Raw genomic sequence first — 288,358 nt, 5'->3', positions numbered from 1 at the left:
GATCCGAGCGCAATATTTTGCCACGAAATTCCGAGCGCTCGCCGTTGCCAGGGCGCGCGCAACTTCCGCCGCCTCGTTCGTCCGTTTCCTATTTACTTTTACAATAGCTGGCAGGCGAGCGAGTGTTTTATCGCGACAAGTATCCGTCGTGCACGACATTCCGATCGATCGATACCATATCGAACGAAAATTCTTCTGAATAATTCACCGTTCGTATCAGGCTTGCGCGCCAGCTGCCCCGACTCTCTAACGGCGAATTGTTTCTCGTAAATGCACGAATGGAGCCAGTGGCTGGATTGCCAAACACGAATATAAAGCGGAAACGAAGGAGGGAGGAAGAAAGAGATAGAAATCGCGCGGGGTGAAAGAAAAAGGAGCGCCGAGATTCCTCGCTACCTGTGATTTATTTTCCACCTAGACTGTACTTTCCCTCGTCCTCCAGCCCGCACTTTGGCACTATGGTGCACGAGGTAATGAAGTGGCAACACGGCGTTTCCAGGGGTCGAGAACGGGGGTGAGATTGATACCTCCAGTCACGTCGGTCGGTGAGGAGGTGAGGTGTCGAGAAACCGGATCGACGACGCAGGGGTGCAAAGTAGAAGGAGGAGACTGTTGGCAGGAAGAGGTAGAGTCAGAGGCAAGAGACGAGAAGAAAGAGAGAGAGAGAGAGAGAGAGAGGAAGAGACGTGAGAAGGAGGGTTGAAGGAGGTATGCGAGCAGGGTGGGGCCAGAGGTGATTCGCAAGAAAGGCTCGAGGGTGGCTTTGCTCTCGTCGAGGGTTGGAAACGTTTCGCTCGGTTAGATACGCCGTATCTCACCGCGCCTGGTGGCTGCCATGACTTCCGCGCACTAATTAAAGAAATTAGGAAGGGAGAGATAAATTTTTGTGTGCCAACCCCTGCCCTCCTGGACCGAACGTCCCGCTCCGGAGACACCGCGGAAAGAGAGACGGCTCTTCTTTATTGCCGTTAACCTAATTGAAACGAGTGGCGCCGCGAGAAAGGGAGTCGAATCGGATGAAGATCCAATCGCGCCGGGAATGTACGAAGAGATCCGCTCTCGTGTTTTTATCCGTTTTATCTTTACGCTTCTTCCTCTCCTTATTCCCCTTTCTTTCTCGCTTTTTTCGTCATCGTTTTTTCCCCTCTGTCTTCTTTTTTCTTTCTTTATTTTCTTGCCCTTTTGATCCTCTTCGTTTCGATAACGATCCCAGCTCCGATCTCCAATTATGACGAACGGCGGCTCGTCGAGGGTATAATTAATCATAATGAACCGGCTTTCGTGCTAATTGCCCCGTGTTATCTACTTGGAGAGCGTCAAAAGAGCGTAAAGAAACGATAAAGAACGACGAGTTGAATCATCAGCCCGTATCACGAGAGATCGGTAACTTAGGTTCATGTTTTGTTTCGAACGCTTTAGCGCGAGAACACCCTGTCTAGCCGGACTGTACGGAGGATCCACGCAGATTTCGGATACCTAATTAGTTTATCTGGGAATAATCTTGTACAGTTAACGCGGCGCCAACGCAGACGGAGAGAGACGTAGAGAAGGCAGAGTAGCAAGCGAGAGCAACCCTCGTCTAACTAAATTCTAATTAAGCGACCCTCCTGGAGAAACTGCTCGCCCTCCTCTTGTACACGCCTTTGCTTACGTGTTATGTCTGCGAAGTATATCCGCTATCTACAGTCTGCGATGTAATCCATGCGCCGGTATAAACTGAATAACAGATGAAGGAACTTGTACCTAATCGTTAGGAGGAAAAGTTTCTCAATTATAGGAACCGGCGAGATTTATTCTACCGCCATCCTTCTGAAATATGTATGACGAGAAGGCAACTATTAACGTTTGACGATCTCTTTCAGAACTTCTTTTGAGAACATCTTTTTCAGAACGCTTGCAAGCCTTCGGGCGATATTACGATCGATGTTATTTTTCAATGAATCTTTCCAATACGTTGTTCTACTTTTTCATTGAATTTCGCGTTGTTATTCTTCAAACAATTTCATCCAAAAGAAGCCAAAAGTATTTTCAAAACGTTACAATTTAATATATTTTTTGCTCGAGCAACTGGAGCAGCGTAAATGCTTTAAAGCCATCCTTTGAACCAAGCTCTTTTCCATAGACGAAAGAAATAATAAAGATCGTAATTCTATCGTCTTTTACGTTTTCCGTAGCCGCGAAAAAACTCCTTGTCACCGAAGCGAAGCGAAGAGAATTTCACAAATCTCGTCGATTCAACGAAAAATGAAAAAAGAAAGGCCTATACTAACGACGAACCATGGTGGAAAGAGTATTCTAGAAACAATTAAAGAATCATTCCCACAGGCAAGACGTATTTTTCCGCGACGAGGCCGTTGTTCGTGGTTCCCTCCTTTTTTTATTAATATTTCAAGCATCGCCGACGTCGCTGAGCCGCATTTAGGCGGGAGTGCTCGAACTTGACGAGTTCGAAGCTTGAAAACTTGTGGAGGGTTGGGAGTTGAGGGCGGAAGCGCGGACGCGAGGGGGGCACCACGGCCGCAAATGAATTTTTTCCGAGCAAACGAATCCTCGAGTGCACTCGACGCGGCTGCCTACACATAATGCCAAGCACCCTTCCGTTCTGAAGAGGATGTTAAAGGACTCTAGAACGTGACAATGGCAGCCGCGGTGATTCGCAGTAGCGGCAATCATTGCTTCCTAACGTGTATCGCATCGAGTGGCTGCGATCCGCTCGAAACCGTATCGGTTCCACATTTTTCCCTTTCTTTTTCCTTTCATTTTTGCTCGGCTATTTTTTCGTTGCGTGAAACGTGATTATTATTTCGTAATGTAACAAAGGTGTCTGATTTTTTGAGATTTTCAGTTTTACGGTGAAGACATTCGGAACTTATGTTTTCTTCTTAATTTCGAATCTTTTTGAATTCAATTTGTCGAGACGATTCTCCTCAAAATTCATAGATATATTTCATTTTGCAGACATCATGACGAATGCTACGGATGTTACAGATTCAATAAAGGATTTTCATTACTTTATTTATTATTGATAATCTACAATAGTTAGTGGATGATGCTTCTTTCATTTCTTACATTCTTTTTACAAATAATATATACTACCGTACGTAATTAATCAAACATCATTAAAAGTAAACGAATATTGTTTGAATAATTCCGATTTCAGACGCGTACAATTTCTAATCAATAATATAATGGGTGAAAAATGTGTGCATTGTTCCAATAATGAATCGTATGTACTGTATTAGCAATAGCAAGGAATTCGTACTTAGCTTTAATAATATAAGTGAAATAAAGACTTGAATTATTGAGGTTGACTAATAGAGGAACGGGTGGATGAATTTGTAATAGAAAAATATATTGAAATAAGTATAGGTATAAGTACAGGTATAGTGTATGCTGATCCAGATCCTCAATCTTACAGTGTTACAATACAATAGGAAAAAGTTAACCTTGGTGTGTAGCCGTAGCTGAAGGCTATAGGAAACAGCAATAGAAATCTATTTATAGCTCTTTTGTTTCTAAACCTTGTAATCCAAAACATAATTCATATTCGAGGGCACAATAATATTGACCTCTCCTTATTTTAAATCTTTTTCACTAAATTCTATTTTCTTCGTAACAGCCGTCTCCAGGTCACGAATGTACAAAAGAAAAGGTGTAGAGTTTTTCTTGAAGTAATTACTTCAACGTGAATAATTGCGAGCAATATCGTGTGTTTATTGAGACATTTATCTCTCGCTAACAGAATATTTACATGTTGCTTCTATACAAATATTACAATAGCATTATAGCACAGATTTATTCTTCAAACACGCTACAGCTTGATGTGAAACTTAACTCCAACCCCAAATTTTTCAACATTAACAATCGGCATAAAACTTGTTCTGTGACGTTTCAATTTCAACCATATTTCGTGTTATTTGTCGTGCAATTTTAATCGACACCTGATTCAATGTAACGAACCAGTAAGACGCGAGAAAATGCACCGTGGAAATTTCTCGTAGAAATCGCGGCACGCTATTTGGCAACGTATTTGAGAAGGAAAATTAAAAACAAACAACGCAGGCACGGCTGTGTGTACTTGCACATCAATTTCGAGCTGATTCGGCCGCGCGCTGCGCAATAACTCTCTGGGTAGATACAAATTGCTATCGAACGCGTATCAGTTCGCCGCCCTCGATCATTTGACTAACAATAAACCATCAGGCACGAAGTGTCCGCGATATTTGATCCTTTTCTCGCGGGCCGAATGCAACCAACGCGAAATAAATAACAGCTGTTTTGTTGGCCGCTCACTGCAATATTCCGATCTTATCGCTTATCAAATTATCGAATTTAAACGAAAATATTAAAACAAAAAAAAAAAAAAAAGAACGAAAAATAAAACGGAACGATGTTTGGCGAAAAAACATGATCTCGTGATTTTCCACATTGATTGGACTTTATCAGTATTTAATTTTATACGCGTAACGTATACGTTAAATGTAAAAGAAATTCTTCAAATTATGATTCGCTGATGTGTAATCAGCTGCGCTTCGTTATTGCGCGGATATTGCCTCGACTTTGTTATTTCTTATCTTTTCCTTCGATATATTTACGAACGAGTAACTGTGTTTGGAAGTGCTTTCCTCTTTAACTACTTTATACGTGTATTATGATAATAATAATAATAATATTATTATTATCTCAAATACCGCATGTGCTAAACGTTAAAAATCCGCTTTGTACCTACAATGTCCATAAAGCCCATTTCCAACCTTTGCTATCGCGCACAAATCAATTATCCAAAGTATGTACTTCTACCACAATATCGTTATCCACTCACATCATCATTAACATCCCCAAATTACAATCGAAGGGCTTAATGGGACAGTAATATTTTTCCAAAAACCAAAAGCATAACTACATAGAACAATAGATAGAATCGATATTCGAACAATCACAAGTATGTCATCGATATCAACATTTTATTTTAGCCGGCCATATTCTCAATATAAAAATTGACTCACTTGTAGCGCTTTTCCTCTAAATCTTTCTATATTATTCGACAGTAATACTCTCGCCGTATATCAACCTATATACATAACCTACATCGCAGTTCTATGAGCTTCATCCTTCTCTCGCTCAAAAGGCTGTAGAACGTCGACGAATCGGAAGTGCGCGAGAGTTATCGCGTCTTCGGCGGTCCCAGGATATCCACAGATTCCAGGGATTCTGGCGCGCGCAACGCGTGCCGCGTAGCGAAGCGATTTTCGCATATTACCCGTCGCTTGGAATCCATCGAGTTTCGACGAACCGCAAAAATCCCGGACCCCCCAAGTCGAATCTAACCCCGGTAAATCCATCCTGTGCTCGGATTCCCAACATCGTTCGCCTGTACACGATACTCTGACGCAACCCAGAAACCTGGCGAACGACAAAAACGATCGTTCGATTTCATCGAGTGTTGCAAACGTAAAAAGATCGCTTTCGATAAAGCCTGGAAACTTCCGGACCTCCCTTGGGATCGATTTCACGGCGAGTCTCTCGAATCTTTGCCTCGAATCGTCGCCTTTCATCCTCTATACAGGGCATTAAAAAAAAAAAAAAAAAAAAAACAAGACGAACGATAAAATAACGAGAATGTCGAGATTTATTTTTCAAAATGTGAACAATTTAGTTTTAGAATTAAAAGATACATTGGTAAAGACACATTGGTAAATCGAATTCGAGAATCACCTGAATCTTTGTTTCACTCGCATAATTCGCGTTTCTCGTTCTGAAGCGAACGAATGAAATTAAATGAAGATCATAGAGAACGTAATAATTAATTTTACGATTCAAACGTTCCATTATCAGTTCCATATTACGGTAACCAAAAACCGTTGTGTATTATGAAACATTTCAAAAATATTGATTATTATAACGTATTAATATAAATGATTTTTTAAGAAATTGAAATATTGAGAAATATACGTAACGCGCGTGATATTCCAAGATATAAAATATATCCAAAACAGAGTATCGAGTATAACATTTAAACTGTACAAAAATGTCTCTGTGTATATAGGTTTCGTCTCTCTAGTTACATTCATAAAAATTATATTAAGACGACAACTCCATGACAGAACGATAAGATAACTACGTACAATAAAACGCAACGATAAACATCCACTTTCCCTTTAACACCCTGTGTCTCTCTCCATTCTCTGTGTCTACTGATCTTCTCTTTGTTTGCGCTAGGTTACACCACGGTTTCAAAGTTCACTGAATTTCACGGCGAATTGAAATATTCATATACGGCGGCGGAAGCTCGCGAACCACCATCGCGTCAAAGATTCGAAGGGCACACCACGTGCCACCCTCTAATATGGTCGACCACGCGCAGACACGTGTGCGCAACACGGATAAAGACATGCATATGCAGCCTCTCGATATACACATATACTCGGCTATACGTCGGCTGGATTTGCATGTTATTTCGAAATCCGGAAATACGGGACACGGCAGCGATTTCCATGGGTCCCGTGTGGCCCTCACGAGGACTCACAGCTTGCGCGGATGCCGAACCCGCAGGATTCCCTGCCTCGGGAGACTGTTAACAAGAACGGGACCGAATGTGGAGATACCGAGCTTTTGGGCGCTTCGAGAAATTGAGGTCTTTGCGAGATGCTTGGAAGGCGTTGGATGACGTCGTAAATAATTCGACGGTTACTTAACGCTTTATTAGCGAAAGTCGCGTATGCCTGGAATATATTATGCAACGAGCTTTGTGCAATTGATATGGCAGTTTGTACACGTATTAGCGAGGTTATAACGTCGTTTTCTTCGATCAGTTAGTGTTTGGAAAATATCTTACGCGGTGTTAATAGGTTTATTTTTAGAAAGTAAATAGAGTTTGTTGGAAGTTAGACATTCGAATACGTAATTTCCGTCCGCCTCTTATTTTCTTCAGTTTAATTTGTTCCTTGATATGCGGTTGATGTAACGATAAGAAGATTAGCACGATGAAGCAACAAATAATTAACCTTGTATATTCTTCTACTAGGAATAACTATAAATTCAGCCATAAGATCTTTTTATTTGAAGATTAACGTTTCATCGATTCCATGGTTATTAGCGTCAAAGGCATTCAAAGACTTCGCATTGTCTTCAAGATTGTCTTCGTAGCGTATCAAATTGACATAAAGGACGGTTGAAGGTAAAACGTGAACAGAGTATTCTTTCATTATGTAATACTTATGTGAATACTTAACTGAATTATGTAATACTCTGGATATGTGACCAATACACCCAATTTCTTATAACGATAACTCCTAATTCTAGAGGTTTCCAAAATATCATTATCTGTATCGTACTCTAACGTTTCCCTTTAAATCAATTTAATATATTATCAAAGAGTTGACGAGATTTGAAATGAACTGTTCGAGCCGAGACAGATTGCAGGTAGGACATTGCGCAACCGAGGTCATGCGAATAACGAGCCTTATGATCAAACGATCGGATAAGGGGCGAGCGAGAATTCAAGGCGGGCGTTTTAATCATCGATGTAAACGATGTAACGCCTGCGAATTACACGTTTCGCTTGGCCGACCAGGGAAACGCGTTTCGCGCTCGAAATTGCGGACACGCTAGTACGAAAATGAATTCACCCGCGTTACGTAACGATCAACGATGGAGAATACCTTGTACTTTCACGCGCGCGCTTGTCATTATCGTTCCCGCAAATATTAACCTCTTTACTCTCTTCCCCCCATTCTCTCTCACTCTCTCTCTCTCTCTCTCTCTCTCTCTCTCTCTCTCTCTCTCTCTCTCTCTCTCTCTCTCTCTCTCTCTCCCTCTCACGTACATACACGCGCACGCTCGCTCATTTACTGCTTCTTTCTTCTACCGACTCGATAACGTTTACCAAACGTATTATGGTCTTAAGTAGCGAGATTAGAGGCGAATGCTCAGTGACTCTCATTGGAAAAAGCGTCGTAAAAAAAAAGAACGAAATAAAGAAAGAAATAACAGGAAAGATCGCGTCAGTTTACGACCTGGCTACACGGAATTTCGCCTGTCGCGATTCTAATAAACAGACTTGATTGCGTGTTGCTGCCATATAGGGTGTAGCGATCGAAATCGCAACGATAGCGAATAAGGTGATTTTTTATGAAAAAATAAATTGGACATTTGCCAAGATTATTTTACACGGCCCTTCGTTTTGGAAAACGGGTTTGGCAAATTGATTCGATGATTTATAGAATTCACGCATATTTGACTATCAACCAAGTTTCGAGGTGTTCTTATTCGATTTACGATTTGCAAACATCCACGGTATTAATGGCGAGGTTTACACAGTGGATGTTAAAACGCTTTATTCGTTGACTCTACTACGACTGGTTGAATGCGCAGTCAGTGAGAATGTTAATCTTGGTGAGCGCAAAATTTTGATATTCGAAAAATTGCAATCTCTCTAGTTCAGTTCTATAAATAGGAAACGAAAAGTCTTTGTGTAACTAAAACGCATAAAGGTAACAACAGTAACTACAACTATTATCATTTTCATAAACTTCAGTAAAAGTAAAAGTAGTTTTATTCAAAATTACTTTATAATTTACGTAATTTGTATTTGCAATGAAACTGTACAAGAGATATAAATAAGATAGTCGAAACAAACGATTAGAAGATAAAAAGAAAACCATGATACACACAGAACCGAAGTGTAAACGAGAAGGTATACGCTTTAATACTAAGCTTAAATATCTTAAACATTTACGATTAAATAATAATACACACGAACGATAATACAAATAACTACGAATGCGACCAATTTTTGTAACAATATTCTCAATCAACTGCATGTAATTATCCCCTCCAAAATCCTATATTTACAACTAACTAAACTTCTTTCCCTCTTTTCCCCGTACCTTTCCCCCGTGGAAAATAATCCATGAAAATGTCCACAGCGGACAATTTCACTACACTCACGCTAATTTAAACGCCGCGACAAGGTGTTCTCTGTGTAGCGTGTATGTAGAACGCAAAACCACCGTCCTTTCTTTGGTTATAACTTAGAACGCAAAGCGTGCGCGTTCCGGTAGATTTGAATTAATGCGCGCGGCGAACGCGAGGCTCGCTAGCCGTGATACGGCGATGAAAAGATTTTCCGTGACCCGTAATGCATTGGCCGCAAACACGGACCAAGACCATAACGGTACAGCGATAATGAGTCATTAATGTGCGAGATACTTGCACGCAGCCGGAGGGAGCTCCGTCCCGTGGAACGCAAGCGCGCGGATTGATTATCTCGCGCTGTTACAGTCACCTGCAGGCGTACACCATGTTTATAACTGCTACGTGACTGGCATACGTGTAAGCATTACGCCAACGGTAATTAGGGACGGCGGAGTGAAGAATTATCCGAGGCAAATATTTATGTCGTCAGCGAAATTCACGGGATCGCGTTTCTTCGACTATCGAGACCCGTGATTCGTTCGCTAGATAGCGAAGAGCCAAAGAGGAAATAAGCGTTTGCGTTGAGCATCGTGCTTACGGTGGAACTTTTTATAAATGCTTATCGCGGTTTATACAAGTATTTGAACAATTTACTATAGAGAGCTTTCGTGTAGGTATTATGTGTGTTGCATATAAGATATTTCTAAATTTCATCGGTAGTGTAACTATCACGACTATTGGCTTAATATATTGGCAAACGTGAAATCTAAGAATGTAGTATACATAGAAGTTACGAGATGTTTATTATTAAATATTATTAAATTATTAAATAGCCGTCTTAAATATAAATGTGAGAAACAGTCGCACTGAATATTTAGAGTTATTAATATAATCGATGATCGACTGTTTATATATATTTTTGTCGTCTCTGCACTGAATATCTTGTAACTGCTGTATACGTTTTTAAACTAGTTCCAAAATTTACCAATATACTCATGATAACCAGACATCGTTACAGTGGTAATGAAATTTCAAAATGCTTCTCACAACGCACGTATAATATATCGATGAAAAAATGTTTACAACTGTACAAATACTTTCGTGATCCACTGCATGCCAACACAATGCGGAGGTAAGAACTTGAGAAACTTGTGTTTGAGTTGTGTCACTTCTGAAATACACGTGCGATATCTAGACGTATGCGACTGACGCTTCTTATAGGAAATCCCATCTTTACACATCCGCGGTGGATGGTGCAAACGCGATTTTCATTTGCTCGTGCGGCGATAACGAGGCAACGTGTCGCATAAATTTCAGAGGCTTACCTCGCAACACGCTCGTTTTCGTTTTTCCCGTCCGTACACGTTGCACACATGCCCCCTTCTTTTTGACGTATTTTATCGACCGTGAACAGACTTCTCGCCGGTAGATCGGAGCTGGTAAACGAATGCAGGGAACGATGCCAGGTACCGAGGTAAAGAGGCTCGAAGTGGTTTTTGTTCGATCACGGGATCGTTAGTCCCGACGCGAGAAAACGCGCGTTAGTTTCTGAATTGTTAGGCAAAATGGAAATATCTGCAGAATGAGCTTACCGATTGCACGCTGCGTGTTGTTACGTGTGTGTAATTGCGAGTTTCTGGGATAGCCGCGTAGGTGGACATGCGAAGAGACTGTGGAAACATAAAGCCAAAGAGGTATAAAACATGTATGGTCGTTGAGTATGTTCGAGTGCGAGAGAAATGAGGAGGTATTTAAGTGATCAACAAGATTACACGTGGTTGAAACTGAATTACAGCATGTTGCGATATGTATCGTGTGAAATGTTGTAAAGTAAGAATTTTTAACTTGTATGATCTTAAGGAATATGTAAATAGTAAAGAAGTTTGTTCTTGCTATGGTCATTTGTTATAGTCTTTTATTGCAATGAGTATGTTGGAAGGAAGAAAGAAGATGCCAAACACCAATTATGTAACTGTAATAGTAAAGAGTGGCTCTGTATTAAAAACAAACTTCCTTTTTTTTTTTATATATGCATTCTTCAAGTTCATAAATATATGTTGAAATATATCAACGATATAATCTCATTCGGAATTCTTTCGACATCAAATTATACAGAAAAATAGAATTTTTCCAACAAATAAATTTATTTAACTTTCAAACGATATTTTATATTGTACGGCTATATAACTTTAGAATCCTTGAATTAATTCTCAGAGCTACTAAATTTCTACATCAACTCGGTGTGTAACATCCAATTAAAACCATGAAATATTCAGTTCCTCTATTAACAATACCTACTCGAACCATTAAAAATATAATTCCAAGCATCTCCCCGCAACATCAAACTGTCGATCAAAACCAAAATTACTGCATATTTAATTCCTTATTTATTCGGCTGAACCATAAATATTTAGCAATTCGGCACGTTTTCATTACGTTGAATTCGTTTCTCCTAAATAGAATATCGATTGTTTTTCATACGTTAAAGCGTTCTTAACAACGAAAAGCATTTCCATTAATGGAAGTGGATGCCGTTCAAGAAGCGAATCGCGCTCGGTCGGGCGAGTAGACAGGCGCGAACTCGCGCCACAATTTCCAACGGCGCGAGATTACAAAGCGGCCACGTCCGTGACGAGCGAAATTAAAATTTGAATTCCTGAGCCGGCGGGAGGCGGCGGACGGTTTAACGCGAGAACGCGTCGACGACCACGTTTCCGGTATGGTGCAGCGTGCTTCCTCTCAGCGAGACGCCGCATTGCCCGCGCGATTTTAATTAACCAAATTCTCCACCGCGTTTTTGTTCGCGTCGTAGTAACTCCGACTGCAGGCAATAAACATATAAAAGTCGGCTAACATCGCGACAAGCAGCTCGACAGTGCGCGTCGTCTCGATTTTATGCGCATGCAAACCGTAATTCGCGCGGACTGACCTAACCGCACGGTGGTTACCGCGCGAAATTTAAAAATACAATGTATTTCTACCGATATGATTCGTATATTTTTTTGGAATAAAATTATGAAAAAAAGCTTGTAGGATAATATTTTTGTTTAATTATGTATTTACATTTTGCAACGTAGTTTCTAATTACACAGCTTTTTATTCGTAGAATTTCGTGTACGCGCAGTTTGTTTGGTTTGCTCGTAGACACTATTATGGAGGTAAGTATATAGATAATAAAATTGGTCCTAGAAAAGCTATTTCATGTAAAATAGGAAATGCGTAATGTGAATAACTTGTATGTACTTTGCAACTCCTAGATAAAACTGTGTACAATAAACATTAAACGTCTACAATTTAGTTACATTATGTCCTGTTTAGAGGAGAAGTTTTCATAGGAATACCTTATATGTATTTACAATTATATGCCAATGTGCTAATTTCTTCATATAGATCTATACTCTATATTACCCAAGCGAGGAAAACTAGGAAATAACATTTCTTATCAGAAGTTGCATACATTATTTTATAGATACGATATAAACGAATTTAAAATGCTACCTTGCTTAACAAAAAGACTTATCTAAAAGCTGGCATTCTATATACAAATTAACCGCAAAAGTAGAACACGTTTGTCTTTGTTAGCGAAGAAATGGTCCGGAATGCAGTCCAATCGCATTGCGGAAGTTTCACCGTTCCATTCGAATCACCGTATTAAACATCGGCAAAAACATTATCTGGCTGCATTGCGAGGTTCTTCCTATTACGAGTCCTTCAGCTAAGATAACCGGTCTTTTTATCAATTCGCAAGGAAAGAAATCGTAACGACGAATAAGAGGCTAGCGGCGAGAACTAAATTAAGATCCCTTGGATTCGACGAATCGAGGTTTACAATCTCGAGTACGTGGTTAAAGAATTTTTTATAGGTATACAGGCTCGTTACAAGCGCGCTGGTAATTCGACGACTGAACCGTCTCGGCGCAACAAACTTAAACTGCGTCTAATAGAGAGCCGCCATTACGAACGAATTGCGAGTCCGTCGTTACGGTTAAGAGTGCAAGAGAGCAGTTTCGGTGGCCGAGGGGCGATAATTCGCAAATAGCCCGGTCACAATGAAACGTGCTCGTCCATCCATGAACCAAACCACTCGTACGCCACTCTAGAATCGAGTACGATCAATTCGAAGACGAGCTCGAGCGTTTCGACCGGTGACCCGAACCGATCGTGCGCAACATTTTCTCCGACGTATGTTTTGTAAGTCGTTCAAATCGTTGTCTTACTATCCTTCTTATTATAGGAAGTTGTTCGGGTAAAGGTATGTAATTATTTACATCTGCAATGCTTCGATAAACGAAGAATACCGTTTCTCGTTCTTGATCGAGGAAATATCGTCAGATAAATACACCTAATTTACTTTTGTAGGGACGAAATTCATTATGCGTTTGTAATCGTATATTAAAATAGAACTTGGTTTATAGTCGACTCTAATTTCGTTCTAGTTTCAATAAACGAAAAGGTTGCCGATGTTTCAAGAAAAACTTCGATGTAAACGTCAAACCATACGTATTAACAATACTACAATTTGAGACTCTTTAACGATAAAAGAACACGTTGGATCAAAAATAATTCAAAGGATATATCAGAGTGAAGCCTATCTTAAATAAAGTCGCATTTGCCAAACAACTTCGTACCTCGAACGTAACCCGGTACATAATACATACAAGCGAAGGGAATAAATTCCTTTTCTACACCACGAATTTCCCAGCCATGAAAAGCAATTAACATACCAAAGAATCAGACACCATTAACGAACCTCGGCTAACCGATTAAAACGATCCGTTACTCGAACTCTTATTGTGGGATCGACCGGTATAGAGCCAGAGCCTCGAAACGGCATGAAAACTGCGCTCCACTAGGCAAACAACTTCTCCGCGAGACGCCGATTCCTCGAACTTTCTATGTTCAGTTTGCCGCTCGAAAATAATTACCGGGCAATTACGTTCATGGCTCGCGCCGGTCTGTTCACAACCGGCCCCTTCTGGTTGACCTTTGTTGCGCGCATTAAATGGCAACTACTCGCCGGGATGACATACAGGATCGTTCAGAATAAAGACACCTGCCCTCGATCCCGTTTAGAACGCGACAAGGGCCTGGCATAAAAGCATGGGGAACTCGTATATACACGACGTCATTGTAATGGGGCGCGTAACCGTGCACACAAGCCTCGAGGAGGCAGGAATTATTTTCACAAGTTCCGGGCAGAGCTCTTTGTGGGCCCCTCAGCGCGCTCACCCGGGCAGGTGCTCGATCGGTCGTGGATGAATTCTCTTTACGGCCTGCCAACCTTCCATTACAGAAAAACGTCTCCATTCAAGAGGCACGTTTAATCCAGACGCCGGTTTTTATCGCGGCTGGAAGCGGCGGATCATTTGTTTTTGCGCGGCCCACTCGCTCGTCGACGACGCGCACGTTCCTCTTGCTCTCTCCCCTGCTGCGTGTTCCGCGTGTACCACGTGTGGCCACGCAGCCAAAGTCGGGCGTGTGCACACGTGATCTGGAAAAGGCTGTTTATGGAAAATATGTCAAACAGACGATAAATAACTCTTTCCATTTTCTTCCAGTTTTTTGTAGGCAATCCATTAGTTGCGGGGAATTCGAAGGTCTGATGGACGAAACCAGAGGCGAAGTCAAATATCTCGCAGGAATTATAACGATTCTGGCTATAGTTTGTCGGATAAATTAACAAATCCTCCCTTGCACGGTAATTTACTAGCTCATAATGTTTGTAAATTGACAAGTTACAAGTTGCAGATTGTAAGCTTCTTTACAGCTTTATACTTTTCTGTCAAGTAGGGTACTTTTAAATTAGCTTGGAAATTTTCGTTTATTTTAATACCAAGCTTCTTACTATTGTACAAAGCTGTGTATTGTTATTGGTAACTCGTAACACCTACAATTCCATTAGTAATATTTGTTTAGTCGGGCAAGAGATTCTAAAATAAAGATCGGTCACTCCATTTGGACTCGAAACGTGATTACGCTTCTTTGATCGACTCTCGAAGAAAAAAAGATCTATACGACTTAATCTTTCACCTGGAATTACGAACGTACGATGACTTTCGACCCGTCTCTAAGCGAACAGAGAACTGCATTTGGAAGTGAAAGAGGTCGACACGATCGGCGAGATCCGTTAATCGGAGCGATTAAACCACATTAGACGAGAGAAACACACATAACTCGTGTCTATTAAACATTTTTACCTCGCCTAGTCGAGCGAAATCGTTCGTTCCGCTCGGTCGATACAACGGCCCATTAACATTCCCCGCTAATGGCATAGCCAGTGCGAGGCCGGCGATAATAAAATTATCTTAATCTCCGAAGTTCTCGGCAGCTACCAGTATTTCTGTGAAACGATCTCCGTGAAAACGGAGTCCCGCCGCATTTGCCGTCCATTACGCCGCTAATTTGTTTCGTTTAGGAAACTGATCTTCCAGTAATTCCCAGTCCCTCGCTGTTTCGTAATTGTGAAACTGATATACAGCAGTTTGCTGAAAAGCGGACCGATTTGCATACGCGCGTATATGCCGTGTGTGCGTGTACCTGCATGCTCGTGTTGCATGAATTGGAGCGTAACCTTGTTTAGCGCGTTTCACGACGGCTGGGTCAATGGTGACCAAAGATGTTTATCGGATAAACGATTTTCATTGCGCTCACGAGGGTGTTCTTTGGTTTAATCCTGTCGCGAAACAGAGATAATGGTAAGAAATAAGGAAAGCGCGTGAAATTTGGTGTAATTTTAGTCTTTTTTTAATAAACTATTCTGTCCTGCAAATTAGAATGTGCTATCTAACATTTTCCCGTTTTTAAAAATACGCTACAATATTTGAAGTCTTTCGATTTTTTATTTTTTATACAAAGTTATATTATACGGACTATTATGAAATAATAACAGAATATTTTTAATTGAGCGGAGGAAAACTTGCAGGAGATGGAGCATGAAATTCTACCATTTTGATTCTAGAAGTAATTGAAATTCAATAATGCGTAGAAATACATAGTATTTATAGAGAAATGAATAAAACCATAATTTCAAAAACATTTTTACGATATTTCTTCTTGAAATTTTCATGAAATTGATACGGAAACTGAAACATACGGTGAAAGCGAAGAGCGCTATGTATTTTAAACGTATGTTAAAAAAATTGTTTTTAGAAGCGCGGTATGTTTTAGCACAAACACACGTAATGAACTGAACAAACAAAGCACGAACAGTTTTTTTATTTTTGTGTTCACAAGAACACGCATCCTGGAAACGGGAAGTGTTTTCAAGTGTTCACACTTTCGTATACCAGGAATAGGCGACCTGTCAGACCCGTATCGTTTACACATAAACTCCACTTCACAGAGTGAAACCATGGCAGGGATCTAAACATTCCGAGATTTAAACACCTACACCACCCACGCGACAAGCGTGTGTAACCGACAACAAATGTTTCGAATTATCTCGTAACGTATCTTCCCCACCATCGCACACAGAAAAAAAAAACGATATCCCACGGATTTCGTAGAAAGAGAACAACCTTAAAGCTTTCCCTATCTCATATATTCCGCAGTTTTTAATAACCAGAAAATCAAACAAGAATCTGTTAACACTCCGTCGAATGGAAAGGCAGAAGAAAAAAAGGAGAAAGATAAAATAGAGGAAAATAAACTGAAACTCCAATTACTCCATCAACGCGAGAAGATTAAGCGTTACCGATCCATCAGCGAGCTGGTACGTCGTGTAACTTCAAGCCCCGTTTTCTTCCCCTATTTTCGACTATCCAGGATTTCGCAGCAGCCGAGCACACCGCGATACGCTTATAAAGCATATTCGGAGCGACGCGGGGCGCGCGCGCGGGCTCGAGCTTAATACAAATCTAACCGAGCGTAGCGTCGGCTGAGCCAACATAATCAAACTTCTTAGGTTGGCAACTGTCGCGATTTATCTTCTTTTCCAGCAGTTCCTCTCTGCTCTTGGCTCTCCAGTTTCCGCCGTGTTTCCCCTCCCCATCGTCATCCCTGTTCCATCGTCTCGCGCTCCGTTGATCCAACTCTCTCTCTCTCTCTCTCTCTCTCTCTCTCTCTCTCTCTCTCTCACTCTCCCGCTTCCCTTATTCACCGGGAATAAAAAACAGCGGCTAAGCAGAACGGTGCCCGAGGTGGAACGGTCGGATAATAAATCGCTCGACGATGTGGAGGCAGGCGATGCCGACAGATGGAGGGGGCGGAAGAGAGATAGGTAGAAAACAGAAGAAAAGAACGTTAAAGCGTGACAAAGAGAAAGGACCTGGCTAGTCTGGGGCGAGGTTGAAAAAGAGAAGAAGGGAAAACGATAAAGGGAGAGAGATAAAGAAAGGAGAACGTACCTATGTATACGGGTGCCACCGAGGGAAGCAGACAGTGAAAAAAGGATGCCCGAGCAAGGTGAAAGAGAACAGTCGGTCGAGGAGCAACAAAGAGCAGCGACACAGGAGTAAGTCAGAACGGGAAAAAAGGATGGAAAAAAGGAAGAAAAATCATGCACGAGAGAAGGTAGGATGGAGTGCAGGGGAAAAAAAAGATGTAAGGTCCGAAGTACCTGTATCCTGTTTGTTACAAGACTCCCAGAGGCACGAAGCGAAGGGGACTCCCCTGGCGAAGGAAAGAGCAACGGAGGTAGGTTTAGGCAGCTTTCACACTAAAGCCCGAATTTACGACAAAGGAGGCCCATTAACCCCGTGGCATCTCGCCTCGAAATTGACTTTGCTCCCTACCTGAGGTCCGCGACGACGCGTGTTCCCATCCCCTCCGCCGGAGAGAGATAAACGTACGTACGATGGAAAAGGATGAGAGACAACGGCGAAGACGGGACTAGGAGGGTGAGGGAAGAAAAGGGTCCCGGAGAGTCGCCGACAAGCACGATGTAGCGTAAAACGAGACGATTAGCGACGTCCAACGAAAGCGACTGGAATCTTCGATTTCGAAAAAGAGAAGAAAAGGGACGTTGGACGCGTGTGCAAAACGCGTGCAACCGCGCGCTTCTTCTTCGAACGTGTCAACCTATCGTCGCGTAATTTATTCGCGGGAGAGGTTTATCGTGACCGTGGCCGAACAAGCCGCGCATAATACGTATCTCGATCTTTGGTGTACATATCGAGGCGAGGTGTATTACTACGCGCCGATCTTTGGTGTACATATTGTGGCCAGGTGTATTACTACGCGCACGCGTGGGCTACACGCAGCGATGTACGACGAACGAGGAGTGTTTCTAATTGCCCCCGTGCGGCTGCTCGCCAGGACATAGGTATAGAGTCGTTCCGATTACACTAACAGCTCTTTAACCCACGACGGGCTCCAACCGTCGTACAAATTCTGTACTCGTCGGCTTATCGTATTTCAATATTGGCGTTTCTATATTATCGTGGTTATCTGGCGAACGCGCGTCTACGAGTCACGCCGCGCGTAAATACACGGCTCGATAAACGGATCGACACGCTTGCCGCGCCACTATCTGTTCGCGCTGTCCTTACTGCTCCTTACACATGCAGATATGGTGCGCGACCGCTCGTTCGGAAACGCGAAAAAGGAACCGGGGAGCCGGTCGTTCGGTGCATTCCCTTTCGCCAATCGCATGAAATCCCGCGCCCCAAGGAACGTCTTCTATCTGTGCGACGGTACACGATGTGTACCGACGATAAACGCGACATCAGGATAACAAAACGAATTCGACGATCGACTGGCGAGCGAGGAGATAGCCGGGGATCTCGTGCACCGGAAATGGCGGACGACTTCAGATCACCCTGCCGTGATGAAGACGACTGAAACTCGCACCTCGCGACACGAGTTCCCATTTTTCTCCCTTTCTACTTTTTGTTTCTTTATGCTCGACATGGTTTTTCTTGCTTCGGATGAGTTTTCTGTGTGTACTTTTTTTGCAGTTATTAAGATATGTTGTTAAGATTACACTGATGATATCTAATTATGCGATGCTGCTATTCTACCAGTTGTTTAATTTGTGAATCGCATGCCTCGTTAGTCGGAAACTTCTTTTATACTCTAGATGAAAGATCGATACGAACGAATTAGTTGCATCTAAAACTCTCAAATCTGTACCTGACAATGTTTTCTCAATAAATATCTAATTTATTAACAATAACGGGACACTGATGTAATAAATAAGTAACACTGGTGATTGCCAGTATAGCGAGATAATTTGTCTTTGCTTGTCGATAAATTAACGATCAAGCGAGAAAATTCAGTATCTGGTACTTCGATCCTTAAAATGAAATCCATTTAACGTTGACTACTTGTAACAATCATTATGAAAAAGAACACACGAATGTTCCATGATTTCATACCTTTTTGCAACTCTTTTATACATATAATGGCGGTTGCCCAATACACGTATAACGAATAGAAACAGCTTTATCACGTTCGTTTCGATGCATAAAATTAAAGTTCATGCAGCATCGATTTCTCCACATAATATAAAAGATCTATATCGTTTGGTTCATGGACGTACGAATCAGAAGCAGGGTTAACGAGTTATTCTTGTTTTTACATTTCTGCCAGGATATCTTAAGATATTACATTTTTATTCGCTGACCGCATGAAAAAAGAACGGTGCTCGAAATTTGTTCTGCCGTCGAGCCAGAGCGGGAAAGCAACAGTCTTAATTTAGGTGGTTTAAGTAAATTGGCGGATCCCGATATTGCGCTACGCCTCCGAGGGAAATGTCAATTATCGTCCAATTGAAAACGAACGAAACACGATATCGTGCTATTGCCATTTTCCCCGAGCCCTATACTTTCCCGGATAAATTACGAGGTTTTGGCCAGATTGGCCTTGCGGTTGGATTTCATCGTGAAATAAAAAGGGTCGCCCAGATCGTTTCTACGTGATTCCCTCCTCCATGCGGCCCCAACCCCTTTCCTTCCCTCTAGTGGTGCACTCTGTATTTTCCTTTATTCGTTTCGTCGGAGGTTTCGTCGCGTCGATGTATCGATTCGTGTTTTCAAGCGAGTCAGCCATTCTGCGGGGACACGCGAACGCATTATTTTCAATCTTTTCCCTACTTCTTTCTCGTATTAATCATCGCCCGTTCGATTTCTACGGACGCCAGGCAAATCGATGTCTTCCTCTCCCGGTGAACAAAATTGAAGGTAGAAAGGAGAGCGAATAGTTGATAAAAACGAGGAGTAAGAGGAGACGTCGAGACCGATGAAAAGAAAGGGAACAGTGTGTGTCTGATTTTTCCGCAAGAATACCAAGTCAGCCAACAGAGGCATCGCAGATAAAAAAGTCCCGACAAGAGCGTACATTGAAAACGGGCGCGCACCACGGCCCTTGAAATTGGCGATTTATATGATTCGCGAGAAAAACAAAGGAGGCACTTTTTCGCGATACGAACAGAGGCTGGCCGGAATGGGAAGAGGGACAGGCAGCTATTCCGGAGCTATAATCGGAACGAACCAGTGGGATTACGGATAAAAGACGCCACTGTCAGCAATAAAGAAGCAGCTGTATAATCCCGTGCGGACCGAAGGTATAATGTACTTACAATTAGGTATCCCGTCCCGTTATATTTGTTCGGAGTCTCTTCATCGCCCCGCCACGACCCATCCTCCCCGTCGCTGAACAAATTTCTTTTCCCCTTCTTTCTGGCCAGGGCTCGCCCAGCACTGTATATATCCCTCCGCCTTTTATGCCTTTTATGCCTTAATCAGCAGCGGAGCCGGGGTTGAAGGGTCCTCCCCGACGCAATGGCCTGCCCACGAGGAACTTCCATCGTTCCCTTATATACATACGACAAAGGAAGAGGACGCGAGCGGAAAGTAGAAGAGAGTCAGAAAAGAAGGAGTCTCGAAGGAAGAAGAGCATTGGCGGTGGAACTCTCTTCTCGGGTAAAGATAGGGGAAGGGTATCGTCGGTAAGAACTTTCTTGCCTCTCGTTAGGAAGCATCCACTGACAGTGGAGACGGCCTAGGAGATGGCGGAAAGACGAGCACCATGAACGAAAAAAGACAGCCAGATAGAGAAGAGAGGGAGAAAAAATTCCTCGTCCTCTTCTTCTTCTTCTTTGCCACTCTTCCTGGCTCTCACCGCCGGTGCAGAGAGAGTCTACGTGGCAAGGGGGTTCGAATGAGGCGCGTCTGGGAAATCTGTTATTTTCTTCCCTCTTTACCACCGCCAACCCCTCTGACTCTCCAAACACGCTGCTTCTCTTCCATCTATATGAGGGTGCCATCCCGAGCCACAGGGGGTGAACGAACGAGGGGCGAAAGCCCTTTCGATTTAGGAACTCATTGAGAAGTCTGCCGCTGCTGCTGCTGCCGCTGTTGCCACCCCGAAACGTCAACGTAACTTCCCCTCTGCGCCCCACGTTTCCCATTTAACCGGCTTGTTCCGCGCGTCCTTTTATAAGCGCTCATAGGCACTCCTGTTCTCTCCCTCTCCCTCTGTCTCTCTCTTTTTCTCTCTTCTGTCCCCGACACCGTTTTCCTTCTCTGGTAATAACGACGATCACGAGGACTTCGCGCTGACGCATTGGTCCACCGGCGGACGCCACCGGTTTAAACCGTTTTTTGACGCTTCGTTAACGCGATTCCGTCGGGGAAAAGGCGCACCGACCGGAAGCAACATCATTCAATGTGACGACTTCGTTCACCCCAGTATCAGGATGGACAAACGTTCGAATAAGTGGGGGCGATCGATGACAGCATGACTAAAAACCATGCTCGTCCGATCAGGCGCTTGTTGCACGTGCAGCCGCCCAATTGAAACGTGATGTGTACGGGCTAAAGTGGAAATCGTGGCGCGCGGGATTCGATGCAGGAAATGCATTATTAAACGTGATTTATACCGGAGAAGTATCTGTATTATCTTTGAGAAATTTGGATAATTTAGTCGAAAACAGTGATCACGGTTGTTTAGTCGTAATTATCGATACTATACATCATTCGCAATGCATACTTATCACTTGCGAATCTTTCATCATAAATAACGATCAAATAATCTTCTCCGCATTCGTGCGACACTAACAGGATTCACAAAACGTCAGACATCCCGAAACAAGACCTGCACGATTCTACAGACATTTTTCCACGCCATACGGTAGGAACGATTATAAAACAATCATACGATCAAGTAAAAGAAGAAAATGCCGGTTAATCGAAATTTTTTGAAGATCCTGTACTTTCCATCAAGTACGACTGTTCCCGACGCCTGTTGACAGGGCCGCGGCAGAAAAGCAATTGGTCGACCGATCTATTTAACATCGTGGCCAATTATCCTTCCAGCCAAGCGGATCAGGTCGATCTCTCGAGATCGCTGTGTAAATACGATGCCGAACGAGGCCGCATAAAAAGCGGACCACGAGCGATGCGCATCTGGCCCCTACGATATACCAACACATCAGCATCGCCTCTATCTGAAAGGATGGATTACGATCGCGTGATTGCTGGTGCGCCGAGTGGCGCCCATATAATTACCCCCTTTTCTATGCTCCATCGGGCTGGCCCCTGGTACCCAATGCCAGGCCCTATTCAGCCAGGGTGTTCCAATAAAGAAAACAATGGGGGCTTTCCTTGTGGGACACGGGCAGGGAGAGGGATCGGTTCATATTCTTCTCGGTGCCGATTCACCGTGTCTACAATGCGCTCACCGCAGGTCACGCTCCGTTCGGTTCCTCTCTACTCTCTGTGCACGCTCGACGGCATAATAAATCATTTCGCGGAACCGCTCAACCGGAAACGAATTTTGTACGCTCCGTTCGTGCCTGTCATCGACGGCAACGATCGCTGGAGACGTCGATCGTCGATGACCACGTTCGATCGCGTGACTCGCGCCGTGGTTAAAATCAAATTTAGCCAAAGTCCCGACGATTTACGCAATTTGTAAATATATAAATTTGCGAAGAGATCGAACGACTTTTTTTCTGATGGACCGATCTGTTTGTACCAGTATTGTAAATTGTACTAATGTTGAGACTTTTAATTTGAATATTTCAAGATTTCCGTAAGTTATTCGTCTAAATTTATTATAAAAGTGAAACATTATTTGAGTCGTGAAGAACTCGGATCGACTAACTATATGAATTGAAAAGCAAGAAAAAGTTATGACGTCGTAAATATTATCTTCTACGTTTACTTTAGCATGTGCTACTGTTTGTACCATCTTCATGCGATCAATAAACTTATGTAAGTAAGACATTTGTTTTTCGAGAATTGGACATTAATCGTGTACTTATGTAATGAAGTCGAGTGGTTGACAGAAAAAAAGAGTCGATCAGTTTGGCTTTTAAATTATCATTTTTAAATGTAGATTCAAGATTGCAAATTAACGTATGTCATGTATGTAGTTGGTAATTAAAATAGTTTACGCAATTTGATATCTTATCACTCAGAAATTACTCATAAAAAACTGAAATGTCATAATTTAATTTCCTACAAATGGCAGCTAAAGCGTCAGCAGTAACATATTTTTTATTGTTTTGCAAAAAATAACTTATGCCAAGAGTTGCTATTCGAAATAGTCTTTTATAAACACGTACTCGTATATTAATGTGTATGTATTTCTCGACATTCCTTCATTTTCGGATGACTGTGTAAAATTTAATTTTTAAAACTGATTCGTACCAAATGTTGACTTAGGACCGACTGAGTGTTTAAGGAGCAATTAACGCCGAACGATACTTTGTTCGACGATTAGTAAAATACTACAATATTCGATTCGAGTGCATTATCACGACGTCAATATCTATTGGAAAGTTAATAATAATCGTGATTCCAAGATCGGTAGTCGAACGACGTCTGAAATGCAGGTATCTCATAATACAATGCTAATTACGAAATATGGGTCCCTGTATACTGAAACGTTTATGCAATCTGCAAGTTTACTTCGCGCGGGAAAACAGTCGCGTTACGTGACCAAGGAGGTTAGGTTATTCTCAAAACTTTTAACGAATCAGTGATATTCGCTTATATTGACAAGAAAAATAAATATCCGTAGAAAAATTGTCGTTTCAAACGATTATTTTAAATAAATATCATGAAATTTGTATTTTTCTTGTTGAAATACCGCAGTACTATGAAGAAAAATGTGTTCTTTGAAGTTTTATAAAATGTATAAACAGACTCAACAATCGATCTTTGATCATCAAAAACATTTATATCCCTTTCGATACAAAAACGAGTATCGCATACTCCATGTTCTATCGAATATTATTTATGCTGTAACCAAATGACATACCTTCATTACGTAAAGAAAAGCATCTCGGAACTTCTTAGAAAATCCTGCCAAAATCAGCCAGTATCCGTTTAACGGTATCGAACAACAATAGCAAGTAACCGAAGAACTCGGAAACCGTATTCTCGACAACACGAGTAGTTGAGAGAATTTCGTGATTCTTTCATCGAGTACCGATGGAACTTTCCGGAAAGATCGAGTTTCCGCAGCGACCTCCTTAGTGGCACGAGCGGGTTGGTAGCGCATACACGAACTCTCAGATGCGTCGTCGTCGAATTCGGTCAGGAAATGCCGGGCGAACTTGGACGATTTCGCGGAGTCGACGAGACCGTGTGTGGATTACGTGACGCCTTCAGAATGAAAATCTCGCCCAGTTCTCTCTCGGTTCCCCATCGGGTTCGAGTTCAGTAGACTCGTTTCAAAATATAGGACGAACTCTATACGCGACATCGGAACTAGCGGCGTCGCTCGTAGCGCCCTCATGCTCGAGATGCTGGCTCGCAGCTGACGCGTTCGAAAAGCTGAGATATTCGAAAGTCATTTACCCCTTTGTCGCGGCAACTTTCCTCCCGATAAATCTTCCTCGCGAAGAAGAAGAGGGTACGAAAGTTTACTTGTATGTATGTGCATGTGTGTGTGTGTATGTATGTGTATGTAAGCATGAAGTGTTTGACTGCATGTGTGAATTCACGCGTACGTGGCCAACCGAGCGAAGAAGGATCTCGCGAAGCATCTTTTATCCAGCGTGGAAAAGATATGGTGAGTAAGAAGGGGGAATAAAATATTCGAGACGAAGCCATGGCAGTCAAAAGTAGCAAGGAGAAGCTAAACCGAAGGACCCCTCGTGACGAAAGCGGGGCGCGTTCGATCGTAAAAACTCCTCGACGACACTTTGATTTCCCTTTTGTCGTGTCCGCGCCGTTGGAGGCCTTTGGAAAGGTTTTAGAGGCCGCGGTTCTATCCACTGAAAGGCAATTGCCTATTGGATAGCGTACTGCGACGCAGTCAAAGGCGGCCAGATGAATTTTTGACGGGAAAATAGTGGATACGAATTCACGGAGTCGACGTATACACAGAGGGGGTCGGGTACGGAACACGACGCTTTCTAATAATACGCGCGCCCCCGTGTCTCGCTTCGACGTGTGCCGCGCACCAAGACACCGGGAAAAGAGGAAAAAAAACGGAATACCCTTGTCGTCGAGGGAGAAAAAAGAAGAAAGTGGTGGAGGTAGAATCGTGTGGGCAAATATGTTCTATACTCTATACTTTATACCGTGGTAGATACACACATGCATATATATACGTATATATACATCCGACATACGTATTTACCTTGACGCAAGACGTCTGGCAGTGAAGAAAACGAGAACAAGGGTCGCCTTTAATGACCGATGCCGATCGATGGTTTAGTTTTACAAATATAACGCGGTTTCGTTATGAGTAGGGATAGATTGAACAGACGACGGTGGCGGTGGCGGTGGCGGCGTCGTCGTCCATGGTAAAACCGACCAAGCGATTAAAACAGCGATGGATACCGGCGGTCCGAGAGCGTCCCGAGGGTTAATTAAAACCTCTCTAATTATTTATAAACAGTCATTTCTTTTTCCCGCGCGATAATAAACGTGTAATGCTCACAGCGACACTGGATTGGTCGACTGGCAGGGACACTTGCCCGTGATTGGTTGAGCCACCGACAGCCGTTCGAGTCCGCGCGGACTCGATAGCTCCGTTTTCGTCGCACTCATCGCGCCGAATGGTCCTTGACTCCCTCTCCGTGTCATTCCTTTATACCGTCCTTCTCGCTCACGCTGATTCTCGCGTTCTCTCGCTTGCTCGTTCGCGCGTCGCCACTCTCGACGGGTTTCTCTCTCGGTCGCACTCAGGAGCTCGGTCTACCAGCGCGTAATCTGTAAATCCTCGACCGTGGAGAGAACGTAGAAGTCCGGTAAGTTGCTCGAACGGAATCCTCGTCCTCTTACTTCTCCCCTTCCCCTCCCGCTGAGTTCCTCCTTCTACGGGCTCTTCAGTTCTCCTCATACCCTTCGTGCTTATCCTTCGTCTCCATCGTCGCTCCCCTCTTCATCTTTCGTGTCTCTTTCCGTCACTCTCCATTTTGTCTTCTCTTACCATCTCCTTTTCCCCAAGTTGCTCTCCTATATACGCGTATCTCTCTATCCGTGCTCTCTCGGCGCACTCGTTCCGTCTCCTTCGTTTTTCCTTGCCCAGGTTCTCTACCACTGGTTTCCATTCCAAGTCGGTGCCCACTCGAAGAAGGAAGCGAGGGGATTTCTTTCAGCGCCGATAAAAGCCTCGCCTCGCTGCCCAATATTGATTCGCGCTCTAATCTGCGGAGAGATCCTTCGCCATCCCCTCCATCCGTTTCTCTCACGCCCTCTTACTCTTTCGCCCGTTCTTCCTCTCTTTTACTCTCCTTACACGCCGCTACTACCACCCTTCACGTCGTTCCTTTTGCCCACCTCAGCCGCCGACGTCTCTTACGACGTCGACAAAATAAACCGCCGATACCCCCGTGGTATAAGTAATAACTCCGGTCAAAGCAAAGGGAAGACGATATCGGGAAGACGGCATCTGGCAAAAGGACGTGTGCAAAGCCACTTCCGGAGAAATACAACGCCGTAATTCCGCGCTTATGGATACAGCTCGATAGCGGCCGAAGCGCCATCCAATATAAACGACGAATCCGCCGATTACCCGGTCGGTATTTCAATTAGTGAACCGTCGCGTCACCCTTGTATTTTGTTCGAACGACCAACCAACGTCTTTTAACCGTAAATTAAGAAGGAAAAGGAAAAAAAGAGGTACGCTGTCGCGTATGATAGAAACGAATTCTTCTTTCGACGTGAATACCATTCTGACTGTTTATCTGGGTTTTTCTGCCGATGATGCTCGCTGGCCGTATTTCTTTCTGTAGTTATTTTTTCTTTTCGTACTACTGTACACAAGACCGCGTGTCATTTCAGCGCGACTCGAATAACTTCCTTTGAAGCGCTGGCATCAACGAAAAGTAACTGACGCTGGGGAAGCGGACTAATGTTTATATTATCGTAACTCGTTCCATTGCTCGATGTTTATCGAAACCACGCTACTTTTCTGGCCCCGTAAAGGTTACACTCCGAAGCGATTCCGCGCGTTTTCCACTGGACTTAGCACAATGCTGCGCAAACAGGCGCTCGCGCCTGCTTTTAGAGCCCAGCGGTCGCGATACAGAGAAAGCGGCAACCGAGCGAGCCAACGAAACAAATTGCGCGGTCCGATTGAATAATCCACGAGGATCGTGTTCTTCTGTGGCAGGTTAGTTCTTCGTAACTCAGCCGGTAATACAAGTTTAAGGAAACGCCTCGGCCAGGACTTCTCAAAGAAGTCTGCGGAAAGCGCAAAGGAGAAATTGGATGGCGTTGGATGAAAATAGTAGGAAGGAAGGAAGGAAGGAAGGAAGGAAGGAAGGAAGGAAGGAAGGAAGGAAGGAAGGAAAGAAAGAAAGAACGAGGAGAAAATGGAAAAGGATCGTGCTCACGAGCAATGAAAAATAATGGGGCGGCACCACCCCCGTCGTTTCCTCTTATACTTCATGAAGTAGAAAAAGGAGAAGCTCGCGCTGCCGCCCTTTAATCTTCGCTTTAAGCCACCAACCGTTTCGCGAGTTTAGCGCGAAATGAAAAATTCATTTCCATCCAGGCGACACGACTTTCTCCCGCTCGTCTCTCTTTCTCTTTCTTTTTCTCCTCGCCCTCTTTCGCTTACTGTTCAGCATTCCACCGTTTTTCCGACCGTTTCTTAACGTCCCGCCGCCCGTGGAATTCATTACGAGAATGTCTGCACGCCGCACATCCGATTACAGAAATGACGCATGCAAGAGAATGCTCTTGTAACAAGGTTTATAGAGGAACGCGGCGGACGAGCGGTTTGTCTTTATCAGGCCTCCGGGTATCTTAATCGATCCTACCGTAATCTGTTATGGCGAATCGTCCTATTTTTTTATGTCAATTCCATTCGACGCATGTGGATAGTGTTATTACGCTCGTTAGATTAGAGGGATCTCGCTCGTAGGAGTCAGTCGTGGGAGAATTCACGTTTACTCAGTTTGATTCGACCGAGGATTAAATGGAGTGAAAATTAACCGAAACTAATGGAACTGGATTTAAATGTTTTCTTACCAAAGAACTATATGTATATCGTTTCGGTATCTTTGCAATGGAAATTTAGATTGAGTATATATATAAAAATTAGAAATAGTAACGGGCAAATGTTGGTTGCTTGTGTTTACATTACTGCAGCAACAAAAAATGTGCTAAAATAATAATACGAAGCACAAACAGGAAGCGTAACTAAACGAAACGTATAATATATTGGTATGTATTTCGGATTTCGGTTCATGTTTTCCAGATATGTATTTGTAAATATCCATTTTTCTCCAACAAGACCTTATTTGCCAAAATATCATTAGTATTTGAACATCTGAAATTTGAACTATTTTTGAACCACTTCGATATATTTCACGATATATGCATGATACCAAGTCATCGCTTAAATTGTTACAAAATCAACAATTCTTAACTGGAACTGAAAACAAACACGATGAGTAACACGCCGCGTCGTCGATTAGCATAACTCCAGAAAAAAGCACATTCATCCCACAAAACGATTAGAAGAAAAAATCACAAATGCATAACAACGCCGATCTTTCCTTTTTACCCGTCGCTTTATTCCTCCACAAAAAGGCTGAAGAACGGAGAACGAAACGGAACAAACACCGGTTGATTGCATCGTTTTTCCACGATCCGGGACAGCTTTCAAGACGCTCGTTCCGGCACGGGGCGTTAATTCGTATCTCGTTCCGCATCTTTCCGCGCGGACACGCGGTGTTTACGCGTGCGGGCGCGCGAGACCTATTAATTTCGCATCTTGTCTTTTTTCCCCAGGCTGTGACTTTTCCGCTCGAGTTTGCCGTAGCCGTAAGTGGCCGTATTAATTATTTCCTCGTTCCTGCCCCCGTGATCCGCTCTCATCATGCTCTCATATTCATCCCCTATCAGCGGGTTCGCGTCACCCTCCGGCGATTACAGCGTTGCCTTCGTGCTGCAATTTATCAGGTGGTGCTGGATTACTATATTTTCCTGCGCGATGAGTGCCACCGCGCCGTATCCTGGCGCAACTCTCGCTGCACACATTGCGATTTGCATGCGAACTGGCGCCGTTATGCGCCAGATAACGAGCTTGCTGCAGTGAGCTGCGAGCATACGCAAGCATTAATACTCGGCCGCGATACCGTGCGTGTAAACCGATTCGTGTCGACTTTTGCACGGAGAGGAAAGTTTAACACGTAGGTGGTCTCGTCTGTGTACACAAACACTATACGCGTACTCTCTCTTTCTCTCTCTCTCTCTCTCTCTTCGTCGCGTTCTACCTTCTTGGACTTTACCCTTCTTCGTTACGCGTTACGTTCTCTAGTGGTTGGCTTGATCTCTTGCGTGCACGTTTATGGCACGTCGGTGTAACATCGTTAAATCGATCGAACCGTCCACTCTTATCGCTCGATCTCGTTAATAACCTTCTTTCTCTTCCCTTAATTACCGCCGCGGCACGAGAAAGGAGTAACGCGAGCGCACGCGAGCGAAAACGAACCATGGAATCTCAGCCGGCCCGTGCTCCAACGCGTTTCTCACGATCATGGCGAATCAGACCGGACTAGATTGTCCGATCGATGCTACTGACGATTATCGGCAAACTTTCGATCGTATCGTTCCGACTCGATTCATCGATAATGCGGCCCAAAGAAAAGAGATAAGAGAGAGGACCGGTGAAATCAGACGTAATGAGCTTTCAACATCGCGGTTATGCCTCTTCCCACAGTTACGTACGAAGCGTGTGTATTGTGTTTCTGAATTGATGTTCTGTTCTCGACTCATTGATGGATAGACTGTGTTTCAAGATATATTGTATTTCCAAATGAAACGTTCTTTTATCAGATCCCACATGTTATCTAATTTTTGTAGTCGTGTGAAACTTACATACTACTAAATGATACGAAATTTACTATATCTACGTAGACGTAATTAATCAATAAGTGCTGTAATAAATACGATGGAGAGCAAATACTTTTTGTAGCTGCTGCAAGGTTAACCAGTTTTAACATTTCGTAGAATTTGCTATAAAAAATTTAATAGAAAATGAACGCTTTAATTTTTAGTAAGAACAACGATCGAATAAAATCGATAAAAAATACCGATAAGTTTGGCTTAAAATATCTCGTACATAAGACACGTGTAACAAGGCACCTAAAATTTCATCTTTATCGGCGACCCTTACCACCGAACAAGAATGTACGATCAGATTGTTGGATCATGTTCTACGATCTCGATGTTCTTTTCGATGTGTTGTTACTATCTTGCGGTTTGTTCAGATGAGACGTAGGGTCTTTTATTTGTTTTGTTCGCGGACGTACGGTTTCGGGACTCTCTGGGATACGATATCCCGTATATTCAGCTCTTTCTTTGTTCCTTTGGATGCCTGCGATCTTGCAGTTGCTATTTCTTTTATAGGTGCTACGCTTCATGGTTATGTTGCGCTTTTAGATTTCTTTGAATTTTTATGTCCTTATAGTATGCTATTTAGAAAATCAGGTTTCGGATCGACGATCTTCAAACATCGTTTATGTATCGCATTTTATTGCAGAGAACTCTACAAAAAAAGCCATACTGTAAACGTATTCAAACATTCCACGAGTCATAGTACGTATTTGCACTAAAGATTAATCACAATTATCTGGCGACAGTTCTACTTATACTACAGTCCCAAATATGACTCATTAGGCAAATAGATCTGCTTTTATTTCGTATCGAACCTGGTTTAATAAATTCTTCCGTACAACGAGATTTCCTCTAACGTTCGTATATCTATTCATTCTATCGCTTACATTAGTCTTTCAATTCAACTTATCAAGAGCGTTCTCGTTATCAGGAAGCCAGCTCGAGTGGAAAAACGAACAGCTCGAGTACGACAAGCCAGCGAGTGCTAATGAAAGAAGCATAATACGCGTGCGAATATTCGTGCTGGTTTGGCTGGGAATCCGAGAGGCTCGATGGAAAAGAAGGATGGTGGCCGATGTTCGCGCTGATTGATGAACTCCAAACAAATAGGACGAAACGTTATGCAGAACGTAGTCCGTGTACATCGTAGATCGTTATCGATTACGAAAGATTAATAGCTCGACGAAGTGTTGCACGGGTTTTAACGAGTTCCTGATAAAAAGTTGGCAGGCCGGTCTAGCGGCTTCTGATTCCATGGCACGAAATCGATCGATCCCCAACGAAAATCTCCCTCTGTGCCTCGTGTGCGGTTAATATAAGAAACTCTAACGAGCGTGTAAGAAACGTGAAATAATTAGTACCGGTTTCAACCGAACCTCCCTTCCTTTTCCACTCTGTCGGTCAATTTCTTCCTTTCCGTTTCTCTCTCTCTCTCTCTCCCTCCCTCGCGCTCTCATATAGACCTCTCATCTTCCGTTCTTACTCGTGTTGCCTTATGCAGATGCGAACGGAACGTATTAACGTCAGGTACGTACAAACTTGCCCTCGCCATCGGTACCGTCGCACGTGCATATGGCTTTAATGGATGTACTACATAACCGCAGAAGCGGGGGTATCGATGCCTCGCGTGGTAACTACGTCGCTCTTCCTCTTCCACTGTCCTGCTCCCTTCGTTCTATCCTCGTCTAGTCTTGTAATCTCTGAACGATTCTCGAACACATGGAATAGATACATTATGCAAAGTAATTTTTTTGTCATCCTAGCGTGGGATGTTGCTAAATCACGTCTAAAAGCGAAATCTCTCGCCAACGGTTGAAATTCATCGATACGATAAACCGTAATTATAACGCTCCCTTTAACAGACGATTACATCGTTATTACAATGAAGCGGACAAGCATCGGCCGGCTACCGGCGCCGAGTGATTTCAACCTCCGCCTGTTACGGATAGCCTTGTGGAAGGATAATTACCGATGAAATAAACTAGGTGTAATTCGAGTGATTCTGGTTTAAGTAGCAGGCCCGTGAGCTGGAAAATAGATCGCTCTGGGCGTGGGCTAAGCTCACCCCCCGATCTGCTCGTAATCGATGCACGAATAATTGGAAAACGAGAGGGAGTCCTTATCGGCCGGGCTTGAGAAATTAGATTCGCTTCTCGGAAGGACTAGCAGCGTTTTCTTCTGCGTTTATAAGCGGTCATGTTAATGATAGTATGGGATTATATTGATTAAGGAAATTGTATTGTAATTCGGGATATAGTTCGTTCATGGCGATCGATCGAGCTTGTAGTACAACCTATTTAACCACTAACCGTCTATGCTGTTGTGTTTCGATGCCGGCGTTTCGAGTTGAAAATATCGCTGTAGCGTTTAACCCGAAGATCTTTCGAACCATCCAAGGTCCTAGCTATTACTAAGAAATGTCGTTTTGTTCCATTTTTCCTTTTTCTTTTTTCATACAATATAACCTTTCTGGCAATTCCTGAAATAGGATTGTAAAGAAATCAAAAGATACGAAGCCAAGAGTCCGCACAAATCGTTAGGCTTTATGTATTTAGGAAAACTAGTTGATGCGTGTAGTACGTTTTGAAGGTTCTCCTAGTTTACGATACAATACAGAAAAGGACTTAATTTATGATACTCTCGAGTGTCTTCGCTTTCCCTTCCTAAGACCCAATGTGACAAAAACCAGGCGACCATCCGAGACCTTGGAAACTTTGTACTTTCTTTCATATTCTTTAAAAAGAAATTGCAAATTTTAATATATGGACAATACACATATGAATTTGTTTGAACAAATAGTAAATAATTACATAGCAGTAAAATTAACGTTAGTAAACCATGTTAACGACAACTAACTAAATAACAACAGCAACTTAGTAACGGCTAAGGCTAAACAATCGCAAACAACCTCAATTACTCATTGCACAGAAAAAAGTTTTTTTCTTTCTTTTATTTATTTATTTACATTTTACAATTTGCCCAGTAGGACATTTGGTAAAATATTATAGCTTAGTGGTATAGTAATATAGCATGTGGATGGCTACCCCCAGTGGGATACCATCTTCGAATTTGATTGATTTATTTCTTTAGTGTGGCGAGTGTTTGTTTGTTAGATTATGTCCTTTGTGAGATCTGTTGGGTACAATCACTCATTGCACAGAAAAAAGTAAAACTCTAGTTTGGAACCTCACTATCGAACGTTGGCTTTATCTTTCGCTAATTTCTCAATTTAATTAATTTGCATCATCAAAAGTCCAATTGTTCAAAGGCAAATTTGCCCATCTCAAGATTTCAAAATTATTATTTTTCTTTCTTTATTATTTAATTTGTACTTTACAATTTGTCCAGCTGGACATTTGGTAAATTTTTCTAACTTAATTGCTAAATAACACGTGGATGGCTACCCTCAGCGGGATACCATCTTCAATTTTTTTTTTTTTAATATTTATTAAAATTACAATCAATTCTCGCGTTGAGCATTTTCAGTAGTTTTCCTGGCGTGGCGCAGTAACATGGCTAATTATTTATAATAAGTTATTATTTCTTATAGATAAGTATAATTTGTACGTAAGTATTATAAATAAGTGTTGTTTTACGAACTTCACTGAACACTAGACACACGTCTGCACGCTTCGGCACTCAACAGCGAACCCCATCTTCGATTGAGATTTCAAAATGAATTTCAAAACGCAATATCCCTAACGTCAATGGCTCTGTTATTTCTCAATTTATAGAATGGATCAATGGCTTCTGAAGAGTTTACATACTTATATACGGACACCTAAGAACCAGCAATTTCGATTCTTACATCACAAAGACCTCCGCACGAGAAAGGATCTGGTTGTTGATAAAATATATACGCGCTCACTATTTGTTCGGTGCCGTGATCGGTCGCAGTTGTACGCATCGAAGGAACGTTTGGAGAATCCAGTGATTCGCTCTGGAAACTCGAGAAGAGTCCGTTATCCTCTTGGCTCATTGTCGAGTTTAACCCTGCTCTTTCTTCCAGCTCAACCTGAAAACAGCCTCTAAACTCTAAACACGGGGGCGTGTGTACGATCTGGCATCGAATTTCGATTCTGTTGGTCGATTGCGTATACGCTCGAGCACTCGAACTCGGTGGTTCGAGTTTCTCGAGGACCTCTCGTTATTTACTGTCATCCGATTCGGCTACTCCCTGGAACCGTTCTCGAGCAGCAAGGGCGATCGTTCGAACACGTCGGACGAAAGAAGGAAGCAAAGAAGAGAAAAATAGGGACGTCCCGTGGAAAACTCGAAAAGCTCCTTGACCAGGCTACCCGTCGATGGAAAATTAAATCAGACCCGGCTGGACAAAGAGACTCGAACTTGCGGAGATCGTGGAACAAACCGAATGCACATAGGCACTTACATTCCCTTATGCTTGGCTCGTAAGCTTATCTCGTGTGCAGATTTTCGTTTTCACTGTTTCAATACAGTTACACAATATTAAAGATACAGATATACAATTGTCATAACTTTCTCTGTACTGAATCCAAAATTCCCAATAACGAATCAATTTCTTTTTGGAGTGAAGCTAAACAAGATGATTTATATTAAATTGGACAATTTCCATGGCACTCGAATTATTCGATTCGAAAAGTGATTGAATTTTTTAAATATACACGGTTTATGACTCAAGCTTTGCAAATAACATCGTGGCGTTAATTTATAGCTTTTACGAGAGAGAAATCATCTGGTTTGCTATTTCGCCCGGAAACAACGCTCTAAACATCTCCATATCCCACCGCAGCACAGCGAAGAACCCTCCTAAAAAGATATACATGGATGTAAAATCGTTTCCGCTTGAATAACATCGCAGAAGGAAGGAAAGTGCGGGAAGCTTGGTAGTCCGTGTTCTCTTAGGATTCAATCGGCGTGCACGTCGAACGAAATAATCATATCCCGGTTAGATTTCAATGCGCTTATCCCTCCTTCGTCCTCTCGTTCCGCTGTTCTACCGTTCGGCCAGCAAAAGGAGCACCTCTTATCCCTGTCACCGCGAGAGGCAGAGAGGCATTACTCGCGTAATAGCGATCTGAAAAGCGAGTACACTCGTTGCCGGTTTACCAGGTTTCCTAACAGTAATTTATCGGCTCCCATAGCGGCGCGTGATGTACGAGCAGGACCACTCTTTCCTTCCTCGGCCAGATCGAAGATAAACGGCGTATTGTCTCGGTGCACGGCGGACTAGGAGAATCGCTGGCCACGTTGCTGCTCGTTGAAGGAGGCGAACGATCGTTCTTGCGGGCGCACCCTGTATGCAGATATCGAAGGTAGGTGTGTTGAGGCCATTATGCCCGCTCGAAAGACTTCTACCTCGCCAGTGTATGCGTGTACCGTGTGTATGCCTATATGCCATTCCGCACACAATCTACTCGGCTCCGTTATTATTCTACCGTCGCGGCCACCGCCATTTACCACGGAAGACAAAGATGGCGCGTGAGGTCTTCGTCATCTGTAAGAAAGAAAAAAAAACGACGAAAAGAGGGACGACAGGGTGGCCATAGGGGGTTGCCATTGTCGCGAGGAGAACGGAAATTTTACGATCGTTATCGGATCCTGCCGTGCTCGAAACTTTCGAAACTGAGTAGTCACCGTTTCGTCGTGCTCGATAAAGCGTTAAGTAGTTAGCGTCGTACCGTAGCTGGTGAGCAAGCGAGAAGCAGCTGGCCATCGTTCTACCGATACGTTCTATCTATTCCGGTGACGACAAGTCGAAGTAACTAGCAGCGTTTTTATAACGCGCTTATCTCTTCGCGGACTCTGACACGCGTACTCCTTTACCTTTGCACTGGTATCGTTTTGTCATGGTATATTTCCGTCGTTAATTCCTCCATTTCTTTGCAGTTTCTTCGCTTCGTTCGGTGCATACATATTGTTGAACGTTAACCTTCCAGACTTGACACCGATAGACGGTACCGGCTCATCAATTTTCTGCACTCGTAAATTTGCTTTCATATCTGCGCGCTATATACGAGGATGTAAATTTTCGAATGTTATGTATAGAATGGTAGTCATCGAGCGCGTTCTCCTTGGGCACAAATTTATTACAAATGGAAAGAGATTACTATTGTTTACGTTATTGTTAGGTATCTTTTAGATAAGTAATTTGGACGTACGTACTAACTGATATCTAACTGATGGACGTTAAGGTTAATCGCGTGTTTGTGAAATGAGTTCATATAACATGGGAATATTTATTCGCAGGTATGTTAATTCTGTTTTTTAATTGGATTAGAAAAAAAATGAAACAGGTATTTGGTATTCGGAGGTTAAGAGGTTAAAGGATTGACAGTTTAACGAAAGAGCACGTCAATTGGCATTTTACATGAAATAATCATATTACGATACATAAACACGGGATACAAATATTTCGAATAACAAGCCCTTTAATATATCCTTAAATATTCATGTCAGTATCTTGATTAATTTAAAAGATACAATTTCAACGAAATCATTGTTTACGATAAAAGCGCTCTATCGATAAAGTATCAATCGCTTGGAGCGAAGCAATTATTATTTACATAACAAATTACCTATGATTATTCTATGTTTAGTTACCTACTCCATGATATGTAATAATTATCTATAATAATTTAAAATTGTAGAAGAAAATTATTCAAATATTCATACGATAAGATTAAACGCCGATTACTTATCAACAAAGTTGAAACGTATGTACTTTGATCGGTAATAATTGCATGTTTACTTCTTTGAAAAACTATTTCAATGCATATTCATATTTTCGTTTTGCGACGTATAGCTGTCGATAATAAGTTGCACGACTGTTTTTCACACGATTTATGCACCTCACGCGATCTTTCCTCGTTTCAGCGTAATTTTCCGCTAGGCTATCTCGAGCCGACTCTGATCGTCATTACTCCGAAATTTATCACGCAGCACGGCGTAAACAGGTTCGAAAGCGGGATCAATCGTGAGAATAGGAGAATCCAACCACCCTCGTCGGCAACGAACGAGGGGACGACGGATATTCTCTCCGGGATCGCGTAAATCCGATTACGTGGAAAGCAGCAGCCGCGTTATAAATTCCCGATGAAAGTCGACTTTAGGGAAAATACCGACCCTTTCCATCCTGTGTTATCCCGCTCTCTCGTTGGAAGATCGACGGAAGAATCGCCACCGTTACCACCGCCGCCATTGGCCAGCCGCGCCACCGTAGAATTTATTTATTTGCTTAACGCGCCTTTTATGAACCGGTAGCGGCTGGTGCGGCCGTCCTTCCTGTTCGTTTGACCGGCCTGTGAATGAAAAACGAGATGAACGGGGGAAATGAAAAGAGGGAAAAGCACACGTGCGTATGTACGTGTGTACGTGTGTGTGAGAGAGTGAAGGTGCGAAGAGGGTGGAAAAAGAGATGGCGATCGTATTCGTGCAGAGGGATCTGTTACGACGAAAGGAGAGAGACAGAGAGAAAGGAAATGAGTAAAAAGGTAAGGTCGAACAATAAGAGGAAGAACGAGGGGGCTCGAGAGAAAAAGGACGATAAATTAGTGGGCTTACACGCTCGGCAGCTTCCATTAGGCTAACGTAGCGAAGTATTATTAAGTCACCGGCCGTCTTCGATAGTTACGAACGACCTCCTGCGCTCGTGGATAATAATAACACTGTCGATCCGAAGCTGCGACGCACACCGGGATAATAATAACACAATAGACCGTACGATGGGAAACCGAGGAAAAAAGCAGGGAGAATAGGCCCACGGGGATGATAGCCGTGACAAGTCGGGGGAAGGAACAAAGTCGGGACTCTACCGAGCTTGTTTGCCAATTAAACGTCACGACACAGAGGCCATTGAAAAATCGGACAAGACAGGGGACTTTGGTCTTGGGGATATCCTTGCCGCGTTAACGGAACTGCGATTTGTTCTCGCGTTTCTAATTATTTTTACTTTCTTACTGTTGATGGTATTCATCGATACGCGTTGGTACGTTGCGCGTATACAACGGCTGATCAAATTATTACGATCACTTTGAAATTATCATTTGAAATTTTAATAATAGTGGAAATACTCAAAATGAAACGTAACAAAAGATATTGTTATGTTTTTAGTATCCTATAAGGATTTCAAAATTCTGGACGAGATTGTTTGCAATTGTAAAGCAGAATTTGTAATTCTCTTATGTGATCATAATGATTTGATTATTTTTTCTGTATGTATTCTATACTGAGTGGAATTTTATAATATTTGACACCCTCGAGGATATCCCGTTTCTTTTACAAAGAAAAAATATTAATCTTAATATTTTCTTTTATTATTATTTAATTTATACTTTACAATTTGTCCAGCTGGACATTTGGTAAATTTTTCTAACCTAATTGCTAAATAACATGTGGATGGCTACCCCAGCGGGATACCATCATTAATCGTAATATGCAAATAAATTTCTATTGCGCTGATAAAATCAAATAACTTCGGCAGATTCTCGATTATAAAATGTTAATGCACGCAATATCGCATCTGTATAATATTCGCGAAGTTATACACCAAACCATTACTATTTTTGGCGTTTATTTGTAATTGTACATGAAGAGGAAAGCGAAATGATATTGTTTCCACTTGGTAAAAATTGATAATTCAAAGTCGATTTCTCTCCAAACGCACGTTTCGAACGACATAAAACACCATGCGGTCGATCTTAAAATACTGCGACATTGTTCTCGCCACTTTCACCATGATGAATGTCATCCTGACCACCCTGTTAGTGCCAGCGTGAGGTCGGCTCTTAATAGAGCCAATAAACAAAACTGTTCTCCGACTCTCCAGCCCACCGCTTGTCACTACACACTGCTACACACATATACGACACGAATCTTCAATTCTGAAAGTCATGACTAACCCATTACAAAATGTTTCTTTCAACGTCTATGCAGAATACATCAACGCAAATCCACGAAAACGTTTCACGCAGCAGCCATTCTTTCTTCCTTTCTTTTCACGAGTTCCACCGCAATTGCTATTACAATCTTACGAGTGTTAATTACCACACTCATTCGCTTGCCGCGAAACGAATTTCCTTCAGACTTCGGTGTGGATGGCCAAGAAATCTCCAGTGGTTTTCCTCACTCATTCTCGTTAAGTACTCGTTTCACTATCGTTAAACTATGACTCCAGCGGACTTTGTCACGTAGGAATTTCCCGTGTGTGTCAGCGTCAGAATTTTATCGAGTAGTATGAGCCTTTTGCTTTATACGACTGAAGTATTCGCATGACATAATGGGTCATATCGATGATCCTGTGAATAAAATAACGAAATCAGTTGCTTCTTAATATCGAAAGAGAATCAGTCATCAAACGATTAATAAATAAATGTACGCAGAATATCGGATCGTAAAAAGATTACTAAATTCCCCAATAAATAAAATCGATAATTGAAAATAAATTCAATAAAATTCAAAGCTAATACAAAATATTATCGTATCAAACTGAACGAAATCTATAAAGCTTCATTAATTTCATTTCGATATAAAAACAAAATTTGATAAATATCGATACTTCGCTATAGGTCAAATCGAATGTACAAAATAAACTTGATAAAATTTCAGATTTTGTAGTGGCAGCGTAACTGTCTCCAAATATCATAATTCTGGCGAGTGCTGTCGCAACGCGAAAGACTTCTAATGACGACAAGGGACAATAGCACTCGGCGGGTCAATTTTCGCCGCAAGCTCGCGAGTCATCCGGCGTACCTCATCGTGTAATTCAGTCCACACCGGTGTAACGTACGGGAAATGTCCGCGGGACAAAATCCACTCGCCTGCACCGTCTCTAAATTCAAAAGGAACGCGAAGCGTGGTATTCTTCTCACGATTCGAGGGATCTAACGGGGACACGATTTGTATGGCGAGTAACGTAACTCGTGGAACTTATTACGCGCGCGCCTAATGATACGCTGGATACCAAAGAGTATTGTCGGGGACGGCGAGCTGTCCGCCGTGTGTAATTGGCCAGAAATGCTTTCCATGGTATTCAAATAGTCGTAAATGGATACGTAGCTCGAGAGATTAACGAATATATTATGCTCGCGAGGAAATCGTCGAGTCGAACAATTTCCTTTGGAAAACTTGACTGGAGCCGTGGCTGGTAATTCTCGTCGATTACGATTCGGCCCGGAGGTAACCGGAGGCAAATTATTACGCGTCGCCGAAATTAACTCAAAGCATTGACAACGTATGCACGTTGGGAACGCAGGGTGGCACGTATTAACATAATACACGCGCGACAGTTCTATGGCGCGCTGTGCAAACGCCGACAGAGCTCAGTGTTTTTTGTATTTCTGTGTAATGGGTCGATCGGTTGAACGTAAAAACTGAAAATTAAAAAAATAGAAAGAAAGAACCCGACGTGATATTCCATCGTTAATTTCTCCTCTCTTTTTCCTCACAGTTTTTTCTTTTTTTTTTTTTTATTTATTCCCAATACGGCTTTCAACACGGGTATCGTCGCTTCTCCCGTGATCGACGTCGCGGTTCGCGACCGCGTTGCTCGCATGCAAAAACCATCGGTGCCTAGTCCGCTACGAACTTTTAATTATGCATGCATGCGCGTCTGCGCGCAACCATGCGTTATAATACGGAATCGCGAGCGGGACGAGAACGAGAGGGTCTTTGTGCAACAGAGATGGCATAATTTAACGAGAAACCGGCCGATCGATAAACGATCGTCGGGGCACGATGTGTCTGCATGCTTCGAGATTTTCGTGTCGTAATACGAACATGCCGGCCCTGTACACGGTTAGTACAACGAGCCACGGCCTGCTGCAAATGAGTAATTATTCGGCACGCACGCTCGATCGCGTTAATCGCGCTGCTCCGCTTACCGCCCGCGGCTCGTGGCTCATGGCTTATAATCTTTCGCGCTCTCACGTTATATCTACGCGCGGCCGGTACCCTGCCTCGCTGATCATTCGCCAAGTATCTATCACGGTGGCACGATAGAGGCGGAACGGATCGAAGGAAAAGCGGATTACGATCTCTCGCGATGAAGTCTGCCTCGTTTACCGAGATACTCTAATCCGCGAGATACGTCGAAGCCGGCAAGCCAGCTGGAACAAATCGGCTTCGCGGTATTCAGATACGCGCAATAATGATGCACAACGTGCAATAGCTGTGAACCGCGTTCGTAAAATCAATCGATGGTTCGGCCAACGATCGTAACGCTGTTGGCCGAGATGTCTCATGTATATCATAGGCGATATAACGCGGTAGTCGCGTTAGCTAAGTGTTGTGGTTTAAGAATCGAACGACAACACTTGTTGGGATTTGAAAGGAAACGCGAATTTAAGGAGATTCTTTGAATGTTTAGAATCTCAGGTTCAATCGTATTTTAAGGATTTGCTTTTGAAATTAGAGATAGGTAGCTGACTGAAGCAGCGTTCAGCTGAGGCTTGGCGTTTGTTCTATTTCTCAAGTCCATAATTTTATTAACGAAACTAAAAGAACAGGGTCGATCGTATCGCCTATTCCTACATCGTAAACACGAACCTAACCCCTGGTTTAGAATTCATCTACGATGTACGACAAGAAATCTAGATGAACTCACCGATTTCACACGTGTACTTGAGTTCAGCATAAGGGAATCAAGGAGACTCACAAAAACACGCAACCGAACCGCTGCGAATCGCAACATGGTTGCCTACCAAGTCGCTGAAGGTAGAGATAATAGCGAAGCGTGGTTCCGAGGGTCGGGCTATTAAGACAGTCATAAAACAATCGGGAACTACGAGGGTTGAAATGTAACAGCTATCTAACACCAACGAGGATCCTCCGCGTTTCTGAGATTTTACACGCCGCTCATTCACTTTAATGCACTCGGTCCTTATAAAGCGAAAGGCGCGTAGGCGGCAAGACGAAGACAAACGAACTACCACACGAGGGGAAGAGGATATCGCCTATCACGGGGATGCGCGTTGCGGCGGCGTAGAAACGAGCAAAGCGACAAGAGCATTTACGTCTGTACGCGCAATTGCACGAGGTGCAACACGTGGCGATGTAGAGAGAGAGAGAGAAGGACAGAGAGAGCGAAAGAGAGAGAGAGAGAGACGGAAAAAGAAAGAGAAAGTAAGCAAGAACAGGTCCATGTGTGTACGAAGAGCGGCATGGTCGTGGCCGTGTCGCGGGTACAGCGACTGCGTCTAATTAGCCGGTCGGCCGCGCGCGGAATTGAATTTCAATCGTCGTAATTCGCTGATTCGCCTCGTGCGTGCCGATCCGGCGAGGCAACGAGCGAGCGTACGAGCGCGTAGCAAAAGGGTTGGCCGGTACGATCCCTGGATCGAGACTATCGACGAGCAACAAGACCAGATAGGGAAGAGAAGGGAAAAGATATCCGTTGCATGGTGGAAGGAACGCGAGAACCAGTCGCGCGGCTGCCTGTGACGACGAAGAAGAAGCGATTCTCTTTGGCCGGCCTTTTACGGTCCTCGGGCATGGATCGTTACAGTCGCAATTGCGCTGCGGGGCCTGTTGCGCGATGCAGCGCGCTCGTAATCGCGAGCCCCGGCTAATTAAACGTCGACGAGCGATCGTTAACGATACGCCGCGCCTCGTCGTAAAAGATCGTGGAATCTCAAAGCGTGTCACGGCTGTTACGCTCGCGAGATCGATCGATCGAAACAGCCTTCGGGACGAAGAGAGGCGGCGTGCCGAGCGTTGTACGAACACTCGTGTGTGTATCGTGTATGTATGTACATAGGTACGATGGTTCCACGTACACGCGTGCACGCACGCACGTGCTATAAAGCGTTTGACGACGCGTCGACGTTGATTCGATACCCGCTGAAATATGACGGTTGTCGGCGTTTTCGTTTTTACAGGCGGCCGATCTCTCGCGCTCTCGTCGACGATACGCGTCCATCGCTCTGGTAATCGAGCCGCTTGTAAAAAGATCGACTGCTATCTCGATTAAATTCTTCGTCCCCCGTGGCTGCGTCAGGCGTTCAACGCCAGGTTGTTTAGGCTCGTTGCGAACAGGGGCGCGGGATGAACCCGAGACTCAAGACACGTGTAAGTTTTAGAAGGTTGCGTTATGCACTTTGTTCGATGTTCACTCGTCTTGGAAGCACGGTTGAAGGTTATCCGCACACAGCGAGCAATACGTCGAACATTTTTTACAAAGATTCAAGATATAAATATGATTACCAAAAATTGCGATTTTATTCGATTTCCCGACTAAACGTGTGTCTTTCCCCAAAGAAACTCCACGATTTTTCTTCTATTAATAACTTTTATAATTTTTTTAAACGATCTTAAACGATTGCAGAATCATTAATTCCTTGATGTCGGCACTCGTAACTCGTAATAAAGCGACTCGTGCCCATTTGAAATTGAAGTACCGAAATAATTTAGATATGATTTTAATTATCCTACTAAGCTCGCAATTAGCGGTCCTTTTATTCCCCGTAAAAATTCCATTCTACGATATTGCAATTCTCCGGTGTTAAGAGTCTAATAATCGCCCACCAACTGCCTAAACCAAAGGCCAGGTACCTGCTCTAAATCGTCATGATCTCTGAACGAATCCATGGACCAATCAAGCGTTCGACCATATAATTGCAGAAACTTTTGTACACTTGGTAAGCCCGATTTATGAATAACGTTCGTGTTTCGCTCTATTTATGAAAGCGTCAAGGGAATTCATTGAAAATCCCGTGTGTCAAAATTAGCAACTCGATGGTAGAGAACGGTTATTGGGATTAGTTCACGATTAACAGACGAACGTATCCTTATTAACTGAAATTACACTCCTAATTACGCGAATATAGAAGGAGGAGCTGGGGCCAAAGCGAGAAATAGCCTCGATCTAATATTAAAGTAACCTTACGACATCATTGGTCCGCTTAACGAACACCGTTCCGAATATCTCGACGCTACCGCTTGTGCAGCTTTGAGCACCGATTTCGCGATAAGCGTTATTGATTTTACTGCGATCCTCGTTTTCGCTGGCAAATATCGTAAACCTGAGGTATACACGGTATCTAATTTATCGAACGAAAAGAAACCGATGAAAAGAGGAAATAAAATAGAAAAGATAAAAAATGCGCGAGATAAAATGTAACGAGTCTACGCAGGTTAGAATTATTCGTGTGCAGTTCCCCCTAAACTGCTCGTAGACTGTTTACGAACAGAAGTTAACAGCTCGCATGCAAGAATCTTTGCTACAAGCAAGCGTTTCGCGAGGGACATCTTGAAAGCGGATATTTGTCAAAACAACATTATCTACGTCAAAATATGTATCCGTTATAATCATCATCTGACAAATTTTCGACCTATTTGTCAGAAAATATATCCACTGTAATTTGTAATCGTAACTTAAACCACTTAATGCATTGCCTCCTGAGAGAATACATAGTGTTTACTATTCCCTGACAAATTCACTACTCGCCAAGGTATACATCTACATAGTTCGCGAACAGCAGAACGATCCCCGTACATTACACAATTAGCTGACTTCACAGCGATTAAAATAACCAGTACCTAACCAAAGTCCCGTTATGCATAAATCTGGCTGGTGTCTCGCCCACAATCCGCATTATTACCCCTGGCATCGTTACATCCAGCCAATACCGTTTCGCACTCTTCCTTATCTCCTCATCGGTCTTTTTGTAGGTCATCTTTGTTCCGAGGCTACACGTTGACGAAGATAATCATGCGTTTCTCCCTTTCTCGCTGAACGTACGTACGTATACATATGCGTATACACGTGAGAAAGGGGAAGGGTACGAAGAGAACCCCTTGGAACAAAGATCGGGAACCTAATCTGGGCAACAGGAGCGGCAAAGGCAGCAGCGGGAACAGCAACAGCGTTAGGGGTGGTTTCACCGAGATGGGTCCGTAGATGGATTTATTTAAGGGCGTGTATTCAGCAGGAGATACAATGGCGAAACGACATCGGGGCGAAGGCGGGCGAGAGGAGAGTCGTTGAGCATCAGGGTCGTTCCCGTACCGGGAGGTTTATAGCTGACATCTGCGGCCAGTTTTGACCCCCTGGCGTGACGAAACAGCGAATACCAGATAGGACCAGGGCCAAGCAGCAAGGGTGGTTTAAGGACGCTAACTGGCCGAAGGGTGAGACTCGCCGTTTTCTCTATGTTGCTGTTGCTGCTTCTGACTGCTGTGTCAGACCGCGCGGACACAGAAGTGAAGAGTATATAGGAGGGGTACTAGTAGTGGAGTTGGCTACGCGGTAAATCGACCGTTAAAAATCTTCCATGGCCCCCGAGTGTAATTCTGTTAGCCGTTTCCTCACGCTAACCGTGACGACCATGACGAAATTCCCTTCGTTGCCGAGGCCGTGCCTCTTCGCACACAAAGTCGGCACCCGTGATCGTCGTTGTGATCGTTGTCCTCGCCGTAAGTTGTACGTAGTCTCGTAGCCCGTGACGTCGGTTTCCCTTTTTCCTCGAGTGCGCGCTTATAAACGCCATGACCTGCCCATTCGTTTTCCCGGCCGAGCACCTTGACTTCCGTTCGACGTGTGAAAACAGTGTTTTCCGCAAGGGGAGCAGCTCGGAAAGGAATTTTCCGGACACGCCCGTGGATTTTACGCTCGTCGCGGATCGCACCATTTTTCTTTTTCTATTTCTTTTATCCTTCTTCTTCTTATTCTTCTTCTTCTAGTTCTTTCCTCCTTTGGTCGTGCCTATACATATTATTACAAAGGAATCGTACTTGCTAGCATAGACAGAAATTAGTTTTAAAATGTGTTCTCTCTTTCTCGTTTTTTCTGCGCTCTTCTCTCTCAAGAACGAGACACGGCGAAACCGTAAAATTACAAAGGCGATACACCGCGAATCGTAACGGAGGCTTTTATTTCGTGTGTACCTTTCCGCGACGGTGGATAATAACGAGTAATAAGCTAAGTGAGCCGTGCAAAATTTTCGCTGCCATTCCCGCTGGAATAATGAACCCCTACCCCACGTGTCGTTCTTAATAACACCACGTCTTACTCCGCCATTTATACCGTAATTTCTCTTTCTCCGTATTGTTAGAACTGAAATTGCGGCGTAATTTCTCTCCCCCTCCGCACACCCACTCTTCCTTCGTCCACATGCCCGTACCTCCTCTCACGAATATTTCCCTTTTTCTTTCTTCTTTTTTCCCTCTTTCGTTCCTTCTTCTCGCTTTTTGTTTTCCGCTCTTTTTGTTAATCTACAATGGCGAACAAGGATACACTTTATTTCCCCGACAAAAGGTTTCAATTAAGGAACTCTGTCCCGGTCCCGAGTTGAAAAATACCTAGCCGCTATGTTAAGCCCGTGTAACTTTACAAATGTGCATTATACGGCACTCGGCGAGCGCAACTCGGCGAGCGCAACTCGGCGAGCACAACTTGGCGAACGCACTGTTGCACACCGAGAACACTATATTCGAGCACGCGTTACACGCCGTGACTACACGTGTATCACGTCCCGTGCGGCGCGGATATGGGCCAATGGCGTGGAGTGCAGGGGTGACGGTTATTTGATTACCGTATCCGTGACAATAACTCTTCGACGCGGCAAAATGCAACATAGAGAAACGACCACGACCACGACCACGACGACCACGGTGACGATGAAGACTGGTCTCGAAATCGTTGGGTAGAAAGCTTTTTTTAAACGTGTCACGTAAGGATTTATTTGCCAACCAAAGCGAATGACGAAAAGACAAATAAGATACACTCTACGCTTGGAATAAAAGTCGCCCTGGGTTATGAACAAAAGCTGCTGGATACGTGCGAGATACGCGAGAAAGAAGTTCACGGTGGCGAAAGATAAAACGTCGCGCTTTCCAACCTTACGATCGTAGCCTCACGTGAGAGAAAAAAAAAGAGGAAAAGGAGAAAAAAGAAAGGAAGAGGAGAAGAGTGTACGAGCAAAAGTGTACACACGCAGACGGAACGACGGTAGTGATTTAATGACGAAGTTATTGGCAATACCAAATACGGTGTTTTGCCGGCAGAAACCGGATCGTTATATCAAATAAAAGCGAGTTTTGCGATAATTAACGAAATTGAAATTGCCAGGGACATTCCCACGCCAGTGCATGTCGGTTCGAAGGCCACGGACCGGGTCTGTAAAGCGGGTAATGCTTTGGATCAGGCTCATTAATTAATCCTCCTTCGTGGAAAAAAGAAGAAATCGACCGACGACCACTGGCTGAGCTTCTCGGTCAGAGAAGGGAAGCACGAAAAGAATAGGGGAGAATAGGGGGAAGAAGCAAGACTCTGGCACACACAAGGGTCTTTCTCGGGTTACCTGGCTGGGGCCGGATCCATAAATACACTTCGCCGTGTTAATTCCGTGTGCCGAGCAAGGGGCCGAGCCACTACCGGTATTAACGAAGTCCACGACGCGCGGTTACACCATGGTCGGTCTTGGTGGGGATAATTTCGAGCCAACCCATCCCAAGTCGGGAGCAATTTGTCTCCGGGCGTTGGATAAAACGTCGACGGCGGTGTGTTATTTGTAATTTGGATAACGGTACGCCGCTGCCAGAACCGCGGAAGACATTTGTCAGCCGTGAGTGTGCCTGCTAGATTCGTTTCGTGGTAAAGCCGCAACGCGATATTTTGCCAAAAGACCATCGAGCATCGTCCTTTATCAGCCTCCTCCTATTCGTTCGTTCTTTTCCTCTCCCTTTTTTTCAGCTCTTTTCCCCCTCTTCCCTTTTTTCTACTTTCTATCTTTTGTTCGTACACGGTTTTTCGAGCTACCTGCTACGGACGTTTCGCCGCCACGCACCAGCCGTTCCCATATTTTTAATTTCGCCCGTGATCTTTTTAAATGCACTCGCTAATTGTATCGGACGTGGTTTAGCAAAATTAACACGGCGCTGCTCGCAATTACGAGGTAATCGGCCGTTTCCGATTTTTTTTGCGTTTTCCTTCCTTCTGGTCAAATATTGGTCCATTGTTACTTCCCCTGAACGATCGATGGTTTAAAAGGGGAGACTCTTCGTGGTTCGGTTGAACGTTCGATCTATAGTTATTATAGATCGACTTGGACAACGCGTGGGAGAGAATGAAGGAACTGTTCGAAGAATGTGGATTTTTTGTTATAAAGATTGTACACCGGAGTGCGTTGCATTATGTTACTCGGTCGATAACATCGATTTCGCTCGTTGATTTCCATTTACACGAACCGACAGGCCCGTGTACACACACGCGAAGAGAAATAAAATGAAAAGTGTGTAGGGCCGGATGCTCTCGATCCTTCAATTTCTCCCGTAATTAATAAATGTGATTAATATTTTTGTCTCGTCGGTCAGCCGATTGATCGATGCTTGCCCAATATACAAATTGCACGTTATTAGCGGTCATTCGACGTTCAATTATTTCGGAGATCCGTTTGAAACGGTGCCTCTTTCAAATATATTTAATGGCAAGCCCGCAGCGCTCGATCATCCTCACAAATCCTCTTCAACTTGGCGAGACGTACGTACTCTCATTCAAGCAGAAGTCAAGCTCTTAGATCTTTCCCTCTCTCGTTGCGGCGGATGAAGTGGACGTTGGTCCAGAGAAGAGGCGGTTGCCCAATGCACTCAGCCAATTATAATTAATTAAACCAGCTCCTCGACGTTTTCCCCGGCGATTTTCCTAGCAGGAAATTCTCGCGTACCGCTTGAGATAGAAGTACCGACCAAAGTAATATTTACATTGTGGCGAATGACTTCTTTCATGTGGGCCACGATCTTCGTTGTTATAGATCGCGATACAGACACGTAAGAATAAGCACACCTGTTTCCTATCTGTACACAAATTACCACGTCCATTAGACAGTGCAGTTTCACGGATATATCGTCAGTGAAGTCTTTCGACATAACAGCAGAAATTATTGCTATAAACGCATCTATGTTAGATGAAAAAATAACAAACATCTCTTTCTTAACTTTGACGTAATAAATAGAATTTTCATGAAATTATCGGATCAAAGAAATAAACTGGCTTCTTTGGAGTTGGCAATAGAGCTTGGTAGCATCGTGGAAGAGGCAGTATTCTTGGTGCGGTTGGCGAGGTCGCCGTGGGTTGAGAGCACCGGCGTGGTTAGCCGCGACGACCGCAGCGACTGGTTCTGCCGCCTGCCGGCGTCTCCCTCACCCTCGCATTTCGCCGCGTATGCTCGTCTCATTCCCTCTAGTTGGCTTCGTCTCTCTCGTTTCTTCACCCTTTCTCCCTCGATCTCTCCTCTTTACTCTCCGTAGCGTAGCTGAGCGCGTCCATGGTCGTTCGGTGAGCACCGAGCCGCACCGAGGACACGTATCCACCGAGCGAACACGGGCGAACACGCAAACCGGCTGCGGCAGGCGGCAGGCAAGGCGGCTCCGCATAAACCGCAGCCGACCAAGCGCGACCGACAGCTTCGCCAACACTCCACGGCACTGCCTTATATTCCTTCTTCGCCCCGTGGAACAAGATAAAGAGCGACCGAACCAGACGGGAAGCGAGTTAGAACGGGACGGAAGAAGGAAGGAAAACGGTAAAACGAGTGTAGCCGAAGCATGGGGAGGGGTTCAGCGTTTCTGTGCATCGCACAAAAAGTTCATAGCTGGCGATAAACAGAACTACCATCGTATCGTCACTAGCACGGCACGTCACGTATTTATTTCATTAGGAGGGTCCTGCACCACCGCCTCCGTTGTGTGCGAAGCAAAAGGAGATGGAGTAATAGAAGAGAGAGCGAGAAAGGTAGAGAGGGGAGAAATTGTGCGGAGTGCTATTCTGTACATATGTATGTATATATCCCATCCCGCGTTCCGCGAAGCATGACAATGGGGTTTTCTAATCCTCCTTTGGATTAAGGGTCGAAAGCAGGGCTCGGTGCACGGTGGCGGCAGGGCGAGAGAGCTCCAGGTAATGGGATCGACGTTTCGTTATGTTACTTTTCCATTCTCATCCTCGGCCTCTATCCTCGACATCCCTCCTTCTTGGCTGCCCCACACAACCACGACTGCGCCAGCCTTTGGTGTCTCGGTTCGTAGGATCCATCCCACAGAGCCCTCCTCCTTCCTACCCGCTCCGTGTTTTTCCTCATGTAGCCCCCTATTTTTCATGTTTCGCTGCGGCTTCGCGTAGCACCTTCATTCCGTATAGGAACATCCGTGGGGCTCGAACAACAATCCGCGCGGATCCGACGTACGAGCGTCAACTCAAAAAGTTTCGTTCTCATTGGCCGAGGTCGCGCTTTCATTCGACTCTTTGCGGCTGTCGGATGACACAGTGGGGCTGGATGGCTGGCGATTGGCGAAGTCACGTTTAGAAGCATTCTGGTTGGTCGAGGCGGCACAGACAGTCCGCGCGGAGCAGTTCCTTTACGAAGCGAGCGGACGATAGCGGCAATCAAGTAGGAAACTGCTTGGGACTGTGTGCTGCGCGATATTCACATAGGGGCACCCCCTTGCCACACGCATAGGATCGTACTCGCTACACACGGATACTCGAACACAATCGCGTTGGATGCGCGTATATATATTCCATCCATAGCTCGCGATCTCGCTCTTACCCTGACTCTCTCTTTCCCTCTTTCTACGTTACTCTCACTTTATAGAGGAACGTTGTAGGGGTTGGGAAAACGGGTGGAGGCGCCATATTTGTGGTGGTGTGGGAAGTGAGGGAAATCACGAGTGGTGAGAGAGGCAGCCAGTCGGCGGCCAGTTGAGAGAGCATAGGAAAGGAGAGAAGGGCGGGAGAGAGAGAGAGAGAGAGAGTGAGAGAGAGAGAGGGAGGGAGAGAGAGAGAGAGAGGTTTTATGCGGACATCCGTGTCAGCCCGGTGACGGCCATTTTGCGAAAAACTTTCGATTTGTTTGCACACGCTGAGTGAACCGAGAGAAGCAACTAATACCTACGCGTATGCATGGCACGCCGTGTTCCGCGCCCTGTCCTCTCGTTTATTCGACCGTATCTGCGGGACCGAAAACTTTCGAGGCTTCCAGTCTTCGTGCTTCAACTTGCAAAAATCGCCGGACCTGTACACCAACGGAATACACGATTCGCGTATACGATATCGCCCACGGGCTAACGATGTATCTTTCTCAATTGTATCTGTTAAAGCGAAGCACCGGTCGGCAAAGATAATGGAGCAACAGCAGCAACAGCAGCAAGCAGTACATATATACGAAAAAAGCATTCTGAGAACCGTGCGTTCCCTTAGTCATTGCATCGCGTTTCGCGAGATTGATACTCTGAATTGTCTAGATTCCAAAGGTAGCTGAATGGTGTAGTCGACAAATATTATTTGCACACACTCGTTAACCGCAGTATCAGCGATAATAGCATCGAAGGAATGGAAAAAAACGAATGTAATCAACGTTGATAAATGAGCACCGTTGAATCATCTTTCACTAATACAGAAATGGTAGACGTTGGTATAAAATTTCACAACGTCGACATAATGTGAAAAAAATGCTGTCATTAAAATAATTCATAGACAGCAAGGGCGAAAGAGAACGAGAGAACAAAGAGGTAGGAAAAGAGAGGAGAGATGAAGAGGGACAGAGCAAACATATCACGTTGATCATGTACATAATAGAATCGATGTATGTATATTGTTCGATTGCGCCATGCTTAACGCGAATATAACCGTTCATTTGAAACCCGATTAATTACGGTCAACTAAAACGGCCCTAAAGCTATGGCTGGGTCACTCATCGCGTCAACAGCGCGCCAAAATCACGATAGACATATCCTCGTGCCTCGCCGTTGGTCGATAAAACAGATTAAGTATACGACAGAAACGACAGGTGCTATGAAATAGAGAGTGCCAGAAAGCAAAAAGCAAGAAAGAGCGAGAAATGAGAGTGGGAAAGAGCGAAAGAGAGAGTGAGAGAGAGAGAGAGAGAGAGAAAGAGAGAGTGAGAGAGAGAGAGAGGAGGACGTACCGATGTTTTAACGAGCCGTGATTTTCGTGCTCGCCTTTTCGAGACCCTTACGTAACGCGACTTAATTGTGAAGGAGCTATCGCGCCGGTTAATACGAGCGTCGAGAACGAGGAGAGACATTCGAGGGGGTGCTTGGCGGGTTTAACTGTGGAGTAACGGCCTATCAGAGTGGGGGAAGGGAAAGATTGCTTTGGAGGGGATACCATCCCCACCACTTGCTCGTCCATCAGTCGCTCCGAGGCCGTTGTACAGAGAGGTTTGTTCTTGTTGTCCGTCTGTGCGTTTAACATTTCGTGTTTCGCTTTCACGTTGCGTCCGCCGGTTTCGTCCGATTGGTGCGCTTCCCGGCTTTTTAATTCCCACACGCGCTGTTGTATCGGTACCAGAGGAGTTCTCTTGCGTAGTAACGGAATAGACGTGTGCGTGCTAGTGTTAGTAAACTTAACCTCAAAGTCTGGCGGCGGGCCACTGTTTCAGTCGTAAACAAGCAAAGTGTAGTGTCTCTGTGTGATGGTGTTCCAATATTGAGGAAGTGAAGCCGTGAATACCAGAGGAGGGAGAAGCAGTTTTCCTTCTTTCGTTTAATCCGAAAGAAAAGGAAGCTTTATTCGGCGTATTCTTATCGCGGTTCTCGCCCTGTTTTACCGACCGGATAAAGGGCACGCCACGCTCTCCGTGCCCAACGGGATTCTTCGTGGCGTCGGCGTCACGTTTAACCTCGATGAACGTAGAAGGCGGGTCGAAATAAGTGGTGACAGTAGAGTAGGTGTCGTTCGGAAAGGTGAAGTTACATGTTATCGATGAGAATGCGGTAGTTGCGGATGGCAAACACACCGATGGATCATCTTTGTGCATCCGAGGCGGGGACCTTCTTGATCGAATCGCGTCGACAGAACCGCGGACAGAGCCGTGACAAAGTTCGCTCGTTCTCGTAGCCCACGCGGGCGATTTGAATCGAAGTGTTTTTGTTTATCGTTGTTGTTGTTATTTATTGTCGTTAATGTGTTGCGTGACATGAAGCATACCGCATACGTGTTTTAAAAACACATATAAAGGTGTTTGTATTTTGTACTAATTTGGAACCATAGAAAAAACATGTATCCCAGTGCTGGAATCAACGCTGCTGCTGTGGCTGCCGCCGCTGCTGCTAGGCATCCGGTGAGTAAACCAATTTTTTCATCGATTTTACGTGCTTCATTTTCTTATGTTTATTTAACTATGTACATCCCTGAAATAATTTGTATGCACATATTTCCATCGCCTTTTGTTACCGTTTTACACGACAAACAAAATTCTGTTAACGGAACAACGGATTAAACTATTATAGTTTATTTTCTTATGTACCAAAATTCAGAGAAACCTTTCGAAGACTTAATTCTCGTCGCGTTACGCCTTTGTTACGCAGTTTAAACGATTTGTACCTCGTAAGGGGAACCCGCGCACAGCTTAGCCACTTGGTTCGAGTTTCACGTGTACTGTGCTGCGCGTACTGCGCGCGATTCTGATCACGTTCAGTGGCGTAGAAACCAGTGTAACGCCTTTCGACAATCGGTCGTCGATCGGATTACGAATTCTCTCGCGTTGAAATTTTTGCGAACGCATGCCAGCCGATTATGGAACGGGATCGCGGTCGTTGTTACACTCGTGTACTAGGGAGCGGCGTGGTCACGTCAAAACATTCTCTCGATCGAAATAGAAACGGCGGCTGATCCGCGTTGGTCGAACACGCGATAATAATACCGATCCGTGCGCGGTTTCTTCGCGCGTCTCAGTTCGTTGCCACTGATACGGTCACGTGCGTCGCGGTGCACACATTTATCATGGTTCGCGCGTACGTTACCCATATAGGTTATGTACGTGTCGGATACACGTGCCTTTGGGGAGTGTATATACTGTATCGCGCGCGTACATACGTGTAACTCTGCCTCCTCGTTTCGAGATTTCGAGATATCGGACCGCGGCGAGAGCGTGTTTGCGCGCGCGGCCAGAAATCCCGTCACGATTTCGATGTTAGCCGTGAACCGTGTAAAAGCCATTTCGTCTCGCCGCATCGCGTCGCAAGGGGGGAGAGCCTATTGATCCGTGAATCGGAGATCCATGAATCAGTTATGCGAAACTCCTTTTTCTTCGCGTGTCCCCTCTCTATGGATTTCGTGTTCGGCTTATAATAGCTGCCACGATTAAACCGTCTCGGTCGTAGTACATAACCATAACGATGTACAAGATCGGACGAGATTGTGCTCGCGTATGTACGTATAGACCGTGGAAGCATAGTTTCACGGCAAGTTTAGTCGGTGAAATTCTTGCCGGTCGATGAACAGGATATTATAAACGGTCGGGGAATGAAAAACGGAATAGCGTGACTTTATGTAAGCGCGTTGAATGTACCGGCGTGTGATATGTTTATTGCATTTATTCCAGCGCGACGATAGAAGCGCGGAAATGTCGTTGTATGCGATTAAACGTGCGACCGTGCGCATTAACGCTAGTGGACGCAATATTTTCACGTTTAGGGTGACGCGGGAACGTAACATTGTACGTTTGCCAGGAAAAAATTACATCATTCACCGTTGCCATTATATTTGCCCCGGTACCGATAATCATAATAATTAGAGGCGAAAGCAAAAAAATCAGCCATTACTTTGTATTATAACGGTGTGTTGTCGGATGGAAAGGGACCCCTCGGATAGAATAATGAAAGCTTCATCTGGCCCATCCCTAATAACAGGCGTTACACCGGATGCGGCCCGGCGATATTGTAGCACGTGGTGAGCAGCGGGGGGGGGGGGCGAGAAACGCGTCGAATAGAGAAGGACGGAGAATGAAACGGGAACGAACAAAGAAAAAAAGAAGACCGGAGGGAGGAAAAAAACAGTACTGGCAAAAGAGTCGAGGCTGTCCCTCGAAAGGCGGTGACAATGTTGTGGAAAAAAGGTGGCTCTGTGTCGAGTGCCCTGAAGAAGCGAAGAGGGACACACGTTGGCGAGGAATAAGGATGAAAGATATAGTTGCTTTGCTTTTTTACGTACGGGATAAGGGGTAGGCGTACGTCGGTGACGAAATAGTAGTGCATACACGGTATTAGACGAACATAACCTTCTGTAAACCGTGATATGCACTCGCGACGGGCCCTGATTCGGTAAATATTGATGCGTTTAATCGGCCCGTTTGCCTCGACGCTTGTGTAAACGCGGTTCGGTGCGCGTATAGATGAAAACACTTTTGTAAACTCGATGAAATCGAATATATGATACGTCTATCTATTTTTTTTTTTTTTCATTTCTTTTATTATTTGTTTTGATTTTGTGTCTCGTTTTTTCGCTGTCTATGATATAACATCGATCTAATAAAATACGTGCAAACAATGCGATCTAATTTCACGGACCAAACAAAGACATTTGACTTGGTAAATGGCAGGGGAGGGGAACGTTTTGTAAGCAGCGTGGAACGATAATCGGGGCGATTTTAAGCTTCGAAGCCGTTCGACGCCACGCTGCACATGGTAATGCGTTGTTGGAGGCACGCCGTGCCGGGACATGCGAGCCGAGGCGAATCGAGTTGCGCTGTCGGCACGGAAATATGGAATCACAGTGATATCTTGAGCGTCACGTCGTCCATTATGCTGATGCGCCCGGTAAATTTCACGCATTATACTCCCATTATATGTTTCCTGACCGAGTGGAATCGCGATCTCGTGCTCCCGTTCGCGGTAATTACACGCTGCTGCTTCTTGTTCACCGGTGGGGAAAGAGAGGAATAGCAGGGGAGGAAGCGATTGTTTTAATTTCTGCCTCGTTCCATCGCTGCCGCGTTATTGCTTTACGTTCATATCTCCTTTCACCGTGTATTTGTTTATTTCCTCTTTTTTTCTTCTCGTTTTACTTCATCAGTCATTTTTCACGCATACACACAGAGTGGTTCGATCCTATCGTTGACTCGATATACCTCTGTGCGTTTGCTCGTTGATACAATTACCCACGTTGAACGAACGCGACGACCGGAAAAAATCGTTTCGCGCGACCTACTGTATCGACGAAAGAGCAGCGTGTCTGACTGGGTTCGATGGAGTATAGCCAAATTGTATTCTCCTATAACGTTTATTCGGCACCTGGGGCGCGTATTTCTTTCCCCTCCGGCTCTCGCCTATGTGACGCGACATATTGTCTGTTCCATTACTCTCTGAACTGGCGCCCCGAGATTCACTTACGCTGCCCGCTCTCGTGTTATTCTACACGAGACCGCGCTAGTACGACCGTAAAAATCTTGTCGATAAAAAGGGAACGTTGTATCGGGCAGAGGGGAGAGCGTATCGAAGTGCAGTAAAACAAAGGGTGAAAAAAGAAAAGAAGAAGGGAAGAGGAAGAAGTGGAAGAAGAATAACGCAGACGGCTCGTTTCCGATAAGAACTTTCAGAGAACGTAAAAAGACGATTCTTCCTCGATACGGGAATCGTACTGTTAAGGTTCATGGAACGGATACCGATAAAACGATTTGATTTGCTCGTGCACGCTCGCCTAGTTTTCTCTTCAATAAGGCTGAGATAATTAAATGGACGAACGCCCTTTATCGCCGGCTTCCCGTTTATAATTGCTATTTGTAAGAGTTTTTAATGGGTCTCTCGATAGTCGACCGTACCCGGGGGCAGAGGGAATACAGAGATCTGAACTCTGGCTGAAGTAGCTTATTACGTTAAATGGTTTTCTTTCCGATATCGGAGGCGAATTAATCAGCGAAGATAGCCGTGGATCTTCTCTCGTTCTTCTTTTTATATCTTTACTTCCTCACTTCCGAAAAAAAATGGTAGATCGGACGAGACAGTTTAGCTTAGCTTGGTTGCAGGTGCTTGGCGGGGGGGGGGGGGGAGGCGTATAATCCGAGGGTAGCCGAGCGAAAGAGACGAACAACTGCAACTGGGAAAGCATCCCTCGTCTCTGCCGAAATAATCCCCCTGACTGGCGCAACAATGGCCAGAAACGAACCCCCGAGCGTGAAGCGTAATACCCGAGTCCTCAGGGTGCCGTAAATTGGTCCACTGGGAGTGCAAAGGAGAAGAGAAGAGCTGTGTGGAGTGCTTTACCTATGGACCCTCGTGGTTACTTTGCCACCCCTCCAGTTCCGTCTTCTGTTTCAACAAGGAACATCCTACTCGAGAAATCCCACAGCAAAAGCTCGTTTCTTCTTTATTGCTTTACAATCGCTTTCGTGCGCTCGTCCGTCTCACAACCATTCGAATCCTCCGCTCACATCGATGTTTTATAATTTACGAACTCATGAAAAATGTCTTATAAATTGCGAAGGTAACGAGGGATAGAAATTTCTTGCCGTCGTTCGATAGTTTGCGAAACATGCGATGAAAATCTTCAACCGAATCGAATCGATGATAACAACGTACCGTGAAGAGTATACACTTCCGGCTTTGCTGGCAGACCGAAGTGCTCGCGATTTCAAAATGCTCATACCGTTGCGGGCAGATGGAAATATATAAACGTCCGCCGTATCTCGTGGTCAATAAATATTGCCCATCGAGTAAATTTGTTTGCATTATGACAGTAGTGATGGCTTACACGCACGAGAAGGGTTGGATCTTTTCTTTCGCGTTTCGGCGAGACATTCGTGCCCCGTCTGTTTGTCTTCCGGCAACGCTTTTCAGGCAATTATTTATCTTTCGGCCGTGCCCTCTATAGATAGCCCTGGTGAACTGGTAAAGCTGGGGGTTCGTTCTATCCTCGTCGAGCTTTCTCAGACACTGCCCGTTTCAACCGAGCTACAAGGGTTCCTCGAGTGTTCGGAACATAATCCATTGTGCCGGAGCGATTGTGTTTACGTCTGCATGCGTTTTCAAGTGGAATGGAACTCCGCTTCCACCAGGACCCCCCTTCTCTGTTCGGTGCTCGTTTAAATAACTCTCGAATTGCCTCCACCATCTTTCACTTCTCCTTTTAACTCCTTCGAAAGGAGAGTTCTACCGTTTCGTACGTGGTCCGGGCAATCTCGTGCCAGTATATATTCCTCGATCGTTTCCTCACCGCTTAATCTTCCGTCTCTGAAGCTGAATCGCTTCTAGTATTAACCTCGCGATGAAGTGGCTGGCAAAGTGGCGATTCCTTTCAAATAGCACAGTTCGAACACTCGTTAAGCAAGCGTTTCGATCGAGACTACGAATTTCTCCATCGTTCCTCCGGTAATGGCTAACGATTCCTCGAATCGTGTTTACACCCATCAACGCTTTATCATCGTTGCACGCAACGTCTTTTCACCTCAGCCTTAATTATTCATAACATCTATGGCTGCGATAATCGGTCTTGTGATAGATTACACGTACAATTAACCGGATTCGCGTCACTAATAACTTCTTCCCTCGTGGTTGGCAAAAAAGAACGTTGAGAGCGATGGGAACATGTCCGGAAGGAGGGGAACATCGCGCATTCGATACGGAGGACCGCTCGCGATTTTCACGGCTCGTTAGTCACGGCTTTATAAATCGAACTATCCTCGAGGAAAAAAGGGAAAAAACGTGCACATACTTGCCTACGCTCGAATGTATGCGTGCACCTATATCCAAAGACTCACGTATATATCACTGACGAAGGCCGCGTGTATATGTGTATTTCGAGAATGTGCGAGTGCATAAGTATTTCGTGCACGTTCGCCACGAATAATGCGTGCAGGCACTTGGCAAGGAGCGACGGATACCGTGGCGCAGCTATACACATGCGCATGAATATACATATAGTCACCACGCGAACGTTCACGTGTGTACACGTTCTGCATGTATACAGCGCGATAAATACGCCTAACCGCTTTGTAAACCTCGCTGGAAGGTGGATAGGGGGAAAAAGAAAGTCCGAGGAAGCCTCTTCAAGTCCCCTCGGACTTGCTCGTACAGGAGAATGGCACTAATTGGCATTAGGCTTGGCAGTTTGTCGTGTTCCCCCTTCTTTGAGCCTGCGTACGCTGCTCCCTGGCTCTGCTACATCACGCTGCCGCACACCGGAGCGTTTCGCGTTTCCATGACTCCTCTTCCGTGACTGCAGACATTTCTCTCCTCGCCTCTACACCCCTCTCCCCCCCGCACCTTTCTGCCCCGTGTAAAATTGCTCGCGGGCCTCTCTTTCTCTCTCCGCAAGTCCATACAATCGGCTATATAGTATTACTTATCGCTGCTGGCGGCACGCACAGATCTGTAATATCGATCGCATATCCACGATCGCGCGCCGCTCTCCCGTACACTTTTTCGTCCTTTAATCCTGGCGCTTTGGGACTCTGTAATTTCTCACCGCGGGGGGTTATTATCCTGCACCGGCATCGATGCCACGAAAAATGCCACGGCCTTCGTGGACGATTCGGGAACGTGGTTCTAAAGGAGTACGAATAGGTGATTGGCTTTGGTGACTCATTCACCAGGCTCGATTGTAGGCTTTACTTTTTCTGTAGTATTTATTGGACTGCAAGATCAGACAGGAAATTGGTCAAATTAAATAGAGGTATAAGTGATCGTATTGCGATATTTGTTGAATTCTATGCTTCACGGGCAAATATATTGTTTACATTCCATAGGGAAAATTGATCGTGCAGGTGTTTTCAGGTTTTGAAAAATAGTCAAATATTGATATTGATCTGTATTATATTATACAACTGTTTGTTACACCAGATATCTCCAATATTTTTAATAAAATTGTATATTTGAACGAGAAAGATTCCAGGTTGAAATTCTTATGGTTTTATTTAGATATTCCGATTTTTATATTCCTGATATTTTCATCTATTTTGATAGGTAATATATCTGAAATAAATGGATGAGAATGTAAAATGTTATACAACTATTGGCAAATTCATTAGAGGAACTAAATGGAATTTTTCTGATTAATAATCACGAGGATTTTAAAATCACTATTATGGTTTCATGACACGCCTCAGACCGAATTCAAAGTGCTGAATAATACAAGTTTAAAGCGAACCATTTATGAGATACTGCTACTCCGAACAATGGCGATAAATTTACTACTTTTTTTTAGTACAGAATGGTGATTTTGACTTCTATCACACGACATATTAGATTTGCCAGTCGTTATTCGAAACGGAAGCAGTGGTTAATTTATCGATAACGTTTTGCAATTCTTCTTAAAGATTTGAAAACAGATTGATCATTTTAGGAATTATCGATATCGTGAATGCAATTTTTATTGATCGAAAAGATTCAGCTGTACTTAGGTTGTGTATTTCTTCTGATTGATCGAGTGGACATTTTCTCGAGATAAATTTTGCAATATTAAATTATTCAAGTATCTTTCACGTTTTATCCATCCGTGTATTTGTATCTTATGAATATTACTTTATTCACATTTTTATCGCTGTACTACTATGTTTCATTATCCCAAGATTAGCGTGGCATTAGGTCAGTCTATTTATAGCTATTATACTCGTAGTTTTCGAGTCACAGAAACTTTTTAATTAATCGTAATATTTTCTCTAATTGCCCGAAATTGCACTCATAACGCATTAAAGTATACTTAAAAAAAGAAGGATCTTATTTCGACACCAATTGTGTACTCTAAAATTAACCTCCTCTCTCTAAACCATTCAACATACTCTAAACTAATATTTCTAAACTAATATGGCCAACTCTATCCATAGACTAAACTCGTAACATAGAAGCAAAGAGAAAACAGCTTGTGCTGGTAGTTAAAATGTGGCACTGACAGGATTTTGCCCATAACACCTATAACTCTCTACAAGTGAAAATCTTTTTATGGTCGATGATTCTGCGAAGAATCTAAAACGAAATACTCTAGGGATTTTCTTCCTTGCACCGCGTTTCAAGACCACGAATAGCGTCCAGCCACGAAAACTGTCTGAACGTTTTTCTAGCGATATCCTCGAACGACACTCTCGTGAATTTTCAACCACTGCTCGTTCACTTATATACATACATAGGGTGATCTGGAAAAAAGAGCGGAGCAATTTAGATGTATACGGTGCCTGAAGTGAAAATGTTGAATTAGCATAGAAATTAAAAAATTAACTTTGAAAGAGATAAAGTAAAGTAAAATAGCATAGGTATTTATTTAAAGCTTCTTTCATAACTCTATAAAATTGTTTTACGTCTTTATGTTTAAATTCATTTTTCATTGCGAATTCGATTTTCATTATTTAAAAATGCTATACGTATGCTGGCAAATAATTTTCATAGACAAATAATTGTCTGTCTCTAAAACTCTACGTATGTGTTTGACTTAAATTATTACGAAATATTTCCCATAATTTTCTGATCTTTTAGTACGTGTTCTACATAAAAGCGGTACCGTATACATAACCTAGCTGAGACAATCGTGTCAACTCAAAGCAACGTCGAACGCAGTAAAAGTAAAACTCATTTGTAAAAATGATTTGGGATATTTTGATTAATTAATTTTTAATCTCTCGTTGACGCGGCTATAATTCTTTCTCTCGATTTTACAATTAATGTGTACCTCAAAATTACTCGAGCCATTCTTTCTGAATCACCGTGTATATACGCGTCTACACAGGGATATTCTTTCCGAATACGTCTATCCGGTCGGCGGCACACTGGTTTTCCGCAAACCCACCACGCTATGCAAATATTTGTCGGACGTTCGTCGGGCCTGGTGCACGCTCCTTCTCCATCTCCTTCTGTTCCCGGTCGACGTTCACTCTGACGTATCTCTTAGGCCACGTCGTCATGGATACCGTCTACAGACGGCCGTGGAACGAAGGAAAAGAGAAACGTCCAAATATTTGCGTTCGACTAGCGCATACGGATACTAATCAGTTTCTTTTAGGCGCAGGACAGTGACACTGGCTGGCCTGAAACTCGCTGGACAACATTCGTATTTTTGTTCTGTTACTTCTGTTACGAGTCTATCCAGATATGCACACGAACGAGATCATAAAAACAATCCTATAGGTATTCTCGTGGCTGAGTGTAGCTCGTATATAGCTTGCAATGTAGCTGGATGTTTTTGTGGTTTTTGGGAATGTTTTCTTTGCGGATACCTTATTGACGTTGAATCATGTTACGAACAATTTTTTTCGGTAACTACATTCTCATGATTCTCATTATAACGCTATAACGCTGCTTGATAAGATTTATTATGTATTTTTATCGTTGGTACATTTGTACATTTATCGTTTATTTGATCAATAATTCATTAAGGTGCAATTGGCACAGCAATTAAAGTGCAGGGTTAGAAATGTCTTTGTCGTGCTTGACCGAGATCTCGAGTCCTTATCCCCTTGAATCTCTGCCAGTTTGCTTGTTCTGGCGCCCCCTTATAAGTAAAATAAATATTGTATATCGAGAATTTCCCACAGCGGGAGGAGTCACCTGAAAGAAATATAACGCCTTTTAACTTCAAGGAGTCTGCTTATGTAAGTTGTAATGTTCGCCGCTAAACGATACCGGATTAAATTTTCGAAACAGTCGTTATTTCAAGGCAATGGAACAAATAGTCTAACAGCTATTTTACGATCTCTTGAGTGTTGGTTTCACCGGCAATGTCAAAAGGAACAAAGTATATATAAAAAGAGGTCGCGACCAAACGACGCCAGTTCCATTGTCTTCGACCAATCATCTTACCATTTGTGATTGTAGAAAATTGACGAGGAAAACTCGAGCTGGAAAAACTCGCAGTTTGTCACGAATAGAAAAACATATGGTAATTCATGGAAATGTGTATTTGAATACTTGTAAACATCTTTTCTGAATATATTATACGCGTTATAGAAGGGGTAATGTATGATGTACAAGATAATAAGACTACCATGTTCATATCGGAAAAGTTTGAAACAAATACGAATATTTATATACGGAAATTACACGATGTTTGAGCTTCTCTTCGTTTCTCATTTACATCTAAATTTCATTGTACGAGTACACAATTAAGATTCGGTTCTCAAGAAACTGATATCTTGCTTCCATAAGTTCTGAAGTAAATTTATAAAACAGGGTTCGTAATATTATTACTTTTCTGCATTTTTCAATTTATCAAGTGAATATTAATAAACCTTGGAATATTTAGTGGCACTTCCCGTTAGTATTAATTATACGTTTAAGACAACCATTCACGTTGCTTATTAATATTTTAGTAAACACACATTATAGTAAGTATCTGGTAACTTCTATATACATCTTCAGATTGGTACTCTCCACTATTTAGCAATCAATTAAATTATAACTGTCCGGTGAGTAGCGAACCTTGGATCATATTAATGCACAAAGTGGAAGGTTGATTAAAGAATTCTAGTATGATTGCGATTTGGTTAAATTTTTATCTAAAATTAGTATGATGGTAATTTTGAAATCTTAGTATGGTCGTGATTTGTAAGTCTCTTATTTTCGAAGCGCTTGGTGTTTATATCCTAGGGGTAATTACTGAAAATTCTCAATGCGAGAATTGATTGTAAATTTTAATAAATAAAAAGAACATGTCCTAGGGGTCAGTCTAGGGAGTGTGTTTTCGGCAACGTTTTTTTGTGAGGTGGGAATGTGTGTGTCTGTCCAATCGTGTTTTTTTTTTATTTTTTTTATTTCAAATTTCACATTCACAATTTGTCCGATTTGGACATTTGGTAGAATTGTTTGGCTGTTTGATTATCATGTGGGTACCATCGGGGTACCATCTTCGTGTTCATTAGGTTATATCCTTTATGAGATCTGTTGGGTGTTTCCTCTTTAGTCTTCTTTCTATGATTGATGTGTTGATCGTTTCCGCTGCCAGCCGGTTCGAGTGCGTTGCTATTCTTTCTCTGTACCTTTTTGCACATCTGCTAATTCCTCCTTGACCGTTGGTATTCCCAGGTCTTTCCGAATGTCATCGTTTCTAACGTACCATGGGACGTTTACTATTGTTCTAAGAATTTTAACTTGCATTGTCTCCATTTTGCTTATATGGCTCATTGCTGCTGTCCCCCATAGCGGTATTCCGTATGCCCAGATTGGTTTTATGATCGTTTTGTATATTTTTAATTTATTTTCTATACTTAGTTTGGATTTTCGGCTTGTTAGCCAGTACATTTGTCTCCTTGCTATCTGTATTTGTCTATTATTGTTTTAGTATGCTGTTTCCATGTGAATCGTGTATCTAAGTGGAGTCCTAGGTATTTGACATGCCTTGTTTGTATTATGTGTGTGCCGTTTAGTATAATGCTTGGTAGTTTCTGTCTTCTCAGTGTGAATGTAATATGGTTGCATTTATCGGGATTTGCTTTAATTTGTTTAACTTGAAGCCATTTTTCTATTTTTGTGATATGTTCTTGTAGTAATGTGACTGCTGTTACAGGGTTAGTGTGCCTGACTAGTACCACTGTGTCGTCCGTGAATGTCAGTATTTTGCTATTGATAGTTGTTGGTATGTTAGCCGTGTATAGTGTGTACAGTATTGGTTCTAAGACGCTTCCTTGCGGAACCCCTGCCTTGATGTCTTTGACTTCGGAGTATGCGTCCTTGATTTTTATTACGAAGGTTTTGCTGCTTAAGTAGGATTTTATTAATTGGTATGTTTGCTCCTGGAATTGTTTCCTGATTGTTTGTAGTAGGTTTGCCTGGTTTATTTTGTCCAATACTTTCTCTATGTCCATAAAGGGCCGTACAGTATTGTTTGTTTTCTAGTGCTAGTATTATTTCATTGACTAGCCTGTGCATTTGCTTTATAGTGGAGTGTTTGTTTCTGAATCCGAATTGGTGTTCCGGTATTAATGAAATCTTAGTATGGTTGTGATTTGTAAGTCTCTTATTCTCGAAGCGCTTGGTGTTTATATCCTAGGGGTCAGTCTAGAGAGTGTGTCTTCGTCAACGTTTTTTGTGAGTTGGGAATGTGTGTGTCTGTCCAATCGTGTGACCATCGAAATGTCGTGCGCGTCTTGCAAGTTGTGCATGAGCTTAACGTCTCATTAGTCACATCGTCCTGCGGTCTATTGCCGAGTTTTTTCTTGCTGTCGAAGTTTATGAAACGTTGTTTGCTATCAAGTGGATCCATCCAGCGCTTAAAATGGTAATTAAGTTGTAGACGTGATCCGAGTTGTAAACCTTACAATGTGACAATGTGGAGAAGTTTTCAAAAATAACAGATGTGCTGTCCGTAATAATAAACAATAAATACTCGTGACTAATTGTAGCGTTAATGATATTTCAGAGAATTTTCCACGGTAAGTGTCGAAATACCTTCGTCGTCTGTTGTATAATAAAATACAGGAAGCCTTGGATAAGCTCATTTTCAATACAGTTCCGTATCATCGATGTCAAACGAATCGGATATATATATTACCAGCCTTCCTCACCGTGAACTCATCCTCTATCTTCGTCTTTGCTTCTACGTATCATCGTCCGTCTCTATCTCCGTTTCTCCGGCTTTTATCAGTCGATTGAATATCGATTAAGTCTGTGCCGCTTTCCATTGCATAATTGAATCGTATTCGTGTTAATTCATCGTTATATCGGCTCGTTGAAAATAAATTGTCACGTTCCACTTCAGTGGCTCGAGTTTCTAGAACTAATCTGCATAGCACGTGTTCTTCTCCCGTGCAAAGCAGAAAAAGGAAAGAGGAAAAACGTTTCACGCAGATAGACAACGAACCGTTGTAGCGGATTTTGCATAAAAAAAAAGAGATAGAAAAAGAAAAAAGAAACGTACGATCGCGATTAGAGATTCTGTTTGTTAGTTCGCAGAGAGTTGTTTTAAGCTTGGTTAATGCTGAAAAAATCTAGGAAAGACGAAAAGTGGCTAACTAAATGTGGCCCAACCGGATCGAAGTTATCCACTCGTAGCTCACGCTATCGGATTATCAAATTCCTGTTTACGGTCGTCGTGTCAGGTCACACGTAAATGCCGAGGGCCTGGCTAATCCAGTCCTTGGTATATACTATATACCACTCATCAAGTATTCCAACGACAATCGTTGGGAGCCCTAACCGTAAACGACCCTCACTGAGCATCTCCCTTTCCCCCCTCCCTAACTGAACAACACAGAAGGGGTCCCTATTATTTTCCACGAGGTCGTCCGTGACCACCTCGGGGGTCCCTCTTCGTGATCGGTCGTAATTTTTGGAAGCGAGCCGCGACCCTCGAGGGCTTTGGGGCGTTAAGCTGAATTAACATAAGAGCGTGTGTGCAAACAGAATGGCTCGGGGACAGCGTGTCCGAGAGCGAGACAGCGTGACGAACGAGACACCGTGTTGGCGAGAGACGGAGAAAGCGCCGGGACGTGGCTCGATGAATGGGGAGAGAGAAGGGAGAGCATGGTGGGAACACGTGTCCCACACGGAGATAGTTAATTACTCGTTTGTGCACGCTGGCTCGCTCGCTACCAGCAGCCAGCAGGCTAACTGAGACGGAAAATCGGTGAGCGTCGCCGACGAAGCAGGATAGAATTATATACTCCACTGTTGCGGGAATGAGAGCAGTCGAGAGCTTCGTAGAGGAACGAAGGAGTGAAACGGCTCGAACGAGAATGGTCACTGGAGCGAGAGAGACGAGAATAGCGCACAAGCACGGGGATCGAAACGAGAGGGAAGATCGTTTCGAAGACAGAGACATCGGGCTGGTGCGTGACTGCCGCGGGAGGGAGACAGGATATTCCTGTTTCATCGGGCCGTCGAGACCTACGCTCGCCACACGAAGGTGGAGAAGGTGGCAGCGATGGAACAGGGTATACGAGGAGGAGGCGAAAAACGAGGATGAGGTTAATGATATACATGGGGGCTACCGTATACTACCGGCTCGATCCCATCTGTGGCTACCTTGTCTCCTTCCCTCGCTTCTTCGCCTTTCCTTCTTGCACTTTGCAGCGTCTTACTTGCACCGCCGTTTCCTTTTCGGAAGCTTCGTATGCTTCTTTCGCTCCTCACCGGTGAACAACGTTATATACGTGTACCTGTAACACTCTCTGTTCTCTACGTGCCTAGGTTATACGACTAAGGGTACGGGTTCTTACGTGTTAACACGTATTCGATAGTGTTATTGAGTCCGATCTTTGCACTTGATGTATCGCTTTTGATTAATCCGGAAAGCCATGTAAAAGGATCGCGTTTGTCAAGATTAGATAAAGACGGAGCACGTGTTCTAATATTAGACGTGGGCGCAAGGGATTTATCGGCTCTTTGAATTTATCATTTATTTTGAAACGGTGGAAAAACTGTTAGACGTCGGAGATTAATATGTTCGGTTGTGAGGTAAATCTTTAAAGGAAAAGTCGGATAGTTTACACGTGTACGATCATATCTTTATTCGTTTTTTTATAATGTCCTGTTTTTAAATTCCTTTTTCTGTTCATTCACAAACAAGTGTAATTATGTCAAAGGATTGTTTTAACCGTGTTAGAGTAAAAACAATCGTACGAATCGATAATTTTAATCTAAAGCTCGTTGACGATGTAAATAAAATCACCTTTATAAATTAAGATAGGCTATGTATAATTGTCGTTTTAAAAGTCCACACAACAATCTTTATAAATAAAATACTCAAGCGTGATTCGATGTATTTTATCCACAAGAGCGATAAATGTAATGAATTAGTTTCCATCGCAATCTCAAAAACAAGATACCGTTTATTTTACAGTTATAGTAACCCTTCAGACATAATTTCAGTGTGCAACTTCTTCGATATTTATTTATACTGCTGTTTCAACAAATCAATAATCGAAATAATATTTAGTATTAAGAACTGAAACAAAATTAAAAGCTAAAATAAAGAATCAATTCCGATATGTAGCGGAATATATAGATAATACAGTGGAACGACCGTAATCTGTCACAAATGTGATTCGATGAACATTCGAGTAGCTTAATTACTCCACACACACACACGCACGCTAAAACCAAAGAAAGATAGTGCTCGAATATTTTCCCAGTCGAATAATTTCCAGTAGACACACGCGCACGTATAGCTCTTTGATTGTAACTCGTACAGGATTCGTACGAAGATTGTGCAAGCACGCGCACAATACGATTCCGCAGCCAGTTTCGTAGTCGCTAGAGCGAATATTGGTATTCGCTACCAGCGTTACAAGACTGCGCACGCTCTGGTGACTTTTCGAGCGGCAGAACGCGCGTTCCGCGGGGAATCCCAGTTGTTTGAGCGGGAAGAGGGACAGGAACTATGCGCGGTGAACTCCGTCGCAGAAATGCAAGCACATACACGCATCAACGAAGTCGAGCGAATCTCATGCGGCCGGATCTTCTCTGTTGTGCACGACTCTGTTTACTCGTACCATTTGTGTAGACAATGCGTCGTGATATTTGTAATTTGTATCTTGATGGTTTAAAAAATGTGGTCTTCTTTTTCTTGTTCATTTTGACTCTATCTATAGTCTTAACTTAATTAGTTAAAAGGTGACGTGGATATGTTGACGTTTTGGGGCAACGACGCGATTTAATATTTCTAATCTTGAGAAATTTAAAGTTTAATATGTTGGTGCAAATTAGTTGATATTTGAGAAAACAATAATGTTGTTCACTTTGTTTTGGTTCAAGATGAACCAAACTGTATAAAATTCTGATTTTCGGAACACGTAGTTTACGGGGGAAATTCGAAGGATAGTTAAAATCCTTTATTTGAGCCACTCGGTTCAGAATCAAATTCATGAATTGAAAAGTTTAAGGAAATTTGTTTTTATTTATCTTAGAGCTTTATGCCATCTTTTTGTGATACATTTTTTCTTCTTCCTATTAAATCTAAACTCTCGGACCCTCGTTGTCCACGCCACGGTAACAAGATGTATCTCGTTTCTTTTTTTCCTTTTCTTTCCACTCCTTTCTTGAACACTTCACGCTGTCTCGAAACGACTACGAAGTCAACTCGGAGATAATAATAAAAAAGAAGAACAGCAAAGGGGAAAGAGGAGAGGAAAAAAAGGGAGGAAGTACATAGTTAGGTCGCCGAGACCTCGTCGCGTAGCTACATTAGCTGCAGCTTGTTCGCAGATAAAGGCAGCCACGCTCTTAAAAACCCTCGGTCGACCGTTGTCGGGAGATAGCTCCGATAATGGCTCGACATCCAGGAGACACGAAAGACTTTTCTCCCTATCTTCCTTGTCACGCTTACACATTTATCTGGTTCCGTTCAACCCGTACCAATCATAGCCGCGAGAAACAGGTTAACGACTGGTCTGGACATAGAAAAACAATTAGAGGCGGTTCACCTCGTACCATCCACGAGAATGGAGAACTTATATAATTTCGTTTCGTTTTGTTTTTCTTCCCCTCTTTCGGATACGTCTGGCATATTTTCTATCAACGAATATTCTAATTAATTCTGCAACTTTTTTCTGAATTGTTCTTCTCTGATGTATTTTAAATTCCTCAAGTAATTTACCATAGTTGTTAGTTATCTATCGATAAATTCCACATTCGATCTTGATTCGCTCCAATTTGTATTGTAATTTCTTCTACATGTAATACTAAATAATATTTTCGATTAAAATATCTGCATAATTCCAGCGTGTATTTTAGACAAATTCTATCCAAACCTGCGTTACGACTGGTTTAAAAAAAGCTTTAAAAATTATAATTGACGTGTCAAAATATCGAGCAATTGTCTGATCCATGGTCCTTCAACGAAGCGTCAAAACGCTTGCGAAATGTAGCAGAAACATTTGCTAGGGGCACGCGTGTATTATACATATACGTAAGTATGTATATATATGCGAAGCCGGAAACCAAGGGAACGGTGTTAAACTCACGACTCAGCCACGCTGAACGGTCGAACGACTCCGCGAAGAGAGTTGTTTTGTAATCTCTCGTTGGCTCTCGACAAATCGTGGCCGCCGGTGATTCACATAAATCCCGCATTTACGGCCACGTCGAAACAGATCGTTGAGCACATACGCGTGCCATTCTCCGATTAGAATCGCAATTTAGACGCCACGGAACGATTCTTCTCGAATTTCATTGCTCGTGCGCTCACCCTCGTGTAGGGGTGAACGGAAAGAGAAGGAGGGAGAGTGGCCACGGATCCACCCTATAATATCGGATAACGAGATTATCGTGAACGAAGCAAGAAAGTGGTGGTGAGAGCCGTGTGGCCGTCCTGCTCGAGAAATTTCATTTCGACGTAACCATGCACCCTGCACCCTCTAGAGAGAAAAAAGGGCGATGGTATGGGGACGGTATCGGGCCAGGGGGATAGGTAAGGGTGACATTGTCCATAAGTGTCGAGGATTGAAGCGAGCCCAGCCTTTTCAAAGTCCCTCTGACTCGTTCGGTTTGCCAGTAATTGTAACATATTCACCCCTGACGCAGTCAACCCTTATGCAAAGTTGCCTCGAACATTGTGTCGGCTCTTAAAGGTTGCCAGGATGAAACGAGCGATGTTGATGCCTGTTTGGTCCATGGGAAGAAGAGGAAGAATCACGAACCAGGAAGATGAGTGGTTCTATATCGATCTCGCCTGGTTGAAATTATGAGATGTTTGGTATGATAGGTTGGCTTTCGGCGATTTATAGTATTTGAACAATGAGTTGGGCGATTTGTTTGTCTTACGATATTTTTAAGTTCATAATTCAGCCTTTCGTGTATTTTATACGCGACTCACGCACGAGATTCAGAATTTTGAGAATTATAGAGTTTAGTTTGCCAGTTAACGCGAAATTCAATCCACGCATTCGCTGAATACGATTCAATTCTAAAATTATAAATTACTCTTATAGTTTTATACTTCCAACACTTGCTACAACAATCCTTACCAAGGGTTACAAATATTTTCCAAAATGTGCTTGATATCGAATTTTAGAGAAGCACGGAATAATCTGTTTGTTAAAGAGGGATGATTGGCGCACTGGTCGGTAGACGTAATCCCGAGAAAAATTTGACTTCACGTACTACTAATAGCGTACGTGTGTGGTTCTACGTGATTGTATAGGTGGTTATATGTACTGTAATACAGAGGTTGGTTTTGGGTGCTCGTATAAGGACGACGATGGAGGGGCAAAAATGGGGTTTATGACTGTAACAGATTAGGTGGCCGAACTACCAGGGTGGTTCTTGCCGTGCTTCCTATTATCGTAGAGCTTTTGTACCGTCATGCTTTTGTTGAAACGTTCTGTCTCTCTCTTTTTCTCCCCTGCTTTCGTTTCGAGCAAGAAAAGGTATGAAACGGACAGTGAAAGAGAGAGGTCGTTCCAGGGGTTGGGTGGCACCGGGCTACGACAGTTGGCCGATATTTGAGCTTCCTTTGTGTCGCTAAAGTACCGCGCCCCATTGGCGTAGCTCGGCTCGGAGTTTTCTCGTGGCGCTTTTATCTCGTGCTGCTTTTTCGCGGCAACTCTCTACGGGTTGGAAGCGCAAGGGCGGTTGGCGTAGACGGGAACGAGGGGCTGGAAAAGATAGGCGTCAGAGGTGGGGAAAGACAGAGGAGATTCGACCAGTAATTACCTGGTCCACTCGGAGTAGACGAACCGTTGCTTTTGGTCCTTTGTTCCGCTTCTCTCCGGCTTCTGTTCATTTAATCTTCGTTCCGCTTCCACGTGTTTTTTTAAACCCTTCCTTTCCTCCGCTTGCTCGCTGTTATCTTTCACTCGACGATCACGACGTCGACGTATAACTTCTCTCCTTTTTTTTTTGCTCGTTTCTTCTTTTCATTACCAGACAACGTTACCTTCATCAACCTTGTTCGCTTTACGTTCCGTGCGTAGTCAATTACGAAGCTTCTAAATAGAAACATAACGATGTACTTTTGGGAGGAAGAATGTTGTAAGGTGGCGGATTAAATGTACTTATTAATTGATCTAACTGCAGCTGGGATCGTATGCTTCTTGGATGCTTGTAGACACCTTTGTCAGACTAAAAGGCGAATATGTTAAACCTGTATCACTTTTTATTCTATGATAATTATATATTACATAGTAAAAGGAAATACTTATGCATATACTAAAAATTAACCTCTGTAGCTGGAAAAAGAGAACTACATGTGTAGTTTTAAATTAACATATTACGCTGCTGACAAGGTTCAAGAGCTTTATCTCCCCTTAAATCTTCTTGAATTTCTGTTTCGCCGATCAAAACTCGTGTTCTTTCGAGTCCGATTAATTTATAACCTCGCTACATCCTTCCCATCAAGGCTACTATATGAGCCGTTCAAAATCCACATTGATCAACTCCATAAATCGAAGAGTACCTACAAGGAAATGATGTTATAAATAGCGTTCTTCCAATGCGCCTTAAAATTTTCTCCTGCTCCTATCATCTTCGTGCAATAAGTAAACTTATCGTGGAAGTAAGTCATTTGTTTTTCGACAATCGAACATCGATCGTGTACTTACGTAACAAAATTAAGTAATTACGAAAAAGTGGAGCTGATCGATTTGGCTTCTCAGAGTACTCATATGGCAAATCGATTGGATTCAGCTCAGGAAGTTCGTACTCTTTCTGCACGTTGAAAAAAACTTGCAAGAACGATCGATATCGACGGCAATCATCCAAAAAGCGATCAAAAGTTAAAGAGAAAGCGATTGCACGATTCGTTCGGAAACACCGTGCGTCCCCAACCATTCCTTTATCGGTCACGAAACCATTCAGTCATTGAAAGGAGATTTACAAGGCCCGCGATACTTAACAGTTTCCGAGGCAATCAAGCCTGGTTCACGCGCACGCAACGGGGCCGTGCCACGGAAACGTTAGTAATTTGTGTTTAACTTTAATTAGCCAGAGGGACGGGGAGAGGGAAGGAAAAAGGCTGTCGGTGTCGGGTTTACAAGCAGTTTCCACGGTGCATTTACTTGGGCAACACCGAGTGCATAAGCGTCACGGGTGCCGTGTTATTAAGTTAAGTCGGGCCACACGAATGGTATGCCCGGACTGGCAGAGTTCCGACAAGCAGCACAGAGAACACACAGCTGGTCGTTGTCGTCGTAGTCGTCGCCGCCTAGCAGCTTCGTTGTCGTCGTCGTTGTTGTAGTCGTCGTCGTTGTCGTAGTCGTCGTCGTTGTCGTTGCCGTTGTCGTCGTCGTCGCCGTTGTCGTCGTCGTGGTGTTTGAGGTTGTCGTGGTGCGCGCACGTGAAAACGCGATGCAAAGCGTACGTGCAAGCACAGACGCATGCACGCGTGCTGTGTATACCACACGCGCAACTCGCAGCATAATAGATAAAGGGCGGGTAGAGAAAGCGTACGCGGACGGTGAAACGGCTGGCAAAGAGGAACGGAGAGAGAGAAACAGAGAGAGACGTGACACGATGGTTGGCACGAGGCGCGAGCGAAAACGAGGAGGTATGAAGCGGTAGAGAGAGAGAGAGAGAGAGAGAGAGAGAGAGAGAGAGAGAGAGAGAGAGAAGAGGACGGACGAGCACACAGAGCACTTATCCACGTATCCAGCTCTCTGCAGTGTGACGTTATTTCACGAGAGCACCGATCGTATCGCCTTAATTGCTCGGCGGGTTAAACTGCCGCGGCCGCCTCTTATCGACGGATCTGCACGAGTGCTCGCCGGAACGAGCGAGCCAAAGCGAGACACCGATTCAAAGGGAGAAAGATAGGAAGAGGATGGTGGTAGAGGGCTGTCTGGTGTACGGCGAGTGCATGTGTGCACGTCTCTCCGAGTGTGTCAGGTGTTTTCAGCTCGATTCACATCGCTTGGAACGGGCTGCGCTAGCCCGCCACCGGAGAATAAAAGAAATTTACCGTATGGATATGTCGAGGCAAACGTGCTGGCGTTTCTCTTTGATTTTGGGACGCGCACGTTTCTCTCCCGCCGATACTGCGCTATTGCCAAGACAATGAAAGCGACGATAAAGTTGCCTTTTCGCGTAGCGTGTGCAAGGAGATACGGGTGTCGAGACAATGCGTGTATCGCTTGATTCGTCGATGATGGAAAACGTCAAACGAAAAGACTGAGAGAACAATAGGGGAGCTTTTGTAGATTATGCTTATCTTTTTTTTATATAAGTGTACGGATTAAAGTTGTTTTTTATTTTTCTTTTTGTTAGATTGCTGGAAGGGTAATATGTAAATGAATTTTTATAAATTATAGTTGAGTTTGTTACGCGCTAGAAACGTGTAGGTTGCAATCTCGATTTTCCTTTGTTTAATTACATAAATGTCAGATTAAATAAATTAGATAAGCGAATCATTCAGAAGACAAATTGATCGACTACGTTCTCTAAAAAATTACTTAGAACTAAAAGGCTCGTCTTGATGAAATTACGTTTGGCTCGAATACAGTTAATTAACAATACGAACGTAGTATCGAACAAGTGAATAATAAAGCGATAGAACTTCCGAAGCCTTAGTGGTGGATCTACTCCTCGATGGCCTTGAATGCTCATTGATTTTGAACGGGCTACAAAATCATACGAATTAACGATTATGTCTGCGCAGCGTTTTACGAGTACGTAACTCGAATATACTCTTGCATCACGCCGTACATCTCTCAGAGCAATAATCTAGAAGCCCAGTTTCGCTCTCTTAATGCCCCATTACACGTTGCAAAACAGAGTTTCGAAGAGGTGTCTGAGTTAATGGAACTCGATTATCGTCATACCGTCACGAATTCGAATAACACGCTCTGATAAAATCTCCGTAAGAAGACAATCAAACATTCTGCTATCGAAGAGACATTCACGCGTACCTTATCAAAACCGTATAATTCGTTCGCAAGGATATAGTAAAGTTTCGCTCGTTTTAACTCGATACGTCGTAACGTGTGACCACTTATTAAATAACAAAGGTGGTGTGTCGCGTGAGTCCGATGCTTTACATCGTCGTTATAACGTTAACGATATAGAAAATCTCGCAAGAATTACAGTTTACTCGATTCCAGGGATTTAATTAATTTCATCGCCCTCGGGTTTGTCGATGGCCCCGAGCGTGCCGGCAGCTTCGAGTTCCGGCCATCGATGCTCCATTATACCGTTAAAAAATTACCAACATCGTGTTGAAACAATTTATCCACGCGAAATATTTCCGGAACGAAACAACAACGAGCTGCCCGTAAACGTGATAATAAAAGCAGAAACGCGCGTTTACGTGGGATATATATCGTCGACGGTAGAATCGATACGTGAATAAAATCCTTCATTATCGGGAACGAGAGTAGAACGAATCGCGTACAGTCAGGTAACACCGGTAAAACTATGCTCCCGCATACCAAAGAATTATGAGCGCGAGAATCGTTCCTGTTCCGCGATAGAGAGACACATGAGAGGCGGTCGTGCGATCATTGCGCCATGCATTATTTATGTCATTCCGTGTTCCGCTCACAATGTGGGTCTACGAATCAAAATGCATTGCTTATGCAAATGTCGGTCGCGCACCCGTAGTCTCGGGGTGAATTCACAGTCTGCTTCGGGGAATAATCATAATGATCAATAAGATACACCAGCGTCGACGAGGCGTGCATTGTTTCCTTGTCTCTCCGCCTCTGGATCGCCTCTTCTGCCTCGCGTTTGCTTTGTTCCTCTTCCCCTTCGTTCTTAAATCGACTCCTCTCCCCCTCCCCCCCCTCTCTCTCTCTCTACGGGGTGCTCCAGGATTTAAAAGGCAAACTTGGTTTATTTTCTATGGTCATAAAAAAATGTTATATAGACATAGATAATTTAAAGATTCATTAGAAAGTTGTAATAAAAATAGAAAGTAAAAAAAGAAAGATTTTATGATATTCAATCTTATTCACCGTACATTGAATTTGTACATCCGGATAAATGGATAATTGAACGAAAAAAGATGTATCAAAATATTATTAATACGCGTGGTGAATTAATACGAGCTTGGTGAGACGATAAATTCAATCTTTTTATCGATGTCACTTTCATATCGATAGAAGTGACGAACATTTTGAAACGAAGTACGTATTAACAGCTGTTAAGTGGATTCTAAATTTATGTTTGTCTTGTAGCAATTGCAAGTCTGTCCTCTTCGTATTTTCTTCTTTTATTATAGCTTTTTAATAGAGTTTTAAACGATCTATGTTTATGTAATATCCTTCGCTCGATCGTACCCATACAATATACTAACAAAGTTTTGCTGTTACATCTTAAGACACCTTGTACATTTCTCTCCTCCTTTCTCTCCATCCATCTACTTCTGCTTCTCTGTTCGTTGTTGGTTGCTCGTCTAACCCTCGGATCCCGTGTTCCTCTCTTCGTAGTTCATGCAAATCTTGAGGCGCATTGTCTGACGATATTAGGAGAACTGTTATCGCGTTGCATAATTTCCGTGCTCGCCGGTGTTCGCGGCTTTGCCGAGCCAGAGACTGGTAATCCGTTTGTATTCGAGCGTCGAAGCAGACGTCCTACCGTCTCTTTGATCGAAGCAACTTTCGCGGTGAAACGGCGCAGAAACTGCGAATCGTGGAATTATAAACTCTCAGCCGACTGTCGACGTCTGACTGCAGGTTGCCGCCGTTTCTTCCACGAGGGCGACATTTCACGCGTTGCGATCGAATTTCGATTTCTTGCCGCTCGAATATGAAGTACGCGGTGCACCGTGTTCCAGGTGCTGGTTCATCGAGAATCGCAACGAAAGAAATTAATACGACGCGATCGTGGAACGGGAAAGGTTGCACGATGATTTGCGCGGTGGAATCGTCGATTAAGCGACTCGATCCAGGCAGACTCGATTAAATTCAGATCCCGCCAGAGAAATTACCCGAGCACTTTCTTATTTGCGAAATTATTACTTTGTACGCGTCTCCGTGGATACTTTGTATGTAATTTATTTATCATCTTATATCTCACGGTTAATATTGCTTCATTACAACGGACTGTTAACGCTCTCGATACGATCCTCGTGTATTTTTATTTCCAACGGACGAGAAAACCATGTAAGCATGATTGTGGATCGCTACACGATCGTTCCGTTACGATCGCACGTAAAAGGAGAAAAGAGCAACAGCCGATTTCACCGTGTCCGTTTTGTTTTGATAAATGAATATCCGAAGTGAGATACTTCTACCTTTTACATTTGGTCGAACTGGTCCAGCGACAGTTTGAATAATCGATTGAGATTATCAAGTCGAGTGACGTTTAATTACTTGCGTACAGCGTCTCTCAATAAGATAGAATCTATATCAAAATATACGATACAGTAGGATTTTCGTTATATATTAGGTTGTTCGAAAAGTTTCTTTCGTTTTAGATGGAAATAATAGACGCACGATGTTTTTCGTTTTATATTAGTTTATTGAATTATGCGCGAATGTAATAATAGAAATAGAACGAAATGGAGCATATCTAATTCAATAAAACAATATAAAACAGAAATTGTCGCTCATCTATTATCACCCTACTTTTCTTTTTCTTTTTATTTGGAAGAATTTTACAATCAATTCTCATTGTGAATTATAAGTAAATTATTCTGGCATGGTACTATATTGTGTTTAATATGTATTTATCGTGTGTTTGATTCTAGTTGAATCTAATGTTTAGCTCTAAATGGTAATGTCCTTTTAGCCTGCAGATCTGATCCGTCGCGTCAAGTAATTGAGTAACTAATGGGTTGTGGTGGTTGTTAACTCTTATGTTATATCTATTACCGAATTTGGATATTTCTTCTTTGACTGTGGGTATCTCGAGGTCGCGATGTATTGTTTCGTTGGCAACATATCAAGGTGCATCTATTAAGGATCTTAGAGTTTTCGATTGGAATCGTTGAAGAATTTCTATGTTGGAATTACTTGCTGTTTCCCATAGTTGGATTCTATAGGTCCAAACAGGTTTTAATATGCCCTTATATAGCATTATTTTACTCTGCGCGCTTAAGTTGAAACGTCTGTCAATGAGCCAGTAGAATTTTTTTAATTTTGATTTAAGTTGTTTAGATTTATCTACGATATGTCGTTTCCATGTCATTCTTCTATCCAGAATCATGCCCAGATATCTGACTGACTCTTTGTTTGGAATTGGATTTATCATCTTATGAAACGAAAGAAACTTTTCGGGTAACCTAATATATATATCTTTATTGTAAAATTAAGTCATCAATTTGTTAAATAATTTGTTAAATAATTAACAGATAGGTAGATGAATTTGTGATAGGTAAATCTTGAAAACTATGAAAAGATGGAATGCATAAAATAGGTAATAATAAGATAGTTAAGCGGAGAACTTGCTGTACGAGTTTCATTGTGGAAATTCGCGTACGAACATCGAAGACCTTGACCAGCGGTGAGCTTTCGAACTATGGGAGTGTAAGTCGGTCCAGTTATAGGGCGAATGCGGTCGGCTCTGGTCGTCGGGCGGTTTCGGAATCCGCGCCACGTGTTGGTGGTTTTGCGGTGCGAGGAAAACCGCCAGCCCTCGAAGCTCTTCTCTGTCATTCTCCATTTACCCCTCTGATCTTCTGCGCTATCTTCTCCGGTTTAGCTGCGATTTTCTCCTAAACTTTCCACACGCTGAATCTCCTGCAAGATGTTCCTCGGTGTGTTTGGTACTTGGTACTCTTTGATTAGCGCGAAATTACGAATCACGCGGAGGAGTCCTTGCGGTAATTCGTATTTTGCTTTCACGTTTCCTGTAATTGTGTTTCACACATAGTTGAATAATTGGCCATGTCACGCCTATTTTTAAATTCTCTTTATTTTTAATCATCGACTCTCGATTGCAGGTTTTCCATTTTTATTAAAAAGATTACGTACATGGTTCGGTGTAATCGTAAAATCGCATGAATATTCCCAATGACGAGATTACACGCAGCGGAACATTCTCTCGCAGCAAGATACTGAAGCTTAATGGAAATTTCTTTTAAACGTTAAATAGACCTTTTAAGAGGCTGAGAATCCTCCGTGCGCATTTCCCTACTGAATTAATGTTTTGAAACCTGCTTGCTGGAAGAAGTCGGTGTATGTTTTTCAGTCACCTTCACCTGCTCACCATCATCCTGCCGATCGTGTCTCCATTTACATTTCATCGTGAAACATCTGGCGTGTTAAAAAGTTAAAACTCAAATCAAATTGGCGAGCAGGGCTTTTGCCTGAAATTACGTCTCGAAAAGCCGTCGGAGATAGCCGTATCGATCGTAAATCAATTACATCGAACGAAAGATGGAACGAATCGTACTTTTATCTATGCTACCGTAATTCCAGCTACCTTCGACTTTTTGTTTAATTATTACTCGGCAATTATGGTAATTAAATTGGCGACCGGGCGACGATGCTTTCACTGGCCGTCGCGTTCAACGCGTTAATATGTATAAAGCTCGCTTGGCCAGTCACCGAGGAGGGAAAGAGAGGGAAATAGAGAAGGAGAGCGAGGCGGCTTATCCGGAATCGATTCGTGAAATGATTAATGTATCTTTAGCGGTTTGACGCGCGTGTTTCGCTTTCACGGAAGAGGCACAGCCGGGGACACGGTATAGAGGGCCCTTAACTCGGCCGATAATGCATGCTGATAATCGGGTCTTTAGTGGACGCCAGGATCGATGGAACTAACGTAATTAGGCGCGCTGATATGCGCCACTTAAGCGTACTTGAGTGGCTGCAAACGCAACTGATTGGTTCTGTTGCCACTATCCGCCCTAATGCTCACCACGACACGCTCACCTAACCTCTCTTACTCTACCTTTTGCTCTCTCTCCTTCTCCTTTTCTCTCATCCTGTCTATCCTATATATCTGTATGTCTATCTGCTCGTGATTCATAGATAATGCACTGTGTGTGCGCCGTCGAGTTATTACAGTCGCTAACAAACATCGGACGAAAGAGAAGTGAGGTTCGTGCTCTTCTATCTTATTGGAATTCGTGCCATTAAACGTCTTGCCGATCTTCCACGTACTCAGCCGGAAATCGTAGCAGACGACGAGCTGCTTTGAGAATAAACGGAGCATCGAGACGAAAGAATAAACGAGACGTTTTATACGGGCCGATAGATTTCTCTACTGCCGTGGACGAGAAGAAAATCGCGTTGCGCGTCGTATCGACTCGACTGCCGTTTTGTTCGCTCCTTCTTCGACGCCGGGCCAGCAAGCCAGTCAGCCAGCCAGCTCCTTTTTACGACTGGTAAAGCATCGGATCTTCTATATAACGTGATGTGGACAGAAAAGAGGACAGCCAGTCGGAGATAATGAAATGGGGAAAAGTAGCGAGCGACTTTTTGCCAAATCGTGGATATCTCGTTTTCCAATATGTAACTCTCGATATTAATTCTTTTTTATCGAGCTATCAAGCTCGCCGTTTCTTTGTCACTGGAATCCTCTTTTTACCTTACAGACGTTGAACAAAACCATATATTTCGCGTTATACAGCGCGCATGAATCCATTATCCCGGCATTGATGTCACGAGCTAAATGCCAAAATACGCGCGACCCTCTCCAATCCGCCTGTTTCGACCAGATCGCGTTTCGGTATTAATTCTTTTTGTCGGAGATCGCTGATTTCACGGGGCAGTTTTCGAAGTGCTCCCAGTTCCAACACCGATCGCGTTATTGTGATTGCTCTCGATCAGGGGGGAGAAGGAAAAAAAGAAAAAGGGAGGAGATGCAGTGGGAAGTGAGGGATAAAAGGGGGACAGGATATGACGCGAGAAGGGTTTTTGGCGTTTGGCTCGGGGGTGGCTGGACTATCGGATAATTAAATCGGCCGCAGGACGTAAAGGACACTGATTGACGGGTGCCGGCTGTGCTCTCTCATCATTATTCGTCGAAACGACATAATTCGCGTTTCGCTTTTCGACGGAAGCTAACCGCATTTTCCGCTACAGCTCTCCCCACAGTGTGTGCCAGCTACGATGGGTATGTTCGTGCGGCCGTGTGTGCGTCTGTCTGTCTGTGTATGCATGTGCAAAAAATCCCTTTTTCTCTGCGTCCCTGGCCCCCGTGTTCTGGTTTTATTCGATGTAAAACGATGAATATTTTAAACCACGGCGAAAAATGGATTTTCCCCGTGGCGCGCATCCGTGCAATTTTTCCTGTGAAAAATCAGAGACGAGCGTTGCACGGCATTTCGTTGAGTACACGGGAACGTGCTCGCTTTATTATTGATACGACTGCGGGGCGCGTGTGCGCGCACGGCTCCCGTGGCAAACAATGTATGTACCCGGGGAAAATTTTTACGTCGCGTTTTAACTTGATTTTACAGGGACGACACGTATTTATTACGCCTTTATTTGATCGCGCCAATCGCCAGCGCGTCGGACGATATTGAATCCCGGGTTAAACTAATAACATTAAAATCGAAAAATCTGAATTTAATCTTTCGCTCGCTAGAGCGATCGGATCCTGGGCTTTTCAACGGTATCATCGCCCACCCCCTCCCTCCGCCCCACGTTCCTCGTCATCGAGAGCAAAGCTCGGGGAAAATCAAGCGTTTGTTTTTAGAAGGAAATTTTCATTGGGCAAGATTAACATGTTCCGCGCTACGTGATTTATCTTTGGTTCGTGGCGCGCTTGCGAAACCTTCATTAGGCGAATAAAAATATTTTTTTCTGGTGTATTCGGTCGGCCGAAAAGTTCGGAGTAGATATTTTTATTATGAATTTCTATCATTGGAACGTAATGAAATATTGGAAGAAACACAGCCTTTAGTTAGATAGTACTAAAAAGGAATTAAGAAAAAATATCGGAAAACAGGTGATGTTGAAGTTTGTGTATCGAAGAAATTTTGAATTGGAACGGGAACATTCGTTTTTAACACTTTGATTGCCACGTTGGTCATTGATGACCACCTTGAACTTCTTACAATTGTAAAAATTGAGCGAAAATTTACAATTAGGGAATTTTGAATATAACCGATAAACAGAAGATACATTGAAATAAAAAATGTCCCATTGAACAATTAAACATTTTTATTAGAATATCAATAAAAAAAAATGAGAAAATCTTGCATCTAACGGTGCACTGTGTTTGTATCCAAATCTTTGAGGAGTAATCTACAAATATTATTATAAATACAGCTGAAAAAATAATCGTAAGTGCTGCTTTATAATCATATAATTGAGATAGAAGTGTGCACATGGCTTACTATTATATATAGAATGAGCAAATATTGTTTACTAATATCTTCTACGCGTTTCAACAGTATATTTCGACGAAACAAGGAATGCGGATGGTTTGTTGAAATAAACGAAGCCTTGTTATAATATGTCGGTATCAATTGTTACCAAGGCGTCACCCGTGACCATCAATAAGATAAACGATCCATTGTGGAAGAATGCTGTCTTACATCATCGATTTATTATTATTTTTCCATTACATGCTTTGAATAATAAAAATACTACCGTGGCGTCCTGAGCGAAGCATGTGATTTCGGCGTGGCAGTCAAAGTGTTAATACTCGTTATTATCTATTTATTGTCGCTTTTTGGCTATTATTGTGGTAATACTTGTTCAAAAGACTTTTTAGAAGTCTCTAGAAATCGTTTGAGAGAATCCATTATCGGAAAAAAAAGTTTTTCCAAAGTCAGATTATAAACGATAAAAAGCGGTAATCGTAACAAAATCTTCCTGAATTTTCGTTATTAATTTTTCAAACAATCTAACAATATCGTACGTAGTACGAAATAGATGTATTTTTAAAATAAATATTTATACGATTTCTATATATATATATCGTAACGCGAGTTCTCCAACGAAACATTTAATTTCATCGTAACACGAAATCTGCTTAAAGCTGCATTTCGCGTGTTGGCAGTATTTTTATTATATATCGTAGAGATAATGGAGAAAATGTTTTATTACATTTTTATCCAGATAACAGTGCATGAATTTAACGTTAAAGGCTATCGTAGATCAGATAACGTGGAAACTTTCACTCGACCTTCCGATCAATTTAATCGCCAGCAAGGATCCAGCGTTCTGCGCGTTTTTGGTTCAAGCAAAAAATATTAGGTTGTCTGAAAAGTTTCTTTCGTTTTGTATATTTTTTGTTTTATATTAGTTTATTGAATTATGCGCGAATGTAATAATAGAAATAGAACGAAATGGATCATATCTAATTCAATAAAATAATATAAAACAGAAGTTGTCGCTCATCTACTATCACCTTATCAAACGAAAGAAACTTTTCGGACAACCTAATATTTCCGTATAAAGTACACGGTATATTTAAAACACACGGTGGTGGATACCTGTAAATGGAAACACGGCAGGCCGGTTTTTGCGCCTAAAATGGCAATTATAATGTAGCGACGCGAGCTCGCCATGTACCAGGCGAAATAATAAAGAACGTGAAATTCTAGAAACGACAGGGGAGAAAAAGAGCCACTTATGGTCCAGGTAGATGAAACACATTTCGTGGAACTGGTATTAACGTTGGCTGAAAGTGGACGAGTGTTTCGTCAGAATATAACGTATATTTCGGATAGGTAGAAAGTTTTATTAAAATATTGTTTCTATGCTCGTGAAACGTGTACACGTACGCGCAAATGTAAAACTGTAATTTCTGTACACGCAGATTGCAAAAGCTGGATGGGAGGCAGTTCACTTTTACTTGTCGGGAGTAATATATGTAACGTTTAACAGCATCAGACATGAAATCTTAATTAGACTTGTGTGATACGCGGTGTACTACGGTAGCCATTTCGATAAAAAAATTTGAAGTATGAAAGCTGTGTTTGAGTATCTGCAAAATACACAAATGCAAGTTTGTTTCGTCGCAAAGAGAAATCGTAGATAATGAAATTGAGATTGCTTCAGGTTTCTGATATTTTTGCACTTATTTGCCGTTTATTCCCGTGGGAATTTCACTTTTCGTTAGTAGAATAATCGAATAATTCAGTCATCCTTGAGATTCTCGTACAAACGTTATTAGTAACGAAGTATGCATAATCATGTGGGAAACATACACTTTTAGAAATACAACTGGAAATATTCATATACATTCGAAGTAGCTATGAATTTATATGAAAATACCTGGAAAAACTCCACGTTCCTTTTATTAAACTTTTTCCCAGCATTCTCCGTACCTTTTTATATTCCACAACTTTTTTACACCATATCCTCCGCAAAATCCAAACATGTACCACTGTTGAATATAATTACAATTTCGGCATCTGGCGCAATTCGATTAAAAGAATAATATCCTTGACATATTTTGAAAGTTGTCATTTACGAAGAAGAATGTTCGTCTACTGTCAAATTCGAGACTTGTTATCATAAGCGGCATCAAATATATCGTGAAATTTAAGCTAAAATAAGAAACATGTACGTGCCCATACCTTTGCATTGTTTTTTAACATCCCAACATCGTACAAACGCGCAATAGTCATTTAATTGACTGTCTCTGTATGACCAATTTTCATCCACCTTCGGTTATTGCCCTTTCATTTACGCCAATTAATATCAATTATTACTTCTATCAACGCCTACTAATTCTATATAATTATCAGAACGAAGCTTCAAAGCTAAATGAACAAATCTGAAGTATATTTTATATATTTGTACCTATTAATTTATTACTAAGTCATTAGAACACTAGAACTACCACACCAGTGAAATTGACTGATTTTAGAATTTTAGTTTAAAATTCCTACTTCATGTTATATCTTTTTTCCGCAATGATGTAATGACTTTCGCAACGATAACTAAACGAATAATATAACGAATTTTATTTTGTTTTTTATGTATTCAAACTGAAAATAATTTTGTATCAAAGCTACTTATACCAATACCAGTCAAAGTGACTGGTACTTGTCAAAGCGTAAAAGAATCCTGCAATCTGTTTATCGAACACCAATTAACCGGTTTCCTCGTTTTGTACAACTTCCCACACGTTTTTAAAATTTTTACTGCGTATCATTCAATATGATATCAGTTGCCAGAAAAATTCCGAATCGATCACTAGATACTAACACTAGAAATACCACACCGATCAAAATAACTGGTTCTGCAATTCTTTAAATGTGTCAATTCTAGTTTAAGGATCATGGTCCCAGATGGATTAATAATACTAAAAATCTACTACATAACATGGAATTCCTTTTGTAAGAAAGTAATAAATCAACAAATATACAAATATTCTATTATTATTACACGAAGATGGTGTCCCGCTGGGGGTAGCCACCCACATGATAATCAAACACCCAAAAAATTCTACCAAATGTCCAAATTGGACAAATTGAATGTAAACAACTTAAAAAAAAAAAAAAAAAAAAAAAACATTGGTCATATATAACCGGCTACGGTTTCTCCTGTGACTCCACGGTTGGTCATTGGTGATCTGTGCGCTTGAACTTCTTACAATTGTAAAAATTGAATGAAAATTTACAATTAGGGAATTTTGAATATAACCGATAAACGGAAGATACATTGAAATAAAAAATGTCCCATTGAACAATTAAACATCTTTATTAGAATATCAATAAAAAAATGAGAACAAATCTTGCATCAAACGGTACACTCTGTTTGCATCCATATCTTTGAGGGGTAATCTACAAATACTATTATAAGCACAGCTTAGAAAATAATCGTAAATGCTGCTTTATAATCATATAATTGGAGTTAGAAGTGTGCACATGGCTTACTATTATATATAGAATGAGCAAATATTGTTTACTAATATCTTCTAGGCGTTCCAACAGTATATTTTGGACGTTTTGCTTACGACGAAACAACGAATGCGGATGGTTTGTTGAAATAAACGAAGCCTTGTTATAATATGTCCCTATCAACTGTTACCAAGACGCCTCGGTTGATCACCCGTGACCACCAATAAGATAAAGAAGAATGTTGTCTTACATCATCAATTTATTACTATTTTGCCATTATATGTGGTGCACTTCACTCTACCTAGACCAGACCACACACCGCGGGCAAGATGGGAACCAGATGTCCGCTCATCCTTACTACGTACCCTCAATAGTCTTAAGGACCCATCATAAATCTCAGGAATTTTCCAGCTAAGGTCCTTCAGACCGAACAAACATCTCTTTACTGAATCGTTTCTAAAGCTTATTATTTATTACGGGAAGATAGGGGAAAGTTAGTTTCTTTCACGTATGATACTTCACACTAGCAACTTTCTATCGAGGGCGGCTAAGACCCTTCCTAGTCCACCAATCTTCTTTTATCCAATCAGAAGCAATGTCTATTGCCCTCACTTTCCTAACCAAAATTGTCATCAACAAATCCGATGGTCCCTCGCGTTAGACACATCCATCACTAGCTTTCCTTCGACACAGCATCGTCTCTTTACTTCACTTATTCTTCATCGTTAGAATAGTCAACATGTCATTACCGGGTTTCTATCCTTAGATCAATCACTTACTTAACTTATACATACGTATCAATGTAATTATCTTCTTTACAAAGTTGTTGGAATAAACATTAATTTATAGCTGTTAATTCAGCGTAACCTCGTTTGAACCACCCCTATTATCGTAACAGAAATAAGGGGATCGATTCGTGGCGTCGATTATTTAATCGTAACGGGAATTTACGACTCTCGTTGACGTGCTTTCTCGGGATCGCGTCTCTCCGCGAATGGTCGAAAACACAATATGTTTTGAATAATAAAAATACTCCCGTGGCGTCCTGAGCGAAACATGTGATTTCGGCGTGGCAGTCAGTGTTAAATTTTTTTTTATTTATTTGTTTAAATTTTACAATTTGTCCAGTAGGACATTTGGTAAAATATTATAGCGGTATACTAATATAACTTGTGGGTGGCTACCCCCAGCGGGGTACCATTATCGTGTTCATTAGGTTATATCCTTTATGAGATCTGTTGGGTGTTTCCTTTTTAATCTTCTTTTTATGCTTGATGTGTCGACTGTATCCACTGCCAGCCGGTTTGGGCGCGTTGCTATTCCTTCTCTGTACCTTCTTGCACTTCTGTTAATCTCCTCCTTGACCGTTGGTATTCCCAGGTCTTTCCGAATGTCCTCGTTTCTAACGTACCATCGCGCGTTTACTATTGTTCTGAGTATTTTAGATTGCATTGCCTCTATTGTGGTTATATGGCTCATTGCTGCTGTTCCCCATAGTGGTATTCCGTATGTCCAGATTGGTTTTATGACCATTTTATATATTTTTAGTTTGTTTTCTATGCTTAGTTTGGACAGTCAGTGTTAAATGATCGCAAGAATCCATGAAATTCAATTTCCAGCAATTAAATTCAATTCTATAAATTCAATCGCTTCTTAGCCGTGCATTATTGTACATTCGCCTCGACTAAGACTACAAACCAAAACCCCATTCAAGAGTTTTACTTAAAGCGTATTTCATATATTTCCGTTAATGCGAAAATGTATGTATTTTACATAATCTGCGCTAAATCATCGTCGAAATGGAAGGAAACCAATTTCAATCGATTAAATCCACCAGGGATATTTACTCACTCGAAGAGAGAGGTGTTCGTAATCGTCGGGGATTGGGCTTTTCTCGGTGCGGTGCGCGCATTATCACGATGCACGTCGGCGGAAGCTCGTGCCGTTAAGTATAGCGTCGAGCAAGCGTGGACGAGAGAGTATGGGTGCTCCGCGGCGAAAGCCAATAAATTAATTGGATTGACCGCGGGTGGCTTTGCGCGGACAAATGGGATCAACGATTCTGCCGATCAGCAGCGCGCGTGGCTACGTCAATTCTTGCGAACCTCGAGTGTCGCTAACCCGCTCACACTCGCACGCTTGTTCCTTCGTACGTTCGGCTTTTAAAAGGTGGCCCGCTAACCGGATGCAGGTATTCTGATGCGTTTACACGTGTCTGATATCGCTTAAAAACATGTTGGTATGAGCGATCTGCCTCGTGTACTCGGCCGTTCGAAACGAACAATGAAATGCACGACAAATAAGATACGCAACGTCTCGTTTGACGGCTTCGTGACAACCAGCGCGACGCCAGGCACTGGCAAATATTACGTTAACTTGATAAGTGCGCCTTATCGATTCGAGAAAAGTCACAGGGGTTGTTTCCTGTCATAAACGACGTATCGAGTTTTATCGTGCTCGCTGCTTCGCCAACTCTTCACGCTTCGTTCTACTCGCGAGAAAACTCTTGTCGCACACGCTGTGATTTAGGGGAGTGGTTTGGTCGAGATAACGCTGTGTGGAAGGCTGTCTCGAGGAAAAATCAACCTCGATAAGTTGTTCTCTAGTTCGATTATCGAGAGAATACTTTGTTCGTTGTTTCTCGATTTTAGCTATGGCGGCTGTGGAGTAATAACTTGCTTTCGCTATCTACGAATAATTATTATTACCATAAGTTCAATAATAGTCAGTTACAATAAGTTTAATAATAGTCCCAGACCGATATTTGATATCTCCTCTTTGTTTTATTATTAGTCGAATATCGAGTTACCAAGATTTCTAGTGTACAAATTCGTCGATTTAAATATATTTTCAAATATCACTGTCTCTGGTATATACGCACTTCCACAGTTGAATATTCTGCACGCTGATTCTACACAAACTCTCAAGTATGTACAACCGATATCTATCGAACCAGAAAATTCTCGTAAAAAGAGAAACACAAGTTCTTCGCATTTGCAGAAACGTTAATTACCTCACATCGCATTACTCTTTGAAATCTTCTTTTTACGCGCTAGCAAAATATCTCTATCATCTCCATCATCGCCGTCCATACTTTTAAGTTTGCACATTTTTTATTAAACTTGTGTTGAATAAAGCGTATAGACTCTCTCTCTCTCTCTCTCATCCTTTCTCTGAGAGAGAAACAGAAATTGATAGGATAGGGGAAAGGGTAGAAGAGAAAGAACATGATATATATCGAGTCGCGGGAAGCAGATAGAAGAGGTGGAGGTGTAGAGGTGGAGAACTATTTCAGCTTTTACGAGGCCGTCGTGGCGTATCCGTTTTGCGGGGTACGACGTGCAAAACGATCGATAACACGCTCGTAACGTTATTACCGACAGGTATACGGAGGTGGGTAGCAGCGGTACTACCGGTAATAATGTGGCTTTTACGGTCGTGGGCGCTGGTACAGCTGCCGCCAAAGTCGGTAAGCGTGGGTTTCCATCGGGCTCTCAAATGCCGGAGCAGCAACCGAATTTGCGCCACTATTTCCGCCGTTCCTGACACTCTCTCGCGCTCGCTGTTTCACCAGGAATAAAAGCTAGATCCGGGATACGTGGTGTGGATCTTTATCGATCGCGGAAAGGACGACCGTTGCGAGACAACTCGAGATATCTTTGGTCGCTGCGGAAAATCCGGCTGACGTGTCGCCTGAAATGTCGTTTCGCTACACGTTTCCTCCTTTGAATTGTAAGCACTCGTTTCGAAGCTTTCCACGAACAATGTCACAAATTTGAGGCTGCAATGTAAATTTCATGAATCACCGAATACAAACCTCTCGTGTTGAAATATTTGAAACTGTTTCGGCCTAGAATATTTTATGTTCGTACTGTGTACTAACCCTTTCGACACGAATTTTTCTTTTAACAGTAACCGCTTAATGGTAATTACGTTAATACGTAATGCTATATAATGCAACAGAAATTTGAAAAATGAGGAAAAGATAGTTTGAGATTCTCATTTATAGTAGGATTGTAGTAGGTTGTCTGAAAAGCTTTTTTCGTTTTATGAGGAAATAATAGACGCACAACGTTATTTTGTTTTATATTATTTTGTCGAATTACGTACAATCCATTTTGTACTGTTGAGGTAAACATCGCGACATTTCACAGACTTGGTTTCACCTTTGTACGAAGGTGCACTGTTGTAAAAAACAAGAAAGAAAGACACTTGCGAAAGAAAGACACTTTCCGGACAACCTAATGTATAAATCTTGATTACAACAATTTTACAATCTTTCTAAAAGTTATCTTAGCTATCTGTTGTCTCATGAGATTCAATAGGGTTAAGATAGCTACGCACTGAAACAATGTGTAAAAATTACGCAAACGTGACTTTATCGAGCAAACGTGCCTAATAGATCGCACTTCAAATCTCACGATATATCAGCGTTTCTTAAACAGATACTACCAGCCATACAAAGAGGAAACTGAAGAAGTTTCCGAGTCTCTCGACGATTATCTTCATTTCTTTTCCCTCTACACCTTATTCTTCCTTTCTACCAAAAGTCTGTGAATTATCAGTAGACTTAGATTGTTGGATGCCGCTAATTAATGACAATTACCGGACGACTATACAGGCTGAAGTCGAGACGATTATCCTGGAAAGGGTAGCAGCGATAGTCGGTTGCGTCTTTACACTCGACGAGGCAATATCTGGCGCAGGTTTTACGAGAAACTTCTCTTCCGACGAATATTCGCTGGGGTAGGAAGAAACAATGTTTCTCGCGGTCGACGAGAGTCGATTTCTATCTAAAGTGTTTCCTCGAGTATTTTTTTCCTCGCGCTTCCTCGCTCTTACGAGCAAGCTTTTACGAGCTGAAATTGTCGGTGGCGAGGAGAGCGAAGCGAGGCTCGCGCGTACACGTCTATGGGGTACGCGCAGGTTTAAACTGCAGGCGTAATCAGCGAACGGAAGCCAAAGCAGCGGCACGATTTCCGCCGCTTATGCCGGCTGCGTTCGTGTGTGCATGCCTCGAGGCGGCTGCTTACGTGGGCCGTGACAAGTGCATCCGGCACATCGAAGTATTACCGTTTGTTCCGTACGCAATCACGACGTCCGATTACGCTTCGAAAATACTCGATTCCCATCTAAGCAAGTCCGCGCCGTTCATACGCGTGTTTGCTAGAAAGCTAACGGAAGATCCGGACTGTCGCATAGCGTCGTCGTAAAATTAATTAGGAGTGAAATAAACCCATTAAGCAGCGTTATATTATCATAAATACCTTAAATTGTAGAATCAGATCGTGGAATCTATGTGGGTGAAACAGCGATGGAAAAGATAGTTCGTTAATGCTCGGGGTACCTTTTTCATAGTCACAAAGTTGAAACACGGAAAAGATTATAATTGCATGGTTGACACGAATGCATAAATTGTTTCACAGCGAGATAAACAATTTATTTAAATTCGTCTATGGTCGCTTAACTTTGAAACGAAGCTGGGCAAATATTACTTCAAACAGGAAATAGTAAATAGCTTTTTTATATTAAATCAAACGAGTATTTTTAAGAATAAAATATTTTATTTGTTGGAACAAGTTTTTGTAATAGTGTTTACAATTGTATTTTATTTGATAGTCAAACTAGCGAGGAAATATTTTATTTATGTTATCCTATTTCCTCTCTTATTCGTAATAATAAAATATTATTCACAGAAATATCAACGTCTGCTCAATATCCTTTTTATATGATACAAGTAGTTTCCTAATCTCTTGGTACTTGATTTTTTTGCTATTGTTATGTATGTTTATCGACATAACAGGCCGGATACTCATTGTCAGTTTGACATTGTTACCAGATAGTATTAATTAGTGTTACTTTATCTTTCTGTCGTTCAACTTAAAAAATTACTTCAACCGCGTTTTAAATAATCATATGCGAAGATCAGACCTCGTAAACTGAAGAAATAGATGCAATTTTAGATGAAAATGATGGCGAAATTCCAACAATCTTAGATATTTTTCTCCATTAAAGAGCAAAATTCGTATAGTACTGGCGTTTTGGCGGAAAGAAAAAGTTGTTTGTCGAAGCAAGTCTAAGTATTACAACCAATTTTTTGTTACATCTGCGTACTTATCATACAGATTTATTATCAGCGTATATATATACGGTATAGAAATGGTCGCAAGAGTTTGATATAGATACGAAAAGATATAAACGACGTAACTAAGGGAATCATCGTAAGAAGCAAACGAATTAATTAAGTAAAAACGGAAGACGCAATACTCGATTACATATGTGGCGATGGCAAACTTTTTACGACAGTGGAAGAATCTGAATTTAAATAATTAATATCCGGACTCAGAAAATTGAAATCAGAGGTGAAGTGTATGTGCCGTAAAAGTCTGGTTATGAAAATTGTGTACAAAATATAAAGATACGATAGGAAATATAAAAGAAGAAATATGAAAGACTTAGAACGGATAAAATGTGTCTGTACAACCGCTGATATATGGTCTTGCTTTCGGAGAAGCTTTATCGGCATGACTGTACATTGGATAGATACAAATTTTAACGTCAGTCGAAGGCTATAGTTTACTCGTGATTAGAATATCCTCACACACACGCTCGAATTGCTGCCATAATCGTGCATCTACATAAACGATTTAATTTATGTTCTAATAAAATTACGTATACCGTTACGGATAATGGAAGCAATTTCTACAAAGTTTTTAAAAAATTTCATTATAATATTCAGGCATTTGAGACTGCGGAACAAGCATCGGAACAGGAACAAACATTAAGTTTCTGCAGTGTGGATGATATTTTGAATACAGCAGATGCTGAAGATAAGTATCATAATATTCATAAGCATCGTAGATGTTGTAGCCACACGCTGACTTTAATTGCTACTAAAGACTCGAATAAAGTTACCGAGGAACATTTCGGTTATAAAAAAATGTACGAGTCTGCCATGTTAAGATGTTCATGATTCTGGCACAAAACTAACAGATCCGGATCAAAAGCAAATAACACGATGCCCAATACGATGAAACTCACTGTACGACGGTATAAGAGAATCACTGAATGCAGAATCGAAATATTCGATATACCATCATTCACCTTCACAAACGTTGAATTCCTAAGAGAATATGAGCGTTGTATGCGACCAATTGCCTATGCTTTGGATAAACTGCAAGAGGACAATGTCTATATGGTCGGCATTCCTCCGTGGATTTTGGCTGTAGAACATAATTTGCAAGATAGCGGGTCGTAGAGAATGTTGCAGAAGCCTTGAGATATTGCGAACCCTTGAAACTTCATTTGATATCATGTTTGACAACTCGGTTTCATCATTCGTACGATTTTTCAGAGAGTGCAAACGATTACATAATTGCGACTGTTAGTCATCCAGTATGGAAATTACGGTGAGTTTCAGACGATTTAGTGGAAGATAGACGCAATTACATTAAAGAAATAGCGTTATAAGCTTCGGAAGATGTAGCAGATCCTGATAAGCAAAATTAATGTTTTCGCATAGCAAAGTATAAGATACGACAGAATTAGATGATTTCTCTTCAAAACCTGGTGAGGATATTGCTGATGATGATTGTAACTTAGGTGATAATGATTCATGAATTCAAAATATCACGAAATATAAATATACGAAACAATTATTTTAAAAATATAATACAACGATCCCATCGTCTTCCATAGTTGAAGGATTGTGTTTAGCCTCGTTTGATTAAGTTTGTGTCAGCGAAGGAGTAGCCTAAACGACGAAAATGTTGAACGATGCACCCTGTTACACGCAAATAGTCATACTAGAAAAGAAAAATAAATCTATTTTGACGATATTATGGTTTCTTGCGTTTTAGTATCACTTCTTTCCTCCACCTGTTTTCATCGTCAAGATATTTTAAAATATCTTATTTTATGTTTTACAGTATCGAAATAAAAAGATTTTATTTCACGAAATTTCCTTGTCTATTTAAAATAGTATTTTATTTGGATCATCGAACAGCGATTACTCGAAGTGTAGCATTTGACATACTTTTCCTCTAAATTTTGCCCAGTTTTGCTTTGAAAGGATTAAAACAGAATAGAAGTTACGGTTTCATGTACAATATAATTCTCACAGTTTCTTTTTGAGCAACACTTTCCAAGTTGTAACTTTTATAAAGACCTACTAGGTGGCTTGAATTTTTCTGGGGCTCAGTAGAATATAAGATGTTATCGTAAATAAAATTACATTTTTGCAAACTTTACTCCGGATATTATAACGTGCGTTTATTGTTAAAAATCCGTCTCAAAAGTTTTCAATTTACTACTTCGCTGTATCTCTAGCCGATCTACGAACACCACCTTCGATAAAATCATGACAAGCCTCTCTCGTCGTCTATTGATCAAATTCACATCACTGTTTTCACGCGATCTATTTGACTGAGCTTTTCGTCCAATGAAAATTCGAGACACGAGGAAATATTTTCCTGACTCTCTCCCCGTGTCGGCTTCGGGTTCGCTCGGTTGCAAACAAGATCAAGCAGAGTCGTTTAAGGGTAACCTTTTAGTCATCTACCGCTTCCAGGGCTTCCTTTTTCATCGTTGATGCTCTCTACGCTGGCTCGCACGGCAAAGTACATTATAGATCAGAAGTTCGCAACCGCACTTTGATGGTAGATCGTAAATGAATTGGTTTATGAGAATTTGATAGGAAGTGCGGTCAGCTGTTAGGTACCGTTCAGAGGGATGGAATTTCGATTGTTTAAATAAAGTTAGCTGCTGTTATATTCTTTTTTGTTATGTACTTGATGGAGCCATGGTGCACAGATTTTTAACGATTTAATTAGCATAAAATTGAAAGGGGGAGGCAGACGTATTTCTTTTCTAAGTTAGCCAGTTATTTCTTTTTAACAAAAATAACAACGTTGCGCCAAAAATAAGTCCAAAGGGTAGTTTTAATTAACCGATGGCAGAAACGTATATCTCAGATCGTTTCGTAATGAAAACATAACGCGCCTTCGCCGAGAATAAATACAATTAATACCTCATTGAAATACAACGCTGCGTGAAAGGGTTAAAATGATTGTCATCAACGCATAGATAAATCTTTACTTTTCCGTTTTACGATAAAACGTAAATAAGGTGCACAGCTAAATGCATATCTAATAATACTAAGAAACTATTCTCAAAGCATTGTTCTACAATCAGGGCAATGTTTGATTTCATCTAGAAGCAGTTAAAGGCTAATTATACCCGTTTGTCTGTTTTATTGTAAAATGTAACAATGCAGGCAATGGTTTTAAACGTGTTTTGCATTTTTCCGCGGTCAAGTCGTGAGATAAAGAGTTCGTTGCGTGAAAATTTGTTCGTTCATCCTTGAGAACGATTTTTATATAAAGGGAAGGGCAGGCAGTGCGTTTCGACGAGTAAAAAACATTTCGGATCGACCGAGGAGCCAATCTTATGCGTTTTATTTGATGTTTCAGGGTCCACCGCAACCCGGCCAGCAATATAAATTCTCGATCGGCGAGTTGTGCGATCGTATCAAGGAGGACTTCAACTTTCTTCAGACACAATATCACAGGTAAATCTTTATTTTCAATGATCGTAAATCAAGCCCTCCCACCTGATCCTTTGAACGTATTTTTACGATTGGAAAACACGTGTAACGTTTCCTCGTTGGCATTCGCGTCACGGCAATTTAACGTAGCGACGGTCACGATCAGTATAAAAAAAAAAAAAAAAAAAAAACAAAAGAAATCGCGGTTTAATTTCAGTTGCAAATTGAACGAAAGTTGCACCACGGTTTAATGTTTCTTTTTTTCTGTATCTTTCTCGATCGACCGTTCGAAGAGATACATATCTGATTACAGTAAGACGTAAGAAACGTTGTATCACTTATAATTATTCGCGCAAGTGTACGCTGTCAGGAGAAGTTATGCCGTGCGTATGAAATAATAATACGGCTGTCAATCGTAAATTAAGTAAAAACGTGGGGTTGCGTGAATTATTTATTCTTTTTTATCGTTCGAATGATGGAAGATAAGAGAAGGAGATAACGATGGACCCGAAGGAATTCAATTTTAATATTTGCAATGGTGTATTTATGCTATTAAGTTACGATATATCGTTCCTATATCATTGCTTATCTTTAAATTATAATCTATGTATAATATTTGCTTTGTTTTATACCTCTATACAATCGAAATGTGTATAACAGAAGTGAACCGGAATAATTAATTAAACGATATTGCACTTTGCATACTATTCAAGAAAACTAGAAGAATCTGTACGTACTATTTCACGTGCACATTTTTTCGTAACTGATACTTTCGAATTAAACAAAAAAAGGAAATTCAATAAAAATAAAATAAAAATTGAAATTCCTCTAGTTTGCTGTTTATCTACTCCAAAACCGATATATCTAGTTATTTTATCTTTTCAATCACGTTCCGTTAGTCTCGTACTTTTCCTGACAATCGTCATAGTAGTATTTATCCTCGTGACAGAGTAATTAATCGACCACAGTCAATTCTTCGGACATACGCCGGATCTTATCTGGGAAATGTTTGCGCAAACGTCGTGTCGCCGCGTAGGCGAACCGAACAGAGACAAACCGACAGATGTAGGCAGAGAATTGTTTGTCCAAGCGGAAGCTATGCACACTGAAGTATGCACATAGCCTAGAGGACGAGGAGGCCTCTCGGTTTCGATTCTATGCACGCGTGTTACGCGTTTATCAGCCATTCAGTTTCTTCGCCAACCGTCTCGTAACACATTTTCTTTTTGACACACCGCCTGCGAGTCAATTCCTCTGCCTGCTGCTCTCTAGCCATGTCCAATGTATTTTATACTGCTTTTCAGATCTTTAGAGTTTTAGTAGTCTGTGAATTCTTTATATCGTATTCTGATAAATACCGGTTTGAAAAGTTGATCGTACACGTAAATAGCTGACATATGGTCTTGCAACGAAAACATTATGACGTGCTTGTCGTTGATACATTGTATATCAGAATGGAATTTTCATTTTATGTTACCTGTTTTCATGTCCAATTTTTGTTTTCTTTTGTTTGATCACTTGTCAGTCAGTGAAAGGAAGGTATACATACAAAGGAAGGTATACATACAAATCTTTGTTACTTTGCATCGCTCGAATTAATTTTCTTTATTTCATGAAAATGAAATTTTTCTCAAATGTGACTCCATGTAGAATTTATTAAATTAGACATTGTTGTAGTTAAACTGCAGATTTTTGTACAGATTCACATCACTACGAATACAATCGAAGATTTCTTTCTTCTATTATATAAATATAATGAAAAGTATTCAAGTCTGTGTATTTTATATATATTGAGATATGTATAATTTTGTGTGGTAGACTAGATTGACCGCGTAGTAGTGACACACGGATGTCAATATGATTGTGTGGAAGTATGTGTGGGCGCGACGTCTCGAAAAACACACGAATGTAACTGTTCCGTTGACAGTCTGATATGGAAGATGGTGAGACGAGGAAAGTGCTGAGACACGAGCAAATGTATATCGACGGAAATCCTGGAAATTGTTTATTAAATAAATCTAAAACTATTTTAATTTGAATTCTAAGTGTAAGCTTAGTGTTCCTTTACTTTTATTTCGGCAATTAAGATCCACAATTCTCAACAATATACTGTGTACATTCTGTAGATTACTGCAATTCGAAATATTTCACAACTGCGTACAAATTCTGTTTGCACCTTGACAATCTATAGTAATTATAATTCAGCGCCGAAATTCCAACTAATATACACACGTACAATAAAAAAATTCCAATTACCTGATAAAAAGGGTGGAAACGATGTTCGAAAAGTTTTTAGCAAATCTAGACGAATCTCATATTTTTCACTCAGCCCAGCCGTTAAGCGTTCTTATGACCGACCGCTCGAAATAAATAACGTCGTAAAAACGGTAACAAGTATAGGACTATAGAAGGTAATCGGCAGAGATAGGAATCGGGTACACGCAAAGCGAGTAAACCGGGCAGCGAAGAAAAGTTGCCTGATAAGGGAACTTTCTTCGTTCGAAGTGTCGGTTTTCACCGTGTGCCTGGCGATCCTTATCTACGGCTTGACACGTTAATTTATGTTCCGACCCTTTAACGTGTTAATTCGCGGCGTCACGTGCCGCACGATTTCCACCGACGACGGAAACTTAAATTGCTGTTTCGTGTCACAACGACACGAGGGCCAGAGAGCAGGGGATAAAGAGAGATAGCGAAGCAGAGGAAACTATAAAGACAGAGAGAAAGAGAAAAAGAGAGAGAGAGATAGAGAGAGAGGAGAAACCCGGGAGCTGTGTGCATACGCGCATGCATGCATAAATATGTGCGAGACGTACGTGAGCCGCGTGCGACATTTCCACGCGCTCATGCAACTATACAGGACGGTCAGAAAGTAGCCAATTTCGCACTCGGTGCACACCAACTCTTCCGGAGAGTGCTCGATTTTTCCTCGGCCATACCTCGCACCTCTCTCGCACGGTTCGAAGCGAACTGCGCCGTTCAAACCAGACGAGAATGAAAATATTTGCCGCGGCGACGCGTACGTACTCGTAATTGATGATCGTAACACTTTCCGCTAAAACTCTGTCTGATCATGCGTTACTGTATGTCACAGGCGTTGAAAATTTGTTAGTTAACGTGTCTGCTGTTCGACAGAGAAAAAAAGCACTTAAACCTTTGCACTCGTATGTCGAGTGTGACCGGACATCAGTTTTTATCTGAGGAGCTCGTTTGTCGAGTCCCACTCGACATTATCTCATGTCCACCTTTTTTTATGAAACGTACGAAAGAAAAGCAGGATTGCATCCTGGAAATTGTTTCAAGATATATCATCATACACTTAACAATCACAAAATACAACAATAGCGTGAATAAAACTGGTATTTAAGTGAATTTGTTTCTTCCTTTATTTATTTAAATTCTCTTATTTTTTAGTTAAAGTAAATTTCAAGTAAAACACTTAAAAGCGTTGCGAGTTGATGGTAACGAAATTGAAATTAATTCGCAGTGCAAAGGGTTAAGTGGTCTGTTCGTGTATGTAATTCGAGTACGAATGAGACAAGGTTGAAGTAGAATTAAGAAGTAGAATTAGTAGAAGATAGAAGTTGTAACTATCAAGTACGTAAAATGTATAATTCGTGGAGAAATTAACACGAAGAATGTATAGGAAAATGCATAATACCAGGAAAGAAAGAAGCTTCTGTTCGTATATCTTACGAAAGATTATTTTAATTATCGAAAATACATCATTTTAAGAAAAATTAGGAATCATGTTGTCCGTTCTGATAATCTTAACATTATACGGCATAAAACTTCAAATGAGGTTATTTCGCTTGTTCTTGTTTCCCGACTATTCTGATTATTTTTATCTTCAGTTCTCTTTATCCGATCATTCTGTTTATGCTTATTTTCTCTCTAATTATTGCGATCTAGTGTTCTAGGAAGATGTAGCAGACTAGCGTAATCTATTATTAGAAGTCGTATAATTAATCGGTTATTGAAGTAGATATCGTGAAGTACGTAGAAAGGAAGTTTCATACTTTGCAATTTTAATTTGTAAATATAAAGTGTGGCAGAGTATAAACGAAAGAAAGATATTTTATTAAGATAAATTGTCTTTGTAAACATTTCAAATTTCATGTTAATTTACTATGTACGGAATTTGAAATAGAACATCTTTATTCTTAGTTACATGGTCGGATAAATATGTATAAACTAACTGATTATATTCATTCTTTAAGTTTCCATGGTACGTTCAACTTGAGTTTGAATAAAAAATAGTTCATCTATTACGTAACTAATAAAGAGTTATCGAATATGATAAAATATATTTTATTTTTAAAAATATTTTTAAGATCACAAAAATCATTTGCATTTTGGAATTTACAATTGAAAATTATCGCATAATCATTTTCGAGGTTCTATTGGGTTGGCAACTAAGTGATTTTGTCAATACCAACGATAAAATGAAGCTTCTAGAGTTCTAACGTTAATTGGATGACATTTTGATTTTTGCTCTATACATATTCTCTCAACACTATGATAATGTGAAAATACCATATTAATGCCATGTTGATAATTCCACGCTTCACTTATACACATTTTCAGGTATTTCTTATCCACATCTATTTTCTGATTAATTCTTATTTTTATTGTCGTTTTATAATTACGAAGATCAATCGGTTTAATCCAGCTGAACCGGATCGAGTTAAATAAAATTGAGCTATTTAGATCGGTCGGCCGTTGAGTCGATTCAGATCGAAACGAGTTGGATTAAATGAAATTGAACCGAATTGCTTTAGATTGGATTAATTCCAATTAAGTTCGTTTGGGCCGAATCCGCGTGAGTCGTTTGGGTCCGGCTAAGTCGAGTCAGAACGATTTGAATCAAGTTGAATCAGATTGAAAAGCTACGTCAATCCGATCTCTTCGAACCGAATTGAGTTCGATCGATGAAATGCGATCGAAGTACGATCATCCAATCTGAATCTGACCGAGGCACTTTCTCTAAACGTTATTTTTAAACTTTCATACAAATCCTTGAAAATTGATAATTATATAAAACTGCTTACCATATTAAAATATGCGAAGAACGTGAATTTGATTCACTTCACTGCTGCTTTCTTCGCTTTTTCTTCATCTTAAAATATCATTTTTGAAATACTTTCATCGATAAAAAAAGTGTGGAATATTCAACAGCTATCTATAAAATATTGAAAAACTACCTGTATTTTAATAATATCCATTGATATACCATCTCTATTTCAGATTGTATCTATAGATGCAAGAAGAATAACAGGTTTAGTAATTGAATAACGCAATATATGAAACAAAATAATTCAATACAGGGAAATACTTGAAAAATCTATATCCAATTTAATCAGACAAACATCCTAAAAAATTGTATAACGCGCCGGCTTTTAATCCAATTACCAATCAAAGCACCCAATTTGGCGTATTCACAATTTGCACATACGCGCGTATATTTCTAAAAAAAAAAGGAAAAAAAAAAAGAAACGAAAGGAAATGTACATAGACGAAAACACATTTCTCTCTCGATTGAATGATTTATTTTCGACAATGTTCGATCAGAACGCAACAAATGCCGGGCGCGTTGCCGGGAATAACGCGGCTAGAAAGATTGCATAAACCGCAGCGGAGAATTTTCCGCGCAAACAGCGCGATCGTATAGAATAATTCATTTTATGTCTGTATTATACGCTCGATGATGCGGAAAGTGGCGGAGACCGCGTTAGTTTTATTATCAAACACGGTACGCTCGGATAAATGCTTTCGCGGACTCGATTCCGCATAAGTATGAGCACGTTATATAGGGTGTGACGATGAGAGGTGGAAGGGAACGAGAGGGCTATAAATTTGCCGTTTACAAATTGAGAGAGCTCGAACCGTGGTGAATTTCGTAACGGCTGTACGCTCGCGATGAGGAACAGGTGCGCGTTTCCGCGTATTTATGTCTTGGAACGTTCAGGTGGAGAGAAGCGGACTCGATAAGACGGCTTGTAAATTGTTGCACCGCGTCAATCTGAAATAATTAATGGGCTCCACGAGCCCGCTCACCCAACCAGAATTATCGAACGATCGATCGTTAATATCGTATTAATTTATCGTGATGTAGTCGAACGGATGGTGTCATTTATTTTTCCCTTTCAATTGCCCCTTATACAGATATTGAAATTCAATGAGGATTACGTCTTTTCCAAACTACTGTGACACGGCATATTTTACGGTAACTTTCTTCGTCTTTGAGCGTGTCATGGTTTATGTTTTGAAAAATTCTTCGATCTTCGTTATTGAAAAAATTCGTGTTGGAAAAAAGTTCTGCAAACCGTTCAAACACTTTTGCTATTTTTGTAACCGTGGAAAGATACCAAACGCAAAAACACGAGTTCGGTTTATATCACAGAAAAGGCCTACGCATAAACACAAGAAGGATTCGATATGAATCGATTTAATATCTCTCTTATCCATTCTACAAGGTTGGAAAATAACATTCTGAGAAAAACACGATCACAGTGAAATAGTCCTTCTGAGTTTATTAAAGTTTATTAAAAGAACATGTAATTTGCAGCGCGCTAAATCGAACAACGCCCTCTGCTGAATAATTCAACCGACCCTTTTAAAGCAAACGTTCGTCCACGTTCGTAAAAACGTTCGTGAGCCTCGTTACGAGTATCGAGCGTATAGATCGCCATCGACCAGCAACCGGAAGGGCTATTTTACGCAGCCACGACGACTGTCCTGTACACGCGCGATATAACATTGTCTGTCGATCACACGGGTCGTGTCGCGCCACTATAGTTTCGCGGCTGGAACAGCAAAAGGTCGAAGCACGCCGGGCATTCGATGGACATTCGCTTCCGCGATTCGAGGATCCAACGGAGAACAATAATTGCCTATCAATTCCCATCGATGGGTGCCTCTCGTTGCGTCGCAATGCCTTCCGCCATCAACTCACGCGAATCCTACAATTTCTCTGCTAACCGACGCCGCTGCGAGATTAGTTAATCGCCTTGGATGTTTTTTCCTTCCGGTAGACCCGTCTCATCCAATTATGCTTTAACGAATAACTATCATTCGTTACTAACTATTCGCAACTAACTATCAGTTGCCGGATTCTTTGTTTTTATCGAACGATTCCACGACTGATAATTATTGGATTGGCAACTAAGTGATAGCGGATTTTGTCATTAGATGTTATTGACAAAATCCGCAATCGCTTAGTTGCCAACACGATAGATATCAGAGATACGATATATTACGTACGGAAAGTGGCTGTGTGAAGTATGTCTTGCAGCATGTATCTACAGGGTGTAGCAGTAATCGTAGTACGATCAACGAGACAGCGATTTTACGTGGAAAGTTAAGCGAAAAATGTGGAACAGAATTTGTTCGTACGACGCTCTTCGTTTTCGAGTAAATCGAGTTTGTGGAAATTTATCGTGTATTTTTTAACTTGACTAACTGCGGATTGTATAGGATTGAATAATCAGGGAAAATAAATTGGAAATGTAGGGAAAATTTGTTCACAGAATTTCGGAGAAAATGAAACTTCAATATTTATCAAGTACCTACTCGTGTAGCAGGGCAATTTTTAATTAGACATGTTCAAACTCCATTTTTTTTTTTTTTTTTTTTTCGAATGAAACCTTAAACGTAAAAATTTTGTCTCTACATTTTTCACGTATTTCCACCTGTAGAACATACTCCTGCTGATTGCGTAATCGTAACCAGTCGCTAATTAACCAGCTTCAGGTGTATAGAAAATATATCGAAAAGATTGAATTCTATCGAAAACGAAGCATCGCATGGAATAAAAGAAATGTTATCGTATATTTTCGATTTACCTTTTCATATAGAATCATCCACTTGCTGATTGTATCACGGAACATCGTGTATATGCATCGTGGTGTGGCAGTTGCGGAAAGGGGAAGTCGTTTTGCCACAGAGTGAGTTTTATGAGGATGTTCATTGGGTTATTACTCTGCGTTCGAAGCTGTTTGCAGGAGGCCGCTGCTCTTACTCCGTTCGTTGTCACGAATTAGCCAACCCGATTCCTTTTTCTTCTCTCGTTTCTCTTTTCCCATTCTTTTACCAAGCTCTTTGTTTTCCCCTTCGTACGTTTTTCTCGTTAGTTTCATTGTCAACGCGAAACGCGAACGTGCGCGCGTTTTAATTTAATGCTGCGACTATGACGACGGCTGCGATGAAGGCAAACGACACAAGGAACGAACGAACGAACGAAGAAACAAAGGCTGTGCGCGTTCACAAGGGCTGCTGGATATTAATGCTGTGTTCTTGTTCCCTTTATACAGCCTTAAATTGGAATGCGAGAAACTGGCCAGTGAAAAAATAGAAACACACAGGCATTACACGATGACAAGCCAAGAGGGAAAAGAGCGAAACAGAAGAAACTGAAAAAAAAAAAAAAAAAAAAATGAAAAGAAAGAAAGGATATGTTTACACACAGTATACCATTCACTCGTTGTCCTCAGATTACGGAACCCATGTTGGTAGTTTTTTTCCGCCTTTACTCGAGCCACATTCGTTCAACGACTTCCATATCGCAATATACAACTTCGTCATCAAATATACCGAAAGCGTGAAAACCAATCGAGGTATAAATTTCGTTTACAAATATCCATTTTGTATACTGTGATTTATTTAGTATATTTATAATATCCTTATAATGGACAATTATTATGAGTTTTTCAGGATTTTAAGAAATTGATTAATTTTTTAATCTCGTTACTCCAATTACTTTAATTCGACTTACTACATTTAGGAAGAGTGGTTGTAACATCATCGCTTCTTTCTGCTTTTCATTTTATAGAGTTGATCGATACCAAACATTTTGCAATTTCATTAACACTGTAATGGGACACGACTGTCACGATTACATTGGTAAAATTTGAAATCAATCTAGAAACATGCGTAAAAGTTACGACACATTTACCGCAAATATAGGTGTGTTTATTAAAAAAGATTAGTATACGTGATATCTTAACACTAGAACTACCACACCAGTGAAATTGACTGATTTTAGAATTTTATTTTAAAATTCCTACTTCATGTTATATCTTTTTTCCGCAATGATGTAATGACTTTCGCAACGATAACTAAAAAAAAATAATATTTTATTTTGTTTTTTATGTATTCAAACTGAAAATAATTTTGTATCAACGCTACTTATACCAATACCAGTCAAAATGACTGGTTTTACAATTTTATAAATGTGTCAACCCTCATTCAGGGACCCCAGATGGATTAATAACACCAAAAATCTACTACATAACATGGAGTTCCTTCTGTAAGAAAGTAATAAATCAATAAATATACAAATATTCTATTATTACGTATTTTTTTTAAAAGACCAGTCATTTTAGCTGGTTTTGGTAGAAATAGCTTCGTGTTAACTATCGGTAGTTCTAGTGTTAAACACATACGTAATTAGTGTTAAAAACAAATATTATCTTGAGGATTAATTATAAATAACATTGTAACACAAAGATAATGTTACCTTTAAATAAAGGCTTATTAATATAATGCATTATGTTACATCGTAATACATTTTCAGATTCGTTTCGAATTTTACCAATACAATTACGGCAGTCGGATCTTATTACGATGCTAACGAAATTTCAAAATGTTTCTTATGATACACATTGTATTTCCATAAAAAGTTTCTGTAATTGTACAAATACATTCGTAAGCTACTGTGTACGTAACTTCCACTTAATTTCACACGTTTGATTCATTCAGGTCCGATTATTTCAATTCTTACCATTTACAGAAACGGCACACTGGTGTTTCGGTTTCAGGCCAATCACCGGTTTTCCCCTTTTTTAATACGCCGTAACGCGGCTCGTTAAATGATAATACGCCACTTTCCATTCGCGACAACAGCGAACCGTGTCGCTCGTAGTACGGTACACGGGCCCGAACACAGCCTACAACGTACTCGGCCAGCGAAGAAAAATATCGTAAAACATAATTCTTGCGTAATTGGCGTTATAACGCGGGGAAAACTGGGAAGAATTATCTCGATGTCCGAGCTGTTGCTGGCCGTTCGTAAAATGCTAGGAACACGGGTGGAAACGCGTACAATATAAACGTGCTGGTATATGCTCCGTATACAAGGTGTTTCTCGTCGAATGGGCCATAACTTTAAAACGGTAGAAGACGGACAAAAGGTTTATTAGTAGACCGCTGTTTATGCATACGTACGTGTATTTATGGGAAATTTGAAGATGTAAAATATAATGCACGCAATATGGAAAAATATAAGAAATATCCAAAGTATAATAGTACTCGTTATTGTATTTAGCGATAAAACAAATCTTTGTTTAGGTTACATCTTCTATCCGTATTCACAGAGATATAAGTTTGCAGAAATATCCGCAATACGTACGTGCCTTTACTCGTTAGACGAATTTAAATTGTTTCGAGTGGTGTATCACACAGCGTAAGCACGTGTATACATGCATTTTCCGAAAGCAGGACCTACAAATTTCTGTACACGTCACACGATGCATCGTTTTATAATAAATATAATGAAATGCAGATAGCTTCTGCGTCAGTTATATTACGTTAACGCTGCTTTACAGAGAATAAAAATGATACCTCGATTGATATATAAACGAATGGTATAGTCTCGCTTAAAAAGATGGAAACAGCTTAAAAATGTTCAAAACGCCGCCACTTGCACAACACATTACTCAAATTGTACATCGTTCGAAACCATGTAATTTTTCCTCATGAAACTTTTGTTTATGTCCCCTATCATTCCAAAGATATATAGTGGTCCAATTGCGCGAAACACCCTGTATACACGTGAACATTGTTGCAGACACCAATACATTCACTGGAAGGTTTCTGCATACGGTGTTACGTAGTGCACTCAACTATTACGAGCACATATTTATTATACGGAACGGCGGGAAGGGATGCAATTTTACAGGAACGCGAGCACGCCCGGACCAGGGGGTCTATTTCGCTGTCAGGCTGGTAAACAAAAATATGACGCGGTTCTATTGTCGTTAAAAAATTACTTCCGTTATAAAAGGGACCTTATATGCGGTTGGTCGCGTCGTTTCGCGACGTATTGTTACGCCGACGGGATCAGTGGAAATTAATTTTCCATTTAACGCCCTATTATTTTGGCCGGGCGCAATAACGACCCGCTGCGTGTCGATAAAGATCGATTTTAGCCCCAATGAAAAATCAACGTTCCCAAGCCCTGTCCGATCACGCTTATACGCTCCGGCTTGTTTTTGATCGGACAATTCAATGTTTCATCGTTCGTATCGCGCTGTTTTTCCTAATTTTAATTGCAATCGGTGCTAAAGAAAGGGCTATGCGTTTCGAAGTATGTACAGTAGTCGATGAACGGAGGAAAAAAGCATGACAGTAAATTAGAAAAATTATTGTATTGCAGATACGATTTTCTTGAAATTGAAATTTTGGATTTACACTTTGAATGCCACGCCGAAATCACATGTTTCTCTCGGGTTGCCACGGGAGTATTATTATTATTCAAAGCATATAATGACAAAATAGTAATAAATCGATAATGTAAGACAAGATTCTTCCCCAATGGACCGTTTATCTTATTGATGGTCACGGGTGACCACCGTGGCTCCTTGGTAACAATTGATACCGACATATTATAATAAGGTTTCGTTTATTACAACAAACCATTCGCATTCGTTATTTCGTCGTAAGCAAAACGCGCAGAATATATTATTGAAACGTGTAGAAGATATTAGTAAACAGTATTTGCTCATTCTATATATAAAGTAAAGTATGTGCGCACTTCTAACTTCAATTATATGATTATAAAATAGCATTTACAATTATTTTCTAAGGTGTGTTTATAATAATATTCGTAGATTACCCCTCAAAGATATGGATGCAAACACAGTGCACCGTTAGATGCAAGATTTGTTCATTTTTTTTTTATCGATGTTCTAATAAAAATGTTTAATTGTTCAATGGGGGTTATATCCAAAATGCCCCAACTATCAATTTTCATTCAATTTTTAAATTGTAAGAAGTTCAAACGCTCCGGCCACAAATGACCAACGTGGCACACAAAGTGTTAAGTATCATTCTTTGAGTGGTTTAATTAGTCTGTTTAATAGAAATAGGGTTAATCAGTTTGTTTCGTAGTAGTTTAATTAGTCTATTCGATGAATAGGATTAATTGTCCTTTCAATCTTGTATAATTGAAATTTTCTCCGCTTCTCAGTGTGAATATTATAAACGATCGTTTAGTTTCTTGCTTCGATCTAAAAACTAAAGGTGCAATGATATGGTAATTAGATACAACAGTACAACGATAAATCACGTTATTTGTGAGTCACGTGAGTGACGTTGCCAAGGATTCAATACTGTGAAATCCGTGTATATTATTTCATCATTCGAGTAAGAAACTGGTCATGTTGAATTTGTTAAACTACATCTTTGATTAGTCATAAGTTTGTTAGTCATAGTCCGACCATAAACGTAATTATACATGTACGTACATATATTCACGAGTAATTTGTATTATTCCAGGAAAAGCTCGCTTACTAAGCATCTTTTATTCGATTTAACGAGTACTATATGACGCCAGAAAGAACAAATGCGTTTCTTTCTTCTTTTTTTTTTAATTTTCGACTCGTACTAGGTGCTCACAGTATACACTTTGCATTAGATTTCAATTATTTACTATCATTTAATTGAATTAAATTTTAGACTACATTTGTTTTAATATCAGACTTTTTGGAACATTTTATTGTTACTGACTGGTTTTGTCATAAACACAAAAAAACAGTATAAATTAAAATAAGGTATTCTACAATTAAATAATTTAACGAAACGTCTATCCCAAAACCTACGACCAAGTGATACTAACAGAGGAAATTAATACTCCGTGTAAATCCCAGCAAATAGATATCGCCAGTGCATCGATTTCCCGTGAATCCGATTTACGCGAGCAAAATAAATTCCTTCTCCGCGATTCCATGAAATATTCACGCAATTGCATTGCTTCCGATACGCTAGTTTTCCTATGCGGTTTAAAAGAGGCGTATCGCCATACTCTCGATCGTTTCACATAGCGACAAGAAAAACTGATACGTCTACTATATATGTTACATACATTCTGCCGTATACAATTGGCCATCGTGTAACGACTATTATCGTTGTTTGTTGCGGCTCCACTAATTGTGTGTTTTTAATAGCTTGGCTCTGTGCGAACCTTCTGCAATATTCTCGCTCGAGAAACGTGACTGAAGCGGAAAATCGATCTCTCAGATGTGAAGAAGGGAAGAACATCTAGAAAATAAGGAAAAAATAAAGATAATGAATACAGGCGTGAAAAAGTTGAACGTTGATACATATATCTCGCGTTAACGATGTTATGAACCTGTTTCTCATACCGATCATGTTTTTACCTGTTACGGAGCTTGACAATCGACGATCATCGATTCGCATCGATGATTTTATTAAATACGTGTAAACCTATTTGACAATGTTTTCTCGACTCTTATTATTTATCGTTCACGGATGAATTATTTTATCGTTACGATTGAAATAATTGTTTCTATAAATATCGATCCCTTTACTACTTTAAAACCTGCCCTGAAGCTTTCGTATGTAGCCCTGCATTTACTAATGTTTTGCTTACATGTGCGTTTTCCTGCTTGTTCTGTCCAGTATTAAATTGGAGCTGGAGAAACTCGCCCAGGAGAAGACCGAGATGCAGCGCCACTACGTTATGGTGAGTCGAGAAAATTTCTATCGAACGAAATTTCTATCTCCTCTTTATGTTTTGTAATTTCTTTTCTACGGTATATTGGAATTTTTCCTTTTTCTTTAATTTCATATTATTTGACGTTAATATCGATATTAATATCGAATATGAGAAAATGTCAAACAACGATAAATCGTATTTTAGAAGCACATTAAATTCAATATACGGAATTCGCGTAAGTTTTTGAAACGTTCAATGTTACATGCACTTTGCCTAGTGGTTTTTATTTTTGCCGTATCGCGAGACAATCGACGAAAGCGCGCAGCTTTATTTCCAATACCGATCACCTTAACATGTTTGCGAATTTCAGTTTAAACCGCTATTAAGTCGTTAGGTAATGCCCCTATTTGAATTTGTGCTGCGAGTTGACATTAAAATCGCAGCATTCATGCTTCGGATGACGTTGGTAACCGCTGGAATATGTTTCGTGAAACTCCGTTTTAATGTGTTAGCAACATCAAGTCATGAAACTATCATAAACGGCAGTACGTGTAATCTGTTAAGAATTGTCATACGAACGAACCAATTCTAAAACGTTGTTCGCAATGAAGATTTAAAAGAATTTCATTGATTCATTTATTATTTTCATCGCCGAATACTAATTCGCTGAGAGCTTGTTAACATTATTTTTGAGATTGGGATTAATACGACAGGTGCGATAGATATTGCAATATCATTTTTTCTGTAAAATATGACGTTAAATCTTTTAATTGGTAGGTCTTAATCGACTAATCTTAAAAATCGTCTGTGATTCTTGCGTATCGTCGGAGGATATGGTTTTACGGTGCCATTTGCTAATGTCCGTAGCAATAACACACCTCCTCCATCTGAATTTAACGAGCGACTTAGCCACTTAATTCCCCTCGTTTTCTTGAAAATTACACAAGAGGGTTTCATAAATAACCGCTTCTTTTAAATCCGGTAGCGCCGCGCTCTTTTCTACCAAGTTAATCACACCAATCTCCAGAATATTTAACCTTCTGGCTGCGATATTATCCGGTTGGGAATTGCTCGTGCAATCCCTTGGCCAGGAAGACGTTAATAACGTGTACTTTTATGCTTTTAGTGTGTTTTTTGAAAACTTGGAGAAATTTACGATAAATTCTACGTGTATGTGGGAAATCCTCGTATGAAACGAAACTATGATATGACATAATGATCACGCTTACATATACTGTATTATACCTCACTATACTCCTCAAGCGGAAGATTAACTCGGATGATTAACTATTTATCAACGGTGATTAATTAACTGGTCTTTCTTGATTGCGCCATGGGCTATACTACATACTTGTCTCCTTTGACCCTAATCTTCACCTGTCTTGTCAGCACAGTCACTTTATCATTCATGTATTCTCCGCCCTATGTCAAAACTATGAACGTGTAAATCTTTCCGTTTTTTTTTCTTTTTCCAAAATAAAAGTCTTTTTTGTTAGTTTTTTAGCTACATAGATTACGATAATAAGTTTGAAGTAACAAGTGTATTGTAACCATGGTGACTGTAGTCTTTATTTCTTTTGCTTGACAAAAAGTACGACGTGCTTGTATAAAAAATTTCTTCGCACGGTCCTAGCCCAAGTTGAAGCTCTTGTATCTCCTTATATTTCTCGAATTTGCCTGATCGACGCTTGTTCAGTTCACACGCGATTGACTTAACGACTCTGCGTGTTTACTTTATGTTTTTTCTTCTCTTTTTTTGTTTCATATTTATTGCGAATCAAATCATCAAGTATCCTATTACCTCGATAGGAATCTCAACAAAAAAGAATATAGTGATATTCTCTGTATACACACAAGCTCACAAAAGTAATCGAACACTTGTAGATTTTACATGTATGAAATATGTAACGCGTGTTATACGAAACTTTCCGAAGTCTCATTTGACGCTACAATGAGACGTAACTATAGCAGTTACACTGGTAAAAATTGAAACGAATCTGAAAATCCACAATATTTTATCAAATATTGCGTTTTTTTACGGTTTTTTAAAGGTTTATTAACCTTAATATTTCTCTTAAATATAAACACCTACTGCATGTTTTAGTATGGTTATTCATCTGTAATTTTTTACTAAATTTTGCAATAAGTTTCCAACAAACATTTCGTAGTTTCTACATACACTTTCGGATTGCTGCCCGTAGTATCGATATATTTTATACAACACATACAACAATATGAACATCCAAGTTTTCTATAATAAATATTCAAACACATTTCATGTACAAATACGACAATTCAGCGATAAGCGCACAACAATGATTTTACCAGCGAGAGGGTTAAATCGCGACTACCAAGAACAATCCAATAATCCATAAATCTCGGCTGTACCTGCATAAGAACCAGTGAATGTACGCGACTACTCTAATGAAAGCAGCTGTGCTACGACCTTACCTGGCCACCGGCCATTCAGCCGACCCGCTGAACAGCTTCTTCCCGCGTATTTCTTCGCAATGCTTCCCGCCTTCTCCTTCTCAGTTGGCTACACGCGCAAGTGTGTATAGTATACGGTCGACAAGCCATGCCGTGGCTTTACTTTCGCCCGTAGATCTTCATTATTGCGCCGCAACGTCACCGGTGTGTATGCGTCTTCATTAGCGGCGGATACAACGCGCGTCGGAGTCGAGTCACAACCAACTCCTACTGAGAAGGTCGTAAGGTCGCCGAGGAACGCCTTTGAATTTACGCGCCGCGCCGCCAGTCTACCCACGATCGTCCTTCCGATCGAACGATACGCAGCTTTACGATCCTGGACACGTTTCTTTATCTCGCGTGGGTGGTTGATTGGCTCTTGAACAGGTTTTTAGACGAAGATTCTGAATGGAACGAGGCTTCAAGCTTGTAAATATTATAAAGCTACCTTTAAGTTAGGGTTAAGTGAGTCGAATGTTGTACATTTTTTGGCGGATGGGATTTAGTAGTTTAGTCTTGGATGTTTGTTGGTGGATTAGGTGCGACTTTTAATACGATGTTCACTCTAGTTTTGATACCATGTTTGATACAGCGATCTACAGTGTTTCTTCATCCTCTGGCTGAATTTAACTCTTATGAGCGATTTGTCTCCGGTATGTTGGTGCCAGGCAGATATCTAATATATAGTTTGACCTAGTTGGAGAGTTTACTTTTGTTATTCGTAAAGTTGTTGAGAAGTTAGTCGGCAAGTAGATTCATTTATTAGAAACAATGTTTTTGTGCGGTATATAAAGGAAGTTGGCATTGTTCACAAAATACAGGCTTGTGGTTCAAATAATTTTATTTTCTTTAACCGAGCATAAACGTAACATTGTTACGGGGAAGATACAAAACGTAATATTGTATCGCGAAAGATACACAATACCAAGCTTCGTTTAGTTAAAAGAAATTCATTTGAACAAAATTTACAACTTTATATTATTTGCTGTGTCAGTATAAGTACATATTTCCAGCAAACTGTTACAACGTAGAAGAATGAACGAACGAAATAAAAGGAACGCTGGTATTGAGCAAATTGACAAATGTCTGGAGAATAGCACGACGGGCATCGCGATTTACATAACCCAGGCGAAAGAGCCCGACACATTACCGTTCAAAGACACGGCATACTAAACGTCAATGGACGGTCACGTGTTAATTCACCTGCACACGAACGTTCAGTCATGCGACAGACTTGGAGTCCGTGTGGAGAGTAGCAATTAGATCGGAGCTGTGCAAAGGTAGCCGAGGTTATAGAAAAAAAGACGAGAGAGAGAAAGAAGAGAAGAGAAAAGGAAAGAAGGAGGACAAACAGAAGCGTTCGCGTCGCTGGAGTTTATTGTCTTTCGTCGGCGTTGCGGTTATCGCGGACACGTGGTAATTTATAGGCCACACTTCGTGGTCGCGTTCGATGCAAATGACTTCATATAAAATGCACACTGGTTGCTTGTGTGGACGTGGCACTTCCGCTGATTCACGCAGTACGAAGATTAATCGCGTGATCGCGCGATGAACGTACATATACGCGAGCATGATTGCGTGAACGATGTCGCATCTCGTACGATTGATCCAAAGATCGATCTTCCTCCTTGAAGTTGATCAGTTTCTTTTTTGTTGATCTCCGCCACGACTTCCTTAGCTGCGCCGCTACCTCGATATTTCAATCGTTTAGAAACCGCACTGATCATCAACAGAAAATAGAAAAGCCGGAAAGTGCAGAAAGGTAATGTCACAAACATTCTTTTTTTTAGGTTCATTTTACCATTATTTATGTTATTGTCATTGTCTGGTCGTTAGTAACCGTCATCGAGACCGAAATTTTGTTTTGATCGTCGATAGCATCATCGTGGATGCCGACATTTTTTTATACTTACTGATAATCATTATCGGTGGCTGAATTTTGTTTTGGCTACTGATAACACCATGGATGTTGAAATTTTTTTTACGATTATCGATAGCCATAATCGGTAACGGAATTTTTTTGGTTGCTAATAATCATTATCCATGGAATACGTTTATGGTCATGGAACTGCGTGCGTTTGCAAATGTAGATCTTCAAAATTATTCACAATCGAATTTCACCAATCACGGGACAAATTACTTGGCTTGTCTCAAATATCCTTCCGACTGAAATAACACTAGCTTACCCTGTCCGGCCTTATCGGTTTTCCATGAACCCGTCGCTGTCGTTCGTTCTAAAAACGAGTCACAGCCAGCGAGTTTGTTTCGTTTGTCAGCGGATGATTCGTCGGCGACGAATCGCGAAACGTACGCACACGGCGCACAGATCGAGTCATTCCCCGTCCGCGGTCATTTATTATTAGTGGTGGCGGACGATATCATATTACAGCGTTTTGTCATTCATGATTAATCATTGACGCAACAAGAATTTATTGTATTGGTTTGGACCAGGCACGCACTCGTGCTTGTAGCAACAGGTATATACAGCAACACACTTGTCGGACATACGCGTCCGTTCGCCATTCTGACGTATCGAGTGACTCGTAAACGCGCTACCGCGTGAGTACCGAGAACCATCATTCTCTCTCTCTCCTAATGAATCGATGGCGGTTTGTACGCCAGAGTGTAATTGGAATGATTCAGCTGAAACGTGGAACCTATTCATTATCGGTCAATATATGTCGTGTAAATATATATATATGTCGGAGATGAAAGATGTCCTTTCTTTTGGAATGTTTGGCAAGATCCCCAATACTTTAGTCTAGACTTTTTATTATAGCTGCACTTATATAATAAAACTTACAAATAGTTGTGTATGATTAATCCGATTATGTTTGCCCGAGATTTATGACAGTAGACTTGTGCTCGAAGTAACACAACTAGTCGCTAAACGTAGCCACGATCACGGGATCAACGTTTTTATCTAACAGAGGTATGAAGTAATTGTATAGCTCTCCTTAAAAATATAGTTGACCCGAGGGGTACAGAGAGTTCCACTTGGACTGAGGCGTTAGTTGTGTTCTACTTGTACTGTGGACAAGTAGAGCACAAGTTGAGTTACACTTGAATGGTGGACAAGTAAGTTCAGTTTGACTTAGACTTTGGAAGAAAACGCATTTGCTATCCCGTTGACCGTGGTTTTGTTATTGAACCTAAGATCATTGTCGTTAGTATCTCCAGTATCTAATCGCCACGGTTACTTATCAAATTCTGTAATAATCATATTTGTACCAGTAAATATCATCTATATTGTATAACAACAATGGCTAATCCAAATGAAGATTCGTTACACGCCCCTAACCCCAACGAGAACTCGACATATATATATATCTGTTCGAGACGAAGATGCGATTATTTTCTCTCAAGTATTATTCGACGACTTTAACGCTCTCGCGTCATCGCTCTTTTTTTCCTCTTCCTTCCTCTCGCTTTCTTTTTACGTGTCTACGTATATGTACAGTTTTCATGTGATAACCGACAATGATATGTCCAGGACTGGTTTTGTCGATGTTTAATGAGAACAGACAACATATACCACACTCGAATTGACATCGTGGCCGCCTGTCGTGTAATCTTAATTAACTGCTGAATGGAACCAATACACTGGCGTATATGTAATATTAATGTATAATGTATATATAATATTCATACTATACGTTACATTATAAAAGGATGCGAGTAGAAGAGAGATGTTTACAATGAACTTAATTCTCTGGTGAATATCCTGCCTCGCGATCTGTTCACCTTTCGTCCGAGAATTATCTGCTTTTTTCCCAGTTGGTGTAGCCGGTTTAAACGCTTTGGTGTTGGTGCAGTGCGAGCAAGTGGTCGAGATGTTTTATATTCCCGGAGCCTATATATAAAGGCTGGTTTCGTATTTCCGGCGCCGGTTGACTTTTCCACGCGGAAAAGCCACTGTAACCGCTACGATTCATTCAATAACATTCGCGTGTTTGCTATCTATATCTTTCTCTTTCTTGTTCATATTTCTTTTTTATTCTTTGCCGCTTTATCTCTTCTTCTCTATGATATCGTGTAGAAATCGTGTCGATTTCTGTTGGTGAATTTGTTTCCGATATGACGCGAGTGTTGAAGCGTGTGTGTAACGGTGTCGGACGCCAGAGGATGCTCGTACGACGTCGTTATACGACGGTACAGCCTGGCCACGGGGCATTACGCTTTTACGACTCTTTCATGTAATTGTCGAGCTCGTGAACTTTTACGAGCGCGAACCGTGCGGAAGAGATCACCTTGAAGCGTATCGCCCGGCGCAGTTTCAGTAACGCGGTGCATTGACTTCTCCGGAACTTCAGACGTTTCCCACTTCTTTCCTTCTTTCCTCTTACTTCGGCATTTACGCGCTGTTGCGATTTTGTTTTCCATCGTATGCGACGGTTGAATGAAATTTTTTCGTTTTTTACGGCTCTCTGTTTGATACTTGAAAAGAGATTTGTTGGTGAGAAATTGTCGAGTTGCTCTTTTTTTTTTTGCTTAATCGAATTTTTATTACGATTTATTCCATTGATTTTTATTGAGACTTATTTTTAATGGACTTGGAAATAACAGTTTTAATTAGGTACGTTTTAATCGTGTTCGGTTCTTAACTCGACTGTTTCATTAGTTTTCTCTTTATCTTTTATGAATATATATAGCAATATATAAATAATGTATGAGGACAGTGTATATTTTTATTATAAATTTTTCTGTTCTATATTATTTTGAAAGCATGCAAATCTAGTAGCAATATTCGTCTATTTTAAAACACTCATCATGCTGTATACTTATTTTTACCAAACATTTGATTTCTAAAAAGAACAAAGACCACCGTTTCCTCATTTTATTTTCTCCATTACGTATACGATATACGTTGCCCTATCACGGCTAAAAGAAATATTCAGATTGCCCGAAGTTGCAATTAGTTTCAACTCGAACTGCAACCGCAACTTTTCCTATCGAATATCCCCGGATGCGAGTTACACGAATATTTGCGAATAGTTCGTACGAGAAACTCATAAAGCAGAACGACTCTACCCAGAAATCTGTCACGCTTGCAAACAAAGCAAGAAAATTAGACGAGCATATACTCAGGGGCAATAACCCAGAAACGATTTAAAATCCCTCTGAGCGCATCCGCTAATATTCTCAACCCTCGAGAGACCGCGCAACCATCTAGACCAAGCAAACAACTTTAGCCAGAGACGATGATCGTACAATTAAATTCGCGCTGCTATGTTTTCTTGTTCGTTCGCTGTAACAAACGGAACTACAGAAATTCCTAGCGCCAGTGTGCACGCTAATGACTCCGACACGTTCGCGGGTTATTGCACGATGCCGAAACTCGTGCACGAGGAAGAGCACGGGCCAATTGGGGTGCGGAAGGTGCACGTTCGCGTGTTTCCAACGATTGTGTAAATTCGTGGCAGTATAGTTGGCTGGACACGGCGTTAGCGGTGTTAACGACCCGAACTCCGTGGTCGTTCGCGCCGGCACGATTCTATTAACTGGTCGTCGTATCCTGGCCGCGAAATCCGCGGCAATATCCGATGCCTCGTACGCGTCCAAATCGCTTCGTTGGTATTTAATGGCACACTTTCGACAGGCCATGAAACGCACCCAACTGTGCGCAAGGTCGTGGCGCCTGCTGCTCCTCTTCGTCTTTACGAGGACATCCGCGAACCATATGATTCCCAGCGTCGTTTTCTCGAGTCGAGATTACTCGCTGAGATAGAAAATTGTCGAGGTGATGAGCTTCGGAGGAGACATTAATATAATCGCGTGTAATTGATGGGCAAATTAGGAACGAGAAAGAACACAGGGTATAATAAATTCGATTGGTTGGCAAGTTTGAGACACAAGAGACTGAGAGATCGTATGCTATCACATATTTTAGAAAGGATGTGTTGCCGTCTTGTGATTTTTCTAGTAGCTACTTGAATGATTACTATCTGTTCAGTGTTGTAATGCATCTATATTGCGTCACGTGTTTTCTCAGACTTATCGCGGTCGGTACGAAATTACAAGATACACGATATTTATTACTTCCTTACGTAAGTTCTAACATCCAACCTGAGAAATCAAGCCGCTTATTACGCTCGTTAAATGTTGCTGCTCGCATCAGACATACCACGGGCCAGTAACACATCGTAAGAATAACTTTTCCCCTAACATGAACATAAACGACACGTCTTTTCAATATCCAAACTGTGTCATGCGATAATCATCGATGGTAATCGGAGGGTCCCTCGAAAGAGGCATATTCGCGATGATGCACGCGTGTGCGCATCTCGGCCGAGCTTTCGAGTGTTTTCCTTGATTAAATCAAAGAGAAAGACAGAGACTAGTCGGGAGCAAATCGAGGGCAAAATTTGCAAGTCGTGCGCGAGAACAACGAAAGAGGGAGATAGGTAGAGCCCCTTTATGTAAGGGTGTGCTCACAACATAGGGGCCATTCTGTCGAGGGAAGATAAAAAGGGGGATAAGGGCTCGTGAAAGGGACGAGACAGCGGAGAGGAGCGAGGGTCCATTAGTCTTGCGTATCTCGTCACGGTACGCGAGATACCGATCGCGATCGATATCGGTCGTTTATTCGAGAATGAAAGCGCCGACTCGTTTCCAGAACCAAAGGGATTATGCGATTCGAGGGTCGTCACCGCCAGCGGGGCCCGACCTATAGTTTTCTCGGTTCGTTTCGCGATTCTTCTTTTCTTTCTTTCTCTCTACCTTAAATCTGTCCCTTCTTTTCTATTTCTTTTTCTCTTTTCTTCATAAGATATATCCCGTGCGAACGAAGCACAAATTCGTTTTTCACGCGAATCGAATAATACGAACGTTCTCTTTCTCTGTCACACTATCGCGCGAGATTTAACTGCTCGGTTTGCAGTGTCGACGCGGAGAGTGGAAATTTTGCTCGAGATCGTCGCAGATTGAATTTCCGGGCTTAACTCGATAATGTGGACACGATGATGCGGCATAAAACTCTCGGATAGCGGCGTAAAGCTGGTTCAATTTGAAAATGCAAACGAACGGTCGACAAGGGGTGTGGGCAGAGGGATGAGAGAGGAGGCGAAACGAGCGGGGCGTGTGCGGAGCACCGAATTCGGCCGAGTTTAATGGCTGAACGACGTTTATTGCCGCGCCGTTTTATCATTTCACTCCCCTCGAAATCGAGTCATTGCCCGCCCGGTGTTCGCGACAACTTCTACCAGCTTCCGCATTAAACGCGTCGAGACCGCGAGTTACGTTTCCAGCTTCGCGATAATTAAGATCCTGACCTCCGCTCCCGAGAGTCTGCAAGTCTATTAATTAAAGGCTAATTACTTCGTCGAGGCACCAGCAGACAAATGAACCTGCGTTTTCGTACCGGAATCAAGGTTTTCCTTCTTCCTCTTCTTCTTTTTCTTCTTTGATCGCGTGCGCTTTTCTCTTCGTAATTTCTAATTGCGAGAAATCCTATGAGACGCGCTACCACGGAAAAATGTTTCTCATACTTTTGTTTTGCCGTTTTGTGCGTCGTAGCATATTAATCATCGATCCAGACTCGGAAGGTTTCTATTTCCCAATGTTTCCTGCATTAATTCAATGTTTTTTACTTTCCAACGCGAGCATATAAATAAGGAAAATTCTTGCAGCAAATTTAATTCAATTTATATTTATGTTCGAAAATACGTATTTTGAAATCTTGTACTTCACAAAGAACAAACGGCGTATGACAAACGACGTATCTCAGCTAGATTGTATCATTTCTGTTAAGAACATATAAATTGTGTCTCATTTAACTTTGCAACGATTGCTGCAAAGTTTGCTCCTTGTCGAGATTAGGTAATTCAGTTTCTGTTACAGCTATAATAGATACATCGTTACACTTCGTTTTAGAATGTGCACGGTGGATTTATTCCCGAGCTACATACGAATGACGAAACGAATTCTTTTTTACTCCTCCATTCACGTCTCACTGACGTTGTTCTTCCGTTAGACACGAGTTACGACTGGATCATTACGATGACTCAGATATACGAGTCGTAAGATGAGTCATAATTAAGGGGTTAGAAGACTCGGTTGAGGGAAAATAGAGTGCTCAGAGATGTAAAGATATTGTCAGATATACAGGTGGAATTTCATTCGTTTTGATTTTATTATTGACTAAGTTTTATTCAGACGACGGTAATACGTTCCAGAGATTCGAGCTGGCGTAGAGAATTTTTCGAATGCTTGGCCAAACTGTCGGAACGTAGGTATTCTGATTACCGTGGGGAAAGAAAAATGTAGATCTCTGAGTGGTGCTTTTCTGCCGTGTAACCGTTGAAAGATGCATATCGAGGGAAATGTTTGGAGCGGTTCCCTTGTATACGTTTCATGGTTCTCTAGTTCTTTCCAACTTTTTTTTAGTCCTCGAACATCTGTATCGGTACATTTACAGATTTCATCCAGCGTAATAAAGGGAAATCTCTTCCTTTTACGTGTCTTAAAAAAGTCTAACAATTCTTCTACGGCTTATTAAAAAATAGAAGATCTACTAATAAAGAAACGTAGAAACTACGTTCTCTAGTTTACCATCGAAGTTTTATAAGTAACAGATTGGAAGTTGCTAGTGCTAATGAATTGATAATATTAAGTTTAGCAATACAACGTGTAAAGTTCGCATCAGTTCTACAAAATTATGAAATCTAGCTAATTGTCGTATTGAAAATAAAAATGCATAGTAGAATCGCGTGATAGAAATCTATGACTTGCAACTCGTCGTTTGTCAATCCACTGATATTACTAGCTGGTAAATTATTATGCGATAAATATAGCGAAATGAGAATTCTTCGTGTCCTTGTTCTACTAAAACAGTTTACAATAAAAAAAAACGCACACAAAGTTGTTATACTGAAAGATATATATAGATTTAAAAAAACAGAATCGATGTATTTACGTTCGTCTGCTATTTTTCTCACACTCGAAAGATTCGAATAATAAAAATTCCAAAGCTCGTTAAACTCGCCAGAAAAAAGGTTCCCTTACCGATCCTACTTTTACGTTTTTGCCCGTTTTATTTCGTTCGAATGAGCGAAAGAAAATTGAGAACCACTGTCCGGTAGGTGAATTAGTTAAAGCATACCCGGCCCGGGATCTTGTACACACGATGTAGAAACGATGTTACGAGAAACCGGTCTTGGACGTCGCGTACACGCACCGACACGCGTGCACGTCTCACGCACCAACACAGAGAAACAACGACGTAGTTCTCGAGTAGAATCTCTGGAAGGGTGAGGTAGAAACGATTCTTTAGTCGTTTTTCTCATTTTCTCTGCGCGTTTATCCTCCTTCTTGGCTGGGATCTTGCATTACGGCTCAATTTGGCCCGCTTTTCGTAATCTCGTTCGATCGATGTAATCTCGGCTCTCGGCAGCCGTGTACCGGCCCTAAAGACCCTCTTCGAAGGGTTCTTTTAGACGTTATTACGAATTCGAGCAGCATCTCGGTTTAGGTAACTCGATAATTCGATTAGCCCTTGGGAATCCTTCCGCTCGGCTTAACCGACTACATTCAAGTCTCATTCCTTGTCTTCTGTACTCTTTCTTTCTCTCTCTTTCTCGCGCTTACCCCCTATCCTTTGGTCTCGCTTTCTCTTCCGATAGTTCAGGCTTGTCGAATCATTGTTCGTCTGGAACACGATGGAATTTTGGAATACCAAAGGAGGAGAAGAGTTGCAAGAGGTATTATACTTATATAAGGGACCGTGTTAGTATAAAGTACGCGTTCCATTAGCCGAGGAAGATCGATCGCCAAGATCGCCGTGGCTACTAGTTCCTCCGCTGAGATCCGACCGATCCGCTGCAATTGAAGCACGCGTTGCATAATAAGTTGCAGCTGAATACACTCGATCCAGCTCTTGGCCCGATGCTTCTGCCGTCTCCTCGATCTTTTTTCTACCCTTTGCCGTTCACGGTGCACGCCGCTGAAATTATTTATCGGTGCAACTGCTGGCACAAATTCGCTTTATCTTGATCGTCCTGCATCGGGACGTCGCGTCGTGTCTTGCGACTTCGGCTGCGTACCGAGATCGATCTGCTGTCGAACTTGAGTCAAGACCTTTAATTTATACACTCGAATTTCTGACTTGGAGTCTCAAATGGAAATTCTGAAAATTTGTACATTTCCATAGGAAAGTTTGTAATTATCTGCTGTTGCAAACATTCAAAGCAGTAGTCTGTCATAGTTGCTCAGTGATCTCGCTTCGCTAGAATATATATCCGCTGTTCGTAAATATTTGACAACTTGTTAATGTCTCGTTTATACGTATCTTGTAGCACTAAATTGTTAAAGCGATCGGTCTAAAAGAAGTACAAACGTAGCAAAGGAAAATCCAAAATCAAGACTACTGGCATTCCTATGCGAAGTATTTTCCAGCAAGTGCATGTAACTCACGTTTCTGGGTGCGCGCGAGGACAACTGTACAAGAAAGGACGACTGCTTTCACGTTAGCCGCGCGAGCATCGCGTTAACGCTTGTACCAGCACGCCTTCTCCGATATTGCCTCGCGCGCACACCACCTATCATCACTTTATATCTCTCGCTTCTAATATATCCTATGTCTTTTTCATTCTTCCAGTATTACGAGATGTCGTACGGGCTGAACGTGGAAATGCATAAACAGGTAAGCCTTCCCCGTTTTCATTTGAATTTCAAATGGATATCATCGAGCCGCACCGATAGAAACCGTGAATCGTATGTATACACGAGTTGCTCCTTTCGTTTCTATCTACAGGGTGTTCCATGCAATTGGAAAATGGTATGCCATTGAAAATGCTCAATACAGTATCCTTGTTTTTCGCGTATAAAAGATTGATGATTCCATAAAAAAACAGACTAAAGGTTACCTTATAATCTTCGAAACGTCCCACTTTCGGAATAATCAGAGTCTTTTAATAATTAAACTAATATTCCTAATGAAATTTTACAATCCTTTCGATTCTTAAATTACCAGTATATTAATAAACTTTCTTGTATACCGAAACAGATCTGGTAGTAAGCCAAATGAAATTTGATAAACTACGAATCATCTTATTGCCGTGTCCAATGTAAAATTGTAAAATTACAGCGTACGGTATATTAATTTACTGATTTCGTTAGTTGATAAATTGATGCGTAAGAAAGTCAGCAAGTTGTGCATCGTTCGAAAAAGCTATCCCATTGTTGGTAGCAATATTTCTGTCTTCTATAGCTTGCCTCTATACGTGGAGAACACCCCGTACACGTACGTTTGTTTCACTAGCGACTGTATCGTATGCCATTCCATACCGTGTACGTGCGCGAGATTACGCACGTGTGTGCCTGTTTTACACGCACGTGCACCGGTAGCTCGGTATAGTAATTACTTCGTTGACTTAACGCGCGATAGCCCGGCGTGCTTCGCTGAAATTTATGTTTTCATTCATGACGCGTGAACGCGCGCGCGAGCGCGAACCAACGACCGGGCAATATCCGTGCGGCGACTTACTAATCGTTCGGCTCGGTGGTTCCGCGCGTGACCCTTAATCCGAAATTAAAGGGACGGCGAGATCGGGAATTAGGGAGACGATTCCCTGGGGATCCTGGCTATTGAATAAATATGTAAACAAGGTAATAACATGCAAATTGCACGAGAGGGAGCTATCCGGACGGTTTCTTGCGACGACTTTCGAACCGAGAAAAACCAAGGACCTAACCGAACATCCCTTTATTACGAATTATTGAGCGCCATTGTCGGCGCCCGAAGGCGCACTAGGACGTTTCTTCTTTAGCTTTGGATTCGTCTATCATTTGGATTAATGTCCTGTATAGTAGATAAATGGATAATTACTAAACCTGTTAAACGAAACCATCTCTAACGAGGAACGCTTCTAATTATGAAGTTAAAAGTTAAGGAAAAGAAGATCAACGAGGTTAGATTCTTGTAAATAAGATATAATATAGTTTTTATGAGAAATGCAAAGACACGTAAGAAGATGGTTTGTTGAATAAAGAAGTTGACAATCGCAACGTCGAGTTGTTTTGATAAAGTAGGACGTTTCTTTTAACGTAGTTAGCAGTTCGTCCTTATTTCTTGCTGAAGTTTATTACATATTTTACTTTATCTTTGATAACGGTATATCTTGTACCTTAAGATTCAATTATTCCATTTGATGCTGTCTTTATTTTAATTAATAATATATCGTAATATAATAATATGCTTTTACGATGTATAATGTAATTGCTTGGACGTTCGTGTTACGTCTATGTTTGAGAGAATCGGAAAGTTAACGATGAGAAAGACAATTGACAAACACAGCGAGTTATAAATCCGGAACAGAAAAATTCGTTACCTCAAAGCGGAGGACCGTCAATTCACAATGTATTTAAAAGCAGAATTCGTTTGAACGAAAAACGTTTGCCAAACGCTGGTCTGTCAACGGAACAATCTAGGTCGGCCAGAAATTCTTTCTCACTGTATAAATCTCTAATGCCGAAAATACTCGTCGCAGCAGGATGTCGAAAACGAACGTTCGAAATTACGTTGTCCCTCTGTCCGTTTTATGTCACCCATTCGATGTTTGCACGGAAAAATTACGTTTCTCGCGATTCCCTTTCAGAGGATGTGATTACGTCATTCTTCCGTGGCCGGATATCTTAACAGGATTTGTCGCACGAGCCGAAAGAAAAGTGGCGCAAGGCTGCCGACCGATATGTATCTCGGTACATAAATGCTTTCTGGTGCCTGTTAATGGTCCCGGAGCGATCTGTTTGCCGAGCAAACAGGCAGAAATAGAATTGGAAGTTGGTTCGTTTGATATCGAGAATTAACTCAGGGTCGAAGGGAAAATAAAAAGAGCCAACTCGTTTATTTTTTTCCCCCTCCGCTTTCCAAAGGGCGACGGCGCTTCCCGTCGAAAACACATCCTCGATATTAATAAAGACAAGGACTGTCGCGAAAATTTGCATCACAAAGATCTCTCCGTCGTGTTTTTCTTGCGCCGACCCGGCATCCATATTCATCGCGGCGATCGGCCGATTTGAATTTCCCGTTTTCTCGTAGCTCGATCGTGATCGCCATTGCAAATATCCCGATTTTTCTCTCCTTCGAAGCACTCTTTCGTCGTTTCACCCTTGTATACCTCCCATGCTCCTTTCTGTCTCTCGCCTCTTCAGGGGAAAAGGGATGAAGAAAAATGGCGTCGTTCGCCGGTATAATTTGTTGGCGGCGCGGCGAACCAAAAGCGGAACGCTCGCCCAGAGAAACGTCGTATTTCATTTCGCGCTCGCTTTTACGGCATTCCGGACATTAATGTCGTCAATTACCGTACACGTCTTCGTCCGTTTTTGCCAGCGATTCATTTACGAGGTCCGATCATGAAAATTTATCGAGTCGCTCGAAACGACCGGCACCCAGACAACCGTTTGCTGATCACGCTTTATACTCACCACCGATCATCTTCTTCTCGTCGTTGATCTTTTAGTTAAACGAAGACTTTTTTATTCTCGACACGTACGATTCTTGAATGGATTTTGAGCGACCGCTTTGCTCCAGCCCCTCTCGAATTATCCCAGCTTCTGGATTTTCGTATATTTTTCAATTCACAAGGAATTCAGGAAGGGAGGAATAATCACACAGTGATTAATTTGATATACGTAATTTTTTTCTCGTTAAAATCAGCCGTCTTTGATATTGCGAAAAAAGATAAATAACTTGCATCGTTGGTAAAATAATTATATTCTGGTTGCATAAAATATAAGGAATAGCGATCCGATGTTATAAATATTGCTTCTTACAACACAGTTTACGATTTACGATTAAATAAACTTTCGTGAAACAATTGTTTATGAAAAAGATGAGAAAGATGGAACTGAGAAATTTACAGAAGCAAAGGTGAGAGGCGTGTAATTTGTGATTACAAGTTCTTCTTCGCGTTAATTGAAATTACTTGGATTCGTGCAACCCATCTTCAGGTGAATATCTAACGGAAAGTAATATCTAAAATATCGTATACCTGAAAATCCAGTCTGAGAAACCAATATAATCAACCAACAAAGCAATTGAAAGAATTCTAACGTTAGTCGAAACGTGAAAAGACACAACTGTAAATAACGGGTTTAAATTGGTAAAATAAAGTGGTTCCTGCAGTTTCTTGAATTCAGGTAACTAGACTAATCTGTAAGAAGCTTTACACCGAATGAAACATGGAAAAAGAGAGAGGTCTAAGACGGTGAAACGTAAGTATGGAGGGAATCTCGATCGTGAATTTTCACGAGAGAATAAATAGCCCTTCTTCTATCTCCTATCGAGTTCTCGGGCCCCTCTTTCATACTAACTCAGTCACTCGTTCGCCTTCTTCGCGATTTTTCTCGCGTTACCTCTTCACCTGCACTCTTCCGTGAGCCAGCTTCCGCGTCGACGTGCCAGGAATAATGTTCGCGTTTATTGAATATTTAGCAGCCGGGCTGCCGTTATTTCCTCCGCTTCCGGCGATGTTCTCCCTCTTTTCTGGGCGCGTCGTTCCAACAGGATGCACCCTCTTGAGTCGTAAATCGGGCTTCGTGTCGAAGGAAACTCTCGCGGTGGTTGCGAAATGGAAAGAGAAAACGTAGAAAGAGGCGTAAGACGAAGAAACACGAAAGTGGTAAAAGAAGGACAGCGACGAAAATGGCACGGGACTATTCATAAATCAGGACTACGGGGTGGCCAGACCGAAAATTATCGTTGTTATTAGATACTCGTTTTTATTATCACGATAAATATACACGCGTGCGAAGCTTATGTTCGTAGCAATGATTGCGTAGGAGACGAAACAATCAAGATTCTGCTATTCACCTGTTCCGCTATGTTGATATCATTATGTAAATATGCGTCTGTGTAAATATAAATATATATACTAGAAAGTAGATATAGGCAAGATAAATAGGAAAAATACACAATGGTCGATTGTGTATGTTTGTCGAATGTACTACGGTCCTCGAATTTGTATTTCTCAATGCCGTTCTCGTTTCAACAATGACACAAGAGATGTAATGTTTTATGAGCTACTCTTAACGCTAAATTGAGATAGTTCTTTTATACTTTTATCGTACATACTTACGAATTTGATAGCGATAGAAAAACACCAAGTGCCAACAGTAGTCGGTATTGCTATTAACCGACACTTTTTGAATAACTGACATCAACTTACGAAGATACACACGAGAACAAGAAGATCGAGATTGAAACGAAAAGAAACTAGTCTTATGTTTCGCGACGGGAAACATTCAACCCTCGGGGCAAAGACTACAGTCAGGGTACGAGGGTCAGGTTTTTTCTTCGTGTCGCGTGTTACACGTTCGATAAATCCTGCGGAGATTTACGCGAAGAGTCCCTCGCGCGCTTTATTTCGACCAGGCGAAGTGAAACAAGGCGGTGAGGAATCCTCGTTGGTTGCAGCTTGCGTTCGTCTTCTCGACGTTCCGGCGTAATAAATCGAAGTAAACGAATCGAATCTCCATGGAACACGTCACGTTCGATTCATAGAAGAGTATCCTGACGCTATATCCTGTGAAACCAAACGTTTTCATAGTGGCCAGTTACACGAATCGCGTACTGATCGTCCATTGTAAAATTTCGATGGCGGCCGTGTCAAAAGCTGTTTACAACGATCGTACTTCTGCGGCGCAATTTCGTGCACGATCGCGTTTATAAAATCACGACCAACCCTTTCACGGCTGCTATATTCGACCGAGGATGATTAATCGTCCGCGTTCATGACGAGCCAGCGTTGTCGTCCGCGTGGAAATAACAAACGTGGAATGCGAAGAGAAAAAAATAGATACGCGCGTGTATGAAGGAAAAAAAAGAAGGAATACGAAGGGGAGGAAAATTGGCAGCGGAAACGAGACACAACGGGGGCGTAGGGGTCGAAGGGCGAAACGAGATGAGTAACAACTTCGACGACGCGAGAGGGTAAAATATCGGGACAGGAAACGCGCGGACGTTTCGAATCGAATTTATCGGGCGTGTATTAACGCGGTCGGCCGGTCGGTCAGTCTGGTAAGTGTCTGCGAATGGCGGTGTAAACGCGCTCGATTTCGCCTGGATGTAATTAACGTCGAGTAATTCCCGACAATTACCGTCATCATCATCATCCATCAGACCGCAGTCGACCTGTTACGTTTTCCTGTTATATACCTGTACGATAATTGTCGTCTCGAATCACTGGTTTCGCATCGATGCGCGAGCCACACACGAGATATACCTACATGCTCGTTAAAACGGAGTGCCTGTTGGGGAAGATGATCAGCAGCCTTCGTCTATACGTCTACGATACTGCGCAGAGATTGGCGTCTACGTGTACCGTACACATAGTCAAGCCACTTAAATCGGGCGCGAAATTTGTTCGAACGCTTTTAGAATGCGAAGGATACGTCCGAGTAGCGATTTTATCGACGTTCGTTACGATCGTTACCACCGATCGTCTCTATTGAATTTTCATTCGATCATATTCCACTTTTTCTCTCTCGTCTGACCGGTTGTTATTCTTTTTTTTTTTTTTTTTTTTTGTCTCTTCCAACCCCTTTATCCGACGCGCTCCTGTTGGTCGTTGTCCGTTGTTGTTGTTGGCGTTGTACGCGGCGCGCGTATTATCGCCGCTAAACGATCTGTGCGTTTTTATTCGCGGCAAGCGACGCGTATTGTAAATGTTTTCGGGCATTACTCTCGATTCTGCTAAAGCTATTACCGGCGATTCCGCAGCTGCAATACGTGTCGAGCAGTCGGAAAATTCACGCATGAAAAGTACCGGCGGCCACCGAGAGTGATTCGATTTCGTTGTTTTGCGTTCGACTCGTTGCGTTCCCCGCGCGCCCCACCGCCCGCCCGACCCATCTTTTTCATCCCCGTTTCCGTTCCCACCCCGGGCTCGCGTCGTGTTCAACCTCGTATAGTCTGCTCATTATTCATTTATCGGTTTAACGAGTACATCCGCGAAAAAGCGTTGCAAAATACCCGAACTGGTCGATACCCAAGCCCCACCCCATTCCGTTTCACCCCCTCTCGTATTTTCTCTACTAATTTCCTTCCTGCGCGGATTTCACGCGATGCACCGCGATTTCGCGTATTGCGATTTTTCGCAGTTTAATGGCCTCTACGCTCCCCCTTTTCACGCTGTTGTATCGGTCGTTGGAAATTTGCCCGGTTATTTAAATCGAAGCTTATCGAGAAACGTTATCGCGTGCCATGTAACGTGGAATTGGATCTCTGCTAACAAGGGGCAACGCAAAGACGTTGGACAGGAAGCATCCTTCCTTTTATCTGTTCCATCAAATTCGGAGCAAGATTACGATGGCTACCTGGAATGGTTCTGCTCTGTTCATAAATCTAGGATTCGACGTTCCTCCAGCATCCTTTGTCCCCCTATACTGCCGAAAAGAAGGAAAAAGAGAACGGTGGTCGTGGAATCTCGTCAGGTGCTTCATGAATAACCTCTCAAAACCGTCGACCGGCGCGATTTCTCTTTCTCTCTTCGTCTGTCCGACCCAGAGGGTAACCTAATACACGATCGCACGGTCGCCGGCACCGTCGCGCTCTTTCTCTCCCTGTGCACGTCCGTCCGCGTATACGTTGGCCATCGCTTTTTCCACGTTTTATTGTGTCTGCAGCACCACCGGTTTGGTCGCCTGGGCCGCGCGCTACGCGCCGGAGCCAGAGGACCAGATGGAGATCGAGTGAGAGGACAGTATAGAAGAAAAAAAGAGACCATGCGTATGTAGAGGTAGAGAAGAACGACGGTGATGGTGGTGGTGGTGGGGGTGGGGGTGGTGATGGTGATGGTGGTGGTGGTAGTGGTGGTGGTAGTGGTGGTGGTGGCTGAAAAGAGTACGGGGGCGGAGGAATGAATGGTACGCCAGGGAAAACGTGGTGCACGTCGCCGGTACCGACGGGATAGGGTGAATCGGTGATGAGAGGGTGAAGGTGGAATAGAGACAGAGAGCGTGGTGGAGAGTGCGCGAAAGGGAAACGGTGGTCGGAGGAAAAACGAAGAGCAAAATTCGCTATCGGAAAAATCGAGCTCTGCTGTGCTACCGCGCCGACCTCTCCACGCACACATGTTGCCCCCTGTTGGTACTCGTTCCAATTCCCTGGCCAAGTCTACCTCTCCTTCTCTTCCTGGTGAATCCGTCACACGTTCCGTCCTGCTCTTGTTGCACCATCGAGCAGACACAGACAGTCGCCTCGTGTCTTCTTCTTCTTTCGTTCTTCGAACATCCGCCTCGCCCAACGTTGGCATATCCGTGTAACTTCGATCCCATGTATCTTCCTTCTCTGTTGCCCGCGACACACGGTTCATGTAGCACGCGTACCACGTAGACGGCCCGGCCGTACGTGTGCGTTGTGTGGCTTGGCACAGCCGCGAAGAACGAGTCGCAATATGTGCACGATAAAATATACACAGAAATGTCTACCAGCTACGTACGTCTACATACTTTTTCTCCGTTCTGTTGGCTCGACTCGACCCGCTGAAACCAGCGGGAAAGAGACACACACTGCGCGCGAGAGTATTATGGCATACCTATGCCGAGTCCCCGGTGCACCTCCGCCTCTACGTTGTCTCTTTCAGCACAGGGATCTGCAATACCGATGGGACTCCATGTACCCGATACACGTCCTCCATGGTCGCGATCTCTCAACACGATAAGTCCTTTCAACCGGCACCGGCTTCGATCCCGTTTCTCTCTTTTCATCCTTGTCCGCTCTCATACGTACGCCATCTCTTTACCCACTCTACCAACCCTCTAAGATCTCTCTCTCTCTCTTTTTCTTCGTCCTCTTCTTCTGCTCGCGGATAGGAAGGATGTTACTCGGAGACGACGCGACCGAGGAGGAAGGTTTTATCCGGAGCAACTCGAGTTTGCCTGACTGGGAATACCGCACGAATTGAGTCGACTTTCTCTGTCTCCTTTTACCAATCGTTCGTTCGTTCTTCTATAGATTGCTGGCTCTGTCGTGCTTCCTTTTTCTACCATCGCGATCTCCTTGAATAGGATGCCATTACCAATTCTGTTTTCGAGTCGAGCGAAAAGAGAATTTCTTTTCTTCGTGGTCTTCCACGACACTTACCCCGGATGTATTGCGGGTTTTCGGTAGTTATTTCTCAAGCTTATCGGATCTTGTGTAATCAGATAGAATCATAGTCGGTAGAGTGGATATTGCGCACGGATTGTTTTCTTCTCTCTTTTCACCCTTGTATTCCTAATGCATTTATTATTCTTTTTCGATTGAAATTGGTCATCGCTTGCTGATAGACAGCATTTACATCTTTCTTGGTGCGTTGCGTTCGCGTAAATCAACCCATTCAACTGGAATAAAACGATCCTCTTATGCAACTCATTTATTACGATTGCACATGCACCTGTTCTACTTAAATACTAACTCGACAGGTCTCGGTTTATGAACGAAGCGCAGATTGATTTCAATAAATCACAATCTCATTTTCGGTACATTTATGAAGGGGTTCTCAAAGTGAAATCTTAATTTGCAAACCGCTGATCATTCGTGAAAAGATAGGTATTCACAACCTTCCATTAAAAATACACCATACTAATCCCGTATCGCTTTCTGCCTTACAATAATGACCATGTTGGTAAAGTCGAATCTGCAGCTGTAGAGGATTACCAGCAGGTAGGGACGTTAACAAGGCTCAATCGCCTTATCTCCTCGTTGAATCTTCTCAAGTTTCCATTTCGCAGATCGAACTCACCCTATGTCCAAGACTGATCAATTTGACGGTCAAAAAGAAGCCACAAGCCTCGTCACGCTCTCCGAGCATTTGTCCACGCGCGTGTCGTTTACCGATGGTACGAAAACACGCCGAGAGAATCGTGATTTTCGCGAGCTTATTGGATATTCACGCGGGTCTAACCAAACGCGGTCTCGAACAGACTATAATTAAGAACAACGAGTTGGCACTTTTCCACGAGGGTAACGGACTCGAGATCGGTGGAGCGAGTGAGAAGGAAGAAGAGAGAAAGCGGGAGAGAAAATGAGAAAGAGAATTACGTGGATGACTGAACGCTATAACAGGCCTCGGTGTTACACGGATAACCCTCTCGAGGTCATTAACACGCGAGTATCTTCGATCACGGTCGTAACGATCGAGGTAACTTGCCACGGTCATGAATTTTTATCGAACGTTATTTCGCTTTTATACCTCCCTTTAAGACATCGTCGCTTTCTTCTGTTCAGACGCGTACGAGCAAGAGGCAGAGTCGCTTAATTCTCGCGCCACCGAACGGCCACTTAAATTTCGCGCATTAAAACCTACCCCTGGAGAAACAATCGTTAACCAGCAGCGGTCTAAGAGATTCCATCGCCCACCACCGGAGGGACTCTCTACGGTCGAGAATTTAAGTACTCCGTTGATACTTCCGTGGCTCCATGGGTTCACCGACGTCTGACTTTGCGTCGGCATGGCTTTTATCAGTCGTATTACTTTTATGAGTCGTTCCATCCTTTCCAACTTGACTCGCCGCTTTCTTGTACTATCATCGAGTATACAGAGTGCTGTGGAATAAAATCAACAAACTTTACCAGCATATTTAGGAAAGTAAAACCGAAGAGAAAGATGTTATGCACACCATGAGCCGATTTGCCTTCGTTTTCGAAATGTAGATGGAAATACCGAGACGTTCCCCTTTTATTAGGTTGTCCGAAAAGTTTCTTTCGTTTTATAAGGAAATAATAGACTCATAATGTTTTTTGTTTTATATTAGTTTATTGAACTATGCATGAACATACTAACAGAAATAGAACGATTCAATAAAATAATTCAATAAAATAATATAGAACAGAAATTGTTGTTCATTCATTACCACCTTATGAAACGAAGGAGACTTTTCGGACAACCTAATATCATATTTTCTATGGGGTTGCAGGAAATACAAATAGCTGTTAGCATTATCTTCTGTAGTATCTTACATTAATTGGACCAATTTGTGCAAACCATTGTAAGAACAACTTGACACAGTTTCAATTAAATAATCATCGTTAAAGTTAAATAGCTTGAGTACGTTTTATGTATTTTATTATTTTATGTACTTGTGAATAATTCGCTTCGACCAATCAACTCATAGTATGTAGGATATTTTTTATTCGAAATGATCTCCCAAATATGCAGGCAAAGTTTGCCAGTTTGCTTCTAGAACAGCCTGTATACCATCCATAGAATTCCATCTTCCTATTCTCATCTTTTTATTTCTTCTTTCGTGTTTCTTCTCCCATACTTCCGGTAGAAAAGGGGAAAGCCGCGACTGTACTCGGAGGAAACTATAAAACTATTACGCGTCGCGCTTAACGTATCGTGGCCTGCAGATGGTCGGCACAGAGGGTGGTTTCAAAGTAAAGCAGTCGGTATTATTTTCATTGCATCTCGCTTGAAAGTTGGGCTTCTTCCTTTTTAAAATGGCAACGATAATTTCCTTCGGAAAGTCCCCCGGGCAAAAGTCGTGTCGCATATCGATCGACGGAACCAAGCACGGCAATTTGTTGCCGCGTCGTCGGACGGTAGGTTTTTATGGGGTCGACGCATATTCTAAATCATGAGCGATAAGCTACGCCTAAGCCAGGCTCCGGGTATTTACATTTAATTAATCCCAGGGGAGCGCGACCCTGCGCTTTCGAGACACCCTGCGGCCGTATTTATGTACTCGCACGCCGACTGCGAGCCTTAGGACCAACCCTCCTTCGTCGGCCGTTTTTATGCGCGACGTTTCGCACTTTTATCGATGCCCGGGTGTTAGCATTATGCCGGCTATCAAGCAGAGGGTAGAAAGAACACCCTCTTCGGCCTCCTCTCGTGCCTTGGGAGTCGTTAAGAGATCACCCCTTTCTCGTTTTGCACGCCCTCTTTTTCTTTTCACCCCTTCCAACAATGGACGATGTTGTCCTCCTTCCTTTTATATATTTTTTTTTCTTTTCTTTCGATAGGCAGTTTAGCGATTTTTTAAGTATAAGCATTTCACTCCAGCCTTTTCTTACGAAATAATGAAAAGTTTTTTTTAATTCGTTATATTTTTCTTCTAAGCTACTTAACGTTCGAGATTTACCAAAACAATTACGTTAGTGCCTGGCTCTTTCGAGGCTAGCAATTATTTAAACGATGAAAGCATTTTTGTTTGTTGGAGCGTGTTTTAATTCGACGGTTTCTTAATAAGATAATAAATAATTAATACGTCAGTTTCTCGAGTTTCTCCTACCTGGTTTCTCGTTTCTAGTGCTAAAATAAAGCTGTTAGAAAAAAGGTGGGAGTCAAATAGTCGAAATTGGGGAAAGTCACTAAACTGCGTAATCACCTTTTCTTCCTTTACTGGTGTGGCTCGTTTCCCCGATGTTCGACGCGGACGATCAAACGAGAGTAACGACGGGAAAGAGCGATCGTTGGAGTTCGACGTCGCAACGGATCAATCGTTAAAGTCGATCCTCTCGTGGAAACGAATTTTATCTCCAACGTAAAGAGAGAGAGGAGAGAGAGAAAGAAAGAGAGACTCTGGTATCTCTGCTTTTAAAATCGGTAGTTTTGTTGAGAAAAAAGGAAAACACGAGTGCTGGCGTACGATTTAATCCACGTTCTCGGATTACCCGCTAGGAGAACAACCGAGCCGGGGTGTTATTTAAACGCGACGGGCGTTAACGAACTCGAAGCGAAAAATGATGGAAACATGGTGGAAACACCCCAGACCCCCGAGCCTTTGAAGAGCGCCTTTGGCAAGCGGATCGTGGAAATTTCTGCTCTCTTACCGCCTGGCGGATCGCTGAAATCTCGTTGCCGATCTGAAAGCTTCTCTTTCTGAAATTACGTTCTATATTAAGGCGAGCCTGCGGCTGGAATTAATGATTACCTTGGTATCCATCTTCAATGGCGCGGATTTATAGCGTCGAATGTCGACCGATCTTTTTATTCCACAATCCTGTTTCTTTTAACGTATTTTTCTTTTGTATATTTTATTGGTTTCGTGAAATTGATTTTACACTCGTTTACGAATAAATATCAAGTGATGTACTATTTTTTATAAGAGATATTTTGTAATTTATTCTGTCCGTTCGTAGGATTTTTATTGAAATTTTCAAGACATTCCATCGTGAAATATTTAATATTGAATTATGTTAAAATATCTTTAGAGACACCTTGAAAGTTTTCTTATGCCAGTCATTTAATTAAAATTCATTAACATTCCACTGTTGATTAATTCATAACGCGCTGCGATATTTCTGTCGTGGAACAAAAAAACATTGTTGTGTATAGATACTTGTCGTATGATCTGATCTATGCCATTTGGCATTGAACTACGTAAAATCTTATGCAAATTTATACACACGTGTTCGTTAGGAAAAAAGGATTTGAAAATATCTTTACAACCATAATAGAACCGTATCCATAAAATATTACCGAACGCCATTGAAACATACTTAGAAAGATATAAAATATTTTCAAATATTGGAACATGAAGAAATTCGGAAGAAGAGCACACGGTCAATAGTCACGCATTGCATTTGGATCGATTCATCGGAACAGAGATTCGGAGAGAAACGCGGAGGTTCCCCCTGTTGATCTTCCTGTGCATAATCAGTGGCGAGTTAATTGTGCCCGCTATCAGCCGGGCACGAAGGTCTTGTTTTCCTCAATGTTCATCCCGGAATTACGAGGGTCCCGCTGACAACGATAATTCCTTGGTGTTTCGGTGGATGTGGCTGTCCGTGTGTGTGTACGTGTTACCCCATAGACGGGACCGGCCGTAAAGTCGCGTTCACAATGCGGATTCCCATCGTGTCTGGCGACGTCGTCGTCATTGCGAATACGCCCCGAGGCGGCTCCTCTCGAGCACTATCCCTCAGAGTACCATCAACGACGCGGTGGATACAGGCGAAAAGCGATGTTATCGGGTGAGTGAGAGTGAGAAAGAAAATAATGGATCACGGAACAGATAGAGAACCGAAGAAACAGAGAAACGAGGATCATGAAAGAGAGACGAATAGTGCCTTAACGAGAACAGTCAGAAAAGAGTGTTCCTGGGGGTTTGCAGCCGTGACACTAATTTGCTCGCTCCGCGCCCCATCCAATATCATTCCATCGCGTTTTCACCACCTCCGTGTTAATTACCGCGGCGGTATTTACACCGAGTAAGATAGAAACGAGATCCGCGGAAAGCAGAGGAGGAGGCTTTTGCTTGTTTTATGCACCCTCGAACAATGGCCGAACGCAAGAGCTCGTCCGGGGTAATGACGGCGGTTACCGCGGCCCTTCTCTTTTCCTTTCGCGCGGAATGTTTGAAAAAAAAAATATTCCTGCTTTCTGTGCGGGTACAATCGCCGGCCTCGATAATACCTCGCCGATTGTTTCGGTTATGTTTTGTTTGTTGCGAGAGGGGCTGTCAGCCGCTGTATTTGTTTTCGTGAAAAGTATCTTTTGTCGATGGTTTGTTTGGTTTTTTGGCTTATGCGGATCAGAGATAGCTGGCATTTGAGGACGAACTTTCAACTCGGCAGAGTTAAAACGCACGTGTGTTTCGTTGTGGAGAGATGTTCGGTTGCAGATGATTCGGGTAGACGTTTCGTGATTTGTTACTTGAAATCGAATGGAATTAAGAATAATATATGAAAATCTCCAACGGTAAAGTACTAACTGTCAAACTACTACTTCGTACTTAAAACAACGGAAAATCTAACGTGAAACAGCAACAAGATATACACGAAGCATAGCCGTGCAAAAAGGGTGTCGTGGAATCGATGAGCGTGTAATCGTTGCAACTATTCGTAGTAAACACAAGGAAACCGAGCAACGCGTCTGTGGAGATTCCCTCTTCGAAACTCGAGAACAGTCGAAATCCCGTCGTTGCAGCTATTCCGTAGCTAACGTACATGCCAGCCCAATAATCGTGGCCGGCTGCAGGATACTACCACGAGAACCTGACTCGAAATCGAGAGGATAGAGAGCTGCTACCTCACTCTCTCTCCCCTTCTCTTTCCCTGTCTAAAGAGAGTAACAGAGAGAGAGAGAGAGAGAGAGAGGGAGAGAGAGAGAGAGAGGAGGTCAGCTTCGGCGGCCAGGCCGTTAATGTTTAGCGCAATCAGCGATAATGGCGGTCTATGGCGCGTTTAATCAAGGCAGTAGCCCGTTGCGGCTTGCGGTTCGAAAGCGGCCTGCCCCCACGGTGCAAAGGAAAGGGTCAGTGTATATGCACGCTCTCCTCTATCTGCGTGTACACGTCCTCCATGCTTGTATCTGTGTGTACACGCGAAACGAAGAGCAACAGAGCGATGGTGCAATAGAGAGAAGGAGAGGCAGGAAGGGTTGGCGAACAAGAGGGTTGAACATATCAGGTGGGCTTAGCGGTCTCTGCTGGCTCGGCATCGCCCCGACCAGAGAGTGACCACTGTACACGCACACCAGCGAACGCCAGACGGCCACACGGACGTGAAACACTGTCTGAAACTCACGTCTCTGTGGTCAGGATCGCGGATCGACGGAACAGACTTTCTCTTTCCTTCATTTCCCCCTCGTTGGTTCTATTCTTTTCCTTCGTCGTTTCTATGCCCTGTCTCTGCATACAGGAGCGCGTGTTCGTGTTTTCTATGTAGAGAAGCAACGTTTCTCACTCGGTTTCTCGTCCTGTCTACGCAGAGTCGCCTTTTCTGCTTCATAGAGTAGACCGAATTCGCTTACGGTCGAAAGGCGGTCGATGCGGGCACCTAGAAACTCGAACGATTTGCCTTCGTTTCATATAGACTTGTCTCGCAAGTGTTTCTCAAGCGGGATGGCGTAGTACGAATGGTTGAAACTATCTGCTGGTCTTTACGCGATGGTAATAAGCCATGGGGTGTCGTCGAGCTTTCGTAGCGGTGATTTGATCACGTGCGATTTAGCAACTTTGTGTTTTTAATAGCGGTGCCATTATTCTTGTGCATTGCGTATAAGGGTACTCCGTTTATACGAGTTCTATTCACTTGAATGTATTTTTAGTTAGTGTCTGATTGAGTGACCTCCTGCTGATTGACTCCACTTATCCGAATATGGACATCTATTATACGAACGAAAAATGATAGGTAATAGGACGAATCAATGAATTCTTAGGTGTATTACACGAACTTCAATTATACAAATTACTCGTCTGATGATAGCTTTATCGTTTGTACATTGTTCTACTTTAATTACAAATATAACGTTACATCTGATTAGATGTATTTTATATAGCTCGGTATCATCGATACAGAATTGGCATCGTATCTCTCTTCGTAAAGGGCCACTTTCCAGTCTAATGATTTCCAAACGTTCAAGATTCGTTTGTCATTAACTCAAATCGACCTTAAAGACACCGTTATATATTGTATTATCTACACCAGATCAAATTTATAATTTCTTGCAAATGGTGGAGTATCGAGTCAAAGGCCAGCATCTATATATTCACGAAATCATCGAGTTCCGACGAGGTCAGTAATTTATCAGCGGTGGATATCGCCGTCGCGGCACCATTAGGGTTCCTCCCCGGAAATGTACTCGTAATCGATTATTTACGACAAATTGGAGGCACTAATTTATTAAGAGTATCCCCGGTCGCGATAACGCGATTTTCTCGCCGGCAACCTATTTGGAGGCTGCAATCTCCTGGCAGCAGCCCCTAGTTTCCTCTAATACCTGGCCTGGCACATCCCTCTTAATAGCCGAGGCAAGGCTCGCCGTTGTTATTGACTGCTACCGGCACTTTCGTGGCAGGCGTGTAGAGCTCCGGCTTTCCTGCTCGTCTAATATCCTGAGTGCCGCTAATTTGCCCAACCGTAACCTACTGACACTCTGATCGATCATTGTGTGCGCGCCATACGATGCCCCGACCCTCGGCAGACCCGGTTCTCTGACCGGTGCGACGCCACGTCTCTCGGGGGAAACGCACCAGCCGTGTTCAAGGAAGATGGAGATGGAGCAGGAAAGGGAGAGATCGCGAATTGTGTGAGTTTAGGGACATGGAGATGGGTAATTAGGTACTCGAGGGTAATCGAGCTCCTCCACTAACCGCCTACGCCGGTGATCTCGACGCCGACGATGCGCACGTCGCTGTTCAACATCTTGTTAACTTTGCTCTATGAGAATATACGTCGACGAATCAAAGTGTCAACATAGAGCGGCTTTTCTTGAATAATCTTGAGTGAATTTGGAAGATGTCATTTTTACTCGGCGCTTTATTTAATCTTCTTTGGGAGATTCTTTATTTATATAATCGGAGATTTCTTATCTAATCGTTTTGTAACAAATATCTATTTATATGATATTATTTTCGAAATTTTTAAATCCCGTGTAAAGTCACAGAAAGCACTCTTTATTTGGTTTTCTGTTCATGTTTCTCGAAATTTATTTATATAATCTAAGATAGCTTGGTTAGTTTCTTCGCGAAATATATTTATTCGTAAATTACAACTATAATTTTGTCCAGTTGAATTGAATTAGCTGATGTTTATAGTTCCTCTCTATCTTTCTTGTTGTACATTACATGTCTTTTGATTGAATTTATCAGTTTATCGTTTACAGTTTTACTGTTTATCGATATTGATATTGTGAACCACCAGATATACTTGTTTAGTTTGTGGTGTAATTTATCAGGTCTATTATGTTATGAATAGCGTGAAATATGTTACACGTTTCTGTATACACAGAATATGACCTATAACATTCTCGGATTAACGATACAGAATATGATGTTCCTAAACACGACCATACACAACGTAACGTTCTTTACTATAGCTTTTTAGAATATAGAGTGTGAAGAAGTTAATTTTATCTTCGAGATTAGGTTACTCTAAGTAATTTCAATTTAGTTGTGAAACCATCAAATTAATTCTCCGTTTTTCTAATTAAAATTTCTCAAAACGTACGACTAATACGAACTTTTATTAGATATAAACATAATTACACGTATCTATTTTATTTTCGTTACACCATTTTAAGATCATGATTAACTAAGTGTACTATATTTTTTGAATTGCAATAGCAGAGATCGTTAGCTTTAGTGTTAATAATATTTATCATAAATTTCCATGGCAGTTTTCGCCAATGAACCGTACTTTTTCTGCTTTCTTTTTATCTTCGACCAATTGTAAACTTGATCTTCTACGGAACTAATATCGTAAATCTGTTTTGATCCGTGTAACATCTTTCATTACAATTGAAAGGTACAAGTACAATAAGAACCCGAAGAAGAAAAACAGGAGATTTTCGTTGCGAGATTCAGGCGCACGATCGACATGGTCAGAGTCTCGGGTCGAAGAGGAACATTCCTGAGGATCGATGATTGATGTACGCCCAGCATGAAACTCCTTTTTAGCGTGTAGTAATATCGATACATCCGGTCGACCGTGATTACTCATAGTTGCGCTCGAAAGAATGACCTGTCCCTGTCAATTCGTTGGGTGCTCGCTCTTCTTTATCTTTCGTTACAGTCAGACAAGGCTGAGTGATGTACTCTAGTCTTCGATATCCGAGAGTATCGATATTTTCTCCACTGTGATTCTTCTATCACAACCGCCTTATCGCTGCTCGTTCCTTTACCTGACGCAACAATAGCGAAATCCAATTCATTCCATCGAATTTATCGTATCGAACACACAATAATTGCGTATCTATTAATCATTAGATGTTTTTCTATGAATCTTTAGAATTTCGTGTATGAAATAAACGTTGTATTTTTGATACCGGTATGAAATGTCCGGATTTTGTTGTTACGTTAACACTGGAAATATCAGATATGTATTTTTTTAATAGAAATTTTATAGATTCATGGCGGAGTTTTTGTGGGACTCGAACGATTTCTGCTGAAATATATGGCTGAAAGCTTATTTTTTTTCTTGCATTATGTATTTGTTTCATATATCTTTCATTTCGATCTGCCGTTGAAATTCTGTATTTTAATCGTTGGTAGCTTTAGTGTTAAACTCGTTCCGATAGTTTATAGCAAGCAATAAATATTTACAAAAATTTTAAGCTTTCCAACATTCATGAATGTTGGTACTATTTATTAAGGATTAATAAGTATACACGCTAGGAACTTATTTTAGTGTTTGGAAAGCTTTAACAATTGTTTTATATAGTCATGTTTTAAAAAGATAGGGTATGAATTCAAACGTTATAATAAAGTTTAACGTTCAATGAATTCGAACGTTGGAATTGTTACAATAAACATTAACAATTAGTATCGTAAGAAAATAAAAAAGTCAGTAGAAATCGAATTTTAGAGTCCATGGTGTGGTAGAGCGTGGATAGGGTAGACAAGGACCATCGGCTATCCGAGGGTGCTAGTTGATAGGCCCTTGTTCACCCTATTCACATCCCAGAATCATCCTGGTTAAGTGCTCGATCCATCTGACAGCAAACCAGATTGATCGATTAGGTTGAATGTAATTCTGCTAGACTACATTACAAAACCATAGACTTCTTTTTCAATTTTCTTTCTCTGTTCACACATCATCAAGTTCCATGAGTCATTAACGCTTTACGTTTCAAGTTACGTTGTACATTTTACTACTAACTATATTTCATAAATTCGATATAAAGACCTGCTCATAATTTACCTACAAATAATGTATCCACTTTTATATACGTTTCTGTTAAATTTCGATATGAATCTTCGATATAATTTAAATTAATTTCTCACTTTACAAAGTAATCAAATGGCGTTAGGCGGGTCTAACTCGACGTAGGGCCATGAAAGGGTTCAAGTATTGCGCTACACGTCGTGCTAACAGATGCGCCATTTAACCAAAGTTAAGTAACGGTGGACACCCGTTGTATCGAGGTACAACGTTAGGGGGCGAGCACTCGACGACGAATCGAGAAAGAGAAAAGAGAGGAAGGGGGTGGAAAGCTCGAGTGCTGTCTCAGCACTCTGACGTTCAAACATCCAAACATCCCGATCTTTCGCCGTCTGTCAGGCCCTCTCCCCCATTGGAGCTCGAGTGCCACTTATTCTCCTCCGTGTCGTCTCTTTCTCCATCTCCTTCTCTGATCTTGTAGCAAGTCCACTTTACTTCCCCCTGCTCTTCACCAACTACGTTTCTCTCCCTTTTGCATTGGCAATATTAGAGCGCCTATGTCGCCGACTGATTGCCGATGCTAGTGCAGGTAACAATATCTCGCTTTCTGAATCCTCCGGATTCAGATGTATATACAAAGACACACGAATGGGGAGAGATAGAGACAGATAGAGACAGAGAGAGACAGAGAGGCATGCAGGAGCATTCTCTGCGCAGCGTCCACTCGAAGTCATCCCTCTCCTCGACGAGCAGCCACGATGAACCCGTGAATTGATTGCAGCCTGTTTACCCTCGAACATTCACACATAATGGCCGGTCCTCCTCTCGACGTTGTCGATTACCCTCTGTCTTCAAAGCTTAACCTCTCAGACTGATCTCGAATTGTACGCATGATCAGTCATCGATCCTGCTCGTTTTTTCGATCGAAAATAACCGGAGGCAGGTTTCCCTACCGATGGTCGAGAGAAAAAAAGGGCTTGTATTTGTGGGAAAGCAGCCGGATTCTTCTTTTCTATGAAGTGGAAGAATTTCTTTGGAAAATAGTTATCAAAGGAAAGGATCGTTGAACGATTTATTATCGTGCTGGTTCGTAACCAATAGAAAGCTCGATTAATTGAAATATTCATATTTATGTACTATTTGAGATGTAGTAAACAGCTGTATGATTAATTAACATGTTCTTTTCAATTTGAGGTACACCGTAGTTCTTAAGTATCAGGGCGTTTGCGAACGTTTAAGTAAAATCGGAAAATCACTAGGAAATTATTGAAACATTCAAGAATTATTATATTTGAAATGTCAGAGTGTAAACCATCCATATATTCGATACTGTAATAACAATCTCGCCTAGGAAAATTAATTTTTCATTTGTCTACATTTATTTTCAATTTTGAAATTTGTATTATCGTTGTGCGTGTTATTAGGTCGTCCGAAAAGTTTCTTTCATTTTGTAAGGAAATAATGGATGCACAACATTTTCCGTTTTATATTATTTTATGGAATTACGTATGATCCATTCTGTTCTATCAAAATAAAGATCACAACGTTCGACAGATTAGCTTTCATGTTTGTATAAAGATGCGTCGTTGCAAAAGACGGGTCTGTACAAGAAAGACACTTTTCGGACAACCTCATATTACGATACGTTTGATACGAAACTCTGATTCAGATTAGCTGTCACGTTTCGTATAAAGACAACGGATGCTCGAATTCCTATGAACGAAGGTATACTCGTTTACTTAATCTTTCAATATCTGAGAAATGTTTGTAATAGCTGCTCGTTACCATAGAAGCTCGTTGACTTAATTATCCGAGGAAAAGGAAACTCGGCGCTACGAAAACAATCGTTTTGCAGAAATTCGAGGAAAACGTAGGCGGTGGCGGTTAATGCAGGATTGCGTGGGACCAACAATTATTTTGGCCACCACGTCGATCCATTGTCGCGGTTCAGACCGCGTTCGTAACAGTTGTAACTTTTGTCCCGATAACTCGTTTACCAGCACCAGGCTGGCATTATTCGTGGCCGTAGTCGACGTTACGCGAATCGTTGCTCGTGCTGTGCTATATTTTTTTCAGTTCGTTCATTCGCTTGTGTACTCATAGATGTGCATACGTGCATGCGTGAATATCTATACGTGAAGGTGTGTGTATGTTTGTTCGTTTATCGGTGGTGTTGCCTGTCGTACCATCGAGGTGACGCGTAAGGGTGAGTCGTGAAGGGTGCACGGGGGTGCAACGAAAATGCGGCTGGGGAAGCACGTGTGCGTTGCATCGAAAGCGCGAAGCGCATAAAATTCCATCGAGGGAGGTAGGGATATCTGTGTTTTTCCCTCTGTCCACCCTCTGCCACCCCTTTCTCTCCACCCTGTGTTCCGCTGGTACGAGCACCAACCCCTTTCCTCCTTTCTGACGCGGTACAACCAACACCGCGGAAAATTAACCGAATGACAATGGCGAGCTCTAATATTTATACGAGCAATTTTCGGCGCGACTAGCCGCGCTACCTGCATCGCCGCAATTCTCTCCATAAATCGCGAACGCGTATATTCGTCACGCATGACGGCGTTACCGAAACGGCTGCTTTTTTTCCTAGGCCGTGCTTTCTGCTTTATATTGTATTTGTTCGTGTTCCCTTTCTTCTATTTTTTGCCGGTTTCTTTCCTGTCTTTGTTTGGCTTAATCCGCTAACGATGGTTATGAAACTTTGTGTCACTCAATTTATAAATCTGTTTAGGACCAACGTTGCGTTAAAACGCGATTTGCAATGTTTATTGATCAAATTGCATCGTGGAATTTCATTTTTTCAATATTGTCTCGTATGAAAGGTAGAAATTCCTATTACAAGTACGACCTGGTAGTACAAAAATAATCTCCCTCTCTTTCTTTTGTCTGTTTCCTTTAATTTGTAAACGATGGGGTCGTGAGATCTCGCATGGATCGAGTTCTCAGGTAAAATCTCGATTCTTGAAAAAAAAAAAAAATAGTAATTTTCTTGATAATTGTTCGTTGAACGAGTAATACCAGCTGGTACCGAGGATACCAAGCTTTTTCATGTAAAATAAGTGTGGGAATTATTCTGCGTTTACATAGAGTATCTCGTTATGCGGTATCAGCGCTTCCTGAATAGATCAATCAGGTTTAATCGAGGTTGATGGAATATCGGACCGATCGGAGAAATTGGAAAGTGAAATTTCTACGCTTAGGACGCTTTTGATGCTTCCATCGTTTCATGTTCTTCGTATTCTCTTCTTTTCTTTTATTCTCCATCCCTTCACGCATTAATCACCCTGTTAACTTTCTATCGGTCGTCGCGTGTGTTCGCCGCGTAACGAGCCAGATAATAGATAAAGCATTAATCATTCGCATCGCCATGCAACCGGTTATTATTCTCCGACGTTACGAAAACTAAAAATAAAGTGATTAGCGAGCTGATTAAATCCAGCTTCCGACACGGGAAACGAACGCGCACAATGAATAATCGGTATCGCACGGATAACGGGCATGTTTATATTCTGATTTTCCTAAATCCTTCGTAAGAAAGCGTTGTATATGAACACGTTCGTGGTTGATGGTTTTACGTAAATTCTAAAGTAGAAGGTTTCTGCAATTAACGCAAGAATTATACTTTGAAGAGTTGAGTTTCGATTGTCGTGTTATTATCATCGTATTATTATCTTGAATTAATATATTCAAATCCTTGCGATGATTCAACATATGAAGGTGAGCCATTTGTTTCTTGAGAACCGAACGTTAATCGTGTATTTATATAATGAGATTAAGTAATTAATAAAGAGTACAATTGATCACTTTGAGTTTGTAGAAGATTCACGGATCGATTATCTGGTTATGTATTAACTATGGAAACACACAATACCGTATCGGTAACCATTAATCGAATATTAAACATTTTGCGCGATACATGTAAGAAGACGTGGGAAGTCGCGAGTAAAAACATTTATTTTAATGATTTCAGAGGCGTGCCGTGTCCGCTGAGCTCTTTTTTCATTTTTACTCTATCGGAAAGCGAGTCAAACAGAATTTCCACATTGTACCAACAATTCATTTGTCCTTTCCGTAACGCGACCGTGTGCTGCCGGCGTAGAAGTTTGCAGCAGAACGAGCATTGGTTACAGAAAGCTAAATTGATTAAACCTAACTTTCGGTGCGGCGGACGAGCACAATGGGCGATGAGTTTTCAGCGGATTCTGTATCCTCCGTTTTATCGTAAACCCGTTGCACAACTGTTCATCCGTGCACACAGCCTTGTTCGCTATTCACTTTATCATTTCGATTCCAATTTAAAATTTCAGCGAAAAAATTGGCCCGCGTGTTTTCGATGTAACGTAACGTTGCGTGTGTAGGACTTTATGTTGAAACTTGCAGCGGTAACATTTATGTCGAATGGTTAGTGCTCAGTTGATTGTTTTAAATATTTTTCTGTAATCTACAAATATTCAATCTACTCCAATTGCTGGACTTAAACGCCATGGAAAATCTATGGCATGAATTAGATAGAAAAATACTAACTACATACTATAAATAGAGAGAAAAATGATATTGATATTTCTAACCTTTTACGTAGAAAATATGTATTAAGCTCCAAATATTTAGAGTTAGAGTTAGAGGACAATTCAAATCATATTGTTGTTTTGTCTCAAAGTATCAAGATCGTTAGGATACACGTAATGTAAGAATAAATAAACTCCGAGCAAAATAATGTCGCCGCTACGTGCAACCGCTTAGAAATAAGAAAGAAATAAAATATTTTTATCAATTACAATATTTTATATTTACAATTAGAATTATATTTATTACAGTTTAATATAATAATCTTTTTTAGATTTCTTTTTTTCTTTCTTTTTTTTTTAACAATCTTAGTCTTTTTAATAATCCTTTTCTTTACCTAAATTATAGAGTGAAATAGTTACGAACATCAGAGTGTCTGTATGTTGTAGTAGATAGTCGAATGAGATTAGCAGCTTAGAATGTCTATTTTTCGACTTGACTAAACTTGACTTTGTCCCAAATTAACTTCATTTGGCATTGGGAACGTTTCAATTTAACTACAGTCCGAATCGGTCTCGTTTCGATTTGACTATGCATTTAATTAGCCAGGTTTTGATTCAACTACCCTTCAAATTCGCTGCATTTCGATCTCACTACGCCTCGAATTGATTGCATTCCAATTTGACTACGCTCCAAACTGACAATGTTCCAAATCTACTAAACATCGATTTGACTACGCTTTCGTTTGATAACCGTCCAGCTGTACTGTACTACACTTCTGCTTAACCACACTTCACCCCCAAACCCTTTTTATTCTGATCATTTACAATTACATTTTAAATCTTCCTCGCTAAAATATCGACCACTTTGAGTATTTATTTCGCATTTGTCTCGAAGATAGAATTCAAATTCAATTTTTATTATTGCATCTGACCGCTTCTAGAATCTCGTTTATGCGAACTAATTAACGTTGATCTATTATCCGATCTACCATCGAGCGTAGCTTTGTAATACATACAAGCACGTATTTATATAATGAGTATATTAACATACAGGGTGGTTGGTAACTGGTGGTACAAGCGGAAAGGGGGTGATTCTAGGCGAAAAAGGAGTCGAAAATATAGAATAAAAATTTTTTTTTAATTTTTTTAAAAATCTATAGTGAGATCCGTTATAACGATAAAGTGCACGCGTACCGAGCGAAAATTCAAAGTCGATTTTCTCGAAAACAAAGCCTCAAACGAAAAATTTGTATTCTATATTTTCGACTTCTTTTTTCGCGTAGAATCACCCCCTTTCCGCTTGTACCACCAGTTACCAACCACCCTGTATATATAAACAACTGTATATTTCTACGCAAAATAAATTCTATACATCAAGGAACTTCAAAGAAGGAACAGTTGATGTCGTAACACTTGAATTCCAATATTCGACCTAATAATTAAAGAAAGAGCTGGACAGGGCAACTATCCAGTGAACCTCTGTTATCCCAACTGCCTTATTCCCCAATCTGTTCGGATAAACGATATTCTACTGTACATTCTCCATACGGTGGAATTCCATTAGTCCGCATTTTTCTCACCAGACGATTAATTATTTGTATTATTCTTACTTCACGTAATTCAAGCTTACGTGCGTATAAATGAATTCAAGCAACATGAGTTCAGTAATCATAATCGAAGTGTCTGCCACACATATTGTATACCTCACTGCATGATCCCTTTATTCTTTCCCAAACACTGGAAAACCGCGACGCTAACGCGTTCAAATTCTCGGCTACGTTCAGGTTTCGCGACTCGATTAAATTTAACTTTCGCCAGGTCGGACGAAACGTGTAACGGACAATGAGTTTTCACCGGTGCATCGTGCGTCGGGATGCCTTAACGGTCGCGAGACGTCGGTGTGCACACCGACGCGAAAACACGGCGCGGTCGCGCGAACGCCTCGTACATCCGGCGCACTCCACAAGCCGCGGAATATTGCAATCACGCGGACGTTAGCCGGGCTTTACAGCGAGTGTAGCCAGTGTATAGGGGCTTACCAGAAACCAGGGAGTTAGCCGAACACGCCGGTTTATTTGCTCGTGTAGCATAATACCGGCAAAGTCCAACGAGCAACTGCTGGTTTACTCGTTAGTGCGAGTAACGGGCCGTTTTACCGGCGCGTGTTCCCAGCTTCTGCCAACTCTCCGCCAGCATATCGAGCTAAACGTGCCGCCGTTCCTCCTGTAAACTTTCCGCTCTCGCTTATAACCCAGCCCTGCTGATCCCCCGCTGTTGCTGACTCTTCAATTAAACATTTCGCAGTGCGTCACGCTATATCTTCACCCGCGGCCATGTCGTTCTCACTCGAAACGTTTTCGTTTCACCCTTTGGCCGACGGTAGCTTCCGAAACACATCAAGTTTCACGGCATTTCAGATTCCCTTTAAGAATCTCCAAGTCTGAATGTGTTTTGGAATGTGGGAAAATTCGTGGTTTTATCACTCGTTTGAGAGAACTTTTCTACGCCAAAGTTGGAGAGGCATCAAAAATATTTGTATGAATATCTAGAAAACTAAAGGCGAGCATTAGGGCTTATAGGAATTATCATATTTGCTTCAAGACTGGGGAGAATTGAACAGTCGTTGGAAGAATATCATACAGCTCGAGAGTTTATACGACGAAGAAAGTATATTAAAATTTATCCTCTTTTTTTTATTATTTAATTTGTACTTTACAATTTGTCCAGCTGGACATTTGGTAAATTTTTCTAACTTAATTGCTAAATAACATGTGGATGGCTACCCGCAGTGGGTACCATCTTCGAGTTTGACTATTTTATTTCTTTAGTGACTTCAGTGGGGTATTTTCTTTGTAGTTTTCTTTCTATGAGAGTTTTGCACGCTTGTGCAGCCAACTGGTTTGAATGTGTTGCCGTTCTTTCCTTGTATTTTTCTGCGTACCTGCCGATTTCTTCCTGTCTTTGCGTATATCCTCATTTCTGACATTCCATGGGGCATTGGCTATTGTTCTCAGCATCTTCGATTGTAGGGACTCTAGTTTATTTATGTGGCTCATTGCTGCTGTCCCCCATAGCGGTATTCTGTACGTCCAAATTAATTTTATTATCGTTTTGTAGATTTTTAGTTTACTTTCTATGCTGAGTTTAGAGTTTCGACTAGTTAGCCAGTACATCTGTCTTCTTTTTATCCGTATTTTGTCTGTAATTGATTTAGTATGTTGTTTCCATGTAAGTTGTGTGTCTAAGTGGAGTCCTAGGTATTTAACTTGTCTTATTCGTGTTATGTGCATGCCATTCAATTGGATATTTGGTGGTTTCCGTTTTCTTAGCGTAAATGTAATATGATTGCATTTACTGAGGTTTGCTTTTATTAGAATTTATCCTTGTTAAGGTTTTATCTCGTAATAGAGAGAGAGAGAGAGGAAATGCGTGGATGAATGTATAGTGAAAAAATATATTTAAGCAAGTTTAAGTACAATGGCAGCGTTACTTTACGAAAAAGCTTCGAAGCCATGAGTATTTATACAATTACGGAAAACTGGCCTGTCTGTACCTCGTCGTATCATCTGTGCAAGGCATGTTCCTAGAAAACTATGAGCCTTGAGAGGCCCTTCGAATTGATTTAGTGCTAAACAGTACTCAATGGCTTCCAGGACTAAGAAAGCTAAACTTTAGAAAAGATGTGGAGTTTTCCTTGAAGTGGAACCCACTTCAACAACCCTATAAAATACGTATAATTCTGTATATAAATATAAAAGATCATAATCTACATTAAATGCTCAATCTTGAAGCGAAGAATAGAACGTGGCCTAAGTTGGTACGACTTTTGAGCGAGAGTGCATCAGTAAAATTAAAAGAATTATGAGCCTGGCAACACGTTTTAAAAAAGCCGCCAAGGCGTGTCCTGATCGATATACGTAATTACCAATTGGTTTAAAGAAAAATCTATTTTTGAATATAGAAGTAAATGCTCGAAAATATTGGAAAATTCTTGAATGATTACGACATACTCCAATAGAGCTTTTCAACGCGATTAACTACTACTACGCACCAGAAACATGATAAGTAAAGTGTTAAAATTAAATTAACGGGCCACGTACTATTTCTGAGCTTAGTTTATGGTACATAGATGTTACAACGAGGAATTCCAACACAAACAGCCATGTACCACCTCAGATTTTGTTATCATCACCTTTGTAGTTACGCCCACGCGTGTTTGCTCCCCGAAAGCAATAACAAACAATGTTTCAACGCAACAGAGTTTGCGTTAGCCGAAGTGAAAAGAACGCGGGCCAAGCAAAACATCGAGTGCGTCACACGTACTATCATCTTGATCCCGTTTGATTATTTTTCTGCAACTAGAACGCACTACTCCTATAATGATTCCAAAGAATACATTTGAAAATCTCATGTATATATCTTAGGCGTATCATTATTTTTTTCTCCGGATATTTGAATTTAAATCTTTTGAAACGAGATGAAATACACAGTTTAGAACGACGTGGTTGCTTTAACGAAGAAGAAATTTACGCGTGGGATAATGACGCGTCTTTATTCGAGTATCAAGGCGTTTGAAAGTTTCGGGGATAAAAGATCCTATTTATAATCTACACGGTGCTTTCACGTGGGTCGTAATGACGCGCAATTTCAACGCGTGGGAGGTCGTAAAGAACACGCTAGTTACGAATAAACTGTTTATTGAAGGCAATAACAGAGCACTTTTCGGCGATAAAAAGCTAAGGAAATACGAGGGCAAGGAAAGCCGTGGGTATAAAACAATAAAGCCGTGCAAGAGTTTCGGATTTTATTCTATGATCTGCCAGTGGTTATTCGATACTTATCGTCTTTCCAGCTTTATACTTGATGTATCAACGGTGATATCACATCTTATGTATCGTCTTATTTATGATATTAACCTTTTGCCGATGTATCTTGAGGAATTACAAGTCGTTTGAATTTCTTTTATAGATTTGAATCTTTCTCTTAAAAGATAAGGGGTAAATGAGATGTGCTGCTGGTGTATTGTAACTAACAAACAAGGTGATTAAATAAAGGAAAAGTATCAGGTAGATACCTACAGTAGAAGCTGATAATTAATAGATTGCGAATGTTCATGAAAAATGTAGCCACATGTATTTCAATATGTAAAATCTAAAATCTAAAATGTAGTTCATTAAAAAAAACTTTAATTAATTCACAACATTTTAAACATTTTCCAATCCGAAATAGATTCTTCGATAAAATCATTCAAATCTTGTAACCCTGGTCATTTGAATCCGAATCATTTGATTATTGGAATACGAAAATCGACGATAGTTTACACGATAGTAAGATAAAAAATATGAAAAAGATTGAAACTCAAAAATTTGTTTCTCTTTTAAAAAGTATCCGCAACTGATCGAAGAAATGGAAGGAAGAAACACAGAGCGAAGCTTAAACCCCCTCGTGAAACATAATTATGAAAGAAAATGCAAACCAATAAAGACATTCCAGATTTTCCCCAAACATTCTTCGATATATCTGCCCGAACTTGATCCGCCCTCAAGCGAAAAGGAATCAGCGTAAAGTTGGACGACGTGGGATCGTCTTACCTCTGGAAGCGGGATCATTGAGATTCCTGGATGTTCCCGGTCGGAGCGTGGTATGTATTAGATTATCGGCTGTATATCGAGCTTCGAGGCTGGCTGTCGATAGAAAGCGGGAATAGAAGTAGGTGGCGGAAGAGCATTCGGTTCACGTCATCGTTTTACCGGCGAAGAATTTTATCGGCGGCACTTTGTCGCTTTGCATTTTCATGCTGCGAATGTTGCTGCCAGCTTTTAGACGGCTGCCGGTACAATGTTATACGAGAATGCCTATTTCGCGTGGTTCCGACACACTCGAGCACGCACACGATCATATGAATACAGGTCGACGTGGAAACGCGAGTCGAGTGTAGGCGGCACATCAGGCGAAGTGCAGGCACTTTGCTAAAGCTTCTTGCGGTTTTCGTGATATTACGAGCCACGCCGCCGCCGCCTCCTTGTCTCGGCATGTCCCGACCCCGTGCTATGCGCACCCAGAACCAAAGAGAAGAGAATAACAGTCGATCACAGGCTAAAACCAAGATTCTTACACGCGCTGCTGCATATCTGTATCCCGTGGTGTTTGATGCACTGTTCGTTCAGGGATCATTGATGAAATGGATGGAGTATAGAGACGTAGGCAAAGTTTATAATGTGTAGAAATTATAATCTGTAGGTGCATAATGTGGTTTCGATATTCGGGGTATGTGTGTGTGTATGTGTGTGTATGTAGAATGACTTGAGTAAAAGAGAGGGAAGTTTGTCAGTGAGTAATAAGTTCAGAATAAGTTTTTATTCTTTTTTTTTAAATTACGTAATTTTGGTCTGGGAGAAAATTCATTTTGAGAAATTGTTAGTTTCTCTAATGATGTTTTCGGGTTAACGTGTGTTACTTGAATAGTCATAATCAACATTCTAATTCTTAGATATATACATTCTATTCTGTATATATATGTATATTATTTACAACAATTGGGAGATCCCTGATATGAATACATAGTATTTATCATCAATGATACTGTAACCACAGTAGACTTGAAGACAATCATTGAAAGAAAGGAACAAGTGCAAAGATTTTGTATAAACATAAAAGCGACATGGAATAAATTTTCAAGATAATCAGTAGCGAGCTGAGTTAAAGATTCTTCAACGAACCTATCATTTTTACAAAATGGTAAAACAATTATTTTGTTGTAATTTTGCAATGGTCCAAGTATCCGTATAAAAGTACTTATAACGAAATACGATAAGAGTATCTAATATCCCTAAAATCATTCGCATGATAAAGAAAAAAAAGACCAGCCCCTGTTGAAGTAAATTTTTGAAGATGGAGATCCGTTGGCAATTTCTGAATTGAGAGAAGCGCCTTTTGCAACGGAAAAGGGACACGTAGCCGGTCAGGCTGGCAATCTTCTTGGTCCAATTTGGCTCGGTAGGGAAAAATTCATTCCAACCAAGGTTTTCATCTCTCCCGTGTGAAATCCGGGACAATGAGAGCTGTGCTAGCAGCACCAAAACTCTCCCTCGTCCTTCCTTTTGCCCCCTTCTCTATTTCCCCTTTTATTCCTTTCACCCTTTTCTTCGCGCACCTGCTAAAGCATCCGAGCCATTCATTATTTCCTTGGTTACCTCTTCAGCCGGAGAAAACTTCTTGGCAACGCAATTACGTCTTGTACTGTCCTCCCTTAGTCGTGTTGCACTCTCTCTCTCTCTCTCTCTCTCTCTCTCTCACCCCCATCTCCCTCGATGGTTCACCCTTTGCACGCAATTTTTCTATTTCTTTTTACCCCGGGATTCTTCTTTTAACTCCGGTGGCTTGATTATGCGCCGTGAAATTGTATCAACGCGCTGGAAATTAACGCGAAGCTTGTTGTCCCCTTGGCTCCCGCGGCTACCGCGCCCATTTAAAAGGCGAATTTTGCACGCGACGAACTTCGAGAATGCAATTTGAAGAAGCTTTTGTGGAACGGTAACGAGCGTTCCCTTTGTTCTCGTCAGCCAACCGATTTTAAATAGAAATAGCCATTGGATAACGGGATAAACGAAAGATTGCTACTTTCCCAGTATTTAACCAAATTTTCCTCAGTCTTTTTTTATTCTTCTCTTTTTTCTTTCTCTCTTTCTTCTTCCTTTTTTTTTTTTTTTTTGCTGAGTTGTGTGGTTATAGAAAGTAATTGGTCTCTGAATAACGTTTCCAAAGAAACAATGAAACGAATGATAACAACGCAAGAGATTACGATAGAAGTGCAAATCGTTTTAGTATTTATCCGTTCTCAGAAAGATTTCTCTTACATAAGGTTCTAGGAAGATCCCAGTTTCCAATTGTTTTATGAAACTGATCGACACCGCAGGTTACGAGATTTACATTTGTATAATGAACACTAGAACTACCGATAGTTAACACGAAGCTATTTCTACCCAAGTCAGTCAAAATGACTGGTCTTTAAAAAATACGTAATAATAGAATATTTTTATATTTATTGATTTATTACTTTCTTACAGAATGTAGTACATTTTTGGTATTATTAATCGATCTGGGACCATGATCCCTAAAGGAGAGTTGGCACATTTGTAAAATCGTAGAATCAGTCATTTTGACTGGTGGTAGTATAAGTAGCCTTGACTCAAAATTAGTTTGAGTTTGAATACATAAAAAAAATGAAATTTATTATATTATTCTTTTAGTTATCATTGCGAAAGACACTATATTATTGCGGAAAAAAATGTAACATAAAGTAGGAATTTTCAAATAAAATTGTAAAACCAGCCCATGTGACTGGCGTGGTAGTTCTAGAAACTTGAAGAAATAAAAGAAATCCTTGTATCCTAATCGATAGTTTTTATTTTGAACTGAAAATAACATAAAACATCAGGAAATTAACAGAAACGTATATGTGTTTTCCTTATGCCATTTATTTCTGGTATTTATACCTTTGCTGACGTAGTTGTTCATATAACTATAGCGAAACTAGTGAGAGATGGTGCCCGAAAGAGTTAATCTATCACTTTAGCGTATAACGTTCGCGAATTATACGCGAACGCGTATCTTTCGAACGTCTATATCTATCTGAAAGCAACGAAAATCGCAATATCGTGTTCCTCGGTTCGTGTTTCACCGCTCGGTACAGTTCATTCGTGGATGGCGCGACTCATTCTTCCGTACGTTATAATTAGTGGTCTAATGACTAGCACGCAGGGAGGACGACGGGTAATTAAAACAACTCCCGCCTTGCCTCATTCTCTCCCTCTACCTTGTCCTCCTTCTTTCCGGTCGCTCGCTCGTCAGCTCGCAGGCTCGAGAGAGGGAAACTTGCCAAGAATTTTAGTGGCCGCGATATTTCAATTAGCATCCAGGGCTTGTTTGAGCGGCAGTGAAAACAGCTGCTGTCAGGCCGCGATGCTTGCGTTACCGTTGCTGCGAGACGTTCTGACGACGGGGTGAAACAAGAACTAAAGGGAGAGAAAGAGGTCCTGGAAGGGCTGGTTGCATTTACCAGATAGATCATATCTGCAGTTCGCGTTTACCAGTCGTACGGAGGAGCGTCGTGCACCGTTTTCGTAGGCGGACACCCGGTTGTTTTGCTTCCTGTTGCGCAACGAATAAACTTGTTCCGTTTCCGCGATGTTTCCTCTCGTTTACACGTACGCTCCATCTTTGCGAACGCGCGAAAAGCACGGCGCACAGGCGCCGCTTAATGGGTCGCCACCGTCGAGACGCCTCTTTTGCAACCCCTCGCTGGTAATTGGGGTGGTGAAGAGCCAAGTGGCATGAATTTCTGAGAGCGCATGGGGAGTCTTCAAGGTTTTTAATTTATTTTGTTTCAGTTTTTTCTCGTACTGTGTACAATCTGATTTGCATTTGTTTGCACTCGCGATCAGAATTCTGATACGCAATGATTAAGAATTTTTTTAGAGGATTCTAGCGATACACAATGAAACTGAATGAGTTATGTTCGCGCTTAGGTATTTTTTTATCTTTCCAGGCTTTTTAAAATTGTAAAAAGTATGAGAGATACGAATAAGGTATACGTAAGGGTGCAATGTCGCTTCCATTTCGCTGGAAATTTTCGATGCTCTGGCTTTTCTCTCGTGATACTCTAGCGGAAGTTCTGCTTTCTTACATTCTTTATAGAACATAGTAGATGATATCGAATTTTTTATAGCATCGGATATGAAACCGAATCAATATAGAAGGAACACGCGATACGAAGTTCCTTTGTGTTGCCGATTATAACTTTGCTCTGTTGCATTATAACGATGTCTTGATTCATAAAATTTCCTTACGTTGTACGCGTACGATATCGTTAACTTGCGTCTTTGACTCAAAGGAATTACATTCTTGCAATTATTTCGTGTCTGCCTTCTATCAATTCGATCACGAATCTGTATCAGCTAATTATACGTTTCGTTTGTAAGCAAGTTTTATCGTTTGTATCATATGATCTTGACATTTCGAACTTCAAAGAAAGATCGTACGTTAGGCGGAGATTCATCGGTCCGTTCGATTCTGCGATTCGAAGAAGTCTCTGTTAAATCCTATGAATCGTAAAGCTCGTTTAACTTCCGCGCTCTACAATTAACGGAGCATCTTCGCGCAACTCGGTCGGTAAAATCGATGATTTGTCGCATCGTTAACACAAATGAACCCCGGTGATTTCGCTAGCAGCACCGCTGGGAAGTGGGCGGTGCGTTCAATTATACATTAATCGAATTATTATTCCCAATTACGCGGCGGCTTCATTAAAGTTGAAACCGATTAAAATTCGAGTACGCTGAAACGCGACCCTAGCGTGCAAAATTCAGAATATTCGACGCTAGAGGGACAACAGAAACGAGACATGCAGATACAATATTAGATGAAGTGAAATGAACAGTGATAAATAACAGGTTGTAACGTCACAGTAGTAAATAAGGTGGAAAATAACGATGGGAAATAATTCCGTAAATAATTATGCTGGAACAGATACGTTTATATATCAGTAATTATCGTTACCGGATAGATAATCGGATTTTTCTGGCTGCAAGAATTTATAACAAGCAGATGCAATATTTGAAAATAGATTTTTAGATTGAAAGATTTCCCAGAATTATTTATGCGTTTATATAAAACGTGCTTGAAATTTTTCAGTAATTTTCGTCAATACCATATGAAGAGAGAGAGAGAAAAAAATAATAAATTATATTTCAATATTTTCTATCATTTACAGACAAACGATTGTTCCACTCTCTTCGTAATTTTAAAAATCTCTGTTCATAATATCAATACTCCGAAAGATATTAAAATATTACTTGTTTTAATAGTTCTTTTTACAAAACGTAAGTATTGTTCGTGTCATTTCCTTCCGACGAGTAAAATTATCGAAGTAATTTATTTGATTCTCGAGAATTTAATGTTAATCGTGTGCTTACCTAATGAAATTAAAATATTGATAAAACGTTGCATCAGTTTGTCTTCTAAAAGTCTCGTATGTAACAAAGCTTTAAACACGGTAATCGAATATTCCAATATTCATAAACCAGAAAACACACCAAGGCTCCTTTCCACATCCGAGTAACCACATTCTTCCAATATTCACAACCAGAATATGCAGAACGTTCACAAAAGAACAATATATTATGGCAAAGAGAATCTGCAACCGCTGGTTGCTGCTTTGATCGTATGAAATAAGGTAAAGGCTGGCTTCACGCACCCTTACGAGGAAAACGAGTACAGTACAAATGCAGGTGTGCCATAACCGGCCAAGGGTGTTTACGACACCCTCCGGTCAGAACAGACTGACGGGGATTAAATTAAATCCACGCTGAATCGGCGGTAGCGTGGCCTCTCTCTTTCTCTTTCTCCCCCTTCTCGGCTCAATTTTCGTCTCGACCGATGCCAACGGGCATTACCTGTATCTGCCATCACTTTGGCCGGAAATTAAGGTCGCCCGGTGAGCTAGAGAAGTCACGTGTCGCAGCAGTCCACCGGAAAACCGCCAAGTGTTCCGGACAACTGAGGAACCACTTGGTTCATCATTGTTAATTCGTTCCTATACGCCCGATGCATTTAATTATATCAGTGTCAGTATATCTTGGAAGGTGAATTACGTATTAATTGATAATAAGAACAGTTTGTACAATGTAATTTTTACGTAATTTTCAAACATGTCCTCTTTAATCCTACGTCCAAATTACAAACTTTTTCTTTCCAACTACAAGCAACATTTTAATATCGTAATATTGTCAGAATATCTTGAAAATTATGGAGGGAATGGAACAATACGTCAGCTTGGCAATCAAGTGAAAGTAGTAGATCAGAGAGAATGTAGGAAAGTGTAGGGAATTTTAAAATTGAAAAATAAAGAAACAATTTTACAGAAATCTGCATACGTTGAATCTAACTTAGCATTAAATCTATTAACAAATAAAAGTTACATAAAGGTTTTTAACATTCTATTTAATGCCCCGGTCTATAAATTCTCGTCGAATACATGCTATCACGCGAATTCGAGATAATAGCAGTCAATTACCCATACGCATATCGCGAGATTGACGCGAGAACCACGATATAAATCACAGGTCGACGATTCGGTCGAGCTAAACGATCAATCGAGAAAGCGAGTGGACTCAATAAAACTCGAATTAAGTAATGTACACGCGTTCGATACGACTGGTGTCACGCTCGATGATTGATACCGTTGGAATAACCGCGTGAGGAGAAAGGCAAAGAGAGGTGAGCGTGGGTGAATCATAGAGAGCGAGGGAAAAGGACAATCGTTATCCGAGCTCAATTACGGCGAACATGGTTCGTCGATCAACCGTAAAACGATTTACCCTTTAATAAGGATCGTTTCTCCTTTCTATTTTCAGACAGAGATAGCGAAGAGGTTAAACGCCATAATTGCTCAGATCCTGCCGTTTCTCTCCCAGGAACACCAACAACAAGTCGCTACTGCTGTTGACAGAGCCAAACAAGTGACCATGACCGAACTCAACGCCATTATCGGGGTGAGTGCACGCCAATGGAAGATAAATTACCCGCTCGTGATACACGGCCGTGTGTATCACGACACACGGTTACACGCGTACACGATGTATACGTTCGTAAGTTTACTCGGTCACATGAAAATTTCGGGCAACATGGAATTTCGAATGGGTGAATGTAGCGAGCCAAGTGTTATTGCTGAGGATTGATATCCAAATTGATAACTTGTTTTGCTGTCGTGAGAAGAAAATTATTTTTTTTTTAAATTAGTAGGATTTACATATCTATACAGTTGTTTTATAAGTTTCCATAGAATCTATACGTTAGTATATTTTTTATAAAACGATTAAATACTTAATTTCATTGAACCTGCTTATCACACATTGAAATCATACTATGTGCTAGTGAAATCTTAAATCACAAGCTACGAGTTATCGATATTAATAAATATCATTATAAATTCACATGGTTCGGTAACAAGTCATATGAAAGTTTGCAGGTAAATTTTATAGATTTATATGAATTTAAAAATCGTAAAAAAGAAGGATTTATAACGTGTTGATGTTATTTATTAAATTAGCTATTGTTACTCTATTACGTATTAAATTATCGTGCAATATTAGAAAGAAATTATCGCTACTCGGGTATTTTATACAACGTTTAAATTTTTAATTTATTCAACGGTATTTAAATAATCGCACAGATCGCTTTTATGTGATACTGGTTCTGATACAAATTCTAACCGAATTAGACGTTTATGAATATGCAACAAAATGAAGCGATAATGGCAAGCGATTAATACAAACCATAAATTAGGATCGGTTATATTTAGCTTATTATCGTACATTATAATTGTGGATGAAAGAGAAATACACCGCAACATATGAAAATACAAGTGTAGCTGTACGGTATGCTCATCATTTCCCTGTTTCCCAATTCGCTACGATTAAACAGTATCGTGCGTATACATTTATACATCGTGTGACGTGATATTTGTATTTACCGCCAAATCTATCCAACGACGCTTCCAATAGCAACGTCGAATCCGCAAATTAATTATTAAGCGTGGCCGATGACACGAAAAACAAACACGCTGGCCAACAATCGAAGTTTCTCACGAGCGATCGAAATTGAAGGGATTTCATTGTTCCTCTAATGGAAAATCGATTTCTGTTCAAAACAAAACCGCTCGTCTCGAATCGATCTGGCCGCCGAAAAAATGATTTGTGAACACGGGGGAAAATTTTTTTTTGCTCCTCATTTTTTGTCTCCTTTTTCCTTTCTGTCATTTTTTTTTTTTTTTTTTTTTATAGCAGGATCGGTTGTTATTTTCATTGCGCGGAGTTATCGAAACGACGGATAGATAAATTTCTAAATTGAAAACGATTGCGAAGCGATAGGAAGGGACACCGGGTGCAAAACGGTCGCACCGTGAAATTCGTTACGAATCGGGGAAATTTGTTGCGAACGAAACGAATAAAGTTATTCGTCGCAATTACGCGTTTTATTAGTCAACGATTGTCGTATCGTTGTTATTCGTTGTCGGTGTCAAACTCTAGTTTATAGCCAGCAAGATTTTACGTTGTTATATGAGATACGAGTTGTTCGACGCTTTATGGGCTTTCAGTTTTAGCAAACCTTCATGAATATCGAATAACGTTTGATTCATATTTCGGTCATCAGAGTACTTATTTTATGAAACATTTGACACTCTATCTATTTGTTTGTATATCGTATTTCGCGCGTTGGCGTACAAAGCGTTTCTAATTTTAATATTCAATTTTCAATATTTACGACCACGAGCATTAGCAGATCAATATAAAAGCAATTACGTTCTCCATAATATGCGACTGAAATATCTCTATAATACAGGTCGTATATTTAGCCGACTAATTTTTAGCGTTTAAATTTTTCAATGGAACCTACGATACGTGAGATATTGAGAATATAAAGTCAGACTTTTTTACGAATATGCGGAACTTACAGCATTTATTTATTCCGATAAGCTGCATTAATTATACAAAGTCGAAGGGATTCGTTCTTTTCAAATCAAATCCAGATAACAATAAAATGAATTGCTGCGCCGAATGTTTCTGCTTTGCATTCATTTGAAACAACAAATTATTTTGACTCTAAGAATTAATGTACTTCTACTCTCGATGGAAGATTTAAATGTGCAAAAATGTACAGACTGCACATAATGTATATAAATGCACGAATTATTTAGCTGTTTGAATATTTAGAGGATGCAACAAATTTCTATTCAACTTTCGTTTCTTCGATCGATCGATAAAAATCTGAATTTGCATAAACATCTGTAGTTTGCTCATATTAAACAACGAGTTAGTAAGAAAAATCTACCAGATAATACATTTATCTCCATCGTGTCTTATCGTTGTTGTGAACACCGCAAAAGGTTACAGCAATCGGCCAGAGAACGCAATTAATTTCTTCCAAAGCCAAACAGGGAAGAAGCCCCAACGGTGCGCGCGATCATCGAGGTGGACGGACCTCGAGGAAAAGTTCAATCCGCCACGATGGGGTGAGGGTGGAAGAGCTGGTTCGGCCGCAAATCCCCTTGGAGGAAAATTTACGCGAACTCGTTCGCGGGCGTATCGGCGTGTAGAATGGTCGGTGAATACACGGGTCGGGTCTGATTCGCGTTCAGTCCGGCGTGAAACGCATTCGCGGCGAATGAGAATCCCTGGTCGGTGGTAGGAGGAAGCCGATGCACGCCCGAGGAATCCGAAAGCGGACGGATGGATACGATCCTGGCGAATCCCGAATCCCGAATCCTCCTCAATATTGCTCGAGCACTCAATTTCCTCCCTATTAAGCCGCCGGCTTCTCTGCCGGCGTTCTCTCCCCTACTCTCTCTCATCCTGAGTCTCTCGGTTCTACTCGCCTTGGATCGCGCGCGCTCATCCACCCCGCCACTCTGATCTGCAACCCCATTCCTCGAACCCTGCAACCCCTGCTCCTCTTTCGTTCTCTCCCTTTCTCTCTCTCTCTCTCTCTCTGTCTCTCTTCTCTATACACTCCACTTTCCTTCCCTTCGCCCCTCGAATCTTATCCAGAGTCTTCCTGCCCGGTTTCCAGGCCGGATAGGTTATAGTGTTACGGCGCACGAGCACCGACTAATCAGCATTCCTGCTACCCAACTGCCTTCGAAACCTCCCTCCATCCCTCGGCCAACCCCTCGATTTTCTCTCGTCGATCCTCTCCTCTCGCTGCCTCGACTCTCTCAACTCTCCGACCATAGAAACTTGCACGGATCCGCGGCGTTGTCGGGCTACGTGCGGCAAATCCTTAGCAGAATCCCTGGATTCCGCGCGCTTTAAATCGCTTCCCCCTTCTTGCCTCCCTATCTTTCTTTTCTTTGCTTCGTGTCTTTCTCGGTCGTTCTTGTTGCTACCGATTCTTCTCAAAGTAGTTGTCCTTGTTTTTTCTTGCGTCGTTTTTTTTTTGCATCGACTTGTTTCTCGTCCCACGACGCTGTCTCCAATCCTGTAGGTTGTTACGGCATCGAAAGAAAAACGCAGCAACGCCTCGCGGAATTCGCTCGCGTGCGCGCACCGTCTAGTGCCGACAATCGTGAAAAGAGTCGTAAAATTTCCTCTTGTGAACCGTATTCTCTGGAGTATAAGAAAGATTGGTTTTTTCGAGGATTAATCTGTTGCAAAGATTGTGGTGTTTCAAGCGTAAAAATATCTCTTTTGTAAAAACTTTTTAAATTTGTTCTCTTTAGAAATAATAATTAAAAAGTAATATAACCTAATCGATAACCTAGTCGATACGGATGATTCTTTGTTTTAATTTTCTGATGTAATATTCGTCTTAGAACAAATTACGCTATATACGTCGATAACAAAATGTAATCATCATTTATCAATACGTACTTTTACAATTGTCATAGTTCCACCAAGTAAGATCCCTATCTGCCTTCTTACAATTCTCTGTGCCTCTTATCAGAAGCAAAATGTAACCAGCTGTTGATCTATCCACGCTCTCGTCCACTATCTCAACAACGTATTTGCAGCTGAAAACCATCGTTATCGACTTATCACGCGTCTCAACGCCAATTACCGATCACGAGACTATTTCCAATTATCAATTACGATACACACTATCTCCGATCGTTGTTGTAAAATAAAACACCACCGATACCTGCGTAACTGCGCAAAGGCCGCTTTAAAATCGATTAGCACCGTAAGAAAATCGTCTGTTTATAAAGTTACGAGGCACGGACAATGTTGCTGACGTTCATAATATCGTAGCACAGGAACGGCCGAAGATGCTTTTCAGGCGTCAACGATGTGTGATATAGAAGAAGGTTAAGACGATCTCGTCGGATCTTTTAGCGGCACTATCTTCACGGCTGGTTGAGTCAGCAAGCATCGCGGCGACACCGGTGAAAACTGCTGAGAACAAGCCTGCGACGCCGCCGGTGGATACAGGTGGCGTAAGAAGGCTCGCGCGAAGATGAAGGGGTTCGTAATGACTTCCTCTTTGCCGCCACTCACAAAAGAAGACCCTCCGCGTTCGGAGCGTAAAAATTTCAGATTGAAATAACTCCCGCTTTGCCGGCTTAACTCTTCCCCAGAGGTAAATTGCCTGCGGGGTGAAAGTAGTGGTAAATGGTCAATAATTTTTCGTTTAACTCCTCGCGAGTAGAATTTCTTCTCTCTCCTGTTTCTTTTTCTTTTGCTAGAATGTGTTTTTTCTCTTATGCCGTAGAAGGGTAAAAGTTGATTAAAGTTTCGAAGACGGGATACTGTATTATTTATAGAATATATTTGCTCTTTTTTGCAAGGAGTCTCGTATTTGCGAGTATCGTGAAAAATGATTTTTTATAAAGATCTTTCTACCGGTAATTGTAGAAAGTAAATAATGTCGAAAAATACGATAAATCTATTTTTTGTTTTTATTATTATTTTCTGACCATTATATCACTTGCTGGCTAAGAAGAAGTATTTTAATACGAACTAGTTGAACAAAGTAAGGGTGAATTCAAAGATATGGATTTCCTGAAAATAGATGACGAATCTATAATGTTTTTTTCTTAAACAGTGTTCGAGTTCGATATCGGAAACATATATTTAATTGCAAGATTAAACGAGAAGATAACTTTAAATTGATTAATAATGTAACGAGACTCTCTCGGAAATTTGATTTATCATGTTTTTCATCCATAGACTTCGCATAAAAAGCTGGTAAAAATCGATATTCTATCAACGTTTACAAGCATTATCCTTTACCGAATAACGACTCTAACTAATTAAACACGTGATCCTCGTAATATCTAAAATATCCAGCACCCGCAAAACCAAACTGCGTCTCCTCTGCCGATACCTAAAATACATATTCAAAATTCCAAACATCCCTCACACTCCGTACATTCACTCGACCCGCTAGGAAGTTACAAACGAGCCATCGGCCACAAAGAGGGATGGGGCGAGATACATTCAGCTGGTCGGAGTAAAGTTCGTCGTAATCATTAGCGGAATCCCGCCACAAATACGGAAATGATCTTCTCAACGTGAATGGGCCAGAACGCCTGCGATGCCGCGAATACTGGCACGACAGCCTGAGGTCAGGATTATTATCGTTACCGGTGATGGGAAGCTCGGGACGTTTCTTAGGGGTTCTACAGAAAACCCTCCCTTGAATCCTCGGGAAATCGTTTGCTCCGACGTCTTCTTCTCCCTCGGCCCAACCTTTTTCCCTCTCTCTCTCTACCAGCGTTTCATTCCCATTTCATTCTCTCTGTTTGTGTGTTTTGTGGGTGGCTCAGACAGTCGCTCGACGCGAGGTTATTATATCGTTAAACCATTTAATTATCTCGGCAAACTGCTCTCCAGGAATATTCGGCCCGTCCTTAACGAGTGTACCATAGTTTGCAGAGGGTGGTGCACTTTCCGCTGCAACCCCTTATCGTCCTCTCCACCGCCGAGAAACTCCTTCCTTCCTCTCCTTTTCTATCCTTTGCGTCTCTTCTTCGTTTCCACCTTCTTCCGCTTCTTTGACGTCTTCCTCTCTCTCTCGCTTTCCACCGCTCTTGGTAGTCGTCTTTATTCCAGCAACGCGATCTGCCAAGCGTTAAAACGCTCCGCTGCCGTGGCGCGACTCTACAATTTGTCTGGCAGCTGAAACTCGACCGACATAGCCAACTAACGAGGAAACTAGCAGGCGCGAGGGAGTACGTTTATGGTTTCGTCGAAACTTTTCTCGTTCCTTTTACCTCTCTCTCTCTCTCTCTCTCTCTCTCTCTCTTTCTCTTTCCTTTTCTAGCTTTTCGTTCCTCGTCCTGCTCGTTGGGAAGGCTACATAAGTCCCGCCACTTGTTTCGTACTTTCGGATTTACCACGACTACCGCGACGGGAGGCAGAGGAGCCGAGGGTTATTTAAACGCGACCCCGTGGAAGTTTGCCCCCGTGATTTGTATGCTCTGCCCGGTGGAAAGTTGTGTCCCGCGTAACGAATGCCGAACAGGGGAGCTCCTGCACGGAATAAGCGAAGAGAATTAAATTACGATCGATGACTACGCGTTTTTTTCTTGCTTCTTCTCCTTCTTTATTCGTTTTCCCTTGGCATACGCATACACGGTCGAAGGGTGAAAACGTTTACATCGATTCGCTCGCACGGTGGACGGAAATATGGTGGAAAAAATTGTACGATCTCTAACCCTTCGGATTGTACGGATGGTGTTTTTTTTTTTTTTGTCTCTCTTTATTTATTTGTTCGATATCGAGCGAACTACGAGCAGTGTGTTGGCTTGGTGATTAATGGAGGTAAAAATAATTAATGGAGGCGTGTTTCATCATTGTTCAGTGATGTCATCGGCTGTACAATCTAATCTCGCCACTTATCTAAACGACGTGTTTATCGGTTGCACAGATTAGATTTCTGGATCGGTGATTGGATGTTATCTGGAAATCTCGGCGCGCTTGTCAATTACCGGTAATCGGTGTGCTGAACATAAAATCTTGCCTTTACTGCTCATCGTAAATTCTTTACAAATTGATATTACAACTTGCTTTCTATACTAAATTTCTAGATACCTTTTACAACGAATTGAAAATTGCGCAATTACAAGAAGGGTCGATACGATGTTTATACCTTTATACTGCTTCAGATATTTTTTGTAACGTTTTGATAGTGAAACATTAGGAATTGTTTACCTTTATCGATACTTCTATCTACTCATAGTATCGTAATATTTTATCTAATCTTTTCTACTTTCTATCAAATTATGCTGAAAATTGTTACTTTCCTAGAACTGAACTCGTTAACAGTTTAATAAGCAAGATTCAGATCACTTTAGCGATATCAAAAAATAAATGCTATAACAAGCTTAGCTTTTCTGTATCATCCATTATACGATTATGATATAATGATAGCAGATGTCTACAAAAATGATAACAACTCTAGAATTTCATCCAATGATCGTTCCTACAATGGCTACAAATAGCGGCACACCATCGTATTTATTGTAACATTTACGTATCTTAAATTTCGTAACATCTAATATTACTTTTATATAAAAATAAAATATAGAACCTGATAAGATTTACAAATACTTCTATTTTTTACTTTTACAAATACTTTTACAATTAACTTGTTAATTTATGACTTTGATCAAAATCGATTTTAAACTTAGCGGGAAACGATAACTGTTTATCCAAGTCCATTAACTAGAAATATCACGATCGATGATTAATCTTCAAGGTGATAAAAGTCATGTTTCCTCCTCCATTACAGCAACAAAGGCCAGACTTGCCAAGGATTCTTCAGCAGGTGCATGCCCAGCAGCTACCACCAGGTGCTGCGATGGGTCCACATCCAGGTATACCTGGACTTCCTGGACTTGGTCCTGGAGCTGGACTTCCTGTTCCTACGTCAGCCTCCGCTGCTCTTCTCGGATTAGGTATTCCACCGGGTGCGGCAGCAACTGCTGGAGGGACAGCTGCTCATCCTCTCTCGATGTTGACCAAACCGGACCTTCATCGAGGTCAACCCGACGACCTGAAGCACAATGGAGGTAAGTCATACCTTTTACCCTTTCGACGTTTGTGTATCGTTTACGTGGAATTTATGTGACAGGTCTTAAATATCAATGAGAATGTTAGGATAATTTACAAGTTGTGTCTATTCATCGAAATATATGTATTGCTAGCAGATTGAATGATTAATTTCTTTCATAATTAAATTTAGTTCTGTTAGAACGAGTTAAAAATTAAAATGTCAAATGGTGTAGAGCTCGTTCAAAAATAATTGTTCGATAGTGATAGGAATTAAATATTATATTTTAATTTAAATAAATATCTTTTAGTGTGATAAAATGAAGCTATAACATTTCGGTAAATTAAAAGGGACTTTAGTAACCTTTTGCTGGAATAAGCGTTCGCGCCTTGCGATTGAGTGATGTTATCGAGAAACGCGTTAATTGCAGAATAATACAGGCGATACGTTTCGTATACGTTAATTGCAATCAACTTTCTAATAAAAACAATTAATTTCTTGTTTTTCTTAGTTTCCTCCAATATCGTCAAGCTAGGTAAACAGTTAGTAATAACAGTGATAGTTTAGCTAGGAATTCTGATAAACCGTGAAACGCGTGCCTCAAGCGTGTAATTAGGATAATTGGTAATTTATATTCCGTTTGAAGCAGAAAATAATAGAGGAACACAAGTTGAACGTCGCAAGATCAAGCTTTTTGTTATTTCACCATCGTGATTCACAAATGATAGATGTATCCTTAATTAAGCGTATACCTCATTAAGGCCCATGAAATTGCAATTGCCTTTTTTTGGCGTTTCGTTGCACGTAAAGACATAATCAAGTTTCAAAGGGAGAAAAAATTAATCGGAGACCATTGTACGACTGGTAACACATAATAACATACCCAATTACGACAAATTTAACTTCTATTTATCGTACTGCGACGTGACAAAGAATTACATAACAATTCAAAACTAAAGCCATTAATAATGCAACCTGTCTAAAAGAGCAATTATTTGCCAGAGATTGAACACAGATAGACTTTATTACTCTATTCAGATCCTTTCTCTCTGTTACTCCAAAACAAAACTACAAACTGTTCTCGTTGCATGACCGATCCCATAAAACCGTTTCGCAACGGTACAAAGAACAATCAACTTCTTGACAGAAGTAATCAGTCGTTACTTAATTTTTCTCATCAGTTCGTACCCAGTTCGATCATTTTTCCATGCTGCATGAACGTTACCAGAAAGCGAACAACGATATCAGTAAAATATTTCACAGGTCTCTGTTTCAGCCGGTTACGTTTCTGTTGAAATGAGAACTATTTACCGGCAGAAAAATTGTAAATTTTTTTTACTAAATACAGTTCTTTTTTACGTATACGAAGATCACAGAAAATGGTCATGACAAGTACATTTTTCTTGCTTTCCTGAGTTTAATATCAGCTTGCGATTAGATAGGAGAATTTTAACATGACATAAACGAAAGGCAGATAGCTTGTCAGGTCCAAAGACAATATACATATAATATACCGGAGTTGGTGAAATAAATCTCGTAACTTCCATTTTTTGAATTACGTTCAGAAAAATATAAATTTGCATAAATATCTGTGGTCTAGTAATTATACGCTAACATTTGACACTCGTGCGAGGCTACTATATCATCATAATGTTAAGATACGCGAAAAGGAAACGGATCTATCGAAACGCTTATCTCGCGATTTCGTCGTTTGACTTCGCCGTAACCGAGTTGCAAAACAGGCGGCTCCGTTTGCTCGCGAGGAATCGAGCGGAATGCAGAATGACATTCTGGATCGTCTCATGAGGATCCGGTTGCAAACGCTCGCTTCCCATACGACGGTGAGCAAAGATAAGACCAGGTAGAAAAACAAGAGGCAAGGTTGCAGGAAACGCGATCGAATGTGCAATAATTCTTCGAATCCGGCTGCCGGTTTGCGTTCGATACTCAAAATACTCGCGAGCGAGATGCTGATCTACGTGAAAACACGCCGAAACACAAGGTCAGCGACTTTAGTAAATCGAATCCCTTCGCTGAGCTAACGCAACTTTGTGTCGCAATATCTTCTCGTCGAGAATCTTCTACCGCTGTGTCTGAACAGGTGGCACTTTCTACTTCAACGCACACTAAACAACGTTCTTATGGAACCGAACCTCTGGCCAGATAAATGAATGACGGTTAATCCGTATCATTTATCAGTTGTTAATGAAAGAAACACAGATTTCTATGCATCTATAATGCATATTATATAAATATATTTAGTTACGCTCTACGTTCAAAATAGTTCCATACACGTAAACTAAAAGTTAAGTCTACTGTCTGTCCCTATTTTCGAAGTCTTTTTGTTTATGTATATAAAAATTTGACAGTCGCAGTAGGATTAAGAAGATAAGCGTAATTTTGTTATGTTTGTTCCACTATTAACTAATCGGTGGGCATGAAAATTTAATAGGAAACAATCAGTGGAATAGAGTTGTCAAATATTGAAAATTCACTGCGGTTGAAAAATTTACAAATAAAAAACGCTTTCAAGCGTTTCAATCCTTTAATATTCAACGTTGGACCTTTTTTTCGTGATTGTTGAATGACTGATCCATACTCGGTCGATAACCTTTTTTGTCAATCATTCATCGATGTGCTGACTTCCTGCCTCAGATTGTATATTTATACGAAATCTGTTTGAATCAGTAAGCAAAAACGCAGGTTATTTAACGTACATACGTATATATTAAACAACTATAATTTTGCAGGAGGATGGTGTTTTATGCCTACAATTTATAGCCTCCAAAGTTAATTTAAATTATCTCATCTACTGCAGTAAACGAATCTATCAGAAACGAATTTTGTAACAAACGCTAGATATTTGTAAATGTTTCTAGAATTAAGTCATGATCTTTCGAAACGCCTACATATCGAACATTAACCTAAACCAAATTTATTTGAAGCGATAAATATATCAAATCTCAAGTGTAAAATTTTTAAAACATTTATACGAATATAAAAGCACCTAATAATATAAATACCAGGAAGGAAAAATCAAAGTTCGTTCCATTGAAAGCCCTAACTATCAACAAAATTGATAGTAACGCGATGCAAGGCAGCCAGGAAGCATAGTAGAGAGTAGGGTGGCAATGCAAACGCAGAAGAGAAAAAGAGAGAGAGAGAGAGAGAGAGAGAGAGAGCGCACATAGCGTGTGACACAGGGATATTTCAAGCGGGCCGCAATACAACGGTGACGCAAACGATCGTGCTTAAGCCTGAAACTCGCAGAACCCTCGATCTTGACCTCGAAGATCCACTTGTGCACCGGCGCGTCCTCGTCCCTCTCCTTGGGACGGCACACGAGTGCAAGAACGTTCGCACTTAGGCTCCATGTAGCGCTGACAAAGTCGCGAGAGCTTCAAGTGACTCTCCTATCACGCACACATTCTGCCAAACACTCACATACAGACAAGTACATACGTGTACGTTTATGCACAGGCTGGTCTGGTTCCGTGGTCCCCATCCCTCGCGTTTCGTCGAACCTCGTCTTTCTATTTCTCTTCCACTCGCGTCCTCTCTCTGCGCAACGCCTCTCTTCTCTTCGTCGTCGACGTCGTCGGCTCTCTTGCTCGCGCGCTGTGCATGGTCGTCTCTCAGAAGAGCACTCAGAATCTCCTCTTGACACGAGAGTACTTCCGACTCTTCCCCTCTTTCGTTCCATCCACCTCTAGGTGGCTCTTCTAAACCTTCGCGCCCCTCAGCCTGTTCCTCTCATCCTCTTCTCGCGCCCTCCAAAGCCCTTCTTGCCCTCTTTCTCTTGCCCTTTCTCCCGTCCTTCCGTCCGTTTCCTCTTTCCACTTGCCGCGTTTCTCTCTTTCCGTCCTTCCATCACCCCTTCCTCACTCTATTTCTTCCCGGCGTTCCACTCACTCCACTCACAGCCGAGTAGTTGCCGTGCTCGCGCAATATCTCCAGCTACACTCTCGCCTAACTATGTTACCGCGGGCCGAGTATAACCTCCGGCCAGTTGTTCCAAGTTGTTTCGCGTTTTCCGAGCGTTGTCGGCCCGCCGCGCCGTAATGAAATACCGTCTGATCTCAGCTACCGAGAGTCCGCCACCCCATCACGTTCTTCCTCGCTCCTGCCATGATTCCTTCACTGGAACAAACCTTCGATTTCTCTCGGTTATCATTTGAAAATTGCGAGCCATCATCGTTGCGAATATGTACCGTAACGACGTCTTCGTTTAATTTCCGGGCTCGTTCGAAGCTCGATCGAGGTTCTTTTTTCCTTTTTTCGTCCTGGTACTTGCTCGACCGATGGAAGTCGACCGGAAACGGTGCAGGCTTAATGGTTCGAGTTAGTTTGCCTGTCAGCCGTGACAATGGAGGATGGTCTTTTGGATTGCAGGTTTTCTGGCCGAGCAAATGGAGAGGAACGAAGGGAATTTTGTTTGCTGTTCGATTCGATTCGTTTCTGCTTATTTTTCAGATGTACTCTTTAGTTCTTGTTGGAAAAGAGCGGTATTTGAGAGCGTAATATTGGAGCAAATAGCAGATAAATTCTTATGTTCCATCGATGGATAACTACGAGCTACATATTTACGTTGCTACAAAAATTGTACAATTCTTTCGAAACTATAAATTGCAAGGTAATAGATCATACGTTTGAGTCAGAGAAGTTAAATAATTTTGTCGGAACCATGAATTAGAGAATATTATTAAAGCATATATTTAATTTGATGATAACTTCGTCTCTTGAAGAACGCATTGCAAAATCATCATTTTAATTCCTCAATTTCGATCTTCAAAATTTTACAACAAAATATTGGAAAATGTTCAACGGAAGTTTACCTGTGCTTCGAAGGAAAGCGCTCTGTACCTTACTCTTTTGAAAAAGAAAGAGGAGAACGCATATCCCGCGAGAGAATAAAAATCCAGAAAATCATTTCAGCGTAACACGATCATACACGGGAAACAATGTTGTCGCCGTAGGAGGAAGTTCGGTTATACACGTTCATCCGTGTACATACATCTCTGTTGCTAGTATCGTCGCGATAGCATTCTTTCACTCGATACGACTCAATTCTCTGGAGGAAACTGCGGTCGCGAAACAACCGCGACATCTGAAATCACTGTCTCGATCCGCGATGCGTCTTTTTCCCCTCTCCAATATTAGAACGACGGGGAATCTCGTCGACACCCTTTTGAAATGGGAAGCATCGGAGGCAAGGAACCGTAATGGGCCACTATTTCTGTCGCGGCAACTGAAACTTCTTCCCTCCTTTCCGGAACATTGCCCCCAGCGAATTGTTTCCAGCAGGGCCGTTATCGTTTCGTCCCACCCCTCGCCTCTCTGTCTCACCAGCGTCTCCTTCCCTCTACCTCCTCGTACCCTCTTGGTTGTTCAACAGAGTTGCCCGGATTCCCTCGTCGAACGACTCCTCGCCGTCGGACATAATATCTGCCTTCACCACTCATCCGATTCTTTCTCTGTCCGCTCGTTCACAAAACGATTTACCAGAACGCGAGGCGAAGTAAGTCGGCAAGACTCTTTTACAGACGATTAGAAACCGGTATCGCTTGCATTACCATTTCATCGTGGATAGTTGCGCGAGTAATGGTCCCCCGGGAGATCGCTGCCCCCTCGACCGTGTACGCTTCTCGTAATTCTCCCGGATATTGTCCTCCTTTTCATCGTTAGTTCTTCCCATTTTTCTCTTTCTTTCCTTTCCCCCTCGCTTTTTCTTTCGCATTGCTCTTGTATTCTTTCAACGACATCCAAAGAGAGCAGCAGCAAGTTAGCTTTCTCGTCCGATCGGGTCGTTAAACTTATCCACCACTTGCTCTCCCCGTTCAATCGATTCTTTGTATTCCGATAGCGGTTGCACACCGGTCATCCACGATGAATTACGTAAACGTAATCGTCGCGTAATCCGCGAAGACAATGGCGCCCGGGACCGGTCGAATCTCCGCGCAAATTGAATTCCACCAACTCGCCTACCGATCCTTATTGAAGCTGTTCACCGTCGCTCTAGCAACCTTTCCCTGTCTACGCTGCTCGCGTATCTCTTCCACCACTCTGATTTAGCTTTTCCACTTTCGCAACGACCGTCTGGCCTTACCTCGCCTGATATTTCCCTCGCACTCGACTTAATGATCGCGGAAAAGGTGAACGCGCGCGCACGACATCTCGACGACATCCCCGCGAAGATGCACGTGTTCTCGCGCGGCAAACGAGCACTTTGCGTTTTAGTGGGAAATTATGCGCGCTCTTCCGCGTCCGTTTACGAGCCACGGCAGGAAGTTGCGCGGCAAAGGGGCCGAGAAACAGCTGAAACTGTTTCTGCCAGCCAGCACTGGATTGCCGGTGCACCCAAGAGAGCAGAAGAGAGCGAAAAAGAGGAAGGAAGGTATATTGGTGAGTTTCGTGCGTAAGACGAGCACGCTCGAAAATGCTCTTTCGTTTTTGTCCCTCTTGACGAAGGAAAGCTCCTGGTTGGATGTGGTTCACGGGCAGAAAATTCACGACCCTTTTCTGTTCGCGCTCCGCCACCCACGACAACTCGGTAATGGCTTCGAGGGTGGATCCTTTTGCCACGGGTTTTCCTTAATTTGCCCGGCCATAAAACACACGGCGGAGTCACCCTCGCGAGGCGGATACGTTTTATCGGCGTGCAAGAACGTGCAAGTGAGCTCGCCGCTCTCTCCAGGAATTACTTTATTTGTACAAGTGGTCGCGAGCTCGCCTCCGGAAGCTTTATGGCGTCGGGTTTTTCCGTTCGCCGTCCCTGCCCTCGAGAACCGTATCCACTTGGGGGTTACGCCGGATTTCTTGTCGCCAGCGACGATACCAGGCGACCGTTTAGTGCTGCCAGCGTAACGTTAATTCGTTCTTTGACCGCGACCCCTGTGTTTTGCACCACCGGAGTCCTGACTGTTGCTTTAGCCACTGGGCGTTATAAATTGCTCCGCTTCTGGCTCGCTACTCAGCTAGTTTCGCGGATAAATTTCTACGCTGCTCTGAAGATGTATTCATTTTGAATGAATGTTTTCTTCTGGTTTTAGATGATATTTTCCGCTGTGTTATTTTTCTGCAAATATTAAATCGAATTAAATAACACCACTGAGATGTGGAAATGAAATTTCGTTGAAGAATCAGCTTCGTTTAAAAATGGAAAGATCATCGATCTTTGCCGATCGCGAGTATCGATGAATTATAATAAAATGTATCAGAAAATTGTGCAGTTTCCATTGTCGTTAATTATTTTCTCTATAAATGTTATCTTGTTTCGGTTTATAGCCTGAGAAACAGAACGATATTTCAGGTTTCTATATATGGTAGTGCAATGATATATATAATTTTTTTTTTCAAGTAAGTAAAGGAATTAAATTATAGCGAGTATGGTACTGATTTGGTAACTAGAAAGCGATTGCAGCAAGATGACTGCAGGAAAATAGAACAAAGCAAAAATGTTGTAAGTGTGTAATGGTAAAGTCGTATAAAAAACTAGTACCTTACGTGTTGAGATATCTTAAAGATCGAGTCGAACGATTAGATGGCCAGATAGAAACTTGGTAAAACAGGAATTGATGCCCAACAGCTTGTTTATGCGAATATAAAACTCATTGCTATTAACTTCGTAGAAATTCAGTTAGACGCTGCAATAGAATCGTGTGAAGTAACGCCAATTACGTTGCATTACTTTAGCAATTAAAAAGTAATTATTGACGGATCACTGATCGCCCATGTACAGGTGATTTATATAGAGATCATGACGAAACTTTAATTACTATAATCATTTCACATATACAACATTTATTACGGCACTTATATAACAGGAAGAGAACCATTTATTCGTTTTATCTCATCAAAAAGAAAGTAGCTTCTTATTAGGAATTCTGGTTTTCTAATTTATAAAGTTTCTATACCGATTATCTTTCGTCTTTTATTTTAATCTTCTTAGGATTGGTTTTTCGTTGAGTATGAGAAAAATTTGTTCTTGTCAATTTTAAGAATAGAAGCATATCTTTTTTCACGTTTTTGTATGTAAATGCAACGTACTAAAATTCAAAGCTAATTGTACTATAAACAAATACATTTGTTGCTCAATTATTTAATAGCTTTTATGCGTAATATTTTAAACAGATGTTAGATTTCTATATCTGAATCACGCTGTCCTTTTTGACAAATAAAAAGCCATATGACGTTTAACAAAATCTCTAGCAAAAGGTCGAAAGAAAATGATTATTTCCTTCTCTCTTCAAACTTTGGAAACTTCCTAACAATAGGAAAATTCGACTGATTCGAAAGTAACTCGAAGAATGCAGCAAAGTTAAATACGCTGCAACTTTTCCAGCGGTATATTTTCTGTAATGCATCTTAAAACGCCTGTTCTCAATTTACTGTAAAAAAAAAAAAGTCAAATAAAAAGATTGGTGCAATACAAAAGCAGCCTACAAGAATGGTTGACGTGTAGAAGAAACTGAAACGATTCGACGTGTATAGCCGTGTCGTGGAGTGGGTAACAACAGTCGAAGAATGGTATCGTTAAGGTATTTCCTACGAGACAAAGTGTACCTACGAAAAGTATAAAGAGTGGAAACGAGAAAAAGGGGAGGGAGGTTGGGGAAATCGAGCGAGGGCAAACTATGAAGCCGGCATCTCGAGGACAAAGCTTCCTCGTTCAGGATCGCCTTCGACCTGCCTCTTTCTCTCGCCCTCTTTTCTTTCATTCAACGTCCCTTCTCGGAAATCCTCGAGGAGAGGAGAGCAGAGAGAGAGAGAGAGAATCTGGCTCCTCCTTCGTCCTGGCAGCTTTTTTCTTTCATCTCGTTGCCAGCGCGGAAAAGATTCTGCCGGCATACCGCTGACTCTGTTCCGCAATAATCATGAAAAACATTGCGAAACTTCAATTTCACGGGAAATACGATGTCTTCAGCGGGCAACCAGCGGTGTTTGAAGTGTTTCAGAGAAAGGAAAGGTAGGATACAATCGCGAAACGAATGTTCACTTAAGGAACGTTCTCGAGCCGGATAATTAATTTTAGAGCTTAATAAAAATATAATATAAGAAAATGTAATTTTTGCTGTTGGATTACGCTGTTGAATTACGTGAATCGAACGGTGGTTAAAGCAGCGTGATCTAATAACTTCAGTTTTAGGGATGTTTCATTATGGATAATTTTTCTGTTTTTGTAATGCGACGCTGATATTTGGCGTCGTTCTAAGACGAAATGCGAGGTTAAATATGATATCTGTGTAAATGAGTTGTTGGGTTTGACAGGAAGTTATATGGGAAGCTGCTTACTCGACACGTTCTTGATTAAATGCTTCGTGACGCTGTTCGCTGCGTTTAATATGAATTCCTCGAGCAGCTTCTTCGCTAGGGAATACCGCTATGCAACGTACTTTATGCTAAAATGTTTAGTCATTTGATTATTACATTTTATGTAAGATTCGTGTTTTTACGATGTATATCAATATGTATGTATGTCAATATAAAACGTTCAACTCGACTGGTAACAATTTTCTTGAGAAATTCAGGCGATTTAACACTAGACATTTTTTTTCTAATATTTCTTCTATATATACTTTTGTTGCTGTTGTACTTTAAAAACCGTCACTGAGAGATCGAATATAAAACTAATTACAAAAATGACATTTCTTTTCAGTTGGAAATCAAAACTTCGCGAATAATTATACTTGTTAACGAAGTAATTTCTCATTATTCGTTTATGAATCAAAATGACTGATCTTTCCAGTATTCAGTCTACGATTTATGTACAATATTCAAGTGTTATTAAAAATATGTCGATTTTTTTTTAAATTCTCAAATGAGTGTGTATGTTTAAAAGAAAACTTTATTCCAATCTAACAGCATCGTTTCATCTGTTGCAGGTCTTAACCCGGCGGAGGAGAGGCATGTGAGTATCAAACAATTTAACCGATAGAGAATGGTGGAATCGCGGTTTCGCCAATGGGCAATCGATAACAGTCTATTAACAACGAAAACGGTTATTCGGCTAGGCGTTCAATGTGCAAATAGCAATATCGTTGCACACGATGTCGGGATTCTCTTCGACCCGCCGCGAACACGACGAATTTCGACGCCGACTGAAACGATAATCCCATTGAGAAAGCGATGAACTTCTCCTCACGACAGATTTCGCTTTGCGAGATGCAACATGCCGCGTAAATACAAGCAACACGTGCACCGATAGCGTTTAATCGCCGACCACTATACCGCTACTACGATTCCCGCGCCGTGTTTTCCGCTTAAACGACGCGACTGCATCCACGCGATACGCTAAATCGCGTTCCCAAACTTTTTCTACGTTTCTGAAAATTTAGAATATTTCTGAAAATTCGGAGAACCGAAGATTCTGTTTTAAGAAGGAAATTACTTATGAGATTTTTCAAGTTTTGGGTGGATATATACCGAACTCTGTAAGTAGAAATGTAGGCAAAAATGACAGTTAGGTAGAAGAATTATCTTTTAAAATGTACTGTGTTATTTGCGATTTTTTAAGCTATCTTTTTGTGATGAATCACGTAATGGCAATAAGTGTTCTGGTTTTTTATATATTGAGTATTATGTAAATCGAGGACTTCAGAAAAGATGGAATTGATCAGTTTGGTTTTACAGAGAGTCGTATTATATTATATTATATTATTGATGTTATTAGATTTGTTCAAGTTTATAGGTAGAAATATAGAGTTACATTCGAATTTAACGTTATTTTTAGTTGCCTGTCTGTTAAATTAAATTATCTCATAGGATAATCAGAAAACGTTATTGTTGATCTTAGAAAGTTATTTTCGTTCGTGTTATTGTAGATTTTCCATTGTACGTTGAAATGAAAACTAAACGGGCTTATGAAACTCCCAGGAAACGTGAGTTTGGAGAAACGTTTTTAAAACGTTGCTCTCAATCATTTAACGATACATTGACTAAATGGGAGTGGATGAAACTTTCCAACAAAAGAGTAGTACAATTTTTCTACAAATACAATACGAAACTTTAACAAAAATCGAATCCACAATTACGTGTTTTAGAAGTCGTATTATACGAATAACATCCGGTCCAATTAATTTTATTTATTCGACTCTGAACGAAAAACTGTATGATAACTTTTTCCCAAATCAACCGCACGTTTACCATTAACCGATACAACTTCTAATTCATGACCAATTTACTCGGTGCAGCCAGCACACAAATCGCGCACAGCCAAACAAACTCGTTCGATTTCCACCGAATGCTACCATTTCCTCCCCCTTCTGTCTCCCCGCAGTTCGTTAAAACAAACGAATCTATGAATTTATTTTCACGCGAGAATTCGGTTCCGAGGGAATCTGGGAATTAAACAGATTCGCAATTACAATCTGCGAATGGACGTCGCTCGAATCGAATTTCGAGAGGGCGAGAGCCGGTATCGGTTCGTTTTTCCCTCGTTTTCTTGATCCGACAGAAACGGATACGGTGCTCGTAAAATCCGACCGTTTGCCGGGTTTTATGGGTCGCGTGTCGTGTTCCGTAAAAGATCTCGTACAATTGTTAGGCTACTTCCACTTGGCGATACGCATACGTCATCGCACAAAAATACCCGGACACTCTTATTATCATTATATATCTTATATTATTATTATCCGGGCAGATAAATTTTAATTAATTACTTAGAAATTAACTGACTTGTCATATATCGATACAGTTGATGGAATGAAATATTACTGCTTAATTTAATCATAAGTAAGTTTGGAAAAACCCTTCTCGTTTGATACGTATTTTGCAGACTCCGATTTTGACATCATCTGTGTTTTGTTCTAAATTTTGTTGGAAAATTGTCCAACTCGTTATCGTTCTCACAGATGCCAATATTTCAATGTACATGCATTAGACAATTTAAAACCGATTTTGTCGTGTCATACTAACAAGACAACAAATAAAATCGTAGAAATTTATTTTGTTATTCTATTTGTGTGATAAATACAGTATCACTTAGTTTGTTCGATTCTCTCTCATAGTCAGACTGTCAGCCCGTTTTGTGGTTTCATTTAAAGAGGATTAAGAAAGTTATCAACACTCGGCCACCTTGTTAAATGAATGCGCTATCGTATGACTATTTTTCTCCGTTTTACTGCTGGGTAACGGATACACGTATTTCCGTGTGAAAGCAGCCTTATACTCGATTATATACACACCGTGAACGGGGATTTTGGAATCGGTAGGACGAGCGGAAGTAGCGGGTTCTCGCAGGGAGAAGAACGACTCGGACCGCGTCGAATTTCATCTCGTAAAAGAAATTAAAGCGACGCTGCTGGTGTGTGGTTCGCGTAGCACGCAGCTGAAAGAGAATACCACAGAGGAACAAATAAAATCAGCTGGCTACGAAACTAAAAGAAGAAACCGGCGGTCGAACGATAGAGAGGGAAAAGAGAGCGCGAAAGTGAACAGGAGAAAGAGAACAAACGGGGTAAAAAGGGGATGGCGAAGAGGGTTTGGGGGGCACAGAGTGAATAAAAGGGGAGAAAGAGCGCGCGAAGAAGAAAGAGAAGGTTACGAATCAGCCCGGTGGAAGAGGAGGAAACCTGAAATGGACGTAAAAGCCTGAACACCGGAACACAGGGCCGTAAAAAGCTCGTCGTCAAATGCACCCCCGTTCTTCTCTACCGTTATACATTCTGCCTCTCCCTTTCCCGCTTTTCCTGTACTTCCATCCTCCTTTTCTCTTCCACGCACGCCCTTTACCCCACCTTTGATAGTATAAAGCGACTGCTGGGCGCGGCGCGCGTTTATTAAAAGCGCTCTGGGCTGGCAAAAAAGACTCGAGAGACCGCTCGGAGGGGTCACCGTGTTCTCGCGTTCCGCTTCCGATCTCTCTCGAGTCAGATCACTGAAGGATCGCTCGACGATCGATCGTGGTCAAGATGTTCTTGACATTCGGATAGAACGATTTTGGGAAACTGTGAATCTATTTCGGGCTAGGCTTTGCTAGCTAGCGGTAGATGGATCGTGATTTGGGGTTCGCTATGGTAGAAAGATTGAGGAGCGTTGGTGGAGGATTTTGGTCGTTTCGATCGAGTTGTGTCGCGTCGATGATCTTCTGATAGCGAACGTGACAAGAATATAAATAACATATTTATTGGATTTAAATCCAGAGATGATGAGCTTAACACAAAGAAAGGGCTTAGGGGCAAAAGCAGCCACATCGGTATTTTGACATTGTTAGCCGATTCGAGGTTGAAGAATCGAATTAAAGGATATAATTGTTGTGAGTTTAATTTCGACTCATTTTTTACTTTAGCCTAATCTCTACAAAATTGTAACGATCTTAATTTTTACTCTTTACGCTTCATCAATTTATACCGGTGCTATCTTCGAACATCCAATGATTTCTGTATATAACACTGTATATAAACAAATATATTCTTCCTTTGTTGTGTCGCTCTATATCCTCTTACTTTGATTTCTTTGTACGTAGAAGAACGATGTTTTAGTTGTCGACAGTCCTTGAATTAATCGCTGGAAGGCCATCGTGCTCACATAAGAACCACGTTCAGTAAACGTGTGAGTCGATCAATGAGGATTATTAATTAAAACATCCAGGTGTTTTATATAACTTTCTCCTCCTTTTTCTCTTTGATGTTCGCGAACGACAGAAAAACATGGTCGCGCGAGTCCAATCCGCGCTACATTATTCGGTCAGCGAGTGATTTCCAACGTAATTATCTTTTCGGCGTGGCTCTTTTCCGCGACCGTCATTACGAGCCGTGTTTTAACAGCGTACACACCCAGCATAACTTGCGCAATTTGCCGGCGTTGCCCGTGGCCCCCGGCCCGCGGCCGGACCGATAATTAGCGTCCGTTTAATATGCACAATTATTACGGATTGATAATCGGGGCTGCGCATCCATTACACCGGCATTGAGATAGATGGTAATAGGTTTCCATCGGTATTAACTCTCTCTCCCTTCGTGTTTCCCGCTTGTTTCTGCTCCCCCTCTCGTACCATTCAGTTCTCTCTCTCTCTCTCTCTCTCTCTCTCTTGCCCCTTGGTGTTTCTCGCTTGTTTCTGTTCACCCTCTCATACCCTCTCCTCGTTGCTCTCTCCGGGACGAGCGCGCTCGTACGTAATCTCGCCGCGCTTTCATAATGTGTACGGACCGGCTAGCGATGGGAATAATTCGATTATCGTTTGGAAATTTTCAATCGACGGCCGTCCAATCCTGGTAAATCGTCTGCTCGAGGAAACCATTGAAAAATCCTGAATTATGCTGGATTTTGTTTATTATCGGAATTTTGTTGGAATTTAATAGAAAGCGAATATAATATCTCAGTTGCTTTCAACGAGTTTAAACATCGACACGATTATTTGGCGCTATTAAAAAAGATATCAGAGAGATTAAAATACTGAAAATACGACCACGAGTAAATTTTATTCTTTACAACTTTAGACCCTCCTACCTCTATTAAATGTTTCAAAGGATTCTTCCGCTAAAATTCTTTACTGTTCTAAAAGGAAGAAGGAGAATTTTTGAAATACCCGTATCTTTTAAAAAGTACTAACAAAAGAACCTTTTAGAAAAATTAACAATTCTACGAACCGTTCTCGTTAAACCTGCTTTATCCATTTCTATCGTATTTCGAACCCAACCACCGTTTCATAAAAAATAAGTTTATTTATCGAAAGCACCAAAATCCTGATTAATCCAAACTTAAATAATCCCTATTATTCACGAGCAGATCGTTCCCATCGCTACCCTTCCTCCATCTCTCTCCGCCCCTTTCATCGTTCTCGTTCACACGTCTCTATCGCTCTCTCCACCCTCTATCAGCCTTTCCCGCTTCCTCCTGGTAATCCTCTTTCGCTACCTGTCCCCATCCCACCAACTGCCAGCCTCCCCAACCCGTTTCCCTTTCACGCTCTCTCCCTTCCATCGAACTGGTATTTATCTCCGTTGCACACCCCGCCCGGCAGCCTTACAGGATCCCGTACAACCACCAGCCGGAGGGCTATGAAATTGAAATATGAATGCTAATGGGGTGGTTGGCTCGTGTCGCGTCGTATAATGTTACTGATTGCTAGTACGTCGGTCCTTTTACCCTTCCCGCTATCCCCCTGCACCTCTTCACCGCCACCAACCTCGCCGTTTCACTGTTGCTCCGTTGCTTTCCATGCTGGGAACAGAATACGTGACGCGTGCTCCGCGTCTTGCTCGCTTGCGTGTCGCGTAATTGGAACTCCAAATAATGGTAGTTTTCGACCTGGTTCGTCGTGGTCGGGATCAAATGTGCATAGGAGAGCGCAAATGCGAAACGGAGAGAGAGAGAGGAAAATGGAAGAGACAGATGATGGTGGTTGTTTGGTTTTCCACGTTTCAGAAGACTGGCAGGAGAATTCAGTCGTGTTGCAGGGCGGGAGAGGGAGAAAGAGAGAGAGAGAGAGAGAGAGAGGGGGGGATAAAGAGAGGGGAGAAACTGCACAGAAATTTATATTTGTTTGTTTATCCACGCTGAATTCCACGGTTCCGCGCGCGAGCAAACGTTTACACTCGAGCGTAGACGCGAGCGACGAGCTAGCTGGATTACGAGCAACGCCGGGCGCAATTTAAAATTAACCCCGGGGAAGCAGGCAACGTCGAGAGCAAGATGCTCTCCGCTGGATCGGTGCGCAAACACGCGAGAACGCGGCGCGGAAGAGCGTTTTAAAAACGCTCGATGCACGGGTCCTGGTTTCGGTCGAGGGCGTGTCGTCGTGTTTGTACGTCGTGCGTACACCGGCTCCGAAACGAAATTAACGAAACAAAAATTTATACCATCGTGTATTTTGTTTCGCTTGGTAAGAGCTTTTTGTGTTTCGATGAAATAATATCGAATATCGCAGCAGGATTTAGATATTTTCTGTGGTAGGTTGTGAACGAATATCGAGGTATAGAGTTGATGTAGAAATTAATTTTTATTGGCTATACAAAACTCTTGCGATGATATTCCAATAATTAAATTGTTACGATTTTTTATTTTTTTTTTTTTTATCAACTTATTATTTAAGTACTTGGCAAACGCGTCTTAAACCATTTATAATATTCTACGAATTGTATCGTTTTGAAATTCATCGTTACCTATAAGGTTTTTATTGTTACGTGCCAATTTGAAAGAACACTTAACGTGTTTAGGTAACAGTAAAACAACTTATTTAATCATCACATATTTACTGGATACGTATTATCAAAACATGTAGAACAAAAATTAATTATAAAGTAAAATTAATAACAACGAGAATACAGAATACAGACTACACACAACGAATTAAAAAAGCAATATAGAACAATTAATTTCAAGAAATATGTTGGAAAAAGAGCATATATATATATATATATCGTTTGTACAATCGAGCAATACAATTCGATCGTTCCGAAACTTAAAAAGAAAAAGAAACAAAAAGAGCGGCAGTCTACGTTTCAAAAGAAAGCCAAATCTACTTGCGGAGTCTTCTCCTCTTTCCCTTTGTATATCTGACATTCCTGAAAATAAAATCCGCCTAACCTACACCTCTGTAGTATACAGTATCACCCACTCGACTAGCGTAAAAAGAAGAAAAGTGTCTTGTTTTCCACGGCTCCACTTTGCCGTATCGGTTCGGATTTATACCTGCTCGCGTGCCATACGATAAAACTTCCATCCCCCTTGACAACTCGTTATCCGGCTGTATTTTCGTGCTCTTCTCGCCGTCAGGGAGCCCCTTTTTGTCGCGCTTTGCCTCGCCACTTACCCTTTGCAATCCGATCCCGACGACCGGTATGAATCGACCGAGTGGCGCACGGTTTCACGGAACCGAGTCGAACGAAATCGTCGCGGAAGGAAATAAGGAAAAGCTGGCAAAGAGACCAGAGAGGATAATAGAAAAGGAAGGGAAGAAAGAAGGAGAAAACTCCCGTATATCGAATCGAAAACTGACGACGAACGGAAGAGAATGTGAGTCGTTATTATTCGTGCACCGGTAAGCTCTGTCTTCCCGTTCCCGGAAGAAGCTTTTCTCCTCTTGCTCCGACCCTCTGCCACCCCTGACACGCTACTATTCTCCACAGACGGCGTACCGTCTCGGGATTCCTCTCGCAATCCGGAAAAATATTTCTCCACGCGGAGCTCCTCGGAAGCGTACGCGATCCGAGAAACGTCTGGGTTGAGTTGAAATAAAAAGAAATGGAAATACCAAGCAAGGGGAGAGTTAAAGAAAGAACAGGGAGGAAAGCGTGGAACGTCTGCTGCTTTTCCTCTGAATCTCGCTTGGCCAGGCTCGGTCGAGGTGTTGACTCATAACCAATTCATGAAACACCGAGAGGCGACTGTTCTCGCTGCTTGCGCGAGCAAAGACGAGGGTAAAGAGAGGCGAGAGGGAGAAAAAAGCTGGAACGCCTCTGGAATATTTATTTATCGCCGTCACGACGCCGTGGTATAGGCGGTTTTTTTTTTTATTTTACAAACTGGTGGGAGAGAGCGTTCACAGGCTGCTGCTGTGAGAGCCGAGCGAGAAAAGGGTACACACGGGGGTGGAAAAAGGAGAGGAATCGGATCGCTCGAGTTGCACAAGCACGAACTTAATTGAATTTCACGATACTTACGGCCGATCCGAATAGCTCGCGGCAAATTGTCGCGAAAGCGAGTGGCCCTCGATGCCAATGAGAAAAGTGCTCGAGAAACGGCGCCGCATTAATTCGTTCGCGGAACGAGAACGAGCTGACAGCGAGACGGCGAATATCCTCGAGAAGGGCGCGACCGGTCAACGAGTTTCGCGCCGATCAAAGGCTCGTTCAGCCTCGTCCGACGATTTCTTTTTCTCCCTCGTCGCGTTTTGTCGTTCAACGACGCTCGTTTCACAGACAGAACTGTGGATATCGGGACTCGATAATTTCAGATCGTGCCCGTTCTTCCTCACTCCACCCATGAACACGGAGTTTTCAGCGTTAATTAGCGGAACAACGAAGGTGAAAGCGAAGACAGGGGTGAAATGAAGCAATTGCCAGGTTTAAAAGATCGTTCTCTATTATGCTCGTCGAACAAACGCGACTGCAATTATCGATTTCCCGTTTCGAGAAGCCTCCAATGGAACGCGAATGCCGGTCGGAGAGGCTTAAGAACATTCTTTTGCCCGAGAATATTCCCAGTCTCCGCTTGTAAGCCTCGAAAAGTCAGCCCCGATAGAGACCATGGCATATCGATTGTTCTTCATCCTTGGTTCCCAGTGTTTCCTTCCATATAATCATTTTTCCTGCAGTTCGTTTGCTGTTTGGTCATGCACAATTTTTCCAACTCCTCTTTCTCTCTGGTCGCGGGAGTTTGCCACTCACACTCTGTTGACGCTGGCCTTCTCGCCTTCCTCCCGCCGTGATCTTTTTTTTTTTTTTAATCCCATCACAGAGTCGAGCGCACACCAACGAGCCTGTCGCCCGGAGGTCGGTAAATTAAATCTCGAATAAAGTGCAAATAAACGAGCGAGGGGGGAGCGAGAGGCGGGATGAAAAAGGAAAAGAGAGGTAAAGGAGGGAGAGGGTGGTTACCTAGCCGGTGTCTCTCGCTACCTGGTGGCTGGTGGTCGAAAGTGCGGTGCAAAAAAAGCGACGGAGCGAGGATAAAAAAACGTCGCCGTGCAAGGATGGTGGGGATATGACGGATAAAAGAGCGAACTGACGCGAGAGTGTAATTTATTTTAATTAGAGTGGCTGCATTATGTAAGCGGACGAAGCGCCGATGAAAGGGTTTGAAAGGGTCGAGAGATCCCGACACCGAGTCCCAACATTGCCTGCAACCACCGCTCTCCCTACCCTTTGCTCCAGCAATCTTTGACTTCGATCCCCGGAACGGACTAATTCACTCCTGGTCCAGGGTCGTTCCTGATTGAACGTTTGGAAAGGCAGTCGACGGGATCCGAGGGATGCCGCGTCACACGAGAGTTTCGTTCAGCTACCGGGAACACGACTCGTTTACCGATTACTTTTCTGCTCAATAGAAAAAGCGGAGAAAGTGGAGAAAAAGCGTGTCTATTTGAAAATGAGGAAAGTTTCTTCCGTTTCCCTTTTACATTTTTACGAGCAATTTGCCAAGATGAGAATTTTTCGAAGACAGCTTTAAACCTTAAGAGGGATTAATCGATTAGCGTACGCAAATAGTTCTTACAATTACGCGAGACGAAAATCGGGGAAATCGAGACACGCAAGAAGAGAAGAAAGAGAAAAGAAGTTCAAAGAGAGAAAGGTGTGCACGTGTGTATCGATGCGAAAGAACGGAAATGGTTCTAGGGAAGTAGCACGAGGCTGAGGAGACCACGCTCATCCCCAGAAACATCGAGGAGGTTGTTCGCCCTCTCCGCTGACAGGGTAGAGAACTACCGATCCCAGCTGCCTTACCGACACCTCTGATCTCGTTAGGGACGCATTAATTAATTTACAAGATGGCGGCGGTAGCAACGATGACGACGACAATATAAGAGAGGCAACAGCCACTGTGTAAAGTCGAGATAGGAGGGTTAGAGGTAGTAGTAGCACGGCACGTTTTAATTACTAATTGAAACGTTCTCCTACCAACGGTAGTCCCCTCATCCTTCGTCCCCCATAACCTCCCAAGGTCCGTGCTTCCTGTCGCGCTTCAATCCCATAATTCTGCTTCCTTTCCGCCACCACCATCGTCGGCGCCGTCGTTGCCCCATCCACCATCTCCATCACTGCTACTATCGCTCCTTTTACTTTTCCGCGTTCCATCCCTTCGTCGATTCTACCTCACGGCTCTGTCTTAATATCCGTCTCCGTCGGGGGTACTTAATATTTTTAAATACTTTGCAGTACACCCTCCTCCGTCTGTCTTTTGTCCTTTTTCCTTCCGTCTCGTCTCCTTCGTTATATCGTCCCTAGGAGAACGACGGTTTCTCGATCCCCTCGTTCTCGCGGTCGACGCACCACGCTGGAATTTATGAGAAGCTAAATCCGTAGCTGCCGCGAATTAATTAATTAAAAACATCACGCTACCTTAATGACATTCTCCCGCCTCCTATCTCCATCCCCGTGTTCCACCTCTTCAACGTCTTTCCGCCCATCCTTCTGTTCGATCTTCGCTCGCGCCACCCTCTGTTCTCTCGCCGCTAAATTCGCTATTCACGCTGATCACGCCGTCGTCGTCTGGTTTTGCACCAACATTTGTTATGGAAATCAATGTAATACCACCACCTACGAGGGGAACGTGCAGTCAGCCGCTAATGGCCACTTTTCTCGTTAACCCGAGAAACAGAAGTAACAGCGGCGTTCTGTTTTTACGAGACACTTGAGAGGATTGTTTATACGGAAATAAAAATCCCTTGAAGACTCTCTCCTGTTCGACCGTTCGCCGCCTCTTTTCGACTACACCACATGGTGTTCTCGAATCCGTAACAAAATATACACCGGGCTTAACCTCTTGCTCTGCGATTTAAGTTCCGATAGCGCGTGCCATAAACAACAAGGTCGATCACACGTCGAGCCATTTCACTGTTCGCCTGAGCGTTCGAAGTTGTGCAGATTGCACGTGTCTTTTGATATGGAAATGCATGTGAAAGGTACAACTAATTTTAGTTTGCAAGATGTTTTTATTATTTGCAAGCGAATAATAAATCAATGACATCGACAATACCACGTCTCTCACACGATATTGTAGGTTAAGAGGATCGGATAAGCATAAATCGAAAGAATCGATTTAATTTAGTCTTACTTGTTTTTAATTCATCTCCGAAGATGTCTGTTTCAGACGTTTTTATGTAATAATACTTCGGTTATAACGTGACTTTTTTGAATTAGCTTCTACGAAAGAATATTATTTATTTTCTAAATAATTTTAAGCAGATTTTGTAATAGAAGATAATGATAGAGAAAAATGATATGAATTTTCGATTCCACTTTCATTCTCATGATTTATTACGAAGCATACACCTGTTTTCTCAAGGGGCTCGTAACTTTATCATTTTAATTAAGTATCAACGCGAGTTACTAAACATCTTACTAAACGCTATCGAATTCTCCATCAGTATCAAAGCCCGTAAAATAATTCATGAAGAAATATACGCGTTAATTAAAAACAGCTAAATGTACCTCACACGAATTACGTACGATTCCCCAGGACCTAACATCAAATAGAAAAAGAAACAGCGCGAGAAAGATACAAAACACATTTTTGGAACCCGTTTTCAGAACGTTAAAAAGATATTCAATAAATTGATTGAGAAAACATTTGGAATAAAATGTTGCCGTAACCTAACGCCATAATAAGTTAGAAGCAAACATCAAGACGAGAAAATACCCACGGTAATAATTCAATCATTAAAAAAAAACACCTATCTAAAATCTCCAAAAAGACTATCGTTATATCACTGTTATAAAGTGAAAAGAAGAGACCATTAAAAGAAAGCAGTCGATTTAACAAGAAATCAAACAACACGAAGCCTCGTGTAGATCGGGCGATACTAACAATAAGCTGAACGAAACGTCAGTGCGAAACGACCGCGATAATGTTTCGATGAGGGGAAAGTGAACCGGAAACAATAGCGGTAATAATAGAATTCAAATTGATTCAGCGTGGCGAGAAGGGTATCTTCGAAGCGGCTGGAAAGGAGAGAAGGGGCCCAGCGGCTTGTCTGCGATCGTCCATAGTGTAGAGGCGCGGCCGAGGGCAATTTCAACAGTGCCGCGACAGCGAATCGCTTCGTTTCGCTCTTTTACGATCGATTCGTTCGGCCCGCGGTTCGTTCCGCTCTGTGCGCGCCGATATTTACGCGCGAACCATTCATCGTGCGCTGCGCGCAGACGCGAGGCGGGCGCGCGCGGTTAATTTAATTCCAAAGCAAGAAACACTCTCTTTTCTCTCTCTCTCTCTCTCTTCTCTCTTTGTTCGTATCGTCTGTTGGCGCGAAAGCTTGGAAACCGCGCGATCGCCGCGGGCGGCGTGAATAATCCGCGCGATTCGTCTCGCGTCTCGCAACGATCGCGTTTCGAGGGCTCGCGGGACTCCGTCGAACAACTGGAACGCGATTTACAGTCGCGTCGAGACACCGTGTCCGAGACGATTTTCAAATGAATGCCCTCGAAAGTCGGTTTCCAGGTGGCCCGCAATCGGTGACTACACGTGCGTAGAAATTGCTTTACTTTGGCTAATGGAGCAGCTTCGTTGTGTTTGTCTTCAGGGATGATTATTTGGAAGGGAAGACGAGGCTCTTGAAGCTCGATGTTGATTCGTTTCGTGCAAGTATGCTATGTACGTATGTACATCGCTTTTAATGAGGATATGTCAATTGTGGGGGGATTAAAGAATTTTTCATGAAAATTGAACACCTAGAACGTTTACACGTAGATCGCTCGGTTTTATATGATACGCGGATTATATAGTATATATTAATGTTTTTAAATAAACATCTTCATGTACTTCTTTATTATTCTAAATTTGGTGCATTAATTTCATACTTTGTAAGTGATGTCGTTTCAGACAATTGATCTCGTTCACACGCAATTGCATAAAAATTTACGTCTAATGTTTCTAAATCTAACACAAGAACTATCAAATCAGTTGAAATGACTGGTGTCAAATGTTTCGTGTTTGCAATTACTAAAAACATGTAAGCCCTTGTGGTACTATTCATTTATTAATTTCATTCAACCTACATAATCTCTATTCCCGAAACGTTCAACTTGCAAATATACTGAAAACCGAGGAGACGTTAAAAATCTCGTTAAAAATACTGATATTTAAAACAGCAACAATTTCGCTTCCTTTTTCGACCTACCTGTTATCGACCGAAGGTAAAAGGGAAAGGGAGAAGGCGGTTCACTTTGAAAACGAGGATTTCAGCTCTAAAAGTTGAGGAACATCGATTTGGTGAAAATTAATTTTTCCCGTTGCCAACGAGTTAAGGGATAGCGAGCTCTCGAGCCGGATGGCAGGCTATCAAGTCTCGAGGGCGGCGTGGTTAACGCACATATACGCACGCACACGCGTCCGCCAATGTGGCAGCCCCTCTTTTACGACTCGCGGCACGTTTAACGGCCGACTAAGCTTTTTAATAATTCGCCGACCGGTAATTAGTTCGTAATTTAATGAGGCGGCCGTAAAACTCCGCCTAGGGCCACCCGAGCTCTCCGACCGCCCCGTAATTACGTCTCCGTATATATTTCACAATATAATTGTCCGGCTCTCTGGACGAGGCTCTGTTTTCTGAATCTTCTCCCCTTTCGCGACCGGAAGTGGCAGGGAGAGTGTTCCGGAACGAGCGGATTGCTGAAAAGGTACATTGACAACGACGCATGCGGCAACGAGATTGACTACACCACACTGTGTCGTAGTATTTTTTAACGTTAAAACTACCGTCAGCCTTTAAATATACGTTCGAATGCATTATATATAAATGAATATAATTAAAATTAACATTGTGAAAATAAGAATACGATAACTCTGACTCAGTAAAAGTCTGTCTTAGTAAAAGTTAAGATTAATTTTACATATGAATAATTTTAGTAATTTGATAATTTAGAAAATCTAAAACCGGTTTCTTTCGATAGGCAGATTGGAATAACGAGATTTGTCTCAGCGACCAAAAGAAACTTGAAACATTCTACAAAGGTTAATCGATGCAAAATCAGATTATATCAGGCCAAACTCCACAAAATTCCCTCATTAAATGCGGGACTTCGAGGTAGACGTTGTTCGTCGTAGGAGCCGTGTCTCGATCGCTGCTATCGATACACTCGCCGTGTTACGCGACGTATGGCCCCTCGTCCACTCCGGTGCCCATATTCATCGAGCATATCGCTGTACATTGTGCTGGGAACTGGTGTAGGATCGAAAATACGGCTAGCCTATTTTCACCTCGACCATAATTCAGCTATTATCGATAGCCAACCGCGGCTATACACCAGCAACACGTGTAAGATCGAAAGTAGGCAGGATCATAGGTCTAGCTCGAGCGGTTAACAAGATTCCTACACGCAATCTCGAGGCCGTTTCAGTAAAGGGGTTAGCTGTACGTGTCCCGCAAGGGTACGGCGTTTAACAACTCGCGATAGCAGCAGATTCTCTCTCTTTCGTCTCCTTCTATCGTCCTTCTGCTGGAATATACGGCCACTATAAATCAGTGGTTCGATCGGGGACGGCCAGTCGGTTGATCGTCTTCTTTTCTTCCTCCTCTCTCTATACCATCTTTCGATCCTCTTCTCTATCTCTTGGATATCTCTGTGTTTGACCTTCCTGTCGGTCCTACCGATGCCACGCCACCGGGACGCCCATTAACTGGCTTTTTTGCGTTGTGTAATGACCTTAAAGCGCCCACGGTTTACGAAGCCATTCGTTAAGGCCGGCACGGCGCAACGGACCGCGCGTTGGTAATCGCGCGAGAATGCGCCTCTCCGCGGGCATTCTTGCGTACGACCTTTTTCTTCTCTACTATCTTCTTCCTCTTTTCTTCTTCTATCCTCTACACTCCTTATTTTTTTCATTTTTCCTATATACGATCTTCGTCCTTCTTTCCTCTGTTTCTTACTTTCACGCTCTTATAGAAGTCTATCCAGCGGTTCTCTGTTATCTATTTCTTTCTAGTTCCACGGCACGTCCTTGTCGCAGCCCGATCCCTAACCACTTAGACGGTTTCTCCGTCTGACCCATTCCACGCACACTCCACCGCCTCTTTCTCCTTCCGATTCTCATTCCCTGTCGTTTTTCTTGTTACAAGGAGGCCGACGCAAGGGAGCAGCAGCTGAAGAAACGGGCGAGATAATAGGGAAGAAGCCCGGCACCGAAGAGCCCGCGAAATAAAGCGACGATCGTAATCCACCACTGGCTTTTCAATTACCAGAACTGTCTCCCCATTTTCCTGCTAGTTCGTCCCCTCTCCTCGATGCTTCTGCTTGTTCGCTCTCTAAGTTCCAGCTATGTCTTTCTTCCGTCTCTGTCCTCCAAACTTCCCTATCCAACGTTTCACGCAGCGATAAAAATGTTTCCTCATCCCCTTCTTCGCTCTGTGTTCGCAGATAACGCGAAGACACTTTATGGCAAGCTATTCTGTATGCTCCTTATTCCTTTGTCGTTTCCTTCGCCGTTCTTCCCTCGTTTACCATCCCGTTCCAATCTTTTTATCCTTCTTTTCCTCATTCGTTTTAGTTTCTTATTTTTCTCGTCATAAGCAATGTTTTTTATTTCGCCCTGCTCTTCACCCCCTATTTCCTGCTCCGATCGAGCAACGAGAGTACTCTACCGGTCTCCGACACGACGTGTCCTTGAGAAATCTCGTAAAGCACCACTCAGCGTCGCTCCGAAAATCAGCGAAAATCTGGCGTTCTTCTTCCACCCTCGCACCTCGTCAACGTCTCGACGATGGAGCCCGAGTATTCTTCGACCATATATTGCGGTCTCCTGACAATTTCCTATCCGTTCTCTCTCTCTCTCTCTCTCTCTCTCTCTCTCTCTCAACTCGTGTGCCGGGTGACGTGGAATGTCTCGAGGAGCAAATACGTTTTAGCGATATAGGAATAGCGGCGGAATATTTATTGGAATTTGTATCTCGTTTCGAAAGCGATACGTTTGATGCGATCGATAACGATGATAATTAGATCGGATGTTTACGCGTCTATTGGAGAATTGTTATTACTAGTTCGCGTATTCCAAACGTTTTATAATTAACAGCGTTTTACGACAAAAATTCGTTCGACGGATATATCTCATTATCTTCGTCGTTTTTCGTGTACAGAACAAACACGTGCTTCGAAGTCAGTTGTTTTCGACGATCTCGTCGAAGTTATTATTATCAGTTCGTATGTTTTATGAATCTTATAATTAGCAGTATCGAATCTTTTTCTTATGACAAAAATATCTTCGATAAGTATATTTCATTTTCTTCGTTGCCTTTCGAACATACAACAAACGATTTCCACGTTTTCAAGACAATTTTTTCGACGATTCAATCGAAACTTATTATTATCAGTTCAGATATTTCATATATTTCGTAATTGCCACTATCAAATTTGTATCTTGCGACGGAAGTTCTTCTGACAGACAATATATTTCATTTTCTTCGTCGTTTTTCATACACAGAATAAATATTTCCGCGTTCACCAAGTCTCCGGTTCCAAGTCAATTTTTTCAACGATCCAATCGAAACCGTATGTGCAATTCGGCAAGTACCGCGTGCCACGAGAAAGTTAGTTATCGACGAGACAAATTCAATCTGCGAAAAATATCTGCCCCTCCTGCCGGCGATTATAGGCAAGCGCATATCACCGAGTTCTATCGTCGGTTAAGGTCAATTTCCGCGATCCCACGTTCTCCCATGGTCGCCTAATGGAAAAAGAAGGCAATCGTCGCGGTTTCTGTATTCAATAAAAGCGCGCGTATCTATAGAGAAATACGTGTGCTCTCTACCCGTAGTAAAACGGTCGTATACCGCGACCGAAACAGAGGAAAACAAAACGAGAAAGACAGAGAAGATATGAAAAAAGGAATATTGGGAAAAACGGAGATAGCCCGCGGACGCGAAGGAACGGGCGCAACGAAAAACCGGAATACCGGGTCCGATTCGATGCATATTGCGTTTCGGTGGGCGTTTTCGCGATAGCGATATACCGCCGTAAAACCGTCGCTGTCGTGGTTAGAAGTAATTGGCCGCAACGGTAACGTGAATGGGAAGTATGGGAACTGAAGCCGCTTCGAGCTCGGTTCGAACGATAACGATAACAATAATATCGATCACCCGGGGACGGTTTTTGCGGACAAGGGCAAGAGGCACGAGAGGGGTTAGGCGTGCAACAGGGAGAGAGAGAGAGAGAGGAGGGTGAGTTGAGTGGGTGGTGAACTGGGGATAGGCAGAAAGCAAGAGGGAAGAGAGAAAGAGAAAGCGTGTCGAGGGTGGTGGCGAGACACTCGAAGCGCGTTGTTGCATAAAATTGTAAAGCCCCGGACTCGACGGTGGCGGCGTCGCGCCGAGATAGCTGCAAACAGAGGCAAGTTAATTTAAAAATGCAAATTCCACCGCAGGGCTGCTGGCTCCGCCGATGAGGGACGGTTAGTAGAGAGGGGGGAGAACGAAATGGGTTGGGTGACAGTGAGAGAAAGAGACGGAAAACGAGAAAAAGAGAGTACGATGTTGTGCAGTGGTCCAGCAGAGAGAAAACAGAGGAAAAAACAAGCTCGGGACTGGGAAGAGTGAACGCGCGCCACGATATTTACGTTGTACCTATAAATCATCCTGCCGTGAATTTTTGTACGATTCGCGACATCGTTCCCCGCGTGTAGCCGACAGACGGGGCGGAGAACGTCCGTGACACGGGGCGGTGTAAGATAAAGATTCTGCTAAACGATGGATCTCGAGGTAATGCGCAGTTAATTCACTTTGCGTGATTGGAGGCTGACGTTTAATATCTTTTTCAGAAAACGTTTTCTTGTTTCTGGTACATCCGGTGTATGATGAGAATCGTTTATTATACGAGAATATCGATGATTTCAATTACATTCGATTACATAGCGGGAAAATAGATTTAACGTAATAGATCGGTAAGATTGATTTAATTAAAACAGTTGTTTTGATAAAACGAACAGCTTGATAATGATTTATCGAAAAATATTTCATACAGAGATATTATTAATTTTAATCAACTGATGGAAGCGAAAATTTTAATGAAACAGGTTAATAGAATTCGTTTAATTAAAATAAAAAAGAAGTTGGTATTTTATCTTCTATATATATATATATATGTATATGTATATTGTAGAATCTTATTTGAAAATTGTTTATCTCGATAAATTCCAGAAACATCGTGGTAATTGTTAATTGTTCAACATGAGTATATTTCCTAAATAGAACGTTGGAAAGGAGCGAACTGTTTCCAACGATTAATTACTCGCTGTAAGCGAACGTAGTTCGAGCGTACCACTGGTCAAACAGCGGCTGTCTGACTAATAAATGTTCGCAACTACTTAGGCGCATCGGGCAATTTTGAATCCTCTTAGGGAAGCACTTTTACTTGCGTCGACTTTGGGAAGCTTACGAAAATGTTTCGCAACTAATTTCAACCTTAAAAACAGCGTATATAGCGAGCAATCAATTTGATACAATAAAAAAAAAAAAGAAGAAGTTTTTATTTTCACACTAATCGTTCCTGTTCCTATTTTATTCTATCAAGTCTTTTCATGAGACTATCGTTGAGTTTATCTTTCTCTTTAAAAGTTTGATACGAGATTACAAAAGTATTCTTTCCCTCGTTTTCTATTATCTCTTTTCTTTTATAAACTAAGTCTTCAAATTTGCAAATCGAAAAATATATGTAATTTAAAATTTGATCGAAGTTTTGTAATCAAGATTTTTACGGAACTTTGAGAATCATCGTTGAAATCTAAAAGGCAGAAATAAACCGAATTAATATTTATTTTGAAAAAAAATGTATAAACTACACGCGTTGCAATCTTAAATTTTCATAGTTTGCATCTATTAAACATAATATGCTAATTAAGAAAATAGACAATTCAAACCTAACGTAGCTTTATCAAATGGTAAAAAGATAGCCCATTAAAAATTGCTAATAAAGAAAGACGATGTAATACCTGCTGAGAAATAAAAATCTCCAGAGTTGCGCGCTCTCCTTCTCCGGAAAAACGAAGGAGCGTAATCGGTCACGTAATATTCGTCCAGCACCATATTTCTAACGGCGCAATCACAGCCTCGAAATGAAATTTCTCAAACCGCCGCCGACGCGCGATTCTTTCGCTTCAACAAAGTGGAAAACGATCGCGCGGTTCGCTTCTCATTTTCCTCCTATCAGGTGCACGATTCTCACGGTCGAAACGTTGTTGGAAAAAGGAAGAAAAGAAGTGCGGCATGAAAACGAGGAAAGGGAAGAAGAAAGAGAGAGGGGCGCAGGGGTGGAAGAACAGATTCGACTCGAACGAGAAAGAGCGGAAGCGAGCATTTGGATGGAACAGCACAGGCGGAAATAAAAGTGCGCGCGTTCACTAATTGCGGCGATGATGGATGCACGCGGTGACCCAGTGACACGTGGTTGATTCCAGAAATCGGTTCCAGGTATTCCCGGCGGGGCCATTAAAAATTCCATGCATCCTCGAGTGAGGTCGCCGTCCAATGTAATCACAGGAACCGGCGAAATTACACCTGCGCGTCAACTTCTCGATGAATCTCCTTCGTCCGTATTGCCCACCGTGATTTCGATAAGTAAATTAATGAACGTTCGAAGGTAAAAAATAGCTTGTATCACGACTGATCGGGTTTTCAGATGATTGAAATCCCGTATCGTGTACGGGATATTCTTCGCTGGAATTATTCTTGATAGCTGTTCCTTAAAATACTGGACCGATGGTACTGACGAGAATATCAAAGTCAGCTTGCTGATCCTTAATGAATCAAAAATTGTTTAGCGGATAAAGTGACTACCCACCGAATAATTTCTATTCTCGAAGTCGAAATTGAAATTCAGAGAAGATTTGATTTGTTCAGTGGCTAAATGTATATGCAATTGCGCAATTCAAATAGATACCTCGAAGATTATGTTAATGGCTACGAAAGCTTGAACTGCTCGATCATTTTATTTATTCAACTATACGATAAGAATCAATGTGATGGAACTTCCTTACTTAGCTCCTAAACTTTCTCGCTAGATAAAATAAAAGCCTCACACTCCTCTCACAGATAACTACGTACTCCGCAGTCAAGGTTTCACACGCTAGATTTACCTTCGATACAACGACTCTCGATAATTCGATTCGACGATCGTGTCGTCATTCGCCAAAAAGCGTTTGATCCGCGTATACCCCTCGACGTCGATAACCACGAGTCGCTTTCCAACGATCCTCGTTCTCGTCTCGGGTTGAGAACCTCTGGGTGCAATCTTGTACCAACTGGGGTTTGCGGGGTCTTGGGAGACGCGACTCCGGTTCGTAACCTCCTCTCTCGGGGTCCTGGCTACGACGAGGGTGGAGTGAGGAATAGGGAAACAGGCAACGTGGGTTGGTTGAGGTGGAATACCGGTAGGGTGAGTAGTAAGGAGACTACTTGCCGAGTAGAGGGAGGACAGAAAGGAAGGAGGAAGGAAGGAGCACAGGCGTGGGAGGATGAGGTAGTCGGTGGCTTGGGATATATCCGTAAGGTCGGGGACTGGTTCGATGGTATGGGTGACGGTAGTTGGGTTGAGACGAGGCGCCGTGGTGAAGGAGTCGCTCACTCACTTACCACCTTCATAGCCCCGACCACCAACCCCAATACCACGCACACCACCGAACTTCCTCTTTCCCTTCCCTTGTCGACACTCGCTCTCTCTGTTTCTCTTCCAGCAACTGCCACCACATCGTCCCTGTCTCTCTGGTTGCACCTTCTCGGTGCCTGGCTCCTGGTTCTGCTGTTGGCTGCTGCTTGCCAAGTTGCCTGCCAGCAGACCAAGTCGTCCCTAACACTACAAAGTCTATATATCTACGGTGTACCCAACGGCCCTCTCCCCCGCGTCTTTCCGCTTCTCACTCCTTTTCAGGCCACCCCTTTGAGAGGTACGCGGCCCCCCTATATTGATCGTGGCGCGAACCCTCTTTACCGGAAAGGCTGCTGCCGCCGTACGATCCCGACGGGCTAGGTGTAAGTAAACTTACGCGAATGAAGGTTGGACTGCCGCTCCGTGTACACACGTACACGCTCGCACCGGAGAATACCGTGTACTCGGCGCGCGAGGACGGTACGTGGCAGGAGGTGAGAAATAGTAGGGAGAGAGGAAGCTTCTCTCGTGACAGAGCATCGAGTGCTTTCGGTATTTCAATGGCGAGAAGGAAAACGATGCGTTTGCACCGGGGTAGATAAGGCCGCTGAATACACCGCCGGGAATCGAACGTATTGTGCAAGGGAAAAAGTGGCTCCGGGTGAAACGTGTACACGATGTGTCTGGTAACCGAAGCCGGCATTCGCACGTCTACCTTGCGTGCTTTCGACGAAGCATAAGTAGAAAGAAAAACACGTATCAAATGTAAATAACGGAAGAGACTCGAACATCCATTGCTAGACGTGTTACACGAAACGATCGACGTACGTTCGGAACATCGTTTCACCATGTCTAGAAGGCAAAAGTGTACATAGTCGATTTTCCGAGATAGAGGCGAACCAGTTGTTCGCGAAAAAAGGCCAACAGCCACATAAAAATTCTATGACACGTCGAAACTTGGACTACGACGATTCATACAGGGGTTCCTTTATCCGCGTGAGGACTGTTACTCCCAATTCTACGAAACTTATCTCGAGCTAACCATCTCCGTTCCGACATAAATCCAAGATCTTCGAGATTCCTCGCATTTTTATGATAATGCCTCGCCTCTCTGTATTCTTCTCGCAATATCTCTTCCGTTCTTCTTCCTTCGAGAAAGAATAGCAAGGATCGTTCTTGGAAATATCCAAGCAGTCGAAGTCTCCTTTTCTTCTCTACGCTCTGTGTGTGTATATTTTCTTCTACCGTCGATTTATCCAGGAAAAGGAACGAGCTGAGAGACATATACACAGCTCTTGTCTCTCGACGAACGCTTTCCTTTCTAGGAACGCGACAGTTGTAACCGGACCGACTCTCCTGGCTCCTGGCCGGATAAATAGTGACTGACCATTACGTGGTAACGAGGAGAGGTACGGTATCTCGTTTTGCCCTGCGAGAGTGGAAACGGATCCCACTTTAGCTGCTTTCGTTCTAGAAAAGTCGAGCGAGAAGCACATAATACGGCTCCTCTGGGGATTCCTTCCTTTGAGAAGTCGTTCGAACGCGGCCGTGTGCGTGTTTTCTTGCATCTTTCCAGGGAATTCGTTCTCTTTCGCATGGCCACTCAGCCTTCGCCCCCTTTTTATCGAGTGAACCGACTAGTCTCCGGCTGGAAGCTTCGTCAAGCTGAATTTTTCGATGTCGCCCCGATTGTCTTCGCCGCGTGCCAGAAACACGCCTTTTATTCGTCCCGATATTATCTGAGAAACGCCACTCGTATCTGCTTACCTGGAATTGTTTTCCCAATTGAAATTTGAACGAGTTCTGATGAATCTATGGACATGTTGCTCATTACTGTGCCGTGTATTCTATTTGTTTAGATGTATTAAACATAGGTGTACGTTCCTAATTACAAAGATCTACATGACAAATTCTATCCTACTCGATATTAATGACCTATTATCACATTGCACGGATTTAATTATTTCTTCCCACTTCAAACATTAAACGTATAACTTTGATAATATCAAAGATGCACAAAGCAGATATCAAAAACATTTCATCCTAATCGATAGTCGATTATGCCGAACAAATTTAATTACTTCCTGCTACTAGTATAATATACATAATTGCAAAGGTTCGCGTAACAAATTCCAAAAACGCCTCGTCCTACTCAATAATAATGACCTTTCAATAATTATCACACTGGCCAAATTTAATTATTTCTCCCCATTCCACATATTAAACGTATAACTTTATAATGTCAAAGATCCACAAAGTAAATTTCATCCTACTCGACAATAATAACTTACCAATACAATTATCAGCCCGTGTAAATTTAATTATCCCCTTCCGTTGAATTTAATCATTCTCTGCATTCCCCTCGTAAAGTCAACCACACGCGAATCCCTCGAAAAAGAAGCAGCCATCTAGTGGCTTCCTAAATCACTGCAGAGTCGCCCTATTTCATTTCCTTTTAGGCAACGCACGAGTCCTATGGACGCGGACGATGCTCGGAAAGGATGATACCGGAGCGTCGGGGTAATGGACCGAGCCAGAGGTGGCAGTGGATGAGAGACGAAGGGTAATTGAGAAGAGGAGATTTACTTCGGGGTCGAGAGAGGCCGCGAGAGAGGGTAGTTTACGGTGTTGCTCCGGATGGGGACAGAAAAGTTATCAGGGGAAAAAGGCTCACGGTCGCTTACGTGGATGAAGAGGGACGGTAAAGAGAGACGTCGCCGTATCGACGACAAAACTGTCGCTCGTAAAACTTCCTGTCGATAATATCTTCGACGCCTTTCTGGACCTTCGTATCTCTCGATGGTATTGGCGTCTCCGTTTCCCAGAGACATTTTCGGCGCGCATTCACGCGCAACCCTCTAGACTGTTATCGTCTCTATTCTATAGGGGAGAAATGTCGAACAGAGGGAGAAGATAGGTCTGAGAATTAATAGGCACGCAATAGTGGAGCAGAGAGAAGCGTGAATTTATCTAAATCGCATTCTTTGTTCGACTTCTTATCGGTGAAGTTGGGTAGTTGAAAAATGTCACCAGGAGGATTGTTTTCGTGGACACTTTAAGAAAGAAGAGAAATTTTTCTAATTTTTTTTTTAAGCTTCGACGAAACTGCTTTAATCGTTTAATTATTGCAATTGTTCTTGATCGTTGCTTTGGTAGAAATAATTTCGTTCGTTTGAGGAAAAAATGTAAATAATTATTTTAATGGAGAATACCGTTCAGTTGACATTATTACTCGAAATGATGGTATTTGATAAGTGTATAATTTATCTAGAATTAGAATTGATCGTTAAAGACGATTTGGAACAATGATTGTGAGTGCATGTTACCTGTTAAATAATCCAATTTTCTCACGTCATCGAGTATTATTATATTTATATCGAAACATTGTTTTCTTACTGCACATTGTTTTTCATTTATTGTCAATTTTACTATACTTAACTCAAACTTGTATTCATTAAAATCGCCTAACATTTCAAAAACGTTGAATTAATCGTATTATATTTACTACTCAATTAATCAATTAACTGAAGTTAATGTTCGTAACACGTTACAGAAGTATATCAGAAAAATCCTTGCAAGCATCGATAAATCCAAAATTTTATTAACCAGAAATTCTAAGTAGAACAAAGAAAGGAATATGGGAGCATTTCACGAACCGTCTACGAGACAAATAAATATTTTTCGTCTACATTTTCACGGCTAACGCCGTTTCAGCCGTGTCGATGATTTTTCTGTATTATTTTCTCTGTTGCTTCTTCACGACGACGAAGCAAGAAATTGATGGAGGCAGAGGCGCGTAATTCAATTGCCCCTCGGTGCATCGACGGGCAAATATTTTATTTAATCGTGAGACAGAGGAAACGGTTTAAGCTTTTCGTAATCTCTCTGCCGAAACGAAGAATGCCCGTCTGTCAAAATCTTCAACGAAATTGATGAGATTTGCGAGACGAATTGTATATAATCCTGGAATGACTTCTCGTGATAGATCTTGACGCTCGTTTTACGGCTTCCTTCACCCTGGTTGCTCTTCTCCGGGAAAGAACGTCTTCCGGCAGATGCGCGTTTCGATGGATATCTAACATGACAGCGTATCTTTTATACCGCAATATTTGCGGTCTCTGATAAACGATTGATGATATCACAGAGACGATTTGATGGATTCGATAAAAGTGTACGGGAAAATATTTGCCCCTGCTGTGTTTGAGTTACAGAAATTGGTTTCAGATATTGGAGTGGCAATACAAGTTGTATTTATGATAAATCTGACGTGTGGATTAACAAAATAGTAATCTTAGAGCGATCTAAAAATTGACTGTTGGCGATGACTGTTCTTCGTTTGTTGGCAAAGAAGTTCTTAATTTTATATTTAATAAATATCGCACACAAGATGTACTTGCGATATGATTAGTACAGGCCTAAACAAATTTTGAAGTACTATACTAATTGATACATTAATTATAAAGAATTAACAAGTTGCCGTTATTTCTCGTTGAGATTATTCGAAAATCACGCGGGTCATCAAGGTCTTGACAATGGTAATCAAAGTGTCTTGAAGATTATGGCAGTATCAAAGTCGTGAGATTAGCGATCAAAGTCATTTCAAGTTCTCAGGTGTAAACGTTATCTTCGATTACTATCAACATAAAAACGTACAAAGATCAATATACCCACTTGCTAATAATAGAATAAAATTTCGTTTCATGCGTTTGTCTGGTCCTCTTAATGTATTCTTTGCTTACGTTGTTCCAGAGAAGTTCGATATCGCCAGCGGAACGCGAAAAATACAGTAGGCCGCGATCACCCGATCCCCAGCATCACGATCACCTGCCATTGAAGAAGATGAAAAAGGAGCAAGATAAAGACATAGGCCATGTAGGTATCTAGGATGGTTCTCCATGCTCTCTGACCAATAGTATACCTTATTAAAGCCGTACACGTTTTCCCCGATAGCAAAGCGATGGTGAAAAGAGCGACCAGGACTTGGTGGTAGACGATGCCAGCGAAGGGCCAACGAGTCCGACGGCGAATGGCACAGCGTCTCCTAGGGAGAATGGCCTTGACAAACTCGGTCCATCTTCGGTGCCTTTGAGCAGCCAGGTTAAGAAAGAAGTGCCACCACCGTCGCCGAGGAGTGGTACCAGCAGCAACGCGAGCACACCTTCGGCTAAGAAGATGGAGGAACGAGAAAAACCCACCACACCGATCTCGAAACCTGTCACACCCACGTCTGCGGGTTTGTTATCTACTTTTTTGTTTCATTATATTATTTGTCTGATAATTCCAAGCGTGTATATAATTTGAAATGATTATGAGTATGATAATATGTAATGAGAAGATCAATGTAAAAATCTCATTCAGTACGGTGTTGCAGTAATAATACTATGTTCAGGAATTTTTCTCCGTTATTGTTGTTACGATTGTCTAAAGTATTTTCGCTTTTTCTTAGATATATATTTCGTAACAATAAAATCGTTTATAAGAATAAAGTGTTAATCTCTTTATCGCTGGTGTTCGAACGTTTCGTTATTATTAATTTCGTTACTTTCAAAAATTCGCAAATAATTCTGTGAGTTTCATATAAACGCGATAATTTTCGTTCTCGTTTGCATTAATTCGCTAGTATTCGGAATTTTCGTATCAATCAAGTTGATGGAAAATACTTGGCAAGTCTGACGATAAATGTATGGTCGACAGGTGGTAGCAGCTCCGGCTCCGGTGGTCTGAAACCATCGAGTTCCAGCAAACCACTGGTCTCGGCTTCGGCGGTCGGCCCTTATCCGCCACACTATCCGCCGCCACATCATCCACCCGCAGGACCTCATGTGGACGTGCTGGGTTATCCTTCGGCCCTGAATGGATATCCCGCAAGACCGCCTCTTCAGCAACTCTACGATCCTCACGGAAGCATGAGGGCACCTCTTGGACCTCTCGGTGTACCCGGTGGCAAACCGTAAGTGCTTTTCTCCGGTCTTGATGAATTTCTTCCTTCACGACTCTAACACGTTCATTTCCATCGATAAATTTCGAAGAGAAAGTATTTACACTATCCTCTATAAGTTATGGTACGCTTGCTCAGTACGCTTAAGGTACCTACAAATTGACCTTGTAATTGCAAAATGAAGTTATTTACTGTCCTATATTATTTATACATATTTTATTGTAGCTTGTCTTTAAAATTACCGATCCGTGACTTATGGACGAAAGTGTATATTTAAACTAATAATAAGAGTAAAAGACGGTTGTCAAAGATTTGAAAATGGATACTGACGAATGAATAATCTTGACTTAATAGACAGTATTCAATCTTACCTAATCGTACAGTATTTCCTTCGTATCAACTGTGCAACTAGCGGTTATTAGATAATCACCGTACTATATTTTCTGCACACCAATTACCTACGACCTACACAATTAGCAATTATTAAATAATCCACATCTTCTATCGATCTAACCGGCTACACGATTCATCCATCAGCGCCATTAATCATAGCTTCAATCACATATAACTAGAGGAACAAACAGAGTCATTGAAAATCACGGAGCTCGTCCATCAAGAAAATCCCAAGTACCGCAATTACGAGGAATAACGAGCGTAAAATTCCTTTGTCTTACAGTGCGTACAGTTTCCACGTATCGAGTGAAGGCCAGATGCAGCCGGTTCCATTCCCTCACGATGCTCTAATTGGACAAGGAATACCGCGTCATGCGCGCCAGATAAATACCCTGACACACGGCGAGGTGGTGTGCGCGGTAACGATCTCGAATCCGACTAAATACGTTTACACTGGTGGCAAAGGATGCGTCAAGGTCTGGGACATCAATCAGGGCGGCAGCGGTAGCGCGAAACACGTTTCGCAGCTTGATTGCCTGCAACGAGACAACTACATCAGGTTGGTTAAACGTTACGTTCGCACAACGTCGTATTAACTTTCCACGCTGTCTGGCAAACGCGAGATTCGCCGCTGAATAAATTCTGATTAGCGTCTGCCCTTCCGCCTCTACGAACGTCATTGCGGTCTCGTTTACCGAATCACGATATGTGTAATTTCGACCTTTCGAGAAACACGCTAGTTCAGTCACTTAGCTAGTTTGAAACGACGAGACAGCATCTTATCTTGACTTTGAGCGTTAATTGCTTTGCAATTCGACGTATCGAGGATTGCACTTAACAAATTTGCAACTGTGTTCTGTGCTAGAGATAGACATCGTTAATTAATTACATTAATTTCGATTGACGTAACGTGTGATTATTTTCATTCTTAAGCTTACTGCTTGCTACTGTATTTATTTAACGTGTTAGAAGCTGGAATTAGAAACAGAGATATAATAGAAATGTATATGAGCATGATAACTTATTCATGAAAAATTGAATTGGTAATCGTTGGTCGTATAAATAGATGAATGTTAATATTTGTTTTGCAATCTTTGCCTTCAGATAATTTCCATGATGTATATTTCAAATGTACTTAAAATATAAACACTACGTATCGCGCTGCTTTCCACTGATATTCCATTTAAACTGTATGTATGTAGCATTGTTTATTTTCTACATGCAGAAACATGAACAGCTTGAACAGAAATTCGTCGGATTTCGATGACCTACATGGCGTTTAATATATTAAACAAATCAAATAATAAATATCAAATAATGATTAATAAACACTTTGAATAATAAATATGCAAAGTAAAAAGCAAACAGCTTTTAATCATTCTATTCCGTAAACTGATACCGCTTTCTCTTTTGACAAACAGATCGGTGAAACTACTACCAGATGGAAGGACACTCATCGTAGGTGGCGAAGCAAGCAACCTGAGCATCTGGGATCTGGCGAGTCCAACGCCAAGGATCAAAGCTGAATTGACGTCGAATGCGCCAGCGTGTTATGCTTTGGCAATTTCGCCGGACTCGAAAGTCTGCTTCAGCTGTTGCAGCGATGGTAACATCGCTGTCTGGGATATACAGAACCAGTCTTTGCTCAGACAATTCCAAGGTCACACGGATGGTGCATCCTGCATCGACATCTCCGCGGATGGTTCGAAACTGTGGACCGGAGGATTAGACAATACCGTGCGCTCGTGGGATCTTCGGGAAGGCAGGCAACTTCAACAGCACGATTTTACCTCGCAGATATTCTCACTTGGTTACTGCCCCACTGGCGAATGGTTGGCAGTAGGAATGGAGAATTCAAATGTTGAAGTCTTGCACGCCACGAAACCGGACAAATATCAGCTACATTTACACGAGTCTTGTGTACTTTCTTTACGTTTCGCTACCTGCGGCAAGTGGTTCGTCTCAACTGGCAAGGATAATTTACTGAACGCGTGGCGTACACCATACGGTGCCTCAATATTCCAGGTAAAACTTGATAATCCATCTCTATTCCACTGGATGTGATACAGGGCACGTTATGATGGGGTAGTTGACTGAATTTGATTAAATTTCAATCATATATTCTGATTTTTCGAACAATAAATTTAGCACAATAAAATAAACGAAAAGTTAGACCAACAACGTTTGCAGATTTGTTGCAGATATTGATTGCTATATCAACAAACCGGAAAATGAGGAAGAATATAATACATTATGATGTATTAGAAACTTCTTCATATATCCAGAGTCTCAAGTCCTTACGTATCAGTATCTCTGTGAATTTTTTAACGTAACATTTTACGACCTCGTTATATCGTAGCCTGTACTATATATAAATTATGACAAATTTAAAAAGCAAACTGATATATTTTCCCCTTTGTTGACTTAAGTCATCTCCAATCAATTGCAGTATAATTCGCATACTGTTATTGTATGCATATAGTCGAAATCTAATAATAATAAAATAATTTCCAATTTCTCCTAATAATAAAATAATTTGATGTTACAGTCGAAGGAGTCCTCGTCGGTGCTCAGTTGCGATATTTCTACGGACGACAAGTATATCGTGACTGGATCGGGCGATAAGAAAGCAACAGTATATGAAGTGATATACTGAACAGCCAACTGGACGCTACATTTAAAAATACTGAATATTGTCAAATGTGTTATGGTTTTATAACATCGATGCGTAGAAGAAACAAGCTTAAAGACAAGAAAAAGTGGAAGAAGCCTATTTCAAGAATTGCACGAAATATAAGAGTATGCACTCTGCAAAGTGTATTATGAGAAAAAGAAACAGTTCTTTTGTGAATCGACGAATGATACGTTAGCGTGTGTTATATTTGTTAAATTTGAATCACGCGCAGCGGCTTCCGTGTTACATGAGAGAGAGAGAAAGAGAAAGACCAGAGGAAGCTGCGAGCCGAACTGAAGTTACATTATATAGATATAAATATATATAAAGGTGGCAGAACGTTTTAGGTATTTAAGATTGTATAGTACATATGTTATAAATACGCTAAGAAAATATGATGAATGGGACTTTTATGCGTGATAATGTTCGCTCGGATGATTGTGGTCCGCGTGTTCGACTTCGAGGCGAGAAGTCCCTTGTGTAATATGTTACTAATGTAATATAGAATTTTACGATAAAAAGTTCGTACGATTGTGAGAGATGCAAAGTGAAATGTTTTATTGGCATTTTCACCGCGCGTGATGTCCTCGTGCTTTAGTATGGTCTACGAAAGAACGAACTGAGATGCCTGAGAAAGAAAGAAAGAACTGTACGTACGGAGCAAACCACGATCTAAGGTGTAGACCGGTCAAAGTAGGAATGTGTGTGTCGTGTTACAGAATTTTACATAAATATACTGAACACACAACAATGTAGAAGCAAGAACGTTTTAATCCGAGGATAGAGAACGTAGAAATCGAATCGATGTAATTTCGATCGTGCTAAAATGTGTAAAGGAAACTGGGTTTCTTACGCGATCCTGGACATTTCCATTACGAGGAAGAGTGTGTAAAAGGAAAAAAAAAGAGCGTATCCCCGAAATTTGTACTCATATAGAAAGTTCAGTTACAAATATTTTCGTTCTTTCGTTGCTGTTCTATATGTCGGTATTACAGCTACCATTCGTAACTATATGTTCTGCGGTAACTGTGAGAAATTGTGAAAGGCACGAAAGCAGGCTGACAGAAAAACAACAGTACGTTTGATCTCTTCACTCATTTTCTGTGAAAAATACGCGTAGAACAAACAGAAAAGTTTCAAGAGTTTCCCATCGCACTGTAATTGATATCAGTACCAAAAAAAAAAAAAAAAATCGCTGTATCCTTCACGGGGCACAAATTTATAATACATCGTATCTCGTTCGCATTGGATCTCAAACCAATTTTTAGAGGAAAATTATTTATCGAATCAATTTATTTACGTTTTACTATAAAGAATTTTAGTGCTATTACATGTTAAAATAAAATGTGATCATTGTTCTAATAATGAACTGTATATTCTACTAATCTACTTGTAATGATCTATTTTACTGGTTTTGAATCTCTATGATTGGATATACATAGTGAACTATGTACGATGTACTTTACTTATTGTACCGTTTGCGAAGGAATTATAGTTTTACACTTGCATAAAAAAATTTAAACGTACCCAATGAAGATTAAGATTCTTTAGAAGAATGAAACATAAACATTAAAAAGGTTCTCATGAACGCGTATCATTACTGCCATTACGAGGCATCAACGCTATTATTCGTATTCACGAATAGGATCATGTGGGCTACTTATGCTGTTAGATACGTTTCTTCATGAGATGTTCATGCGAGAATATTTTTGTGAGTGTCGCACACGGCTATCACATAGGTTTAATTTGTTAACGGCTCGATCAACGAGAGACACACGTACATTGTGACTGATAGCGATATCAAAAGTAAAAGAAAATAAAATTGCGCCACGTACACGCGGTTAACGATTTCTTCGATGCCTGTGAGAACGGCGTATAAAATTGATAGGGTACTAGGTAATTATTATTCGGATATTCAACGGTAAAAGCAGGGGATGCATAATGGAGATTTATATTTTGTTACAGGAAGACAACACACGTTTTACATTCGCTGTGATCGTCGTAGAATCGACGCTGTATACTGCCGCGAGAATAAAAAAATTAAAAAAATTAATACGAATTATACGTTGCAAAAATGAAAAAAAAAAAGATATAGAAAAAACATAGAGAAAATAGAAGGAAAAAGATGTGTAAAAAACAGATAGATTTTCGACGAGCACAGCTCCGATGATAGACCAATAGAAACAACGATACCTCAAGAAGACTCAATAGTTAATTATCTCTTTAATGGATTAACTTGTACAGAATCGATATTCTTTTACAGTGACTAATTACGCATACCCGCAAACAGTTGCATACACACATACACACAGATGCACTAGGAAGAACAGAGCGAAATCGTAATTCGATATCCGCAATTTAAAAAGAAAAACTAAACAGTTCTCTGCCCCGCGTTTCATTGGCTTGTGTCTCCGTGCTCGTAATTTGCACTCCGTGTGTACGAAAGCGATGAGAAATATGCGTTTCCAGCCAGAACAAGAAAAAACAAAAGACAAGTGTTAATCCTTTCCAAGCACAGTTCATGTTGTTCCTATAGCTACGCGAAGATTGTTTCTTTCGACAATTAAATCATCTATATCTATATACATATGTGTGAAGTTTTATTATCACTGATCCTTCCATTATTCCTTTCGTAACATCTGATTTATTTTTAAGGAAACCGATAATAAAAAAGTTAAGAAAATAACGATTTATTACTTATAAATACAAAGAAAATTTATCATTTAAATATTTCGAAATTCTATAATATATAAACTCACCTGTATAAATATACAAAAATAAGAAACGAAATCTCACATATTCAGTCAGGAATTAAGTGTTTAGGATCGCTAATATTAGCATAAAATACTAGGAAAAAGTGTCCATATGATATACCTGTTCGTTATCCACAAAAAGTTTTATAATAAAAGAAAATAGAATAAATCGTTCAGTTTGTATATGTAGTGTAAATTGATGTGCCGCTCAGAGTAAATATTACGGGGAAGAGGTTCAATAACTGCATGGATAGTACCGCCACCACGTAGGTAATTACTCAAACTGATAACTATACTAACCTACTCGAATTTAGCGGAACGCATCAATATGGCCTCCGGTAGCTGGCTCGTATGCTCGCTCGCTAATTATTTAAGTAATTTCGGGGAACGTGCGAGTGTACGTTGAAATAAACACTTGTGCAAAATGAATATGTCAGTAGAGAAAAAGAAATATCCATCGGCGCTACCGACAAATTGGCCGATTAGGGAAGAAGCCTCGAGAAAAAGCCAAAATCAGTTGTCATCTACTGGAAAAGTTGACGTTTATTATTACAGGTACGTCTTTCATTTTAGAAATGTATATCTTTACGTTACATATATGTCATATAGGAAGTGATAGATACTTGTGTTGTGCGTTCATGATGTATCGATTAAAATCGATGCAGGAACATTTAGTGTCGCCGATTCTAACCTCAGTAATGCATGTTTATGACACCACGAATGTTTCTTCCAGTCGCGGGGTCAGGAATGACGCATCGTTAGTACCACCAATAAGGCAAACTGCATCTATATTCAAACAACCAGTAACCATTTACAAGACGCAGGAAGGAAAAGTGAAGGACGTCAAACATGGAAATCAAGAAAAACCAAAACAGGTTAACATTTGTTACTTCTTTTCCTTATCTGTACATACACATCCGATAATCGTATTATAACATATCTTGCCTATATTTCTAACCTTTATATGTGTACTCGAAGGGCAAACATTTCTCAAGTTTGAAATTGTTTTGCCTCATTCATTACGTTGTTTATCAGAAGTTCGTCATTTAGTAATAATCGAATCATATTCCCTTCATATGTAAAAGTAATATTCCAAACGATTATTGTAACAAAAGTACAAAGTCATTAGAATGTATGATTTAATTATTGGAATTTGATGTCCCCTGTAAATTCTCATGGTTCAATCATCAAATCATTCGTTTAGGAAGGAGCCGATAAAACTGATGGCAAATACGGCTCCCAAGATAAGCCTAAGCAGGTAACATATTGCTCGATGTACTTATGGAATCATTAATGATTTTGTGATTTTTTTTATATCAATGAATGTACAATGTTTTACACAAAGCGTCTAAAAATGGGCATCCATAATTATCAGCTAGTTTTTAAGCAGTTACATATTGCATGTATTATTAGAAAATCCTTTGTTATGTGAACCTTTCATAGAAATTATACTCATAACAAACATGTGTTTAATGTAATCTATAGATTATTAAGTTCTTCACTGTTATGCATTGTTTGTTTTTTATCAGTCAAAATATAATGCATTTGATATATTTTGCAGAGACTACGATATTTAATTGTATATTATGATTTTGCTTGCACCATGAAGCAAATATATCCTGCTTTCTTAATTAGATTATTCTTATGCGTGTTAAGTATTATATTATTTTATATACATTAATGTTATGGTCTTATATAAATATTTATTATTGTACATAAATAATCTTTTTGGTCTTACAGTTATTTTGGGAGAAACGTTTGGAAGGTTTAAGAGCATGCGATCCAGATGGCTTTGAATTCGACGCGATGGACTTACCAAAAAGTTTGAAGCCTGTTGGTCCATATATTACAGAAGAAACGTTGCTTCAAAGTGTTGCAACTGCGTTACACGTTTCTTCTCAACCAGTCACGGGACAAACGGGTTCGAAGACAGCTTTAGAGAAGAATCCCGGGGTATTTCTTAATCCCGATCAACCCCTCGTACAGGTAGAATAGATATTTAGATACCAAATAGGGTGCTATGTATATTAAAATCACTCGTGTTACGTGTAACATACAGTTGAGCACACGATCCAACACCCTATTACGGAATGTAAATAATTATGTACTGGAGGTTTGAAAGGGTATATCGACAAAGACAATAGAGACGGTGTCATCCAAACTTTTAACGTAACTATTGTCAAAGCAAAATCGATAAATTAGTTCCTCTTTTGTTCTAGGCAGTCTCGATAGCTGACGAAGACATCAAGAGACAAGAAGACCGTGTTGCTCTTGCAAGAAGAAAACTACAAGATGCTTTACGAGGAATTGCTATATAAGTTGTACAATTTCTTAGCTATATTTTAATTCGCTCATCCCTAGTCCTAAGTTCGTTATAAATTATGTCATACCAATTTTTATAATAAATGTTTTGTAAAGAAAGAAAAGAAGTAACTCAGTACTATTCGATAAATACTCGGTTATAAGCTAATCGTTCTAAAATATTGTATCGTAAGAAATTCACGCATTTGTACAATACATTTGCAATGTTATTACTCTGTAAACTGCAGCAGACAGTTATTGGTAGATTTAAAGAGTTATTCGCAATTGCAGGGAAAAAAGTTTCGAAACCGTGATAAAATCGTGTTGGACGATGGAAGAGGGGTTCGAGCATGTCAGCTGTTCTTTCATAAAATCCAATTTCGCTTTTCGTTACGAGCTGCTGATAATATTAACGGTTTGAGTACCACGGTCATTTGCCATCTGCCCGGATTTTCGGTGTGTATTCAGAAAATTGAGAAGGGTCGGTCACGAGAATTCAGCGATTCCTCGGATTCGACAAACTTAACGGGAAAGAAACTGCATCTGGCTTCACACGAGCCGGAAACGAGGCCGCACGAAATGATCCCTGAAGCGAATGGTTCTGTACGAGAAAAAGTAGAAACACGCGTGCAACCGAACCATATGCCATTTTAATATATTAGCCATTAGACGTACTTGAATTATTCAAGCACGCGACACTTCGTCTTACCTATACCAACGTCTTTTGATTTTATATCTTCACAATGAAATATTCTACAAAGAATCAGAATTCATCATCAACGGAAACAATTTTTTAACGTGTAACGCTTAATCTCCCTTAGAGGAAAATCTGACTGCCAGTTCTAAATTATGGTGTAATCAAGTTAGGACTCGTCCAAAGTCGTGTGTATAGTCTAACAAGAGGGAGAATTGGTCAACTATGCATCGATCTTATGCGAAAGTCCCACAGAACGCGAAAGTCAGTGACATCGACGATGCAAGAACGAGCACCTTCATATACGTACACGATATCAAGGACATTCTGCCGTCTAATATATTCCTAAAACATCTTTCTCAGCATCACGACAGTAACGTTGTGCCATGTAGTTTTGTAGGATGTAATATGGCCGTATGGGAATGGGTGCGTGCCTCGAGGCCCGCACAAAAGAATGCTCGGGCAGGTATACCGACGTCGGTTTTCAGGTAAGCCAGGTGGTAACCTCTTTTTTCACTCTATCTGCCTTCTCTGCCATTCTCCGAATCCCGACCTCCGTCCTCTTCTCATCATCGCTCAACAGCTGTTTCCCTGTTCGCGAAGGGTCGTTTTCCCTCATTTCTAAATGGTTAGAAAGAGTAAGAGAGCAAGAGTGGACAAAGAGAGCTACGATAGACATACATGCACATGTCCTACTTTAAATCGTTATAATTCGCCGAACACGTTTGTATATCCCTGCCTAATCGGCCTTACGTGTCTCCTCTTTGAACGCATATACTCGTGTGTGCGTGTCATACCGGTGAAGGAAGTCTGATCGAGGATGTGACCCGAATATTCAGCACACATTGTCAAGGATACGCTTGTTCCATCCGACTTTTCAGTGTTGCTGTCGAAGTGATGCGACGCCGATTGTCGTCCTATAACAAATAGTAATGTAATATGAAGTATGTTATAAGATTTTTAACCGATGGTATTCTACGAGAAATTAAGAATTCATTTAAGAGTTGTATGAATTAATGAAATCTATATAGATATATTGTCGAGCACTTATAAATACGCTACAAGCATATTAGTAGTTTTTGTATGAATATTTTTAATCGCTTATCCGAGAATATTATCAGTTTGCCGTAGGAACTTTCGCGAACATTCTTAGTCTGTCTAGATTATTCTGGAGTTTACAAGAAAACGATTGCATTCTTGTGTGTCTAAAATGTGTTAGACATTCCTTACTAGAAAGAAGTTCCTTTGTGTATAAATACAAATTGTCAGAGAATTATAGACATACGTTGTAACTAGAACGAAAATATGTACAAACCACTTTTGAAAATGAACCTTTGCATAAATATTTCCCAATATTTTTAAATGAATACGATTATATTTATTTACGTTGCAATGCAGAGATTACAAAACTTCGCAATTCTAGCTTTTATCAAACACACGACATTGGCGTACATATTTATTAACGGATTAATATTGTTTATATATTGAACATTGTAGAGAAAAGCAACGCAAAAATACCAGTATCGTAATAATTGGTTGACAGTTTAAGTTTATCGGTGAAAGTTAATTTTAATCATTCCGTATTTGCGAAACGATAGGTTTACATCTGTAGAAACTTGTTTGCCTCATTTTATCAAGTTCTATTTGAAGAATTAACGTACCACCCGTAAATTTCAATACGTCTTAACACAAATTAAATGTGTATTTCTCGGATAATCGTAAAAAATGGTAATGTTTCACTTTCGTGCGCCATAATCCGCAAACGTACGTACAATAAAACAGATAACAAGGCGAGAACAATCGAACGTATTAAACTGTATTCGTTACACGTGGACGTAGCCGGTCTCGGATAAAACTTAATCCCTGCTTAAACGCCGTTGCGGTTGATAGAATATGCGCGTTTGCGGTTGAACGCGTCGAAGAACTTGTAATCTGAGGCAAGAAGATCCGTGTATCGTTATCGCGAGTCTCCCGCTGGAATTCAAACGAAACTATCATCAGGTGTCACGCTTCTAAGCCAATCGAATTCCCCGAAATTAGATTTTGTTGTTTCCACGACGAGACACGTGGCAAACGTCGATTAGAAATTTGAGTCTCTTAAACCTGTTCTGGTTTCTTGGTTTCCGTGTTTGTTTATAAAAAATGCAAATCCATATTTATCTTTTATTTATATTTATCTTATTTATATGAATTTTATGGAACTTTCCAAATTCTATAAAATGCTATTTTTAAGAAAAAAAAGGATAAATACAGTTTTGTAAAAACCAATTATACTTCACGTATTTTGATATTATAGTAAGGAAGATAAAGTGAAAGAAACAACATAAGTTCGGGAACCTGTCTTGTATAGTGTTATAAGGAAGAAAATTGAATTTCCGCAAACTAGCGCTCTCCGTAGGGTAAAGTACTTTGGCACGAGGTTATAAAAGACAAGAAAAGTTTTCTTTCTATTTTCATTATATTTCTGTTCTATAGACTTGTATCACACAATCGGTTCGAACATTTGTAACGTTAATAAATTACGTCGAAGTCCGGAAACATCCTCGCTCATCGCTATAAAAGGATAAACGAACGAAATAACGAAATCGAAGTAAGACTACCTATTCGTGAATCATCTACACGAATATAGAAAAAACAAGAATCACTATTTTTAATACGGTTGACATAATCTAATCCACAATGGCTAAATTCCAAGCATCATGATGCCAAACAAAAGTTATGAAAATTCACAATTCGATTTTCTAGCTTTCTAATGTAATTTTAAAAACCTTTATTGTTCCGTGCACGGTGGCGAGGTTCATCGAGTGATTCTTTCGCGAGATTTCGCGTGTAACGTAATTCTCTGAAGCTTTACGGACTAAAATTGGATGGGAAGATTCTATCTGGCACGTATCGCGGATTGTATCTCTGGTTATGTCGAACCGCACTTCTATATAAATAGAAACGCTACTATGTCCTGTTATCGATCGTTTGAGCGACTGAGTTCGACCGTAGAGGGCCGTGTTGACCATGCACACATCGGTCTCTGCTGAAACGGTTCTTGAATGGAAGTATTCGAAAATTTCTGGAGGAGTTCGAATTAAATGCGTACGAAACAAAATTATTAGCGAACGACGGCCAGTTAAATGATAAAAGCCAGATTAACTCGAAATTACAATGGATTCATAATACGGTTTGGAAACATTCAGGAATTATCATGTTTGGAACAAAGAATTCTGTTAATCTTATCATTGCAATATTGCATTGCTTCGATAAATATTTTATAATGTTATTATCGTTTCAGCAATGGTAAAATGCTAGAATATATGTATGTAAAATGTACCTTATAGGCTTATTGTTACAACCGTGAAACGATATATTTCCTTCTTTTCTTCTTAGTTTCCCCGTCTCTTTTTTCCTTCCTTCTTTTTTATATACATCGAACGTTTCGTTTTTTACAGTCGGGAGGAAACAATCAATTTCGGCGAGATCCAGCGGATAAACATCATCAGCTTGCAAGAGGCCTTTCAAAGGAGGCGTTGGTCCATCGCTCTCCACGGAAGAACAGCTGGGGGACCTTCGACTCCCAACTGCTATACGTAATCGATGTCGACTGACTTTCTCTCTCGTGGGCCCACCAGACGGGAGCAACGGATAGGAGAGAACTGGCCGCTTTACCAGCTTCGCGTTTCCAGGTATACGCTAAAAATCGTTTCACAATTATTACGTTATTAAGTTTACACGGCATTCACGAAATCATCGACGAAATCTAATAATAGTTACCACGAATCAATTATCATAATGAATTACCATAAAAATTAAAAATTCCTGTATTAGATATTTCTGCTTCATCCTCGCGTTTCATTCAGCACCGGATGAACTTTCGTAACCTTCGGACAAGGGTTCTGTATTTCTTTTTACGTCATCAAGCGACAAAGCGCGCGGAACACGAGCCCCCAGCTGATCCTGATTTTCACCGACACTTGAAGTCATTAAACTTCCGTTCTCGTTCAGGACCCGGTCGATCCAGATGTACACGCACACGATCATTCTATCCCTTGTGCATACACATGTGCACGTGGAATCGTACACACGGGAAGTCTTCAAGCTCGGCCATGGTTTCCGTCTGGCCCATTGTTCGTCGTTTCGTTTCGAGCTCAGAAAAAAGTCGCTCAGATCGAAATCTATTGAACCGTCTGAAAAGCGAGCCTTTTCTTCTTCTTCGCCGCGTGCTCCCTTTTCTACGTCCTTTTTCGTCGTCCTGTTCCCTCCTCGTTCCTCCACTTTTCAATTTGCTCACTCCGTCCTCTACCGCCCTACTATTTCTACAGTTCTCTTTCTGTCTGTCTCTTTCTTCGTATTTTACCCTTAGTCATTGGTCGACCCCTCTCGTTTCATAAAAGCTTTAAATTCGTCTGGGGTGTCGCAGGATTCGCTCATAGGGAAATCGGGGCTAACGCACGGCAATCCACGAAATGTCAAAAGCGTACACGCGATCCTTCGACGAATCGTCTTCCCATCGAACTATGTAGTTTCAAGGTGAGAGAAATTTACGCCGACCATTTTTATCCACAAGACACGCATCGGTCCATATTGCATACCGAGTATAATTCGTTTCTTTCGTACCTGCAGACCCTGGAAATCAAGTTTTTTTATTATTATTTAATTTATACTTTACGATTTGTTCAGCTGGACAGTCGGTAAATATTTCTAGCTTGGAAATTAAGTGTATGGTTGTACGTAGATACGTGGCAACTATCAGTTTTGTTTGCTTCCCATTTGGAGAAACCCTAGTAATTAACGAACTCATTATAGAGTTCGTTTATGACGATTATAGTTTAAGATTGTTGTAAATCGGTTGAATATCTACCTTGCATTGTACAGCAGTGGAAATATTTTAGTTTGGATTGCCGATTATATCTATTGCGGAACTTTTGAATAATGGTACCGAAAAGTATCTGCTATTGATATAATAAAATATTTTATACATTATTGTTAAATCAGGTCATTATCTTTCGAATCCTCTTCTAGATGTCTCTTTTAGATATCCGTATATGTTTTCAACAGTGCAAAAGCGAATTCAGGTATAATTAGGAATTTCCTAGGATGTGTGTAAAAATAACTGGTATTCTGTTGAGCCTCAGCCTATGTATTATATTAGGTTGTCCCGAAAGTTTCTCTCGATTTACAAGCAAATGTTGGATGCATATATTGTTTGTTTCATATTATCTTATTGGTTTATGTATGATTCATTCGTTCTATTGAAACAAAGAAAAGAAACTTTTGAGACAATATTTATTTTATTGCCTTTATCACTCTATGTTTCTATGTTAAATCTTTAGTTGAATATATCTAATGAATTCGAAAATAATCAACCAATAGTTATAAATTATATTACATTCTTTCAATAAAAAAAACTATAATATGCTTAACGCGTTTAACAAATATGAATTTTAACTTTTCATTGGAACTGCTGCCCCCGTATACCTACACCATTGTCAGATAATTCGAATTCTCTGTGCGAACGCATCCTAGAAGCCGATCGCGAAACGTTTTCCGTTTCTCTGCCGTTCGAAAGTGCCGGCTATAAACACGAAGGGCATCGGTAACCACGTGAATGCATTCTATGATCACCCTTCGCTGTAAATAAATCTTCCATCGAATTCGTAGCAAACTCGCGAGCCCACGTTTACCGAGCTCACAATGCTGTTCTAATAACTTCAAAATTTCCGCTTGAAAACGTTACGTCCGATCGTATTTCGACGATGCAAAGCAACGATGAATAGATAAATTCCCTTCTTGTGGCCTGTCAGAAGAAGCTTTGGTCCGAGGTTCTCTTAATAGAGAGATTTGAACCTTCAAAGTTAAATTTTCGAAACTTATTACATAGAACCTTCTAGATCGTTACTCTACATTTTTAATGTGCACGAATTATGAAGACCAAATCGTAAAGTTTCTTCCTCTCTTTATTATTTATTTCTCGTGTTTTGAATTTTTAATTGCTACAGTGGAGTTTCTTTTTTTAATCTATATGTGCAATATATTTTTTAGTTTGAACGTATGATGTTTTTAACTGAACATAAATAATAATTTCTTTCAAAATGCATAATATGCAGGGAATCTCATAGGGTGACCGAAACTTGTTTTGAAAGTGTCTGAATCTCGCCGACTTATGTCTGTCCCTCAATTAATCCTTATTTTTCACGGTTCCCAACCTCGAGCATTCACCGCCCAAATTTTCGAGCTCTCGGCGCACGCGATCCATAGTCGAACGACTGAAGTTCAGTTTACAATGGGCTCTATCACTATATCTACGTTTACTTATTCATAATACATACAGACGTTTATTTACAATCGACAGAAAACATGTATATGTCAAATATGATATCCTTTTATAGCAGTTAGGCTTCAAATATTAGGTATGTGTTAAACCTGTACGCTAATAATATACAGAAAAAAATAAAATCATATACAATACTGTACTCATAAATAATACGAACTTCGCTCTATTATGATTCCCTGATATTAAATAAATTTGTAGCTATTACAAAACTGAACTCCTGTTATAATATCAAGAAACGAGAAAAGTTATACGCACTAGTGTCCACTTTCTTATATTTCCCTTAAAATTAAAGAAAGTTTTCAGGCATTGAGAACGTAATTAACTTTCTGTAATTAGGATTTCATCCGATTACGAGGGAAGAACCTATAATATTAATAGCAAATTTTTACTTTCCTTTGAAACTTAAAAATAAATAATTCTTATACATAAACTATATATATAACTATAAACTATATAATAAGACATTGTTAAAATACTACAGTGATGTAACAAAGCAGACAAATAAGATTTGAAAAATTTGCAGGTATGGCTACACGCAACTTCTCCAAATTGTACCATATTATAAACGCTTAAGTCGGAGCAGAATCAAAGAATCGCAGCAGGGTAAAATTCATATAACGTGTTCAACTTTTTGCCATGAAGCAGCATCGCGAAAAACAGAGATTAAGGGAAAGGTGGGATCAGGATAGGTGACAAGTGTTACAGACTGCGGTCGGAAGCACATTCCGAGAATGGACCGACGGTATATTTAGAAAGGCGGCAGTTTATCCGCGCTATCATCGTTTACCATGCTATTTATGCGTTTTCGCCGTTGTGCAACGGCCTTACGGCCGCTGTTCCATGCTGACCCCGCTTCGTGGACGCCGTTGCGTAGGCGGCCGCCGGATTTCGTGGTTAACCAGATATTGGGATAGATAGTCGATCAATATTGTCAGCACCGACGTGCAGTGGCTTTATACTCATGAATCGCATCGAGGATCAGCCAAGAGGCTGCTTACTATTATCCAATGCTTCGTTCTAGAAGCAATTAATGACCCGGTTTGATTCGTCTGGCGTTACTCCACGTGAATTCGCCGATATTGTTTGCAAAGTCTGCTTCAGAAATTACTTTAATTACAAGATTTCTTCAGGGAAATTGAAGTATGATCGCACGTACTTATATTTATTGTGACAAATTTGAGAAATATTTCTGAATATGTCGTGCATTCTTTACGTTTATACAGCTTCGAATTTCCCATAAATACATGAACATCCTACTAATATCAATCCAAAATCACAATCATGTATTACATAAGTAACAATGAAACATCAAGGACGACAAAATATGCTCAAGAGCGGAATGCCAAAGTATTACAAGGATGCACCTTGACATGGCGCCTGTTAGATCTTATTTACCCTCGCAGTCTCGGTTCGCGCAGTAACCAAGCTTTGTATTAAAATTCACACCTCGTGCACCCCGATGACACGCAAAACGGAGGCGCACACAGGCGCGGTGAAGCCTCAAACGGGTGCTAGCCAGTAAGAATACGGCCCTGCCCTTCAGACACGCCGTTCGGCGACAAGATGTGCGTCGGCTCCACCACCGCCGCCACCATCGTCGTCGTCGTCGTCGTCGTTGTCGTCGTCCTAGCAGCCACGGTCGACTCAGAGGCCAGCAATGCGGTTCTCCCCCGTTGCACCCCGTCGATCGAAATCGAACGAAATATTCTCTCTCCTCTCCGCTGGCTGGGCAGCGCGGCGCGTACCTTGCGCGCACATATACGATCTGCCGGTCCGTATATAGGCGCCTGCGAAACAAGCTCGATCTGGTATTCGTGCGCGCGTGCGAGCGAACGCAAAGCGCAAGCCGGTGTGTGCGCGCAGAAAAATCGCCAAGGTGTATTCTGCGAGCGCGACACGCAGACACGCGCGTATGTCGGTGCACTCGGCGAGCGTGTCGCCGATCCGCGTGTATATACGGTCGGTCTCACGAGGACACGCCGCCCCGCAGGAGTTGCAGCAGTTTCGCAAAGCAACGACAATGATCGCCGTGGAAGGCAACCGGTTGCAAGCGCTAAAAATACGACCAACTATGCCGAACGTCGAAGAGGAGTTAGCTAATGCGCCAACCAGCCAGAAACTGTTCCGTTCGTTATTAAGTTAAACGCAGCTTGGCCAGTATATCCTGCATCAGGAAGTCTGATTATACACACGTGCCTGCGTCGCCCTTTAGTACGTGTATACGTCGCTTTCTTTACGTTCGTCTTAAGGGTCCTTCGAGGACCCTTTTCTGAGAGCACGCTCCCTGTTTTAGGTTTCGTTTTTCTGTTCTCTCTCTCTCTCTCTTCCTTTCTCTTTCTCTTGCTGAAGGATGAGAGCCTCGTTTCGACATCCTTCGGTGTTCTGTTGTTCGTTATCGTAATTACGATATTCGAGTGGCGCACGAGATGGAAATCTGTTGGAACGATAGCCGCGTTTTGGGAACGCCTGTAATCTATCGTGGTGGCGCTGATAGTGGAAAGGAATCGGCGTGCGCTCAACTTTCTGCCGCATAAAGAAACACGTTTTTAAAGTATAGTATTAAGGGTCGCGTAATGTATAACATTAGACCTGATAAGATATAAATGTAGCATACAGCGGATCGTTATTGCTCGTAATAAGCTGCGACATTAAGAGGCGCCCACGGTGTGGCTAGCGTTCGACCGCGGCCCGAACAGTATCGCGTTGCAACATCTCTTCTCAGGGCTGCGCCTTCTTCGGCCGTTAGCTACGAAATAGCTGTAGAAACCTGCGAAAATGGTAGCCACGAAAAAGAGCGACGCGACGTGGTTCTGGAAGAACGTGGCCAGCATGGTGAACCTGCATGGTGTGGATTCGCAGCTGATCCAGTTGTCTTCTTTCTTCTTTTTCGACGTATTAAATTGCTACCTCGTTGTCCGAGATTCGAGTAATTTTGGGCTGTGTCGTAAAATATCTATACTTCGTTTCATTTTTTAAACGAAGGAGAAACCATATTAATCGGTTCATCTCGTTAAAATTCCCAAAGCTGTGGTTAGAATCTATCAATTACTCGTTCGTTTTCTTTCATTTTATAAATAGCCGCAGAGTAGTTATTAATATGATATTCGCCCTACATGGTGTAAATAAAAAGTAATCGTTATTCGCGTGCATTTCTATTTTCAAATATTTTCCATCCACATTCACGTGAAATCTTCATCCTGTTCCATTCGTTCTATTTAAAATATTTCTACGTCGTTGGAGCAACAATCAAATATGCGGGTACAAAATCTAGAAATAATTCAATTTACCCACATCTCGTCTAATTACACGACAATGCTCAGTCATGTACACTACGCGCATTACGTTCCTCATACACCTCTCGACCGTCTGCGTTTAATTTCATCCTGCAACCCTTTACTCATCCTCTGCTCCGTTCCAACCTACATACCTCGCCATCAATACGCCGCATTCAATTCTTGCAGCATCCTGAAAGAGGAGGACGATCTCGAATCCGACGTAAATGCTCTCTGTCTGTCGGACTTAATTATCTCAGAATTATAGCCATCGTCGATTATGAGTTGATTACGTGTCGATTACCGAGGCAATTAGTTGGACGAATAAGCGTTGGACACGCACGTGCACTCACACGTTACTTTCACGCTCGAGTTTCGGGCTCGTGTGCAGACGGCGCGCGTATGTCGAGAGACGAAAACCACCCCCTTCAGGGTACGACTGGTATTCACGGATAAAATCGTTCGTTGTTCGTCCAACTGGCTTATCGTCATCGAGTCATTGGCTGTGATAAAAATAAACGAACGCGAGCAAAGTTTCGGAAAGGCGAACGTATACTGGACACAAGTTACAGGTATTTACGAGCGAGTCGAGAGCACGAGCTCGCCAGAAGTCGGCAGGTGCTCGTGGCAAAAGGTGGCGTCCCGAGACAGCCTTGAGAGAGCGTGCACGGGTCGTTGCTTTCGGCGAACGATGAGAAACAAAATTAGTCGCCTTTGCCGAACGAGCTCACGTAGGATCACCGTCCGCGAGAAAGCTAGTCGCTTTTGTGGAAATCTTTCTTTTTTCTTCTGTTTCACTTCGCTGTTGGGTAATTTGTCGAATGACTGGCAACAATGTTGACTGAAGTTGTCTGAAATTTTCAAAAGTCAACCTGTATTTGTCTGGTTTTATCGTTTTATGTAGATTTAAGAGGCAAATGAAACAATTTTGGTGCTTCGATTGGTAACAGTTTTGTTCGGCGTATCTAAGTGGTTGTATGTAAATTTTTTCTACCTGCTAAGCAAATACACATAGTCTGTAAAAGAGGTTTTCGGTTGGACTTCGTTGGCCAAAGATCTCGCTGACACCTGCCGTTCAACTTGCGGTTTATTGGTCAGTATTGTTGAACCACGTTGTCTTTAATAAAAGAAATATGCGTACATATTTTTTTACACTTCTTTATAATATCCGTGCATTCTCGGTTATATCTTGCTTGCTGTCTACTTGTAGTTTCGTTTAATTTACAGCTTGATACCTTACAGTAATAATGAAAACGTTGGCTCCGACTAATAAAACAGAGTCAACTTTCTCGCAAAGGTTTCCTTGTTCCTTATCATCCTCTCTTAACGCTATACACGTACGCATAAACCGTACATAATTTAAAATTACTACCTACGCTATCAATGAAGCGAATTAAAGAACTTAAAAGTTTAAAAAGGTAGCCAGAATTTGTACGTTCTTTGCAGGCGAACCAATCATTTCAACTTTTCCTTTCTTTTTATTTGGAAACCTACGGTGAGTATATTTTACAACGGGACGATAAAAGGATGGTCAACTTTTCATCCGATATTCTCCGTAAACGTTAATATTTTATATTCGGTATCTCGAATAGCGGAACGGTTGTAATAAAAGTTTCTGATATTGTGCAATTATTCTGGAGCATCGTCGGCTGTTTTCCATGAGACGGAGAACATGATCAGGATCGTGTGCGTTGGCCCGACTAAAAATCGAGCAATCGGCTAGTCTGGGGAGAAGACGAAGGGTCGTCGGCAGAGAACAATGGAACACGGTTGCACCTCGGTTCAAGGTCCAAACCGCTGCATTTAGAAATCGGTTTAGATCGAATTCGCCGGTTTCGTTGTTAGCAAATATGTAGTCGGTTTCGGTCGCGCAGGTGGCAGCTGCGCCAGGATGGCTCGTGATTTGCGGATTAAGAGGTTGCAGGTATCAGTGAAGCAATTACGTGTCTGGCCCGTATCGAAGCCAACTTTTGACAATTAGTAGAAAGGAGAGGGGACAGCTTCTTGTATCGTTCGCTTTTATATTACGCGGCGAACTGGTTCCTTTCAAAAATTTATCACAGCGCAGCTTTAAAGACGAACCGAGATGCTCCTTCTTTTATTAAGGTGTGCTCTTCAACACGCGTAATGACTCCGTTTTTTGCATTGTACTTGAGAATGGAATTTTAATAGGTTTTTCTGCGAGAATTAACGATCGGTTGCGTTCTTCGCATCATTCTTTTTCTTGTTTCTCGTGTTCCCTTTTTTTTTCACAGAAATTTTCCCTTTTCTTTTCACAATTAGCTTCATGCTAATCATAAATTGCAACCAGAGAAAATTACAAGGTTGATCGGCGATCAACGATCTCGACACGAAGTACAAATTCCTACACAGTCTGCTGGAATCATTGGCGTCGGAGTTCAAGGACGATAGATCGGCGTAACTTAACCTAGCTTAACTGATTCAGAGTGAAGATATTCTTGATATCTCGATTACGGAAAGTTAACCATTCTACTACGGTATGATGCTTTAGCACAGGCTATAGCGCAGTGCACTGTGCATGAACGTAGTGCCAAGACGTTTCTTCAGAAACTTGTTTCGCGGTGCTACGTGGGATATCGATCGCAATAAAAACTTGGTTTTTCTCGTTTCATCGATGATATTGCATAAATTTATCGTGTCGTGAATTTCATTACATTCGAAGCAGGCAAAAAAGAAAATGCTCTGTCGGGCTTGGATCGAACGTGATCAAAATGTCTTAATTTAATGGAGGAACAAACAAGACAATAAATACTTCTGCTTGATTCTAGAAAACATGTTCAATCATCGTGTGTGCTTTTATCTACATTTTCATTCCACTAATTATTATCGATAAAACAGGGAAAAGTGTTGAAACAGGTAACAGAGTTGCAACCTTGTGAGACGGTGGGTAATTAAGTTTCGAACAAGCGAGGCCACTGAGAAGGATCACACTTTTATATATTTGATACTAAGCAATAATACAGATTTCCTTTGAACTATTCCTGATGTCGTATCTAATTTACAGCATGGTAGGAGTCTCAAACGATCCAACTAAGGTTTACGACTCGAACGATACCTTGCTATTATTTCTCGAGAATCGTAAATTTCCTTCCCGTTGCATTTCCTTTCGCCGATCTGCTGCAGTGACTGCACGCACCTCGAAAAAGAGTACCGACGAATGCTTTTGCTAGGCACCCTATATGCAGACAGAGGTCGTTGACGGGACTGCAGATAGGAAAGGGTGTCGTATCGTGAGATTTACCGTGAACGATACAGCGAATAATCTTGGAAAATACAGTATTGCCACTGTAATATTGTAAACCAAGTATATACCCTGAAATGCACAAATCAATCTACGTTTGTTAAATCTTCTCTAAAATAAAGTCAATTACCGATACACTTTCTGATTAAAAAAGGAACAAGATAAACGAACTCGAAAGCTAGATTAAACAAATACTGGAACTGTCAAAAAGAAAGGGGCTATATTCGTTAATTAAAACTGCAATCAAACAAAGCAGAAGGTACAGATATTGACGGTGAGTAATTAAATTAACCGAAACAACATCGACGGAATGAAAGTGCATCCCTTGATCATGGCGTCTCGCGTTATCACGAAGAGATGGAGCTGCGATCCCAGGGCAGCCCCGGGCTCGCAAACACCGGCGTTGGAAATCGGTGGTGCAGCCGGTGCTTCAGCAGAGATCCATAGGGAAACTTGACGAAGAGGCGAGAGAGCACAAGCGGTAACACGGAGGGGGTTGCAAGCCGGTAGAGACGAGTGCACGCGCCCGTATCTGGAGGCGAACGAAGTGCGGCGCTCTTGGCCGGTAGATGCGCTGGTACTTTGTGCGCCGGTTGGCCGAATGTGGTGGGGAGGGGTGGTACGGTGCCACGTGACCGTGCTGACCAATCAGCATGACGCATAGCCGGCGTCCGGCACATGGCGGCGCGCCGGCTTTAGCACCCGCAGTCGCAGTACGTCGCAGTCAGTCGCAGTGGTAACACGAGCGAGAGGGTAGTTGCACGCGCCTGCCTTCGAAAGGAAAGATCGCGGTAAGGGGGAGAGAGCAAGAGAGAACGCAAGTGAGCGGGCAAGATAAAGAGAGAAAAAAGGAACGAAAGAGAGAGCGCGGCGCCCCTTGCCTCCGTTTTCAGTGCTTCAGTCGCGCGACGACGCTCTCGGACGCTTTAGTCAGTCGGTCGGTGACGCACCTCCCAAACGTGATACACGCGCCGTTACGTTACGTTACGTTAGGTCGTTCCGTCGAAGGGGAGAACGAGAGCGAACGAAACGGGGAGAGAAACACCGAAAGGAGTAGACGAACGAACGAAATAATATTGTATCGGTAAAAAACAGATACGCGAACAAAAAAGAAATAAAAAAAGAAACACGAACATCGCGAGCGACGATTTTGACGGCTTCAAGTCGCGCTCCTAAATAACACGAATCTCAAACGAACACACAGTTCCAACCAGTGCGAATATCGAGAAGGCCACTTTCGTAGCACGGCTTTTGCACGCGGTGAAAGAAAGCGCGCGAGTGAGAGAGAGACTGAACGACGAGAAAAAGACGTGCTGATTGTGGACACGAGATTACGACGAGTAGTAGCCCACACGTTTTCAGTGTACGAATAACACTCACGCTGTGCGTTGCTCGTACACACGCACGGCACAGAGGACCCGGACGAAAAAGGCAGAAGACGAAGAAAACGATCACCGGCGAGGCGACGATTTTATTTTTGTACGGTGCATCGTTGTTTTTCCTACGAACATTATACGCTTCGTGACCGCGTACGAGAGAAGAGTAGATCGCCCGATTTTCTTGGTGTAGCAGCCACTATAGTCCTCGTCCTAAATAATACAGTGTGTGTAGTGTGCACGCGCGCGCGCTTATGTTTCGTTGTTTTTCGATCGTTTCGAGTTAGGCTCTGTCTACGAAGAACCCGTCTCTGATCAACAGCATTCGGCCATTACTCTACAATTCTACTCATAGCAAAGTATTACGGAGAGAAGGAAATAGGGAAAGAAAGGAAAGACACGGGCTGTGAAGAAAGAACTGAGACTATATCATAATCGAAATAGTGAAAAATCGGTGAATAAAGAAACTGTGATTTATACTATCTGTGCAAACGGTATCAACGTACGATTAACTTCATCGGTGCGACACAACGCGATTACTTTAGTCGAGCAACATGCCAACAAGTTTGTTCAGCGAAATGGATCGTGGGGCGAATGGCGGTGGCACCGCTTCCCTCGAGGACCAACGAGCCCTGCAATTGGCATTAGAGTTATCTATGCTCGGTCTCGAAGGTACTCCCGGATGCCCGGGCACTGGCACAGGAACCGGCACCGGAACGACCAACGATCCGGATCCTTTGCAAACGACACCAGCAGGCGTTTTCGAGGAAGCACGTTCTAAGAAGAGCCAGAACATGACCGAATGCGTGCCGGTACCTAGCAGCGAGCACGTGGCAGAGATCGTAGGCCGACAAGGTAAGAGCGCGAACATAACCTCCACATCTCTTGCAAACTGGCGGATTTCCTTCTTGCGATCGTTGAACATTGTTCTTTACGCGTTACAAAATAATCGATACAGTCACAAATCTGACACATACTCGAAAAAATTGATAACGATTTATCGACGAACGATAAATTTTATAGCCGAAAAGTAAACGTAAAGCGTTTAATCTCGATAAATTGTGATTATACGAGGGCTTAGCGTAAGGGCCTTGGAATCGCTTGAATCGTATGTAACTGCATGACAACAATGATATTCGTTGTGCTCTTTAGCAGATATACATAGAAATTCCGCGAATACGTTGAAAACCCTTTATAGGTAATTTTATACGTGTATGGGTGAACGTAAAATATTTTTCAAAGGTCGTTCGATAAATGTTGAAACGGTCGTAAATAATGTTGTCGAGTTAGTCGTACTGTAACATGTTTACGTAAGTTGAATTCTCGTAGTACGTTATTTTGCATTTCTCGTTACCGGAATCTGTCGCGTATAGCACCACTGACAGTTCATTGGCACGGGCGTGAGCGTGGCGCGAGAAACGCGGTATCAAGTAATGGTGCAATTAAACCAATCTAACTTCGAAAAGCAAATTTATTTTGAAGCTCGGTGGAACGTCGTACAGTGAACCCTGGCGTAGGTCGTGGTCGTTCATCGGCCACCTTTGCGAACAGCCTAGTTACGTTTATCTTTGTTCCGTGGTATGTATAGAAAAGAGGAAAAAATGTAGTTAGAAAATGAAGACAAGAAAAAAGGGAACAAAAAGCTGCACATAGAAGCAAGTTTAACTTAGAATTTGTTGCGATATTGCGTATCGACCTCATAAATAAATAAAGAATGATTATACATCGCGGTTAAGTGTTTCGAGACCGATGGCATTTTCGTAACCTTCGCTAGTGTGCACAAGCGTTCCTTGGAACGTTAAAATCGAGCTCGTCGTTCTTTTATCCGTGCCGCAACCGTCTTGGTATATTCTTTTCTTTTTTCTACACCCAAGTTTCCAAGAAAGGTGTCAAGAATAGCGACGTCATACTTTAAACGATGCTGCGATGTCGCTGCATCTAGAAATTCGCATGACACGCGTTAATGGATATAATATCACGCCAGATAAGAAATGTTTTACTTGCTATTCAATGTGTGTAAAAAAAAAGATCAATTTGTTAATAATAATCTTTATGCATGATATACAAAAGTAATTGATTACACGCGTTTGATTTATTGATATATCGTGTTATACAGTTTACTAAACGAGTAAATGGTAATTATTATTATCTCGTTGCGTCGCGATTTAACAATGTTTACAGTGGTTGAAAGCCGGCCGCTCGTCAAAGGACACGAAACGTCGACGACAGTTAAACTTAGAGAATTTCAAACAAAACGTTAGGCTGGAATCTTTACGAGTACCTTCCTTCTTTCCAAATGTCAAAGCACGGTTGTTACAAATAAAAATAACAGACACGTACGTGACACAGACGCTACGCACCTACTTCCGACCTTTTTATACCGCGATGCCCACCGGTAAGTCGCGGTCAATAACTTAGCGTCTTTCGTTTCGACCATTCTGAATGACGTGAAATGACAATTTTCGTTTTTTTATAATCCGTGTCTCATTGAGCACGCGAGAAGTAAAGGATCTTTCTCGCCGTATAAGGTCAGTCATGGCTAACGAACGCATCTGTGTTCTTTCTACGATGTGCACCGTGAAAAGATAATCTTTCCATTGAATAGCAAAACAGTTGCTTCTATCGAACGAATTTAAACCATGTACTAACAGGACACACATTATACGTATATACAGCATCGTTCGTTTTGTAAGGCGTTTCGAAATTGAGAAAACCTAGAACGCCGCAGCGCGGCGCCACGTGGCTTGCCATTTAAATCTTAACATCTGTCAAAGATCGCGCGGATGATAAATAATCACGTAACTCCGTTCACAGTCATCAATACCGTGCCTATACTTTATCTACGTTCGTGAGACTCATGCTTTTACCGATTAATGTCGAAGATTAGAAACGGCTCTTTTCGCTCGAAAGTGCTTACGCGTACTCTCTGTGTATTTGCATTTTTATTTTTGACCTATCTCAATGCGATTTTACACGCTATCGAAAAGTGGAAAAGAACGGAAGAAATGTTCTTTAGTTTGATCTCTGTTGTATATTTGATATTCCATGATATAAGTTCGATGGGATACAAAACGCGTGCAAATACACACGGAAGGAGCGCGTCTATCGATAGCACGTGCCATAGATCGATCATCTACAGCTCGTTCTCGACCACCTCCACCGTATCTGTCGTCACGTAGAAACGAGCGAGCGCAATTTACCTCGCACGATACACTTTTGCAAATTCGAAATTGGCCGCTTGCCAGTCTACAGTTGACATATTATACATGCATTCATCGACACTTCGAGTCAATAAAAATACTAAGTTCGTCTTCCATTCCTGTTCTCCTACGACTAAACATTCTATATAATATTCCTATATGCAATAACTTTATTAACAACGCTTGGCTATCTAGCGTTGATTACGACGATTATAAGAATCGATCAATCGGATAAAGTAGTGTGTATCTAGTCCTTGTTTTTCAGCCGAGTTCAATGTCTCGCGTGCCTTATTACACCGATGTTATTTTGCTACGGCTCGCGAGAAGAGAGCTGCTCGGCCCCGATATCTGGTCGATAACGTTTTATTATATCTGAATATAACGTACCTGGCAACGCCGTCGTTCCAGCGATGCCTAAAGCATTCCTCGATAGGAGGGAAAACGGTGGCGTGTAAAAGGAAGCCGTATGGTGCTCGTCGCTCATCACGTGAAGCGCGCTAATATTGACCGTCCAATAACATTAGACTCGGACACTTAGAACGGTGTCAAGACTGTTCGTGTTTTAAATTCAGAACCCGCTACGGATTTCCGTACGTGCTTATCGTGTCTTCCGTTCGGCCGGGCTTTCTCGTATCCTCTTTACACGCCGTAATCTTCAGATTGAGAACCGCTGGCGTGTCGTGCGACCGAAACGCGCGCGAGTAAGCACTGACTCGATGCTTCTGCGTGGCGTACGCAGCGCGTACTCATCGAACGATTACGCCGTACCCACGTTTAGATCGATATTCTCATTTATTATATATTACGAGGCCGGTATTTTTACTACGTGAAATTAGTCGTTGGTATTTTTTTAAATCAGCCAACACTCGTATAGAACCATCGATTAGAAGCAAGGTTACGTCTATAATAATATAACGTGCAGAATCGTTTATCTGGAAATTTATCCTGGGCACTGTACTATGCAGAAAATTATATGACGAAGCAAGGGGTATAATACGAAGAAATCGTAACGCGAATCTCGGATTCCTCGTTGACGTTTCCAATCATTTTCCTCGAACAGACACGTATAGTTGTGCATTATGATTTTCCTTTCTTACATAAAATCCGTTCGCTTCCTGCTTTCCCAACCACTCCACCCTTTGACGGGAGCGGGGTCGGGGTTGCGGATCTACATACGTCCACGTAGCTGTTTTCTCTCTAACGTTGCATTGTGTCTCGTAGATCGGGCTACGAGCCTTTTTTCCAGCGGCTGCAGTCCGCTCGGAACCAGTTTAACATACCTGGCATGAATCATTGCTCTAGCGCGACTGGGTTCCCGCACTCTCGTACGCCTAAATTTCTCGACGGATGCAGAGAGTGTCTTTAGCGTGTATGCCTAATACGCTGACTTCTCAACGTACGGCGTGTGTACGCGCGTCGTATCAGCGCCCATGATGACGATCAAGCGTCTATCTGAGCCGATCATTCGTTTTTAACGGGAAGATCGGATCTTTCTGCGGAACGTAATCGTGTCGATTCGATAATGATGTCTAATGAGTTTGATACGCCGTTCCATTATGAGGATGTGGCTATTTGTTGAGCATTTTCGCTCGATTCTCGCTCCTTCTCTCCCTCCCCACCGTCCATCTTACTCACGCTCCCGCTCTCTGTCTCATTCCGTCGACCAGTTGGTCCGCCGCGCTGTTCTGCTGATTCTCTTGTCCCCACCATCGCCGCTCGAGATCTCTGTCTCTCTCCATCTTTCTCACTCCCTCGGGCCGCTCTCTTTCTGGCTCGCTCTCCTGGACCGGAAGTTGTAATGAGCGACTCCGTCGTCAGACTCGTCGCCTCGTGTCGCATCGCGGCGAACGATGACGTTACTTTGGAAACATCACGGCTGGTTATCCAGGTCGTTAGCTGCAGCGTCGCGTAACCGGCGCGACGCGAACTGTGGCGCGCGTGATGCTGCGTGTTGCCGCTGCTGCTGTTGCTGCTGCCTCGTCGCGATGGGAAGGAAGAAGCGTTTCGCTATTAACCGTCCCTCGATTCTGTTTAACGTGACGCACACACGTGCGCAAACGTCGCCGTACGCACGGCACAACAGCACCGGTTATATACACGAGATCCAGCCTGCAAATAGGACCGCTCGAAGCGCGAAACTTTCTCCGTCTTTGCTGGAAAAGCAAAGAGGCGACGCGTGCCAGCTGCTAGAGGACAGTTTTGTTTGTTTAACGAAATAGGCGAACGTGGTTATCGAGGCTGGTTTATTTGTAGCCGGTACACGAGATAGAAGCTCGAACGTGTGTAGTTGTTATTCGTCGCGCACATAACCGTAACACGAAGGAAATGTCGTTCGATTGTGTGTGTATGCCATGAGTACAGAACGGCGACGTGTTCCTGACTTCTGTACAACGTTTAATGTATCGTTTCCTAATGATACGTGAAAGAAACATCAGTAGAAATTCGAATGGCAGGAAGAGAAGACATTTTTTTATCGTGACGGCAGCACGTGCTCGATGCTACCGCCAGCTTACTTTTTCCACCGAAATGGAAGATTTGTGTCGACGATGAAACCGTGTTAATAGACCCATACTGGCCCTACCGCTGTTCACGCGCCTTCGTAAAAAGCTGCCCATGAGACGGGAGAATCTTTTCTCAGTATTTTACGACTTGTTCGCTTGGTATGGTCAAACGCTACATAAGTTTCGAGGTAGGGGGAGGAGCAGATCCCGAAAACGTTAGTGTATAGGACTTTTATTTGCTCTTCACAAATTTATAATGGTAAACTCACGCGTGTTGTTCTCTATAAGTCGGATACTCTTCTAAAAGAAATCTCGTCGTATCAACTAACGTCCCTGAAAAATATCTATCTCCGTATTGTTTCTATTTGTATTATGCATTTAATTCCATTTGTTATAGTTCTCATTTCTCAAGTAGATCAAGTCGCGTTTGACCACAACCAAAAAACCAACTGTCTCCTTTGAAAACGTCGTAACGGTCATTATTGCGGTTCCTTGTTATTCATAATAATTCCGGTGTAACGCGATGACAGAGAGATATACATGTGCCCAGGAAGAGGAAAGGCGCAATTATGTTAAAAATTGTTTCGAGCACAAATGGACGCACGATTTCAGACCCATGCACGGGGCCTTGACCATGATCGTTTTCGAAAGTTCGTCCCTTTTCCTTCGGCCGCAACATCAGCCACAAAATTAAGAGTTTCCGCCGGCGAGAAGAATTTCAAAGCTGTGAGAGAGAAAGAGAGCTCTCCTTTAAATGCACCGTCGTCATCGTCGTCGAATTTCTTTCTTTCGTCGCTAACGACACACTTCGTCACGCACGGCGATTGTGCCTCGACATTCATCTCGTTCCGTCGGTTCTCTCGAGGCCGTGGAATCGTTCGCCCGTTCCTCCTCGGTTCAATTTGCGGCCGACGATGTCGAAACTTCCCGCGCTTTCTCCGTCCGTCGAAACCTTGAGCTTCGTCACCGACATCGAAGAAGGATGAACGAGATCTCGGATTCTCGAACAGTGGTTATTCGATCTTGTATATACAACTTCTTGAAAACGCTGCTCGAGTGAAGTAACTTGAACTTTTCTGCGTTCCTTTTGAGATGTCTCTCAAGAAGGAAGGAAAACTGGAGAAAATCGGTAACACGCATACTGACGATAGAAGTAGTAGTAATATAGTAACGACCCGTGATAGGGTACGGTGGTTGTTGCCTTTGTTGGTTGTTGGTCTTCGAAGCAGCTGCCGACCCACACCGGGTCTCTTTCCGTTCTCATACTCGAAACTCGATCGACACTTAAGCCTTAGGGAATGAGAGGCCGAGGGGACGAGGAGTATAAAATGCAGGAGGTAAACGATAAATATCGTGGGTAAGAAAAAGAAACGAGCTGAAAAGGGAGAGAATTCGGTTGGAGGGGATGAGAATGTGATAGAAACTGTCGACGATGCATTTCGAAGGACCAAATCTGCGTTGGTTGAGAACCACTCGCGGGCCAAAGTGCCCCCGCCTAGCAGATGTTTACAGCGCGTTGGCTGAAATGAGCGGTTTTTCTCTTTTTTTATTTATTCTGTCTGCCATGTGCAACGACTACCCTCGACCAGAGGTCGCTGCCTCCCAAACCGCCCTTTGCTATCTCCACGAACTTTGTTTCTTCTTTTAGATATTCACGTGTGTTCGTTGTATACATGAGTGACCCTCGTGCGTGTGTGCTCGTTTTACCAGGTTCTCGTTCGAAAAATCTCTGAATGCGTAATTTCCATCAGCTTATCCCGTAATTTATCGTCGCGGCTTTCTCAATTTGGCACGATTTCATCGCGGCTGCATGATTCAGTTGCGCGTAACGCGTGACGAGGACACGCCGACTAATATAATACGGTGATGAGAGTTTGATAAGGGGACGCGGGCAGGGAAACGGGCACAAGAGGAGAACGAGACACGGGGACCAGGAGGTTCCCAAAGCGGCAGAGACGCAAATTTCATTGAGTGCAATTATGCATACCACATAATTTACCGTGGACCGGCCGGCAGCCGGTGAATTCTTTCGGAATCGAGGCCCGTCACGAGCCACGGCTCCGGCCACGAAATATTATTCTCTGATAAAAAGCGCGACGACGCGCATGTATAATTATAATACAAGCGCACAGAAGCACGCTCTACACGCCGGCCGGTCCCCGGTAATTGCGTTCTTTTGCATCTGCTCGAAAGCGAGTGTGTACGACCTTGAATTAAATTATGCTGCACGCGACTTTTATTACATTCCCATTCAAATGACATCCGCTAATAGGGACGTTAAACCTCATCGTAGGTCAGGTGACCACGCGTCTTGCCCTGTCTAGCGAGTTTTCGTGGAAAACGTGTCATTGGTTATTTCCCTTGACTCGTTGTATCGAATCTGTATCATAAATATACCTTGCTTAAAAATATTAGAAAATCGTTGCTATGAAGGATTTCAACGAAGTAAGAAAACCAAAGGAAAGAATTCCTCTTAGATTTGATAGATTTATATTTTTCGCATAATGCTGTGACTTTAACGCGATCATTAAAGAAATATGTACGGATATAATGATTAAAGTTACTGTCATGTACGATCCTCTAATTGTTTCGAAATATGTATATGTATGTAGACTGGAATTTCATAGAATTTGTAAGGTTAATAAAGTGTAATAAAATAAAATCAAAATAATTTGTAAAATAACAAAGCGGAATTTTAGATTAAACAAACTCTTTCTGATTAAATCCACTTATATGAACGTGAATTTCTGTTATGTTAACGAAAAATTATAGGTGGCAGAAGTTGCCAATATGAATTCCAATTACATAGATATATACATATATAAAGTACCTGTCTGCTAACAACAGATTCATATAAACGGAGTTCTATCGTATTCATACGTGGACCAATCTCTTTTACTATTTGGAATGAAAAGATTTCGTCAATACAATCTGCTAACAACTGATCGATAGATTCTCTCTCAATTTGTTATGGTTCCCTTCGATCGGATCTGTCAGACAAGGAATCTCGTTGATGCCAGGAGACAGGATAAGATAGAATTTCGCTTCTGGGAGGGTCGAGAGGGTCTCCCAGGCCATCGGAAGTGGAAAATGTCTTTGTTTATTGCACACTAGCACAGGCTGTGGGGCCAATACTCGAGGATACACAGGGCGATATCGAATATCCAGCGAACGACGTGCACACGAACGGCCCGACGAGGGTTCACCTAACCTCGTGCTCGATGCTTTTCTCTTTTCCTCTACTGATGGCCTTCCTTCTCTCTACACCAGCGCCTCCTCCTCTTCCTTTGTCAGACCTTTGTCCCGTCTCCTTTCTTTTCCTCTCTTTATCATGGGACGGTATAGTAGCAGCCGGTCGAGCGCGTCGTAGCGCAACCATATACCAGGTCTCTGGTCTACGTAGTCGGGCTTGGCGAAATTCCACCACGGTAGAACGTCACGCGTCGTATGCAACGATTATTCGTCTGTAAACGAGCGATTTCCTTGCAAAACGCCTCTACGTGGGATGGTTTTGCAAATATGTATATCATGGTAGGAGGACTTAACAGTGTAACTGATCGGCGTTTCTGTTCTTACCAAGTAGTACTTGTTCCTTTCGTTCGTTGCTACGTACTACGTTATTCAAGTCTCTCTATATACTTACGTGGCGTAGTTTGATTTCCTTTTTCGTCGCCTGCGCATGTACAGAAAGACGATGGCCACCGGTCGACGGTGTGCATTTCTGTACCGTTAATGAGAAACATCGCGTAGAAGATCGTGATTCCACGATATATTATCGAGTTTCGACGCGTTATTCCATGCGTAAAAGCGGCCGCGAGACCGCCGGCCCTTTATGAAAAGAGTACAAACAAGTGTTATTCGAGCATCGAACAACTTTTCGGTCTCCCTTTTTTTTTCTTTTACTTTTTTTCTTCTTTTCCCGTTGCTGTTCTCTCTAACCGTACGTACAACGGTGTACATCCTTTCCCCGATGCAGCACGCACGAGTATCCGATTATTCGAAGACCGCACACGTCCCGAGAGGAAGTGGTTCGCAACCGACCCACCTACACTCTTTCTCTCTCTCGGGTACTCTCTCTTGTTTAATGCGTGTGTTACACGTACATGGGACGGCAAGTCGTAAGCATATGCACGAACACAGACGGTCCGAGAGTCTCTCTCGCTCCATTTGGCCAATCCGCGTCCCGTACACTCGGCTCGCAACAATGCACCCGACGTGGCACTTCCGTCCGGACGAGGAAAGCGTCGTCGCTGCGCTGTCAGTCGAATCGCTCCCTCCGATCGACACTGTGGAATTCGATCCTGGGAACCTTGAAACACGAAAAACTTTTCTTCGCCTACCTTCGGTTTGGTACCTGTGGAGCTTCGTATCTTTGGAACGCTGCACGTACTCCATTAGTCTTCGAATTGTAAATATTTATAATGTACCGTTTTGATTGACTTCATAAAATCCTGAAAGGGAAACACGAAATGGAAAATTGTACCGTTTTATCATACGAAGGATCGGCAGAAAAATGGTATAAATGTATTTCTTGTAAAAAGGAAATAAATATAAAGAACGATGCACGATATGTATTACTCGTAGGATTTTGTTAGAAATTTCAATATTTCAGTATGAAATAGACAAATTTCGACATTTTTGGAGCTACTTCGTACTAAGATAGTTTGAGACTTTGAAACAAACGATTTCCCGTAATAGAATTCGATCGAAGATTTGTCGCTCGTATCATTTCTTCTATGAACTCTTCATATACTCGTACAGTAATATCTCCAATTTGAAGACAGTGCTATTTGCAGGATACAATAGATTTATGTGCGATTGGTATAATTTATTAAATTTTTAAATGAATATTACGGAAGATTCTTAATCGATATTTCTGGTTAGCAAGTTATCAATGTTTTTTTACTATATTAAATTAAGTTCTTGTACTAAAACTCAATGTTTTTTATACATAATATCTCCTTGCATTAACGATAGGAAGGGAAATATTAAAGATGAAAATAATCAATTTGTATAATTGACTGAGGGATTGAAACACAAAAACTAATACCAAATATATGAGATGTAATCACAATGTAAATATAGTGGAAGAATATTTCATATGCAAAGAAGGAAATGATACTAAATGTATCTTATCTAAGTAGTATCTTATCAAGGTCTCATATCAGAGAACGGAGAAGTCTTATCTTTAAGTCGGTACAACTGGCTTACATATAATCGATTTCTCTTGAAGTTCATGGAAAAACTTGTTCCGAGCTAATGCTACATCATGTTGACATTAATTAAGGGCGAGTTAATTGACCCTCTATTTTTATCCTTATACAATTCTATTTAAGTCAAAATAATTTCAGGAAAGTTGTAGGTTTCGATTCTGTTACCATGTTGTAGTTCTTATTGCTATGGAATAATTATCTTAATTTTTTATTCGATTTTTTACTATAACAATAATTTTAATACTCTTATCCTATCTTTAGTACTCTCATTTTGATCATCATTTATCATGATATCGCAATAAGAAAGATATTTCTTACGAAAATGATAATAAGTACCATATAGATAATAGCATGTAGCACATAAAAAAAAGTTTCATTCTTATTGGAAATTTTATTTGCTTTTTTTTAGAAATTAATTGCAAAATCAATCAATAATGGCTATAATTATGATTCATAACACGGAATATAGTTGTTTATATCCTTCTTACTACAACGTCAATGATAAAATAATAAAAAAGGTAATTATGTAATTACCTTTATGGTATTTAATCATTTGCCAATGTTTTTCAGAAAAACAGAAAATCAGCACGAGATAAAGGAAACCCGCTGCCAATCAGTCTCAATAAACCATGACCATGTAAAAAGCTAAAAAGGACACATACGAGCATAAACGATCGTAATTAACCGATTAAATGGTATATAACAAGATTCGTGTGTCTAGTAGACTAAGATCCAGTTTCGATGGCGTACGCGCAGCAGCCATGCAAAAAGGCTGGGCAGAAACTCGTAGACCTCACGTGGCGATTTCCGGCGAAGCTGCGAGAATGAATTTTCTCGCCGTTCAAGGAAAAACCTCGACCTCGCTCCTCGGTCGACCTTTCCATCCTGGGCGAACCGTGTGAATGTCGAGTGTATGGTAGCAGCGCGACGAGCACACAGCATCGAGTAAAAGAGTAAAAGAGAGAGAAAGATATACTGCGCTGTGAGCCTTCGTAGTACGTCGAACTGTGACGTAGTCGCCGGTGCGTGTCCTAGGTCAAGATTCAAGACTGTGTCTACTGCGCTGGTCGACCGTTTCTTTCTAGCCGAGGCTGGGCTTCATCCTTTCGCCTTCGTTCGCGCCTGTATGCGTGTGCAGCGACTGTTCTGTCTCTTCCGTGACTCTCGTGCGTCTTTGCAATTGTACAAAAGCTTTATCTACACAGACCGACGAAACTATTTGTCCAGTTGTAGATATCTTTCATGAATATGCTACGGATATTGTACGAAGCATTTCGGAGCTTCATCAGCACCGTTATGCGATTCGACTATCATAATTACATTGGTCAGTCAAGTTAGTCAGTCAATTGTCTATATCAATTATCCACCGTATTGATAAATTTTGATATTCAGATATTTTTAACACTTATCGTACGCTTAAGATGGCTATTATTCATCTTTTTATCAAATATGTATCTCATAATTTCTATACATCTATGTACATTTTCAGATTGGTCTTTAATTCGATCGACACAATCGTGGCAAATAGTCGTGTTTCGTTAGAATGCCAATGAAATTTCAAAATATTTTATATAACAGGTTACATGAACACTTGAACGCAAATACTTTCGTAAGCCAATGTACGTACTTGTACGAGGAATCGGAGGATCGCGCGTTCAACGTACGAGCGCACAGTGACTCGCGAGCGGAGTACCTTGCTCTTGCTCATTCGTCTGCTTTCTTTCCTCCGTTTATTCTTCGTGTTCATCTTGCTTCCTCTCATACTCTGATCTTCCTTTTTTCCCTCTATCTTCGTTTCTTCTTTGTCGTGTTCTTCGCCCATCGTGTAAGGCTCGTCAGTCCACTCTCGATCTCGAAGAGGCAAATCGTGTCCCAAAGTTTTTTGCTTCAGTTTAATGAAATTATACGGACCACGAGATCGACCGCGAGTTGTTGTCTTTTTCCTTCGTGCGGCTGAAGGTTGGCCATCGAAAGCGCGCCGTTCCGTGTTACCTGGCCTTTAAAACACCGCCGTAAGGAGTTTTATGTACGACCTGGTGCGCGCGCGTTACGCTGCCTCCGCAAAGCGCGCGCGCGCGCGCCTCTTCTTTTTGGGAGTGTGTCATCGGGACGCGGACCTGTCTCTTTCGGTGTTTTTGATTGCTCCACGATGCTCTCGGAGCGTTTGAGGCTTAATCGAGATTCGCCTCTTGCGGTCGGACGCTTTCGCGTTCTTTGGCCCCTTTCGCGGTTTCGACTTTCGGTCTTGCAAAATCAGACCCACCTTCTGCAGATCCCCGCTCTTTGTCGCGTTTTTTCGCATTGACCATCGTTTGACGGCATAAACCGAGTGATGCTGGAAACATCTTTTTGGTCCAATAATACGGTGTTGTAAAATGTATAATTGGAATGTTATAAGGTAATTGAAGTTTATCGTTCGACATCGTGTTTTGTTCATATTAAAATGTCCAATTGTGTGGATTCAGTTGTTTATGCCACTCGGAAGATTTATTGAGGTTATAGTTAAATGTTTCTTACTTGCTGTATCATAGTGTCTATCGATTCGATTGCCTTAAGTTAATGGTCTCTCCATTACGAAACGGCTAATACAGCTATTCACTATTTTTTTTTTTTTTTATTTAATATATGGTGGCAGTAAATATCTTCCAATTTCTGAATACATTTTCAGATTAGTTTCAAATTTGACCAATATAATCACGACAGCCATATGTCCTTAAAATGCTAATGAAATTTTGAAATCTTTTATGTAACACATAATATACATTTTATCCAACTGAGCGCTATCGAGATGAAATTTCTTCTTGCTGAACCACCTTCCCAATCGCCTACTCTTTTGTCGAGCATCAAATCAAACCCGAAACTCGAAAAAATGTTAGAATCTACCGATATTCAAACATCTTCGTATTATCTCGATTAACCGACGAGGAGGCAAATAGCGAAGCTCTTGCAATGTGTAACGTATTAAGGCTTTCTTATTGGTGTTACGCAATCGCAAAAGTTACGGAAAGGGAAAGCGGAGACAGCCAGACTCCGATCGGTCTAACGAGACGCGTGAGCTAATTTGAAGGATATGTGAAAGGAAGGGAAGACGAATCACACACACGGCACTGACCTACTTCCGTCTGCCTAACGCTGACCCTACTGTACGCCAGAGAGACGTGCGAACTACCTTTTGTTCGTACCGCACGGTAATTAACACGCGGGTGACAGGGTTGAATTACGCGAGACCCTCCAAGCAGCCGGAGAGAAGCGGAGAAAAAGATTTCGATCCACGTTTTTCTCGTCTGCATCGTGTCACACCAGATAACTTTCTCAATGTTGCGCAATTGAGCGTGTTATCGCATTTGGGTATTTTTGAAAGGAAAAGTGGCGTTATCTGTGTTTTTCGAGGGACCAATGACGATAAAAGAACTGGTAATGTGTTCTGGGCTATGTGAGAGATTGTGAAGAAATTTAAAAATAAAAAATATATTGGAATATTTCTTTGCATAAAGGAAAAGATATTAAGTAATTATTAGATCTGAATATTTCCGTAATGTTAGAAAGATTGGTGGGATGAATTACTAAACTGATACAAGTGATCCCTTAGAAATATTCTCTCGCTAATATAAATACAATTGGTAGCAATTTTTTGGTATAATTTTGTCAGTAATTTTGACTTGTAATCTTAGTTTAGAATAATTTTAGTTGAATCGGTATTAAACTATGTTTAAGATAGTAGTCGATTAATCTATAGAAATGCAGCAGAAAGTATAGACTTAAGCGTTCTTTAACCGGAGGCCTCTATAATTATGAAATTAAAAATTATGTAACAGCGAAGACGAATAAATCTGAGCCAGACAAATTTCAGACAAATATAGGTCAGTTTTAGTCCTTGCTAATGTGACCACGATTTAATTCGTTTCTAACAGAAACGAATCGACACTTAAAAAGATAGGGCACCTCTAAATCAAGAAACTATTATTCGACTAACAAGTTAACTCGGTAGCACTTTAACATACTTTGATAGAATATTAAATTTTTACTTCGATAACGAGTCGAACCGTATGTTGCTTCATCTAATGAAAGTTTCGTGCTGACGCAATATTTATCGTGGGATATCAATGGCGCATGAAACGAGTTAAAGTCGCTGCCCGTTACAATTATTCGTCGGAGGAACCACTGGACTCTGGCGTTATTGGGACATGTAACGCGATCAGTATTATGTTTGCTTCAACATAATGCACCGCCTTTTCTTTACGATCGTACTCGTATATAAAATAAAATCGGTGGCTCTTTTCGGTCTTCTCCCCCTACACGGACGCAGTCGCAATTTATTCGGAAGATATTCCGTTCCCTCGTTCCTCCTTGTCGCCAGAACGTTTAAAAAACGAGAAGAAAATATCGAAAGAGACGGCCGACTCATGTCGCGGCCTTTCAACGAATGAAGTCCGATTTTATATTCGGCTGGAAATCAGATTACGTTAAATGTCTCTTCTAACGATGTTGTCTATATCGCGTGGCTTGCTAACGAGGCTGCAAGAGCCACGGAGAGTACAAAAGGAGGCGACGTAGACTCGATTCATCGTTAATTGTCAGTGAGACCCTAACTATGTTAAACCTCGCGCCGTTGCGCCACGTGATTCGGATTCTTGTTGGCCACCATTGCCATGGTACAAATCGAGTTGTGTGAAATTTTAGATTAAAACGTTGCCATGATTTTGTTTGATAATAAGTACCATCTCTGTTTTATTTTGCGAAATTGCGCGCTTTATTCATTCAATTAAATCAATATTAATAAAACGGATATATTTAGTTTACGACGATGGATTAGTAACAAAGGTTAAGCGTGTACGGTAACTGTAATATACAGCTTCCGTTTTAATAAACTTCTATGAAATATTGAGCACATATTTTCTCAAATAATAAATTCAAAGAATTTTTAATCTGCTTTTTAAATAACAATTTTGTTTAAATACAAATATTGACGCAATCAACGCGTTGAAAAGAAATTACGAAAATGGAGTGACAGTAGATTAAATAAAAATTAAAATTAATTCAGCGTGACTCCATTGCAGTACAGAACGTGTATATATTGACTCTTGATTCGTAAACATTATTCATGAACAAATTTCTCCCTTTCCTATATCTCGGCTCAATAATTAGACAGTTTCTAAAATTAATAATTTTAAAAGCAAACGAAGCATAGTCGAAAGGAAAATAAAGATCCGGCCAGGTTAGAAGAAAATCTTTAAACGCATTTTCGAAGGGACGAGCCATCGAGAGGTATAAGTCGGTTCCTTCAAATTCCACAATTAACGTACAAAAATGGCCCACGTTCCGGGTACTCGTATCAGCTTCCCGGAACGTCGGTCGATTTATGAAGCGCCGAACCGAAGGAAGGTTCAAGAATCTTTCTTCGGACACGTATAAATCATGAGACATCCCAGTCGATGTTCGGCGTCGAAAAGAAGAAAGAGACGAGTGAAGACGAAGGAACGATGGATTTGGGCTGTGTCGAAATTTCACGCGGCCTGTCCTCCTTTTTCCTGTAAATACGCTCACATTTTCGCGATGAGTTTGAGACATCGCACGGTTCTTCCTGTAGTCGGATAGAGGTGAAATGATAACGACTCTTAATAGGCTGCGAGAAGAGATCCCCAGGGTCCACGGTGTGTCCATGTGGTATAGTCACGAGTATGTGTTGTGCACGATTCTCGTAGACAAAGAGGTCGTGGACGAGTGAAAGAGGTTCTCAAACTGGTCGCGAAACGGCCTGCTGGGTCTGCTTCTCGCGCGTTTCGTTCCTTTGTCCGGTCTTTTGAAGAGCCGCCACGAAGCAGAGCAGCTCGCCTTGAGACAAAGCGTGTGCTGCTGCCTCCTCCCATCGTGGAATCGTCTCGTGTGCCTCTCCTGTTCTCTCTCCTCAAATCTCCTCCTCTCTTTCCTCCTCGGACCATCACCCTCCCACTCTGTCTGCTTCCCCTTCGGTTCCACCACTCCACCTCGTCACACTCTTTCTCTTTCTCTATTATTATGTTTTTGCAATCTATTTGTGTCTGCATCCTCCGGCTTTTTATTTCCTCCTCCTCCTTCTTGCTCGTTCGTTCCTTCAGTGCCGGTTCGCGAGAGTCGTCGGCCTCCTACCGAACCTCCCTCGCACACACATCGGACCGCAGGTGCATCTCTCTCACCGGAGGTGCTCGCACTCGAGAGCCTGGTGCGCGCACCTGCGACACCCGGCCCTACCGATCTTTTGTCAACGTCATCGTGGGATAATCCGCGATAATTGGGAAAGAGAGGGTCATCGGTATATTACAATGCGATAAAAATTGCCTCTTAATTGGTGGCGATAAACCATGGGCGGGATAAATATAATCGGGTTCTAAGAGACACGCGAATCTGTCTGTGCAGCGGACAGGTGTCGAGAATAATTAAGTCGATTTGAAGATTGTATCGAGTGAGTCGTCTGTCTTATAGTTCATCTGCAAGTGGTTTGAAATATTTTGGGAGGTATATTATAGCAAGAAGAAGGTTGTGAGCTCGACGATCGGTGTGATCCTTTCGATACGATCGATCGATCGATACGATAGACACGATCATCTCGAGGGAGTAGCGCTTGCTAGATGTTACAAAACGTTCGGTGGAGAAAGCGACAAATCGTGTAGAGGCAGAAGGAAAGGTCGAGCTGCTTCTTTCATTTATAGTTAGTCGAGCTGTTTCTTTCATTTATAGTTGGCCGACCTGCTTCGGCAGGACGAGAGTTTATGGGATTATTCCATGACGAAGGTTCGTGTCTTGCGGACCTGACCTCCCTCAGGACCTTGAGTCCCTCAGGACTGCACGAGGAGGATATACCTGTATTTCACAAAGCTTTACGAATCGCCCCGAACGTTTATGTGGAATGGCGAAGTGGCTAGTTCTGCGGCTTCATCTAAACTGGAAACACTCTTCCGGCCTGGGAAGGCCTGTTCTCAACTTGTCCTCGAGCGACGTGTGAAATACGACGACCATGCACGATGAAGGGTGAAAAATTCCAGGTGATGTTATTGGATAGCGACGAGCATGCTGCGTAAAACAAGATGTAGCATAATAATTCTTGTCTCGATATCCGTCGTCTGTAATAATTTCGATACAGGAAACTTTAATTGAATAATGTGTATTGAAGTCGTGTATAATAAGAATCTATATTACTTTGTAATATTTCGTACTTTGATATTAAGTGTATTTTCTGGCGTATTTCTTTGAGAACCATTTTCCTTACAAAGGAGGATTTTCTGATTCTATGTTAGTTCCATGCATACATAAATTCTTCGCCATACTTGGTGAAAAGGTATGTAGAATTATAATTGAAGATTCATAATCAGTATGTTTCCGTAAACACAAAGGAATAGAATTAAATTGTCTACTACGGTTTGGTTTTCGAATTTCCATCTCCCATTTTCGTTTCCGTTTCGTCAAACAAAAAGAACTTTCCCGGGATTAACATGAAAACCATTCACGTGAACGATGGCCTCCTCAAGCTTTTTTCCAACCTTCCAGCACATTCTTCAATGACGAAAATATAGCTGTGTTGAACATGACCTAAAGCCTATAGTGATCCTCGTGACAATGAAACATGCTTAAACAATTCTACATCCATTTTCACGGTTACCATAAACGAAATAAAAAATCGAATAAGTAACAATAATTCCTTCGTGTCTTGATTTGAAAATTCTGTTGAAAATGATTCAACATGCAACATTCAGTCGATATTTACTCACCTGCACAACAATAAATCACATTTCATCGACTTTGTATCAATTTCCATACATTGCCATACGCGGAACTATGAACCGAATAGTATCTGCAACGAAAAGTGGACAACGCGTGTCGTTGTTCGCACGTTTGGCGAAGGCTCGCGGCGTTTCCATCGAGGCGTGCGCGTATCAGATATTGCTGCCGCGCCGCAATAGCGCCAATAGCGTCGCGTTCCACGCGAAGAGAATTCCTACGGCAAGAACACGTACGCGCGCGTGCATCGCGACCGGGGTAAAATCCTCCTCGGCCGTGGAACACGGCGTGTCGAGCCCGGCGTTCGTATATGCCACTTCCTGCCGATGACTGAAAGGCTTAGAAAGCAAGAAAAAAATTAGGTGGCGTATTTGCCATGAGAGCCGGTCATTGGCTGTGCGTGGAAAGACGCGATGATGGCAGGACGAAGGAACGGAAGGTGTCCGGCTCGTGCGTTGAATTCAAAAGCTCGTGTTGTGGGAGTTGCTTGTCTTTTTCTCTCTTTCTTTCTCTCTATCTCTCTTTCTCTATTTCTTTCTGTTCACGGTGTAGTCGCCGCGAGGTTAGGCTCTGGTTTCTGAGAAGCTCGGACCGATTTACAAGGAGTCAGTACGTTTCAGCGTGGCTCACTTATCCGGTCACTTAACAACGCGTTAATCTAAACCCGTTCCAACGACCAAACAGCCGATTCTTCTTCTCTGTTGCTCTTTCGAGGAGCCGAGTAACGGAGGCAGAGTGTACTCGATAGATTTACGAATGTATAGCTTGATCGAGCAGAAGTGTGGCTTCTGGGAAAGCATGAGTGAAAAAGTGGGAAACGAATAAATTTATAAGATGTCGTTCATTGTTGATGGACCAATCGTATTAGGCTATTCCATGATTAACTTATCAATGTGAATGCGAAATGCGTATAAACAAGTTTTTTGGTAATAAATTTTTGGTAATAAAATGGTAATAAATAAATATATATTTGTCTTATTTCGTGCAATTCTTCTATCGAGTCCTCTGTTCTTCTCTATAAAATCCTCATCTTATATCGATATTTACAATATTTACAATATATCCAATATTAGTAAAACTACTGCCACGTATTTACCGATATATATTTCTAGATCAAGTCTTTGTCTTTCTCGATACTCGTAAAGAATTCCATTCTGCTTAGAAAAATGGAATTACTCATAAAATAAAGCGGTAATATGAAACTTTCCAGGTCAGCTAATTAGATAAATGAAGAAAAATGGGGGAAACCATTTTAGCCGAAAATACCACGTACAAGTATATCGTGTATAGCAGCCTTCCTTCCTCTTATCCAATTAGTTATGCATACGTGTGCTTACTCAAGCAATACACATCGGTAAATACCTGTGGCATGCATTAACGATCTGAAACATTAGTTCAGAGGTTCTTGTAGTAGTAAACAGGAGATTAATTTATCGATCATTGACAATCAAGGAATTATCAGTTACAATTATCCGGATGATCCTGATCGCTTCGTTAAACGTTTCTTACGCCTCCTAGTATTATTAGAAACAAGCAAGTCCCGTTTTCTATCAACGATTCTACCTGGATTATCAGCGTGCGTTACACACGTGTTCTCTCTTAGGTCCGCGTGCGTACGACAGAATCGTGCGCGCGCGAGCACCGTGTGAAAAACGGAGCCGAACAAACATAAGCAACGTACGCCTTCCCGAGCTGGAATTATGATTCCTATCAGCTCGTATCTTCGCTTTCCTTGTCTGTTGGCGAGCGTAGGTGGTACGAAATGGTCGCGACTGAAAAAGAAAGCAAAGGCGAAAATCCAGACTTAGACGGCGCTTTATCCAGGCTCCTTATCTTTTCACAACAATCCCGCTATCAGAGGGCCCTTTCCGTCTTCGCGGTATCACCTAACCAGGTACAGCCTCGTTCTTCTCTTCTTCGTTATTCCGTTTCACTTTCGCTTTTATTGGATCCTTTTTTTCGTCTGTTTCCATTAGCACGTTCAACGTGAACCAGGAAAGAAATACGGAGGAGACGGCAGATGGAGAGAATCGGTCAGTTGAGAGCCGCTGGCACGTCGAATCGTTGAACCACGGAGTGGTTCAGTGGCTCCAAGGCCGGCGGAAACCACGGGTGGGATGTGCGGGGCAGAACGGCCCTTCTTCGACTGGAATCTTCTCTCCGGTGCAACACGCGCCTTCCGTCGTCCTCTTCTTCGTAGCCTTCGTTGCCTCGAAGAATAAGATACCGGCGATCGATATGATGGAAGGGTCGAACGACATACGATAACGCGTTGAAAGAATTTACATGTATTAGACGAATTTTGATTACTTATCTATACTCGCAAATCTATATTGCACGTTATTTCTTTCCTGATTATTGATCTCCTTAGACGACAAGTAGTTGCTGATTGTCGTTCGATAAGATCGGTTTCTTGAATTTGCAGAGATGGAATGTCGCGTCTTTGATCAGTCCATGGCACAGTTGAAGCTGAAATGCTAACAAAAAGCTCAACCAGGCTTCTTGTAATTCGCTGTCGCCAGTCATCGACTTGCGCTAGAATCGCAATTTATACAGCGGGGTTCGTCATTGCGTGGATTTGATTTCTAGGATTTTGACTATCGTTGATCGTATTATGCTTGAAAAAGTTGTTTTAACTGGAAAATGGGTTTCCTTTGTTCGATGCTGCATTTGAAATTCTGTCTATTTCAATATGACACCAATTTCCATCGGTATTTTTTTCTATAGCCTAAAGTATTGCCTATTTTAACACGGAATAGCGTCTCTGATTTATATCTAACGTAGTTCTATATTTATATCTTTTTATTCCTCTGATAAAGTTGTTATCATACAACATACAATTTACTACGGAGGGATTTATTACGCCCCTACGAAATTGGCATTGCGACTTCTGATAGAGGCATGACACCTTATCTCCTTTTATACACGTACTATATATATATATATCAAATCACCATTTTGTTTAACCGATATTACGATATCACAATTTGTTTTCCAACAACTGTATTTCTTTCGTTATTCTGTAGTCTATAGCATTGAAGATAGGTCCTTCAATATTGTACGTATAACCAACCACAATATAACCTTTAATGTTGCAGCATGTTTACAGAAGAATTCCATTTATCTCGATCCATTAACTCATATGTAATACATTGATTCTTCCCACTACTTGCGATCTAAATTCTAGTTCAAATACTGTATGGGTTCACGTTCAGATAAGAGGATTTAATCGGCGAGAGAGCAGTTAATCGGGTATTATTGAAAATTTCTTTTTTCGACGCAATGAAATGTTTGATACAAGAAATATAAACAAGTTGTTAAATATAAATACATTTCGCATCTTTAGCTATATCATCATATATAATACGATTATTAGCCCATCTGGGAATTATCGAATCTTAGTCTCATTTTAGCAAACAGGAGAAATTTTTAATAGTCTAAGGAAATGCGTAACATTCGTTCGAAATTTTCCATTTTATCGCGTCAAGTGATTAGAAATGAGAAATTTTGATAAACAAAGTCCACGTTACTAAACATTTCCAATATCAAATTCCAACGTTTTCAAACATTAAACGTTCCAATGAATGATCTTCATGCAAACGAAGTCTCACGATAATAAATTTCGATCGACGACTATCGCAAGATAATTTCGAAAGTCACGCACTGTCGAAGGATGAAAAATGAAAAATTTCAAATATACTCTCGCGATATTAAATTTTGATCGATCGACGACCATTGCAGAATACCTGATTTAAGAGATCGTAAATACGGTTCGTTTTCAAGAAATTCGACGACCAAACGTTCGAGTTCGCCTCCGGCCTCCAGAGGATTCAACCCAGCATGTGTCGCGCAACTCTCGGTATGGGTCGTTCTGGTTTCTCCGCGGCGTTGTCGTTGTCGCCCCCATCGCATCGACGCGATAAAGCGATCGTGTGCGCGTCTATACGTTGCATGCAGGCCTCGGCGTGGCTTTGTGTTGCCTCAGCCGGGAGGAACGTCTTTACATTCCAGTACGTTCGTCCGTCGCCACGCGGTCGCTCTTTTTCCGCACAGTTCCGTGCGCTCGCCCGTCTTTGTTCCTTCAGCCACCCATTTTAGGAATGATATTTGCTGCATTATCGCTGGCCCACCCTCTTCGACTGCGCTAGATTCGCGTCGTGGAATTCACGGAATCCCACGGAGCGAACGTTGCGCATGCGCGCCACTTTCATTCGGAATTTCGACTACCGATCACGTGGTGCGTCCATCCCCCAGCGCTTTCCTTTAGTTTTTGGGAAGCTGTTTCGAGATACTTAGAAGAACGTCTTCTTAAGATCTATAGGATACTCGCTGGGGTATAAATGAAACGAAACAAATGAAATGAGAGGCAATGGCGCATAAAATAGTTGTTGACAATAATTGTTAATCATCGCATGCATATTTGATTCATTTGGATAGTGTACATATGTGATTTTTTAATTTCTGCAGATTTTTACTTTTACGATACACTATGTCCTTTTTAATGTGTAATTAATCTGTAATACTCTTTATTATTTATTTATCATGTCCCTAATTTAATAACAGTTGATAATTAAATCTACGAAAGCTACGTTAATTCGTAAAACTTTTATGAATATTTGTGGTTAAAAACTGTTGAATTTTGTAGTTCGTTCATGGGTAGCTTTTCGGTAGAAATATTGCGTGTTGTTGGTAATGCAGATGTACAAGTTGTCGCAAAATATATGACAGATTTTATACATTGAAATAATAAAAAGGTTGATATACAGAAACGTCGTTTGAGACTTACTTTTTAAGAATGACGTTATCGTAGTTTTTTGAATTTTGCTTGCAGAATTAAAACATTAAAATATTAGATATTCTTTTGGTCATAATGTAATCGTGAAAGATACAAAGTTACGTTGAACGTGATAGTTTCCTTTCATCTATAGCTCGTTGCAGCATTTAAAATATTATCGGTTATGAAAATTTGCAAGCGGGCCATTTAAAGAGTAACTGAATGAATAATCAATATGCAAAATTATGCGTACATCAGATGTCACATAACTTGGTCGTTTTATATTTAGCGAGAAAATGGCGAAATTCATTAAATTCTCATTTCGTAGGATTCGCTTTCTTGCATTACTAGTTTCGAGATACAAATATGGTCGAACGGTTGTGCCACTTTTATTTGACCCGCGAGAGGAGCAATGTATTAACCCATTTCCACTCATGGATGCATTTTCGTGGCATTATTACTTTCTGCTAAACTGACCCGCGCTACTTTCCTACGCATTGTTTCGAAAATGTTCTGCCCATTTAAAATAGTGCAATTAATAAACCGCATGATAATAGACCGTGACGTGCATATCAAGGAAACCTTGCAGATAACAGTAACACGTATCGCGAATTCAAAGACCAGATATCTCGTAGTAATTATGCTTCGTGATTATTCGATGAATTATATGTTCCGATAATACGTAGAATCAGTACGTCAGAGGGTGGATGCGGGCGACGTGTAAATAAATAGTAACAAACTTGTCATAATAGAGTCGTTCGGCCTGTAATGCGACCTAGTCCCCATTCAAGACTACCAATCAATATTCCAGAATCGTGTCAGAACGAATACACGATTTATTACATAATAAGTACGCGAATGAATGAAATTTCAGCGTGTAGACAATTGCGGCTTGAAACACTGGTTTATTTCATAAAACTGTCGGGTTGATGCAGGTGCAAAGGTATATAAGTATCGATGTCGTTGTTTCGTTTTAATGGAATCGCCACGAAATGTTCAGAATTACGTTACGACCTACTCTGCGTCGAATTATTACGAAATTCTACATACGATGTCAAGATAATCAAACATATGCATGTAGCTTTTTGTAAGTGCGTTGCAGTCTTTTCGTATGTTTTATTGGTGAGAACGCGATGTCAGTTAAACCGAATACCCATCCGTCATAACCACGACCTAAGTTTCGATAAGCACAGTTTATAAGTTTATATAAATATCGTTTATTTTCTCGAACCTACCGTGACATGTTTCGCGACAAATTTCGCGGCTCGTTGTGCTGCTTTGAATCTAAAAAGAGAACGAAAAGACGCCCAGTTCCGATATTCTTGGACGATCCGTCAGCTTCCAACTCGTTGTTGGTCTTTTCGCTCTCCAGGAGACGTCGACTACTTTGTCAAAATTACGTGCCTCCCAGCGGAGGTCTGTTCAAAGACTTCACGAAGATATCGATGCTGCTTCTATTCAGCTAAACCAGATCCTGTATCACCTGTTTCGATCTCGGATCCTATGATATCGAGGTCTGCATCGAACAGTGGGATAGAATGGAACATGATTTTCTTAGAAACTCGATAACAATCGTGGTAATAGGAATTTGTTCGAGATTTTGAGCATTTTTTTTTTCGAAATTCAAATTAATTCCCCCAATATTCGTATCTGGACTGACGTAGATTATATATTTTGGTCACGTTGATTTTCAATTCTTCTTGGGTTTTACGTTGTCACAGTGATGCATCGAATGGCTGAATGTTAATCAATATGATTTTCGAAGAGATTCGGTAGCTATCCAGCTTTTATTCGAGATCTCGAAAATTTATTCAATCCTCGGACGTTTCTTTATGGTAAATGCGTATGTGGAAAAATATATGGCCTGCGTATACTTACGCATTATGAACGTACAGCGACTTAATTCTTTTACTTTTGCTAAAACAAATTTGTACATTTAACTGTCTATCTCCTCGTTACGTTAATATTTTGTCATAATCTGACGTTAAAAGACAAATTAAACTGAGAAAATAAACACGCACAATGTATGTGACTTCGTATTTAAATTATCCCGTATATGTAGAATTTCTATTTCCGTTGGTCTCGAATTTTCCATCCTCCAACTCAAATACAGCTGAACAAAATATTCCGAGAAACTCGACGACAATCGTAGCAATAAATCCAACGTTTACCAAAGATTTCGGCGATTCGTTCGAGATTCGAGTTAATTGCCCGGATGTTCGAATCTGGATTGCTCGAGGCTATGCATCACCGCCCTATCGACCTCACGGATGACCCATCGATCGTTGGCTTTTGCGCGAATGCATCGTCGCGGTTGTTCTTGGTGCGGCCATTGAATCGATAGTCGCGACATAAATACAGCCGCCGATACGGCGTTGAAGAAGGTATTTTCACGCGTGACGCGATGCATACGGTCCGTGTTTTGTGCAACTCTGTTCGACAGGCGTGGTTCGTGCACGGAAGGTAATTTGTCTGGATTTCATAGCGAGGAACGTTGATTCGACCGGTGAATACGATGCAAACACGAGCACTCGCGTGTACGAATGTTTACGTCGGTCAAAAACGAAGACCGCGTCGCTCTTTCGCAAGGAATTCAAGGATAAACGTGTTCAAGGCTTCGACTGTGTGCGAGGACAGTTACCGATTCGCCTTTCGCGAATCTATTTGTCGATCGAGTTCGCTATCGGTGCAAGTGAAATTTCGCACGCTCCTTTTTGTCCCAATTCTCTCGCGATGGTCAACCGCTTAATGGCTAATGAGAGTTTGATGCAACAAAATGGTGCATATTGCGATGAACGTATACGGTATTTGAACTCTATTTATGCGAATTTCGTTCACTTGAATTTCGCTGATTGAAATTACATCTCTTGGTTTAATATCTGATTAACTGAGCTCCAGTTGATTCATGAATCCATTCGTTTGAACATTAATTCGTATCGTGTTAACGAAAAGTATAGTGAGTAATGGGGAAAATTGATAAACTTCGATTATACGAAGATTATTTTGATAAATACAGCTTTCGCTGTAATTCCATTTCGTGTTTTTATCTTTCCACGGTGTAAGTTAGTGATTCTAAATAGAGAGTCATGGGAAATGTCTGATTTTTGTTTTTTCTAAATGTTTTGAATTGGTTCCTTTAAGTTGATTAAGATCTCTACACTGCTGTGCACATGGGTTGATCTTATTTATTGGTTGTTTGGTCAAATAAATGGGTCGAAAGAATATAAAAATATACATGTACTCAGCAGTATAAGTTTATTTATTTGAGATAAAGATATGGGTGCTGTAAGAAAATAAAGACACGGATGTTCAGAGAGCTTCCAGAATCTTAACAGGGTTCAGTTCCGGTTGCAATGTATACATACATAAGTATACGTAATCCTAGCAAGATGCAGGAAATGATGCAATATATTCCTCGTTCAATATCATTTAATATATTGTTTGGATAATATCTTTTATATATTTCCATTTATTTTACTGTATTTTGTACGTATTTTATTAGAAAACGAGATCTGTTTCATTAATAACTGTATTATTCTATTTCATCAACAAGTACTTGAGAAATTTTATTTCAAACACGATATATTCAAGAGAATTATCGTTTAAAAATGCTGCTATTTAATCGCATTAAAATCTTCAAAAAAGCTTATGTTCCTACGAAATAACATCTGCGTTTATTCCTAAAATAACATCAACAAAACTACTTCAAAATATCAGAAGCTTTCTAAAGCGTATTCGTCCTCTGGAATTGTGTATACAAGCGCGTATCAAGATTCAAAACAATCAGTCGCGTGACCCATCAACCACGCCATTTGACCAACCTATCACCTAATTATTTGGTACGTAGGATAAACTCGACCGAATTCCAGTTCGATTAATTCACTCATACGTTTTAATCCTGTTGAAATGTCGCGTTTCGCGATGCAAAAAGCACGCGGGTAAAATTCGCACGAAGTTTTTGTCGGCGAGAAGTCGCGTGGCGCGAGCAAGCGTTGTTAGAGAAAATCGTCGAAGCTAACCGTCATCGCCAAAACATCCGGTGCAGTCTGCAGCTGCAATTCATAGCGTGCGTCGTCTGGAGGCGGTGGATCGCGACGAAAATCATCTGCGAACGAGACCCGAGTATTCTGCGTTGCCGCGCGAATTTTTAATTTAGCCCGGGCGAAAGGAAAGTTCTGTTTATGAGAAACCATGGTGGATGGCTTGGATCTCTCGATGGATTCTCTAATTTTAGCCGAGGGATACGTGCATTGGGCCTTTCGGGAGAAATATCAGCTTGTATATGGTGAAAATGAATTTTTCAAAAATATTATTACGACCGTGATCTGTATTGTAGAAAATGTGTACAGAAGATTTATTCAATGAAAACACTTGGAATACTCGCGTAACAGTTTCTTGGGATGTGTGTACTTAATAAATTAATAGTGAGAGAGAGAGAGTGATCCTTCTTTTAAAAAGATTTTAGAGGAAGAACCTAGCTGTTTTCATTTATGATTCACTTAGTGAATTAATCTTGAATTAGTCTAATTATATACACGAATTACCATTCCATTAGCATCAACTTAACATAGAATTTCGCTAGTGTTTACTAATATAAATTAACAAAACTCGATTAAGCCGAGTTAAATCGAGTTGCTTGCCTCCTAAATTCTCGTATCTCGCTTTAATTTTCTATAAATCTTTTTCTCGTTGAACGATCAGTGAACATAGGCGAAGAAGATACACCGAGCGTTGTATTAAGAAATCAAGTAACTTCTCGACAATGTATTAACGAAATTGTCAAGGCAAGCTGTAAAAGAAAAAGTACCTTGAAAATACCGTGCAGTAATTTCTTCTTTTACCTATGTTGTGTATATAATTTTTCCTTCACAACCGTTTCCTTACCTTATCTTCCTTAGGTACAGTTCATTTTGTCTACCTGTATATTCAAAGATGCGAGATTTCTGCACAATGAACCTGACAGTAAAAAAAGATAGTGTAGAATAAAATGTATCTGAGTGTTGCAGGTCTGCAATTCGTGCCATCCTGAGGCTCAAATCTCTCTGGATTCGTGTATATAATTTTTCCCTCACAACCGTTTCCTTACCTTATCTTCCTTAGATACAGTTCATTTTGTCTGCAGATCTACCTGTATATTCAAAGATGTGAGATTTCTGCACAATGAACCTGACAGTAAAAGAAAGATAGTGTAGAATAGAATGTACCTGAGTGTTTTCCCAACCTTGGAAACGATGCTGGTCTGCAATTCGTTCCATCCTGAGGCTCAAATCTCTCTGGATTCGAAGGTCTTTTTTCAGGTATTTATTCCCGTCCCTGGCCGTGATGGCTACCTTTAGAAAAATTTCCGGACAAAGCGGTTTCTTCGATTGTAAGCCATGGTGTAACGCTTTTATAAGGCAGAAGGGACGAGCCAACAATTGGCTGCACGATGCTTTCGAGCGTGCAGCTTGCCAAAACAAAATTACCAAAGAGAGTTTCCAACATGGAACACACGTTCGATACGAGAAAATACGTTCTCGTTTCGTCGAAAAGAAGAAGAATAAAAAGATCCAAGTTTCTGGGTTCAGTCTCGTCGTTCGAAATCCGTTCGGAAGCTACTGGCGACTTTAAATCATTTGTAGGAACACAATAGTCGAGGAAATCCGATAATCTCGAATTATTGGTATCGTATTGTCGATATACCAGCGGGATTTCCTCGTGCAATTGTTTACCTGCCCGGTATTTAGGGTCATACGGCTTACCAGTATTTATCGTTATCTCCTCTGAAACCAGATTTAATAACAGGGAATCAATTTGGAAATTGGTTGGAATAACGTCGCTTTTGTGGACACATATGCGTCACAGAGATTAACAGGATCGTGCGTTTGATTTGTACAAGGGTAATTTAGTGCTCGATGAAACGATTGATTAGAATATTTTCAATGTTCGATATTTTTCTTTAGTGAACTAACTGAACTAACTGTAGTTCCATTATCTTTATTAGGTGCAAATTAATTCAGTCTCGTTAGAATTACTTAGTTTCATTTCTATATCCAAATATTTCTTTGCCTTGTGGAAGTTTCAAAAACTTGCTACCCGTGTCTACGTAATTTCGGACTCAATTAGTAGAGATCTTTTGATTATTAAATTTATATTGCATCACCCATAAATAAATAATTGAATTTCCTTTAAAATTCCACCGAATTAAATTATACGTCTATATAATACACCGCTTGCCTAATACAACATACTTATATAATACTTATATTTATACACAAGAATGAGAATTTCCAAATTCCTCTACAATTTACACAAGTTTGCTTCTAGAACGATGTATCGTGCAAAGTTCTTCGTCTGAAACAAAATCCTCTACGCTTCCTCGTAATGCAACATGTAACTCGAAGAATGTTTTTGAAACTAGCGTTTCCTTAACAGGTTAAAAGTTCTTCTCCAGTTATACGACAGCCATCACGGTCACATGAATTTTCCGTGGTTCACTCTCGCTTTCGACCAGTTGCCGCGGTTCGACAAAAGGCAGCAAACTTTCGATGTCTCGAAGAAGTTCCCATGGAAACGTGCGCGAGGACACGCTCGTAATATTCGTTAATCTTTTCTGGAGCCGCTGGCACGAGCATGCACCGGCCGAATATCGATCGACACGCGTGCGTTCGTTCGAAGGGTAAGAGGAAAAAAGAAAGGAGAGAGGGTGGAGAAGACTGATGACTGTGGAAAGCCCCGACCCTCGTTGTAGAAAATGTCGAGGCTGCCGCACTCGCACGAAATCGTGCACTCGAAAGCCCCTTCGCGAATCTGACGTCGAACGGGCCGATTGTCGTTCGAAGTGAAATAAATGGTGGAAAATTCCGGAGTGATCGATACGTAATATCCCCTTGGTCTTATGAAATTGGTTTACGTGAACTTAGATATATTGACTGTAGAAGAAAATGATCGATGACGTAAGATTAATTTTTTGAAATTTTATTGAAGTCGTACCATTAATTTTTCTATTCGGTTTGTACCACGAGAGAAAATGTTCTATTTACTCGTAGATATAACATTGAATTATATGCGAGTTTCATGCGTTTGTCAGATATCAAAGCAATGTGAATTATCAAAGCCGTTAAAGTAGTCAGGTGTCAGAATTTTTAACGTTACAATTATTAAAATCATACAGGTACATGTCCTCGATAAATTTATTGTATTTCACTGATATAAAAATAATATTATTTATACCAGTATTAACTATATTCTTTAACTATAATCATCTATAATCTTCACATATATAACATATCTGATATTTCAACAAACCCCTTGCCTTTCTACGAATACCAAGAATGATGTATATTTCGCAACAGTCTGTACGATATTAATTTTTATCATCAACCAGCAAATAGTTTCAATGCACATAAATAAGAATCGCGAACAAGTGACTTGTACTAAATTCAATTTGGCTACTCTAACTGACGCAGCACAATTATAATGTATGTATAGTCAGCAAAAGATAACGATTCTCGTTATCGAGGAGTATCTTCGTTCGCTAAATGAAAACGTTTCTGCTGTCTATCGTGGATCGCCATTCGTCCACGTGGAGCTGTACACGTCATCCATCTATATATGTATCAAGTGTCATGGAGCATTATCAATCAAAGTTTCGAAAAATAGCCGAAGAAAAATTAAGAACCGCTAGTTGAACGACGATAGATTGCCAACTACTTCTGATTCGACGTTTGCTCTGGATGGGTTAGTTGCACGACCGTCCGCGACGTTGCTCTCCCTCGTCTCGTGTAATGGATCGAGTGAATGGAAAGAACAATGAAAACACTACGTCACGCGGCTTATCGTACGCGAGAGACATACTCGCGGTCGTGCGAACAGCCGTGCGCGATTTCACGGCGCGACCGTTGCGCCCTGTACAAACAATCGTCAATTAATTATTGACCGTGAGCCGACGCCCCGGGAACGTTAATCATTGAGACGCAATTACGACACGCGCGTGTATCACTCCCAGTTGCAATTTGACTATCTCTGCTACGTTATTCTCCTCATTATCGCGTAAATTGCCAATTCCGAATTCTTTTAGTTTCTATCAAATCAAAGATTAATGCCGCAACAGCTGTATAGCTATTAGCTATGCGTATTTATTTATTTATTTATTTATTGTGTACGGGAAAGGCTATTGGGATAGACAAATTTACATGCTTCAAAATATTTTTACAGATTTTATATACAAATATCGTTGTGTTATTTTGTTAATTAATTTCATTTGCCCTGGTAGATTCTGGTAGATTTTGTATTTATATGTTGTGAAACGTGTTACAATTAAATGATTATACTGTACATTGTAACATTTTTATGACGCGGCTGGTTCCTTTGATGACAGATGAGAATTCATTGTATCATTGGGATTGTATAACATACGAGATACGTTGTTCTCTTTTTTTTTTTTCTTTTTGCGTAGTTGATCGATTTCGTCTTTCTTTGACAGAGTTTCTGGACAATTTCTGTCGATTGGAAAGTTTAAATGGTATAGGCTGAGATTATGTCTGTATTCTATATTCTGTGTATCTATATTCGTAAGCTTCATTATAATTATAATCGTGAGTGACGCACAAAGAGGGAATGTTCTCGTGTATTTTGCTACGTGTGTTTTCATTGCGGTTAGATTATGGAGTACTATAGTATACATATGTATATTGCCTTTTTTATGACGCATAAGGTAACTGTTGCGGATGTTCGGTTTACACCGAGTCTGCAGTTTTTCCTATTTGAGTTGTTGGTGTTGAAAATACACGTATTGAAACGAAGATAGTGTAACACGAGGAAGGATCAGATAAGCTTTATTATCCGATGCAGTTATTAAAATTTATTTATGAAACATTGAAAACTCGTATATTTAATATCTGGTGTTAAAAATACAATATTTCATCTCATAAATTATTCGTTTCGAATTCTTCCTTATTTAAAAGGGATAATGGGCTATCTTAAAATAAAATACTTGTACCGTTATATTACAATGATAATTCATATTTAAATATTACATCGACACAAATGTAACGTACAAATCAAAAAATCTGAGAGATCAGATTCTACCCGACATCTATAGAAATTTAATCATCCCTAAAGTAAAATAACCAGAATCACATGAGCCAACGTCCTTGTCCTCCCTTGTAAAACTCGTCCCATCGGTAAATTTTCTCAAGAAAAATTCCATCTGGTTCTCATGAACCGATTCGCATTTTTTTTCATTTATGTATATCGATCGACGATTCCCCTGCAGGCGAGAAGAGCCTCTTCTCTATCTGGGTTAGACTGACGAGCCGGATTCTCTCTTAGCTGTTTGATGCGACGAGCACGAAAAACCGTCGTGCCTGAACATATTGTATAATAATCGTGATGTATAGTCACTGGATGATTCACTGTTAGGTCAATACCTTGGACTGGAAACACCGGTCGGCGATGTTTCACGAGGGCCATTTCTGCGAGTGATCGATAAGCCACGCGTGTCTCGAGTGTGCGTGTTCCACGATCCCTCGTCAGTTGACGACAACGAGGGTTGGGCCGTTGGAACGCTACAACCCCGTCTGGTACACACGAATTAATTTTTCTAACGTTCGCCGTTTCTGGAAACGAGCTCCTTCGCCTCAGGTGGCCCTCTCTTGCCGTCTGGTATTTCGACTCGTATTTTGATAATGACAAATCATCAGACGTTTAGCTTCTTGTTTTATTTAAACCTCTATCCAATGGAAAGTAGATTACTGCTCCCACGAGTATTGAATATTTTATTTCATAGTGATAAAGTAGGGACGTATGAATACTGTATGATGACTAGTCTACGGATATTTATATAGAACCAGGCAGATATATTTATACACAGCATAACGTTGTTTCGTTTACTAAATACTATTTCGAATACTTTGTATAGTTTTGCATTTATTTTACGTATAGTTCGTGCATTTTTGCACATTTAAATTTGTCACAGATACGTAAAAATCCTACATTTAAAAAGTAAAGTCGTTCGTACATAAGTAGAAACATAGTTTTATAGAATAATAACACACAGATATAATATCGAAAATAACGAAGACGATGTACGTTAGGATCGACGCAGCCTTCAGTGACTCGAGGTTCTATTGGAAATTTGCCTTGTATCTTTGACATGGAAATTTGCTCTTATCTCTCATTTGTCCCCTATTTATTGTCTCTATTTAGAACTTGAATAAGATAGGATTCTGTGAAGCTCAAAATCGTTACCGCTAATTTCATTGCTGATAGTTGTAACTATACAACCTTATCGCGGCTGGATTTATCGCGCCCCTCTTGTGTAACGAGAAACGTGTAAGTACGAATAAGAAATAGTAGCAAAATAATTATCATTCTGACAATAGGGAGATGGTTCCTTCGTCAGGCATTTTCTCGCTGTTCTGATAAGAAATATTCACCGAACGTATTCGATCATATCTCGTTTACAGACGCCAGACATTATTATTTTATTCATAGCTGGAAATCTTCGTTAATTACGTACAGCATCCATTGTAAGTCAATTACGAAAGTTGATTAAACTCTTCTCCCATTCCTGGCCCATAGAAAATCAAAGAAATAAAAAAAGGAATCAAAAGAAAGCCATCGCTATTTCCAATTACATTCAGGCAACAGGAATAAAAATTGGGAGAATGTTCCGAGCTTTGAACCTTTGATTTTTAGGGGGAAAATCAGGATGAAAACAGGCGTGGGATCGATTCGACGGTTGCAATAAAAGCGAATGACGTGGATTGGGGCGTTCTGCATAGTCGTGCAATTTATTGAAAAGGCTGAGAGGACAGGAATCGCCGGAGGATCGCTTTATCCGCGAGAAAGAATCTCTCTCCTGTTTCATTCGTCGATGGCGAGGCGTGCAGGGGAGCTAATATAACGCTCGGAATCGAGCTCGGGGCAGACTCAAGGAGCGCGTGTTGTCCGCTCCTTAGAGATTTCCCCGTGGCGCGGTTTGTTCGCGCATCGATCCGCCGCGGGAAAACGAGTTTCTACCAGTCTGTCGTTTCTCAAGCCACGAACCTCGCTTCTCCCCACTGAGCTTTCCGGATGAGTCACGATGATAGTGCTCGGAAAAAAGAAGGGACGCCGACACGGCGTCGAGGAAAGCAGTCTTCCTCGAATCGTTTCCACGCGGCGCGCGCGCTTAGGCGTTTCTTGTCTCTTCGTCTTCGTCATACTCGGCCTCCCTATACTTTCTAAGTATCAGCGTGCACGCGTACACCGATAACAGCGTCCTGGACGTGTTCCGCGGGACATCCTAATGGCAACGTTCGGCCAAGGCTAACGCACTGGAGAACGAGCCGCGTCAGGTGGATAAGCGATAAGCCGGTGAATTTTAGAGGAATTCTGTTTGACTTGAGCAAACGACGCGTGAAACGAACGAACACGCTCTTACGGAATAAGATGCTTCATTCTCCGGGAATTTTGTTCGCCGCTCTTTCCTTACTTCCTCCGCCATTTCTATGTTGGTAGTTTTATGTGTTTGTTGGAATCTAGGGGACATTGTGGAACCCGTTACACTGGCTGAATAGATTATAAAAGGTCGAAGATAATCTGTTTTCCGCGAATTTAGAGTTTTGCAAACTTTCATTATAGCATCGAGAATTTATGCAATTATATATAACGTGTTATTTGAAGACCATTAACAAACAATAGCATAGGATACGTGAAATGTTTAACTAATTATCTTGATGCATATCTGTATTAATATTTACGCTATAAATGTATCTATGCATCTCTTTTATATCTGTATTTGTATTCCCATTTATTTACTTCAGACCTACGTAAGTCAACAGCTTACTGTTTTCGAATAATACGAACTACGTAATACGTAATAAATAATTAAACAATTTTTTAAATATCTATTTCTAGAAACAATTGGCATCCGTTGAGAATTAGAAAGAGACAAATACGCCAAGCCATATATCCAGCAATATACGTCACGTCTTTACATCTTGCAAACGTATTCTCGGCGAAACAATTTCCTTTATTAGAAAAAGAGCGGCCCGCGAGAACAGGCCGGGCTTACAGTTTTTTTAAACGCGGAATCGAGTTTTACGGGTGACCCACATTTCAGTAGGTTTTTATGGAGGAAAGTAAAAGGTACGGTTTATTTAGATGAACCTTTCACCTCGCGGTGCTTTGGCATTTTAAGGTTCGCCCCGGTTTTTTTCCATCCTTCCTTTTTTCCGCCCCTTTTCCCTTTTCACCTTCGCGGTGTACTCGATGAATGGGATCTGCACCGTATATTTAAGACACGTCCTCGACCAACGTAAACGGACGCGCTCATCGCAAACGTTTCATCGAAACTCACAGCGTGGGACGTAGAACAGCGCGTGGTTCGACGTGGAATTCGTCTCACCCACGCGACAACTTTCTACGTTGCTCGCCGTATTTTCCCCAATTACTTGTAAGAACGCTATCGCGCGCCGGACGCGTTTGACAATCGCGCGGGTCAATGATACGCTCGTCGCGGTCTTTAAAACTGAATTCGGATCAATGTTTGACTGTTTTTCTTTTTTTTTTTTAAATCCTCTTTTCTCAAGACACGACGGTTTCACCGTAGAATTGTTGCGATACGTTTTAGATCAAGCGAGGATTTAAATACGTAAATATTTCATAGGTGTTTTATACGTGTATTTAAAAAATGATACGATTCGAACAAGTTGTCGAAATTAAAAAATAATTTCTAAGCTTTTGATAAAGTTAGTAAGCTGAAAACATAATATTGGCGAAAGAATCGACGACGTTTTCAGAAAACAATGGACAAATATTACTTTTTTAATTTATCATTTTTAGGCTTTGAAATAGATACATCCTTGAAGATTTTCGTTGTCCTTTATCGCGGCACTGAATTATTTTCAGTTGTGATATTTTCGAAACATATGTGCCATATGTAACTTAACAGGATCGGATACCATTTATCCCGTGAGAAATTTTGTTTCTCTTGTATTATGAACAACAGAAACGTATTTTGAAAGAAGACACTTCACTAAAACTAGAGATCGGCGTCGGCGATAATAAATGTCTTTGTTGTTCAGTTAATTAACAACATATTATAACGTACTAAGTATGTAGGTGTATATGATTACGTTAGGTTGTGTGGGTGTATATGAAAGATCAAGCAGCAGAAAAATAAACTGCAGAAAAATGGCTGTATAAAAAAATAAGTTGAAATAGTATACAACCAGAGTTATGTTTTCAAGAAATAGAATTTATCGAGTTAACATGGAAAATGTTTAGGTTAAAAGGATGTAAAAACTGAAACACAAATTTGTCGGGAAGTTCCAACAGAGACTGTGCAGCATGTGTTTCTCATAAAATGAAGAATAGTCGTCGAGCATTCCAACTAGACGTCCATTTAAAGTCATGTTTTATAGTAATTGAGTACTAGCATAGCAGCTAGAGTGTTTCGAGATTTGTTTATGTCTTCTGTAACTATGCAGCCCGTTTTAACCGAAAAATAACGACCTTAAATCATGTACCGTATGCGTGACTACCGACTTAGCGTTGAACATGCTCTAGAATTAACAATGTCTATCCATACATACATCATTTATAATTACATACAATACATATTTTCTAAGTATTTTACTTTACCATAAAAGCCAAATAATGGTTGTTTATTGGAACAATGAATATTGTTTCCATGGTCTTTAGCTTTTATGGATTATTAATTAGAGATTGTACGCATATTACATTTAAATTATTCGTGCAGAGTTCATAGATTCTTGGTCGTTCACTTTATATTATTCATATTATATTATATTTTATATTATAAATGATTATTATAAATTTTATATTATATTACAACGTCATTTGAGCTTCTCAAGGAAAAGAATTGCAAATTGATCAACTAACTTCACTCTTCGCAAATGTTTCAAATCTGTTTACGTAAATGCCATAGAATTTCTGAAAGAAAACTTCCGTAAGTTGAATAGTCGCAAGCAAATGGCATAAATAGTCGGCAATTGCAAGCGTCAAAAAAACATTCGCACATCTTGCTTTCAAATTTATAGAGTTGATCGGCATACTCTGTGTGCAATTTATTTATCGACACACTTAATAACTGCTTAAGTTACCGTGAACTTCACTTCGCAGTCAATCAGCTAAACGAATAATTATCTAGTAATTTCACGCGAAATTGACACTCGATGATTTGCGTCTCGCAATAAACCCATAAGTTTCTAGCGTACAACTCCGGGATATCTAATGCCAGTCGTTGGAAACAAATAACAGCCTGTGTCATAAAATAGCACGTACTCGTCACGCTTCGAGCTCCTATCAGCGGATCGATCGAGAGATCGTTGCTCGATCGTTGTCTTGCATCGACGTCCGTGACGCGAGCCTGGAATCGAGAGCGCACCAGGCTCTTGGGAAGAGAAGCGAAAAAAAAAAAAAAGAAAAAAAGAGGCGAAGCACGCTTAAGACGAAAAGTTATTTGGAGCGCGAGGAATTGACGCGTTCTGCTCGGTAACGACGTTCCAGTTTTCGTAACGAGGGCCGGCATGTAAAGCACACTGTGCACCGTTTCCAGTGAAAATCTTCATTATCGTGGCCGTAAACTTCGACAGCAGGTGCAGACCCGATCGATTTCGTCCGATTCTCGACTTTCGAAGTCGAGCAACAGCCCACAAGTATCCATCTTCTTGCTTGGTACACGCTCGGCCAGATCAAACGTTCATTTTAAGCATCGTTCAGAAGATTACTCGAGCTACCTTCAAATTCAGTAATTTCAATTCGAGACACTCGAATTCGGTAATTTGAATCTAGGACACTTGATTTTGCCTTCAAGTTCGTGTTCACAGTTGAATCGAGCCATTTAATTCAAGTAGATATCATCTAATGGAGGCTGGATATCTAAAACGACGTGTATACCGGAAGTCTACTTGGCGTAGGGAATCAATATCAGTAAGCAGGAAATAACATTGATGATAGATACATATAGTACGATACATTGATATCTAGTAGTAGTATCCTGTAGATAACATTGTTATGTAGTTCTAATTTCTGTTTCTTTTAAAGCATGGAAAGAAGAATTCTCAATCTTATTTGAAAGGATATTTCAATTCAACTAAATTAATAGGCTCTGAATTATGAGATAAATATTCTGAATTATTTGAATTCAAGATGTATATTTAAAATCAGCTAATTTGATTAATTAATACACTGAATGGATAGAATATATATATGGAAATGTAAATTTAGAATATAAATTAATATAATTAAAGAATATAGAGGCTCGCTTTACCTTCCGGATATAATATTATAACAAGTATCCTCCATTTTGAATATTTTCTACATTTTTGCATATTATGTAAAATACGCTCTGTACAAGTTTTGCACATTTGCATTTCCCATAAATACATAGATAAATATCCACAGCCTAGTAATGTGAATGACCGTAGAGACTCGAAAGAGTATTTCAAGTCAAGTAAATAATATGTCTGCACTGATAAAATTTCAAGTTGTTTCAACTAATATGAACGGGGTTATGCCTAGTCGTTTTTTTGTAGCTATATATCCATCTGATCTCAACACTGTATTTAGTTTCATTACTTTTAATATGTAAAATGTGTACGTTCTTCGTTAAAAAAAATTTAATTTAATACAAATATATCAATACGTACAAACACATGAAGAATAATCACGGAGATATACAACTGCATCGAAATTCTAAAGAGTCAGAATTTTACTCATTCTGTATAAATCTGTCGCGATAAAACGTCGAATGTGAAACGGACCGCAAAGACTTAACATTTAACATTCATCAACCAGTTCACATAAACCTGAATGAACAACGAACGTTATCTGCGTCGTTAACGCTAACCGACGACGTGACCGTAGTATGTCAGTATGGCTTACGATTTCCCATTGTGAATTCGCTGAAGATCCACGAACTTCGTACCACCGGGTGTGTGTTCCTTCATTTTCTCCCTTCTACTCGTCTCGTTTGTTTCGCGTTCCCTCCTCATCATTTCTACTCCCCATGTCTTGCTCCCTTCATTACATGCCACTGATAACCGCGCTATCATGCGCACCTTATTCTACGCCGTCTTATACCGAGTGGTCTTTCAAGTAATAAGTCACATGGCGCGAACGAAACACGGCCTTGTCGATCTCCGTCCTTCCTTGCTTCAATTTTTTTTGGTCGCGATAAAAATAAAGGAAAAAAGGGAAAAAAGTATTTCGTATTACATAATTATACCCATGACCTTATTCCGCAAATAAAGAGCAAACTGCTACCTGGCGAAGATGGAAATCTCGTTTACGTGGGTTACTGTTTCCTTTTAGTCACAGAGCAGGTTTCGAAATATCCTGCTATTGAATTTGGAATATATCTTGACACATTGATAGTCTGATTGAGGGATCCAGACGAAACATTTGATACAAATGGCTGTGAAAAAATTGTGAAAATCGAGTTTTCGTAGAAAGTCCCTGTGCTTCTAATAATTTCACCTTAGAGTTATCGACGATTAAACTATAATATGACACTTGTATTAAAGAAATGGAAATGGAAGCTTTGTGAAAAAATACATAATGTAACGAGAAAAACTAGCTTCTATTTATACATTTTAAGAAGAATTATTAGTCTCCAGTGATGCACCAAAGCTGTAAAATCTCTCTGAACAATTACGAATTCACCATTCTCATCACTGTGCTAGTTCAGGTGTTAAATTAAAACACGTTACACAGTATCGTTCCTAACGTGTATTTTATTTCTGGAAAAAATACGCCTGCACTAATTTTATACCACCGAGCCTCTTCATCAACAGTTTCACTTGAATCTTTGATGCACAAACGCCTCTGAAACATTTGCTATTCTCTTGGCGTGACAAATAATATCAATTTGACACGGACGATTAAATCGTTCCGATGCGTAGTCGTAGCTGATTACCGATTCCGCGGCGTACTTACAGCTTAGGGGTGCTTTCCAAGTAAAATAAGACGCGTATCTTGTTCTACATCATTGGGTCACGAGCATCGTCGTCGAATTCCGAGAATCGGATTTGCGAAGCGTGATTTTTGCAAGATCGCTAGCGAAGTAGGCGAATTCAATAGCGATCCGGATCTTCGATCGCAGAAATCTCGTGGCTGACGCGTGCGTTGCGGCTTTCGTAATCATTGCACGGTGTATGCATTATTTATATGCTGAATTTCACGATAGAGGCTGTCCTTTCGAAAGATGTTAGACTCGTGCAACGCACAGACTCCATAAGTTCCTCAGGAAACTTCTTCGCCTTCTGTGACTTTTTGTCCAAGTATTTCATCATAAAAATGTGCTGGAAAATGTGTTTGCCTGTTTCGACATATATACTTGATATATCATGAAAATTCATTGATTTTACAATTTTACGTACAGATAAATAGGAGTTGAGAATTTAAATATATGAATTGAATCTGCAGTGATGCCATTAATCAGGGAATAATTAAAATTTCATTTCAGTAAACGGTGTTCCAATGTAGTCTTATTTAATTGCTTTTCTTATTGTTTTATTGTTTCCTGGATTCGTCTTACAATCTTAGAGTTGTTAGTCTTTGATTGACACATACCCTATAGTGAATCTTTGTTAGTGTATTTCTATTAACGTTGAATATATATATTTCAGAGCAGCAATTATTAGAAATTTTCGTTCATCGATCATATACGTCTATTGCGTATGTTACTAATGTACGTAATTATCACCGCTTACTAATGATGTATGTAACGATTTACGTGAACCTATCAACAAGAACTAGTTTCATTAGTCGTTCCATTAACACTACTATTCCAATTACACAGCTGATCGGAAGTATCTCGATTAAGCTATTTAACATTATCCTAGAGGATTCGATCATTGATAATTAACTACATTTACCATTAATCGATATCCAATCTTATGGAATTTTCTCACGAATCTGCATTAATAACAGAGATTTCTAGCATCGATCGAAAACTTCAAATACTCTAAAGGAATTTCAATACTTCTGTGAGACACATAACTACATACATATTTCATACTTGCAGTATGGGTAGCCTATGGAAAAATGTTGCAAAGACACGTTATCGATGGTGTTGCCCAGTTTGTAAAAGAGCAAGAGGCAAAACTCGACGCGACGCTAACGAGGGGATAAAAATGCGGCAACGAATTCGCCGTTAGTTACCGAACGACCCTCGTATTTTACTGTCCACCCTTCATCGATACAAATTATCTTTGGCGCATACCCTCCCCCAGATTTATTAGCGCAATGTTTCGACGGCATAAATAACGAGCGCAGCAGCGGCTGAGAGAGACGCGAAAGTAATTAGTTATACCCATCGGTGGTTAAAGGGTCGAAACAGGAAATGCTAGTCGCGCGCGCGAGCCCTAACATCACAACTCAGAGGCGCCCCCTGGCTTGGATTTTTTCACACGATTATTTATGCGCCGAGTCGACTCGACTAACAGAGTCGGCTTACAAGAGTCGAGCCGAGAGACAAGACGAGTCGCGCTGAGTCAACCGTGTCGTGACGAACAACGTCTACCCGGTTTGTGCGTTTCTTCTTCTCTTCGTCATCTCCGTTTTCACACGTGCCCTCGCCAGACGCGACTGGTCGATTGTCCCTCGTGTAGCGAATGGAAGGAATGTCGCGCTACGAGGCTTCACGAGACTCACTTTCAACGTCGACGCTCTGCAGAGCAACTCTCGATCCACGCGAACCACACAGAAAGCGCCCATCCGATTCGAACGAGACAAAGAAGATACGTATTTTTTGACTGAAATTCGAAATACATATTTGCGGTGGATCGCGGTTCGCAGTCGCTGTTACCTGGCTTTCAACGCGAAGTAAACGACAGAGGCGAGGTTCCAGAATGCATACGAACATTGTAGTAAATTACAGGCGTCCTGTCACGGAGAATCGTCAGCACGCCGATTCGCAGGAATTTCGTTGCTGCGAATGGAGGCCTCCCGCGTCTCCGGAGATCTTGTGGAAATTAATTTTCGCTGGGTGGAGTATTTTTGCCAGCGGCGGAGGGAAAGTTGAGCCACGTTTATACATCGAGTAACTTTTGTTCGTGTCCTATAAATTTCTATATACCGTTGCATAGGCGTGTCTAGCGTGGTAGGTCATTCTATACGGCGTGTACACAGTGTACACGTTATAACGCATTGACCGGTATAACGTCAGCACGGTGTAAAAGTTTATGCGAGTTTCGTTTACGATGAACCGAGTAATCGAAATGGGAATTCATAGGGGGCAGATACGTTGGCGGGCGTCAGCCGCTGGTGGTAGCCTTGCAAAACCAGCGATTAATCCGTCGTTGGCGGAATAACCGCGACTCGTAAATTCTCGCGGCACTTTTTGTCGTGGTTCAACGTAAACTTAGCGTATACAAATTACGCGGAGCTCCTCACGGTTTTTGCGTCTGCTCGCCTCTCAGGAAATCGCGTGCGTACGTTTTACGTGCACCGTATACCGCCTGGACTTCCCTTCGTTCAGGTTACGCGCAGTTTCTCTAGCCGAAGCATGCGATCAGAGAACGCATCTAAAGTTCTCGATGCCTCTTCGCCGCTGCTCGTGAGTAATTTCTGCTTTGAAAGAGCCAGGTAACTCGACGAGCGAGAACGTGCCCGTTTTCTTGCTTCGTGGTTAAACTGCACTCGCGCTCACGCGTACGATCCGTGGAATTGTCATGGCCGATCGTGGTCGATTTATATCCGTAATTTCTATGTTTGTCGATCGCGTATAAGTCGCGCGCGCTTTTTGCCGGCGACGTATACACGCGGCGCGCATATTAACGCGTTGCCTGAACGCATTCGCCGTGTTACGTGCGCGCTCCCGCGCTTCTTGTACGCTACAAATGCCGCTTGACTTCGGTGAACAGGGAAACTAGTCCATCAAATGTTGGTTACTATCATCTCCGTGGATCGTTTGTCGAAAGTTGCGTTGATGATCAGATGATAGGAAATCGATTGTTGAAACCAATTAAACCGCGGATGTTTATGCGTTTATAAGAAATTTTAAGGTGCAAAAATTTGCAGAATGTATGTATTGTGAAAACACATATATTATCGTATTTATTTATTTCAGTCTGATAGCACAAAAATTGGATTTGGTTTTCTACGATTTACAAATATAAAAAAAGATTAAAACTAACGTACAGATAACCACAGTAGCATAAAATTATATCAATTCATTACTTTACCACTACGTAAATATTCTACCCATCACACTTTATTTATTCCTACATTTACTTCTACATTTGCTCCATCATTCGTTGCTTATCTATTTCTTATCTTTATTTGTATTTTATTTCCCAATAATTACACTTTTCTTCGTCCTTGTCTTCTGCTTCTACTCCCCTCTCTTTGTTTTATATGGAAAACTATATAAATTAATTCAAGTAAAGTGTACATTATAATATCTACTAGGTAAAAGGAACTTCTCGTTAGGTTTCATCTTTTTGATCATTTTGAATAAAGATACTGTTCCCTTGTAAAGAAATAGAAAATAAGTACGTGGTATCTTCGTAAGTTACTAGCAATCAGGTGAAAATTTCAGTTATTTTAAAAACAATCTTAAATTTATTTAAAGGAAGTGATCGTGATACAGGTAGTGCCTTGAATCAAGCAGACATTAACATTCAGTGAATCATTCGTTTCTAGATGTTACTCAGCATTGTTAAAATGCACTCTTTATTACTTAGATTCATGGAAGATTGACACAATAAAGCGTGCATTATGAAAGCCATCCATGGAGTCTGCTGAAATAATTTGAAAGTCATCCATTCAGATTACTTTGTGACTCGATGTCAATCAGGTATCCAATATCTTAAAAGCTCTAACGTGTTATGTAAGTTAGATATTCAGTATAATATACTAGCTATTCTGCGTTAAATATACATTGATCCATGACGTTCTTAGCTGCTTACTCCTTCCTGAAAGCATACTCGATTGAAAAGGTACCCTTTTGATTGTCTTTATGTAAACACAGGAACATTATGCCTTTAGAATCATTACTCTTTACCGTATATTTTCACAAGCGTTCGCACACACAATATTTCCAACAAAAGTTCAATCATTCACCTATTCAGTAGGTTTAGCACTCTTATTGGCAAATATTATTCAGATCACGTATTCTCCATCAATCTTTATAGAAATACTCGTTCATTTCCCAAAGTATCAGACTCCCTGAGGCTTCCCTTTCCCAGGAGGTTGAATATCTCTTCAGCGAACCCTATATGTACTCATCATCCCAGACTTGGCACACAAAAATTACTCAAAATAGGATCCAGCAACGAAGCAAGGAAAAAAAAACAAAATAGTAAAATGCGTTGCATAGAAAATATTACCCCAGATTTAGGTATATAAAAATTACTCAGGATAGGTTCCAGTAACAAAACAAGGAAAAAACAAAATGCGTCGCATAGAAGATATTACCCTAGATTTAGATACATAAATATTACAAAACACGGAAAGAAACAAAGTAATAGAACGTGTCACGTAGAAAATATTCACCGCTGTAAATTCAAATACGTAAAAACTTCTCAGAAGAAACGAAATAGTAGAACGCGCCACGTAGAAAAGGCGTCTTGTTTCGAGTTTTTGATGAGAACCTCGCGTCCCAGCGTCGAATTTCATCGACTTTTCGAGGTTTCCGAACCTTGAGACAGCCCCAACGAAATAGGGGAACGTCAGGTCGATGGGAATGAGATATCGCATAAAGCCCCGAGACGAAGTGGAAGGACGAGGAAACTCCGCGAAATAGGGCGAAGAACAAAGCAGGAGAAAAAGGATCGCGTGGGGTTGGCTAACGTTTAAGCCGGAGGAGCGGGTAACTGGTCGTGTCTCGTGCCATTTTATTTGCTCCCTCGGGAACGAATCTCATCTGTAGAGAGAAAATGGCGAGAGAGAGAGAGAGGGAGAAGAGAGACCAGTCTTTGATCGATACACGTTCGAACCACAGTTCTCACCCCCCCCTTCGACGTGCTTTTTTGCATTCGAAGTGGCCTACAGCTGGAGGCACAGCTGATGGGGCATACCCCTGGCTCGAGGGGTCGCGCACTTTTCCTACCCTTCTTCCAGGTCAGGGGACAGTTTCGTTGACGTTCGGTTGTAATCGATTTATCCCCGGCTTTGCCATCCTAGCTTAACGTTCTACATGCTGCACGGAAAATATTGCTGGAGCACATATGTAGCGACAAACAAAGAGTTGCTCTGCACCATTTCATGCTATTGTCGACTTTTGGGACCTTCGATGACGGAAGAAAGACGGAATATTCTTCGAAAATGAAAAATACTAGTTTGTTATTTTGAAAAAAAAAAAAAAAAAAGAAAAAGAAAGAAATTCACGTTATATTTCAAGAGGACTGGTCGAGCAACTATCGAAAGTAGCTAAATCATTCAAACACGAGACGCTTGTACTTGCCGGCCAATAAATACTTGTCGACAAGGTAAACATACGTATACAATGCTAGGCGCCTGGTTTCATATTTCAATGAAAAGGTTTACAAGACAATCCACTCAACGGGCAGCGGCGTCCCGATCGTCCCTCCACCTTGAAACAAAAGTATCGAACCGCTTCTATGTATTTGCTGGGTTTATGTTTATATTCTTGACGAACGACGAAAGACTCGCTGATATTCCCAAGAGAGGAATACGTTTGCACGTATTGTCGCAAAAGCGTGGAGGAGAAAATCTAATATGGCCGATAGGCGCTATGGTGTGCTACCTGTTTTCTGACAGAGAGAAGACAGTGGGAGAGGGAGAAACAGAGATGGAGAAGCACATGTCTCCGGTCGTCCGGTCGGCAAAGGTTTGAGGTAGGTCGATCGACGAATGACTCACCCTTCGGTTTCTCTCGAGAACGATCGGGAGAGCCACTCGTTGGGCGGAGTGGCTTCCACGGTGGGCAGCACGTCCCATTATATCCGCCGTGGCTCATTAATATCGTGACATCCAATATCGTGTAATTATAACTGAACCATGCTGTCCGCATAAGTCCCGTGGCGAATACGGCCCCCCCCTCACGAACCACAATAATGAATCATCGGCCACGAGTTAAGCGTGGCTCGTTATTTTGCAACTTTCTTCCATATTGGTTTCAACTTTAACTGCGCCCAGCGTAAGATAATTGGCCGCAGGCGGTGGTATATCGTAGTCGAGAAAACTGATCTAACCGTGAATGGAGGACAGGAGACAACCGTGTCCCGTAAACTTCGCGATATTCGAGACACGATTTAAGTCGTTTGCTATCGTTCCCCCGTTCGATATATCGTTGCTCTTTGGTGGCGATGAAAATCGATATTTACCAAGGAGCGGGATGGTGATTGCGAAGACGTCTTCCGTTTCGATGAACGGATAAGATACATTAAATAGTAATCGGAACCTATTTTGACGAGTAGGAGGTGTACTCGAGGTTGAGAAATCGATAGAATCTAAATTCCTACTTCTTGGACGGTAATATAACGACAGATAAAAGGAGAAAATAAGGGGCAGAGATAATAGCTCGATTCCCCTAAGTACTTTTTACTGGAACGTTGTTTCCATATCGTCTTTGCACGAGCACCCGTGCGCATCCGCGAGTCCCTCGGCCTGCGAGTAAGTACCGCGTCCTTCGTTGCAGCGTGACCAAGCTGGCCATTTCCTCCGCGCCCTTTCCGACGACACGTAACACGTTCCCGCGGTAGAAAATCAACGGTCTTTCGTAATCTGATTTTTCTATCGCGAGACCCCGAGACGGCACACAATGTGTATCCTTTCTTATGTGTGAGTACGTGTATAGTAGCGTGTATGTGTCTAGAACGTTCTCTATGGAACACGAAACACACACTGGTACAGTCGTCGCGTATCGGGCCGGATAGCGGACGTATCGGATAGAGAAAGAGAGAGTGAGAAAGAGCGAGAGGGGTCGGCGAGATAGGCATAGCGTGCGCGGTTGGAAAGAAAGGGAGAAGAAAGAAAGGCTGGTCACGGGACAGACAGAGAAAGATAGGAGAAGAAAGAGTAGGAGGAGAATGAACGCAGTTGGGCGGCCGTGTCAGTGGAGTTCAATCTTAATATAGTGTGACCCCCACTGCCATTCGAGACACTGTCGGATGCAACTGCAGTTGCAGCGGCTGCGCGAGGGAAAGGGAAAAATGGACGCGGTGCCCGACAGACGAAGAAAGAAGGAAACGTGGCAGAAGGAGACATTGGCGGTGGGAGGGTAGAAGAGAGAACGCGAGAAAGAGAGGCCACAGTGAACGGGTGCGTGCATTGCACCTTATCCCCCTGTCCGGCGAGTGTGCCTCGCTCGGTTATTTCAGAGACATCGGCCCCGAGAGAGTCGCGAGCGAGACACGTATATATATACACATACATGTATGTATCTATATGTACACGTGGATACCGCTTGTATGTATATATATGTAGATGCATCTACAGATCGTGTATAGACACGACCGTGCACACGCGCGAGAAAGAGAGCTACGCATAACGAAACGATGCGTGCACACGCACGGGATTGTTCAGACGAGTGTCATCGATCTATTTCAAGAAGAGGCTGGAATTTCTGGCCTTCGAAAGGGGTCAGAGGGGGTGATGAAGGGAAACGTGTATGTAAAGAGGGAAGTGGAGAAAGGAAGAGAGGGGAAAGGGAAATAGAAGCAAGAATGTACATAAGTACGCACCTGCGCAATGCATCCGTTCAACTCGGTGGTCGGCGCACGAATGACCACTCGTTTGTACATTCGTACCTAAACTCAGCCAGCTATGCTCACGTTCAAAGGACGTCTACGATTGGCGCTGAGTCCGACCAATCAGTGACTAGTTTTCCTGGAAGCTAGTGGATATCACCATGACCGTGCGTCGGACGTGGTGCACGTTGATCACGTTGTGGCTACTTGTTCCACGAGTTTAAAATTTTTCTACTTCAATTGCACTTACGTATAATCAAATCTCTTTAGTAGCTAATTCATTAAGCTATTCTACGATAGCACAGTCTATTTAGAGTTCGTATTTTTCTACGAACTCCATGATTAATGTTCCATAAAAAGGAGAAAGATTGAAGGAAATAAATGGAAGCCAGCCATGCGATCGACGTGCCGTTGCTCGTTTTTAGCCTAGTCTCCGTCACGAGCAACCAACACTCGTGACTCGCGAGTTTATCGGCGTTATTGGAGTTTCCTCGGATGTTCCAGCGACTTGGCCAGCATGTTGGGAGGAAGGGGGAAACCGAGAGGCGACGTGACGAGGAAGGGACGATATGGCGCGGAAAGGGAGGAGAGAATAAAGTGGTTGAGGATCGGGCGAGGTAGTGGGGCGAGCGGTGGTACTCGGCCGTTGCATTGTGGGGGTGTTGGCCTTCAACTTGACGGCGCAGTTTCACTGACCTGCCTGAGAAACTCGTGATATCCACGCGGCTCGTGCCCCACGAGCAGACGTACCGACGCACGAATGTCCAGAGACGCCAAAGGGTACCGCTACTTTAAGGGCCCACGGTCCTAAATAAACTTACTACGCCATGTAGCGACCGGAGCGCCTTGTATCTGAACATCGTTTCACATTTGTTTTGTATCATAAACGTGGCAAACGTAGTTTTTTCTAGTCATTGGAATGCATATTTTCCGGTTTGGGACCGGGTCGTTGATACTTATGTCGAACAGGTTTGGAAAATTATTGGATGTCTTATTTACGGCTCATAAATAGCGCACTTAAAATAACGTTATTTAGCAGTGATTTTTACTGTACGAAAGTATCAGGTAGAATATTTTATATGGTATTGTTAAACGTTCTTAGGTATCGGAAATTTGGCAACAAGACTCTAAAGTTTTTTACTGACAGAACCGTGGGTTTTTCGAGTTTATGCGTTTCAATAAAATATTTAGAGAGGAAAACAAAACGAGGGGTAAGCAAGGATATTGAAACAACCATAGTTATATTAAAAATATCTCTTATAATTATAGTAACTGTGAGTGGACTAAACTAGCGAGTTTAATCAACTGTACAAAAATACAATGAGAATAAACTTAAGAACTTGGAAAGAGATATGTTATAGTCATGGTTGAGATTGATATTAGATTTAAAATGGCATCAGCGATACTTTCGTTCGCTGACATTCATGGTTGGCTAAATCAGTAAAACGAGAGGTAAACGAACGATTCCGATCCTTAGCGGTCTTTTTCGGGTCGACTACATCGATACCGCCCACGGTCGTCGGCCAGTCGTCGAGGAAACGACGAGTATCTCTCAGGCAAGGCATTTGGTGGCTGTAATTAAAGCAAAAGACCAGCTGATGGCCCTCCGAGTTTCTGACCCTCTTACACGACCTTTTTCCCTCCTCCTTCCTACGCTTGAAAATGTACTACCTTGTGCGTTTCTAAGAAGTATGGTAGCTACAGAATTTTTGTATCTCAACCGGAGAAGTATCCTTTTTTGGAACCTTATTCTCGGAACATCGTCAGTAGGCTCATACGTAGGAATTTGAGGGAAATGCAAGGGATGGAGAGGCATACAAAGTGGGAATGTCAGGAACAGCTTCGCGAACGATCGGAATTTTGATATCGATCAATTGTAGACGCGTAATCGGTGCTCTATATAATGGCCGGTGGAAACGTGGTCGGATCAAAGTAACGAGCTTGGCAAGTTTAGCGTGTAGATATCGCAAATCTGTCGATAACGCCGACCAATGTGTGCGAACTGTACACTATGACCGCTAGTTTCTAAGACGCGTATATAATCCAGCTGCCGGCTATAGAAGCGTGTAACTATTGATCCAGCGGCCTCTGGAAAGAGAGCCGCTGCTACTAGCGGCTGCTGCAGATTTCAGCAACGTCATTCGAGGGAGAGTGACGTATCGTGGGAATAGAAGGTCCAAACTGCACTCTCGAGAGGGCTTTGCTCGGTATTGTACTCGACCGGAGAACAGACCACGTGCTTCACGTGCATCGGTTACGTGAATGGCACCTTGAATGAATAAGAAAGAAATCAACGGAATAGCGAATCTTGTTTTGCGACATCACAACGAGATGCCATAGACATACGGCCGAAGTGACGTGGACCTTTATTACGATTTTTATGCGTATTATATACATACATTTTCTAGAACGATTGGTTCTCGATCCTTTCAACCAGATCAACGTTGCGTTGCTGTTATAGTAGTATCATGACGAACGTGTAACCAGATCGACTAAATCATTCGTACGATCGGAAAGCTTCGGGTCGTAGCGTGTATCCGGACGATCGTCGATTCGAATCACGAGCATAATTCATTTCGAGACCGAAGTCGAACATTCTGCCGAACCTATTACTCCCTTTTCGTCCTTTACGATTTCGCGGTGCGTGCAAAAAGATGCGAAAGAAAAAGGAGAAGAAGAATTCGAAGACGAAGAAAGGACGAAGGATCGGGTCGAGCTGCTCAGGTCCCGGTCGATCCTCTCTTTCGTCCCTTTTGGTCCCTTCGATAGAGGCAGACAAAGGCAAAAGGCGCCTTGCGTTCTCTTCGATGCAGTCTCTTTCACTCCTCTTTCTCTTCCACTCACTTTTCTCTTCGTCTCACCTCACCTTGGCCGCGGCCCTTCAACTGTCTGCGACCCACGCCCCACCTTCTCTTCCTCCATCCGAACTACCACTACTACAATCATCGGTACCACCATCGAGTTAGCAGCCACCTTCTTCGACCACGGGGAGCAACCTTCTACTTCTTCGTCGTCGTCGTCGTAGTCGACGATATTGCCTTCTTCTTTAACAGCGTGTCTTCGTTCGTCCTCTTTTCTGCCTCTTCTTTCTTTCCATTTCTCATTTCCTCCCGGCTGTTCTTCGGATGCATGTGCTCGTGAATGCCACTCCTATCGGTGTGCTTATACCGATCCTCGTCCACCTGCCTTCTCAGAGTTATTTAGCCAACCGAACCGCCCTAATTCGCTGTAGGCGAATTTCCGGAACGGGGGAGAAGCTTGGATAAACGGAAACTCGACGGCCTATCCGTCGTTTATATGCCGTTTCGCGATGAAAGACGATCATCGATCGCGGTTACCTCCGATTCCAAGCGTCAGTTTATGATTTTCGTTACTATTTCTTTTTAGAAGCGTTAAGCTTGTACACCATCGATAAACCGCGGATTTCGATTATATTTTTATGAATACAGCTAAAAAAAGTGGAGCCTAAATAGGAATTTGCTTCACTTACAAAATATTATCGTCTAGTTTCGATACTTTATGTATCTCTGAATGTTATATTTATATCTTATCTATATATATGTCTTATAAATATGTCTATACTTATCTGCATTGTGTGAACTTGCGCACGTTCAAATTTCCTATAAATGCATGGAAGTACAAACTCTAGTCAGGAGTTACCCTTCGAACTTTCCGTTACCTTTCGAAATTGCAGAGATTTAATGTCGAAGAATCTCAAGTGTATTTGCGAGAGTTATATTTGTTGCTTATGCAATGGTAGTTAAGGAATTTCTAGTTAACGAAGGTCGACTATTTTTAGAGGTATTTATACGAAGCTCTCATTCTTCCATATCATGCTTGTAAATCGCAAAATTCACAGTGTCTGTAAACGATTTGAATTGTGCCAAGGGAGTTGAATATTGAAGTTTCACGTGCATAGTAGATAATGAATTTTACACAATTTTACAATGAAAAATGTGTGGATATATGCTTGGACTCGATCGCATTATGCATTTAGTTGAACTTTATAATGTGCCGTTCCGAGACATGTTATTAACTCACTGGGACGAGCGTTCCTCTTTGACATTCCTGAATCCGTATACATTATTCAGTAGTTGGACAAATTATATTGCCTAGCTTATGGTCAATTAACGGTAACCGATAGGTTTATTACGCGATTCGCTGTCGTGTTTTATAGCATCTTGCGATTTGGTGCGTTCGAACACTTGCACGGTTTAAATCTATTATTAGTAATTGAATTTTAATTAAGGAAAACGTACAATTTTGGAACTTCGTCAAAAGATTAAAATGACGAGGAATATTCAATATTTGATTGGCATAGAGAATTTATTAATACTAAAATTATTATTAATGGGAATATTAAGAAGAAGCAAAATTCAACGGCGACGATTTAAAAAATTAATCAAATCTGTCAAATTAAATTTCCATAAATATCTTTATAAACTACATTTATGGTATATTATATATATTAATTTAATTAAAATTTTTTATTTCTTAAATTCACATAGATATAGCTGTATATATATACATATTATGTACAAAGCATAGTCTATTTAATTAAGAGTCTTATAATGGTTAACGAAACAAATTCTTCGTTCAATCAAAATCCTATCAAGCGTTATTTTTATAAGTCTGATGAGGCACCGATACAGAACGGTTCTCCGCAGACTAGTCAGCCCTCTAATTTTTATTCCCCTCGATTTCTACGTCTTTCTTCTCGTCTACCCCACGGCCGGCCGGGAGGCATCTCGCCGTTGTATCCTTGGGCAAATTTATGCCTCTTCAGATTACGGATAATAATGGTTACCCTTGTGCCGTGGCCAGCTCGTCTTAACAATTTGCCAGCTAGAATTACGACCGACTTTCCCCCGCAGCGTTTTATCGCTACTACACGTTCTGGCCAGTGCACCTAGTCATTGGCATGCGATATCGCACGATTCCAACTTCGATTGTGAGAATTTTCATGAAAATTGCCCTCCATATACCTCCCTCCTCTTTTCCACCGTTTTTCAACTCAATAGTCACACGAGTGTTATCCGGTGTTCGCGTTTCAGCCTTTCAGGATACGAGTTCTCGATCGTAGAACATTCCGATTTAATCGAAGATCGTAACCTCGTTTAGCTACCAACAGAGGAATTGCATACTTTTGGCAAACGCACTGATCTCAAAATGAAATACGCGCTGGCGACGCTATATCGAATCCTTGAGCGAGAATTTATGGCGTTAACGAAGAAAGTGGGACGAATATATAGTCGGGTAATTTTTGGTCGCGGAAATTTCGAACGAAAGAACACAATTTTCGTTTGTCAGCTTCTCGTTCTTCAAACGGCAGACTAAATTGGTTTGGTAATGAGACGCGGGCAACGTTGTAATTTCCTCCCATTGGGCGCTACTTTTGCCCGTGTTTCTTCAAGGTCTCTTGAAAGTTCTGCGGCGTGTTAACGCGACGCATCCTTCGCGGTCCCGCGAGTTTATCGAAATCGGACCTGCATGCGCCGGGGAAGGGTTTCAAAGAACCACAAACCTTACAGTGGTGTGTCTCGTATATGGAGATTCAGCGGTTGAGAGAAAAACTGTGAAAGGGGTGGAGGAGCGGGAACGTGGGTAACCGTTGAATGAATATAATCGTCGAAGGTAAACCGGCTGGAAGGAAGAAACGAGACAGAAGAGAAGGTTGGGTACAATGGGTTCCGAAAATAAAGCGTGATCGATGAAACTGAAACAGGATTTACCCTAGCGATTCGAGGACATGCGTGGACGCGTTTCTCCTTACTTTCTTCAAATATTTTTGCGTTTAACCGTCACACACTTTTCACTTGGTGACTCAAGACTAGTGCGTGCATGTGCGCAAAATCTAAAATCGTTGGGAAAAAGACGCTTTGATTAACGAACGTGATCAATTCCTTGGTCGTCTATTATTACGCAGTTTCTATAGTACAATAATAGCGTTATGTCTGCGTGACTAACGACACTCACAGTAAAAATTCCGGCTGTATACTCGTTCCACCTTCTTTGTTAATCTCAATTTCGTTTTCCAACGAAAGAAGGATTTGTTATGTTTCAATCGATTAAACGAGTCATTTGTTGACGAAAATCCTCTAGGATTATTGCGTTCAAAATTAACAGAAACAAATTAATGCCAGTTAGATCGATTGCAATCTTTGCAAATATAGTTACGATGCGATTTATTTGTAACTTCTATACATAGATAAAAGAAATGATTACACCCGAGAGATTAGGAATCCTAGTAACGAATTGGGATAAGAAAATCTGTAGAATAAAATCGTAATTCTTATGTTTCTAAAATCTAAGGAATTTTATAAAAAGTCGGTCGAGAACGAACAAAATAAAGCTGAACATGAACGAAGAGAACACGGTACTTTTCCACGATAAATTTCCCGAATTTAGGAGAATACCGCGGATGAGAACGACCCTATCTCTGGTTATGGTCGCAATTACGCTCGCGCCCCCGAGACGACCTCGCGTCGCAACTTATGTCCCTTTCCTCTCGCGTTTAAACGCTTCGAACCGCGTCGTGGCGTGCAGTTAAGGCCATATCGATGTCAAGATTGTGCCGCAGCGGCCGTCCCTGAAGAGCCGTGGACGCCCGTGACATTGTCGCGTCGCGCAAGGACTGCGTAGTGAAGCAAGGGAACCGTCTAAACGATCCAAAGAACGTTTTCAGTCAGTGTTTTCTTTCCCTTTCTGGTACGTTACTCAATGGGCAAAAATGTCGTCCGATTTTGATCGAATAAATGGAGTTGCGTGTCGCTATCTGATGACCCTTTGGCTTTGTGGAAAGCTACGATCGATAGTCGGTTTCGTGATATTTATACGTGGCTCGTTCGGTCGATCATTTTGATTGACTTTCTTAGGATAATTATTATATAAGCCGCTTATTTGCTAAATCTGCGCAAAACGAAATGTAGGAAAAATCGATGAAATTATATAACATAAGCATCGATCGCTTTGGCACTTCAATATCAGAATGGAAGTTATACGAAAAAACATACGATCCACATAGAGAACCATCTTTTTGTCCATATATTTCGCAAGAAATCATTCGAATCTTCAAAAAAACATTGCTGTACGTCCACAAAGTCTCTGTTGTGAAAGTTACAAAATTGTATTACTCTGCCCAATGTACTAATTCCAGTTCACGGTATACGTATATAGTGTGCCGTCCCAACAACCTATCCGAATTACACTCGAGCGTATTCGAATCTATCGCGTGTCCAATTTCCACCTGAAAGAATCCAACTTTCCTGTACGATTCAAGTTCAGAAACGTCGTGTGATTTACGATGGCGACCGTTCGATAAACGCAATTAAAATGCTCTCTAATGAACGTGGAATCGTTCGGATGGCGGAGAAACGGATAGGAAGGAGGCAAAGGTATGCGAAGCCGGGGGCGGGGAGCTCCGCGTGTGTCGCGCGTTCGTTGGTGCGCCGAAGGAGAGAGTGAACTGAATGAAAGGGAGGTTGGTGAAAGAGAGAGAAAGGGAGAGGAGGATGCGAAGACAGCGAAGGATAGCCGCGGGAAGGAGAAAGGTTGGACGCTGGGAAGGAGACGGAACGCAGAAGGTGGCCGAGCGCGAAAGAAGGAAAGGGAGAGGAGTGGTTCACCTGCATTGCTAGCATTGCGCCGGCTCAAGGCCAGAGAGTCTGCGAGACCGAGGACCAGACCGGGTCGGGACCTCCTTCCTTCCAGTTTCCTGCACCCTGCCCTCTCTCTGCCTCTCCGCCGTCGTTTTCTTCCTTCTCTCCACATGGCATCCCACCGCTCTCTTACAGCTTCTCCTTTTTCGTACCACGCGCAGATCTCGCTATGCGTCTGTTGTTCCCCGCGTACAGACAATTGCGTCATGACAAAGAGTCTGCTCCTCCGACGGAGCACCGACACCGTCAACCACCTTCCGTAGAACTGCGATCAGTCGTAGGCTCGCGAGCTACGTGTACTTGGAAGGATGCAGTTTTTTCAGACTCTCGGTTGATTTGGCAGAGATGGGAGGAAGCGTGGGTCGTGAGGATAATTCGATGACTTGGTTGTTGGTACGAGCGAATTAAGATATATGTACTTGGGACGCACGTCTTGGCGAGGTGCAATTCCCTTGCTGATTAATGATTCTTCTGGTCATTTGTTTGATTTATATCGGCGTATAATTGCGTTTTATAGGTGGTTGTAGTTTTGTGAATGGAAAGGATTCATCTTAAGGATGGACTCGTAAGAATGACTTGCAGGATATGTAGATAAATCATACATATTTGTACTAATGCTATTTATCTTGAAGTGAGAAAGGACGATAGTCTTTAAATTTCGATATTCATAAGACTTGCTATATTCATATGATACGCGTATAAAATTAATTAAGAAAAGAGAAGGAGAGAAGGTCGATTACGTTTAGCATTTCGATATAATAGCGTTCTTAGAAAAACACGATGAAAACTTAATTTCGTGTGTTGGTTTCCAAGAAACTTGTAACTAAACGATCGTTTCTGGTTTGATTGCAGGTTGTAAAATCAAAGCACTGCGGGCGAAGACCAACACTTACATCAAGACCCCTGTGCGTGGCGAGGAGCCGGTGTTCGTGGTAACCGGACGTAAGGAGGATGTGGCGCGTGCAAAGCGCGAGATCCTGTCAGCCGCGGAGCATTTCTCTCAGATCCGCGCGTCGCGCAAGAGCTCGTTGGGCGCGTTGTTGGGCGCACCTCCTGGACCACCAGCGTCCGTACCAGGCCACGTGACGATTCAGGTACGAGTCCCGTACAGAGTAGTGGGCCTGGTGGTAGGACCGAAAGGCGCGACCATCAAGAGAATCCAGCATCAAACGCATACCTACATAGTAACGCCCAGTCGTGACAAGGAGCCTGTGTTCGAGGTGACCGGACTACCCGAAAGCGTGGAGGCTGCGAGACGCGAGATCGAGGCACACATAGCACTTAGAACCGGCACAGGAACGACCCTCGACGATTCGGAACTGCTAAGCGTGCTCTGTCGCGGTGGCTTGGGCTCGATCCTTGGTTGCCTCGATCCACCAGGCTCGAACGGTTCGAACGGATCAAGCGGAGCATTTTCCAGCAGCGGAAGTTGCAGCAGCTCGTCTAGTAGTTCCGGTGCACCTGGGTTAAACGATCTGGTGGCGATTTGGGGAGCCGGTATGGAAAGGGACGAAGGACTAGGCGAGTCGCCATCGTTCGAGTCCCAGACAGCGTCCGCCTCTTCGATTTGGTCGTTCCCGGGCGTTCCGTTGCCCTCGAGGCCATCACCGCCGGCGTCAGCGAGTCCGACGTCACCTACGGATTCACTGTTAGGCGGTGGACGACGAGAATGCGTGGTGTGCGGCGACAAGGAGGTCACCGCTGCTCTCGTACCATGCGGACACAATCATTTTTGCCTGGACTGCGGCAACCGGGTCTGCGAGAGTTCGGATCCTAGCTGCCCCATCTGCTCCAGGCCCGTCTTACAAGCGCTACGCATCTTCTCTTAAGCACCGATCAAAGCCAGCAGAGATCCTACAGACTTCTGGTACAGCGGCTGTAACACCGATTCTCACCATTAACAAACATCTGCTCTTCAATTTTTGGCGGCTCATCCAGGAACGACGGCGCTGGAGAACGCCCACCCCGAATTTTTCCGTATATTAAAAGCCTCGTGTTCCCCCGTTCGTTACGACTACGGCCGTGAGATTTCGCGTCGACAACGGGGGAGCGGACGCGCACAATGTCTCAATTCCACTGCTGCCAATAATCTCTTCTACGCGCCGGGAATGCCCTGATATAAATGCTAACTTGTCGCGTCGTTCCCGCCGACCGAATACAACGAAGTCAGCTTTTAAGTTCTACAAGAATATATAGAACGAGAGAGAGGGAGAGAAAGAGAGATTAAAAAGAAAGATAACATACTCGCTCATTCATTGTCATCGTTTTCATACTTTTACCTTCGGTATATAACGTAAAGTGTAGTAGATATCCTGGCTCGCAGGTTTATGCACAAGATCAACACGTCGAATGAATGGCGTCGGAGCTGACGCGTGACTGAGAGCAATGAGTGACACACTCGGTTCTCTGTGTTCGTATCATGGTGGACGTCACATGTTTCTGTTACGTGAAAGAAGGACGATTCGTTTGGCTTTGCCGCTTATGGGGTTGCCTTCGAACTATCGGGAAAAAGTTTGACGCGCACGGTTCGATACCTTCGTAGTAACGAGACTGTTGACCACCGAGATGTTACTTTGCTCGGATAAAATACGAATTAGTATTGAAGGTAGTGCGTTTCATATCGATTGCAATAACATTCCATTCGCTGATTGTATTCACGTCACGGTATATTCTCGTATTTTTCTACAAATTCTTTTCGAATCGAAGGCAGTCTAGATAATGGAATGGAACGAATTAATCGAATCAATCGAATCTCCATCGACAACATTTTAATTAGCCTAGACGTTATTTTTTTATATAATTGACAATCCACGAACGAGAGTCAGCACTCTTCAATAATACGTGCGAGAACGAAACATTCATAGTTTTTGAATATTTTTGTATGTTGTCCTTCTTTCACGTATCGATGCATGGAACGATTGAAACCGTAATTGCCATTGCGTTATTCTCCGCGAAACATTATAAAACACTATATCAAAGGTGCTTGCAAACACTGAGAAATAAAGTTTTTACGAATTCTATATTTTTATTTAGGAAGCGTACCAATCATCGTAAACGTCCTATTTATCGTTCTGAACGTTTTATGGAAATTACGAGTTTCGATTTCCATCAGCCATGATTTGGCTTTTGAATAGCCAAAAGCGCAGTTGCGGTGGTGTTCATTCGCTCTCTCGATCGCTACGCTCTTCGCGTCTTTTGCGATCACGTGATTGCTAGTTCAAAGATGGAGACGTAAGAACAGCTGATAATATAAAAACGAGATGATTTTGAAAAAAAAAAAAAAAAAAAAGAAAGGAAGGTGCGTATGAAGATCCTTTATTATTATTCTCCCTTATAACTAAACGAACAGGCAATGTGAATCTCAAAGAACATGTTAAAAATGCTTTTGTATGTTTTGTAAAAGTTTCCATGACGAATCGAGTATAATTTTGTCACGTGGTTGCAAGGTGTGTTTGATGGTAATCAATCAAACGGTTTCAATCGACGACAGTGTCAAAATGGAAAGGGATATAGAGGATGGTCGTGCATCTTTCGATAGTTCAGCTTTCGAAGTTTCTCTGCTAATAATTTATGGGATTAATCGAGCAATCGTAACAAATAGAATATCCTTGAAATATTTATTATCTCGTCACTCTTCCTATCTCATGACAAGTGAAAACTTTTCACGAAAGCGACTCTATCGGTAGATGTATCGACACACGATGGACTTTCGAGACCTGCGAGCTCGTCGTACATAATCGCAGCGAACGATCACCGAAAAAAAATTGCCCATATTTGACGTAACTTATAACCTAGTACACGCTCACTCATACCTATACATACACATTACAGGTACACATATTACAGACATACAGCCGATCTCATCATTATATATAACAAGCACACGTCGCACTAAAGAAGAAAGATTTAAAAAAAAAAGAATATACAGGGTGAGTGGTCACGTGTCCCTCGATTTGCCGCAAAATTACTTAGATGATAGTATTATTAAAAACGGCGTGCCCGTCTCACCCAGGTTCCTTCGCTACTAGAGTATTATATCTTACATTTATATAAGCGACATAGCAATTGAAATAATAATAATAATAATAATATATTATAAATATAAAAAAAACATAAATAAATATATTATATATAATATATATATATACATATATATATATGATGTCAGGAAAGAAAAGGCTGACAAGTAAGAAGGATAATATTTTATCGAGGAGATTTAGATTTTGTATTTTTCGCGCGTTTCGTCGACGGGACCTACGGGTGGTCGGGGACAGCTACACACGCCAGGCGACAAAATAAATGAAAATTATTATTAAGAGTTCTATAAGAAAAAGAAAATAAAAAAGAGCGAAGGCAAAAAAAAAGAAACAAACCTAAAGAAAAAAAAATCGAAAAATAGAGAAAAAGGAAAAAGGAGACAGCGCTTAAGGGGAAACAAAATGTTTTAAGATTATACGGTGCATCGCGGGAACGCGTGAACCAACTTCTCCCTGATTGCTGAAAGGTACGAGAACAAGGGAAAGAAAAGAAAGAAAGAAAGGAGAAAAAAAGAAATAATGCCGCCGATCGATTCCTAGGAGCGTATTCTTCGAGCCCTAAGGAATAATCCGAGTAATAACTTGTATCTTGTAATAACTTGATATATTTTTTGTTGTAGGGATCGACGACCCGTGTATATTTAGCTTTTCTTTCGACAAGTCGTGATTATATCATTACATATTGTATTATTCTATCGCATGGATATATATCGGATGCTATTAGTATGTGTCATTCTACTAGAGGAAGGACGAACTTGCATTTTTAGTTCTTCTATTTCACGGTATCTCTTTTCCTCGTTCTTCCTCGCGGACATCCTCTCGAACGATTGTCGCGATTTCCTGGATGTGCCACCAGCGTGCGCGTTTGGGGCAAGGAAATTGCGATACTCGTCGTTCAACACGAACGAGAGGGTGGCCGGTACGTGTCTTTACGTCCCGCTGTGTTACAATTCACTTTCTTCCTTTTTTTTTCTTCTTCTTTCAACGAGGAACAGTGTTACTCGTTGTTTGTTCGTGTAATCGTATTTCAGAAGGGAAAGAAAGCTGGACGAATGGTTTTTATCGGCTGAAGAACGCGATGAACGCGTTGGCCTGCTTCTTTTTTCTTTTTTCCCGATATTAAAAGTAGAAAAAAAACCGAGGGACGAAACTACTTCCCCTTTTTTGACTCCTATTTTATATTTATGCTGACTTCGATGTCGAGTACTATCGCCCGTTGTATTTTCCTCTAATTCTTTCACATTCACGTGATTCTTCCTCGTTGTCTGTTACTGCAACTGCTGCGCGAAGCTGTTCCTCTCCTTTTCCTTTTCTGTTTTCCTTCTATCTTCAAATCGTCGGAAACTTCTTGTCAATCGTTGCCATTTTTAAACAAAGATATGCTCAAGGCGCAGCTCCGAACAAGTCGAGGTATATTATTAATACATATTACATATAAAATATATATATTATATATAATGTACGTCATCCAATGTTGTCGGATGTTCGAATAGAAAGAGGATATTTTTTCGGTCGTTCGAGCTGCAGCTCTGTATAGCGGGTGCCTCGGTAGTTTCTCACCTAGACTCGCTCCCTTCGTTTTTTATTTTATAATATTGATTATTATTATTTTTATTTTGTAATGTCTTTTTTTAATCGTTCAGCAGATATCTTTGTTCATTATGCGTTTCGTTTTGAACGACCCCGTCCTAGCAAACCCTGATGTCCAAAAACCACCCCCTTTACCCGTGTCATTCTTTTCGTACAAAAGGAAATAATAAACAAGAGAAAACTCTTCCTTCTTGTCAAAAAGAACGCGTTCTCTTCGCGAGCTACCGGTTAATCGAAATAGACACAAGCATTAGGTACACACTTTCACACGGGCATACATACACTCCCTACGAACAAGTTCACACTCAGCTTTCATACAGAATCGCGCTACATTTTAGCGCCAATGTATATTAGATATGTATGTACAATATTATTATTTGTTGCTCCGCAGGACATCACTCATCCTGTCACGTATGAATGACGAGTTCACGCGTAGACGCATGAAATCCTTCTAAATGTACGTTTACACACATCCATACACTTGTACACATGTACATACACGTTCAAAGAACATACACACACGCGGACGTAATCTGACGTGCACTAACATAACACATATAAACACACATATAACACACATAGATCAAACACACGCGAAAATAAAGTCTTATATATATACATATGTATATTATAATCAACACTCGAGAGAGAGAAAGGGAGAGAGAGAGAGAGGTTTATTATATTTAAGTTCGAGGCAAATAAATTCTATATTTTTTCTATGTTAAGTATAAATTAGAGAGATTGTGAGAATGAATGAAAAGGAGTGAATGGTAACGGCAAAAGAAAATGAAAAGAAGTGTAAAAGATATGGTGATGACATAAACATATATTATATTATTATATTATATATATTATTATTATTATTATTATATTATATTATATTATATTATTATATTATATTCTATATATATACATATAAACTATATTTATAGGTATTCTCTTTAGCATCTACGTTCCGATATACGGGGACGCCGCCGCGCAGAGTATAATATAAAGGAACAAAAAAACAAAAAAGATGACGAAAAAAGAGAAAGACGGTCGGCGTGCTTGTACATGCATATGTAGATCATGCCAGATAAACTGTCATTAACTTCGCTGCGTAAAGTCTGATCTGATTCTCGCAATTCGAGATCAGAGAAAGGGGTGAGAATGGGTGAAGGGGAAGGGAAAGTACGAGAGGAAAAGTGAAAAAGGGAAAGAAAATGAAGGCGAAAAAGATACAGGCGCGAGTTTTCGCTCTTCTTGCGTTTTTTCTTGTTTCTTCTTCTTTGACGGAATTTTCGAATATCGCGCCGCAGTTCTTGTCGCGTGCTAGAGAAAAGACGGGGACTATCGACGATCGCGGAACGGACGGACGAGAATACGTCGCTGGACTCTGTGTGGTTGTGTTGGTATTTGCTCGGCAAAACTGCTGGTACTTGCTCGAACGTGGAGAAAGAACGGGTGAAACCGAAAACGTCTCGCGAGATAAATCGAGAGATGTCAAGGGTGGTGGAAAGGAATAACAGTGGGTGGTTGCCAAAATTCGAAGCGCGTCTCGTTGTACTCGCGAAACAACCTCGACATGCGTCAGAACGAAATGTCTGCATGAAAAGTGTAGTAGAATTAAAGCAATTTGTCAACGATAATATCCATAGCCGTGGCTCTCTTCGAGGCGCGTGTTCGACGGCGTCGATGTGCAGCGAAACTCGGTTCACTCAGGGCCGTCTTCCCAATGTACCACGAATGATCCACTGGGAAAGTTGCGGTTTCATACGTATAACTGACAGAGGTAGCCTTGCTGACCGCACGTAGATCGCGCCCGCGCTTGCCGTTACGCAGTCTTCCCTTCTCCCGACGCGCGATTCCGGAAGACGATACAGCTCTGTGTGTTTAGTGTGCCGGGTTCCGCGGCAAGACTATATCACGAACAAACGAGTAACAATTTGTCGAGAACCTCCGCTAGACTTTAGGACGACTACTGCTAGATAACACTTAACCGATTCACCGACGCGTCAGGCAGCCTTCACTTTGGCCGAG

General features: G+C 41.5%; 5 protein-coding genes across 7 annotated transcripts; 3 read left to right on the top strand and 2 right to left on the bottom strand.

Annotated features, from left to right (window-relative positions):
* The first annotated feature begins 52,284 nt into the window (after nt 1-52,284).
* LOC117166167 (protein groucho) lies at nt 52,285-207,573 on the top strand. Its single transcript, XM_033349920.2, has 13 exons — nt 52,285-53,221; nt 94,890-94,987; nt 108,662-108,725; nt 121,762-121,806; nt 157,619-157,756; nt 165,495-165,774; nt 175,637-175,662; nt 200,729-200,851; nt 200,930-201,212; nt 201,674-201,929; nt 202,594-202,869; nt 203,732-204,335; nt 204,859-207,573. Exons 1-13 carry the CDS (start codon nt 53,159-53,161, stop codon nt 204,964-204,966), a joined length of 2,364 nt encoding a protein of 787 aa, XP_033205811.1. The 5' UTR covers nt 52,285-53,158; the 3' UTR covers nt 204,967-207,573.
* Nucleotides 207,574-208,042: 469 nt separating this feature from the next.
* Nucleotides 208,043-210,166, top strand: MBD-like (methyl-CpG-binding domain protein 2). Of its 3 annotated transcripts, none has more exons than XM_033350161.2 (5): nt 208,043-208,292; nt 208,471-208,612; nt 208,942-208,995; nt 209,478-209,690; nt 209,957-210,166. In XM_033350161.2, exons 1-5 carry the CDS (start codon nt 208,162-208,164, stop codon nt 210,053-210,055), a joined length of 639 nt encoding a protein of 212 aa, XP_033206052.1. In that variant the 5' UTR covers nt 208,043-208,161; the 3' UTR covers nt 210,056-210,166. The 3 variants fall into 3 exon arrangements, with proteins under 3 accessions (XP_033206052.1, XP_033206051.1, XP_033206053.1); XM_033350160.2 differs by having other exon boundaries at nt 208,044-208,292; nt 209,478-209,723; XM_033350162.2 differs by lacking the exon at nt 208,942-208,995 and having other exon boundaries at nt 208,045-208,292; nt 209,478-209,723.
* LOC117166261 (uncharacterized) lies at nt 210,114-215,344 on the bottom strand. Its single transcript, XM_076626508.1, has 3 exons — nt 214,522-215,344; nt 214,055-214,413; nt 210,114-211,649 (listed from the first exon to the last, which is right to left on the bottom strand). The coding sequence occupies exons 1-3, from the start codon at nt 214,561-214,563 to the stop codon at nt 211,610-211,612; spliced, it is 441 nt and encodes a 146-aa protein (XP_076482623.1). The 5' UTR covers nt 214,564-215,344; the 3' UTR covers nt 210,114-211,609.
* An 8,977-nt stretch (nt 215,345-224,321) lies between these two features.
* On the top strand, nt 224,322-287,487 carry LOC117166260 (RNA-binding protein MEX3B). Its single transcript, XM_033350071.2, has 2 exons — nt 224,322-225,819; nt 281,565-287,487. Exons 1-2 carry the CDS (start codon nt 225,519-225,521, stop codon nt 282,539-282,541), a joined length of 1,278 nt encoding a protein of 425 aa, XP_033205962.1. The 5' UTR covers nt 224,322-225,518; the 3' UTR covers nt 282,542-287,487.
* On the bottom strand, nt 268,873-272,114 carry LOC143304001 (uncharacterized). Its single transcript, XM_076626277.1, is given in 5 exon segments — nt 268,873-270,358; nt 270,361-270,520; nt 270,522-270,542; nt 271,226-271,277; nt 271,280-272,114. Coding segments are annotated over 5 exon segments (426 nt in total). The 5' UTR covers nt 271,377-272,114; the 3' UTR covers nt 268,873-270,262.
* Nucleotides 287,488-288,358: the final 871 nt, after the last annotated feature.

Source organism: Bombus vancouverensis, chromosome 2 (genome assembly GCF_051014615.1).
Source record: "Bombus vancouverensis nearcticus chromosome 2, iyBomVanc1_principal, whole genome shotgun sequence".
NCBI classification, from domain to species: domain Eukaryota; kingdom Metazoa; phylum Arthropoda; class Insecta; order Hymenoptera; family Apidae; genus Bombus; species Bombus vancouverensis.
The sequence above is the reverse complement of the archived record's forward strand: the minus strand, read 5'-3'. Positions and strand labels throughout refer to the sequence as shown.

Excerpts from the sequence above, each read along its gene's own strand:
- LOC117166167 (XM_033349920.2), top strand. The coding sequence starts at position 53,159 with ATGTATCCCAGTGCTGGAATCAACGCTGCTGCTGTGGCTGCCGCCGCT. Across the intron at positions 165,775-175,636 it reads CGACCTGAAGCACAATGGAG|GTCTTAACCCGGCGGAGGAG; the intron begins GTAAGTCATACC and ends CATCTGTTGCAG. Across the intron at positions 201,213-201,673 it reads TGTCACACCCACGTCTGCGG|GTGGTAGCAGCTCCGGCTCC; the intron begins GTTTGTTATCTA and ends TATGGTCGACAG.
- MBD-like (XM_033350160.2), top strand. The coding sequence starts at position 208,162 with ATGAATATGTCAGTAGAGAAAAAGAAATATCCATCGGCGCTACCGACA. Across the intron at positions 208,293-208,470 it reads GTTGACGTTTATTATTACAG|TCGCGGGGTCAGGAATGACG; the intron begins GTACGTCTTTCA and ends TGTTTCTTCCAG. Across the intron at positions 208,613-208,941 it reads ATCAAGAAAAACCAAAACAG|GAAGGAGCCGATAAAACTGA; the intron begins GTTAACATTTGT and ends TCATTCGTTTAG.
- LOC117166261 (XM_076626508.1), bottom strand. The coding sequence starts at position 214,563 with ATGAAGCAGAAATATCTAATACAGGAATTTTTAATTTTTATG. Across the intron at positions 214,414-214,521 it reads AGGAATTTTTAATTTTTATG|CGTATACCTGGAAACGCGAA; the intron begins GTAATTCATTAT and ends AACGATTTTTAG. Across the intron at positions 211,650-214,054 it reads TGTAACAATAAGCCTATAAG|GACGACAATCGGCGTCGCAT; the intron begins GTACATTTTACA and ends TATTTGTTATAG.
- LOC117166260 (XM_033350071.2), top strand. The coding sequence starts at position 225,519 with ATGCCAACAAGTTTGTTCAGCGAAATGGATCGTGGGGCGAATGGCGGT. Across the intron at positions 225,820-281,564 it reads AGAGATCGTAGGCCGACAAG|GTTGTAAAATCAAAGCACTG; the intron begins GTAAGAGCGCGA and ends GTTTGATTGCAG.